The 264517-nt window shown below is 28.2% G+C and overlaps 4 protein-coding genes, 1 long non-coding RNA gene and 1 pseudogene across 9 annotated transcripts; 3 read left to right on the forward strand and 3 right to left on the reverse strand.

Moving 5' to 3' along the window:
• The first annotated feature begins 7411 nt into the window (after positions 1-7411).
• On the forward strand, positions 7412-215366 carry LOC107169163 (adenylate cyclase type 5-like). Of its 4 annotated transcripts, XM_089226365.1 has the most exons (25): positions 7412-8015; positions 38126-38166; positions 108781-109015; positions 182107-182262; positions 189936-190142; positions 191446-191620; positions 191716-191984; positions 192340-192489; positions 192554-192675; positions 193893-193985; positions 194125-194271; positions 194380-194538; positions 194623-194764; positions 195847-195953; positions 201704-201845; positions 204320-204417; positions 204891-204975; positions 205092-205208; positions 205339-205449; positions 205560-205696; positions 209122-209258; positions 209359-209468; positions 212302-212653; positions 213965-214089; positions 215105-215366. In XM_089226365.1, the coding sequence occupies exons 3-25, from the start codon at positions 108857-108859 to the stop codon at positions 215231-215233; spliced, it is 3429 nt and encodes a 1142-aa protein (XP_089082491.1). In that variant the 5' UTR covers positions 7412-8015; positions 38126-38166; positions 108781-108856; the 3' UTR covers positions 215234-215366. The 4 variants fall into 4 exon arrangements, with proteins under 4 accessions (XP_089082491.1, XP_089082493.1, XP_089082492.1 ...); XM_089226367.1 differs by lacking the exons at positions 7412-8015; positions 38126-38166 and adding an exon at positions 73997-74275; XM_089226366.1 differs by lacking the exons at positions 7412-8015; positions 38126-38166 and adding an exon at positions 73997-74237.
• LOC149055804 (uncharacterized) lies at positions 14901-16437 on the reverse strand (annotated as a pseudogene).
• On the forward strand, positions 78918-80084 carry LOC149055805 (uncharacterized). Its single transcript, XM_089226734.1, has one exon. It carries the CDS (start codon positions 79442-79444, stop codon positions 79901-79903), a length of 462 nt encoding a protein of 153 aa, XP_089082860.1. The 5' UTR covers positions 78918-79441; the 3' UTR covers positions 79904-80084.
• LOC149055806 (uncharacterized) lies at positions 131005-136698 on the reverse strand. Its single transcript, XM_089225560.1, has 3 exons — positions 136666-136698; positions 133598-133719; positions 131005-131230 (listed from the first exon to the last, which is right to left on the reverse strand). Exons 1-3 carry the CDS (start codon positions 136696-136698, stop codon positions 131005-131007), a joined length of 381 nt encoding a protein of 126 aa, XP_089081686.1.
• Positions 215367-218571: 3205 nt separating the features above from the next.
• Positions 218572-221952, reverse strand: LOC149055807 (uncharacterized). The gene is made up of 2 exons (XR_016191498.1): positions 221456-221952; positions 218572-218721 (listed from the first exon to the last, which is right to left on the reverse strand). It is a non-coding gene; the product is annotated as an uncharacterized LOC149055807 (long non-coding RNA).
• Positions 221953-222020: 68 nt separating this feature from the next.
• On the forward strand, positions 222021-240932 carry LOC107172104 (uncharacterized). Of its 2 annotated transcripts, none has more exons than XM_089226370.1 (5): positions 222021-222333; positions 227942-228160; positions 228229-228305; positions 230541-232382; positions 236249-237964. In XM_089226370.1, the coding sequence occupies exons 2-5, from the start codon at positions 227970-227972 to the stop codon at positions 236317-236319; spliced, it is 2181 nt and encodes a 726-aa protein (XP_089082496.1). In that variant the 5' UTR covers positions 222021-222333; positions 227942-227969; the 3' UTR covers positions 236320-237964. The 2 variants fall into 2 exon arrangements, with proteins under 2 accessions (XP_089082496.1, XP_089082495.1); XM_089226369.1 differs by lacking the exon at positions 236249-237964 and adding an exon at positions 239138-240932 and having other exon boundaries at positions 222024-222333.
• Positions 240933-264517: the final 23585 nt, after the last annotated feature.

Genomic DNA, 264517 nt, shown 5'->3' on the forward strand with positions numbered 1-264517 from the left:
AATGTAGGTATTTTAAAATTACACAACGGTTTTAAAACATTTTTTTTTATGTGTCGAGGTGAAGACATTTTTGTTGTAAATAACATAAAGATTTTCATTTTATAAACTAAAATTGTTTATTTTGGAAATAACATTTCTACAAATTTACTTTAAAGTTGCAATCGGTAAGATTTAAATCAAAAATGGTTTCTTAATTAAAAATGCATTCTTACGTACAGAGAACTACTTAAAATTATAGGAAACTTGGTTTTCGTCAACTTTGAGTAAATGTTTTCAACAAATCTGTCAATTCAATTACTCGATTATGTGGAAAACTTGTGTTTTCAGGCTAATAAGACTAATAATTTTAGTTATGCTATATAATAAATATAAAATTTATTGTGTCATGATTTTGGTCGAGATGTTGTTAGTAAAATTGTAAGGGAAAAAATTAAAACAATGTTTCTCGATATCTTTACCACTCCTGAATGAAAATAAATTAATAAAATGTAGTTGCCAACTCGTTAAAAATATACATTTCAAAAACTTTTGAATAAAAATTGAAAGCATTTTATTGCCAACAATATGTGCAATTTATGTTGCGAGTAATATTGCTTTGATCTTTACGTGGCTTACACTTAAATTAAATATTCATTCAAATTTTGACTATCTGATATTTTCTAGGTAATATATTATTCTTAAATTTGAAATAAATTCTATAATTATTACGCCTTGCATAATATACAACTATACAATCGCCGTATAGTACCAGTATACCAGTACGAGGGATATGTGAATAATAAAATAATAATAGTGATCTATGGACAATGCTACTCTAATAGAGTAATACATTATAGTATGATGCGCTGCCAAAGATTCTTCTTTGGCACAAAATCCTCAGAAAACTGGGTGACTTATTTTTTCTAGTCGATGGACAAAGCTAGGATCCTAGTAGATATAAATATTATCTATCATCTTACTCGTTTCACCAGAACGTCAACGCATTGCACAACACTTTATGCACTCGTGGACCGCGACGTGAAAACAAGATTTACGCGAACGTAAAGAAAATGGTCAAAAGTTTTTTTTTTACAAGGGAATAAGGCGCACCGATGCACCATGACAAATCTAAATAGACTAACTAGCTGTATGATCTTGTTTTAGCTTTAATATTATTAGAAATTTAAGTGCAGACTGGTAGGCACATGGTAAATGTCTTAGTATTCTACAACAATAAACGGACCAAACCAATTTTATTCCAGCTTTTTTACCAATTGATTTAATAAAAAGATTTTTTTGAATGTCGCCTATTTAGCTCCGTTTTATAAAAAGGCAAATCCACAAATAGTCCTGGTTTTTTACAACACAAAGGAATTTCCCATTTCATATAAATTTAGAATTAAAGGTTTGTCTCAAAATAGGTGTAATTGAAAATACGTTGGTTGTTTTTTAAAACTTTTTATTATTACAAATTTTAAAATTATATTTTACTTAATACTATATGAATTAAAAATAAAAAAAATATTTGATACTATTATGTTTTTTTTTTAAATTTCATCTTTAAAAATAGTAAAATATTGGATAAATTTGCAAGGTGAAACATTTTTAGGTGGGGTTAGTTTGAGAATTTATTTGTTCTTAAATTCTTTCTGGTATATAGGGTGATCCATTTAGGTAATTTTAGGTTTATGTTTTTCTAAAACCGTTTGATATTTTAATTTTTTTTTACCCTTATATTATTTATTGGTAAAACTTAACTTTTGATTTTCAAATGGTAACTGAAATTAAAATATCATGAATTAATAAAACTATTAATTAATTTCCATGAATTTACGTGTTAAAATTTTAGATTCTGAGCGAAGTGAGGAATGTATTAATGTTACCATGATGATTTTTTTTTTTTTTGTGACTGTCATCACGTTTTGGAGCAGTAAAAAAGCTTCGATTTTCGACTTCAGTACCTTGTTAGATCAGAAAGTGAAACTAGTTGGTACTTTGGGGGGAGGGGGGTCAAAAGTAAAAAATTCTTAATATTTTCCTCAATAATCGGGATAGACAAACTAAAAATTAAGGAAAAAACGGTAATTTTTTACGCACAATAAATTTTCGACAATATGGATTTTGGTTTTTGATGTAACTTTAAAACAAATGACGATAAATGCATGAAATTTATTATATGTATATTCTATCTACCATGCAATTGTATTTTATTCGCTAATTGCAGAAACAAATTGTTATAGTTCTCGGACTTAGGATCAATAAAAAAATATAATAATTATGTTATTGTATACCTTATACCTACCATTGATTATAAAATATACTGTATAGTATTTATTTATACTCAATGCTTCTACATATAAACAAAAACAAATTTTTGTCCGGGCAATACTGATTATTATTATAATAAATAAATAAATACGAGTAAACTATAATTTCTTTCAATAGAAATCTGAAATATTGTTCATTTGAATAGATCCTTTATTTGTCAATAAAAGCATTCTAAAAATGTCGAAAAGGTATTAAGATTCAAACAATACCATTAAAGTACAAAGATTGGAATTTGTATAAAGTAAGTTTTTCATATACAGGGTGATTCTTTTAAGTGGGTACACTAATTATCTCGAAAAGTATTTACTTTTTCAAAATATTTTTTTTACATGGTTTCAAGTTGTTAAAAAACCAACGTTTTTATTCAAAAATTATATTTTTAAATATTTTTATCCTTATCATTTTTTAAGTTTTTTACTTTTTTGAATGAAAACATAGAGTTTTAATTTCATATTTCAAAGTAGAATATTTTTCTAAGTATTTTGATTCATAAAAATCGAATTTAGGACGAGTAGTTTATGAGTTATATGTATTTAAACTTAAGAGTTTAGACAAGTGAAATAGTGAACAATTATTTTGCGGGGTAACCACGTACCACTACACTCTGACGATCTAAACTTTAAATTAATATATCTTTATCTTTATTGAAACAATAGAATTATATATACAGTGATTACAAAAAATATATGATTTAAATATTTCAGTACCCCCTATAAGCAAAGCTTGTGCTAAATACTTATAACTCATAAACTACTCGTCCTAAATTCGATTTTTATGAATCAAAATACTTAGAAAAATATTCTGCTTTGAAATATGAAATTAAAACTCTATGTTGTCATTCAAAAAAGTAAAAAACTTAAAAAATGATAAGGATAAAAATATTTAAAAATATAATTTTTTTAATAAAAACGTTGGTTTTTTAACAACTTGAAACCATGTAAAAAAATATTTTGAAAAAAGTAAATACTTTTCGAGATAATTAGTGTACCCACTTAAAAGAATCACCATGTATATAACATGTTATTGAGTATTAATTATATTTTAACCAAAAATATTTTCATATTAGTTAAAAAGTTACCCATGAATAATGATGTGGCATCCATAAAAAGTAATAATATTATAATACATATTATATCGACCTACTTACAATAGTAATTAACAATATTTTTAACATAACGTTCGTTTAGGAAGCGGATCATATTACGAACATTTACCAAACACGCGCATGCAAATTCTTCAACCAACCTAGGTTAGGCAGTTAATACGGCAATGTTCAAATTATCTTAGATAGAAATATTCATAAAAAATTTTCTTTTCAAATCTTAGGTTTGATACAAGATTTCTTACAAGTTTGTCAACCTTTATCATAAAATAAATATCCACCAGAAAGTCAAATTACATTTTTATGAGCGTTTAAAATTTAAATTTTCACAATATTGGATGTTCACTAGATTTCTCATTTAGCGATTTTCTTATTATGGTGTAACCCTAAAACAAATGACTGCAGATACTTGAAATTTATACTGAATGTTTATAGAGGAATTTTCTATATTTGATAAGATTTTTAAATTGTTTTGATTAGTTTTGATCTGTTTACTGACATTTTAAATTTTCAACTTGTTTAGTTTTTTTTTTCTATTAATGTCAATCAAATTTTATTGGTTGGGTCAAAAAGCTTCAAAATTTAACATAAGGCTTCCAACATATTATTTCAATAGCAGTTGAAAAATATTAAAAATACATATGCATGATTTTTTTTTATAAGCATTTATAGTTAAATTTTTACTAAATACGTAAAAAATACGGCAATGTTCAACTTATCTTAGGTATAAATTCATAAAACATTTTATTTTTAAATCTAAGATTTGAACATTTAATTCAAGATTCCTTATAAGTTTGTTTACCTTTATCAAAAAAAAAAAAAAAAGTCCTCTGGAAAGTCAAATATTTTAATAAGTATTTATATCTATAATAATATATCCCAAACTGATAAACCGTCTCTGCTCAGAATCGTTTTTCGTATACAAAGATATAATATCATTGGATTCAAATTTAATTCCATCCATTACAGCAACTTGTAAACTTCTGTACAGCACAGTGATATCCAGTTTCCCACTTTTTATTTTTGTTGATTAGTTTGTAAGATACAGCTTCTCTAAGTATTGGTGGTTTTTATTATTTTTCAAAATAATTGTAAAAACCAGGAGGTAGTGATAAATTTTATATCGCTGAATCCAAGGTAACAAAATAAATCCAATGAGTCAATAGTCAATAAGTTAATAAACGATTAAGTAAAACCACCAATACTTTAAGGAGCTGTATTTCACAGACTAATCAACGAAAAATAAAAATGTTAACACGTAAATTCATGAAAAAAAATGGTTTTATTAATTCGTGATATTTTAATTATATTTTACCATTTGAAAATCAAAAGTTGAGAGTGAATTCACCAATACAATATAAGGATGAAAGAGATTAAAATATTATACAGTTTTAAAAAAACATAAGCCTAAAAGTTAAAAAAAAAAATTTAAAAAGTTAATACTTTTCGAGTGCCCACTTAAATGAATCATTTTGTATAGTAGGTATACCAGTTCATGATAGCAGTAATATCAAGTATATTCTTAGGTCTTAGCAGAGAAAATTTATTGTGTCCAGAGCAAGTATCTACATAATATACTTCTCAACTACTGAGAAAACATTTAAACTGTTTTAAGATACTGAGCACTGAGGAGAACATATAATTATATAAACTAAAAAAAACAAACATTTTTGTATAGTTTTCTTGGAAAAAATCTCTCCTGCTTTATGATCGACCTCAAGTTTTAACAATTTTTTTTAGTTACTAGAACACTGCGAACAATGGTCAGTGCTCACTACATAAGGAAACAATTTGCTCAATGTTAAAAATAGGAATGAGTAACTGACATGATAATCAATTAGCAATAATATATAAAATGCCTAATGAACATTTTGAGTGAGAAAGAATACGTTTAATTCTTCAATAAGTTCCGTCACCAAGCCGGGAAAATAATTATAAAACAGAATTTACAATCACCTAGATTATTTTATAATAAGTATCAAAACAAAATTATTTTTTGATTAGATATTTTTAGGAAAGAACTAAATGATAACATACATTATCAAAGTTTGATTGCGGAACAGTTGGTCGCCCCGAAACACTTTATCGGGAAAACAGGAGGATATAGCTAGGTATTCAAAATCAGCACAGCTCCTGAAATATGGACTTATGGCAATTGGCAACTCTAATCTAATGCTCATCTCTCCATTAGTTTTATCTATTCACTAGTTACCGTGGGTGTCGACGTGCAGTTATACGTTTTAGTATTTTACTTTAACTAGCTTGTATTTTAGGTGTTACTATAACAATTTATTACCATTGAATCGTATAATGACTCAAGATGTCTAAGTTTTTAAAGTTTGTCGTGATGCCTAAATAATGGGATTTTGATATGTCCCAGAATTATAATTTATAATAATTGTTATAAATTCGTATTAAACATATTTTGATTTCTAGAAAAGTAATTATTGGATATTGTGGTATCTCCCGTTTTCATCCTGTTTATTTACTTATATTTAACAACGAGATTTCGAGTGTTTAAAAAATTAAATAAATAAAAAAAAGCTGATTTATCTTATACATTTAATATTTAATTATTATTAAAAGTCCTTACTTTTAGTAATAAAATAGTTGTTGTGTTTAAATTGTTATCTTATTAATTATTATTTTCTTATTTATTACAGTCAAGAAAGATTTAAAATTACTACAATGATTTTATAAAATGATAATTTTGAAAAATCTTTTATTGGTGAACACTGAATAATGTGTAATGCTCATTTATTATTTATTTATTTTTTCTTATATCAATGTAATTAAAAGTCAATTTTGTTTAGTACTTTTGTTGAGTACTCTAGTAGGACAAACAAAACATGTGTACATTATTCCCGATTGAAACCTAATGTTTTTTGTTTTTATATTGGAAGCGATTTAAGTGCTTTTGAAATTGAATATTGAAATTAAATTTATAATTATTTAGCACTAAACATAATTCTGCTTTATGATTTCCACGAATTCCCACGTTTTCTTGGGGATTCCAACAATGGTGTTCCTAGGAATAATTCATTCTAATTGCAAAAAATAAGCATAGTTATAGTATAATGTTATATATATACAATTATATATATAAAATTTAAAATTTTTGACAAAGAAAGATTTGAATCTTGTATTATCGAATTTATATAGGTACTAATTACTGTAAAATAAAAAAAAATAATTAAATAATATATTAAATTTGTTTGCCTATGAGAAATGGAACTTTTGGGACATACTTCATAATATTAATTATATCTTTTCAGATAGTAGGTAACAATTATTGTTATTAATTTGTTTGTCTTCAATACCGCCTTCCGTTTAGAATGATATGAATTAATTCGTGCTATAAATAAGCAATAGCAATGTAAAATTTATTAAATTTAAATGTTTTAAAAATATATTATCGTGTACATAAGTATATGTTAAAAATTTCAAATGTCCAAAAGCACAAATTCCAAAGGGATATATTTTATTATAACTATTAAATCATGCATGCTTTAAACGAATAAATGATGTCTATACAATATTATTGGTTGTCCAAGTTATATAAATCCCACCGAAAACGTACGTATAAATTTGCTGATAAACGTGATAAAAAATGATTATAATATTCAGATTTTACAGTTTGGGTTTAAGAGATTTTTGCGATTTTCAAGTAATAGAAATATCATTTATTAATATTAATATTCATATATTATTATAAGGTTAAGTTCGATGTATTCCGTCGGCCTCGAAAAAACTACATAATAACGGAATATAATAGGTAATAATAATGTTATTATAATATTTATTAAAATTACTGTGGCGCAGAGCGTGGTGGCTGCAATACATTATTATTATTATGTACCTACCTACCATACAACTCGCACTGCGTTTCGTCGAGCGCATGACAGGCGGCGCGGCGCGGCGGCGGCGGCATTTCTCTCTTGGCGCGCGCGGACCACCTGTCGCCGACGATTGCTCACCGCCACAACGCGAGACAATATTCGCCCGCGCGACGGTAAGGACAATCGTCGTCGCGCGTCGCCGTCGAGTCTCTCTCCGAGCGCGTAAAAGAGTGTACTTGCGACCGCGTGTGTGTGTGCGCGCGTGTGTATTCACGTCGTGTGCTGCCGCCGCCGCCGATAACTGATCAACTTTGTCGGTAGTCGTCGAATTCGAGGCACGTAACGAGCGAAATAAATAGATTGATATCATATAAGTTACACGCGCGCCAGCCAGCGCCTCTCTTCTTTATTATATTACATTTTATTATTATGTATTGTTAATAAGATAACATTATTGTAATATAGATACTATAGTATAATGTTTTAGGCGAATCGTTTGTCTTTCGGTGGTTTTCAATTTTATTATTATTATAAGGTGTACCTATATAGTGTATTATAATATTCGTTTGTACCGCGTGATTCGTGTTTTTTTTTTTTTTTATCGAATTAAATTTTTATTATTAATATAATAATATTATTATCATCATCGTTCACCTTCGTCACCGCCGCCGCCGCCGCCACCACTGCAGCTCGCCACTGCCGTTCGCTCCCACTCCGCCGCAGATAGATTCACGTGAGACGCACTTACCGCCGCCACTGTTGCACAGGTAAGCCGTTCACTTTTCGTTTGGTTTGGTATTTTTTAATTTAATTTTTTTTTTTGTGTTCATTCATACATCGTCCTTAAACCCGAACGTCGGCCATCCGCTACGGCAGGCGTACACGTGTGCAAATCTACGCATGTAATTAATCGTACGTGAACCTACACTAGTTTATTCGTTTTATTCGAGACTTGTTGGTTTCGTTTTTTTCATCCTCGACCACGATGCGTTTTGACAAATGTTTTAGCTCATACCTGCCTATACAGTTATGTATGTACCTATTATGTGTTGCGTATTGCAGAAATCCAGTGCATCTCCTTATGCACATATATACTTACTATAGAATGCTATTTTATTATAATATTATGTTTTATACATAATCATACAAAATTATTCTATTGATTATTCACGATGATAGTTTGGCTTGTAAATAAAATATAATTGTTTTATATTTATGAGTGGGTTAAAATTAAAAATCAGTAAAAGCCGAATACTTACCTGTTAAAAAGTTTGATTTCATTGCATTTCTGATAAATGTATTAATTATCACATTATTTCCATTCATATATGTATCAATGTATCTGCTATGTACAATATTAAATTAATTTTCTTTTCAAGTATTTTGTATTCAGGTACGCTTGAAAAAGGTTTTTAATGTAAATTTAAATGAAATTTTAAAACATATTTTTTATGTATCGAGGTGAACAAATTTTTGTTGTAAAAAACATAAAAATTTTCATTTTGTTGACTAAAACTGTTTCTTTTGAAAATAAAACGTCTACAAATTTACTTTTAAGTTGTAATCGTTAAGATTTACATCAAAAACGGTTGCTTTTGCAGCCATAAGTCATAAGTAATCACAATGTATTTTTAGCTCTTTGATGTTTCCCTTTGATTATTCCTTCTTCCTAAGTAGGTCTTGATATTTAAGCTAATTTAAAGCAAAATGTTGAGTTAATTACCCAATAAATACACTAAAGTATGTACAAGCTATTTAAAATACTATTTTAGTTTATAATAAAAAATACAATAAACACAAATAAATTTTTTTATTTATTATTTTTGAAATGCTGTTATACTTTACCTTACATTAAAGTTTTGTTGTTAATCAATATTTTAATAGGCAAATTAGGCCACTATTGTATGGTTGATTGTTTTAATAGTTAAAATAATTTGTAAAGATTAATTGTAGCTTAACATGTTAATGTCTTAATAATATGTTATATATATGAAATTAAACTTAAGTATAATTACTAAATTAAATTACATTGTTCTGTGTTTAGAATTCGATAAATTAATTTTTTTTAAATTTCGTTTTAACAATGATCATGATTAGATATAATATTAATATAATATAGTATATTATGTTGTAGTTTAACTGTCTAAGGGAGCAATGATTTAAATGATGGTTAATTTTGAAGATAACAAAATTGTGTATCTAGGTAGGTTTATTTATATTTGTTTTAAATTTTTTGACTGGAGGAATTGAAATGTATGAACTATACTACCGAATAAATAATGTATAAGTTATTGTTTCTTACCACACAATATACTTCTGTTGAATCATATGTTTTTTTTTCTAAATTTTAAATTTCATTTATTAACCAATAGTCAAAAACAAAAGTTTTGTATAATATAGTTACACTCATAAATTACCAGGTTGGTATACTCACTAAAGCTTATGGCTGTGTTTTTGGAGTTCAAAATAAAAATAACACTAATATATTCATACATAAAGATACATACAATACTATAGGTAGGTATACCTACTAACATTAACTTGGCAATTAATATAGATATTACATATACTAGTAGATATAATATTATTTCATTATAAGATCATTGAATTGGTTTATTAAGTTAGATATTCTGGTAGTTTAACAAGTAAAAATTAATTTATATTATTTTCAATTTTTAAATTGAAGTTTTACGGACGTTACTAGAATTAATGAAATGATAAACATGCTATTTGATTATAGAATATTATAATTGTATTGTATATGCAGTATTATATACCTATAGTTCAAAAACTCTATACACCAATAAAATAAATTCAATAACAATTGATAATTAACATTTTTTATTTAGCTTTTAGGTTAACTATTTACACACATTTAATCTAGCTATGAAGTAACTTATAATATAATTATTATTATAATTATAATTATTTTATCTATTCATTGTGTCGAATGTTATAATATACAAAATCACGTGTATTTCTGCAATATGGTTAATCTGAAAATGATATGATACAGTTCAAGAATTGAGGAAAGATGAAGCATAATTACTTATCTAGTAATCGAGTAATTTATTGTACCGAGTTGTATTGGCTTATATTATTTTTAAGATTTCGTTAAATTGATAATATCGTAGTTCATATTCAGCTGCCTACTAAAATTATTTCACAAGGTTATAAGATTTATATTTTATTTAGTAAAAGAAAAGGAAAAAGGTTAGGGAGTTATAAACACCACAAATAATGAAAATACAACAACAAATATTGATTAATAATTATGAAGATTGTTTAAACCGTTACTTTTTTTGTCAGTTGATACTTGAACATAATACCTATACATATTTATTTTCAGTCGTTTTATTATTTCAAGGTTCGTATTAAATATTTCAACGAGATATATTAATCAAATTAAGATAATCTTAGAAAACAAATTAGTTTAACTGAATTTAAGATAGTAAAATTGACGAACTGTGTTTGTAGTTAGTATTTAAAAGCGATGAATTACATTTTTGTTGTTTACATTCATATTTTAATCATTTCAACTTTTTATCTACCTATTACAGTATTATATAGCCTCATTGAAAAAAAGTTCACATAAATTTATTACACTTACCAAATTGTGAAGCTAGCTGACTTAACCCAATTAGTTGATAAGTAGCATTTACAAGAGATAGTAATTTTAAAGCAGGTTAAGTAAAATACTAGTGGAGATACCAGAGTTGAATTAGTTAAGTACTCTAGTAAAATAAACTCATATATTTTTGTGTCATACAATGGTATTATATATTATTCTTTTCGTTCACGCTTGCTAATTCTTATTTTTAGAAAAATAACGTAAAACGTGAGAACAAATTTAATTACCCAGGTATTTCGTTATTTTCAATAATTAACATAATGCGTATAATAGATATAGGTATAGGTAAAGTTATCACTATATTACTATTTTATAAGAATAGATCAAAAAATATTCTTACTTGAGATATATTGCCTATGCAATTTTTCTTCTTGCTATAGTGTTGAGTTAAGTGTGTAAAAAAACACTGTATTTCATAGTAAGTAAATATATATATAAGATGTCATGGACTCCACACAAACTAAATAAAATAAAAAATAAAAATAGACAGTTTTCATTATTTTTTAAATTTATTTATATTGTGTTTACCTAATAATATATGTCTATATAATGAAATTGACTTACTATTCTATATTTATGATACATGTTGATGAATACACATATCACATCAATAAATTATCTTTTTATTACGAATTTTGAATAAATTTATTTTCGTATTTGATTCTAGTCTAAAATTGAAGTAGGTAATATCAAGAAAATGGTTTACCGTTTTATTTACATAATAAATTATATATATATATATATTATAATTTATTTATATATATATAAATAAAATACAGAGTTGTGGTGTTATTTAGATTTTATTAGAAGTATACCATACATGAAGTACCAACTAATTTATTATTCAATAACTTATTAGTGGTAATGATTAATAAAGTAGAATTTAAGCGTTTATTTACGATCAACAATTTATGTTCTAGATTGACCAGAGTTTATTTTAAAATTAAGTACAGATATAGGCATTTCTGATAGAAATTGCATTTACTTATAAGTTATAGTTAACTACTTTTGGCTGACTTTTCCCTATTCATGTTAAAATATAGTAAGTCAATCAATTTATAGTAGCTTAATTCACTAACATATTGACTTCTAAGTGTTAACCATCAAGTCATTGTTATCGAGACTTACAAATAACTGAAAATATTTAAAAAATAACTTTATTTTATTTATGTCACAATTTCTTAATGTTCAACATTAACTTCGTAATAAAACATAGTACTAGGTACCTGCATATAGTTCACACTGATAATTTCGTATCCAAAATCTAAAAATATAAATTTGGAGGAATCTCAGGAACATATTATTTCATCTGATTCAGTATTACAACTAATTTTCTAAGCATAAACAAATATCACGTAGACTGGTACATTGCACTTATTCAGTTGCATATCAGCTAGGGATATGGCCTGGAGTGAAAACTTAAGTTCACTTTTAATTTTACCTAATGAATAATTGGATAACATAATTAACTAGTGAAAAATAAAAATTTGATTAAAAAATATTAAAATATATCTATATTTTAATATTGCATTACTTTGTAGAGAACTTATTTTTTGTAACTTAAATCAACATATAAAACATATATATCGAGACACGCTTTTTCCAAGAATGTTCGTAAAGTGTCATTCTTTTTAACATTTTCAATTTATTTTTTTGTCACTCAGACTAATGAGAAAATATTTTAGAATACATATGTAAAGTGGGTCATATGAACCCATTTTTTTTTCTGAAAAAGATTGAATCTATAAATGCAACCAAAATCTACAATTTACTAATACTGCCTATATTATTATATTAAGTAAATAGATGATGTCTCTTATGTAATAAATATTTTTTAAATAAACCACAGTTAATGTATGTCCAATATTATATACTTTGAATACATAGGTAGACATTATAATAATTAAATCATGTTCTTAATTAGGTAATTTTCATAATTTAGAATTTTCCCACATATATCATGTATATTACTTAATTTTTACGTTTGGTATTTAGTATTAGAGTGTTAATTATTATGTTTAAAGCACAAAATAATATATTTATAACAATTTTGATATATATACAAAGTTAAAGTATTAACAATAATTTTGTATAGAAATTGTTTTATTTCATTGATACATTTTTCAAATAATATTTTAACCAAATTAATTCGAATTTTTTGGAAGATCGACGGTATATTCACACAGTTAAATGTATTGTGCAAATTATAATATATACATGGTATTATTTTATCTGTATATAAAGTTATTTTATATTACGTATACTATGGCTTCTAAAGTTCTAAACCAGATGACAACGCTCGCAAAATCGTCTAGATTATGTCAACCTACTTTGATGTTTTAAATAATTTAAATAACTTGTAATTAAAAAAAACATAACTATTGAATTTTTTTGGGTTCTAAGATAATTATAATTATAAAACACTGAATTGTATTTTATTAAAAACTTTTTTTTATTAATACGTTAGTGAAGATTTATTTATTATTTATCATACTTAGTATAGGGCATAGAAAAATTTTTTTCAGTACTTTTAGTATGTTTTAAATTTTAAATTGCTTAAGTCTTAATTATTATACAGGGCGATTCTTTTATCAAACAACACTTATATGGTGTTTGTTTGTAAATACCACCTAACGTACACCTATAACATACACCTATAACACTCAAACACCACCCAAAACCACCCAACTTTGGGAGGCTTTATCTTGTAAACGGATTAACGAAAAATGAAAATCTAAACGTGAAAATTCATTGAAAAAAATAGCCTTTTTAGTTTACGAAATTTTAAGTATAGGTTGTCATTTAAAAATAAAAAGTTAATAATGGTTTACCTGATAAATATAAGGGTGAAAATATTTAAAAAATATATAGTTCTATAACAAGATGGATCTACAAATTTGAAAAAAGTCAATAGTTTTTGAAATAATGAGTGTTATTTGATAAAAGAATCACCCTGTATAATCTGTGTGACTGCTTGAGCTGTAAAAGTACCTATGGAACATTACCTAGTTAATAATATGTTAGTAAAAATAAATTCAACTTTTGTTGTTAGTTACATGTTTATTACAGTTTCATATAAAGTAAACTATATAAATATTATAAAACACATTTTTCATTTTATGTACCTACTGTACAGTGTATCCTTGTCTATCATTGAGCATATACTGAGCTTTGAGAAACATAAAAAATACAGTTAAACTTATAACCCACTAAATTACGGAAATCTCCTTAAAACGGAGAATAATAAATGTTCCTTATATTTCAATCTTATAACGAAAACTCTTTTATAGCAGAAAAATTAGTTGGTCTCAAACAATTCTGTTATAAAGAGGTTTTAATTATATAATAACTAGCTGTCCCGACACGGCGTTGCCCGCGTATTAGTTTGTTTTTTGGCATTTTCGTAGGCCGTGTATAGTGTTATTACTTATTACTTATTAGTTATTATGTACCTATGAGAAGATAATTTTTTTTTATTTGTAGTTTATTAGTGGTTTTGGAGATCATAGCGTATAGTAAACTATTGAGAATGTCAAATTAATATTCATATAATGTCATTAATAATAATTAATAACCCTCGGGATTAAGGATAGAACATAGTCTGCAATGAATGAGTAAATTACAAAGTTCTTTATTGATAACATAAACAAATATATTTTTATAAATTATATAAATTTTAAACTATTTTAGATTCTGAACGAAGTGATGAATATATTGATTTTACAATGATGTAGGTATGTTTTTTTTTGTAAGTTTGTGGGAATGTCGTATACTGGTATATATATGACTGAGAGATGAATGGAGCACTGTGAAAGATGACGGCCCATAAAAATAACAAAACACCAAATATTAATTTTTTTGAATTCATTGTATTTTTTATATCTTAACTAATAAATTTAAAATTACATCTCTATCATAAATTATATGAATTAAAAAAAAATATTGTCAGTCTCTTAGTGCGATGGAGTGTACGATATTTTTAGTACATCCACCTTTAGCCAACACAAACAATCTGGATGGTTTACCCACGCGAGAACATGCCACGTATAATTGTCCGTGTGAAAAACACGGTGTGCCCAGATCTAAGTAGAATGATAGAGTTATCAACTTCGATGGTGTCGGCGTTGCACAGAATAGCGTCTCGCAAGTGAATGTATTCCTCCGCACGCAGCTTTTGTTGATTATATCGTAAATATCGTAGTCGTTCGCTCTTTATCTTCACGTACATGTCGACCATGAATTGTTGGCAAAGCTCGCGACACCGTAGAATGACGTTGTCCTGACCGCGTCTAATCATCATACGAGACGCATAATAAGCTTTCGAGCTAACGTTCTTGATTGTTTCGTCTCCTGTAATAATATATTCATAAATATTAATTTAAATTAAGTAATGATGTTCACAATGAATGAAGTACCTGTTACGGGATCCCGTTGTTTAATATTTATGCAATATCCGTCTTGTCCCTTCCAGAACATTAGCGGATATTGGAGAGCGTCGTATCATACGACTCGTATGAACGGTCTGTATCGGCATTCGGCAATGAACTCAATATTGTTATTTCTTCTTCCAATCAAGATTTCTCGTGTAGCTGTACGGTCGCCAACCATGATTCCAGCAACGTCGTCAACTACAGGTGCGTTGAATCTACGAATGTGCTCTCCAGCTGGTGTTTTATCAGGATTGATGACAATTGCGTGATTGTCACATTGTAATTTGTGCATGTGTGATTTGAATAATTTCAACAATTCATTGTGCTCATTCAATAAAGCGTCCAGATCACCGACGATGCGTCTGGCAAAAGGTGAATTAAGGTTATTGTAACTACAACGTGCATCTACACGATTGGCAAGTGCGCTTTCGGAGTCCTCACCGCCCATAAAGTAAATTTGTAAAAATGTATGTGGTTCGTTTGGCATTGGTAGCAATGAGCCCACTCTATGATAAACTTGGCCTTTGATATTGAATGTTGAATTAAATTGTTGACCATTTGCAGCATTATTTTTAACTATTTCTGTTGCTCCGAACGATGTCATTTGGAAACATGAATTGAATGTTCGACTTCAGGAACAGGTTAGAATCTGGATCCGTACCGATAAGTAAACCGTTCAATGGTTCAGGTGGTGTTTCAATTTCCGGTAGTTGCACTTTTCCTGACGCGCAACACATACCGGCTGGCTCATTTTTGAACTTCAGCGCATTACAATGCGGACATTCCTTGTCCATAGCACTAATCTCTACTTTCGAATGAGCGTAATATTGAATATCGGGCCCATTCTCGAATGCTAGACGAAGGAATGGATTGGATGTAAAATGCTCTATGTACTTGTTGGCGTTGTCGGTCATTTGCTCTGCGTGTGTCAACTACGAATTGACGTGCTTCTAATCGTCTTATTTAATTTTGTTCAGGTTGTGCTTCACTCAATCGCACCATGTTCACACGTACATTTTCATTGTTCGGTTGGATTTGTACGTCTCTTCTTTGTGCTCTTCTATCTCGCATGCTTGTACTTTTGGTCGTTCGACGGGCCAAATCAGACCCCTTGCAAGACGCTGGCATTGTACAAAATACACAAATCGATACAATTAAAGTTCATATTAAACTAAATTAATTAATTTATATTTATATCTATGGAAATACGTCAGATGACAGCGGCGACAACGGTGGTCGATCGGTCAGTGTGGCCATTGATTAAATATATGAAACAGCGATTAAATATAAAAAATAAAAATAATAATAATAATAATAATTTAATATGTTTGGTAGCCAACGGCAAAGTTGTCATAGGTTAAAAAAATCCCTGTATGAGCCACCCTTTAAAATAAAAATAGGGTTGTGAAAAATAGTTTACATCACTCTCTGAGACCTACTTAATATACACAACAAATTTCATCAAAATCGGTCCAGCCGTTTCGGAGGAGTTTGGTAACAAACATTGTGACACGAGATTTTTATATATTAGATTTAGGGTCAAATGGGGTAATTGTAAATCGGGGCATTTGTAAATAATAATCATAAGAAATTAACCAATCATTTTTAATGTATTTCATATTAATAACATGAAGGTATGAACGTCAAAGTATAATATTTGGGGCTAATGTAAATTTGTGTGTATTGGGTCTATCAAAACGTTAAATAAAAGGTAATACAGGTTGTTTACATATGCCCCAGATCCAGATTCTATTTCACTCTTATAACGTGAAATCGTTGTTTACATTTACCCCAAATAAATGGGGCAAATGTAAATGAATGGGGCATATGTAAATTTTTTTTTTTTTCTTAAGTGATTTAATATTCTGGTCTTGTGTAGGAGATTTTATAAGCCTAGGATATGTTTATGAATGGTTTTGATGAGAAAGAAAATGTATTGTTAATTATAATTTAGAAAATAAAAAAAATATTAAAAAGTAACAATATTTATTTACAATTACCCCATTTGACCCTAAACAGTCAACTAATTATATAACGTTTGGGAATTTATATTATCTAAGTGTCTTAGGTATATAGCTACTAAGAGTGCTGTAATATTCATTTCGAGGATGTTTTGAATTGATAAAAATAAAAAATACGGGGAAAAATTATATTTAAAATTTTCAAACATGTAAAAGACTATAAGATAAGTGTGAATCAAATTTATTTTAATTTTTAACAATTATTTGGTTATTTATAAATAATTTTTAAAATGTCAGTTTCACTTAAAAATATTTTTACGCAACACTGCAACAGACTTAATTATAGTTACAGTTGAACCATAGTTTTAAAATTCAAAAATAAATATTTTAATTTCAAATAAAAATATTTAAGTAGCTTAATATTAAGGTTTTCAATATGTATTATACTATTATGTGTGTATAATAGTTTAAAGCTTAGTAATGAATCGCATATTTTAAATACTTCAATTTTGCTGTGGGAATTCATATTTTGTAGGTAAATTTTACGATAGTAATAAGGATATAGTTTCATGCAAACTGAGTAAATATTAACTCATTAAATATTAGACTTTTACTTTTTAGTAGTGTAGTTAATTGATAAATTATATTTTATTTTATTTACATGGGTAAAATACTATGTGACATTAGAAATGTGTTGATATGGATATAATACAACTATATTTAGTTAACAGATATTGTAAATTGTTGTTGTAGATCTATCAATTTTTTAAATTTATTCATTAGTAACTTATACTTTTTTTTAATTATCGTCATTATGATTAAATTTAAGTCAGTACCGATATATTATATTTAACGTAATTAAAATATCAGCACCACTGTCACTACCCTTATAATCAATCAATAAGTAATTATTAATATGAAAATGACAAGTACGCAATTGATATAATTTTATCGTAATATTATTTTTTTTCCTTTAGTTATCTTTGTGACATTATTATTTATTAAAATTAATTGGAATTATTTTTTTATGTCATCCTTGTCTAAAATTAAATCAAAAGAGTCGGTTGGAACAAAACATTTGTAAAGTAAAAAAATCCTTCAAGTTTGAATAAGGATATGAATGAATAATTTTAGTATTATTATGAATATTATTGATTAATAATATATTATTAATACTAAATAGGGTTATTAATACTATTAATGAAAGTTTAATGGCATTTTGAAAAAGGAAAATAATTTTAATAAATAATGATGATTTAAATAAAATATCAAGATTATATAATTATATATTATTATTATTAGAATAAACAATTTCAATAATGTATACTAGTTTAATATAAAAAGAAACATCGCCGGAACGTGTATTTTAATCAGAACAATACACTCTCATAATCCATATCTAAAAATATGCGTGATAATATTTAATTTTTCGTGTTTCAATATTCTAGTTTTAATTTGACCTATTATGTCCAAACACTCCAAACAATTATTCAAAAATATCAAAATGGAATATAGCAGTATTATTTTATTATAATTATTCACTGTTACAGTTTATAGTGACTATCGTATTATTATACACTTGAAAAACGTAATTATTGCTCGAAAATGTATTTTCATTTTAAGCTACTATTTGCTTCATCGAAAACATGTCCTAACGGCACTGTTCGTCATACTTCATACTACCAGTTTGAAAAGAGTAAAATGTAATGTATACGTTACCGGAAAAGATGACAATTCAGGAATTGTCGGTATATCCTAGTCATTGTTGACAATGGCTGGAAATGTTAAGCAATGTTATAAATCCGCATCGAAACAAATATTAGGACCGCTTTATCGGTGATCAATCTGATTATGGAACATGCGGCTATCCATACTATTAGTATAATATGTATATTATGGTAAACCCGGTTATATGTTATCGTTTTTATTGCTTATAAGTTATAAGTTATAATAAAATTGACAAATGAAAAATTATTGTTCTATAAGCTGGTATCATAATGGACACATCCCGCAAGTAACTGCACAGTACTGTTTGAAATAGTGAATAGCAATGTGTAATAATAGTGTGTTTAATATAATCTGTTTAAAAATCGATTTAAATGAAATGCGCATAAATTTGACAACGCAATTCTATTTTTAATTGAATCTAAACGAAACGACACCAATTTTTTTTTTGAATAATGATGAATTTTGTGAACGAATTGAAGAAATAAAACAATCTAAAATTACGCTATCTACGAAAATGTTCAAAAGATTAAAAGAATGTTCGTAAGTACGTTTGCCTTGTAAGAATAAAGATTTAGATTAATTAATTAGGTATTTTTAATATTATCATCAATGCCTTCATTTATTAGAAATTGCCATCAATGATTAGTTATTGATGTTAATTTCTTACTAAATCAGGCATTATCGTTATAGACTAGCCATTGATAACACTGACTAAATGTCAACTTTTCCGGTAACATAATATATATACAATAATGACATGATGCAAATATTACCTATGAATTTTGAGGTGAAAAATAAACAGTGAGCGTCGTGAGAGAATGGTGTACAAATCCCTACTGTCCACGTACTAGAGCCAGCTGTGCAATTCTGGAGGCTGTAGTGCTAATTTCGTATAACGCGTTCTCGATAATATCCCTCTCCTTCCCCTAAAACAGCTGCAGTTTGTACCGTTTTTGTTCTATTTATGACCTGCGTAATATGCTATATTAATATAGGTATTGTATAGCGCAGACCCGTGCTCAAAGGGAGGAGGTTGGGGGTTCAACCCCCCACCCAACCGTGACCGAAAAAATGGTGTTATTCATTTTTGATCTATTACCTATAGGTATTACCTATATAATATTTTATAATCTTATTTGTAATAAAGCATAACTTTTAATATATTCACTTACAAAATTAATAATACATATAAATATGTTATAATACTATTTGCTAATTAGTAATTATTGATGTATCTATTTTATAATTTTTTTTTCAAAACACCCCCTCTTCCCATTATTCAATCCTGCGTCGTATCGGGGATAAAATACCGAGTGGACTGGGTTTTCCGGGACAACGTGAAAACATGATTTATCGTGAGCCCGTAGTTTACGAGGATAGATGAAAAGCAGTCGGTCGACGGCTAGTAGTACAAAATTCGCACTCATTCCCTCTCATCGCTAAAAAAAACATAGTCGTTATTAAAGTTACCTACGTAAAACGTAATTGTTACAACAATATGATACACATTTATTTTCTCTAACACCACTCAACTAGTATCTTGATGATTTGGTAAGATTCGGCGAAAACATTTGCTGACAACTACAATACCAAGACTAAGCACATGCTGGTTAACATTACTCATTAGACCAATAATAGATGTTTTTCTCCGCTCGAAAAGTGGAAAAAGTTTCATAAAATATAATTATGTTATACGGCTCTACTTAGCAAAACGCTTAATCAATGCCAGAGATAAAAGAAAACAACCCACAGACCCCTATTGTTCGTTGCACGTTATTGTTATATCCATCACTGTGAAAATAATAATACAATTACTCGTATAATCGAAAACGAAATTTATTTTTTCCTTGTTGAACATTTGTGAGCTTCGTTCATAACTTGTTGCTGGAATTATACACTATTTTAATTTTAACATATTTAACTGCAATTGATTGTTTATATAGGTATGTTGGCGCATTAAATGGAGTTATTTCATAAAATACCTAAGTACCTACTTGGTCCATACTCTATTACAAATGAAAGCGATAAAAAATGTTATACACAATTTAATATGGTATTTAATAATAATAATGTATTTTTCATCATGATTTAATTTCATACTATTGATCATCAAATGTCGTATATACGATGAGATTGCGTCGACTTGTATAGTTTCTTTACCGAATATTCTTACAAACAATTTTAAAAATTTTATATTAATTGAAAGTAGTGGAACCCAGAGTAGTAATAGTTTTACACTTGTCGTAGTTTGGTTATATATAAAGGTTTTTTAATGTACCTACTTACATGTATCAAATTTCGTAAAATAGTGTATTTTGCAATTCAAAATGCCTCCTGGATTAACTTTGTATTGATAAATAATAATTTAAATAAATTTACTCATTTTTCAAAACAATACAAATGTCAAAAAGTACGCATTGCAATACTTTAATATCACACATGTCCACTTTCACCTTTCCAAAAAACCTACCACGCAGAGTAACGCGTAAATGGTGTTAGAGACCTATTAAATTAGTAAAGGAGGTGTTACCATTGGGCTTCTTCCTCATCACGATATTCATGTTACTTTATTTTTTTTTTTTATCTAATTTGCTTATTTTAATTATTGTGTACAGATTGCAAATTGTTTTTCTGAATTAAAAAAAAAAATGTCAAAAATGTAATTTAAGTGGTTTTAAATTATATTTCAAAATGTTTAAAAATAAACGATTTATAAAAGTGAGTAGTGACCCGTACTAATATTATCTACCTACTCGTACTAATATTTAATATTATATTATTAGATATAGAATCAAAAACTATTAATTGTTTATTACATTATTATGTTTCATAACGGTTTCCACGTATATTGTTTGGTAGATCTGATACCCATTTTGTAATTGTATATTGTTAATAAATCTAATAGGTAATCATTATTATTTTTTATTGGTTAAGCATCAACTACATAGATTATTAGCTTCAACAAAAGTATTATATTTTTATATTATTTTATATTATTGAACAATTCAATTTTTTTAAATATTTATTTTACTATACTATAGCATGTTAATAATTTGTACATCAAGTACCTAATAATAATGTTTGTTTTGTACCTACTTTAATTAAGTAATTATATAAATGATTTATATAAAAACTCACCATCTGCAGTAATTGTATGAAACATCTAGTTATTCTATGGCCTATATATTTTCTGGATAAAGTATGTATTATTTTATTTTTATTATGTAAATACTTTAACAATTCAATTTCGACATTTTTTTTGTTTACTTCCCAATATTGCCACGAGATCCGTTTTTGGATTTTGCATCGAAATAATTTCAATGAGATCTCGTTCTGGGTCTCAATAATCAGTATCTTCTCGTTAAAATTATAGTTTTTCCACTTGCAGTATAGGTGTGTAGAGCTTGAAAATATAGAATTTTTACATTCTTCTATACCATTGAAAATATCTCGTGACATTCCAGAAGTTTGTTTTTGAATCTCATATGGCACTAAATTTTAATAATTTACACCGTTATTTAAACGATAGTATTATTTGTTTAATAATCAATATATTAATAAATTATAAATATATATGAGCATAATATAACAAATAGAATATAGCAAATATATTAGAACCTCTAACCTTTTAAGAATTTTGCTCCTTTAAATTGAAGAAATTAAGATTTTGAACATTCATGTATAACAACGAAACAATTTTCATGAAGTAAATTATTATTACGTTTTACCTAAAGACAGAAACCTCTTAGTAAAAAAATAATTAAAATATATTTCATTCAATATTTTTTTTTTACGATTTCCAAAATTGTTTTAATGTTATTTGTCAATTTATATTTACTTAAATGGACCGATGTTGTAAAGGTTGTATTGTTAATAAGAAATAAGATATTGAAAATAATTTAAGAGGACGCCACACCCGCATGTGTTGTCTCCGTCTTACAAACGTATAACATAACAAAATTTATAATATAATTTTCAAAATTTCACAACGCGTAGATAAGAACTTTATCTGTATCATAGCGTCGTTATTTTTTTGATAACATAAATATAATTAAAGTTATAAGCTTAAGAAAATACATTTATTTTTTTATTTTTTCATTAAATTATTTAAAATTATTGGTTTGTGCTATCAAAAAAATAACAACACACACAGATAAAGTTTTTACCTATGCGTTGTGAAATTTTGAAAATTCTATTATAAATATTGAGAGAGAATAGTTGTCCCGCGCTAAACAGATTTTGCTATGTTACGCACTTGTAAGACGGAGACAACACATGCGGGCGTCCTCTTAATAACCTGTTATAAACTATAAAGTTGATTTAATGGTTCAACGAAAACCCACTCAATAAAAAGTTTTGGCTATTTTTATGCTCGGTACTCGTAATATAATATATAATATACATTTATTTTTTAGTATTGTAAACATCGCTCAAATTCGATATTCGAAAAAGACGTTATGTGCTCGTATCGTGTTTCACAAAATGTAGTATAGGTATATAGGTAGTTTATTTTAATGGGTTAACTTTTATCAACTATATAAACACAGTTTCGATGTAAAAAATATTATTTTCTATTAGATTATCGTGCCTATTATCTTTACTCAATTTCCGGTGTTGACAGGCAATTATTGAATTTTTAATAGGTAGTTGTTATATTAGAAAATATTGAATAAATTATTTTAAATTACACATTATATATTTATTTTGTATGAGTTAATTTTGAGTTATACAGTAAAATAATAATTCTAATTATTAAAAATTTATTTGGGAACATTATAATACATATTTTACCTACATATTAAAGTGGGATCTCAATTGTATATTTATTTTAAACCAAATTCTCCATTTATTCGACGTACATCTTTTGCAAATAAGAGCAACTATTATTTATATGGTTATTCAAATAATAACGGATGAACCATATAGTACACATTTTACAACTATATTTAATAGAACGTAGTAAAATTACATATGTGTATACTGTATACTGTATATAGTGTATATATTATAAAATTTAACTTGGTGAGTGGCAGCTTAAATTACAAGTTGTTTAAGTCTGAATCTTTGATAAAAGTAACCCTGAAGTATTGCAAAAATAACTTTGTCTTGTGAGATTGAAGCGGGTTTGGTTATGTTATTATTTAATAACATTTTTCAAAATTGTATTCATAAAAGTTCTTATATTATTCTTTGGCTATTGTTGCTATTGGTTGAAGTATGCCTAAAGTATATGGCATATAAATATTTCTATTTAGATTTACTTTAATATAGGCGCTATATGTATATTATACGTAATACCCTGTAGTACATGCAATATTGTCTTGTTGTTCTAAATAATACTGAAACTTTTTCGTTTCTATTCAATGTATCTCAATATTGATCAATCAATTTTAATAACGTTTTTTATTTAGAAAAACTTTTATAAGTAGGTATAACATTTGAAAAAAAAAACATTGCCTATACGTATCAAAAGTTACAGATAGCAACAAATTTTGAATTTTAATATTTTACATCTTGTAATCATGTCATTTACTAATCATTTGTTAACGTTATAAAAAAAATAATTGTTTGAAAATTCACATATTGAAATTCTTATTGGCCAAGTTGCCGAGGGTTATTTCTTTAATAAAAAAAAATCTTATTGGCTTAATTGATTTTAATAATTTTAACACGAAACTGATGAAACTACACTTAGTGCAGAGTGCAGAAGTCCTCAATCTGGATTACGTGTGAAATCAGTGCAAATGTGATGAAAAATTCAGGAGAACGCATTACGGTTATTGTTATTTTTATGGTTGGGTGATGCAGTTAGTGTGTTCAAATACTAAATATTTTTCAATTTGAATTCATAGAATTTTGTATGATTGCAGGAAATTTGATATGAGCTATAATTTTCAATACATTTCTGAGTGCTATTGACGTTATTAGATGAGCAAAATAACTTGCCATGATGTATTGGTGTTTAAAATTAAAATTTGGTTGGAATGGTGTATAAGGGTATTGAATGAGTCAAACCTATAATTACATCGATCTTCGTTTACAAGTATTTCTCTTGGATAACCTAGGTTACGATTAAGTATTCTCTTAACAGGAAAGAATAATTAGCGCGTTCATTGTGTCGTTTTGGTGACTCGTTATTTCCAAGGACTTCGTATCGTTTCATTTTTAAAATCCCGTTTGCGCTTAATATAATATATTATATGTATCAAAATATAAAAATAACACGAAGCACGTGAAAATGCGTGATGTGCATTGTAATAATATGCACATAATAAATAATAATATAGTTTGGTATTGATAGTATCGTTCTCCATCGGACGACTCACCACCATTATATTATATACTACCACATATTATTATCATTAAAAAATTGCCGTCCCGCGTAAACCAAACACGATTCAACGTTTCGAAGTCAGGTTTCTGGCAGTCCTCCAGATGGATCTTAGGTTTTCTCGTGATCCGAAACCATCATGATTCATGACAAGCATTTATCAGGTTCAATTTTCAAGGGTGGAGAGGGTTAAAATATTTTTAATACATAAACTAAAAATACGTATATTATTATAATTTTAGTGCCATAAATATATACCTATTTTTTATATATCTACTGAATTTTGCAGGAGGAGGGTTGAACCGAAAACTCTCGCTATACATGGGCTCGATGCATGATATAATTATTACAATATATTTTATTCATATAAGTACGTATAACAATATTATTATTATCGAATGTCTGAAATCCATCACCGCTCTTAATAGGTTTTATAATTGGTTTTTCGAGAAATGTTTCAGCGCAGAACGCAGAGGGCCGTGTAAAACATGTTCTCATATACATATTAAATTTCTTAAGCCCCGTAAACGCTTATAAAATAATATATTGGGTTGCGATTAACGGACAGTCTTTGAGATAGATTCGACGTACACGAGGTTTAGCAATAATGTTACGAGCACATTTGAATTTAGATCCACGCCTTTGCCTTCGTATTCGATTACTTGTTAATGCTCTGTAGTCGAAACGACCGTTAGTGCTTGACCCGTGCTCACAAAAAAAAACTCGCACAACAAACGCGTCTTCATGATAATATTCCTGTCGTGTTATATCGATTTCGGTCGTTGTTTTTGGTTCGGTCGTGCGTGATGATAAGCGGTCTCGAACAAGACGTCGACCGAAACGAATCCAAAGGGATGCTTTTATTTTCAGTGGCACGCAAAAGAGGCTGTGGATTAACCAGTCGAAGCTGGTATTATATTATATTTTATGGTGTATAGAGGTTCTTAAACTGTGGATCATTGGTACGCAGAAGATTACGTCATGGTGCAGGTATAAAAAATAAATACATTTTTTATGATGATTATTATTGATGTTTAAATATATGCGGTATGGGTGCAATTAGAGGGGTACTTGAGGGATGTTAATATGTTATCCTCTCTATAATCAGAAAAATTCCCCCTATTATTGTTTGTAATATCCCAGTTATTTAGCTAAATCCTATGCTAAAATTATTTAATTATATCTTTGACTCCCTCTCCGCCAAATTCGCAATAAATTTGTGCCTTAATGTATAAATGATACTCGCTCAATAATAAATCAGCTATCAAATAGTTAAAAATAAGGACGAATATAAATTGAAAACAGATGAAACCATTGTGATGGGTACATTAAAAATGGTTAAAATAATTTCTGGTTTTTAATTTGGAATGGTTTTGGTCTAATTTTTTAGATGACTTTGACTAATACGTGATAATCATATAAGTGATTCGTGAGTAAAGAGTTCCTGGTAAGTATAATATGCATTGAACAATGTCCACTATACTGCCAGCTCTTGATGGATGCAACAATATCACATTTTACGGTACCTACCATAATATAGTTGTTGTTCTGATCCCGAAATAGTCATTGGATTATGAACCACGAGCAACAAAGCGCCCCCAATTATCGTGGGATGTACCTTTACTCAACCTACGTATACAGGCTGTAAAATATTTCATCGTTTTAATGGTTTATACAATTATACATAGTCAGATTTTGTTTTGTGTCTTGGTTTAACCTTCAATTGATAACGCTCGGGCATGGCATACCCAAACAACTATATTTGGTCACTACCTACTACAATAATAAATTGTATTATCAATGCTATATATATATATATATATTATATATATATCAAAAATCGCTTATGACGTGTACAACTGAAATGTAAAATAAAATTAAGGTATTAAGCGGATGTTACACGAAATGTAAAACGTAGATTAGCAGACTATTCCTGTCTAGCCCTCTGTTCTGTACACACAATTACAAATATTTAATATTAACTGGGTAATTTTTTTTCGGAATGATTATGTGCAACAATTAAAAACACAAGGACACCAATGTTCTCTCATACATAATTATGCACAAATTTGGTGGTTTCGTTAGAACTGCATTTGAGTGCTAGTTTTCCACGATAAATGATTTTTATATAAATGTAATATAAACGTGCGTGTGTTTTCTTAATACCAGAACAGCACAAAAGTTAAAGTTATTTTTAAGTAGTTCGAATAAAAAATAATACAAAAAACACCTTAGTTTTAGTAAAAATCATATTTTCACTTTGACAAAAATTTTAACGATATTTGTAGAAGAGTAAATAGTTTTTAATAGTAGTTGTATACAACGTAGATTTGATGTTCATACTTTTGACTCTACGGATCTGACTTTGAAATATCGAATAATGACTTTCAAACACCTCAATTTAACATTTTTACCATTTAATTATAATGTATTCTACAGGTACTGCATATTATCATATTTAATCGCCAGATTTACTTAATCGTTGATCATAATACAAACTACTATTTGTCTGTGTGGGCGTTTATATGCGTAAATTAATAATTACAGCATAATAGCGGAAATAATCTACATTCTATATGAATTAAAATATAGTTTTAGAGGGTAAATAATAATTAATAAACGTTCTATCAACTAAAATATAATTGAAGTTGTAATGTTTGTTGGATAATACATGTCTTATGTGATGGCTGTTTAACTCGAATAGGTTATGAAAGAAAATTATATTTTTTAACGGAACATTTATAATATAATATTAGTTATTACCATAATTACAGATTTATTTTACACAAACACAGAGTACATATCATAATATTATACATTTTTGAGTGTTAACTAATATTTCACTGCCTAAATATACTAATAGCGTACAATATGATGTGCGATAAATTTGTTGATGTAGAAATTTAATTTTAAGTTTTTATTTATGTTTCTCACTTATTATTTTGTTTATTTTTTACGTACCAAAGAAATTAAACTGAAATATGTACCTATACAATTTTTTTTTTAAAAACAATGGTTTCATCATATACTTTTGGGATAATCTGTTTATTAACTCGTCCTCAAAAATAATTAAAAATAAACATTGACGTTGTTGTTAAGTATCATTATATTGACGTTGTTAACTTTGTTACCGTTCACTGAATGTGTTTGTGTTTAATTATAATGTTTTGTGTTGATGGATTACTCTTTTTTTACAACAGATAAGACGATCCAAGCTGAGCCAATACATATGTCGAGTTCGTTTTCTAGGACGCGCTGTTGTTTTTAATCAGTTATCGTATAAAAGATGTTGTGAATATAATCGCACAGGAATGAGAATGTATAGCGAGGAAGTAATAGATGGGATATAAACAAATTAATATCATATATAGCATATGTATATATATAACACTATGCAATATGCATTTGTATGTATATGTGTGTGCAATGAACTAGATAATGAGCCAGCCGTTGGCCGCTATGCGACCTTAATTAAAAGAAGCTGGTAAGTCGTAGATGTCGCTCTGCTGTACAGTAGGTTACAAGTGGGTTACTGTAATGGATGGAATTAAATTTGAATCCAATGATATTATATCATTGTATACGAAAAACGATTCTAAGCGAAGACGGTTTATCTGTCTAGGATATATTATAGAATCTATAATATAGATTATTAAAAATTTTCAAATCTTAGATTTAAAAAGAATTTTCTAGCTTAAAATAATTTGCGAATTTTCGTGATTTTTATGTATTTTGTCAAAATTCAAACTTTGAATGCTTATTAAAAAAAAAAATTGTGACTATGAACTTCTTTTATTTCTCAACTGATATTGAAACAATATGTTTAAAACCTTGTATTAAATTTTCAAGATCTTTTACCCAACAAATAAATTTCTATCGATATTAATTTAAAAAAAAACTAATAATGATCGAAAATTGCATATGCCTACGAATAGTTCAATTTAAGTCGAACATTTTTGAAAATTGCATGGTGGATTGAATATATTTATATAAACATTTGGTGAAAATTGCATGTATCTATGTCATTTTTTTAAAAGTTACATCAAAAACAAAAAAATAAAGTAAAATAAAATAAAAACACACATGGTAAAATCAATACATTCATGGCTCCGCTCAGAATCTAAAATTAAATTAAATAATGCCTAATTTTTTATCAAAACTAAATATTTTTCCACTGAATCCGAATCAGATAGACTATTTGTTATTGCGTTACACGGCTATATATGCAAAAATAATAAAAATTATTATTTTATTTTATCATATTACCTGGGTTGTTCAATGTCAGTCTGTTGAGTATTTCCATTTTCACTTAACACCTTTTGAAACCTTTAATTAGATTTTAAATCTACATTCTATGGAAAATTAAATGCCGGTAGGTACCTACTACAAAATATTTTATTTTTATTATTTTGTCAAACATTTTTGCGAATATTTTACACCAATTTTCGGACTCAGATAAAACATTTTTATACTTGTACAGCGTCGCCGTCACTTTTAATATTTATTAAACTATCTTTTCCCTGTGTCGAAATTTATAGGTAGGTTATAATCTAACAAGTAACATGGTTGAAAAGAGATAATAATAGTAGGTAATTAAAATGCAATTAATTAAATTATTTTAAAAGATTTATGTAGTTATTTAGTATGATAGCTTTAAAAAATAATACCAATAATCCTATCTAATTAATGGATTTTTGTCTAATAGTTTTGAAATGTTTTTCCTCTATAATTAATATTGATGTATTTTAGCGAAAATTTACTCACGAAACTCGTTCTTATTATTGAGAACTTACTCATTCATGGTATTGGCATATTTGTTTTATTTTAAAGTTTTCAATACGTTTTGCTTCAAAAATTATCATAATAAGCTTTGTCAAATAAGTTAAAAGTTGAGCAGATTAAAAAAATAGTTGTACCGGTTGATAATGAACTCATTATTTCACAAAATATGAATAAACACGATTTTCCCTCTTTTTAATCCTTCTTATCTGAATTATTTTTGAATATTTTCTATTATAAAAGTTATTTACATAATAATTTTACTTCATTATCAATTATTTTATAATTCTATTTAACACAGATTTTTCGTTAAAAATTACAAACTTAATATGATTTTTTTGTAAAACTATTTTTAGCTTGAATTTAACACTTGTTGATTTCTTTCTTGATGTTTTTTTTTGTTAATTTCATATACATTTTAATAATTTTTTTAAACTTATCTAAAAGAAAAATGAACTTCATTGATGAATGATTTGAGATACATATTACCTAAAAAATTTAGATAAACTTATTAGTAATATTATTTTAAAGTGAAGCAAATTACGACAATTTCATTTTATTGTATTATAATAATTATTAATACTCTTATGACATACAAATAAAACTGTTAACCATCTAAACTAATTTTACCTTATCCTTTTCATTCTCAATAAATGATCAATGATCGTCAGGGAAAGGGGTTATAAGAGCTGCAAGAGTTAGATCGTATATTCATATTATCAAACTTAATAAGAAAATCATTATCATTATTTATTTACAATTGAGCCCACGATATAGTAGCTATATTATATTATAACTATATTATAGTTATATTTAATAATAAGACAGTCTCTAGTTTAAAAAAAATGAATTGTTAAGTTGTAAAATAATGTCTCTTTTAATATATTGAATTTGAACTTTAAGAATTTAATATTGCTATACTATACTTAAATAATCTTATAACCAGGTGCTCATTAATTTACCTATTGTATAACATTCTAAATACAGATTGTAAATATAAGCTTTGTTAAAAAAAAAAGAAATAGGTTTCCCATGAAATTAATTTATAAGATAATGTTTACAATGTAATTGGCTGTAAATTTTTTTTTTAATTTAACCAAAGTGAATTATTGTATATTATTAATTTTATGCAGGTTCACAATTTTGAATTATGATGATTATAATACTGGCTGGGTACTGAATATATTATAAATTTGGTATTTTTTGTTAATTGTTAGAATTAATTTTATTCTTATTTTTTTTTCATAGCTCATTTTAAATAGATATTTAACATAAAATGTATTTTTAAATTGCAATGTGTCCAAATAAATCAACATTGAATGGTTTTTGGATGTTATGATCGCTTGCAGTTTCCAAAAACTAATATTAGGTTAAAATCAACTCATCCATTAATATGTTCTAAGACTTGGGTATATTATAAAACATATTATTTTCACTGTAAAAGGATAATTGGATTACAAAAATCTGTTGAATTTTTCGATTTGCATAAATGTAGTTCAGCCCTCGAGGTAAACTGAAAATATTTTATTTTTTTCATAAATGTACACTGATGACTATTTTTTAGGTTTAACATGTTTGTATCAATAGTGATGATAATAAATTACACGAATTTTCTAAAAAGAGAAAACCAATAATGTTAGACTGTTGCAGAATTGGATACAATATAGGATGCGTAGTTAATTACTGAGATGGAGCTTTCAGTGGCAAATCCAGGGGGGGCGATCGGGGTGATTCTAACCTAACCACCCCCCGTTCTCTAAAAAACTTCATATCCATGTAAAATTTATTGTGTATATTAATTATTCATTTTTGGAAACAGCCTCTATATTTACGTCTATGAAATACTACTCCCCCCCCCCCCCCCCGATTATTTTTTGCCTGGATCCGCCACTGGGAGATTTGTTTCTTTATTACCATTATTATTGGAAATCGATTAAAAAAATGTGAGCTACTTGTCAATTGCCGAAATGATAATGTTGTGGATATACTGTGGCGCGCGCGCGCGCGCACACACACACACACACACACACACACACGTACACACACACACACACACACACACACACACACACACACACACACACACACACACACACACACACACACACACACACACACACACACACACGTACACGTACACACACACGTACACACACACACACACACACACACACACACACACACACACACACACACACACACACACACACACACGTACACACGTACACACATACATATTATAAAATGGAAAACTTTCTTTTATCGCAGTTTGCACAAATTCTGCGTGAAATAATAGTGGGAAACTTATAGTTATTTACCTGTTACCGTGTAAACATTTCAAAAGTTTCTGGTGTTTATCTTGTCCTCAGTTATTATGGTAGATATATAATATAATAATATATATACTAACGCATCCAAAAGCCAATCTATCGAAATAAAGAGTCATGGGTGGATGTGATAGCCTTGCGATTTTATGAGGTGAGTACAAATAATTTTTTCTGCTATTCTCGTAAATCCACCCACACTATGTCATTGTCAAAAAATATTATCAATTCAGTCATTTAGAAGACTGTCCAATACAATAAAATTGAATTAATCGCATTATTAAAATTTAAATATATCAATATATTTTTAATATCTGAGAGATGAGTATTACTAATATCTCACGTAATCATTACCTCATTTGTTAAGCAAATGTAGTTAAGCTGAGTGCTAAACTGGCACCCGAACAGACTATAAAGAAGACAAGATTGTAACATATGTTGCACGTTGCTCATTAGCTATTGAGGTAGTTCAATGATGATGAATGATGATTGAGTATTGCTGAGGTTGAGTTCTCAAAGGTTCGCTGATAAAAAGCTAATAACTTAATAAGAATAGCTCTGCCAGGATGAATGTTTAGGAGTAGGTGTAGGTGGCGATACGATATTCTAGGTCATTAGGAATTTATTTACCTCCCTCCATCTGCAGTCCCTAGAGTTATCATTTGGTATTCCTAGAGTATGTTGATTGGCATACAATTATTTTCCTTGGCTATCTGTAGGTCCTTTCTTCAGAAGTATACACGTTTATGATATGAACGATATTCTAGGAATTTGTTCCCGGGAAAAACAAACATTTTCCAGGGGTAATTGCGATCTCAAGGGACATACAATTTCTCAGTATGATTCCCCCCACCCCTCACTGCAGGTATATGATATTTTAGCACATAATTCAATACATTTACAACAAACGCCACATGACGGATAATCGTCAAGGCACTCGAATGCGAAAACATATATTATATACTTAGGTACGTTGTGTTGTATAGAAGCTTGTGCATATACTGCCAACGTATGAATTTACATTAGCTTTGAATTAATAAAAAAAAAATACTGTTTAAATTTATTACTTTAACGACTAGAGCGGCTCTAAAACGACTGACATACATTGCGTATAAAAATGCGTCGTTAACAACTTTTTATGGGGCATTTAATGTCATATGTCTTCTCTCAGAGTTCTCAGTCTGCATAAGATATAATATGTGTATTGTATCAACAGTAAAAAGTACACTAGTTTATATAAGTATACTTACTTTATATACACTAAACGAACTCTCATGAAAATATTGTATTACTTTTTTTTATTGTTTAATCTACATTATAGTGTCTAATAATTTTAATGTATCTATTACTAGCAACTACTATCCTCGAAATAAACTAATTAAATTTATTAGCTTAAGTATATGTTTTGTACAATACAAAAGTTAGTACACTCGCGAGATCTAATCAACATATACATACCGAAATCCTTAACGTCAGTATAATAACATATGTCCTTTTCCTAAGTTGAAAATTGGTAGATAAAAAATATTTAAATATTTACACAAGACAATTTATCTTTATCAGGAATGTTAAAATATCTTATCAATCGTGTTTAGCGGCGTCATATATGAGAGCATGATTGTTGAACAATATAGTTTTATAATGCCTTATAATATTATATACTAATATATTTTTATTAAAGTTATCCCATATTGATTATATTTTGGTTTAGAAATCCTTTTAATAGTAAGCAATTTATTTATCATATAAACTAACAATCCCGATTAATTAGATGACAAATCAAATTATATAATTATTTAAAAATATAATAAACTAAATAATTTAAATATAAGATTATACTGGAATATTATTACTAGTTACTATTATTATAACTAAACTTAGGACTAATAACTATTCTAAGTGTGTCATAATGTATATTTTGATTTTCCAAAAGAAAGTAAAATGAAAGATTCTTATTAAGTAGGTAGGTACCTACTTTTAACTTTTTTTAAATTTAAATATCATGCTTCAGTGTTTCAATTTCTAAAAATCGTTACAGTTTTTTTTTTAAAGTTTTTATGCTTTGTAGTAGGTGAGTAATATTTTGAGTGAAAAATTTTAGAATGCACATGTTTTAGAAATATTTATTTTTCCAGTACTTACTCAAAAACTTATTCACTAATCAAAAACTAAAAAAAATATACTGATCGATCTTAAATATAATTGTTTGTTATATCATGAAATTATTAAGGTCAGATATGTACAAAGCCGATGAATAAATTGTAATCTAAATGGAGGAATGCATTTGATACAGATTTGAGTCCCACATGTAAGCACTCGTTATTTTGAAATTATTTTGATATAATTTAAATGATTAAGTCGTAACAAAAAATGTAATTTTGAAAAAATATATGCTTTACATATATTTTACACTTTTTTGAATTCTATTGGTATAATTTATTAAGTTTTTTTTTACTAATTTGAACGACAAACATGCATTTTTAATTATTTTAAATGTTATGAAGCCGTATGTTTTTTTAAAAATAAAATCAACATTTTAAACGTTTGGTTCATTAGTTATTTATACTTATAACTTTTAAGTGTTTAGTATGTATTTTATAGAAATAGAGTACCATTATTTTTCAAATTATGAAATTATAAAAATGTTAAGAAATAAGCGGTTTGGGGTATGACCTCAGATAAAGAATTCCAGAAAAGACTGAATTCATCAATATTCATAATTTTAGTAATAAAACATCACTATTCGCATTAATAAGCCTTAAAGAAGACAATATTTAAATACATAATTTAGCCCGATGATGTATAACATTTTAAAGCTCTTATTTAAGGCTACAACAAAAGTATTGATCTTTTCTTTGTTTTTTAGTTCAATAAAGAGATAACAATAATATATTATGTACTATGATATTAACTTTAGTATAGCGTAATAAAATTGGGACTATAATACACCTTCTTTTATTACAATTAGGTTTTTACGGTTAAGTACCTACTTAGGATATCAAAAGTTAATAATATAGTATAATTTGATATAGGCGGCAACAAAAGTATTAGAACTTGTAAGTAGTGCTAAAAAAAATATAATTGAGAGTCGTTATTTTCATTCTTTTATTTTTATTAATGGAAATGATTTCATTGGATTTTAGTATTACTAAATTACGCCATGGAACTTTTGAGTCAGATGTAATTTATCAAATAAAAATAAAATAATTCAAAAACTGTATTAAATTATATTTCAGTATTTTATTTTTTATATCGCCAAAATAAAGATAGGAAATAAATTACATTTCTACGTCATAAAATAATTTTGTAATTTGACTATTTATTTATTTCGAGATAAATGTTCAAGATTTTTAATTATATTCATTAAACCGATTTGTTCATACTCTAAAGTACTTTATATGAACATGTATTTATAATCATCACGATAACCCCTTAAAACTATTACAATTACAAACTTCATAATATCCGTATTATTAGGTAGCCTATGGCTATGAATGTCTCATTTTATTCAATAAAAAAATAAAATAAAAATATTATTTCCTATTTTTCTGACTTTATTTTGAAAAAGTCTTGTTTAAAAATAATAATACATAAGTACTTAGGTATCACAGGTATACATTCTGTGTTTTGGACTTTTCTTATTTGTAATTATTTATAAGTACGGAATATGAAAAATGGACTGTGTTTATTTAATTGAATGATATTAGTTGTTTGCAACAAAAATAATATTACTGCACGTTTATATTTATAGACATTAAACATGATTTTTTTTTCATATCATAGTATTATTTAGTACTTATTTTGCATACAATGAAAACACGAATTCCTATACATACAGTGGCGCCCACAGTTTTTCCACGAACCAGTGCAGTTATAACTATAGGGCTCCCAAATTTATTTGTTTGCATATTTGGCATTGCCAACTCTTTACGCTTTATTCAACGATATAAATATTCAGATGGACCAGATGAATAGTTATGAATTTATAGTGTCTGATCAAAAGACCAGAGTGGGGCCCCCGAATGTATGTAGGCCCCGGGACCTACGAGAAACCAATGCAATTGCACCACTTGGTACCCTACGTGGGCGCCATCGTATACATATATTGGATACTTACACGTTAGCCATTTTAAGCATTGAATAATAATTAAATATTGTACATCGTTGCTCAAATTTTTACAAAATAACTGTTGTTCCGTATTATTTTTCTTTAACCATCGTCTCCTATTGATTTAATTTACGTCTGTGATCCGTATAAGTCCTTTAAAAATAACGTTTTTTGAAAGAAAATTTTGTTTAAATAAAGTAAAAAACAAATCAAACGTTGAAATCATGTGGTATTATTTTAGATTCCATTATACAATTTGAATACAATTGTATGAATCATTTTTATTTTGGTTTTAATGTTGTTTTGTTATGCGAAGATTGTTTTTAATTTTAATTGCGTTTTGAATTGTAACACCTATGTTTGTAATTTCAGCATTTATACTCGACATACCATAAGCTTGAAACATTTTTAATTTAATCAAAATAAGTTTTGTTCTTAATGCACAAGGAAGAATATCTTGTATCGAATGTTGTAATATGCCGAGTACCTGACACTTCAGTGGAAATACTCAGCACACACCACCCTTATATTTATTTTAAATTACTGTATGCAAATATGATACTGTTATTCGTCTACTATAGTGAGACACATAAATAATTAAATTAATTTTAATGCGTGAAACAAAATATTCACTGATGATTTCTCTGGTTTGTTCACATGCCTTGAATTTTTATTTGTTTAAATTTCAGAAAACTGTTAGAATTACATGTTATAAGTTTAAATTAAAATCTATGTTATAGAATAAGATATTTGTCCTAGAAGTTGAGTTAAGAAACCAATTTAACTATAAAATCTAACGTCCGGGTTCGTTAACAAGTCTACACGTCATATATGGTTAGAGTTTGAATTTTTTAATTATATTTATTTCAAATAAAAACATATTTTCATCACAGGTAATTTTTGTTTTAAATATGACCTAAAAAACCCTCAAACTATATTTTAAAGCATACGCTTAGAGTTATACCACAATTTTACCTATAATTTAACGTAAAAGAATATTTGCACAGTTTTATTTAATTATTTTTTTATTTTTTTAATTACGTTTACACCCTTAAATTTTTTTTCTTGGCTATTTTTACATATTTTAAAGTATTTTTTATAATATTTGTAATTGTATTCTGAAATCGTATTTTAAAAACTCTTAGTGCATATTTCAGTTACTACGTTATTTATAAAATACTTTTTGACTGTAAAAATGAGTATAGTACCTACATTAAATGAATAAATTCATGTAAATGAATTCTGGAAAAAAAATATTTTAATTATTTTTTAAATAACGGTATTACCATTTTACATTTTTATTTAACAGATTTCATGTATTGATAAAACAATTAAGTTAAGTCATATTCGATTCTATGTAGTGTGGGGATTATTTTTTATTATTGTTCTCATTTTTACCATAATGGTTTTCTTTTCTTAGGAAAACACACCTTGAAGTTGTAAAAATCTTTTGAGAACTGGTAGTGAAAATTATTCAGAATATTTTAATTAAAAACCATATAGTATTTAATAATAACATTCCAGTGGTTAATATTTTTAATTGATTAATTGCAGCCATTAATTAATTATTTTTTTTTAATTTCAGATATAACCTATTCAAAATATTAAAATATTTTGGACCAAATCGTAAGTATTATTTTTTATTCACAAATTACAGTCGATTTAGAAAACATATTATCTATTGATTTGTTTGTTAGTAAAAATAAAAATATAGATGATTTAAATTTAAAAAAATTAATCAGGGAAAACTTTCCAGACATATATTTGTGATTTTAAACAGAAAAATACAATGTAATACCTACGATTTATGATTTTTTGGTGACTAAAACGTTCAATAATCACATAAGACATAAATCAAAATGGGCATTAAAAACAATATACTTACAGCTAAAATGGAACTTAAAAAATTAGCATGTTCTAAACTAAAGAGATGCAATTTAAATGAATCACGATATATTGTGAATACTAAAAATGATTTATACAACTTGAAGTTTAAACCAATGCAAAAGTAATTTATTACATTAGGTGTAGGTACCTACACTAATTTAATAATTTTCTACTTTAATTATTATTCAAATGAGACATACTTTTCGATCACAACTATTAGATATTAATATCAGATATTATGGTTTTCTAAACTTAATTTGTCAATGTCGTAAGCGAAAATTACCTACAAATTATAATGTACAACAATTGTAGTATTAATTTTACTGGTAGGTACTGGTTCGTACCCCTATTATTATTATCGATGTTTTAAATTTTTAAAAAGCATATTTATAACTTAAAACTGTTGGTTAAATTTTTGAGAAGGTATTTAAGATTTATTATAGATCGTTGAGAAAAAAATATATTTTGGCGTATAAAGTTACCTTTATTGAATGTGTGCACGCTTAAAGCACACATTCAAATTCACAAAAATTATATTTTATAAAACGGTTGTTATGTGTTCCACTTGTTTGTTCGCAGTTTTATTCAGAATACACGATAATTATCACTTCAAACCGTTAGTTGTTGTAAATATTCAGTTCCAGTAAAAATATATTCGAAATTTATAATATTTTATTTATACATTCATTTTGTTTGTAATTTCTAAAACTCAATAGTAAAATCATATTTCATAACAATTCCTCGGTTTTCTGGTTTGTAGTTTTACTCCTATTCGATTGTGTTTGTTACGGAAGGAGCCAAAACGTCGTTTTAAAATTCATAATTATGCTTCTATAGAAACTACGATCTCAGATTTGCATTTTTCTTCTCTTTTTTTCATTCGTTTTTACGAAACGCGTTCTTCGAACGTTCGTTTCGGATCCTATACAGGTGAGAAAGTTGGTAGGTACCGTCAATCCGCGAATTGTTGAATTTATAATCGAGTATAACCACACTGTAAAATCGTATAAATAAGAGCTTTTAAAAAGTTTGAAAACGGATTTAAACGTTTACTAACTTTTCAATCGACTTATTATGTACCTATACAGCTACTCCCGGGATGAAGGACCTGGCAGTTGACCACAAATGAGTGTTTGGGAAGCAAATACACTACATGCATTACAATAAAGAACATTATCATAATATATCACACCCAATTATTTGATAATATAATATTATTTAGTATTTACACGAAATTGGATGATTATCTGTCACGGTTTAGTCCAGAGTGCGAGATGACGCAATGAAATGCTGTTGATCTGTGTGTAAACTGTGGCTCAATGTCAACACTTTGGCTTCCGGTGTAATTCGTTTTTGCGTTCAAACCACATCTTATATTGGATTTGTTCGTGATTATGACATTTTTAACGTTATTAAAACGTTAAATCATTATAACGTTCGATCATTATATTTATTCTCGCCAAAATATTATTGTCATCACTGTCAAAATATCACTGAAAGTACTCCTGTGAGCTGTGTGATATTATGTACCTATACCGAATATACCATAAAATACAACTAAAGTGCTATGTTTAAGAATGTGAGTATATGATATGACGTCATGATAAACACACAAGACCTCTGATCTTCTACGTTATTTGTCGTAATAGAATTTTTTTGAATTGTATTACACACAACGAGACTGTCTAAGCATATACAAATTTCTACGGTTAAATACCTACATGAATTTATTAAAATTTAGATTGATCAAACTTTAAGAAATATTTCAAGTTTTTACAATGATTTATATTTTAAAATACTTAGAATTCTTACTTACATGATGTTGATTAACACACTTTAGAGTAACGATAAGAAACTTCATCTATATTTTGGGAGTTTTTGCCAGAGTTTATGATAAATATATATGAATATCTAGACAACTTCATGCAAAAATGCACAACAGACATAGATCATATTAATGATCTAATTACAATCACAGAAATTACAGATGGGTAGACATTAGACCTTTATGTTGATTTGATATGACTGGGATTCAGAAAGTCAGTATAGTAAATGTATGCGTAATTTATTTATTTTTAGTATTTTAGTAGATTTTTTTTTACTATACACTATATTACTATACAAATGAGACATTTTTATAAATGAAAATTAACTGAAATCCTAGAGCGTTCTAAGATTTGAGGAGTTTGGTTGAACTTCATACTTGAATTCCATGTTCCCAGATAGGTATTATTATACCTTAATATAGATTATGAGTTTGGAGGCGGTTAGGTTATAGATTATATTTTATTATAAAACATTATTATTGTACAAATAATGCATGTACAAATACAATTTGGTGGTGTAACATAATCAAAAATGCAATAAATAAAAATGAAGTAAAATTAAATGATTAATGTCACGTCTGAAGAACTTTGACGTGTATATGATATTTATAGGTAAAACAGTCATAACTTATTATCACTGACCATAAATACGCGGTGTTCCAAGTAAATTTGTATATTCCAGACTAAATACACATAGCCAGATGGCTTAGCTATTATATGGATAAGCTAATACAAAATAATGCATTACGATTTGCAAAAATTTAAGAATTATTTTTTACTCTCGAAATACCCATTTCCATTTTTTAAAATCAGCTCACACTGCAAGTGTTCTATAACTTAGAAATTGTTGTAACCTGATTGTACAGTTCTCGGGCAAGTTGTGTTCAAATATTTGATAAGCGGATTATTGAATATTTCCTCTATGGATTATTTCCAGTGGCCAATCGGTCAAGCATGACATAGTCAGACACTCTCGAGTAGTGTGCTCGAGATCATATTATGAAATCGTATTTATTCATATCGGGTTTAGTTCAAAATATAAAACTAAGAATATAAAATGTGAATTAAAAAAAAAATCATTGCTTAGCTCAGAATCTAAAATCGTTTAGATTTTTTTATATTAAAAAAAACCTCTATTCTTACATAATACCACAAAAAGTTGTGCATAAAATACACGCCGTAATATTGGTATTAAGAAGTCGTAACAATGGAATTTGTTGTCTCCGTCTTACAATTGCGTAATATAGAAAATTTACGTTTAGCAGATCATGTGTAGCTTCGTTAGCTTAAAAATTACAATAAATCGACCTCGACGAAACTTTATGGTAAGAATATTATCTGTGTAATTTTTTTAATGATAGTTCAGTTTTTAAACTACCGTAAAAAACCCTCATACAAATACTGCAGATAGTGTTCTTAGTGTTCTTACCACCATATTGCATAATAGAACGATTCATTTCAAACAGCAATGTCTATACTAACAAGACTACACGTGATTTGCTGATCGTAAATTTGCTATGTTACGGATTTATAAGACGGAGGTAACAAAATATGTCAGTAGTATAAAATTAATATTTATTACATACAAAATTTGTGAATTTCGTTAATGAAATATTTACCCATGTAATTTTATAATTTTAATATGTATACTGTACACCGTTCGTCAAAAAAAAAAATAATAATAATAATAATAAAGCAAAAACCGTTTTATTAGTTATATTTTTAACTCTACCTTGTAAAATAGTTGTTCGAAAAATCGTGTACAACAGTGCACTACGTAAATCTGGTGAATTTGATTAAAAATAAAACAGCTTGTATTTAACCGTATCAAATGTGTCGTATTACGACAGAACAGTATGGCCAGTATATAAATCGTCGGACTCGCTCAATACCCACTAAATATAACATGTAGCCATGTAAGTATAAATGTACAATTCTTCTTCTTTTCCTTCGCCATCTCTCCAAACTATTTGGGGTCGGCCATCCTTGTGCTAAATTTTCACTTACTACGATCCTTAGCATCCTCCTCAAAAAAGTATAAATGGTATAATTTAGGTACAGATGTACAATTATTTTGGTTAATCACAACAATCTTAAAAACAGGAGTTAGTATCTCCACAAGGATTTTAAAAGTTGGTGAATTATCCTATATATATATTTAATATTATGTATGCGCAAATGAATAAGAATGTTTATACGATCAAGAAATAATCGACCAATTTTGACGAAAATTTCGATTTGTTTTTCGGTATATACCAGAAACAGGACCACGTTTGCAAATATACTAAGCGCTTTATCCAATTCGCCACGGTTGGATGACATATCTCATTGAATTAATTCACAAAGCGTGGTACATCGACATCGATTTGTCCTCGAATTCGGGTAGGTACACTAAAACCAAAATACACCTATACCTAATGCACAATGCCGTACTTTATATTTGTTTATTTTTTACTGCTGGTGAAACCGAGTTAAACATAGCTATAGTTTTACCTATATGTCTATATAATCGATCGAATACGCCCGGAATCGTATAATAGTTCACGAATCACGAATAGAATATTATAATAATAATTATTATTGTTGACATACTCTTTCACACTTTGCAATCTCCAATGGGTACCTACATAATAATATGTTAATATGACGGAAGGACAAATCATATTATTATTATTAAATATTGTCATTTCCATCTAAATCTTAAACACGCGGAATAGACCAATCTTCTCGGAAAAGTATAGCTAGATTATATTTTGTTCGGTCTGTTCATTGTACATTATGTGATCGGGATTATTGTAACAGGTTTTATTTCCGATTTCTATACCGGCGTATAAGTAACAGGATAACGTTTTCCCCGTCATGGCGTCTTCATTATGTGCGGGTAAAGAAAATAAAAAAAATCCGTTCCAGGATCATGTGCGCGGTGCGACGGCGGCGGTCGGGATTGGAATTCCTTCGAAAATCCTGCGAAACGTATTCTCGGAATGATTGAGTCTCGTCACGATCCGTCAGTCTCGTGGAATTCGATTGGCGAATAAATACTTGTTTGTCATAAATAAGCGTTCACTGTTTTCCTCCGGGACACGACACTATAGAGAAGCGTTAACAGAGTTGTCCAAAGTTCGTTTGCCCGTCATCGCGGCGTCTGTATATTCCGCCCTGTGCTTTTTTTTTTTATATAAATATATAGAACACCACGTAGGTATGTATATACTGTATACGTCTTATCTTGCGGGACATGTCGCGTATCAAGGTTAGCGCGTGTAAGATTACGCGATGGCTTACTGTTATAATTGAACTGGGAAAATTCGCCGATTTTTATCAACAGATTCTAAATTCGTATGGACCGTGATATCGTGTTTTATTACGTCTCGATTCGTATCATATTATCGTACGATTGTGATTTGGCTATTCCGATATTTCAAGGCCCGTTAATTATGCATCGTACAATGGTATCTATATGAATATACTCTGACTCGAGAATATTGTAATATACATTTTTCTCTACAGGAACTCTTTTGAAGGACTTCAAACATCATAACTATTACTGTACGATATATTTTTCCCCCGAAAATCGTGCATTTCAATACGAATACGATTTTTGGATTACTAATGTTGCCATTGATTTATGTAAAAACTTTAGACTAAATATTCAAATATTCCAAAACATGATGTCTGTTACTACCAAAATGTGATACTCGTAGGATCCTTTTTTATTTGAACTTTGAATAATATATTTCATAACAGTATACAACTGTGGTTTAAGACTTAAAGTGATGTCATACTTGAAAATAATACATATTTATGATGTTATATTTTGTTACAGATATTTAAATTACAATATTTTAATAACTAATACTATTTATCCGTTATTGTTTTATTGTTAGGTTCGTGACAGCTTATTATTTCACTACTAGGTATTAAAGGGAAGATTTATTTGTCGATAAAAGTATTTTATGATAATATTATTTTGGACACATTTGATGCTAGTATTTTATTTATTGTTATTATATTTTCCTCTAGGCTTTAGATATAGATTATGATTTATAAACCATAAATATTAAGCTTTAATGTATAAATAGGAGAAATTATAAAAATAAAATAAAATAGAAATATAACTCTATAGTTTGTTGGTATCGACGAATTTCCAATTTCGTCAGTGATTAATGAATCTGTGAAAAAATAATGAATACGTCATTTTTGTAGACGTGTATCTAGTATGAAAGAAATCGATAAAAATTGTCTCAACCCTTAAATTATCATACATTATTATATATTATATTGTGGCTATGTATATATATATAAATTTGACCGTTCTACGACACGTCTTTTATAATTGTATTAATGTATGTGCACCTTACTCGAAACTGCTGTGCTATCTCGATTTTGTAACATCTGTCATTGCGTTTGATACGTAAAAATGGACATAATATTATTAACTTCTGTATAATATTTTGTATAAGTTAACGATAACCACTGCGCAGACAGCAGCTGTGTTCAATATCTTACCAACACCTCGTGAAGTTACATATTAATCAACAACACCAATGAAGTAACTGTTCGAATATTCCATTAGGATGTATATGATAACTAGTATAATATAATATTATTATTATTAATAATATCAATATTGTTGGGTTATTTGGTTATTTTTGTTTTTTGTATGAAATATCATAAGTAATATATCAAACAATAATCGTTTTGCAACACAACCAAGTGGAATGAATTTTTGTTTCATATTCTACGGAATATATACGTTCTCAAGTAATACGATCATCACGTGTCCAAGTTTGTTATGTTGATGTTTATATTTTTAGCACCTATCCTCATAATCTTACGTCTGTCATAATAATATTTAAAAAAAAAAACAACTCAAAATGAGCTTATGTAGTTTTGACAGTACGTTTATTAATATTTTACGCTAGCTTTTTAAAAACATGCTAACTATAGCTTTCAAATAGATTTTACTAAAAACATATCTATATACAACACTATAGGTGATATAGATTTATACCTAGTAGTGTATACGTATTCCGTTTAGAAAATACATTTTCAATCATAAAATGGCCAAATATTGTTTTGAAACTAATTTAATTTTTTTCCTATATATTCCTGATATCGGAACAAATTAAGTGAAAAAAGGTACCTATACAATTGCTATTATTATTACTTTTTTAAAATTATTATTGATTGTGCAGTCTTCTTGATTTATTAATCTAAAATTAGTTATAATATTATAATATAATTGCATTTTGAAAAGCGCTAATAATTAAAAACTAAAATTTTTCAGAAAGTACAAAACCCTTACAGGCGGTGAGCAAACTCATTAGGCTAAATGTTTTTTGAAAATAATTGTTCACCAAATATATTATATTATAATTATAGTTATTCTTTAAATTATTATTATTATGAACACAAAAAAACCGATTTTTCGTTGAAAAATTTAACCTACTTTTACGAATTGTTTTTAAAAATTTTAAACTATTATGTAATTTTATACTTATACCCATATGAAATAATATTCTCAATGAGAAATTTAATTGAGAAAACGCGATTGATAAAATAACAGCCATTTTCGTGTTCATTAGATATTCGACTATACACCTATGTGTAATTGGAAAAAAAAACAGAAAAATCTAATTTGTTAAAGCTCGAGATGGACTGTTTTCGAAATTCACTATTCAAATATAAATAATATACTAATATTTGGTTACATATTTTATTATTGTGGTATATTGTGTACACATTTTTTTTTACACTCTTTTTACATACGTTTTAACTTCTATAGCAAGCACATTTCTCGAAAAATAAAATATTTATAATATTTATAAATAGATAGATAAAATATGCAGACGGATCATCGGTTTTTACTTATGGAAGGTAATGTAAAAAACAGCTGTTATAATAACATAATAACATAAATAGCTGCTTTATAGTTTAATGGACCAGATGCATAAAACGAACTTTAAAATAGGCTTTGGGAAAGATATATACATAGAATATTCGTTTATTGCCTTATTTTCGAGGTCATTCATCTGCTGGGACAAAATTATCGATACCTCCCTGGATGCGCAACAGAACAGAATAATCTCTTAAAGTTTTCTACCTATCACAAACTAAATTATACATACATTCATTCAAAAGTGACCCATATATTATTATAAATATTTGTCACGCGTAGGATTTGGTGTTAAGTTTATAAATGTACTTACGAGAAACAGAGTCATGCTTGAAAACCGTTTCCGCGGCGGCAGTACAGCATTACTCCTATAATATATTTAAATAATTTACCTAACCTATATATGTGTTCATAAAAACAGACTATTGTTTATTTTTTTTTTCGCTTATTACTTAAACCTTTGACCATCATATTAAAATCAAGCGTGTACCCCGACTGCTATAAAAACTGTACTTTTTGGATTCAGGTACCTACTGCAAATGTGATCAGATCGTTGAAATGATTTGGTTCAATGAATTCGTACACGTATTAACTATAGAACAAAATAAATCCCAGTCGAGAATCGTTTTTCGCAAAATTGTGTTCCATTTTAATTGTAAGTTAAACTGTCACGCCGCAATTCATTCGTCCGTTCGTCTATTCCAAGTAGCTACAGCCGGCCATAGCCTTTAGGTCGGTCAATATAGCTTATAAGCATTAGTAATGCTGAACAAATGTGCAATATACCAACCACAAAAGCTATCCATGTATAGCTTTTGTTTATGTCATTCGAAAATGTTTTATTAGTATGGTATCCTCAAATATCACAATGATTCTACGATATTGTTGTTCCTGGCCAAATGATATTAAAAAACATAATTATGCGGACGTTAACAGAGCAATATAATATGTATATATTTGTATAATTGCATATTGTCAATTTATAACATGATCGATTATTATAATTACTGATTTTGTATATTACGAAGAACGCAAAATAATGGCTTTTGTACGTTTTAAATTTATTTCGATTATTGAAAGATATTTAATTATAATATTTTATCAGCCATTTTCATTGTATAACATTTTATTTACTTCCTTAGGAAACTTAACCATACCATGCTAACCATCGAATATAATACGAAATAAAGTACAACTTTTAGTTATAAATTAATCATAATGTAAACAACAAACTTTATCAATTCTATAGAATTTCTTGGAAATTATTTTTGTTTATATTTTATATAATCAAACATTTTGTGATAAACTGACTAGAAACTTGCAATAATACTTTATATTAATTATATTAGTTTTCTCGAAGATACCAATAAGTGTAGGTATTACTATAAAGAAGGTGAAAGAGCCAAAGAGCTATTATTAGAGTTAAAAAGTTCCAAACGATTATTTTACATTTTTAAACAAGTTAAAAGTTTTACAATTTTGCCAGACTATATACCTATGCACATAAGTGTGTGTTCTTATCCATTGAAAACAAAAATAGCTTTTTCATTGTTCGGAATCTAAAATATTTCGACTGACTGAATATTTGAACGGGCCCTGCAGTAAAGATTTTCAATTTAACGGTGAAATTGTTTACGTTGAATAAAGTTTGTAAGCTAGTTAAAAAATATCACCATGTAAAACAATATTTATGCTTCTTGTATGTCTTTTGTTAATGTAAATCAGTGAAATTGCATTTCATTATTATTCACGGCGAGCTTACACTCGGGATTTTAACTTTAGGATGCCCATCAAAAGTTTAATCAATATGACCCCACAACAACTTAAATTAAACACGCGAACAACACGATATTATATAATGATTTTGTACAGTATTTTTTTTTTTTTTTTTTTGCAATACACCGTGTAATATATCCCAGCGCAATTTTAATCCATAGAATATTTTTTTTTATAATCGGCTGTAAAATAATTCAATTGCTGAAAAAGCATAATAAGTACAACGAACTCGTAAACGTTTTATAATCACGCAACAGTGCGCAATAAAATGGTTTAAAAAACACTTCGGGTTCAAACAAAAACCTGTATCGTATTTCAAGGCGTAAAAATGTAAATATTGTATTTATCCTGAGAATCAAACATATCGTATTTAATTTGTTTTGTAATAGTACCTGTACCATATTCGAATAATTATTACGTATAGGTGCTATTATTTTTTAAATGTTGACAATATGCGCTATAATCGTACAAAGCATTCCATACTACTATCAGAACTTGCGTAGATATGAACGCATGCATAACGATGGGCGTGTGGTGGTAGCGTGGAGAGTTATAAGTGCGGGGACTTAACTTTACCATTCCTAAAGCGATGATGATCACCTCAAAAATCGTTGTTGATATTAAATAATATAGGCACTGCTATCAGGGGCGGTTTTAGGGGGGGGTGGGGGGTGCTACACCCCCCCAAACGTCAGCGGAACTCACTAAGTAGTCGGCAAATTAAAATCGACGACACGAGTCGGCAATTTCAACTCAATTTGATTCGTAATGAAATTTAAAATTTATAATATATACCTATATAAAAAATAAAAATAATTATTTTTGTTTATTATTCCCCACTTTGAATAGTTCCTCAGCATGACCGAAGTACCTAACGGCGAACACCCATAGATATTATAAGATAAGACCACATAGTCGTAAATATGTACGTTAATTATATTGGGAAATATTATGATAATTAATAAAAATAGATTCTATTACATGCTAAAATGCATTGGTATTTGGTTCATTCCACTAAACGGTCTTATCTAGTATCTACTTCTACTTCAAATCGTTTAAACTCATTAATGATTTTAAATTGTGAAAAAGACTTGACTGACAAAATTGACATAAATTGTGTTCTTCAAAAATGGTCTTCTGCTAAACAAAGAAGAATTGAAATTTGAAAAATCCAAAAAAATCAAAACAATAAATATAGATTTTATATTTTAATTTTAATAATAATAAATAATAATAATATTCCTCGTATGCTTTTTATTAAAATTAATATCTTAATTATATCTTAAATTTGTAATATTTTTGGTTGACTCCAATAATCTATTTATTATTAATGTTTCTATTTTTAGATTTTAACTCAAATTTTAATCAATTTGCATACAACTAATGTTTGTAAATTAACCTCCCCCCCTATACAGTCATATAGTCGGCCAATTTTTGGATGCACCCCCCTAAGTATTTACCTTAAAACCGCCCCTGACTGCTATAGGTATACCTAGAGGGATAAATTTGGAAAATAATTCAAGTGAAGGTTAGTTTCAGTGGCGCCTCTTTTAAACGCGCATATAACCTACCCATGATTTATGAATCATAATTTTTATCGTCTCGCCTACACACTGTTATGATAAACGGTAGGTAGTTTATATACGTTTTGTCGTATATATTATGCAAAGTCATGTTATTATAATGTATAATGTATATAATAATAATATAATATAGGTAATGTATATATAACAGCATTTTCTCTTCGATAACGATAATTTTAATGTATTATTGTTTCTCAGTAAATATTTTGTTTGCTATACAATTTCGTCGGTGTACGAGTAAACGCTGCGCCGCAATAGGTGGTTAAGTTATGAGCTTTCTGTAACGGGCGCACTGTATACACATACATAATATAATATTTATGCTATTGTAATCTGATGTTCATTGTCTTTGAAATTCGGGTGGTCGCGGAGCATACGGAACGCTGTGTTAAGTGTTTGTTCTGCTTTCTCTGAATTGTAGAAACAAAATTAGAAAAAGACAACTTTGGGCTTTACGTTTGAATATCAGCGCCTTCCTCTTTACACTTGAAGATTTCCTACGCGCGCATTGAGAGCACAATAATAATAATATTGTTGCAGTTGATATCATCATCATCATAGTCATTGTCGTCGTCGTGGGGCGAGTTGTATTTTATCGACATCGTTACCGAGTCATCCGATATAGATGATATGCTAACGGTGCGGAAACAAATATAAAAATCCTGGCATCCACAACGAGAATCTAATCGTGTTGATCAATCATCGTTGATTTGCGTCGTATATTCTCATACCTAGACATTAGGAACAAATACGTCATTACGTCACGTAGCGTACAGTATAGGAGACAGGAGTAGGTGCATATAATGAATTATATTATATTAAACGTACCAATGTTACATTTTTACGGTGTCGTTTGAGTTACATCGTCTAAATATGTGGGTGTGATTTTTTCGGGTAGGTAATTTTTGCATCGATTTGCGGATTTCGTTAATCGCATAAATTTATTACATTTTGGCACAACGCTTTGCTATTTAACTTCTTTCTATATATTATAAATAAATACATAAATATATACAAACAAACATATTACATATTATACTATATATTTTATATATAGAGAGAGACAAAGATGTGAGCTCTGAGGTATCTATACATTCTATACTAGCTATTATGTGACTTGTGTTCACGCTTTTTGTTTTGATATCACGAAAAAATAATTCATACAGCGATATTATTTTCTAATTTCTATTCATCATTAGTTGTTTTAGCCACCGACCTTGTGGTCTGTCATAATATTATATTGTGTACCTGCTGTGGTCGGTATGCTGCTGCAGTTTACGTAGATAATAAATCGTTGAAAATAGTTAATAAACAGCTTTACTTTATGACGTGGCAATGGTTGAGGTGTAAAAACGACATATTTTATTTCTACATGCTTTCTCTTGATAGATGGCGACGTGTTTAATAGCATAGAACTTGATTTTTCTATTGAAAATAATATTATGCCTTTTAATTCAGTCGTCACTACGACGTATAATGGTTAACACGTAGTATAATAGTTACAGTATGTGAAAACGATAAAATGCTGAAACGTTGAATCGTTGTTCGTCTCTGATATTGAGTTCGTTATATTGCTCCCTTCTTTATCCTACCTTTCCACTCGCAAACACCCACGTCAGATCGAAAAAAAGTCGTGGTACAGAAATAGGAGTATGAGTAATATATAACGCCGACTGCTTTCTCAATTCGTACTTCAACAGTTGAAAGTCCATTGAGAAAAAAAACTTACGTTTGGTTGACTACATACGTACATGATATATAGTACCTACATAATATAATATATTATACATTGGTAGGTACTTGCTAAAAATGACATTGCAGCTCATCGATGGTCGTCGTCTTCTGGGATCAATAAAATATCCGAACACCATACTTTACAAATGCCACCGAGGTTAAAAAACACAATATTATATAGAAAAATGTGTAAAAAATGTATGAAAGTGCAACCCCGTAGGCACACAGTCACTATAACCAGCTCGTGCGTCATTTTCAGAATTCGTAATAAACAGCGTCCGATACAGCTCTACACGTTCATAAAATGGTGGTGGTTATCGCCGCCAACAATATTTATTATTAATTACATCTCTGCCGCAGTGCAACACGTCGTTGAATTTATGTTAAAGAAACATATATGTGTAATCTATATGTATGTGAGGTTATAAAATGTGCGCATCAGTGGTCCCGTTGAAGTTAATTTATCCTAAAATCAACAACAAATACAATGTTTCATAGTATTATAATTTGATTTTAAACTTAATTTACTAAATATTTTTGATGTAGAATTTAGTAACGAATGGTTTTAACGTTTTGAGGTATTTTAATGATGATTTGAATATTATCGACTATACGGACTAATCCTGGATGAAAAATGAATAATTTCGCATAGTTATTAATTTAAATTGTATTATATAATAGCAAATTGCTATTAGCAATGACGCGTCATTAAATAAATACCTGCATCCAAAACGTTATATTATGGTATTCTAATTTAATTTTTAAATTGTTGTTAGTAGAAAAATGATTACTTATCATTCATTTTAGACTCTGAGCAGAGCAGTAAAAATACTTAAATTTTTACTTCAATAACTATTCTAGTAGAAATTGAATTTAGTTGGCACTTCAGATGGTCAGAAATAAACGAATTCCTAGTACTCATCTTAATATCTGGGGAAAAAAATAAATCTACTACATAATAGGTTTTTAGTTTCAATTCAAAAATAAAAAAATAAAAATCGTATTTAAAATTTTTACTAAATGTTAATATTAGTATTTTCTTTGCATGATATAATTTCAAAAATATTTTATATTTTTGCTTGAAAATGTAATACATGATTCCTCATAAGCAATTGTTACTGATTTCAAAAAAATATGAAAATATTTAAACATAGTTTATTTTTATGGAAATTTAAAATTGACATTTGATAAAATTAGTTATTTAAACGAAGTAAAATGATTTTAGTTGTTTTGTTGTAGGTAATTTAAAAATATAATTTGTCGAATCTTGACATTATTCTGTTATGTTTGTAATATTTCTTTTTTCACGAATCTATCTATTCCATTATACTGCAAGTCGGTATATGGACTCAACATTTGATAATAATATAATATGTTATATTATATAACTGTACATGATATTAGGTGCTAATGTAGGATGATAGACCATCTCCATCATTATTAGTATTCAAATATTTATCATTTAATTCATACGTCTCTGTAATTTACTCAATAATTATGTACACTCGAAAGGTTAGGTTACAGCTGTACAACAGAACGGTTACCTACAACTTTCCCGTTTTTTTTTTTTTAGATTTAGTCTTGCATGGTCTCTAGAATTACAATATGCAACTTACTACTTACCTACTGTTAGTGGGGTAAATTATTATTATTATTATTTTATTATTGTTACAGCATCAACATCACGGTTATTAGCTTACAATTAGATTAAATAGTTATGTACATAAGGGATTTTTACAATGAAGTTTAATAATAATGGACCTAAATTAGATTAAATTAAGTTATACATTCCAAAATTATTACTATTATAATTATAACTATGCAATTGGTAATGGAATATAATTAAAATTACGATATTCACGAACTAGATATTGTCTTGGTAGTATTGTAGAATCATTTTGCCTAAGTAGGGTGGATTCAGCCCAAGATATCTCGTGAGCGATCTAAATTTGCTTATATAGAAACTGAGGAAGATAAATAAGATACTATTATATATATATATACCTACCTATTCACTATGTTTTGCAATGAATGGAGAGGGTGTTCCTTCGACCGCCATCCTTCTTCATTCAACACTGCTCTGCACTATTAAATTTATATAGCTAAAATACAAAAATATACATAAAAATTATTTATTTTTTTAAATTCTTTCAAACGATATAAGTTAATATTTTTAGTAATTTTCTTGATACTTATGTGTATATAATATTATGTTTATTATAAGGAAAAATATATTTCATTCATATAAAATTAATACCGATTACTAATTAATGAATAGTAATTTACAACTAAATTTAATCTCATAATATTATTAACTAAGAAAAATGAAATTTCATCTTCAATTAATTATTGAATTATGTTATAATTTATTATAATTATTAATAGATAATACATTAATTATGAATTATAATTATTAAAGAACACGTGTTACTATTTTATTTTAATTGTAAATTATAACCAATTACTAAGTTAGTATCTATGAAGCGTTTCTATAAGTAAATATTTTGGTGGTGAGTTTAGGGTTTTTGCCTCCACCCCCGTCGCTGGGTATGCACTATTGAATTTTTAAGCCACGTTGACAATTTACGTCGATTTATAAAATTATGATAGCAAATTTTATGCGTGTTTCGGGTACAATAATGCAATATATTTTCGTTGGTTTGAAATAAATCAAAAGCTCGTGATACCTAATACTAGATGCTGGAATTTTTAGACGTGCGTGTGTGTGATTCATGGATTTCGAGAGTGTCTGAAAGCCGAATGAAACTATATTATTATTAAACATAACATTATTAAAACAATATAATGCAGAGTGTTCTATTTCTGTGATGCAAATAACGCTCCGACGATTGATCTATTTAAACACGCGCGCAGTGGCGGTGGCAGCGGCGCGGCGGCGGCGATGGGTTGTTGACGGGAACGATACCATCGACAAGGGATTCGAAAGTATTATTATATTTTATGGCTTGCACAAACTCTTCTACTCCAACACAAATTGCGCGTGAAATGTCGAAAATTTAAACCGCATTACGCATGATAACCGGCAAGACATCGGCTATTTGAATAATTTAGGTTTCTTAGACATTATGTTTGAGGCCGTCAATCTTCATGGATAACCATAAAAAAACCGGAAAAATCGCCTTGTGGTTGATATTACGATTATGAGCAAACTTTTATTAATCATATTAGCCTTTAAGTATTTAGTTATTTTATGCATTTTTAACTTAAGTTTATGATACATTTTCATAATTCTTTGATTTTTGTCAACATTTAAAACTAACATTTATTGAAAAAATTGTGTTACTGTACTTTTAATATGTTATTAATTGCTTTAAAAAACAATTTATGAGGAATTTCGTATTAAAATTGCAAGCGTTTGGCTCATAAAAAAATTAAAATATTTTTAAAATTATATCATGCCCAAGAAAAAAAATACTATAATGAATTTTTTGTGAATGTTTAAAATATCTATAGATAATCATTGAATTAATTTAATTTCGTAATTTGTTTTTTCTAATTTGATACCACAAGCCAGTAACCACCCTTGATACTTAACATAGAAGCATTAATAAATGTGTTTTTAGAGAATTCGTTGTATCTAAATCCAATAAATTCATTGCTTCACTCAAAATTTAAAATATTATACCTATAGGTACAAAATATTGGCTATTTTTTGGGTAGATTTAGTTCGAAAAAAACATCAGAAATTATATTTTATAATTTAAACACATATCTGCAGTCGTCGTATGGTATCTAATTTTTTATCACTGTTTTTTAAAATTTTGTTTGATATAGTTTAAAAACGATTTTATATAGGTACTAATAAACTAATTACTACCTACTCAGTAGCTTTTTGCAGAGTTGATCAAAAAAAAAGTTCAAGAACATCTCATACAAACATTTTTTATTTGAAATATTAATTGTTAAATATAATATGTAAACTTATGTTTATTGGTTAGTAATTAATCACAGTTTATTGAAACGTTTGCTTTATGAATTTTTGATTTACAGTTTGCACCGACTACACTTAAGTATCTTTCACGTTGTACACGTTATATATGTAATTTATATATACCTATATGGCATCGCTATATATACAAACATATAACACATATTGCACATTAGATAGTTAGGTTACTGTTCGTCAAACGCTAATTGAAATTGATTTTTTTCATTTTAACTTTAAACGATTATCTAATATACAGATTGACGGGAAGCATAAATAGTGTATCCATTTAATGTTATAAAATGATAATATTCTAAATTTAAATTTGTTTAAAATGTTCTAAAATAGGACGTTAGAAAATTATAATTCAAAATGAAGGTTAACTATGGGCACCTATGTTGTAAATTTACTTTACTTATTGAATTGCCTGGCGAATACTGATTAGCTCTACGGAGATATGTTATGACATAAGTATGCGAGTATTTTTATATATAAATATTAAATATGTTCGAATTAAGAAATAAAAGTGAAACAAGTTGTTACATTATAATAAACGATATTAAAATATAACGGTGGGCATTAACTATAGACTTACAAGTCCCCATAGTCCCCAACAAATGTACCAACAATTTAAATTTTAAACATTTTTTTTTCTTTTTTTGGCAAACAATTAGCATGTATTGCATACTTTTTATTCAGCAGTTCAGGTGCCAAAAATTAGGATAGCGGATAAGGACGTATTTCGAACCCTCTCGAACCACAACTTATCAATAATACTTATTTTGATTTTGTTTTCCTATACGCCCCTGACACAATATATCTGTAGTGTAACAATAAAATCAAACACCCAGGTCCTATACACTATCATCCTTCACCACCATGGGTATGCAATTTTGGAAAATTTAGGTATCCTAGAAATATTTTATTGGAGTTATAATTTGACTGTTACATTATCATTTTTAAATGAACAGCATGCAAATTACAAAAATTATTATTTACAATAACTTAACTTAGGCATAATTAGTTGTCTATGTGGTATTATCCGTATCGTGTGACACACAATAAAATCTACAACCACTAACCCACGTACGCTCTAGATAATAACACACTCTAAAATAAATTAGAATGACACTATTAACTCGTGAGGTACGGTGGTATGCGCTTGCCGATTTTACGTTGGTTTCTTCTAAGCTGGAATGACTCTAAGATTACACACGCCTAGGCACTATTCAGTTTTATTGACACATAGTACCTACTTATATTTCGGTGATGTTCCTATAAATGGTAAGGACATAAGAACGATTGAAATAATATCAAACTCGGATATTCAAGTCGGAAATACTTTTATTCAGGTGTAAAACATAAAATCAAATATTATTTCAAAATTTAGATCGTACTACGATCGTCAATTCTACGCACGATCGTATCTACGTACCTGTCGAATTATTCAGCGACAACCAGATTGACCGTGTCTGAAAGTGCAGCTGTGTTATAGAGGAAAATATTGTCGCCTCAGTAAATTTTGCTAAGCTGGCCTGGCCTTTCTTAACATTAAAATATTCTCAGATATTTTACATATACATTAAATAATATTATACTTATATGTATAACGACTGTCACAGTATATACGAAATCCATTATAATATCTTAGCTTTTTTCAGTTATTCTGAAAAATAAATGGTAGGTACGGTAATAAGTTAAGAATAATGTGTATAGCAAGTCTTTATAACTGTGGGGTTGAAATAAAAAATTAATTAAATGTCCATTTTTTTTTTTATTTAATCGCTTTATAGTTTATAATGGTTTTCAGTAAAATCAAACAAAATATACGCTATATACATATTTATCGATTTAATATTTAGTACCTATAGATACTAACATATTTTTATTGACTAACCACCACGACAACAAGTGTGCAATAAGAAGAAATTGTTAGATAAACTTTTAACAAAATTGTAAGTTACTAAATCAATTCGAAAGTTGTACAAACACAATTTTGTGATTCAAGTGGTAATTAAATAAAAAAATAAATGAAATCATAAAAAATTAAACTTTATTTCAACTGAATCAAGTAAATTTTTTCTCTATAATAATTTTAACTTTTAGAGTTGAATGTATTATTTGTTCACTAATTAACTATCAACTTATGAAGTTTGATTTAAATTAACTAACTCGAGTTATTTAATTAGCCTAGCTACGTTTGGTAAAATGTACTAAATAATCACTGGAACTCGTACATAATATTTACCATTGATACTAGTAACAATTACATTTATATATAATAATATCCCTTCTGGCTTAACAGTTAATATAATATAATAATAAATCATATAAATATCTAATAAATGATTAACAAGACTTGTCAGCCTTTACCATATGGTTATATTAATAACTGCATCGCGGAACTTTGTTTTTCCCCCACGTGACCACACCGGAATCCGTATTTGATAAAAATTAATACAATACAAGGTACAAAATTAATCCTGAGCACGTGTTTTATATGAATACAGTTGTTGACGAAGAACTCACATACAAACACAATTAACAGTCAGATAATGGACACAGAACATGTTTATTAACAAATCCATCAGTAATAATTAATTATTAGGCCGCCTTATAATAGGAAAAAACGATTTAGGGAAACACGACAGATTTAACGTTGTAGTAACCAAACAAATTAAAATTAAAGGTGAATTTATAATCCTACGTTTCCTATGTTAAATTATGCTCTACTATTTGAGTCGTTATAAATAAAAAGTATCATATAAAAAAGGAAAGTGGCAATCAGAGCAAATTGCGTACCTATATGATATATAATATATTTTTAAAAACTCGAGTTGCCAAATGAAATCCAAATCGATCGAGTCGGCTTGATATTTCGTAGGTTTATAAATTGGTTTTAATATAAGATTGAAATACACCTATAATACCTAGATGTTCAAAAAATAATTACAAAAATGTCTGATATCTGAATTGTTTTCTTTAAAATTTGTGAAGAGATCAATTGGTTGGATTTTTCTCAACACATTGACTGACAGGAATTGAATCAATAACATCAAACTTTAACCTGTGGCCACAAGATTTTATAACATCAAGCGTAAATCAGGTTTAAAATCAATGAATTCGGTGACAACTGTTACATATTTTGAGATCTTTTAGAAATCAAAACTGTAAATGTCTGTAGTTTTGTTTGCAAACAAACATACTCATGGATATATTATTATACTGAAAGTGACATAAACATACGAATTTCCTATCTTGATAAAAATAGAAAATATTGAAAATATTGTATTGGACAACTATTGAATGTAAAAAAATAATAATATAAGAAAAAACCTATTAAATACAAAATACATAACTATGTTGGTTTATACTCACATAAGATAATAATGATAATGATAACTGCAATAATTATTTATAGGTAGGTAGGTACTTTATATTGTATGGTATGAATTATAATTACCTGCAAAAAATGGTTAATATAATATATTAACATTATAGATTCGAGATCATTTGAGGTCAAGAAATAAAAAATAAGATGATATAGTTCATGATGTTTAGCGAATATAATTTATACACTTATACAACTGTACACTACACATTTATCTCACAAAAATACAAAATTATAATTATATCAAAATAGTTAGAAGTAGGGCAATGGACGCACCCTTCACTCAAGTCTTCAAACCTTGTAAAAAATCTCAAATTTACTTATTGTTTTTTTTTTTTTTTTTTTTTTTTTTTTATTGAAAAAAAGACATCGGCGACAACGGCCATTGTATTATTATATTACAGATTATAAATACATGTATTTATAAAAAAAAAAATTATCAAAATAATTTAAAACATAACAAAATGAGTTTTCTACAACAGATAATGGCTTTGAATGCCCATTGTGCATTTGTGTGTGTGTGTGTGTGTGTATAGGTAAGCCGTAGGTGACGCACTTAGGTTCATTCAATATAATAATAATAAAATCATGATTGTTACGGGAACATATACATGTACATTGAACAACGCTGAAGTGTTTGCTCGCCTGACCAGCTTTATTTTAATAACACTGTACTTATAATGTATAATATATTATGTATATAATATTATGTATTTTCGTTTGTTTTTTGACCTTTGTCCTTTCGTATATCTCTACAGCCGGCCATGGTCTGCCTCTGGTACTTTAATGTATAATTTCACTCTATCATGTTACGCGTCAAATATGGTTGTGGCTAGTAGCTGATAAATGATATTCGTGTGTAATGACGGGCGTACATAGCAACACATCCATCCAAATATTTTTGATAAACGAACCAAATGTATTTAATTACATTTATCGAGTTTTTCTTTAGATAAAACAATTTCTTTTGCCTTTGATACTTCTTTGTATGGAAGTTTCACTGTAGTTACACATTATTTTATAAAAATATTTTTATATCTCCACAGGACATTCTCTAAACTATATAATTGAAAATTTGGTTTTCAAATTTCGAGAATACATACATAAATATTCCAAAATTCCAAGGGAACACTTGAGTTAAGTATGTTTGATGAATCTACCTGTATATATTAGTGTGCGCTGTAGCTAGTATATTTATATATACATTAAAACACTATTATTATCTGCTGTTCGACGTTGTCATTGAGTACCTAATATAAAATGTAAACATTTATAATTTTTATACTATTTAAAAGCGAATATGATAACATTGATATGGTGATGGCAGAGGAAAAATTTGGGTTGTCCAATATAAATTATACTATATCGCAATCAAAAGCTGTTGAATATTTGGCCAACAGTTGTATTTAATGAAACAAAATATCGTTAGTTGGTTGGTAACCCAATATTAAAGTTCATTATGTTTCGTTGTTCATATATTTCACAATTACCATTTAGGTACTTATCATACGATTAAAATTAATTATCGACGATATATCTAATATAACGTGCTGCAACTTTGAACACAAGGAATAATAATAAGTGCTAAATACCTAAGCGTTGGACATTCGGGGTTTTTAGTACCAAAAATATGAACTGATTACGTTTTCTACTACAATAATGGTAGCAAACTCGTTTTTTTTAAACTTGATATTAAATATTTTACTATCTTCTTTGTTTTCACTTTTTCCAAAATATACGGACTGTGTAAAACAAAATCGAATCGAAAAGATCAATTTCATCTTCTAGAGTTTGTCAACCAAGAGTATTAGAATGGTTTTCAAAGATTTCGAAATAGATAAGTTTAATTGTATACTACAGAGTGTATACATATATATTTGTTACTATGTTTAGGTTTTCAAGTTAGTTTTAAAATAAAATCGAATTTAGTATTTTTTTTTATTATTATTATTATTTATTTAAGTCAAATATTTTCCTGGTATAATATATAACGACCAGAACATAATAAATGTACTTATTATTTTTTTTTCACTGAAGTACAATGAAGTTAAGTATAAAATCTGTAATGGAGAAGAATACAATAAGCGAATAAGATTACTGAATTTACTGATTAAATAAATAATACTCGTATTACAGGTTATAATAAGAGGAATGAGTATTTCACAATATTATGCTATAATATAGCATTGAAAACTTACTTCACAGTTCACACAACAAGCTTGCTTAACAAAAGACTTTAATCACTAATATATAACTAATACAATAAGATTTTAATTTACGATTGTACTATGTTGCCTGAGTTGAAACAAATTATTATCAGTCGAGCTATTCAATATAAGCTTAAAATTGTTCAGTTCGTAGAAAAGTTAAACTGAGTAAGCTTATAATATATCTAAAATTCTAAACGTTTACTTAAAAATTATAAAATTCTTTTGTAAGTACTTTCATAACACGTTTAGCTTAAAAACAGAAACTTGTAACCATGGCTGAATAAATAGGTATGATCATTTTTATGATACGCCTACCACCCTTGCCACGTCTATTGCGAAGTTTATTATATTCTATTAACATTGCTGATTAATGAAATGCAGAGAACTACGAGCAATGATTTTGTGATTAGAACAGTGGGGATATTTGCAAACCAGACAAAAACTGTTTTTTTTTTTTTAGTAATCATACCTATTTAATTAGTCATGCTTATCATATAAAATATTTGATATGTATCTGGTGACAAAGTACTAAAGTAGGTATTAGAATTTATATTTTATATACAATTTGTTTTTTATATTATTAATCGCCTTTTTAGTTTTCTAGAATATTATAAAACACGAATATTTGAAATGAATGCCTAATAAAATGGAAATCAAAATGATAATAATATTATACAGATTGTGTCATAAAAAAAAAAAAAAAAATAAGTAAACGATGTAAATATATACCAGACATGTTTGAAGACTGGTAAAGTTGAATAACTGCATTAAACGTTTTTGCGTGACATTTGATTACATGTTTATACTAAACAGCGCATGACTCTATAATATTTTATTTTAAAAACTGTTGATGAAGTTTATCTCTACCATAATAATACGTGATCTTGCTGTTATATTCTTATTATTTTTTCGTAAAAGAAAGCTTATACGTTTTGAAGCATTTTATTTATTTTATATTTTTTATTTATGGTTAAATAATTTAAGTGAGTTTTTAGGTAGAGTCCTATGTTCTTTGTTAAAAATTTGAATTTGACTTTTTCGCATACATAAACATTTCAAATATATAATTGTTATGCACATGAGCGCCGTATCCAAATCGCAGTGGTGGTGGGTAAATTATGCGCCAAGGTCCGATTATCCCACCAAAAATGGTAGGTACATCCAAAACCGAGTTTCACTCATAGCTGACTGTGACAACGCAAAAAGAGAATGGATGGATCGGATAAATATAAAAATGACTCTTGTCAATAGTTATATTATAATTAAGATGGTATGCTAAAGACCAGTATAACTCACTACACTTAGGAGTGCTGGATAATGATACCAGATTCTAAATATTAGAATTATGCTATTGCCTTCTTCCAGATTTTTGGAGGGCTCTCGAGGTCATATATTCGATAATTTAATCAAATACATTGTTCAATATATAATTACATGTAAAATATGCATAACATTAAATTATTGTAATCAATATAAAATATTATTTTTAAATTTTTAAATACCTATCCTGACTCGCAGCTGCCTATGGTCTATGCTTGTAACAGTATTAGGTGATACAAAATAACTATTAGGTACTCAAAATACTTAAATCGAAATAATTAAATACACTGATTATTGCTCGTCATTAAGAGTCCAGTTTTTGCTCGCAGGGTTTGGTATTGGGAGGTTTTTACTGAGAGCGCTGGTTCTCATGCACTACCTAGTTAAAGGTATGACACGGATATGCACATAGATTTTTTTTCGGTGGCAAAGACCTTTTTCGACCATTTCTCTATCGGCATATTAGAAAGCCACATAGCCTACGCTTTACCATTGCAAACGGTATACGCACCAATTCCTTAATTCGTGATTGTATAATATGAATCGTATATTTTAGATTCTGAGCGGAGCGAGAAATGTATTGGTTTTAATGGTTTTATACAATGATGTTTATTTATTTATTTTTTTTTATTCTGTAAACATTTTTTTCCCTCTAAACTTACTTAAAAGTATCAAGTGTGAAGACTGAAAGGTAATGTTTTTAAGTTTTGAGGTCATCTTTCGATTTTCGAAACAGTACTCGAAATAAAAGCGGTTAAAGGAGAAATAACGTACGATTTCACGATTTTATAATATTAAATAATTACGGACGACATTTTCTATCAGTTAGATTGCATCAAATGAAAAGTGACAGATCTTTTTTGTTGTGTTTTGGATTTTGTTCCTTACGATTTAAAGTTCGGAAAATTTTAGCCATTTTTGAGCTATTTATAGACATTTAAATTTTGACAGTTTTTTTGCTGTAATTCGGTTAAAAACATTTGTGAAAACTTGAAATTTGGGCTGTTTAATTATATTAGCCTTCCCTAGACATGTAAACATTTCAAAACATTTGAGTGACTTTTGAGCTTATTCTTTTTTTTCATTTTTATGATATTTCCTAATTATAATTATATAAATTACCTATTTATATAAATTTTTCTTAAGCCGTTCTTTTAACGCTTTGTATCACCATAGAAACGAATAAAATTAAATAAAAAAGATTCCCTTGTCCACTCAGAATCGTTTTTTATCGAATGCAATCATTGAATTCAAATCGAATACAGTAAAATTACACTATCTTGTCCGAGGACTGAAGGGACGATCCATCACCGAAATGCTAACCTACTTTTTTCTAAATAATCGGGATAAACAAACTAAAAATTAAGGAAAAAACGGGCATTTTTACGCACAATCAGTTTTCGACAAAACCGATTTTGGCTTTTTTGTAACTTTAAAACAAATGTCCATAGATACATGACATTGTCATAGAATGTTTATATAAGTATATTCTATTCACCATGCAATTAAAAAAAAAATTTTGACTTAATTCGAATTATTTATAGGTAGGTATGTACAATTTTCGATGAAAATTATTTTTTTTTTAAATTAATATCGATACAAATTTATTTGTTATAATTTATTTGGGTAGAAAAGCTTGAAAATTTAATACAAGGCTCCTAACATATTGTTACAATAGCAGTTGAAAAATAAAAGAAATATATAGTCAAATTTTTTTTTTATAAGCATTCAAAGTTTGAATTATGACAAAATACGTAAAAATCCGTAAAAAGGCCGTAATTTATTAATCTGTGAAATTTTATTTTATTTATTATGATGATGTGTGAGCATAATATCACTATATAGAATAAAGCTATATTATGCTCATTGGTCGTTAAAAATTAAATATTCTAATTTAACAACGATGAGTGGTACCGAACACCAAATGCCAAACATACCTATTGTAAATTCAAATAGTGTTGTGGAATATACATAGGTATAATTTCCAAGTACTAAACAAAATATTGTAATAAGACCTATTTTTAACAACTCATACGATTTGAACACCATACACAATAGAGAAAAGTTATATAAGTATAGGTAAAGTAGGTATGAACTTTAAATATCGCATAATTACATTCCTAAAAAATGTGTGACAAATGTGTTAGCATCTGATAATGTAGTGTAGTCAATGAATAATATATCTGTAGCTAGTGTTGGCCTTTGGCATCCAATTACAACTTTGGTAAGTAATAATAATACTTTTTTTTGAAATTTTATCTTTTGTCATAGATATAACAAATATTTACAAGAGTGATAATGAAATTATTAAGTTATGGCGTTACTAAAATATTTTTTTTTTTAATTAGTAAAAGAGTTTGTGTTGAATAACCGAAATTGATAAATATGATTTACGCTTGGCAGATTAGGTGTGGTATTAAAAAATGTATCAACGTATTATTTTTAACAGTGCCATTGAATACCATTGATGGTGTCATTGTTTATCACAAAATACTAAGTTTAAACCCTGTGTTTGCTTAATGTGGTGTTTTGAGTGCTAAAAAACACTGGAGCAAATTCCACCTAATTATTACGTCCGTGGGATCAAAGGATTGAATTTCGGCAGCTCACGGGCAAACAATCCATTACATTGTTATATATTATCTGTAATTTGTAAACCAAAATCATGAATAAAGAATAAAACGTTTTATACAGTTTATACAATTGTCAATACATGAAGCATATCTCCGCGGGGCAAACAGATTATCCTTGAAAGTTCTATTATTAAGTTTGCTAGCCAATGCATAAAATTCATCTTTTAATTAATAACATTATTGAATTTCAGTATAAGTAAGAAAATTTACAAACATTTCCATAGATCTATTCAACATTGCTTTTTTTTTTTAGTGAAACAATATACATAAATAACAATATAGGTACTTCTCAAAATTGTAAAAGTTTTAAATGAAATAAAATTTTTTAATAAAGATTGTTTTATTAAAATTTTAATCATAGTTGCTTTGGTTCTTGATGAGACTAAAAAATATATTCATTAAAGAATTAATAATCAAACAGAGGTACACATTTAATATATAATAAGACAATTGCTCCACTGAAAATTAAATAAAAAATAGCATGAAAGAAATATTTTATCAATTTACAAAACCTGGAACTTTCTTATTTTAAATATCTTTTTTACAAAAGTTACAAAATGTAAAGACAAAATTAAAATTTATCATAAAAACAAAATACAGAAGGTACATACTTTGAATTTAATTAAATATATTGTCCTTACCTCAATTTAATCATTTGAAATAAAAAGAAGTATCAATTTGTATATTAATTCAATTTTACAACAATACATAGACACGGAGTACATTTGGAAAATTTTCTTTTAAGATTTCAATCATGATCGTGATTCGATTCACTCTTCAGTAATTGTGCTTACAACAGTTTAATTATACTATTGTGATTCATTATAATATTATTTATAAACAAAATATTATGGATATTTTGTACTGCAGTGTACATGAATATTATAATTTTATATATTTTTATCTCGACAAAAGCTATCAATCATCATTTTCAAGCCAAATTAATAAAAAAAAAATATTGGAATAGTTATCATTGAACATAATATGCAATCTTTATACTATTAATTTTTAGAAAATATTATAATGGTGTGAAATATACAGTTTTATATGGCTTTGATATCATTGTCAGAGACGAATTTAAAATTATTTTATACGAGACATGATATATATGAACATTTTTTACTACATATTTCAATAAAGCAAACGCAACGATTTCGTATAGTAAACAATCTATGCACGAGTATTCGGTGATTAAAATGTGGTGTGTGAAGAATTCAAGATATTATTATGTTGTTTCAATTGTTCCAATTGGGACTTAAATCCTCGTTGTGTCAATTGTTACGAAAGGTTGTACCGAATATAATTGTTGTTGGATCGACAAAAACCTAGATGCTGTGGTACTGCATAGGCAATATGAAATAAGTGTAACTCGTTCGAGTATCCCAATAGTGTGTCACTAACTTTGTTTGCGGTGTGGCGGTCTCAGAGTTTCTATTTTCAAGTGCCGAACGTTTTAGACTCATCACACGCGATTCGGCAATCGGATGGCGGATTTCAAACAGTGCTGTGATTGAATACTACACATAAGTAAATAAAAAATAATAAAATTAAAATATAATACGATTATAATAGTTAATATATAATGATTAATTATTTACTCGCTTACACCAAATTTTAATTTCATACAGCCGTTTATCAGGCGTCGATCAGACGTTCGAAATCGATTCTCGTTCGTCCACATTAGCATTAATAAATAGTTTATCACACATTAGTTCTGAGCGGAGCAGAACGGAATCAACATTTTTCAATCGCAACCGTAGGAACTAGGAACCGCATCGACATAGTTATCTACACGTTATCGGAAAAATTCAGAATTATTACGGGTTTGCAGAAAAAGGTTACGTGATCAAAATTATAATTTTATTTAAAAGCGTATTTATAATATAGGGCGTTTTAGTTTTTAATTGGTTATTGTTATTGGTGCCTAGTATATATATATAACATATACTTAAATAGTATAACATAGTATAGGCAGTATAACATATACTTAAATAGTGTACCTAGCTTCAGAGAATTGTGATTTGTAGCAGTTTGTGTTTAGCAATAGGTATGTTTCAATAATTTGAACATTTAAGTAAAATTGAAACGAGTAAATGTTTTAATAATAATTTTGTACAATAAATAATATTTTCACATTTTTTAAGAGCAACCATGAGATTATTATAGAAAAACATTAAACTTTAAGCTTGAACGTTTCGGAATCCGATCGGTTTTAAAATAATTATAGGTACGGACTCTTATATAAAAGACTAATGCCGGGTTGCATGAACGTCCGCTAAACGTTTAACGGTCCGTTAGCGCCCTAACGAATGATTAAAATTTTATTGATCCGTTAAACAATCTTTAAACGTTCAATAATTTTATTGGGCCTTTAAAATATAGGTTACCAGCTCATTAAACTAATGGGACGATTTCGGCTCTTTAAATTTTAATGATTCGATAATTCTTCAGTTATCACGTAATCATTGTGCCCTGTAGTTAGTATAAGGCACTCGCTATCATTTTACCTTTATATTATACCTTCAAAAATAAAAAGTCAAGTTCCGATACAAGTTTGTCAATTTCCAATGATGAATTTGTTCTGGATATTTTATATTATTTACCTAGACCAAGGTTATTTAGAGATCGATCAAATCCTTTGGAGGAATTTGACGACATTGATTTCAAGTGTCGCTTTAGGCAAGTTATTTTAAAAACGTATTAAGTATAGGTACTTACTACCTGTACCTATATAATATAACGTATGAATATAGTACTTAAATTGTACCTACTACCTATACAAATTAACAGCTGTTGACATGATCTCCAAAGATGTTATCACTTTTTCTGTGATAAGCTTAAAATTCTACACAAACTTTGGTATCATGTTTAATACCAATATATTTTTATTGTACGGTTTGTGTAACCCAAACGCCCCTGAAAAATATTTAACGGTTCTATAAAATTATTCATTAAATAAATTTAAAGTTCGGTTTCATGCAATCCGGCATTAGTATACATTTTTTTGGTCGTTTCCGTTTGGTCGGTTCGAGCCAAACTAGTGTAAGGCAATCTAAAACGAGTATATAACAATACGTCAAATTTATTCAGCGTTTCCTTTTATAGTATGTGATTGTTTATTTCAGCAGCTAAAACTGCATAATATTGTGAACAGCGTTTTATCATGATTTTACGATATTGGAAAAAAAAACCCGTGTTAAATGAAAAACTGTCCTAAGGCGAGTGTCACACCAAACAAGTGACGAACCGGCAGGCTATAACTTTAAAACTAATTAACTACAATTTCATTAAGACACGTACTTTGAATTTTTTGTGAAGTTTTTCACCCCCCCCCTATTAGTGTCAATGTTATTAGTGTTATTCAATTAAATACTCAAAGTAAAAACAATGTTAAAGAAAAATAAACAGTTAGTTATAAGACACTCAAATAAGCTGTGATAGCTTTATGCAATACGTAATTTATAAAGACGTGCCTATAGAAATAATCGTACACCTATCATACAATTGCAAATTTGCAACTTGTACTATGTATTACTTATTGTAAAGTATTTTTTATTAATATTTAAATGTTATAACAATTCATATGTTGAATACCTTATAATATGTCTATTCTTGTTTCATATTTACTCATTGTGCTATATTAAGTACGCAGATTGTAAATTTCATATTAAAAAACAAATTACTTTGTTATTATAATTATTTTTGTTCAATAAGTATATAATATAGATAAGTACATAGTAAAAAGTATTTTATAATTATTCAATAAAAAATTCAAATTATAATAGATAAAAGTTAAATTACTATAATTGTATATTTATGTATTAATATTCAAAACTAATTAGTAATAAGTAATAACTTAAATAATAATTGCCTATAGGTAAACAATGCAAATATCCAAATAAAAATGTGCCACTTTTGGCGATCGCTCCCTCTTTGCCTGTATCTCCACCTAGGTGCGTTTGATATTAATTATATCGGCAATATATTTTATGTTTTTACTTAGCTCATATGATCATTATAGGTCATAATAGGAATATCTTAATCAAATTTAACATTCAATTGCCTCAACAATAAAATATAACGACCACTTATATATTTTGACCACTATAGATATTATAAACCTGGCACATATTGAATCTTTTCCACCGCTAAAAGTAACCCTTAAACGTGCCACTTCGTGTCATTATAATATTTTCGGCACATTACTTATATAGGTATACGTTATTGCGATAATTGGTATGAATTTACACTTTGAGATTAAACGGAGGATTGATGGATATAAAAACATTACATATTATTATATTATGAATGTTGGGTATATTATTTATTATAGGCGTATCCATTACATTAGCCCATACACATATTATACAAAATGTATATTTTATTTATTTTATTGAAATTAAGGCTTCAATTACTAAGGTAATAAACTTGGTACTGTTTGGAACACGTTTTATTTGTGTGGTTAGGTTGTTGATAAAAACCCGTGTGGTTACCCATCCTGGAGCAATATCGACTGCCGACTGGTGTTCTCGAGCGTTTCTACTGTTATTGCGGGTAGGATTGTGCCACACCAAGTCACAATGTTTATTTTTAATTTTTATCAATGAGACAATGAAAAGAAAGAAGTTTACGTATGATGTTCGAAAATAAAGTTTACGAAGTAACCAAAACTTTTTCCATAGGTAACTAGATTAATTTTTATTCTATTTATGTGAAATATCATTGGTTTGGTGTTATAAGTATACATCTGAACTTGGAAAATACTATCTAAATGAAACTAAATTTTCATGTAGAAAGTTATATTCCAAGTAAAAGTACGAAATTTAAATATTAATTAATTGATTATATGTTATAATTTTTGTATCTGTCTATCTATCTACGCATATTTTTAGACATAATTATGTGACGTAAAATGTTATTGGACGTGTAATCAGAATTACTCTTGAAATATTGAAATATTATTTAACCAGTGTCTATACCTATTTATTGTTTTAATCATTTGTTGCTTTTTCATACCTAGGTACATATATTTAATAAAATAATATGATTGTACATCATGTTGTCTACGTCAAAATAATAATAATAACACTCATACAATTATTTAAATGCAAAACATTTACTCGTTTCAAATACCTGCAGCTGAACAATAAAAAATACCTAAACAAAATTGAGTTAAGTGTTTATAAAATAGCCACGATGACAATTAACAACAAAAACAATATCATATAATATGTCGTAATATGCTACAACAGAGGCATATATTTTGAATTTAATAAAATTAATTTTGCTAGTGACTGTGAAATTTCCTTTTGTCATAAATATCAGCAGGTCAACAGTAAATTACATAAAAAAATAATTCTTGTCGAGTATTTTAGGTAACATCATAATATCAAATATGTAAATCTGTCCTAAAATAAAATAAAAAACTATTCAAAATATGGATGCTCACTTAATGAATGTTCGACATTGTCCGTGAAGTTGGCCTGCTAACTATATACGATCGATTCGAAAAATGTGTCAATATTCTGCAAATAAATCTAGATTTGTTTCCATAATATACGAATTAGGTATTACTTTTTTTCGAGTTACACGTTTTTGTTGTTGTCAAAATTGGTTTTTAGCTTATAATATTTAGCTAAGTAGCTAGTTATTTAGAATTCTAAATCTTAATTTGCAAAACATTTTCTTATTTTTGTTCAATTGGAGAAAATGTAAATCAATGTTGTTTTCATATTATTATTAAATAATAAATACAAATTACTGGACGACCTTGCAACTTGAAATATTTTAGACGTAGCAGAAAATTATATTGATATCACAAGGTCAAGATGATTTTTTTTTATATTTACATACCATTGTTTTAATATTGTATATATATATGAGTATAGACTGTTTGGAGGATCCAACGTGATGGTACAGATTTAAGTCCTAGAATATCATCAGAAACTCTTTCTAAGAATAATATTTTTTTTACCAACTCATATGTCATATGTGTGCACAGATTAAATTTCCAGTGAAGTTTAAAATAAATTCACACATATTTATAAATTATGTATTATACTCTTTGGATGGAATTTACAACAACTTCTGGATTTCTGTATTACAACGTGTTATAGAGTAGTAATAAAAAATATTGGTCGTGGGTTTCTTGTGCACGCATTTTTTATACGGAATTTTTTTATTCTGTTTAGGCGCTTCAATAAAGACGCCTATATGTCTTGTTGAATAGTATATATCTATTTGTATGCGATGACTCGCTCGACGTTGCTAAGTTTACATATATGCCCCGAAGACTGAATGCGATTCGACCTGTCAACGATTTATCCTACTACAACTTTGTCTACCAATAAAAGTGCTATACATTCACCTAGTGCTGTTTGTAATAAAAATGAAAATCCTGGAAACAAATTGTTTCAGACCACTAAAACAATTGACCATTTGTAGATCAAACAGAAATCTAGAGGCAAAAGAAATAGAACATTGAAATTGAAATATAAAATGCAAATGGAACCATGTGATGTTATACTTCAACCAATACATTATACAATTGTTAAACAAAAAATAAATTAAATATTTAAATATTAAAAAAAATTTGTATTATATATTATTATGATCAAGAAAATAATAATCCAGTGTACATATTTAATTTTTATTTTAAGTACCTGATAAATAGTAATGTACGGTAGAACATATGAAGAAAAAATCTAATTTTTTACAAGTAATTAATATTTAATGTTGAGTTGAATGAGTGGAGTAATATAGGTAAAAAATAAAAAATAAAAACACACATCATGGTAAAATCAATACACTCATCGCTCCGCTCAGAATCTAAAAAAAGGAGTCCTATCACTGGATTGCTTCCCTTATCACATTCTATTGATGTTTTTTTTGTTTATGTTGTTTTGCGAATTCGCTTATTGTGCTAGTTTGCACAAATTGTAAATGTTATATTTTTTCTAAACGATAAAAAAAAAGACGTCAAATAATGTTTAAGAAATCTTTTAGAAATTGTTAATATTTTCTTAAATAATTTGTGTTATTTTAAATGGTTCACACTATGTATTATGTATACATTATACTCGTACACAATGTTATACCATGATTTCCTAAAATATAATTTAGAAAATAAAAATTTAATTCTGAGTACAAACTTTTTATTAATTTGGTTAGACACTTCAAATTTTATAGCTCAGCAAATTCTGAAAGCTCCCTAATTAATACATCTTATAGTTATATTTAATAACATCGGTTTTACGAATAACCTTGCATGTGGGCGCAAACATAAAATAATTTAATGACCTTTTTCCATATTTACGGAGAATTATTATTTTATTTAATAAATCACAAATATTATTGCCTTTAATGTCTTTGGTATAAGATAAATAAGCTCTTAAGCATTATAGAATTAAATGAATTAATTGGACGTGAGTCAATAGAAAAACATTTTAAAATAATATTGGTCAAACAAAATAGGGCTTTTAAAAAAAAGAAAAGAAAAATCAAGACTATAATATGCACAAGAGATTAAAATGGCATTATTTTATGTGGTACAAAGGGTATAAAGGGAGGAATGAAAAACAGATAAATAGATAGAAATATATAATATATATATATATATATATATATATGAAAATGCTAAGTATTTAAAATTTAAATAGAACTAAATAATAATGAATATTTTATTAATTTCTCGTCGTAAATGATATCATATTTCATCAAAATAAAACTACATGACGCTGGGTTGTTTGTTGTAAATTATTTTTATTTCTAGTGTATTGTACCTACGCTTGTTTTGATGTTTAAGTTGAATTTTAAACTGATTATTTTTTGACTGTTCAAAGGATAAAATGAACTTCAAAAATATGTAGTTGGACATTAGTGTGGCAAACCTTAAACTACTACCGGATAAAGACCATAGGGGTTGTTTGAAAATATTGTACTACAAAAGTTATAATATAGGTATTAGGTATTATATTAAAAGTTTATAAGGTTGTATTTCAATACACGAGTGTTGGATTATTTTTAAAAAGTGTTATTTATACGCCTGCTTGTTGACAACAACTAACGATACACGACAATAAGACGTGGCTTACAATTTATTGTATTGTCGCAAATATATTATTAGGTTAGGTTAGGTAATTCTCTGATTCAATTGAATATCAATACGAATTTAATACAGAAAATTTATATTTGAAATATAAATACGAGAATTGGAAGTAAGACATGCGAATGCCATGATACGGATATACGTTGTAGTTATAAAAAAATTTTGTTAGAAGGGAATGTAGGTTCCCAACACCGAGAATCCTTTTTCATTTCCGAGTATCTTGGTACTTATAAACCAGCACACTATTTCCAGTAGATCAATATCAATGCAATTGTTTATATGTGTATGGCTATAAACCAGATAAAAAAGATTTTCAAAAGTTAATTGCTTTTTACATAGACGAGGTATGTAAAAAAATTGTTTTTCCATGTATTTTATAAATTTAACCACTGCTTTCCCGGAGTTTCCATTAAACATAATCCATACTTTCTGTTATTAAATCATTATCGAAAATTCTTGAATTCTTGTCATAAAAGCACGATTTATTACAAGTAAAATTGTGAAGGATAAATTAATATTTTTTTTTTTTTGATAAAATATCAATACAAAATCAAAACCGTTTAAGTAACGAATGTATTAAAATACAAGCTTCTTGCAGTATGCTCATGTTTTAAACAATAAAAATATTACGTCATTTGTGCTCCTCACCCCTTTCCAATAAGCGTTAAAGCACAATCATAGTATTATAGACACGAGCAGTCGTGGCCTACGTCTAAATCAGCCGTTTCAGTTAAATTTCACACGATTCACTGTCACGTTGCGTCCGACATTTTGAACAGCGTTTGCGGTCCCTGTCGAACAGTAAGTTGCTGTGAGTTGTACGAGACTATAATATTGTTATTATTATTATTATTATAACTACAAGACAAATGCATATCCTTCGATGACGATGATAATGATAATAACAATAATGATAAAGAAACGATCTAATAACATTATTGCTATCAATTAAGTTTATTTGGAGCAGTAAACAGGAATGCGTCGTCAAGTGTTAGTAAAAATATACAGAAACATAAAAAAAGGTATCGCGGCGGTCGCGCAACGGGTTTCGCGGAATGAGATTTTTTACGCAGATGATCGCGTGCGCGCGTCGTTTCTGCGAGTCGTCTCGGACGGGAGGCAAGCAACCGGCGGCCGGCAACCGCAGTCGTTGTTCTGACGTCGTTGTCTGTCGGTCTGCCTGTCAGACCTGATCGGAAGAGTGTGCGTATGTTTTTAACATCGTTTATTCGGTTTTCGTTAATTAATCGTTGAACGCGTCGTGTCGCAAATGTTTATAAAGGTATATTTTAAAAGGTCTAGTCATCCATTGGTCACTGCTGCGGAAAATTTCTGATTAATCCGTTATCCGTTGGACCGAATTTTGCCGGTTTTTTGCGCCGCAAGTGAGTGTGCACTGATAACGCATGGCGAAACCTAATAAGTATGATTGTCACGAGATATGTATATATATGACACTTTTGACCTCGTGGACATTCTCCCGACGGATGTGACTTTTGAGAATATATTACCAAATCATAAAATTATAAGTCTCTATATAACGATTGACTGCGCGTCGGCGTGGACCCCGAAAGCGGCGTGACAGGACCGCGGCATTGTACTGTTTTGCATATTGCTTGATCATAACATATTGTGGTAGTGATCGGGTGAAGATGTAGTTTCGGGAAATCGGAACGGTATACACTAGCGATATATGAGGTCTATTTTAATAATAATAATAATATTATGTAGCCATATAGGTATTCGAGATACTTAGGATATTACTATTGTACGCGTAGAGTCCAAACGCTAGTAGGTGCAAATTCCGTTTCGAGCTGTTTGTAATATACAGTTTGTAATATGATATTATCATCACTTGAACACGGCGTATTGTCGTTTCCACACGTTGCTTATTGACTTTAACCATTATTGTAATCATAAGTAATGTTTTATTACCTATCCAGCACCATATTTACATGCTAGTCCGGTCAAGTTTTTTTTAATGTGTTATTCTAATTCGACCCTCTAAAAAAAGTATATATTCTATAAATATATGTATTTAGTACTGCACTACCGCAGTCTCCCAGAGTCACAGTTGTTGAGATAACTTGAATGACGGGTGCAGGTAAAGTAGGTATATTTATGTATTGGACATACCTATGGTCCTACAATCGTATCCATTTTACGAAGAAACAGTGACGTGCACAACGTGACGACCATTTTTTTCCTGGTTGCGTGGAGGCATGGACGATTTTCGGCAACGTCTGTCGTAGTTTTTACCCATTATGAATAACGTGGGAATCCCACGGGTGATGTCCGTTTTCCCGCATGTTTACCAAGGTTCACCACCGAGGGTGAACGGCAAAACGGATTACGAGCTAATAACGAACCGACGACGTGGAACGGTGGGACACAATGGACCTTTCACTAATAATAATAATACAATAAAAAAAATCCCCAGCAATTTTACCTATAAATAAACCATTTGTGATGAAAAAATAATATACAGAGTGATCCATTTAAGTGAGTAAACTTATTATCTCGAAAAGTATTAACTTTTTTGAATTTTTTTTTTAAACTTTTAGGTTTATATTTTTCTAAAACCGCATAACATTTTAATTTTTTTCACCCTTATATTTATTGGTGAAAACACTAGCCACTTTTGATTTTCAAATGGTAACATATAATGAAAATATCATGAATTAATAAAATCATTTTTTTCATGAATTTAGATGTTAACACTTTTATTTTTCGTTAATTGGTATGTGAGATACAGCTCCTCAGAGTATTGGTGGTTTTCACTATCTTTCCAATAATTTTAAATACCAAGAGATAGTGATAATTTTGATATCACTGAATCCAAGGTAACAAAATAAATAACAATTAATTAAATATTACAATATTGTACTTTGAACCCTAATCATTTATTAACTTATCGACTAATTGTACCAATTGGAAATAGTATTATTGTCTATTTGTAACACCGTTGTTAAAATATTATAATACACCCATAATTCATATGTATATATATTATGCTTACCAATGCCATTTTCCTACTAGAATTAATTCAGTGACACTTGAGCTTCGATGTATAATTCGCTTAAACGTAAGAGTACGCATGTACACCATTCATATGTATTTAATAGAACTATTAATCTTCAATAACATTAAACTATGAATGTAATCGGTACTGGTAAGAGTGACATATAATACTTATACCAGTCCTATTTTATTATAACGGAAAAGCTTTTGTTATAAACACGTTTTATTTTCTCAAAATTATCTGATGATAATATGTGCTTTTAACAAAAACCTATATTTTTTTATTATATAAAATGCTATAGCGTCAATTAGATGTTGGTGGATAATCGGTGTAATTAAATCTAGGACTAAAAGTTTTGTTACTAAGGATTAATTATGTACTGATTAAAATGATATAATATTAGTTGTATATAAAATTAAAATATACTATTATAAAAAGGTAGTATATGTTTGTTTAAAATATTTTACATTTTATTAACATTATTAAATTACAAACTAGTAGGTGATCTTGCCAAATATTGATGGAAATGTGAAATCTGTTAAATTAATGATGGAATTATTTTATAGTGTACCTATATTAATGCTAACTATTGATCTATATTAGTGAAAGTAAAAACTTATTTTGAGAGTTATAAATATGCAAACTCTTTTAGGTAGTATCTATAGGTATAGTGCAAGTATTTTTATCTGAAATTGGTCTTTACTTTTTTTTTTGTGTAAACATTGAATTTATAAAAAATCATCATTATCGAATAGTAGGTATGTTATTTAGGTATGCTATATTGTTATTATAATTTGTCTAAGATTTATTACATTAAATAGGAAAGATATTATTATATTCACCAATATTTGTGTTAGAGTGTTTAAATTATTTTAAGAATTTAAGTTATTATTGAAATATATGTTCTTTTTAAATACAATAACAAAATAGATTATTGCATATTATGATTTATGAATGAAATATCAACTAGGTTTCACTTAAGTTTAAAACGTCGAAAATAACAGTATACTAATAATATTAAACATGTGGTTTTCATTGGCATTGTACATGATATAAACTGTAAACTAGTATTATATCTCAAATATTCATATAATGTAGGTGCGTTTATGATTTCCAACACAGTCATAAAATGTAATTTTAGTTTAAATGTTTCGATATTTATGTAAATTATGTTTATTTTGTTTTGTTTGTGCTCTAAATTAATTACTTTATTATTATTTTCCTAATCCACTAGATTACCTACCTATAATCTTATCATTAACTTAAATGATTATATTTTTTATATGTGGTGTAAACTCTTTAAAAATTAATAACACATTATAAACTTGTGATAAATTAAGACAAATATGAGCATGTTGTGACCAAGGACAAGCGCCCGAGTTGGAATACGACTGTGTTACAAATTGCAATATTAACAAGGATCTGCCCAGAAAACGTAGGCACATATTGTGTTATTTAATATGGCATATTACTACATCATGTGTCAACGGCTTATGAATGACTTAATCTTAAAAAAAATAATTTCGTTCATGTTATACTTCCGGTGAAGAGCTATTTTTTTATATTTTATAGCCTTTGTTCTTGTGTAAATATTTTATATGATCGGTAATCGTTGTAGAACTCAATGCAATTATATTAACTGTTATATTTTATGGTATATTGTAAAATAATAAATTATGACGAACGTAATAAAAATGTAAAATTATATTTTATGTTTTTGTATTATAATATTATAAATAGAACTGCAATGTTTCATTTTCATCAATTTTCATTATTTTAATATTTCTTGTTTCTTGTTTAGTGCACTGAAATAAAATTAAAACAATTGCTGCCATATTATATACATTATCATATATAACACTAGAATTTTAGCGTAGGTACTCATACATTTTTGAACACAAGACATTATTCCAATCATTAATAATGAAAAAATATTTTTATTTTATTTATTTCAATATAGAAATACGTGTGAATACTTAAATACATTTTTTTTTCTGGTATTTGACACTTTGATGAAAATTATTTGAGTGATTATTATAAAACATAAATCACATAGTCTACGATTATATGTTTGGATATACATATAAATTTGTCTAATACTAAAAATATTTCTGCTTTGTAGCGTATACACCGTATTATATTATGCTGAAAACAAATATTTTGTCTGTTGCGTGGACCAATGCATCATGAAATTACATTTACTCTTAAGATATTTGTAAGTCATGATAAGTATAAAATAAAATCTTGTCGATTTTCAACTTTTCATATGGAATTTCAATAATTCAGAAGATTTTGTTCTCACAAATAAAACTTGATGTTAATATTGCTTAGCATGCTTTATACGATTAATCCTGATACGTACCAATATATTATTATATTTAGTTGTATTACGTGATTTTGGTCATTTACAAATCAGTTTTCGACGACGAATGTGCAAGTGGTATTATGTTACAGGACATAAAAAATCGTATTTATGCAACTGAAAACTAATAAGCTATATGCAAATACATAATATAATATATATAGTATATACGTACATATTAATACGTTGTTCGAGAACATAAGTATACGAGAAAAGATTATTTTATTAATTTGGAGATAATCTGATTTGATTCATGGAGATAAAATGTGACAGATAAAAACGACACAAAGACTCAAAATATTGCCGAAAAACATTTTCATCTCTAATGGAAAATATCAGGACTATGTACGTTGTACGAATATAGAAGATTTATCGATTCTGCCGAAGCATAAGCTGTTTTCAAAATTATATTTATTAGACTATAGGTCGGTGATTGATTCTGTTGGCTAATATTCATACTAAATACGATTCGGTAAAATAGTGTAGGTATTATTATTTTTGTCAACATAGTTAGAACTAGCCAATAAATTTAAAACGCATTCAAATTAAATTTTAATTATCGTACAATTTATTAATAATTGTTAAGCATTTATTAATAAATGATAAACGTACCTAAATGTAATCATAATTAATGCAATCATATTAATATTTATTTAATTAATTCAAAATTATTCTTGACTTTATCCAAATTAATGCTCATATATAAATTCATTGTTATCTATGAAATGTTTTAATTAAATATTTTATAGGTATATAAATATATATATATCATCTAATATATAAAAATCTCGTGGCACAATGTTTGTTACCAAACTCCTCCGAAACGGCTGGACCGATTTTCATGAAATTTGTTGTGTATATTAAGTAGGTCTCAGAAAGTGATGTAAACTATTTTTCACACCCTTATTTTAATTTTAAAGGGTGGCATCATACAGGGATTTTTTTTTAACCTACGACAATTTTTTTTTTTATAGAGTTACCGTTGGTTACCAAACATATTAAATTATTATTATTATTATTATTATTTTTTTTTTTTAAATATTTAATAGCTGTTTCATATATTTAATCAATGGCCACACCGCCACACAGACCGATCAGCCACCATTGTCACCGTTGTCGTCTGCGTATTTTCATAGATATAAACATAAATTAATTAATTTAGTTTAATATGAACTTTAATTGTATCGATTTGTGTATTTTGTACAATGCCAGCAAGACGCAAGGGGTCTGATTTGGCCCGTCGAACGACCAAAAGTACAAGCATGCGGGATAGAAGAGCACAAAGAAGAGACGTACAAATCCAACCGAACAATGAAAATGTACGTGTGAACATGGTGCGATTGCGTGAGGCACAAGCTGAACAAAATCAAATAAGACGATTAGAAGCGCGTCAATTCGTAGTTGACACACGCAGAGCAAATGACCGACAACGCCAACAAGTACATAGAGCATTTACATCCAATTCATTCCTTCGTCTAACATTCGAGTATGGGCCCGATATTGAATATTACACTCATTCGAAAGTAGAGATTGGTGCTATGGACAAGGAATGTCCACATTGTAATACGCTGAAGTTCAAAAATGAGCCAGCCGGTATTATGTGTTGCGCGTCACTGCGTCAGGAAAAGTGCAACTACCGGAAATTGAAACACCACCTGAACCATTGAACGGTTTACTTATCGGTACGGATCCAGATTCCAACCTGTTCCTGAAGTCAATTCGAACATTCATTTCATGTTTCCAAATGACATCGTTCGGAGCAATAGAAATAGTTAAAAATAATGCTGAAAATGGTCAAAATAGTTTAAAATGTATATCATTTATAAAAATTTATTTGCTTATGTTATCAATAAAGAACTTTGTAATTTACTCATTCATTGCAGACTATGCTCTATCCTCAATCCCGAGGGTTATTAATTATTATTAATGACATTATATGAATATTAATTTGACATTCTCAATAGTTTACTATACGCTATGATCTTCAAAACCACCAATAAACTACAAATAAATTATTTTCTCATAGGTACATAATAACTAATAAGTAATAACACTATACACGGCCTACGAAAATGCCAAAAAACAAACTAATACGCGGGCAACGCCGTGTCGGGACAGCTAGTTATATTATATAAATATTATATTAAATTAGGTACCTACCTAAATACGATTATTTTTTAACATAGTTATGTTATTGGCTGATTTTTTTTTCTGGTAGCATTCGCGTATTTTTTTTATTCATATAAGTACTCTTTTAACGATACCCAAAAATTATTTATATGATTCCTCAATTTTCTTTTAAAAAATCTACATTTTTTTTATTTTATTTTTTTTCTTATGAATTAATCTAATCAAATAATTAATTCAGTAAAATATTAAAGTCTAAAACGTATGATTGATGTATAATATAATTTTAATAAATGTATGATATGGGAGTAGTTATAAGTATAAACAGTATCCATTGCAGGGGTTGATACAAATTTTTGGAAATGATAAGCACCCCATATATTAACCAGATACTTATTCGCATAGGAAACAGTCAAATTCAACGTTATATTTAACTTTTTTTTGGCATTAATCATAAAACCAGTAATGCACCCGAGCACCAAATAATTAGTGGTACCTCGCCATAACAACCGCATCTTATAAAACTATTAACTATACACTCACAAGCATAGAGTATGCTTCTAGGCGTTAATGCGTTATAAACTACCAACCAAAGTCACTCTCAATGAAACGAAGTTCACTTTCACCGAAAGGCACCAGTAATATTATAATAAAAACATAGTGTAATTTTATTATAATAATAGTAATAATAAAGAAAAATTGCATTTGAAAATGTTATTGAGTATAGGTATAAAAATTAATATAATAATGTGCCTACTCTAAAGACTCTATTACCCTCGAATATTATTTTTTAATTACAATAAAATAGTTGAAACCGTTATTCTTGGTTTAAATATGTAATTTTTTTCTAAATTTTAAATTAAAAAAACTGTGCTTATATATTTTACGGATTTTTTGATTACAAAATTAACTGCTTAAGTGTAACAATACGGAAATTATATAATAACGAAAGTATACGCACAACTATTAATATATTAATTAATAAATTAGGTATGATATTGAAGGTAATTCGAATAGACCGTTCGAGAGTACTTGAATTTCTTCCGAGTGTGTACAGTCAAATTGTTCTGTATGTAATAGGATGGTAAATTTAACTTCCTTTTTAAATTTATTCAGTCACTAATTTGGGCATACTTTTGTAAACAATCCAAGAACCAATTCAGACGTTTTGAGGCTAGTATTAGAAATTCCGGATACAATTTTATCTTGACTATCCTGCGAAAACTTTATAACAAGGAACCCTCCTTCACTCCCCAAAGTTCAAATCAATTCATCTCACCAATTCTGCGACAATAATATATATAAGCAAAAAATTTTCATCTCCGTGTAAGCGTTGTAGTTCCTGGACTTGTCTATTTCGTATATTAACGCCACGAGGGGTAATACGTGAGTATTTAAAGGATGTTCGCTTTCGCTACTACTGCTTCAAAATATATTAATACGCCCAAACATTCGTCGAATATAACTCATGCTGACGCGCGTGCATAATGTTTTCAACGCATCAGAAAACGACAAAGTCGCTTAGACATGACTGTATAGTACATAGGAATGTATCTACCTTAAACTTTTAAGACACCCGTCTAGTATCCACAACCCACCATAGGTTATAAGACGCCACCCTTGGTCAATTAGACACTCAAAACATACTATTATGTTTGATTTATTATATTATCATAATAATAATACGGTAAGACATGTTCGTGCACGCTAAATTATGCATTAATTATGTAAGTATGTGTTACCTACGTTTATACACAGGACGTAAAAATAGACACTAAATCATTATTACTATCGTGATCGCATAGCACGTTATATAGGTACCTACTATAAATACAATATTGTGGACCCAAGAAATTTTTAGTTTAGTTTAGCATTATACTGTTTAAAGATTACTAAATGATAAACTATAGTTAACTATATACTTGTTAGTCTAGTATTTATTACAAAAACAAATTATTGAGATAATTTCAAAAGCTTTTTAGCTTTTTTTATGTAATATAATATATTAATTTTAATATTAATTTTTTATGGTTATTTAAAACAAAGTCTTCATAGTCTTTACTAATTTTTCTTCTAGTTGTCTAATTTCTATACATATATATTATATATTATGTATACTTTATTGATATATTTATTGAAAAGCTAAAGTTTTTAGATATGATTAAAACTTAAATGTACATAATACATTATCCTTATCGGTTTTTTGAATAAACTGCGACACTTCGATTACAGTTACTATGCATTACTTATTTGATTTTTTTTTATACAGCACTCAGAAACAGTGAAACTTTATTAGGTACACAATAAGTAAGAATGTAAGAACAACAATGTAAGCTTCCGAAAATGAATTCCTTTCTCACTGGCACCAAACTAAAACCTACATTTAAAGTTAATATATTCTTGAAATGAGTATAATACTTAACTCAGAATTTATTGAATATATTTTGTTGACCAATAAAATATTTAATATTCCATCAATTTCAGTAAAAATATCAAACAAGATACAATTAAATAAGATATTTACTAACTGCATTTTTTTTTATTTTTTTATTGAACGTTACAGCTTCGGCAGCATAGGCCATTAGCTTTGAGTTTTATACAATTATATACTTATAAATATTTACATAGAATAGGAAGAAAAAAACAGTTTATACAATATTAGTGACTTATTACTATTAATTATTATATGCTTTTTTCTAAATTTAATGCCTTGAGGAAAGATATGATGGTTTCTGGTAGGCAGTCGGGACCGATAATTTCGTATAGGTTGGAAGGTATGTTATGCTTTTTACGTTCTTCCTCGTTGGAACTAACTGAATTATTATTATTATTATTTAAATTAAAGATTATAATAACAAACTTTACAAATTTAAAGTTAGCTGTGAATTTTTTTTTACATAAAATACCATGGGACAACATATTATTATGATTTTTAGATACAATTGTCTTTTATGCTATAAATTTTGTTTTGACTTTTGCTGATAATTGGCTTTTTAAAAACATTTTTTTAATTTAAAAATTATAGATATTCAAATAAAAACGTACAATATTATCATTACCGTGTGTTCACCAATTTAGGGAACATTGAATTTCGCGACTGGATTATCTTGGAATAAATCGTATTTCTTTTACAAGTTAATGTTATATAAATACACATTTTCAGATAAATTTCAAATTTTTAACCCTCTCGGTACGCTCATGCGCAACGCAACTTATTATTTTTATTTTTATCATTTATTATTGATTACTGAATATTTTTACGTTTTTTTTTTTTTTATAAATAAGATTAATATAATACGGATATAAAATTATTTAATTGAAATTGATTAAACTGTATACGTAAAAATATTCAAAAAGTAACCAATAATTAATAATTATAAATGGTTTTATACATTTTATAATGAATTGTAAAAATGTATTATTTATTAAAATTTGAATGACTGTCATTCAGTCAATTTTGGTTTTAGAGCCATGGTTAATTGGTCAAAACTACTTAAGAAAATTCAGTCTATTCGAATATGGTTACAAAAATATCGGTTGCTATTAAAAAAAAATAACCTGCGTTGCACAAGCGTATACCGAGAGGGTTAAAAACTTGAAATTTATCTGAAAGCGTGTATTTATATACCACTAACTTGTAAAAAAAATTCGAATTATTCTAACATAACCCACCGAAGATATTCAGTGTTTCCTAAATTGGTGAACACATGGTATATCGTATTATGATCACTGTGTTACAACTTAATGATTCAATTTCGAATTTGGGTCATAATAATTTGATTGAAAATCAAAAAAAAATACAGCTACATATAAAACTGACGTCAATTTTATAATAATATATGTAATAAGCATAATAATATTATATTACTAGTATAATATCCTGAAATGCTGATTTGGTGTAAAATAACTTAGTAATACCTTATATATAACATCTTATAAAATGTGATTTTCATGTAGCTTTCATGTAACAAAAAATATTAAAAAATACGATTTCTGTTGATTTTTCCATTAACTGTTCATTATTTTAATTTATTTAAAATAAAATAAATAAATGAATGATCGCATACATATTTTATTCCAGTTATAATATTATTTATAGATACCGTTGTTTAATAAAACAATGTTTGTTACTTCAAGAGATTCTCGTAGAAGGGTTATTTCATGATCGTCATTAACATTAACATTGGGGTTCATTCTCTTAAAATTTCACTAAAATAGTAAATTATAAATTTAGTTTTAATTAACAGATTATTAAATTCATAATATCTAAGTTCTTTATTATTGAAAGAAATAATTGGATTTATTCTGTAAGGCATTTTTATTTTATTATATTTTTAATAAGTTTCATACTTATAATATTATTGTAACAGATTCAAAAATAAATATAATTGGTTTTAAATATGATTTAATATAGATGGTGGGTACCTATGTTAATCAATAGACATAATACTTTTGTAGTTTTATTTGTTCTTCGATAAAAATAAAAAAATCTCAATTTTTGACGCATTAGTTGCTAAAAGACAGTCATTACAGTGATTCAATTGTTTGACCATAGTTGGGAATTTTTTTTTAATTTATCATAATAAAGAGCTCTATTTAAGGTGGCATAGTGAAATAAATGTTATCATATATGTGATTAGAGTAATAGGAGAGATGAAAAAGATAAATGTAACATCACATACTATCGTATTACGGTCAAATCACAAATGCATGTAATCGAAATTATTTCTTAGATCTTTTAATATATGTTATAAATTCTTTTGATGTTGTGTGCAAAAATCAGCAATAAATAATATGAGTAGGTTTATTGGATACAGTTAATGGATGCTTAAGGATATTTTATATTTTAGGTTTCTAACTCGAACTATTTAATTTATTGTGTAATTATTTGATGTTTTTTCTGTTGAGACCTTTTTTTTTTATGACTTGACCTTTATCATGTATACACCATCCCTCAAAACTTATTTGATATAAGTTCATTCATGTGGCAACACTTTAAAAAGTTGTAAATGATGTCGATAAATACAGAACATATTAAAAATAACGAGAAATACATTTTTGTTAGGTATTTTTGTACTAATATCTGAAAAAAGTTTATATGACGACCAAAATCTTGTTCTTTACTTATATAAATGTATTTATTTTTTATTTTTAACGTCACTTCAACACAAGAATTATTGGTTTTTAATGTTATAAATTATAATTGTCTATTTAATTAGCTGTATTAAGATAAATGTTTTGTTTTTAGGGTTACTTATATCACACATGGCATGAAATATATGTGGCGTGGATGTGTGTACCTATATATAAAAAAAAAAAATTGACAATAATTAAATAATTAAATGATTAGGCATTAATAACAATGTTCATAAATCATAATCCATTGATTGATTGAAATTAAGTTTTTAATTATTATAGGCACAGACGATAAAATATAAATCTTAAAGAACCTCGTAGATTTAATTTACAGTTATGAATTTTATCGTTCAACCATATTTTTTTCAAATTTAAGTAATGTATATTTTGGATGTTGTGTCACTAGTTGTACCTCTCTTCACTAAAGCATAACACGTATATTTATTCTAACATAACTTTAAAATTATTTTTTGTATCTATAAAATGGTGAATCACTTAGCATGCTCATCTCCATTTCATCCTATAATAATGAATTTATTCAAATTCTGAATTTAGATTCTGAGCGGAGAGAGGAATGTATTGATTTTAACATGATGTGTGTTTTTTTTGTGTCTGTCATCACGTTTTGTGTGGGCAGTAAAAATGCTTCGATTTTTGACTTCAGTACCTTGTTAGATCAAAAAGTGAATCTAGTTGGTACTTTGGGGGGGTCAAAAGTAAAACGTTCTCAATATATTTTTAAATAATCGGGATAAACAAACTAAAAGTTAAGGAAAAACGGGAATTTTTACACACAATCAGTTTTAGACAAAATCAATTTTAGCTTATGATGTAACTTTAAAACAAATTACCATAGATACATGCAATTTTCACTGAATGTTTAAATAAGTATATTATATTCACCATGTAATTTTAATTTTCCACCAGACATTTTATCTTCGACCTTTAATTTTAAATTGAACATATAGTTAAATAATTCAAGACTAGCTGTACGGATTTTGATCCCGATACGTCAACATTTTCATAAAAATGATCCACTCTATAATTTACAGTAGAAAAGGATGTTCACAATTGAAAAAGAGAAGTTTGTATTTCCACAAGACACTTCTTGAATAGTAAAAAATCTCAAGAATTTGAAACTATGGTTTTGAACTTTTAAAGAATATTTGAAAATTCTAAAAATCAGATTTTGAATTACTGCATTATTGAAGAAAAAAGGGGTGAGCGTGCTTTTTGAATCATCTGACATACAAATCGTTAATTTATTCTTTTTTTTTAAAAAAAAGGTGTATGAGAAGTTTATGTATATCAGCATTTTTCCTTGTATTCAATAAGCAACTTAGTGAAATAATTTATTTAATAGGTATATTTACACAATCTAGTGTTTCAAGTTGATGTTTTGTAAGCTTTTACATATTTTTGTAATTTATGAAACACTCAAAATAAAATTATGTATTTTAAAATAATTATTTAACAAATACTTGTATAATGATATAAAAATAATTACCTTATAAAAATGCAGATTGTCGACACGTTTTACCACTGATTTTTTGATATGAACAACAGATTCAGCGAGGCAGATCGCAGTAGGTACTCGTACTAATTTTAAATCGAAATGATTTCATATCTTTGCGCACAGAAAATACTATTTACATCATATCGTTATCTGTGTACACAAAGCTACATACACCACTCAGTATACAATAAATCTAAAAGAATACCGTTCACTTTATCACAACGTTAAATTATAAAATTAAATTATTTTCTTATATATTTTGTACATGTCGCACATTTTTTTACTTGTCGACATTTGAACTCGTCGATATTTTGATTGTTGACGTTTCAACCGGCTCCCATCCAAGTCACCATCAGCCACATCGTCACTGCCAAATATACCACAATATCTGAACGAGTGACAAACTTCTTGAATCACTACCAGAATTACTAAGCAATCAACCTCAATCCATACCAACTATTATCCAGTTCATTACAGCTATCGACCTCCAAACAAAAATACAATTAACATTTACATTTATATTTAGTAACTTCACAAATATGTAATTAATTATTTAGCTTTAAGCCCAATGGCTTACGTTGCCAAAGGTATATTTACAATTAAAAAAAATATTTATATATATAATTTCTTATTATGTTTATCTTTTTAATTTTGTTTTATTCACAAATTAAGCAACATATTCAAACGTTTAATGTATTTATCATTACGGCTTATTTTGTCAGTATGGGTATTGGTAATTGATAGTATTCAATAATTAATAGAGTACTTAATAAAACTATTTACTGCTTAAGATTTTTTTTTACATTTTTAATAATTTAACTATTACAGTCATTAAAATCGTAGAACACCTAACCCTTTTAATTCGTAAATTTTATTTTCTTGTTTACTGGTTCGAAAAAATATATCTTATAGATAAGATAATATTAAACTAAATTTATGGTTCATGATTATTTTTACAAAGAAATACATATTTTAGATGTGCAAATAATAAATTTAAGAGTATAAAATATGTGTTAACCGTTTTTTTCGTTCAATTAGGTTGTACTTTAAAATTTAAATTACCTAAGTAAATTAACTAAATACATTTTTATATTTTCATTGTTTATTGTTATAATTTGAAAAACAATTTATTAACTCCCTTCTTTCACAATTTGTTGAAAATTTATATTGTAGTTGCTTGTAATTTTTAAACTTATTAACTATCATACTAGGTATAAAAACGAATATTGTTTGATTTATTAATATATCCTCATCTGTACCAGACACGTTTTTGAGCCTAGTGATTTTTTAAGTCTATATATTACTTATATTTTAATACACTGAAGAATAATTCAAAATAAAACGAATGTATTTTAATCGTACATCTCAATAAAAATATTACTTAAATATTGCAACTGTTTGGTGAAAGGAAAACAAATTTAGCGAGTTGCTGGTGAAGAGCAAAGCAAAGACTAGAAAACACCGTTAGGTAGCGACAGTTTTACGAGTGGTGTTTTAGAATTTTACTCGATATTCGTAAAACGCACATTGTGTGTACTTATCTTAATTATTTGCTGACTACACGTGATAATGCTGTTTTAATTGGAAAAGCAACTTATATTTACACAATCTAGGACATTTTGATCAATTTATTGTTACTACGGCTCGTATATGATCAGTGACTTTCCGAACAAATAGTATCACACAATTCTCTACATGAGCTCGCATTTTGTGATAAACTCCAATAATATATTTGTAATATTGATTATGCACCTTTAATTGTTACTCTCGTGTAATTTACCATAATATAGTGAAGAAAAACTTATTATTTCACTGTATTTACGTTTAGAGTATTATTGTAGACTGATTACGCGTATAGCTTTCGTCTAGCGGCAAAAAACATATGGAGAAAAATATTTCCAAACCTTGAGGCAAGTAATTGTAGGTTAGGTAGGTACCTGATAAAGTGTAAAAAAAATTGTTGATAATAGTTATAATATAATATAACAATATCTCCACTGTTCCGATCTGTATTTATATATGGAATAATTAATGAAATTTTAGCTTATAATATTGTATTACGTATTTTATATTAAATTATAACGTGTTTACACGCAAAATTGTGTAGATTTACGTTTTTAATGTGTTTAATATTGATGTATTGGTACCCACGGTGGTTAAAATTGCATGCAATATGGGAGCACTCAATACTCAATAATTGTTATATGCATTCGTTTTTAATGAGTATTTAGCGGTACAATTTAATTAAGGAATTCTATTGTTAAACTTATTGACGGAATCGATGTGTAAATACAATTATTTACTGATTTATGCCATAAAAAATTTAAACCGCAATCGTATATAGTTTTGTTTTTTGTTTATTGAATGAATAATCATCAATGTTCAATACTCATTAAGTTACCTGCATTTTTGTTTATCAAATTAACATGACACAATAACTACTTATAGGTAGCGTAATAATGTTCTTAATAGCAAAGTATTAATTATGATATGTCACTAGTTGGAAATAATTAATTATTATTGAAAACGATAATCTAGTACTTATTTAGTATGTGATATATACAATGTACTATACTACACTGTATATTTAAACATAATTTTATTTCTTTATAAGCTATTGAAATTAATTTAGTAATGTTATCCGGAGGATAGAATTAGTGGTGTTTACCAAAAAACATCACAAAATACAATTTGAAAACATTTGAAGAATATAAAAAATTTTAATTAAATTAAATTTTGTTTTGTCTTTATTAAATGCATATAATATAGGTATAATTGTATAGTAATAAAACTAATATAAAATATATATAGGTATATTATACTTTAAAAGCACGTTTTAATCATTTCACATGTTTTTCCGATGGCATAATTCATAAATAAAATATGTTGATACCATTCTTAAAAGTATCCTTTTTCCGTCGTGACTGCAATTTACTGAGATATCCTGATAAACACTGATCTTATACTGATCTCAATATTATATTTTGACTTTACGTGGAAAACTTAAAAGTACATACAAACAAACACACCACTCTCGTAATTCTAAAAAACGGGACGATATTGTACTATTTCTGTCAATTATTTTATGCACTAAGAAAAATGTCGTACCCTGACATAATAAAAAAAATCGTTCCTAAAGCTTCAGTATTTGAAAAAAATAATTACAACGAAGCTGTGATAACTGAAGAACAACAAAATATAAATCACCATAATCACTCGAATTGCTAGGAATCCAAACTCGTACAAAATACAATATGAAAACGTTATTTGATTTATTATTATTATTATTTGTTGGGTATGAGTTTATGACAAACTATTTATCCACTATTGACTTACGACGTATTCGTCTTTAATTAGTCAATTAAATTGTATTTCAATACATTAATATTAATATTAACTATGTTTTAATACCTTATTATGTCTATTGTCTATTTGTGTCATATTTACTCATTGTGTCAAGAGGTATAGATTGTAAATTTCATACAAAAAAAAAAAAGGTCAATATATACGTATTATCAAAGAAGAATTAATATTATGATGTATACTGTTGTGTAAAATTATTTTAGTACCTAGGTCATAAGTGCATTTTAAATCATACCACAGCAAGTTAAATTTTTGGAAATATCTTAAATCATTGACAGCAATATAATTGTTTATTTATTTATTATTTAAGTATGACAAGACTCGTGTATTTTCTTAACAGTAAGTCTTATAAAAAACATATATATATAATAAACTCATGAAAGATTCACGGAACACTTACTGAACTATTTTTTTTTTTTGTGCGAAAACATAATATATTCCACTTCATCGAGTCTTTTAGATTTCTATAATAAATATTATTATATAAAATAGTCGATACCTTATATTCTTATATATTCGATTATTTTTTTTTCGTATTTGGTTGCCATAGAGACTATTCATATTATTGTTTATTTTTTAAAAATATTTAAACACAAGACAACACAAGAGGTATTATTCTTGAATCATTTGTTTTATGGATATTGCACGTTCATCATAATAATTACTTATGTCTGGTTATATTTTTATTACATAGTGTAGCTATGTATCACCTGTTGAGTTGATTAATGTGTGGATTTGTACAAAAATTAAAACTTTTTATATAAGATATTTATTTTTTTTTTTAACTATATTGAAAGATTTATTGGTACGATAATCTACAATCTTAGACATATGCACCGTTTTATTGTATATCTAGGTACCTTAACAAAACTAAAACCATTTGTTATCAAATTAAGATATTGAGTTTATAATTTTTTGAGATTAAAGAGGTAATATTGTATTGATACTATTGTAAGGGGATTGAAGAGGTGGAAATAAATATGTCAATAGTATCATGGTTAAAATTGGAGATAAAACAAAAATTTCAGTGCTCTAAGAATATAAGACGATATGTTAAGTACGACATAATATAAACAATATTACAATTTAGTTTAGTGTAGATTATGAATATAAACAAGGAATTTAAAATATTGATAAATTGGGTACTTCTTTACTAGATATAAAATATATAATAATATACATGTGAAATTTGAAACAATAAAATATACAATGACTTTCAAAATGCCTTAATAATGGTTACCAGAAATCAATAGTTAGTTTGTATAGAATACCTATATAAAAAGCTTATGTATTCACTTGTAGAGTCAATAGAAAAAAAAATTGCGCGCATTTATGTTAACATGACTTTTTTGTCTTACCCTGCAATCATAATTTCAAATTTATCTTTAATTAGTGTGAGGTACAATGTCAATGAGCCAATAATGTGCCGTAAATTGTTACACGCGTAAATCGTGATAATAATTACGATTAAATTACTTCATATTGAATAAAATATTTTTCTGTAAACTTTATGCTTTACTTACTGAAATTATGAATACGGCTTTAAGTAAGTGACGCCCTTATTTCTTACTATACATATTATAGTATAATATCTATAGAAAGTCATTATAATTATAAATTTGAAGTAAGTATCAGAATTCTTAATATTAAAGTTAAGATTTTGCATAATAATATGATTAGAAATAATAATAATTAGTTTTATGCGTATAATATATGCCTACACCTAGTAAAATATGTGTCTGAATATTTGTTTCAACATAGTTCCAGTGTTTATATAAGTATAATATTGTACATTTAGTAATTCTCATTCAATAATCCTTTATTAGTACCTATATACTTTCTTGTACACTATTCTACTTGATATTCTGGTCCAACAACGATTTTGTATAAGAAATTCTCCACGTAAAATAGTCGTAATCATCCGTTTCGTTGTATGATGTATTTGGCCATTGATAATTTATTCATAGATCATCGTTACTTCAGTCTATATCCGTTTGTGTTAAAATAAAAAAATATATATACATAGCTATTAAAACTGTCAGCACGAATATTATTATTACTACGTGCCTACGATTTATATCAAATCAATAATTACAATTTAACCTACACTAAAAAAAAAAATTACACACGCGCATAATATAATTGCATGGACTAAACACGTCATTCAAGTTGCACTTGATGCATACAACTTACTCTTTCAAACACAAAAAAAAACATTATTCATAATTAAGATCAAATAAGAAGGAAGACGGTCGTGGCTACGAAAACACATGATTACTGTGTAGTTTTTTTTAAGTAATCAGAATAATATATCAATCAGGGTTTCCGGTAAGTCATTACATTTCTGCAGTTATTCGATGTTGTGCATTTTAATTGGCACTTAAACATATTGTTTGATACGACATTAATACTGCTTTATTATTTGGTAATAATATAAGAATATTAGAATAAAAATACAGAATAATGTGTTGAAATTTTACCATCTAATTTTTTATATTTTCATCGTTTATCACAATTTGCACTTGTATCTATAAAAATGTAAAATTAAATTGTTTGTTCACAAACGTTACTAAATGCTGAACACAATAATATTAAAATAATGATATTGGATAGCCAATAGTAACTGCGTTTTTTTAGTATTATTCTATTATGTACATGTACGATAAATATAAATGTGATTTGAAATTCAATGATATAAGACTGTGTTAAGTCTAAGTTATATAACTTAGAACGTTATAAAAAGTTTTATGGATTTCATAAAAGATTTATTTTTTCTTGATATTCAAAAAAGTGTAAAGTGTTTGTTAAAAAGCTAATGGAATAGAATTTATGTTACAGATTTATTCAACTATTCCTACTCTTAAATAAAATATAAACCTGAAAATACATTACCTACCGAGTGCTTGGTGTTCTTATATAAATGAGAAATTCGATATCTAACAAAACAACTTTGCCATAACAACTTTTCAACATTATAGCTCTATTATATCTTACCTCATTGATAGAATTTAAATTTATTATAAACGAAATAAAGAAAATTGATGTTGGAGACTTTTTTTATCACGTTTCTGTTACTTCAATAAAATTTGTTTGTAATGTGTTGTATTTTTGTACTGTATATTGTCATGCAATATTGAGAGCGATGGTTTTTTGAAATAAAGTTCTGATTTTTATAATATACACGATGATTTGTTGAAGTTATTATATATTTACACTCTTAATATTAATTTATGATTTGATTATTATTTTCAACTTAATTACACATAGTAAGTTTTTTATTATTATTATTATATAGGTATAGGAAGTTATATGAATGTTCTATTCTATTCTAAAATTGGATTTTTCTAACTTTTTTTCCCATTGTTTATGATATTCGAAAAACCACAAATTTGTTTTGTAATAGTACAGATACATAATAAATAATGCACATATTTATAATATATCTGTCTAGTTTTCGATTTATTTAAATTTAAATGTATCAGTTAAGTTTTTATTTGTTATTGTTAAGTGTGGTAAGTCATCAGTTGCTTATTTAAGCAATTAAAGACCACTACGTATAGAAGACTGTTTTTAAATTATAAGGTTTTTAGAAAATATTTTTATTTATAGTATTTTATTTGATCGTTTCAACTTAATACATTTTTCACTAGAGAACTACAATATTACATACAAAGTTCCTTACATGTTGTCGTGATATTGATACCTTCATTTTGTTTGGTTGCCAAACAGCGGAATTCTCTCACAAAAATAACATTTTATTAAAATAATAATTATCAAGTTTTAAGAGAAAATGTACTTTTTTAAACTTAACAATATCGATTATTATTTTAAAAAGGTCATTGATTGGTTTTGGATGCGATGACTTCTCAAAACTCAAACACTAAGGGCCTGCTTTACAATAGTTAAATTAAGGTTAAACCGCAGAATTATGCCGGTAAAATTAGTGGGTTAAGCGTAACTTCGTTTTAAACTATGTTTGTAAATTGGGCCCTAATGCAGATAATTTATTACCTACCTTTAATGTAACGGGTGATTACACAGAACCAATCTTTTGATTTATTTATTTTTTCAAATAATTTTAATTTTTAAATTTAAATAATTATTTTTATTTAAGAGTTGTGAAAGCTCTAATTGTAAGTTTATTAATTTTAGTACATGGAATGTATATATAAACGAATTAAAATAACCAATTTATTATGTAAAATTAATAGTAATATTGTTTTTTAATTAAAGTATATTATGATCACATTCCTTTTCAATTTTCAATTTATTTTATTTATTTTTAAGAATTTTTCTTATTTAACTTATGTATTTATTTATTTTTTTCGTACGGTAAATGGAACATTAATAATATGTTAACTTTCAAAAATATAGAGCAAATAAAGTATTCCGAATATTCATTATTTAAAAATAATGGAAAAAAAATTATTGTTCATTACTATTTTATTATGAATTTTTATTAAAACTTTGTTCAAAAATAAATACGAATAATGTTGTCATTACATTTTAAAAAACTTAAAAACTTTTATATTATTTTTTTTGTGTTGTATAAAACTTCATTGTATAATTTTGATAAAATGATAAAATGTATTTTCGTTGTCATTGGCCATTCTTTCAAAGAAATATTTTGTTGATATATTAATTGATGTGCGTGTATCATCAATAAATGAATGTGTTTTTCATGATATCAGTTATAAATACAATCTACGTTATGATAAATATGAAAAATTATGGAAAAGTAGTGAGAAGTTGATAAATGGATTAATCAAAAAATATTTTATAGATATGAATAAAAAGGGTTATAATGGTTATTTTTATATTAATCATTAGAATGTACATCCAACAGAAAAAAATATTACATTTTGAAATCAGCTTAAAAGTTATCACTGTTAAAATAATAATCACACTAAAGGTCTGTAAAAATAAAATAATGATATTCCACATATCCACGTCATATTACCTATACAGTTACTCAAAAACATCATTAAAATCCAGGTTTAGACAATCATTTGAATCCATAAAACGTCGAATACAATCAAATATTGGTAAAAAAAAATATGTTAACTGTATTTATTTATTTTTAAAATTGTTTAAAAACACATTGATGAGTTGTGTTATTTTCTATATTTATTTTCTGTATTTACCTACAAAAGTAATTACGTGTATTTTTGGCAACGAGATGTTCATAATTTTTTTAAATCGATTTATGTAGGAAGTCTAAGTACTATGTTATGACATTTTCACGCTACGTATCGACCACTTAATATATTAGAACCACGTGGCATGTCATTATGTGCAGTATCATTAAAAAAAAATAATAATCGCAATATTTATAGATGCACAGTCATTATGTAATCAATATTATGGCACCAAAAGATTTTGGCTCTGTTTCCAATATTTTGTTATCATAACACCTACGTAGATAAACCTAATGTTTTATAACGTAAAAAACATAAAAATGTATTATTAAATTATCACAATGCAATATATTGGTCGTTCGACTGATATTCATAATAAGAATTATTTAAACGTTTATAATGTTTTAATTGTATAGCTACCCAAAGTAGGTATAAACTTAAAAGACTGGCGTATCAAAAATTGTACTTTGGTGATGGGGTTGAATCATTTTTCAGACATTGTAGGCTTTACTGTGTGATATACCTTATTGGAATTCAATACATTTTAGGCTTTTAGACCTTTACAGCAATCTTCAAGCAAATTATAATTTAAATACTTAGTTACGTTTTATGTAATACTTTAAAAAACAGTATTTTTTATGAAGTAATCCCTTCAGCACCCTTGTCTACAACATTATTATAATAGTTACCTTTAAGCGTAGAGTTATTAACATAAGATATGATTATGGTGGATAATAATATTTTTTTTTCAATTAATATTAACAGGTTTACATTTATTGGAACAGTCTGATTTGATTAATTAAGTTCAATGTTTAGTTTCATAACTTTGATTATTCTTTGTTTACGCACTGGTTTACGGTAAATTTACTATACAGAGTACACGTATTTAATTGAAGTATTTTTGTTTTTAAATCAAATATTATATGATTTCTTCAAGGATTTAGTTTAATATAAAATCTAGTGATTATAAATTATAGTTCTTCACTTTATGGAGTTATGTATTCAAGGAAAAAATAATAGTTTCTGGAAAACGCAATCTGCTTCTGACAGCTATTTTAACTCTTAGATTCTTGATATAATTTGTATATCAACCTGGCAATTGTATGTTTGAGTAATTTAGGTCAGAGAAATATTTGATGCTGTATTGTATTTAATAAATATTGCTTGAAAATGTGTATAACATGTTTATCAAACAATATTTGGAAATAGCATGCAAAACATGATAATACTGTACCAATAAAATAAATGTACAATTAATTTAATTTTACTCTACAATTGGTACTAGATGACGAAAAATGGAATATTAAAATGAATCCATATCTATTCAATTAGAGCATCACCAATGTATAACATTTTATTTGTTTATCAGTTATAAGCTAAAAGGAACACAATAATTACGAATAACAATAATACTATTGCCAACAATTTGGCAAATATTCATTAATAGTAATCTCCTAATCCTACAAAATTTACTCGTATTAGTTTTATTATTATTATTATTATATTATTATAATTATATTATTATATTAATTATATATAATAATATATAATATTAATATTAATAATAATATATAATAATATATAATATATAATAATTAATTATATTATTATTATATTATTATATTATTATTTTTATCTCGTATTATTCATTAAAATGTTCACGATTGAATAGTTGTGATTCTAGGATGACGAAATAGCAGCAGTGTAATATTGGCTAGGTATCGAATCATTATTAATCATTAGAGGATGTGTATTATAATATAATAAAATACCATAGATACTTATACGTATAATACCAACATGTTATATATTTGTTCTAGAACCATCGTGAATATTATTGTTACTTTGAAAACAAAAAAAAAAATAAAATAAAATAAAAAATAAGCCGATTATTATTATTTTCAGTGAATTCGAGCACAAATCTGATATATTTACAGAAATTATTTTGTACGGAGTAGTGCAAATATAGATTAATAATAATGACAAAGGACTACCAACTTTAGAGATTGTGGTGTATGTGTATACCGTTTTTTTTAATTTTAATATGTAATTTTTTTAGCCCCCTAAAAGTCGACTGTTTAAACGAAGAAAAAGTTTCAATATCGCACGTGATATATAGAGTTGAATGTGAATTTTTAACGAGTTTATTTCAAAAGCTTTTTGCTAAAAACAACACACACCCGGGAATTGGACGTTTGTACGTATATTGTATGTTCTACGAGAGTTCGGGAAAAAAACCTTAAAAGTATTCAATCAAAATCCCGGAACAAAGTCGCGGCATCGAACGACAAACACGTCAGAGAAAAAAATAAAAACAGCCGAGCGCGGAAAAGAACAAGACATTCGATAAGTGTGGGTACACAAGGTGGGTTCACCTTCAACGGTAGTCGGTGTATTATGGGTTGTGTTGTTTGTTTTGCATTATTATTATTTTTTTATTTTTTTTATCCATTATACATTTATACGGTGTATGCGCATGATATAATAAAATATATAGGAGTAGTCTCTGGCAGCCGATCTCTGCAGACCCGAACCGTGATTGAATATCCATCAAGTCTCCAAAACAGTATCGTTCGGTACCAAAACCATAATATGACGTCGTGTTGTGTGTACTTATCAGTTAGCTACTTCGGTGGGTTGGTTTTCGCGCGTATAATAAATAATAATCATACGATATCATAATATCAAGACGCACCGCGCCAATAAAATATATCACAATATTGTTTTTTATATTATTAATTGGAGCGTTGTCGACTCGGATTTATTTCAGTGTTTATTTCATTCTCTATATTATATGAATCGAGTTCACCGCAATTCTCTGCGGTGCGTTAATTTGTGATCGTCACTCTCTCCCCTAATCTCACCCACCCTCTCCTATCTCACACACTATGTTTCGCGAGCACCCCCTCTCCACCATATATGCAAACCACGCCCGCCGCGGGCTCATCGTGGTGCGTTACAAGTTGAGGAAATCGTGTATACATATTATTATTACTATTGTGGATACGGCCAACGGCTGCTTGTCGGATTCGATCGTCTTACATAGTTACATGCACGCGCTGCGAAGACGGCATCGGAAACTGCAGCAAATAATGTATTATATATTATCATTATTTGAATATAATGATAACACGATCGGGACAGAATTCGATACGACGAATAATAATAATATTATAATACATTATACCTACGATATTATTATAGGTGCACGCAATCAGGATTGGAATATATTATTATTATATCAAACTTTGGGGAAACAATAATATATATATATTATATAACGTCGAAATCCTGTAAATTTGATTTGACGTGACTTTCTGTCGCATGTAGTGATGTATCTGTGTACGCATTGGTATTCATCTAAAATATACGGAAAGGGGAGGTAGCAAATATTCGCGAAATAATTTCAGAGGAACAACATAATATATAAATTATATCAGAAGGAAAAATATGTATGAGCCAAATTAATCCGAGGAATAAATATGAATGCAAAGATTATATTAGCAAAAAAAAAAAAATTATTTTCAAATTGTACGTAATGCGTAAAAAACACAAGAAAATGTTTCTATAGGTATTAAATGTTTTTTTCTGTGCAATATGGCATACCATATAATTATATGGTATATAGCTTATACTTATGAAATACATGAACATAAATTAATAATGTTTTATACAACTTATAGTAATCATAAAAATAATAATATGTCATTTATCAATTGGAACACGTGAATACATACATATTAAATTTTATCACAAAGCTTTTTTTTTTCAGACGCATCATGATATTATACTATAAGAATATTATATTCTGTGGAATTTGTTCATTGTTACATTTTCATGAATATTCTTACTTAGGTTCAATGTCATATTCAGGGAGAGGCTACCCCTCTTTATTGACCATGTATATCATATAATAAGTACAACATAAGACAACACCTTTGCAATATGTATGTTAAATACGTTGATGTGTGGCGTATACAATTGTTATTTAATATATTATTATTACATTAACGGCATCGAAAAATCTAAATTACTTTACTGATTAGATTCGTGTAAAGTGTTAACAGTGCAACACGCTTATCTACGATGACGCGCATATCACGTTATTTCGAATAATCCGAATAACGCTCAATGTGCAAATTACAGCAAAAATATCATTATAACGAGGCACCTATTGTCTGTACGCTTTATAATATTATATACGTATTATAATAGCTATATCGTAATATTCACTGTGTATAGTATATATTTGTGTGATGGATTTATAAATACTCGATTCATTCGATTCATTTTGTCTACCATTTTCGTGATTGTTATTTTTGTCATTATTATTACTACTGCTTAGGTACTTACTTCAGTAGAGGATTACTCCGCAGACGTTTTCCGAAGTTTCAAAGTCATATCACGTGTCTCCTACGCGAGTCACTTTCTGAGGTGCCGTAGGCCACGTTATATAATACCATAACATAATAATAATACTAATACAGTTATATAATAGTAGGTATAGGTAGATACTTGCCAACAGTTTTGGCGGATAACGAACACATAATCCACACGTCTATACACATTTTCGGCCATAAAAAAACAACGGATTTGGACAAAATTCATTCGTTATAAACTCAAGACTCGAAACAGCAAACGATATTTGATCAGTAGGTATAAAAAAAAAATTCGAAATGTGAGCGGACGTTTATTATAGACTATAAAGACAGCCTTTTAAAGTATTTGAATAAATATATTCAAATAAAACTATTTAAATACTTTTTTTGTAATCGAATAATATTTTTAATACTTTTTTGAAAAAAGTATTCAAATACATATTCGGAATACTTCTGTAGAAACAAAAAAAATATGAATTTTAGTTTTATTCATTAAACAAAGTATATACATATTATACAGAGTGACAAAATTATGTATTTTAGATTTTTAATTCCGCTATTTTCATAACTCATCAATAAATATTCAAAACAAAAACAAAGTAGGCGTTTTTTTCATTAATGGTCCTTTAGTAGACCTTATACACATTAATAGTTTGATAAACATATTTTCAACTGTTCTTACTGATCCTTTTTTAAGTAAATGCAGTAATTTATAATCCTTTTTTTAAAACACATTGGTGTGACAGCACAAATAAAAGTTTTGCCATAAATATTTTTACAGATGGTATAATAGGGATGCATGCTAAATTATATAATGTTCAAAATACCATACATATAGTGAAAGCGAGGAAAACCATGAAGCTAGTGCAGAGAATGATCTTTTTTCATGGTTAAATAAAAGCTCATCAACATTTTTAATTGAAAATTAATTATCCAAATACTTATCAAAAGTCCTAATAATTAATTTCTTCTATCATTAAATGATACACCTTTGTATTCCACATTCTGCTACAGAATGGTTCAATGATTCGGTGGTTTTAGTTTTATATTCTCCGTGTTTGACAATAGAATTTTAACTGGACAGCATTATATTATATAACCATTTACTACAAACTAAATTGATGATGGTCGGTGGAACAAGGGTACCTGCCGTACAAACATCTCGTTGATTTGAAAACTAAGTTTGATTTATATTGAATACAACATACTCGCGTGAATAATTAATTTCCTGTAGAAAACTTCATATAATATATAATATATACTATAAACATTATATATACAGGATATACTGGAACTGGATACCCTGTCTCATTAACAGGGTTTATAATTCACCTAATATAATAACTATTTTTTATCCGTTTATTCAATTCTGATTATTATGTGCACTTAAAGATAATATTTTTATCAATGTATGTGTAATTTTTTTTCAATGTATATAAAGCTTTTCTGTGAATAGTTAGGGGATAATATTTTTTGAAAATTTTGAAGCATCTAAACCAGAAGTTGAACAGTAGGTTGTTTTGAGTTATAACTTTATATAGAGGCCTACTAATAAGGATATTAATCCTTTGTAATGGTTTTATATCAAATATAAAAAATATATTATGTTTTATACTTAGTCTAATACTTATTATCCAAGTTCAGATTTTAATTTATTTTCTTACATCAACAGTTGAAAACTACCTACCTATGTATCTTCTTAACAAGTTACAGTACAAAAATAAGTTTGTAACACTATAAGACACTCATTAAATGGCTTAAAAATAATGTAATGAAGCACCTACAATTAAACATTTCCTATATTACATTTTGAATTGTTTTATTATTAAAATATTATTATTATTATTAGTCTTAAGCCGGATTCCCACGACTGGTGTATTTGGCCAATATTTGGCACTGGTGGTTACTTGCCATGCCGTCGGATCGCCATACTTGTACAATTATTTGTCACTGGTGTCGTTCCCGGCGATTGTCGGTAAATGTGACACAAGTCAAAGGAACGGCCAATATACTTGTACTATTGATCCCACGACCGGTTCGTATAACAGCCAGCAATGGGAACAGACAACAGTGTACTTGGCTACTTGCACTAGTGCTCCGGTATTGGCGTACTTGTCAAGTACGCCAGACGTGTGAGCACCATATTCGTGCACTGGTCAAATGTACAATTATTGGCGTATTTGGCAAGTACACCAGTCGTGGGAATCCGGCTTTAGCATATTATGCTCCTTAGATCGTAGTAAGTGGAAATTGAGGATCAGGGTGGCCGACACCAGATAGTTGGGAGATAAGGTGCAGGAAAAGAAGAAGAATCATTCGATTATTAAAACGGATGATGAGTGCGCGTATGCTCACTGTATCATTTGCATTGCTTTGTAGGTTTCAACGGTTTTATTTAAATTGTTGTATTAAGTTGAACAAAAACGCGCTGAAATACATTTACATACGTTTATACCGTTCGAAATAAATGAGTGCAGCCTACGTCTTACGGTCGTTGAAACAAAAATATTAATGATAATTGTTATTGCAGGATGTGTCTTATTAGGTATATCAATACATTATTATTGTTATAATCACAAAACTAAACTAAAACGATACTATTTTTTGAATTACAATCGTATATAACACTACCTATACGGCTATACGTACTGTATAATAATAATAATAATCATATATATACTAGAGGTTAGACAGCTATATTTAAGTGGGTTAAATCAACGTGTGCACATATCATGTGAAACGTGATACGTCAGTTATTTGTCAAAAATAGCAGGATACGGCGGTACCCGTGTCATATACTCTAATCATGCGTAGATACAAAATATTAATAATATTACGATTTTGATAACTATTAGTCAAAAGTTATAATTGTCATTACCTAGCCTATGTAATAATTATTTTCATATAATCTCTCCATATATAATACAATTTAATTTAAATTTGTGTTCCATATTAATAATATTTTGTTATTTTACTTCAACTTACGTGCTACACGATTACAATATTGAATAAACTATATAAAAATGTAAATAAACGCGTAATCCTTTTAAGATACGTTTATGATCTAGGTGATTATAATATTATGTTAAAACAAGGATTTAATTTAATAAACATATATAATACATTTGTATAAGTGTGTGCTGGTTAGGGAGTCAAAATTATTTTTATTTCGGTTTAGTTTTCGTTGTGTTCGGCTTGAAGAGTTACAATGTCTCGGCTTTAAATGTAACGGCCTGCGAACCTTAGATATATACGCATTTATCATAAAATAATAGAAACAATAATAGTGATACAATAAAATCTTGTGAATCGAACGGCATCGCGTGCCAGCTGAGAATGTCTGGGCTGGAGAGTAAACGCCACAAACATAATCACAAATCCTCCAACGGGCATCTGGAAGCAGTCCGAACTCCAAGATATCTGCTGAAAAATCGAGAGGGTGACGAAAGTTTGACAGAGTGTTTTATTACGTCCCGAGCAAGACACCTCCCCGAACAAACAATTCGGCGTCGTAGTCGTCGGCGTATAATAACAGTCGGATAACGCCTCTGAGTTTCACCACCGTTTCAATTTGCGTAGTGGCTTAAAAACATAAATATACGTATTTCACCCTCGACGATTGTTGTAGTCATCGTAGTCGTGTACTCGTGTCTGAACAACCTCGTGTTCTTCGTAATAAACTTTTCGTCACAAAAATACAATAATATTATTATTATTAAATTTAAACAAATAACGCCTTGTCGTGTATATACTCGTAATCGATGATGATGATGATGATGATGATGATGATGATGATGATGATGATGATGATGATGATGATGATGATGATGATGATGATGATGATGTTGTTGTTGTTGTTGGAGTTATTGTCATTGTTTGTTATTATTAAATCAACGCTTTGCCGGTCGTGACGTTTATGTGAGCCGTACTACAGTTTAGCACTTTTACGAATATATTCAAACATGATGTTCGCGTGTGGCAAACACGAATGTCGGTCAAAGATGTTATATTACAATATTATTCAACCTACGTTCTTACCTGTTATATATTATGGTACCGATGGGCGATGGTCGGGTCAGGTATTGATAGGAACGTGTTGTAATGATTTCCTATCGGAATGCTAATCGAAACCATAATAAAAATAATAAAACTATAGATATTTTAACTAATAAATATTCTTACTGGTTCCTAGCCTCTTTGAAAGATTTTTTCTTTTTTTAAGTAAAATTGTCATGTTTTTTATTAAAATTAAAACTAATTTTTTCAATAATTAATGCGTAAAAAATTCGTGACAATTAAATCGGTTTTTAAAAAATATTAGGGTCGGCGGTACTTAAATCTCATCGGCTGTTCCATTATTAGCAGCATCGTATCATCCATTATTTGGTATTAAATTCATGCGTAGAATGCCGTTGATAATGATTTTGTAATTTTTTTAAGACGTTATAGTTTCCATAATTTATGTCAACAATGTTTGAAGACTTAAATTTTTTTTTTTATGATCGTTGTTTCAAAACGGATCGTCCCATTGTTGCTTATAAAGCATTCTATCTTATTATCGATTAGTATTTCATGTCACTTAAATTTAATAATTTTAAATAATAGTAAACAAATATTGAACGAATCCGACAAGTTATATTGATGATTATAATAAGTATTATAGTTTTAACAATATAGCGTAATATTTAAACTGAATGTTATTACTTTAATACCTACTTACCTACCCACATCTTGGCTCTTACACTGAGTTGTATATTTCATACGCTATCTATAAAATTACGTTTAATTTATATTTTCGTGTCGGATATCTTAGAAAAACTAACATTTTTCAATCGACCGGAAAGGGAATATAATATAAGTTTGATACACGTGTATCATATAATGCACATTATGTAATATATACGTACCGCAATTTGACAGAAAAGGTCATAGATATGGTTATCTAGGGATTGTACTGTGCTTTAATCGGAAGACGAACTTAGTTACATCTAGCTTGGATGCGGTCACGTGAAGTTGGCAATGACATTTTAAGAGATTTAAAGGGCCCCCCGTACTGCACGAATATAATAATATAACAGTGGTAGACATACCACAACGGACCGCCGTACAATTTCAAACCCAAGTTGTCTATTCCATCGAATTTTTTTATTTCATTCAACTTATATTCCATTATATCTCGTTGAGGTTAATGTATATTTTTTTCTCTCAACTCGGTGGTCTATCTCCACCATTATTGTTCTACATGACGTACAATTAGGCCGATAATGTATCACGAATAAAACCATTTTTATTTTGTTTTTCGTTATTCTTTCCACAATAAATTATATTTTCGTCTTACACATAACATAAACTCTTTGTTTTTTTTTTTTTTGCTTAATATATCACCGCCCAAATTGAACTAGTTATTTTCTCCTTAATCCCATTCCTTTATAAGCTGAAACCTATCTGCAGTTCGTCTTTTACGCATAATCCAGTATCTTAATTTAATTTGCATTTCATATATTTTATGTATTCTACTACCTATAGGAACCTAAGATTTACGATATTTATTGAATTTTCCTTAAATTATACTTTTTTTCATACATTGAGGTATACTTAATACACTTTTTTAATAAATTTAAACATATATATTTTGGATATTTATGAAGAAAAAAAAACTGAGTTTTGCGTATGACGCACATATTTTATATTCTTGCAAAAATAAGTGCAACATTATATAAATTGGAATGAATTAATGTTATTCAGATATTCTGACGATCTGAATACCAAAAAATAGATTCAAATAATAATTTGAATATACCACTACCTTGGTACCAATCATAAACTAAATTAGTTTTTGTCCAGTACCTTAAATTACAATATTTCATTGACGTCAAATAACAATATGCATTACTCATTGTTTTCTCTAATCCGACTACACAATACACATCTATTTAGTTTCGTCCTGTTACAATATTAGGTATATCATATATATCTCTATATATTATGTATTTATACATCTATCATATATGTGAACCTATAGTATTGTTTATTAATACTTAATTAATTTTGACGTGTCGCGTTTTTTGTTTTTCATCATCATTAATCTCTTTTCACTTTATATGCTTAATCAATAGATTGAAAATCAATAACGTTTGAAATCATTATTGTCGATGATGGTCTAACACTGTAACGGAAACAGGAAACTACAATTTATTAATTTATTAATTGTTATTAAACTTGTAACTCAGCAACTCTACATTTATACGTGTGTGGATTATTAAACATCATATTATTAATAATACCGAATAATGTATGCACTACTAAGAATTCAAAAACCTTTAATATGTTTCATAATATTATCCAGTGGGTTGATGTTTATCCAAAGTTTGTATTTTGTTAAAAAAAAACCATATTACAAATCAATGTTTTTTTTTTTATTAACTTGATTCTATTCAACTATTTATGAACTGGTCAAAATAAACAGTGTGAAATTAACATAATTTATTAAATTTTTACAAAAAAATATTATTTTTTTTCCATACAATAATAATAAATATACAATCAATTAATGCGAAAATACATAATACATTTTCATATTCGAGAAAAACTGACATCGATAATATATTTTTTAATTGTTTTTAGGTGAAAGTTATTTAATTGGATACATATTAAATGATTTGATGTTCAAATTACACAATCAACATGTGAAAATATATTATTTAAAAATCTAAAAGCTACAAACTTATTTTTTTTCTATAATTTGATTTGTTATGTAAATAAAAAAATACATGATACTGGAGAAAACTTAAAAGTGGAACTGGAATATTACCATTTATAACTGTTATATAAACATTTGTTGTATAATCATAGTATATATATTATATATTTAGCATATGAGTGTATAAAATGGCAAGTTAGTATAACACTATATTAATCTAAGTTTGAACAAAACAATTACTCTACGAAATTTGAAACTTTTTCCCACTCATATCTATTTTAATGTACCTACTTAACCTTTATTTTTTGTGTAATAAAAAAAAAAAATGTTCAAAATAATTAAAATAATACACATAATTTAAACTTATTATTTTTAATTAATGCAACACCACTGAGTATAAAAATCAATTTTATTATTTTTATTAATAAATAACCTAACCTATATTTAAATTGCGCATTCAGTTTAATTATTAGAATACAAATCTAATATAATATATTAATATTACATGATTGAGGAAGTCTTCTATTGATGTAACTACTTTTAATAGTTTCCCGTTTTCTCTTAGATTTACAACAGTAAATGGTTCTAATGATTCCAGATTCCAGTTACATAAAATATAAGCGGGCAATGACATTCTTCAGTGATCAAAAGTGGAATTCATGATTTTCATTTAATCAACAATTAATTCAAGAGTAGATACTACGCATAATATTCAAAATCTTCACGTTAACAGTCCCTTTATAAAATCAGAATCTTTACTATCTATATCTACTATAATAACTTGTTGAATTATAAATCCAAATGGTTATTACAAGTAAAATAATACGCAGATTAGTGAGCGAATAGTAATATAACTAACAAAATACGAGAATAAAATTATGGTAATTTGATGGAATTAAATTTTTGACATGCTTTATAGATGGATGTGTAATTTTTAAACTCTATGAAATTGAGTGACTCGCATATTTATATACATTTATAACGAAAAAAAATACAATTAATATTGCCTTTTCAATTGGTCTTTCTGTTTGGTCTAGGGTTTATACTGCAAGGTAGTATGTTCGGTTTTCACAGGTTTACGTGATTAATGATCATCATCGCGTTAATTAATATCGTCGGGTGGTTTATTTTTTTAAATATTTAATATGGAGAGATAATTCTGTGATAGAAAGTTCTTTATTTATTTCTAACTAAAATTTTTACAATAAATTAAATAATACGTGTTTTAGTAGAAAAGAAACTATTATGAGTAACTATAGAATTTTATTATTTGATAAGACATTTGAAAGGTTAAGTTATTTTAAAATAAAATTTTTTAAACTAGATTATTAATCTCCGAGATATCATATGAATATTTAACAAAGTACCTAAGTAACGTTTATTGGATGTAATGATGTCACAAAAGTCATGTTTAAGTATTTAATTTCCGGTAGCCGGTGATGAGTGTTCGTTTTTTTTTAAAAGCATCATCGTTGAGCATAAATATCCAATAGATGTTTTACGATGCATAAATTTAAAAACCTTTTGAGATTTTTCTTGGTTGATTTTGTTAGTTGTTTAAAATTAGAGTCAGCTCTTCAAATAATTAAATACCTATATCATACTGAAAAAAAAATGAAAGAATAATAACAAAAAATAATTAAGCATGAATAATTTGTTCTGTAAACGTCCGGTATAAAATATAAGTAATAAGTATTTACTTATCATAAACATACCGTAATAATATAAGTACGTTCATAATATACTATATATCATTATTATATGTATATAGTTGTGTACAATAAAAGTAGCACCGACTACTTAACCCGTATCAACACGAATGACGTGTATAGTGTTAGGACTCTGCTCAATTCGGTCCAGAGCCGGAAGTTAAAAAAACGCATAGTTCAAAAAAAACAAAAACGACCGTCTGGAAAAGTATTTAAAAAAAAATAACAACACGGTCAAGCGAACCGCAGTCAAAATATAGTTGGTTTAATTACGTATAATATAGTAGTATTGCATTATATTATATTACGTACACTTTACCGGCGAATATTTGGTATTGTACTATTGTGTTAGCTCACGCGCACACAATATTACAATTGTGTACGCAAAACACGTTAAACCCATCAGCCGCGAAAACTTTAGTTTGTGCTTTCATTTATTCGCCAATGTAATGTTTTTCTTTTTTCTTTTTTTCAAGCAATATCAAGATGTTGACATAAACGGTGGCGTACGACTGGAGGTCGTGTCAACCCCCAGGGACCACGGAGACGACGATGACGACGACAACGGCTGCGATGGATACGACTGGAGCCGTTGGAGTTGTTGGAGGAGTAGGAGGGGGTGTTCTTGGTGTCGGAAAACAGCAGCGCAGAGCGTGGCGCAGACAGAGCTTGAAACAATACATAAGAGCCCCGACCCAGGACACGGTGGAGGTGAGTGTTTTTCTTGATTTCGTATTGTTTATTTACTTATTTGCCCTTTTTTTTTCGTCTCCCGCCGTCCCTCTGGACTCCCGATCCCGCTGGCAATTCGTTTTTCCTTAAAGTGCGGGCTGTGCAACGCGCATTATACCACCGCCCCGGTCGCCGAGTAATTTCATTATTTCGGCGGAAGTACCAACTGCGTACACATCACCTAGCGTGTACCTTTCTATAATATTTATTGGGTGTATATATATACCAGTGGTTAATGCGACGACCTGAAAACACGACCCGCACACACGACCATAATATCGTCGTCGGCAAAAACAAATTACTTGTCACTTGTTATATCCTGAGTGAAGATGTATGTAATACGGGACGATAAGCGCCGGGTAAGGTTAGTATAATGTGTACGCCCCCGCATGGCTCACGCTGGGCACTTCGAATGGGGCGCGACGGCAATGGCTGACCGGAGGTGTGCGTGTGTCGATCACGTCTGTGTTTTTACCAAAATAGACTATCTGATGCTAACTGTATCGACTATCCTAGTCGTCTAGGCTTCGGATAAAACTTTTTAAAGCACATTATTTAATATTTGTCATGAATAAGTTTACTCAAAAAATATTTTTATACATTATTAAATTCATTTTGAACTCCTATACGCCCCTTCAGAATTTTGAAATGTTAAAAACATTCAAATAAAAAAATAGCGAGTAAGTGGATGTCACTCTGCTGTACAGTAGGTTACAAGTGGGTTACTGTAATGGATGTAATTAAATTTGAATCCAATGATATTATATCATTGTATACGAAAAACGATTCTGAACAGACATGATTTGTCAGTCAAGGATATATTATATTTAAATATTGTCATATATTCTATTTTGAAACAAATATTTTATTTTTCAATTAGGACGCATTTTGAATAAGGCATGGTTTATCAATTTTTCCAAAAATATTGCATGCAATTATCATAATTCATAATACTTTATATTATCATAGATATACATATACCTGGTTTGAGGATAAATTGTTATCATTACGCGATTTCATAAAAATTTAAAACTCAAATGCTCAAAACATTTTTCCTATAATGACGCTTCAAATTTTCTCTATAGCTATTTGAAGCAAAACTTAGTGCTGAATTTTATAACCTTAGATATAAATACAAACAATTTTATGAATTTTTAACTACATAATAATTTGCAAATATTCATGGTTTTGACGAATTTTTGTCAATATTTGAATTTCAAATGCTAATAAAAAAAAAATTGTGCATATGTATTCTTATAATTTTTTAATCATTATAAGAATAACTTATGAGGGACTTTGTATTAAATTTTCAAGTATTTTGATAGGGTCAAAAAAATGTTATTGAATAAAAATTTCAGTTGTCTATCAATATCTCGAAAATAGTCAAAATATGTTGAAAATTAAATTATGTAAAGAAAAGCCAATCTCAATAACTGGTAAAATTTTCAAGTATCTACGACTTATACTTTTTGAATAATAACAAATATTTAAAATCGTTTCAGGATAAATCGTTATCGTTACACTATTTCGTAAAAATTTAAAATTCAAACGCACTTAAAATTTTTCCTATAATGATGCTCCGAGTTTTCTCTATACCTACTTGAAGGAAAACTTAATGTTGTATTTTTAATCCTTAGTTATAAACAAAAAAATGTTATGATTTTTCAACTTCAAAATTGGCTTCAAAAAATAATATTCAATTAGAACTTGATACTCGGTTCGTTTTATCTATAAGTTGTATCTAAAGGAAAAGTTGCCTAGCATAATTGTATATACTTACTTATTAGACGTATCTGTATGTGAATTGACCGCGTATATATAATGTGACCACATATTTTATAAAAAAATAAAAAATAGACAAAATATTTTGGGTAAATCCCTACCCCTTAAACTTCAAAATAAAATTTCAAAATATGTAATGTTTTCATATTTTTAATGATATTTTAAAGATAATATTCGCTTGTTTAACTTTTTAAGTGGTAAATATTACCCTCGTTGTCATGGTTCATAATATTACAAAGAATAATACAACAATAACAGACATAATATTATACCTCATGCTGCTCGCTGGCGACAACAATTCGTCATTATTTCATACTCGTTATTTAAAAACTGTCGTTTGTATAGGTTATACAGCTAACCTAATATTGTTTTCATCAGTAACACAGAAAAAATGATGTTCTTTTTCCATTTACAGGGTTTTCTTGCACATAACAATATTACCTATGTACACTTTAAGCATAAAAATATTGAAAAAACGAAGTGAAAACGAGACAAAAAACGTCTCGTTTGAAGTTTGTTGGGACACGGGGACAAAAATATTTTATTCAAAACAAGGGTGATTCCATTTTTAAACGGAACTTATATACTTATTGGTATGACCCTAGTACCGTTGTACGATACGCGTATCATACTTTGACGGCTATTTGCGGTCCACAAACATGACACGCTCAAACTGACGTGTGTATGCAATATAATAAATAATAATACCATATGGTGTAGGCACCGACGGGTGAGCTAAATACTGCGAACGCGTCCTTACGACCACGTGCACTCCGTTAACGAGGAAGTGAGGGGTTGTCGTGTAAGGGTTGGACGCGCCGTTATACCTGCGCCACGTGAATTCGGGGAGTGAGGAGTTAGTGTACATTGCCACGTGATGCTGTCGGGATGATAGCCATCGATTGAATCAGCTTGGTGTCTAATTATATAGTTATTATAATAATTATTTCATATAATAATTGTGTAGTGGTATAATTATTACATTCAGCGAATTTCACGGCCCTAAAATGTTCTTGTATCGACACGAAATAATTACTAAATATCACACACCTACGCCGAATCCCTGCTAAAACAACTGTATATACATTTTAATAACCACGTGTAACCGTGGTCGCAAAAATATTATTATACACACAACAGTTTACCAACAAGTGTGCGGGATACCGAATCACTTTCGTTCGAATGTAGTCTGTGTGCATTTTGAAGTGTTTAAATGTCGTCTATTACTCACGTAAATTCGTTCTAAATTATATAATTTTCATAGTTTTTTCGAGAAAGCGGTGTAGATGATTCTCTAATTACCATCCAAAATATAATATAGGTAGGTGATATTTTTTCACTTAAATTGCTTCCGAGGGGTTTCGGTGGTACACTCATATGTGTACTAATACCAATATGGTATTACCGATTTCTGTAATATTCAAAAATGTTATTTTTAAGACGTACAGTATTTCCTAGACGCCAATTATCAGCTAATGAATAGTTGATTACGATATTAGATATCACTAATTCAATATAATCAACCGAAGTTTCTTATGTGCCGCCAAAACTTCAATATTTAAAAGTTTTTGTAAATAATTTTAAACCTTGGAAACATTAAAATACAACTTAAATTTCTAACAATATTTTCTTATTTTTTTTAAATTTTTATCCTGACTTTTTCTTGATATAGTCTGTTAACTACCTAATAGATTTATAATATTTAATGATCTTAATTAACATTAAATAAATGGGAATTGAATTATTGGTAAGTATTCGATCAATTAAATCTTTTAATATTTCTGATTTAGGCCTATAATTTATCTGTCTTATATGCGTTCATGATTGTTTTTAATTTAAAAAAAAAAATTGTGATTTGTACTAGAAATCTATTAATTATATCAATCAGAGACAATTTCAGTAAAGATGGCCACTACCTAAAATAGGAGGCAATTTAAGTGAATAGTATTTTTTTAATTCGGGAGGCAATGTGAGGTTACCCGCAAGGAAATCTATGTTAATTTTAAATATTCACATAATCGTTTCAGCCGAAAAGGTATAATACGCTCTAAATCCTTCAATATTCGAACAGAAAATGGTTGGAAGTGTTAATAATTCGTTTAATTATAATGTTATGTGTTAGAATGTCAAATATTTGAATCATAAAATAATAATTTAAGTAAATTTATTTTAAATAATAAATGCACGTATGTTCAATATTATAAGTATAAATTATTTTTTCAAAAGCAAGCGTGTTAATGAATAAATTGGGCCAAGTCAACATAAAAATAATTTGATTATATATAGGTATATTAAAAGTAAATAATAACAATATTTTATGAGTTATAAGTCAGGAACCAGTATGGAGAAAAATATTAAATTATTTTTCATAAAATAAAGTTATAATTAATTTTATTTTAAAAATATTAAATACTACTACCTATGTAATCAGTAGTAACATAACATTTTGTAAAATCTCATTATAGTAATTATTTTCATTAAATACTAACTGTCATAGTTCTGGCAAATTCCACATTTTCAAATAATTAGCTATAATTTTTTTGTAATAAGTTTGTGCATCATAATCTGTTTAAAATAAAAAAATACATATTAAATGCAATAGATAATAATAATGTTAACTTTAAATTTTATAATTAACATAACGATGTATATTTACAACAGCTAAAGTGTCACTAATGGGTGGGGATGGCTCCTTTAATCATGTCTTTCTCGTCTGTTTTTTTTTTTTTTTTTGTTACACTGCTCGTAAATGCTTATTGCGCCTAATTTGTAGATTGCATATTATATTACCTAATAAAACAAAAATAATCATCACTATACTATAAGAATTCATTTCACTCTAGTTATAGAAATTATTATGTTTAAAATCAATATTGTGAACGTAAAATTGTATATGTTGCACATTGGCCAGAAAGAGAAAAAATGTGCCGACATCTTCTTAATAATGAATACCCGTCTTTGTTAGTTTAATTAAAATATATAGAATATAAATAATTTTAAATTGTTTGAATACATATTATTCACACGTATGACTTTTCAAACACTTACAGATATTCAAATATATGTAATCCAACCGTGTGGGGAGATGTTATATGATATAGAGGCACCCGGAAGACGAAATACCTTATATTTAACTCCTTGTACTGTCTTGCATAATTAAATAAAACCCTTACAACCTTGCATAATAAATAGGAATAAGTATAACGGTATAAGTTAAAGTTCCTAAACTTTTAATGTTTTCACTTTAAAATGTTAAAATTACATTATTGAAATAAAAAGAAAATTACAAAAAAAAGTCATACGTATCATCTTTATGAGGTGAGATGTGAGAATTAGATTTTATTTATTAAAAATAAATAAATATGTAAATAAGAACGCCAACAAGAGATATACTGCGTTTACAAATAATTTATGATATTTTTTTATTTATTAATTAAAGGCTTCAAATACAATGTTTATTAGCCTACAATGGTTTATATATTTAATTTATAATATAATGGAAATTGATAGTTGTGATGTGCTGTCTTTGGTTCTTTATATGTTGGTTGTAAGGTCGGCCATCTTGATGAAGTTAACTATGTTTTTTTCTTTTCCTGGTCCAAGTGCGTCTTTGAGTGAGGAGGTGTTTATTTTTGCTTTTGATCTAGCGTTATGATAAGTGGGGCATTCTAGGAAAATATGTTTAACGGTGAGTTTGCAGTTGCATGTTTCACACCTGGGTTTCAGCTCTCTACACATAAGATAGGAATGAGTGATTCTGGTATGTCCGATGCGAACTCTGACGATCATGGTCTCTTCATGTCGTGTACGCTTGACTGGAGAGTCCGGCCAATTTATGATATTATACAATCTAAAATAAATAATTGTGTGGCATTAATGTTCAGAATAAAAATCACAATTTTTCTATTGTATATTCATGGTACATAGTACCTACTATATTACGTAGTCAGTAAATTATAATGTATGTATTTTACTTTAAAGCTTAAAGTACGTTCGCTAAAGATAAATAGTGATAGTCTGAATTTTTGTATTGATATTTATGTTTATTGTTTGATAATAATTCAAATTCAAAAGAATATTTTAATACTTGTTATAAACACTGCAATATTATTTCAAAATAATTGAACTTGATGGCTTTTATTTTTCTTTGAAATAAGTTTTATCACTTCATAATTGAATGCCTCATACCAATATCTTATATTATAAAACGCTATATTATAATAAAATTTCATTAATTAGACCTTTTTAATGATTTTATTAACAAAGTTACGATTCCAAATTTCCAAATAATAAAATATCTATAATTATTTAAATCATATAAAAATGTGTATAGAAAAAAAATTAACTAACTTATTAAACGACTTTCTAGTATATAATAATGAAAACTATAAAAGTAACATTTTACTAAAAATATTATTATATTATATTTCATTGCAAAAATTATGTATATCATCTGTGTAGATATTAGATACTACACAAAATCGGAATTTTTTCAAAAATCAATAGCAGTTAAAAATCATAATATTCAGACGTAGATAATCTATTTCTAATTTAATAATATTTAGTTTATTTCTTTTTTTTTTTATTAGGGTTTAGGCTTCGACAACTGAGGTCATTAGCCTGGGGAACTGTAGGGGAAGGTACTGAAGGTTTTAACACGTGAGTTTTTGGCAGAATTTTGAATGGGCACCCGTAGGTTTCTGACATGCCCGGTTGGGGCGCGGCGGCCTCTCCTCCAGACACCGCGAAATTCCCAAAGAGCGATGCCGGCCGTGACCGGGATTCGAACCGGCGACGGCGTGCGTCACAACCGACGACTAAGTCCGCTCGGACACTCCACCCACATAGTTTATTTCTGTTCTTGTAGAATTTGATCATTATTTAATGAAATTTTTTTCGTTCTGATTTATGAAATCCAAACTTTTGTACTAAATCCACTTTTGCGTACATTAAATAGTATTTAATAAATACAGTATAATAGTAACAATTTGAGTGATGTAATTTAATTAATGTAAATTTTTTATGCACTTTTCTAACTAAATAAAGAGCGACAACCTAGTTTCATTTTAAAATGTATCTTCCATATTTCATTTAAAATATGTTTTGCATAATAAATGTTAACTTAAATTTAAAAAAAAAATTATATATCACATAATTTATACACCATGTAAATTATTTATCATAACCTTTTTTTTTTTTTATCTTGTTAACAGAACTTTTATTGGTTATTACATATTATTTATTAATAATGGCTAATAAAGGTAGGTATATACAAGTATTAAGTTATTATTTTTAAATAACATAAATTCCTGGATAAAAAAATATTTTTGGAATGATTTATTATAAATTATTATTTTCATCTTCATCAACATTAAGCTCTAAAATATATAAATTAAAGTCAATTCAAGCATGGTATATCATATTTTATAGTCTCCTTGTCTCCAACGTCGGGATAACGTGGGGTTTCCGTAATATAAACATTTTGATTGATATGTATTGGTGTATAAACTTGTAAATTAAAATTATTTTTTAATTTATTTTTGTATTATTTGTTTATTTATATCAAACTTTGTTTGGCTATTGTCGTTATTCAATTCAAAGTGATCTATGTTATTTGTTGCTGCTGAAATAAATTTATGCTAAATCTCTAAGTCTCGATGTTTGAATGATGAAATATACGCGAAGGATTATTTATTATACTAACACAATAAGCCATAATCAATATTCAGAACCCAGTAAAGGATAAAAAAACGTTAGCTCTTGTTAGACACAAAAAAAATCATTATGTTTGTATTGCCATTTATTACGCATGTATTTGTAAAACATGTAATAAACTACTGAAAAGTTCATTATGTATTGAACTCTTACAAAGAAATAAAACACCAAGCAGTTCGTGGAATATTGTGCTGTAATCATCGTAATAATAATGAATTTGATGGTTGTACCAAAATAACGATATGTCGTAAAAGCAGTAATAGCAAAATAACAAAACATGTAATTTAAAAAAATCGCTCATATTTCTAGTTTTAAAAATAAGATATACATTTAAGTTGATCATTAAAATTGCCATAAGTTTTCAGTTATTTTACTTTATTCTGTAAACAAATCAATATGATTATAACGATTTTTGTAATATTTTGAGTAGTTGACATGTACATAAATTATAAAACAAAACAAATTTTAACAATTATTTAAGTGATGGATACTTTCATGTATTGTATTTTTTTCACTCAATGTATACTAGCATGTATAACTTGAATATTTTAAAATAAAATAAATAATGTTTTCTCTTGAAATATCTATATAATATGAATCGGGGTTTTTCTACTACAATATTTGGGTAAAACATTATAATATGATACCTAACTAAATCAAAAGCTATCAATTTCACTCTCAAATGTCTTCACTAGTTTGTTTCTATCTTACCAAATTCCTACGAACCATTAAAGTTTCAGAATAAAATAATAAATATTTATTAGTAATGTTTTCACATGTTGATAATTTTTCCATGTTTACTTTTGATCCCTTTTATTGGTATGATTAATTTATAGAGATGCCTTTTGCAAAAACGAGGGATCTATTCGGCTAAACTACATTACTCTTTATTAGATGTATACATATAATATAATATTAACAAAGTTATATTGGTTAGATCATTAAATATTTAGAAGGTGTGAAATTCTGTAACGATGAAAAACTGGATGAATGTAATATAATACGGTTGTTGTTTAAACAAACTTTATACTTTTATATTTATTATTATAAGTCAGCTGGTTGTATTATTATTTTTTAAATATGTTTGGAAGTATAATTAAATAAACTTAAATTAGTTATTGTTTAAACCACACATTAAATTCAAGATAAAATAAATTATGAAACTAATAGCTCACGTAACCACTACGATTTGTTCTTGAAGCGAGGAATTTCCAAATCGTTATGTGCCTTGAGTCTGACTTACATTTTATAGAAAATCAGAATAATAAATGCACAATCTTACCTTTATATGGTATGGCTTATGCAGAAACCATTTTTCCAGTGTGTTATGATAAAACATAGGTACATAGCTACAAGATACAACTATCAGGGACTTATTTAGAAATTTTGCTAGAACATCTGTGTCGCCTTTTTTCAACTCATTTTTTTTTTTTTTTTAATATTGTGTAGGAGTGACCAATTTTTTCACATAATGCAAATTCATTTTTTACGTTTTCCTTTCTCGTAGTAACTGACTTAAAACTCACAGGGACTATGTGATAAATTAATAATTCTCACAAACAACAATCCCATTATATACGATTTGGCTGTCAAATTAATATGGGGGCCATGCGGCTATATTATATCTTGGTTATACTAGTTGAAATAATTAATAAACCAATTGATACATATTATTTTATCTTAGATTATATAGTCACTTCTAAATTGTGTCACAACCGTGAAATTTCCCATCGCTTATCTTTTTAAAACTAGCCATGGGTACGACACTCAAAGCTGGGCATTAACAAATTAAAAAGTTAAAGTTAAGTTAAAAAGTTAATTTTACTTTAACTTTTTAATTCAGCTAGTTACTTTTGGATTTTCATTAACTTAACTATTAACTTATTAAATTTCTGTTTTAATTAACGTGAAATTAACGAATTAATTTATCATTTTAAGAAATAAGTTAAGTTGATTTATTTTTTTTGTAATTTTTTTACATTTCATTATTAGTCTATTTTGATTATGTTGTTGTGTCAAAATAATATTTTTCTTGAATCGTTTCAAGTTAAAAATGTTATATTTTTTGGACCATTCTGTATTCTAATTTCTAAAGTAACATCATATATATTTTTAATTTTACAATAAAAGGTTTTATCTTTTATGTCATTAAATTAATTATTATATCAATTTATTAATTTATTATTACTACTTATTATATAGGTAACTACTGTTATTAAAAATACAATATACTATACGGAAATACTGTATAAAGTATAAACACTAATCTGTAATTTAGTTTTGGTTTGGAAAAAAATAAAGTACTCTAGTTTTGTATAAAAAAAATAACTTTTTTTCAACTTAATACAAAGTTTAAAAAAAATTGGTATTAACTTGTAACTTAACTGAAATAATCTATAATTAAATTAACTTTTAACTTTTTGTTATTGGTGCATATTAACTTAAATTAACTGAGTTAAAAAAAAATATTAACTTGCCCAGCCTTGATTCGACACTTGTGTAATCTTCACTTTTTTTTTTTTCAATATATCATTATTATGATAGAACGGCGTTATGGATAGATGATTTAGCTACATCACCTTCGTAGAACCATTTTTTAGCCATTTGTCTCTTAATAATGATATGATAATTAATAATTAGTACCTAGGTACATAATTGTGTTAATTGTTCTTAAATTTGTAATTAATAGTATTGAAAACAGCCAAACTATGTGATATTATTTATATAAAAAATATTTTTTAAAACCCATTAATATAATAACATTTTGTACAATTAAAATATTTATATTATGTAACGTAATATTAAAATAATAGTATGTAAATAATTGATAAATCACATAGTTCAATTCCTAAATTTACTTCGAAACTCTTTGGTAATTAACATAAAAGTATCGAACATCATTTGAAGAAGAAGAAAGGTACTTTCATCGTAAGTTTCCACGGAAATAAAATATTTAGGCATAAACTGACCTTAATTTCAATGCGGCACAGTCATTTGCGAGAAAGTTTTTCCAACAGTGCAATTCGGCTCACTAATTAATTAATTTTAAAACACATCTTCGAGTGGTGGTGTGTCTCGAAGCCACAATGTATTCCTTTTAATAATAATAATAGTTTTGAAGAAATAAGCTATTCGGATTGACGGTTTGCTGTAGCGTAATATTTACTGTGATAATTCGTAATATAATTTACATAATTCACATTTTTAACGAAATCGTCGTATTACGGTGATGCAGTAATTTGAGAGCGAAACGGTTTTGAAAACCGCAAAGACAATTATAATATGATCTAGTAAAAAGATAATAGGTATTGCGAAAAAAATATAACCTCACTCGGTTCTATTTGTATACAAACACATTTACCACCAGTATATATGTATATATATCTTATCAGTCTTAACTAGGTCTTACATATATATGTATTTTCCGTATCTTTGTAATCATCAATGAACTGCATATGTTCAAACGAGTTCAATGTTGGCAAAGGCTATCACAATATTTGCACCGAGTCATCACACGATTGTGGTGGCGATGGGGCGAGCGTAATTTACGTTCACTCTGACAATTATAATAATCGTTTTTTTTTTCGATCAACTCATGCAAATTTTTTAGTTGATTGGAGAATATCCAACTGCATGTGGGCTATAAATTGTATGCGTTTTTCACATAATGCACATCACATTTTCTAGCTTGTTAATAAACCGAGACAAAAACAATAATAACTCCAATAATATATATATTATTGTCCTGGCTCTCTATTAGTACAGGTTTCTTATTCTTATTCTTATTTATTATTTCCAAATGTCAGTACTCTTGTAAGTACGTCATGTTTTATGATCTAAGATGTATAATCTCGCAGTACGCAACCTAATAACGAAAGTTGGTCACATATGTTTATGTCAAAACGTTTCAGTGGAAGACATTTCATTCCCGAATTGATGTTTTATTTGAGGCCTAACAATCCCGTAAATCACGATTCGTAAAATAATATAAGGTATTTTTCCGTAATATTTCACTTCCCTCCCAGACACAATCAAACACAATAATTGATATATTGAACAGTAACCTAATTCAATCGTTGTTTTATTCCATTAAAATTTAAAATTAATGTTATTTTTACCTTCTTAAATAAATAAACACATGCACATGCGTAATAAATAATAAATAATGAAACGAAATCGCATAATGTCACATGGGAGTTGAAATAATAATAATAATAATGCACTTATTTTTGGGACATTCTTTGAAATTTGAAAACTGATTAAATATCCTTTACGCGTATAATATAAAAAAGTAAATTTGGTGTATGTTTTTCTTTATTCCATAAAAACATATTATAAATCAAACAATCAAATAAAGACGCAATTATTGTTTTTCCAAGCTAAAAAAAAAACTATAAAATTATTTTATTCTTAAATAAAAAAAGCTTAATTTTTTAATGAAATGTAAGAAAACCCAATTTAATTATAGGTAACCAAAAAGCCAAAAAGTCTGTCCGTAGCCAATGCTATGATACAAAATAATGTATTCTCTTAATTTAGATGTCCATCTTTTGACCGTACTTGGCATGACAAGTTATTTTTCAAATTCAAGAACTTCTTCAACTTATAATATTCTTATACTATTAAATTATTAAATCTATTTATTCAAAAAAGTTAAAATTAAATTTCTGGTATAAAATTAGTGTTGGTGACTGGTGTCAACCAAAGCACTTCTAACGTACTCTAAATAATACCATCAACTATAATAGCTGAATTTGATAACGATATCACTAAAACCTAGTATTTAAGAAATGTCTTATTTTGGGAATGAATTTAATTTAATCTCATTTTAATCAAAAAACTACTTAATATTCAAAATAACATGTAAAATGCAAAAATGAATTTCTAAAATATTGCTATCTTCTGAATGGTTTTAACTTTCTTCGAGAGTTTCAAGCTATTTCACATTTTCAATATCAAATTTATGTAATACACAGAAACTTGTTATTTACAGGAAAAACAGATTGTAATTTATATTTTTATGTAAAAACCTAAATAGCCTATCGATTATATTTGAACAAAAACAAGGAGATATTTTGGAGAAAATTAGTAATAAATATATATGCTTCAAGTTCCTTAAATTAATTTACTTCAACGAAATAATGAATTTTATATAAAACTTTTTAGATATTTTATTACGTGTTAAAATATTCAACGTTTTTAAATTCCATTTTTAATCTTATCATCAAAAAGAATAACTTTAGCTTTTAAATAAATTATAATAAATTCATAATTAAATGCGAAAATAACTCTATGATGATATAAAGGCCGATAAAAAAACTTTAAAAAATATTTTAGACTCTAATACATTCATAATTATAATTTTTTATTAATGAATAAAGAAAGTTGTTGCGTAAGTATATTATAGTAATACATAATTGAAACTATAAACAATCGGTTTGGGTGTAAAGATACATTTTATTGCAATGGACTCTTTAGAGTTTGATATCAAAATAATGAGATATATTTTTACTATTATTACTATTATAAAAACCCTCAGAAGCATGGGCCATTAGGTTTACACATGGTTTTATTACCTACAATAAGGTATTATTAGTAAACTATTTATTATTAATAACCTACATACTGATGTTTATCACATTACATTATTGACAAAATAAAAAATGTCTATTCCTTTAATTGAACGAAACTGCATTTTAACCAGTATTATAAAATATATTTATATACTCTAAATACTTATACATAGGGTATTGTCGTAAACATATGATTGTTTTGATTGAAACGCGTTTTCTTATTTTGCATTACAAGATAATTTTGATAATTATTAATCAAATAACGTACCCATAATATTGAGAAGAAATTCTGTAAAAGTCAATACTACGTTTAGCACGACTTAAGCATTATTATATCACTGTTTAGAAATAAAAAACGGTTATCCGATTTGTGGGTAAAATCCGTTAACTATTCTAAGCCTAGAAACTTTTTAGAGATTAATTCAATGTTATAAGGCAGCCATTCACCTTTAGCTCTGTAATGATGTACTCTTAAGCCATCATATATTTTTAAATTTAATATAATATATATATAATAAAATAATTATAATAATTTTTAGCCATTAAGAATAAGATAGGACACATACAACATTACATATAAGGAGCTTCGTCTATAGTCACTGCGCCAGACGTGTCGTCATCGGTTTTTTTTAGTACCTATAGACGATCATAAGCGATTATAAAAGACTGCGCAGATCATCTATACAAAGAGACGTAATATTTTTAAAGTTAAAAATATATATATGTGAATTAAAAATCTATTAATAAGTTAGTTAAATGTATATGTTAATGTGCGTTAGAAATTAATTAAATAAAGTAATATTAATAGACAAAAGAAAAAGGTTTTATTATTTTAAAATACAAATCGGTTACCTCACCTTTCACTTCAGACGCTAACCACGGTTTAAATTGGGAAGTCAATTCAAGGATTTGAAGGTAATATAAAAATAATATTATTATAACTCTTTTTTTTAATCATTACAGCTCCTACGCCTATTAATTACCATCCCAAATTACAAAATAACAAAAATATCAAATTTAAATTATAGGAACAAATTAATTTAGTTGTTATTTTTCAATAAAATCAAATAAAATTATAAAAATCGTTTAGAATCAAAACTTATGATTATAGTTAATAACGTGTGGCATATATTTTTTCAATGCTAACAACCCTTATTATTGACAATCTAGTGGTGTATTCATATTGTGTATGAAGTGAAATAATTGTGATTTTAAATTATATCAATATGTCAAATAATACAAAGAATAGCGGTATGAAAAATCTCTTAAAATATTGAAAAACAATCACTGTTTTTTTTTCTTCTGAAGTTGATAATACAATTCTCGTTAACTGAAATGTCAATAATTTGTAGTCCTTTGCATTTCAAAAACATATTTCTGTTACGCAGTAGGCAAATATTATTTAAAATAACATGATATTATATCGAATGTTTTTATATCTCTTTAGGACTGTATTACCTATCGAAAATCCCTTATATAACGTGTGCAGGTTTGGTTAGAAGAACATTCCAATTGTATTGTTCAACTAATTTTTATCAAACCTAAAAATACAGGTATCCTTATTTGACTGTGTGGAGCGTAACTCATTTTAACGAATATCCGAGTACAAAGCAAAAAAAAACATTCTGATATGTTTTACGAAATAACATCCGGAATACAAAGGTATTAGGGGTGGTTAAATTTAAAAATGAAAATATTTTTCCTTAAAACTAAGAAATAAGATAAACAATTCATATAGGATCAAATAGAAATAATGGATAGTTCGATTTCGGTTAGGTTGTCTATAAACCAATGTAAGATTCGGAATATTTCGAGCATCCTAACTACCCTAAATATTATATTCTATTATTCGAAAGTTAAAATATAGAAAATTCTATAAACCTAAGTGAACTATTCAGATTAAAAAAATAAACGGAACTGATATGTTAACTAACATAACTAGGTCATTCATTGAACTTGAACTGGCCGCTAATGAGTTTTTACTTTTCTTGTTGATAAGATGGAGAGGGGCAACGGTTTTATTTTGGACATCATTATTGTTAGACATTTAATGAGATAGTCGATATCGGTAATTACCTGTAAATTATTTAAAAAAAAATAAAATGAACTATTACGCGTTCGCTCGTTCACTTAATTTGGTTAAACTAAGACAAGTGGATGTTATTAAATATTTTAACTAAGACATTGTTGTGTAGAAACAAACGCCAAGAAAGAAGAAAAAAAAAGTATGTAATATAACGGTAGAATAAGTGATAAAAGTACGAACGAGCGCTCCAACGTGTGTGTAGGTACATCGAGCGTCGACACGGAACTGATTTTAAAATTTGAAATTATTATTAGTAAATATATTACGAAGTAAAAATTTAAAATATACAAAGCAATTTATATTATCACTGTAGTGTAAAGTTTAAAATAATACATTACAATCCATATTTTAAAAGTTGTTAGAATACTTGACATATTTAAAAGATGATAATTTAATCAATAGTACACATTTTATCTAAAGTAAAAACAATTAATAGAAAAAGTAGCAAATGAGTAAATCAAGAAAACAATAAATGTCGTATTAACTGTAAACCTGTTGTAGGTACTTCAATTAAGTTTGGAATTTAATTCTGAAACTACTGGTACATAGTGTGTTTATTGTTATGTAGCGTTTGTGGAGATTTCAAAGGAATTATTAGTGGAGCATTATTGGAATTTCAATACTACCAACAACATAAGATCACAAAGGAATCAACTCGTGTGAAACGTTTTAACTATTACACTATTATTATTTTGTCACTGTTGCACAAAATATTATAAAACCCAATTATTCAACAACTTATGTATATTATTAGTATAGCGTGCCTTCAGCTTCATATTTATTTATATCGAGATCGACTACCTTGGTATAATACTATATAGGTATATAAAATTATTTTTATCGTTGTGTGCAGATATTGTAATAGAGCAATTCGTGCGCCAGTCATAAAACGCGATCGGTCGTCTGCGAAAAGTATATCACACGTGGACGTGGTATACCTGTTATTGCTAACGTATAGGTACATATTTTACATTTTGACACAAGCGTCTAGTGACAGGGAATCTGAATGGCTGCGAGATGGCTGACTTCGTTATCATTATCAGTTATCACAGATTTTACCATCACTTCATTCGAAGAATAATATATATTTCTTTCCCTTACCTTATTTCTACCCAAGTTGTATTCTAAGTAGTGTGTTCTAAGTCTAATATACTAAATCCAAGTTTATTATAATATAGTGACAGTAAAGTATCTGATTACTTTATCTTATTTTAAATATTGAACAGGTAAAATGAACTCAGTTACATCAGATACTTCTGAAAATATTTGTGTTTGAATGAATGATTATCAAAAATGAATTTTTACTGATTGTTAAAAAAATTGTCTGTTTAATTAAATGTATAATACTGTGAAAGTTTACACCACTACTTGAGTTCAAAATTTTAAATGTTCTATTCATTCCTTTTCTTGATGTACTAACCTGGAATATTGTTTTAATTGTAGGTATTTTTTTTTTTTTTTATGATTTTCGTTAAAATGGAGGCCCTATGGAGGCCTATGGATGTCACTCTCGAGATATATGGATTTTTCTATGTATTATGAAGGTTATAGCTTATTAATAATTAACTGGAATATCATCGTTTTTGTTAATTATAGAATATTAATAAACTAGGAATTATAGCAACATAATATATAATATGTTATATATTATTTTTTTAAATAAAGTTATAGTAAAATCTGTGATAACTGATAATGATAACGGAGTCGGCCATCTTGCAGCTATTCGGATTCGCTGTCACTAGTCGCTTGTCATTTTGACTGCCCCGCATGTAGGAGACGATCATACCGAGGGTCACATAGTTTCGTGCTTTGTTTAATTCTAAATGGCTTGCATAATATGGTTTTCCAACGGGAAAAGTGTTTGGAATTTAGAATGACGAAGAAATCGATTATAACGCTCGCTATAAAGGTCGGTTTTCTTCTTGTTATCGTTCGTATGTGTACCTATATGGGTTTAAAGCTAATTACTATAAAGGTCGTTGTTTGCGTTTTTCCTAAGCAAGTTTTATAAATGATCCATTATGATGACGGTAACGAGCGTGTGTGTGTGTTTGTGTTTGCGTGTAAGAGAGGGGATTGATGGACAAGAAATAAAGTATGTGATACGTCGAGAATAGCAGAGCGGTGGGTAAGAGTGTAAAATAAAGGATTTCCGAGTGGTCGACTGGGGGAGGGAGTTTGGCAATTAATTTTTAAACCACCACGGTTTGCCCTTGTCATATTGAATGTTATTATTATTATTATTATTATTGTAGTGTTGCGGGTGGTCCAAGTATATAACTATTATGTGTGCGCGTGGTTCAATTAAAAACTTCATTAAACACCCCGGGTTATAAATTCCAGACGTTCTATTGTGCGTGAAATCCGGGTTTTATTATTTTTTATTTTACTTCCCGGATTTTACTTTTTCACAATGATCGTTCCAACAGTTTAAACCGTGTATAATATACTTTTCACCGGTCATACTAACGTGTACCCGACAATTAGACCGGCGTCTATGACTGTGATCCTGGAACGAATACGATGTCTAAAACCAAACTATTAAAATACAGTTGTCGTTACCAGTTCTGAGCCGCATCGGTGTTAGGCATAATATATTGCATGAGCTCTGCACATTGTTTGTTCACGTGCGCATAACGTACACAAGTCTGTGTTTTTAAAACGTGCTCGGGCTTTAAATCGACGTTTTATTATCGCAAAATAATAGTACCTACAACCGGTCACCGTCGTTTACCTGGATAGTTATTACTTGTTTGGGCCCAAAACTACACTCAGTTGAGCCGTAACCATGCACATGGTTTGCGCATAGTTACCCTTTAGACTTTAATAGTTGATACCTTAATTTCCACATTCTTTATCCATGATTATTAACTCCAATCTGTCGCCAAGATAAAATAATATAATTATTTTGGTATGCGCAAACAAGTTCCGATTTTTCAGGTAAAAAAAAAAAAAAAATTGTGTGCAAGCAAGTTACAGAATAATTATCGCAAAATAATAGTACTTAAAACCGTCACCGTCGTTTGCCTGGGTAGTTATTACTTATTACTTATTAAGTGAGTAGGTATTATTGCTGTGTACGGGGCAACTATATAATATGACGAACATTTTTATACGTCATAATATTATAATATTTAATCGGCAACAAAAGTGTACCTACTGCGATACAACATCATCTGTAAGGCTTATAGTTTTAAAAAATACTTCGAAACCATTCAAGATCATAGGGTAGGTAGGCCAACTATTAATTTGGAAAATACCATCCCAAGAAAACAATAAAAAGTTCATAATTTTCCGTGAATTTTCATTTTATATTACTTCAAACTGAACTCTATGGTCGTTCACACATTATAACATTCGACAACGGCCTAGCAGGTACCTACATAATATTATATACTATTATACTAATCATACTACCTATGTCCTACATATCGGCTAGCGTACACGAATACGTAGACTTGACTCTGAAGTCAATAAGTCGTTAAGATTACCTATACAATTTATTGACAGCAATATCAATATCTGATAACCAATTTCACAAAAACGAAAAAATATTGATATATTTATATCAAAACTCTCAATCAGATGGAAATATTAGATTTTTATTGGTTGGTGGCAGGGGCGGATTGGGTAGTATCGGCCTTTCAAGAAATATTTTTCAATCGGTCCGTAATTTGCTATAATATCCCAAATCGGACGAATTTTAATATTAATAAATAATAATGACCTTATCACGTTTGTTGACTGTATACTATTATATAGCTGTCATTAAAATTATTACGTGGGCATTGCGATAAATGTATTATACCACTTCGAAATGTTAGTGGTCCTTCGAGATCTTCTCGAATGCTTGACTGCAGACCTATCAGGACCTGGTTGGTGAAAGATTAATTATGGCAACCGGCTTTTTAAGTCTATGTAAGTGAAATACCGGCCAGTTGGCAACCCTGCCATAGGGAGATTTCAGAGCATGTCACATAAATTATAAGACAATTTAAAACATATCGCATAGCCCGTAATATAACTATTTACATAATTTCATGATCAATTAGTTTAATTAATTAAAATTTGATACTATCACAGGAGATATTATGGTTATGAATGTAGAAAATTCTATTATTTTTTAATTGATTTTCTTTTTTCTGTCATAAAACCTTTTTCGTCATTTATTCATCTGAAATAAATTATAATATGCTGATTGCATGCACTCTTGCTGCAGCTATAACTTCCAAACACGAAAGTCCGCATAAATACGGTCTACCAGGAAACTGGCAGCTGGATGATGCAACTACTTACTGCGGATCTTAAAAAAATGGCCTAATACTAATAATCTCCAACAGACGTGAAAAAACTAAGGAAATACTAAAAACCTGATAGTGGCGAACGCCTAACCAACTCTTTTATATAACGACCGTAGAACCAATTCACTAATAAAACGTCAATCTCGATTTTGCCATTTTAATATGAAAACAACTATACCTATAAGTATATAATATACGCGTTATTACTTTGGTGTATATTTTATATCGCTGCTAATGCGTGTCGTTAAATTCGCCGGCCCAACGTTTGATGGTGGAAAAATTACGATTAGAACAGTTTTTTTTCGCTTACAGACCTACCTATGTTTCGATATTTTTTCAACGCCGAAACAGTGTTCCCCGTTGCGTCGGATTTCAATTTTTCGGTAGCTACGCGATTATTTTTAATGCCCTCTTCATCAAAACAGCGTTTACCGAAATATATTATACTGACGTATATATTGTATAGTGTTGTTTTTGCGTGTGGCGTCAATATTATATTCAATCGATATTTAACATAATACGGGATTAATGATATCGTTACAAGTTGGTATAATATTATACGCGACCGTGTTTCGACGACGCTAATTATGTTTAGGATGAAAAACGAGTGTGTTCTGCAGTATGCGTTTTTCCAATATTTTCAAAATCACAAATTCCATAATTTCCATTATTTATTTTTTACAATAACTCCATTGTGATATCTTTGATGTCGACTATACGACTATACGTTCATAAGTTTTTCCATGAAAAATTTATATCAAATTACCAATCACATTAAAATGATGAAATATTATAATAAACAGTAAGTATAATATTATATAAATATTCCCATGTACACTATTATTAAATTGAAGTTCAAACGAACATAATATTGATATGTAGATTGAATAGTTACAGTTATCCAATATACATTTCCATGTTTTGTCGAAATTTGACAGTAACATTGAAATGCAAAATATATAACAAGTGTAGTATTACTAGATGTAATGGGATATATATATATATATATTTATATTTATATTTGACCCTGCATAATATGCGTAATATATGAGTATATCCATGTACATTACCTAAAAATAAACATTCACATACTTTAAACCACGTAAATACTCGGAGAGTTGGTCTTCAGTATCATTTTATTCAGGAAACTCCACCTTTTATTATATTTCTAGTGAAACGGGTAAACCTAGATTTTTATAATAATATGACTGTGATTTATATAATACCCCATACGATTATGTTTTTTAAATCTTACAACTCGTTTTGAGTTTGCTCAATATTCGATCCAATTAGTCACTCCCACGTCTCAGGGTGTGTTTTAAGTTAAATATGCTTTTATAATCCATCAAAATGCACGTAGACACTGCGGGTGTTCATTTGAATTTAAAAAAAAAACATGCTGGCAATTTGAATTTAAATAATACACTCTAAACTTGGGAATATCGCGGTACTTGTTTTAATTAAAATAGTTTACTTAACTCAGTGCGTGTGAAAATGTTTATGAATATCCGAAAGGTTTTTAACTTTCTTTGAGTTATTCGTGATTATAAACATCGTCATAAGCCTGACATTTTGGTTGCTACAGAATCTTCCGTCATTGTTTTTTTTTTTGGTCTATAACGGAATAATTCTAACTAAATAGGTAATATTTAGATAATCGTAAACAGGATTTCGCAAATGTCTATCACTCCCTAATTAAAAAATATCTGTAAGTGACATTTCTGTAATATATCCTAGTATAAACACGTCTATAAATTGAAAAAGAAATATGTATACAACTTATAGTGGAAAAACACATCTTAAAACTCAAACCTTGATTATAGTATACAAATAGGATGGATGAAAAATAACTGCAACTGCTTCAACAAGATTGCAATACATTATCTCGTTCTGCAACTCACTCACCAACTCCCCCACCAACCTACGACCAAACTAACACACATAATATACGATACAAATATATTATGTATGAAATGATATATTTTATTATTAAAAATAAACATCCAACAGTGTTTTGATTTGAGTCGAAATTCGCACTAGATAGCTTGTCTTATATTATATTCTTATACGCGTTATATGATGGCATTCATTCATAACGTGTTTTCATTCATTCGTTAATTCTGACAACGGAGTGAGTATGCACAGAGCACGTGGCAAATAAATTATACATCTGGACGTTCGGTAGACCGAAAAACACTTTCAAAAAAAAAAAAAAATCATATTATTATTATAGTGTTTCAGTTACAAACGAGTTTGTTTTTTATTTCACACCGACAACTCAGTATTTAATCTTCTACAACTATGTATGAAATATTACTAACGTATGCGCGCGCGTGCAGTGTATTTTTTTACAAATTGTGAAAGAGAATGGGGTAATAACGAATAAATGGTTTGCCATCGTGTTAAACATATTTTTACGTGTCTAGATCGAGTAGGATTGTTATAAATATTAATAATAATGATCGCCACCTGCTAGGGTTGCAGCACGAAACGGCGGCACGTGGCTCAGTTTTATATATTTTTCTTTGTACGATTTTCATTTTCGACACGTTTTCTGTCTACGAAATCCTTGTAAATGCTAAACTTCAAACCGTTGTCCCGGATGATCCACAGATGTTGGATTTCGTTGGTAACCGTTTCGATTTCTCGAGACACCATTTCGATTTTTCTCTTCAGTTTTTTCAACCGATATTTCATCTGGCTCGTCGTATCACCTCCAAGAGCACAAAATATGTACCTACGTTGTACACAACATAAATTTGTAATCATTATTTAGTGCGTAGTCATCATTATTAAATAAGCGTATACAGAACCGTATTATATATATGTTATATAGCTTTGTATCCATCGGTTGGTCGATATACAAATGTTTAAGACAAATATATATTTGGCATATTATACCAAAATATTTTTTACTTCCTTAACTTTATAGTATCATATATTAATAATCATGACAAAATAATATAATGTCGGTGTGCCTATACGAACACACATACATTACGCATAAAAAATCTTTATGGTGATGTTATAATGGTAAGCTATCTACTTACTTTTATGTTATATAGTGAAAACTGTAATGGTATGGGCGAACAAGCAAAGAGTCATTTCATTTTAATGAATATGAAATATCTGAGTTATGTGATTTTATATAGCATTTAAACTATCTATTTCTATTAACCAAGAATTGAGAGCTAAATATTGTGGGTACGCGCTACTGTGGGATATGAAGTACAGAATTACGTAATAAATAATAATGTATGATAAAGAAGAAAATTTACAAAACAAATAAATTATTATTTCATTAGGCCTTTTATAAGGATTACAATTAGGTTAGATACCATTTTATATTATACTTAATACATATTAATAGTTGGATCTATACATGTAATAAAAGTGTGTTAAATTCCAATAACTCGTTCGTAGTTGTTGTAAACAATTGTTTTCTAGTCCAGAATTTAATATTAGTAAATTTAATATAATATGTTAATTAAAACATTGTATCTAGGTTGTAGAATAAATTATGTGACATGTGTATGCCCTTTAAAATTAAGATAAAAGCATGACATGGAAATAAGAGCTAATAACTTACTAAGTTTGAAAAAAAATATTTGATTTGAACGTTCATATTGTATAGATACTTTTTTATTTTTTTGTTTTATTATATTTTAATTTTTTTCATTTATGAATACTAAACTATAGTAAAGTGAGCAGAAAAAAAAACTTTTTAATATTAAATATTTTAACGAATTCAAATGTTAATATAAATGTACGCTGCTATAATTAATGAAATGGTAATTTTTTAGGGTACATTAAATAAGCTTCATATATATATTATATATATACCATATATATATTTTAATTACTTCAATGAAAAATTTAATTTAAATTAACCGATGGTATGTGGTTGATAGAACAACATTTTAAACTTTTTTTAATGGATGAAATATTTTGTATACAATGTAATAGGTATACAAAGCATTTGTACTATTTATATAATAACACGTCTCATTTAAAGTTAATTATTTTAACTATGTGCTGTCGCCGAATTTACCATATAAATATTAAACAAAACAATTTATTGTTGTTAAAAAGCTATTTGGTTTAGTAGGCTGCTTAATTTTTCGAATGGAAAACCTACAATCTGTGGAATTTCTATTAAAATACAAAACATTTAGATGTTCTCTATAAGTGAATCTGTTAAGGCGGTGATGCTTTCAGAACCTATCTCTCGAAGCTCAGAAAATATAGCTCTTGGTACACGAAATATACCAGTGTTTGGCTTCATTGATAATATGATTTCATTAAAGTGAAAGTACGAGTACTTTGTGATGGGTGATTTCATAAAACAATTTGGTATTATTATTATTAGTATTAATTTATTCATAAATTGATTTTTGATTTCAGGCATTCGGGGCCTAAATCAAGAATTTTAAATAATATGAATAATAAATAACTAGGGTGAATCTATTAAAATACATAATATTAATATGGTTCATATAATTATTGTTTTTATTTTTATTTTATAAAAATTAATAACGGAAAAATATTGCTTGATGCGCAACAAACATGGAGAAATATTATAATTTACTTCATATTAAAAAAAAATAATCACCTTATTATATAAAAATGTTTGCCATTTTTTTTTTATTTGACTAATTTGACTGAGCTTAGGGTCTACGTTAGTCTACAATTTAATGTAAGCTTGAGATATTTTACCTTAAGGCATAGACGATGATGAAATTAGGATATCTTCTAATTACTATAATATTATTTCTGAACATGGAATAAGAGCTCGTAAATTTAGCAATACATTAATTTAGAATAGTTTATTTTGAACCTTTTTTATGAGAATGATGTGATTTTACGTATTATGTAACTTGAGAATTATTATCCAAAAACAATTTTTTTGTAAAAAAAAATCATGCATTGTAGGATTAATGAAACTTTATCGTCATCAGGACTGATGGATATAATAGTCGTTTTCGTAATCATAAAATATCAACCACAGCATAATTAGATTAAAAATAGATAAATATCATATTATTATGCCAGGTAGGCATTGATTAGTTGCACCTGGAATCGTGTCCATAAAAAAAATATTTACTGATTAACGTTTTTCGGCAAAGACTTTTCATTGAACAAACAATACAGTGCATTTGTTATTGCTGATACCACTCCTTTGCGTTCCAAATATAACTCAAAAGCCTCCCAGTCGTCAAAATGTACCTGTAGATATAAATTTGTTATTTAAAAGGTTTTAAGCAGGCACGACATTATTTATATATTTTCAAAAAAATATTATTTCATACATAAATTATCCTTATTGTACTTGCATAATAAAGTATTATTCTACGGAAAAAATCACTTTAAAATTGTAATGGAAATTATAAACCAAAATCCAGTGACTCTATTTTGATACATACGTCAAAAAATCATAAAATTATATTAACAAAATTAGAACAGTAATTTTGTCAATATTAAATAAAAGTTTTTGTTTTTAATTATACAATTTAGTGAAATCGATAAACATCTATTAATACTGAAAAAAAAATGATTGATTTATGACGAATTTGATTAAGTCATTAAGTTTAATAATTTAGTACAGATGAACAACATTTAATAATATATATGTTACGGTAAATTATGTTATATTGGAAATTTATGGTTATTTACGTTATTTACCTATGAATGTGGGAATTATCGTTAATTTCTAGTAAATAACGTTAATAACCGTATGATTTGGGAAATGTTGATTCGATTATAAAATAATGGCCAACGAGCAATGATAAAGTGATCGCTAAATTAATTTTGGTACTAACTGGGTTGGGTAAATCAATAAAACTTTATTGGCCACAGATATGGCGGACACTGGACCAATACAGTATGCAATTACTATACATATTATAACATCGGTGGAGCCGATATGGTTTTCTTAAATACAATTATACACGCCAAGAAATAGTTGCTTGTGAAGAAAATCTATTAGACATGGACAATGTGATAAAATTAGCAGGTGGTAGATAGTTGACACTGAGGGAATCAGCTAGAAATAATAGTTTGGTTGCGGGCTCTCAATGGTACCAGCGCTGCCGTTGCAAGATTGGTTGTAATAATAAGCGTTGTGCTTGACGTAGGGCTAAAAAATTATGTAATAGTAAATGTCATGGGAATACAACTTGTCAAAACAAATAAAAAATAATAATCCATTTTTTATATTTTTAAAAATACCTAGGTACTTCATTTTTCAAATTGTAGTATTTGAGATTCACGTCTATAACAACTATTACCTGTGTATTTGGTCATTAACGTGATTATTCTTTTGGAACCATCTAACATCATTTACATATTATACATATTATATAAAACAAACTAATTTTTTCTTTTTCTTTATTGAATACACTTGATTTTTTTGTACATTTCGGTTGGTATTTATATTTAAATGTATCGAAATTTTACGATTTTATTGTGCACACTTTCAGGTGATATTAAAAATTAATTCTCTTAATAGTTCATCCACATGAACACAAAATTGTTGTTTATTAAATTTATATCTATTATGAACAGTAAATTAATTAATGATAACACACACACACACACATATATATATATCCATTTTTAGGGTAACGAAGCAATAAATTAATTGATTTTACAATAATGTTTGTTTTTTTTTTTTGTCTGTCGTTGCTCTTTTAGAGTAGTAAAAATAGTTTCAATGTTCAACTTTAGAGAACATTATGGATCATGGTAATAAATAGTATCCAGTTGAGGTGTTAAAAAATATTCTATGCACTGTTAAAAATAACAGGGGAAGAAATTGGGCAATAAATTTAATGCAAAACCATTATTTAAAATGTTCAAGTTATGTAGGTATTTATTAGCATTTTTTGTGAAAAGTTTTCAAAAGATTTTTAGTATTTTGACTATAGATGTACTTTTATGGATGTTGAAATGAATTGTTACTTAGTCAAAAACCTTGACAATTAATAGTTTAAGTGATATATTAGACAAAATCATCCAAATTATCGTAATATTTGTGAATTATTTTGTATGTAAAAATGTATAAAATAACCTATCGTATAATTAAAAGTAAAATAAATAACATTGATAGTGGTATTATTGTATCATTAAATACACTTAGTAATGAAGACTTACACACATTCTTTGCTCGAAAATGATTTCCGAACTTATGATTTATCATTTAATTACAATTTGACGATGACTTACTCTTTAATATATTCTTAACGCTCACTAAAAAACAGAGTGGTTAATTAATTATCCCCTTTTTTTGATGAACTTATATTTGTAAAAATATAATTAAATCTTCAAACTATAATATTGTAGGTATTTACAGTTTTCAACTTATGCATCTTTTGATTTAATATTTTATTAATATTGATTATATAAAAAATGAATGCTGTTAATGTTTTAACACATAAGTTGTTTAGTATAACGTATTTTTAGTTAGTTAAACACAGCATTCATTTTTTATTTTTTTGCGGTTACATCATTTTGACTAAAAACAATAATCATGAGATTTTAAACATGATAGCTTAGTTCACAATACAATACAATCTTTATATACAGTAAAACAGACTGGCTATAAAATATATTATATTTATCTAATTACCTATAATGTCAAGAATATATATTTTAGGGGTTTTTTAAACATAATTTGTTAATTATATAGGAAGCAAAGTATTCTGATCGCTTATAAGTTATAGGTAATTATGAACGATGAACCACTTACGTAATAAAATTATTTATGTGTGTACTCCCTAGAGAATAACGGTCGCAAAATAACTTTCATAACCTTATGGTAGCAATCTGCATTATGATGTTTAAGCAAACACAAAATATATTTGAAAATTACTAAAATAACGAAAAATTAATTAAGCTACTATAGATTGACGATATGTGCAAATCAAAACTAATCAATGACAGCGATAAGTTAAACGTTAAAATTGAAAATGAAAAATAACTCGTGTCCTAATATAATATTAATTACAAACGTAACATACTTTTATAATAATTATTACTTATTAGTATTATTGTCATTGAAATTAAAATATGTTAATATTATATGTTTTGCATGTTCTTTAGCTGCAATAAAATTATCTACGGGCTGTTGTGTCACACGATTTAAAATAAATTTCACGAAAAAATGTTACTCACATTTTTACTATTAACCACTGAATTATTGTCCATGACTTGTTAGTATTGTTTTATTGGTCAGAATAATCCTCGTTAAACCAATTGTATTAATTATTAAATTAAACGAAAAACAGTGAAAATGTTATTATATTATGAATTATACGTAATTTTTGGTGAATTAATTAAAAAACCATAGATACCTATTACTTATATTATAACATTGATTGATTTTAGCCAAATATTCTCCATACTATGCAGATATTTTAATAAATTCCAAATGCAGAAAATTGAATACGTTACATTAAACATTTTACCACAATTTATGGCTATACATATTATAAGGAATTCATTTGTTCTAATGGTAATAATAAAGCTGATGGTATTATTTTTAACTTATCAACTCATTCTTTAAATTCTGAGAAGAGAGAAAAATTTAAATGGTGTATTCCAATATATCAAATATTATATGTTTATTACACTGATGTATGTGCACATTTAATCCCATGATCGAACTAGACCACTCAAAACTACGTCCGCATACTAACTAAAATTATTTTTTATTTTAATCATTATTTATCAATAGATATTATTTTATGGAAATAATAATATCAACATTATTATTTCACTATTATAATCAGTTTGACTTAAGAGAGACTTTTACATTGTAAATTATTAAAATATGTTTATTCAATTTTAGCGTGAGCATGTTTTACCAAAACAACTTAATTAATATTTTATAACTATTTGAATATATGTATACCTATCAACCATGTTATTGTAAAATCAAACATTTAAACAAAAAGAAAACATTTTAACAACGTAAATTTATAAAACATTTTGGCATTCAATGAGATAAATATTATTTTTCCCAAAAAAGTTTATCATTATAAGATACACAATATAAACTTTACGATCTTCAACACGAGTTGAGTAATTTGTACACAATGAAATATATATACCTAATACGAGTACATATTTTAAGTATTGTATTATAAACACTGTATTTCGGACTTCTCAAAACACAATATTTACAAAAACGTAGTGCAAAAACAAAATATGATTTTATCAAGTATTGAACGTGCACATACCATGGTATTTATTGTCAATTTTAGTTGGATTTAAAATATTAATAATAATAATAATACAGCTGAAGTATTTTATTTAAAAAAAAATTATAAACTGACAACTAAATGGAAAAATGATTTTATTAAATATATTGAATAGGAACTATAGCCATAATGCTGTAATGAAATAAATCACTCGTATCTATTCAATATTAACTCAATGGCTTCACGACAAAAAAATCAGAAGTTTTCAAACAATAACCTGCATCTCCCATTCTTAATTTACAATCCCGAGTGGTATCTCACAAAACTTTTTAAACTGTTTTACTGCCCAAAAGTGTTAAAAAAAAAAAATTAAAGGTACACACATAACATACCTACACACCGTATAAAATAGTTAATCCTCAGGGACACATCTCGCTCGGTCCGTACTATGTATGAAAAATTTGACTCGTGCAAATTTAATAAAGTCACGACACGTTTAAGTTTAAACAGTCACGTGTTATAACGGAAAATCACTTTTGAGCCGTGTCTTCGTCTCCTCGTACATTATGTATTGAATACACTAATATGCACGCGTGTGTGTACGTGTGCGCAAATGCGTGTGCGTATGTTCAACAAATTGAGTTTCGTAAGCACCGTAAATTTCCGCTGCATGATAATATTTTATTTTGTCATAACAGTCGGATTTGGTTTAATAATAATTATAGTTATCCCGCAGAACATTTCGTATTAAATTGTTCACGTAGCACTGCTACATTTACACGGTGCGTGTTAAAAGCTATGGAACACTGCACCGCAACCGATTTGCGTGCAAAAGTCAAGAGCCGATTGTTGAGTATAATATAAATAAATACTGCTAATATTATAAAAACGTTCACCGGTCGTACGAAATCGCATGGTCCATTTTATAATATTATAAAATTATCGAATATTTGTAAATTTATACAATTATTATTCTATTGCGTACAGTGTACACTCGTGTGCGTGTGCATGGGTTTTCGATATTGGCTTTGATGTTTGATTTATAAATATTATTATAAGTATTATAAGTTCATATTTGTTGAGCGATACCTATATAATAATAATAATAATAATATTTCGTATGTAATATAATTACGTAATATTACATATATTTTTCCGATTCCGAGGAGACGTGTGCGTTACATTTTATTGCATAAAACGTAAAATAATTATTTATATTTTACTTTTACGTAGGTTGTGCGCAACAAAACCCCACTCTCAGTTCGTAGTAGTGATTTATATATATTTTGAAAAATCGAAACTGCGGCAGTGTTAATGTACGTTTTCTCCAGTCGATCATTACGCAAACAAATACATTGAGCGTACCTTGGCGCGTGTTGTTTGTTATGCCATTTTTACCCGTTGTTATATTATACATCGATGTATTTTTTTTTTTTTTAAGTTCGCAATTAAGAGGAATTGAAAAATGAAAATACCAGCAAATAAAAACGATATTATATTTAAAGCATTTCATGTGAAAAACAACGATTATTATTTATTTTGTATAAAACTAAAACACGGTTCAGACTTATTTTTATTCTTTTTTTTTATTATAATCATTATTATTCAGTGCACTAATATACAATGCAGATGTGATTTTTCACAATGTGACTTAATGGATTTTATGTTCGTTCTTGAATATTACACTGCAGTGTTTGTACTACTGCTCGTGGTTTTCTGTATGTAATTCAAATGGTTTTCGATATCATTACAAAAAAAATATATATATATACGTTCGGTAATGCATTTATATCCGGCCGTTTCCATTATAAAAAGATCCCGGTCAGATCAAAACATATAACATAATAATGCAATTGTTTGAAAATATGTGATTGTAACTTTTTGTTGATTTGCCAACCCGATGTTTAATAGAATGGTTTTTCAAAAAAGTTTCATGATAAAATTATATTTTAAACACGGTTATATATACGAGGTAAACAATACAAAACCATAACAACGTTTTTGTTTTATTTATCTTTATTTTCCATTGGGATATCAGTAGTTACCTATTACCTTTTAACTACCCTGTTATACCCATAAACCCTACACTAGTATATATGCATCTTTTCACCTCTTTACATTCAGAATGGTGAGATATTGTCGGAGAAATATTAATGACACCATTTATAATTTTACCTTTCATGATTTATTATATACTATTATATTCTACTAAATGGATAAAATAAATAACTATTTCCGATACACATAACTTAAAAAATATTCTTGAGTTAGCTTTATGAAATAGCATAGGTTCACTCTGTATACTCTGAGTGTATAACAAAATCTTAAAATATAATGGAATATTTTAAAAATTTGGATGTTTATTTTTGAAAGTTCATAGGTAAGAACAATTTTTATTTATTATAGAATGTTTATGTTAGTAGGAATATAAGTTACCACGCAACCGGTATTGTTTCGTGAAAAAAAAACAACACTACAGAAAAAGCAATAAAAATAAACTGTTTGGGACCAAATGGTGGGGTAATATATAGTGATGGTATCCCTGTCAAAGGTAAATTGATCTGTTAATAAGCACTGCAGCTGTAATAGGTACTGTAGATAAAATTTAATTCCTGACAATATACCTTGATGACGTTTAAACATTTAAATGGAAATTGTATACGATGTCGGAAAAACTAAATAAGTTGTTGTGTAATTTGTTCTTCTTCGTGGTCGAATAGTACCTACATTTAGAAGACAGAGAATTACAACTATGTCCACCAAGATGTTTGTACTTTTTAAAAATACACGGTTGTATTTCTATAATATATCCCATATAGTCACAGCATGAATGCGGTATACTTTTTGTATTAAGCAAACGTTCAATCACTGGTCACAGTGGTATAAGGAACATAATAGTTTATAATATATATCAGTCTCATTTCGTCTGAAGTCTCGGCCGGTGAAAAGGTCAATTTTGTACACAAAATGTATGGTTTCACATTAATTTTTATGAATTATTAAATAAGAACTCACAGATTAGAAAAATTGTGCATAAATAATTATTATTTATTTTCAATATGTCATGATGCATCATAACGATATAAATCACGTAGAAATCAATTGTGTAAAAATCAGTAAATCACAAAATTATGTTTATAATATATATGAATACCGTATGGGAACTTTTATAATAAGAAAAGCATAATCAGTTTTTACATTTTTAACACGCGTTTAAACAGGAAAGTGAATCTTCTATAATAATTTGATTTAAACATTCAATTTTCTAAGTGAATAGTAGAACGTTTCACATACGACATATTGTACGAAATTGGTTTTACTTTGTTCACCAAGTGCATTTGCATAAAATTGGTAATTTGAGTATAGACGAGAATTATGTACTTACTACCTACGCCTATTGAATACAATTTATTATTGTCTAAAATATTAAAATATACATAATGGCTAATTAACTCAATGGGTTACATGTTAGCATAATAATTTCTGTTCTATTTAATAAATTATTAGTGTTACAACATTTTTTTATCGATGTATTATTGTGAAAAAATTATGGTATTGTAGAAAATAGATACATTTTTAGATATATATTTTTTTTATTAATTAAAACCCTGGGCCCATTATTATAAATTATTTATGATACACAAGTTATGATTATTATTTAATATAATTTAATGATTTTACTATCAACGTAAAGAAACGAATAATTTTGGTATTTAAAAAAATATATAAGATAGAGTTACAATTAGTCAATTAATTCTGACTTAAAAAATGCTCCAAAATAAAATTATCGAATCGTTCTTAAGACTAATCTAAGTTATTAGCTAGAGAACCGTTAGTTAAATTACATACAAAGTAATGATTAATATAATGCTTATTTGAACGATAAATGAGATTCGTGACAATAAATAGAACGTATAATCAGATAACAATAAATTAGAATTATATAAATAGTTTCTGTAATGGCACAAAATTTAAAGACAAATTATGGGCGTTAAACACAAGGAGATATTGCAATAAAATGATGAAGCGCATAAATCCCGAAACTAATGATAGCTTACTTTCAAGGGTCTAAGGGTGAAAAAGTTTCCAATCCGAAAATCGTGAGACTTTAAATTATGGCATCATCGGATTACAATTAATTTCAGAGTTTTATAATATCCTAGGCTATGGGAAGGGTTGTGGAGCTGTATATATTATAATGTCCATGGTAGTTATTATAAAAGCGATTTAAAATCAAATCCGTGGATGAAAAAAAATATTAGAATAAGCATCTATACATTTGACAGATTAATTTATTTTTCAGACCAGTCAATTATTACTCATTAATTCATAAACAATAGATGTACCTAATACCTATGCTTTTGACTAATTATTGCACAATACTTTTTAAGAATAAATATATAATATATATTATATTTCTACCATCTATATATCTTTTATCTATTATTCGCTCGTGGCACAAAAATCGACACTGTTGAATAAACTTCAACGAAACCATCGACCATCACCATTTACATAGTGGGGTAGTGGGGTACTGATTTGTGAGACAATACATGCATATTGAAGAATAATAGCACACTAAAACCTTGAGAAAATTAATATTAGAAAAGTCGACATAATTTATGTACGTTATGATATCGTGTCCGATGATCCGTTACGCAGACATCAGCTTACACATATTATAATAATATATCGATCGATTTCGTGCTTTATCATATTACTATTATATTATATCAGCACGCGCATTAAGCGTGTGACGATGGCATTTCCGTCTTCATGTCTGTCGGTCGTCCGTCAATCTGTTGCCAATGGAACATCGTCGCCCTAGGAGAACTTTGCGATCGTTCTGTCGATGATTTCGTAGAGGTTAGCTCAAAAACAATGGATTGTGAACGAGACCCTTACAATCACGTCGTCTAGTATAACGGTTAAACGCACATATTTAGCATCGGTTATAGTGACTATAACCGATGCTAAATTGTATTAAATTAATAATTTTCACAAATTTCGCATATGCGACTCGTGACGGAGAGCGACTGTTGTGGTACTACAGATGATGGGTGGTATACCTATGCGGACGCAACAGCTTATAATTTCATTACGGACGAGGTGCCCATAAAACATTTCGTGGTCGGCATAAGTGCTATTAAACAAAACGCCACTCGTCGTCGATAATAATAATAAAATGATTAACATCGAACCGGGTCGCCGCCGTTTTAATCGGTACCTACGACGTCGTTGCCGGGCGTACATATTATTATGATAATGGCGTTAATGCAATGTGTTATTGTATAATGTTATGATGTTTTTTTTATACATTTTCCACGGTGGCGTTTTCAAGTGACCCCCGCGGACGAATTCAAAACAAACGCTCATTACATTAATATTATGCTAATTTATTCGACGCGATGTGCTTCGACACTTGGCTAATATCGAGTACAATTTAATACATTATAATATTATACTGGATAAGTAAATATATACGCGCGAACATGGTGTTAATATTTTATTTATGTCTAACGTTTTGTGTACCTACCAACAGTTGTTGTTTTAAATGTTGACCGACGAAACGACGTACGAAAACACATCACGCGACCAATCGCCAACGAAAATTACAAAACTTTCAACTTTTGAACAAACTCTACGGTTACTCGATTGTAATATTATGCATATTATAACACAATTATTTTTTTTTTTTACCGTGTGATACATTTATATTATTGTCATGCGGGTTTCTCGTAATAGGCTTGTCGCAGTATAATATTGTTCGAAATTTGAAACTGATGCAAAGTAAGTAAAATATGATTGCGATCACTCCCGGAGGGTGTTTTATAATTAGTCCACGTATACTCTGGAGTTTATTTTTTCGTATACAACAAAATGTTAATGCACCGATCTATACACAACTTAAAATGAAAATGGGTTAAAGTGCGGGACATTTATCGACGAGTTTTTTTTTTTTTTTTCTGAAATCCTGTTTAAACATTGTTTTTTATAATGTTTACGGTGAAATATTTAGTTTCGGACGTAAACTAATTTACATTAATGGTCGGTAAATAAAAAATACATGTCGAAAATAATACACTAATTTGTAACTTTTTGTTAGCCGAAAATAAATACAACCGACAGACGTATTCACACATGAAGTAAGGATTAATGATAACAACCACTCGATAAAGAAGAAGTAGATACGCGGTCTGGTGGTTGTTTGAATTGAAAAACAAAACTGTTATTCTAAATTAAAATACTGCGCCTTTTTTGTAAAATTTAACTGTTTGTATATTTTATGGATATTTATATATATTTTTGTATTATTAAAATTATTAATTGAATACAACTTTGGCTTCAAGGTTTTGCATATTTTAAAAAATACCAAATACACAAAATTTTATTTTTTTACATGTATAAAATATAATATAAAACATACTATGAAGTAGATTGATGATTATTAAATTGGTTTTCCAGTCCGGTATTCCTAATGAAGGGTATCATCCATAATATATAGGCATATAGTTTCGAAAAGATTAATGGATATCTATATGATGAACTAAAAAATAAAATTTGTGTTTTATTTAAAATGATTACGTGGTTATTAAATTGTGATGTTATTACTTCCTTAATTTTATATAATACAAATTAATAAAAGTGTTACAAAAACAAAAGTTTCCAGTTATTTGGATTATCTTCAACAGTTGTCCGCATAACTCTTTTCACGGTCTGTGTATTGAATAATAGATATAATCATATATATAGTATATATTATGTAAAAACGTTGTAAGAGTTTTATTTTACTATTTTTAAAGAGACCTAGATTCCCGATATGTGTGTTTGACAACAATATTTAACAACGGTCTGTTGTTATCGAACAATGATACAATACATGTACAAAACATGTACAAAACATGTACAAAACATAATAATGGAGAAAATCATTGAAAATTCGTCTGTGAAATTTGTCAGTATAATAATAATGTATATATTATAATAGTTATATAATAGATATAATTATGCGTATAAAGTGCATGTAAAAAGGCCAAAAAGAGTTTTATATTTATTTTTCATCTCCACGACCCATCTCATCGATCCTCAGCACCAATCATCTAATGATCCAAACTTGAACCACCAGAATTATAACATAGTGTACGAGGAAGCGGCATGTCAACAAGTTAAATTAACAGTTTACGCCAATATTGTCATCAGTTACCCTAAAATCAATTTACACTGATCATTTTTAGATCATATTGGCAGTATTAAAACATTTTTTTGTGCATGTAATTTAAAAAATACGTTACGATCGCTTGAAAACCAATATTCAGGAAGCTATAAACTATACACGTATTATAATACTCAAGTTATAATCAGGGAGAGGCAAAAGGGACCATATTTTCTGGATCACAAGACTTCAAGTGCTGTTTGTCATAATTAAGCTTAACAAACTATAGCAACTATGTCTATATTCAATATTTATAAGAAGTAAAAATATTGAGATATTATACTAATATTATTTAATATTTAATTCATAAAATGTCTAGTAATACCAACAACATACTTGTTATTCCTGTTAAATTTGGTGGCTTAAAACAAATATTTAAGGTGACGTTTCCGTTAAGTTTTTTTTTTAATTCAAATAAGCAATTTAATCATAATAGATATCGATAAAATAAAATAATTATTTTTGAATCCCTCATTGAAAAGTTTTGCTCTGGGACTCTCGGCCTCTAAATGTCTTAATCTGAATTTCATTTTATAACAATACAATGGAACAATAATTCATATTGATACAACAAATACTAAAATCATAAAATTTAATTTTAGTTGTTTACAATAATAACGATATACTACGTAGATATCACCAAAAACTCGAGTGTTACAGTATTTGGGTGCTAATTAAATGTATATTTAAAACTGAGAATTTTAATTTAGAACTAATCATACTGGTTCAAATAATTTCCAATCGCGCAAACTCTGAACATCGATATTTTATGTAATAAATGACACCATGTGAGCCGACCATTGATTGATGTTAATTTCTGCCATATCGCGTCCGTTGTCCGTTTAACGGACGCAGACGGGTGAAAACAAATGAGTGGATGAAACAAAATGGCGAAAATATATTTAGCAGACGAAACGGCTTGGTATCTTTGTTAAGCGTAAATAGAAAATAATACAATGGTCTGAGGGTATATATATATTATATAATTACTCGATGTTTGGCGAAACGAAACGGTATTATCTAACATTATATAGACAGGTAGATATATACAACATACTCTACAAGACCCAGACTGCCGCACCAAATAATATACTGGAAAATCAGAACGCAATTATTATTATTACAACGGTCGACGAATCAAATATCGCTTCGGGGTTTTTCTTTTCCGAGTCCGTGGTCTGTTAAAAGCGAAAACGTACTGTAAAAGAGATTTTTTTTGTTTACCATTGATTGCTGTGAATTTGTTATCCTGTGAATGTTGCGTTGTATAAGACTAAAATATAATAATGTTGTAGCGTCTATAACTGTATGTATAAAAGGGTATATATGTATATATTTACATACAAACGTTTATGTTGTTTATATTAAAGTTATGTTAAACATTTAAAACATTTCGTAAATCCTGAGGCGGTCACGAATATGCATTATTCACGTTTAGTCTCCAAAATTATTGCTACTGCGTAATTTATAATTGGTATCTGTCAGTGGAGAAGGAAGCGTATTGTTATTTTAGATTCTGAGCGGAGCGAGGAATGTATTGGTTTTACAATGATATTTATTTCTTTTTTATTCTGTAAACACTTTTTTCTCCCTCTAAACTTGTTCAAAATTATCAAGGGTAGCATATTTTCTGAAAGGTAATGTTCTTGATCTGGTACCTTAAAGAGGTCATTTTTCGATTTTCGAAACGGTACTCGAAATAAAAGCGGTTAAAAGAGAAAAAAGTTCTATTTCACGATTTTATAATATTAAATAATTACGGACGATGTTTTTTTTTTTTTTGAAATTGTAACAATTTGCCTGCAGAGCGGCATCCACTTACTTACCCGCTTTTTTCTCTTTCTCATAGTTGATATACTGTGACGTAAAGGTTTTTCTCGAATAAAAAATACAATAAATTGGGTATTCATTGCGAAAAATCCAAAATATGTAATAAACGTTCACATTTTCGTTGTGCCATGACCATTATTTCTTCTGCAGTATTTCACGTTATCTTATATCGTTACAAATTCCCAAATGTTTACGAACGTATACATTCAAATAATTCTACAAGCCATCGGTCGATCTATAAAAGTTCCGAGACAGACCGCTCCCCCCCCCCCCCCATAAATATCGTTCGATAAAGTATCTAAATGATATTATTATAACCGCGGAATACAACACAAGTAGAAGAAAATAAAAACCGATCACCACGCATAAACAACTAGAAAATACATTCAAACACGCGTATAACATTTACACGTGCAAACGTACGTCATTATACGCGTATTATAACATTATAAATCACCAGGTTTCTCAAAACACACACACACACATATTGTATAATACTATATCGACGCATATACTTATGCACCGTTATTCACGTGCAAAATATTTTATATAATTTTGCGGAACAGAGGTACCTACTTCATCTACTACTACACTGCATCAGACGTGCGTATAAAATATATAGTAAATATTATTATAAAGTTCGATATCTCCCTTACAATTTATATTAACTTATGCATATAATATTGCATACACTCGTGCTGTACCAAATCTAATAAATCATGCATCGTTGTACTGCAGATAACTATTTTGAAGTTTCAGAACTGTGTGCGTGTTTATAACTGTATATTAATATATATACATGCACCATATTATAATGGTGTATAAATAGTCACTCATTATTATGCATTAGTGTTTTTCATTCCTCGCTCGCTTGCGTATAGAGTCCGAGACAGTGCTAATAATAAACGCGAGTCGTGCAGATATCATTATAGGCCACGACTCACAAAGACATACGTGACGGTAAAATTAAAAAAAATCTGGAACGGCCGCGAGGAGGGTCGACTCACCAAACTTTTGACTTCGACCACAAGATGGTCGCGATATGGACGAACACTATACCTATACACCACATTGGCTCGGTTTCCCATTAAAAACACCACAGTGTTTTTATCTGCCTACACAGGTAATATACCTAGTTGCCACACTGCCGGACGGTCCATTGTTGTAATATAGTATACAATAATAAATATTATTTGAAATTAGAGAGGGCGCTAATACAGTAGAAATTTGAATTATAACTTTAGATAAACGAGTACATATGACCCCAGTGTGGTAATAGTATATAAAATACATGGTTATACGAGCGTAGTGTTTATGTGTGTTTCGGTAAAAAAGAAAGCGTAGGTATACATAATAATATGATATAAAGCGCTTAAAATACGTGTTTTTGGGGATCGTTATGATTAAAAAATAAAAGTAAAACTTCGAGCATCGATATATAGGTACAAGTCAATAAACCAAATTTTCATTTTACATTGTACAAGCTAACTACGTGCACTTCGTTTCCCGTTAAATATGTCAACGTTATTTAATACTTGGCATTACGTAGTTCAAATTAAAAAAAAATGTAACCAACCATCTTGAAACTAAAAACACTTTTGCTAGTACCAGTTAAAAATGCGAATTTCAGAAAATGCTTTCTTATTGTACACTTACGTGATGATACCGTGGAAATATCAAGCTACCTATCATTATTTAAACTACTCAGTGAGTCTTTAAAGTGAGTCATTCTGGACACATTCGATAATATCATATTATAGCCGGGGCGGGGTGCTCGGAGTTGCCCGTGAGAATAGCTTGTAATTTTGCGAGCAGTATATTATCAGGTATCTAGAAGTGAATAGAATCTCGTGAGGTGCGTACTAGGTGTTTAATTTACTAATTTCTAACCCTTAGGTTTCAAAGTTAGATCAATTTTATCATATTTACTTAATTCAACCTACCGTGGATTTGATATGAAATGTCTTATCCGGTGATTTTTGAAATAGCTGCGTAACTTGACTTTATCCGTGAAAAAATCAACAACTAATACAAATTGGTGTATCTAGCAATGATCTGATATGAAGTTAGATTCGTGTATACTTTTTGGTTACGGAATAATAAAAAAAAAATAGTTTTTATTTCAATATTGAAAACGCGAAAATTCCTTTTAACCCATAGCCAACGGAGGGGGATCTATCGCCCATATCCCCCCTCCGTAAATCCGCCACTTTATCTCGATTATAGTATAAATCAAGTCAGCTGGTTATACGTCAGGTTAGGTATGTAATGTTACAGAAATCTTCTCGGGAGTGTATTTAGCAACTTTCCAAAATGTCATGGCAATCGAATGAATAGTGTAGATTCTATAAAGAAAAAACAGACGTAGGTACATTCGATTTTATATAATATAAACAATATACATTATCACACATATACATAATAGAATTATTGACTGTGCTTATATTTTGTGTGTTAATATACCAAAAATAATAAATAAATAATATAATTTAAAAATATATTAATTTTGAAAAAATGATAAATTCATTTTTAAGTATGCGGTTTTAACCTATACTGAATGTGTGTAATTTTAACCAAACAAAAATTTGTGACCATTATTTAATCTACGTTGTTTGTGGATTAAACGTGAGTGTAATCAATCATCAATTTGACAAATATTATTTCATAGACTGCTCTCAGACTGGTTATGATATTGTAGCAAAAAGTGGAGGGTAAATGACGATAAAAGAACTGAACAACTAAGCTGTTACTGTTTCTTTGAGGTATAACAGGTTAAAAAAAAACTATAAGATTTTAGTTAATTTATAATATTTATATCATTTGTTTTTTTTTAAAGGATTAATAAGTATTAATAACCTATCATTTTTAGCCGTTTTTAAGTACCTAAGCTTCTTTTTTTTTATAAAATTTTAAATTAAAAAGTATTTGGCTTCACTGTCACACCCACGTGTACAGTTATATAACACACATAGTAATAATTGCGTGCATATCATATTATAATATAGTATGCCATTTCGTATCGTTATGGCGCCTTACATAAAGTTAATGTTGATATGGATAAGCACGTTTTGGAAACATGCACTGAGGCCGAAACGCGTGGTTGGGAAAATAATTAATTTCTTTTTTTTTTTATACACGCATCCCTTTTGAACATCACTTTATACGACTTCTATTGCATGCCATCGCCCAGCCTTTAACGAAATCTTTTGTTGTCGCTGCGTTTCTACGCCTTAGTGGATATGTGGCGAATGGTAAAAACGACGGGAAAATTAAAATCGTATAAATGAAGCGGAGAAAGTGTAAAAACATTCAGAGCAAAAGTAAAAAAATCATTCCCTTTCACCGATAACCTTAAGCCGAATCGGTGCGAGACCTATTGGAAAATGATATATTATTATTACTATACATAATATATAGATATATTACAGCCGGTAAAATAAGAGATATGACCGAGCGAATTTCTATGAATAACGATTTTATTCCCCCTTATTTTTTATCATCGAAGCTGATCAAAATTCCGTCACCTTTTTTTTTTGCTCTTTACTCCTACATAATATTATATAATATACTGAACGAGTGAAAAAACTCCATTTCCGGTTCGTCAATAGTCGACGTCGGAACTCGCTTTACAACGGCAGTTTTCAAAACCAGCGGGTTTCCAAAACAAAAATTTTTTGAAAAAATAAAATATAACAACAACCCTGTCACGTAATAATAATAATAATAATAATAATAATATACGTATACCTATATATTGTATTGAAATACTTGTGTACTGCAGACTAAAACAAACGCCGGACCGTCCCGTGCAGTAGAGTTAATGGTAGCCTTCGAAATCGAATTAAGTCTGGGAAACCTCTCGCGGAGACGCGAAGTTCAATTATATAAGTGAAGCAATTCCGTACATTAATGCTTCTAATAATATGTGTAAGTCACGTACCACCAACAAAATTAGTCATTTTCTTCGGCCCGTTTTTTTTTTTATTTTATACATTTTTTTTTTCCGGCCCCTCGGGTACTTGTTGTGTATTTATCATAAAGTATATAATGTTACTCCATGGTATTTATATTGTATAATTACCACGAGCCTTTGAACAGCCGAACAAATATGTCTACTGGGACGGCAAAAGATTAAATGTATATGATTATTTTCGTTGCAGAGCGTACCTAAATGTGTACATTTCTCATTTATAAATGTTTACGTCAGAACTTGAGAAAAAAAAAGGTTTCACCGAACATTATGTTATAATAAACGACAGTATTATGGGTATACATATCATAATGTACATTATACGTAAGTCGGTGGAACGTTTGAAAATTAGATATTATTTTTTTGTCACAGATTACTCAAAATAATATATTACCTGGAACATAACGTCAAAGGTTATGCTGCGAATTTAATCCAAACAAACTAAGCAAACACTGTTTATTTTGATTCCTCTGGTGGATTTATATAGTATATAATATGCTTTAAAAGGTAATACGTGAGGTTAATGTGCCATCCAGTAATACTTAAATACGGGCCTATGCCTTGAAAAGCAATTTAGAACTTTAATTTGCACTAAATAGTTTTGTAAAAGAAAAAAATTACTTGCCTACTTAAGAACATTTTTTGTATCGGGTGTATTGACATATTATTGTTATGAAATCTAATCACTCATCAAGTTGTGATTATCGCAATTAGTTTAAGTATATTTTACGATTTTAATGGTAGATGTATGTAGAATGAAGCATCAATCCTTGATACACTATATCAAAAGTATAATGATAGTTACTTATAAAGAAAGTACTGTGTAAGAAAGTAGATAATTAATTTTCATAAATTATATTATCCAGTTAATTTTTAAGCTTACAATGTAGGTTCAAAAGCCATATGCGGTCGTTGTGTATTTTTTCTCTAGGGTATTGCTAAAGTAAAAATACCAAAAAAAAATGTTTACTCCATCTCTGGCATACGAATGTATTAATATATTATATTATATTAATAGGATTAAAAAATTAATTAAGCTACTTTATCATCGACATTCGCTACACTGGAGGGTGGTAGCCCGCCTTTGTTTTCAATCTGCGTTCACTATCCCGCATTAGTTAATAAAAAATAATAACAATTAAAAAAACTCATTACAATAAAAAAAAATGGGCATATTTTTATTTTATTTTTTAAGAAACAAGAACATAATATAAATTATGATCATTCGTATTATTTTAAATTATTTTATTTACTCTTGGATAAACAAGTATTACTATACATTCAGAATACAAATAATATTATATTAGTTGAATTAAAATAAAATAGAAACACGAGCGTCGAGAATTTTATTACTATATCTAATATTATAAAAAACATACACAGCTAAGTAATTCACAACTTATTTATTAGTTTTAATAAATCTTTGCAAATTAGTGGCCATTATGACTCAGTGGTTAATAGTATCACATAAAACAACATAACTAAATACATTTAATAAGTAATTTAAAACAGTATAACATAATATTTTATTTAAATTTGATATTACGTTTACACATTTAGAATCCATTTATTATACAGTAATAAAAAACAAATATTTTCTTTCAGTCTCTAATAGTTGTTATTTATAGTATAATTAGACTTAAGATTAAAACTAACTACGTTATTACCAGATAGGTATGACTCATTTCTTCAATATTTGTTTTTTTCTGTTTTTTCCCCTTAGAACGTATAATACTGCTTTATCAAATGGAACATCTAATCTGAATTTTATTTAATAATTTTTTAATCCTCTATAGATATAGATGATTATCTTATTGTTGAACAACACAATTGTATTATGAATAATTTTAGTTTTAAACGATTATTTAAATCATTAATAATAGGTTGTAAACTAAGGTAATTCATCATATTTCAAATTATATTGACATAACAACTCTTATAATATTATTATAACTATAATATATTGTTTTATTATAGAGATGTGATGTTGTAAATTTACCAGTTAAATTTTAATTTGTAAAAAATTTTACCAACAATTTAACTAATATTTGTTTACCAGTAAATTATATTCTAACATAAAAAAATGTCGTTGTGCCTCTCTAATCAAATGCAATTTCAAAAACCTATCCTGGATTGTAAAAAGGTATATTTTTTATCAACTGATAATAAACCAATACCATAATAATTATTATACTAATCATATTTTATATTTGCTTGACATTGTACATAAGTAAGTTTTAAAAATAAATAAATTAATTGTTTTGACTTTCGAACATATAAAAATAAAGTAAATTCTGTGTTAATTTCGATTGTTTATTCATTATTTTGTGAATGACTAAATATTCATAATATATGCTGACTCAGAACAATACAACCATTTTTAGTTTTACATTGTTATTATTCGAAAAAAAATAACACTGTCAAATTTATTACAATAAAAATAACATTCGTATTTAGATGGCTTTAAAGTATTTTATGATTTAATTAAAGATTCTGTTTTACCATTTTACCAGTAAATTTACCGATATTTTATTTTTACATACCTCAAATTCTCCATCCCTAATAAATTACAACGTAACAAACCACATATCACTTACTAAACCCAATTTATTATACTTCTATTTTTAGTTTATATTAATCAATTATAAATGTATGGTAATATATTTTTACTTTAAATTCGTATCAAGTTGGTAAGTACACTGTATTCCTTAAAGTATTATATTGTTACCTTTTATATAAATTAGTATACATTTTTATGTGTTTTCCTTTGTCGATTATGATCTTCTTAACTTAACATATCATGTAAGTTCACGAGTAAAAAACCTAATACATTATGATTTGAAAATATTTCCCAACCATATCTTATTATTTTATAAAAAATATTATACACGGCGATATACATATTGTGATGATGTAAAAAACCTTTCATACTGATTAAACTACTTTCTGGATATAATTTAATTTTTACAACTATGTTTGTTAAAAACAATAATATTTTTAAAAATGCAGTTTCGATAACGGGGTTATGGCTGATGCTGTATATCTTATACATTTTATGATTACATTATATTTACAGGTACCTATAAAAAAATTTAATAAAAAAACCTTATTAAGAAAATCAAAAGACACAGTTATTAGTTTGTATGATGATATTATGCCATGATAATTTAATAATATATGAAAATTACTTTGAAAAATGCATCATGCTGATATAAAAAGCGTATTTAAGATAAATAAATAATATCTACCTATACCTACTAAATTAAGGTAAAAATACAGTAATTTCAGTGAAAATTACTAGATATTATTTTTCTTGATATTTCAAAGATAACTATCTATTTTTAATAAAATTATATAAAAATTACGAATAATAATAATATGCTATATAATGTAATCCATCTTAAGTATATATTATACTTACTAAAAATGTTTTCATCGTCAAAGAAAGAAACTACCCTATCCCTTAAAATGAGCTCACTAATACATACAAATCAGCTAGTCATGCCAAAGTTCACGTCGCCAGTTCTGCTTATATATTTACTAGGGTTTCTAGCCGGTAGGATTAGTTTTAATTAGAGTTTCTCTAAAACTTTTGTGAAGAACGGTAGAAGACTTACTTTTAACTTATAAGTCTATTGGACGTTGGATTAATGTATCAATAAAGGTTTATCATTGGTTTAGCCGTTTATAAACTATAAGATAATGAATAAATTATCGAACATGAAATGCAATCGTTGTAAAATATTTAAGTTGAAATAAATATTTATTTTTTCTTAAAATAGCACCTCTATATTATAATTTGTAGAATGTTCAATTTATGAAATAGCGTCTCAAAATTGATAATAATGCTTTCACATACTATGTATACCTCATTTTTATTTACAGTAATTAAAGGTTTTTGGAGACAACTAAATTCCCGTGTGTATCACTATATACCTGTATTAAATTGGATTAGATCATTTCGACTGATTATAGTAAAATAAGCTAATATAAAAACACATCAATGACAATGACAGTATGCTATAATTTTTCACACAAATACAGCTGTTAGTAATATTTTTGTATTATTATTTATAACCAAACTATGGTTCAACGACAGTAAATTATATTGTTGTTTAAAAATTTAAATTTTATATTATATTTATTTTGTTCAGATTTGGATATGTAATGTCAGTAGTTATTACAACATTATTTATTGCAAAAATTAGGGCCTAATCTAATCTGACCTAATGTTTAAAAATACATTTAAAATTAGTTTAAAATCAAATTTTTAGAAATTATATAAAAAGATTCCAGTTTAATATTAATTAGAGATTACCTTATTTTTAGGTTTGTTTGGCTAACATAAAGAAAATATTTTTAATTCATTATTATAAGGTATATGTTTCAAACCTATAAAAAATAACTATTTAATATGTATGATAAGAAATAATTCATAAAATGTGTCAAAATAATATATAAATTGTCAGAAGTCGTTAACATTTTAACGGCTTTTTGAGAGGAAAAATTATCAAAAATACCTCAAATTGAGCAAAAGAAACAATGTCCTCTGTTAAGCTATGCAAAATTATTTTTTTACAGCATCTCACCCCTAATACTCATACTTTGTGTTAAACTATTTATATTTTAAGTATTTAATATTTATTAATACCGAATCAACATACTTAGCTACGTACTCAAACTCAGGTGCTTAATTAATTTGCTACAGATGATTTGAGTCCAAAAAAATAACAATATTATGTGTATAATTCATCAAATTGTAGACCCTGCCCCAGTTTTACATTAGACACGTGCTAATATTGGACAACATCATGTCTATATTACAGTACGATTATAATTTTTGTATTGAAAAATTACTATTTTTATAACAACAAAATATATGAGATACTAAATAATGTATCCACGACCGTGCTGTAGCTAAATTGCCTATTTGAGATGCCGTGTTACTATTATATCACAAATCCTATTTTTTTAAATCTTTTATTTTTCAGATTGAGATATCTAATTGTAAAATGGACCAATAATAAAAAATAATTTACGGCAATAAATTTTTGTCTAAAGTGTGAATTGTGTTTAATCACGTAAATCAATATTGTTACATAATTATAGAAAATTATACTATTATATTATAAATTGTATCCGTGTATTTATAACACAGCATATCACACATAATAATAACTTTATAGTATTATTATGCAATAAGCTATCCACAATATACATTATAGGATGTTCGTTCTTATGTTGAATTAAAACATAAACATTTTAAATATAATACAAACGATTATAATAAATACAGTTAATATGTAAACTCTTTAAATATTTATACTCAAAAGTGTATGGCTAAATGCCAAAATATAGATTATTTTTATTTTTCAGATCTTATTTGTTCGTTGTATTTTGATAATTTCTGTAAAAAATAATTGCTTTACTAATAATACTGTAATTTTTAAAAGCGTTTTATCATTTAAAAATTTAAAAGATTGACAAGCTATACTTCATATGTCAAGACTACTCATTTAATAAAAAATATTTTATATCAGTAACTGTTTACAATTTTATTTCAAAATATCAAGTTACACTTAAGGCTAATATCTCAAACTTTTAAATTGCTGCAACGTTTTATATTCTAATCGGCCTTCCTTATGGTCATATTATCAATAGTGAAAATCTAAATTTAAGATCAATTTAATACTAAACTTCATCTTAAAATAATAACGATTATCACCAGTTAGCATGCATAACTAGGTCTTAAGCTTTACAACTAGCCAAATGTGGTCAATTACAAACTTTAAACCAAGTTTAATCTTCAAGTTTAAATTTTAGCGTTTGAAGTTATATTAAGTAACCATTAGATTAGATGATATGATTATTTGGATGAACAATATTAAAACCATAAACTAAAAATGTTAATGGATATTCAAAACTTCTGTGGTTTCTACAGTGTAATAAAATAATATAGTTATAGGTAAATTGTTTTCTTACAGATGCCTTATGTGACTTAAGTCATATTTCACAACAATCAAGCAACATGAATCGAAAAGTTTATATTATTGGTTTTATTCCCTTATCCTTTGAATAGTATGGGATTTTATAGTTTATTCGTCAACAAATAACTCGAGATTGTAAAACTCTTAGTCAAGATCAGGTGAAACAAATTAAATTTTAAATATTGATCAATAGAAATGTACAATCAAACCAACTTTCACCAATAATATTGGTTTCATGATGTTTTTTTTCTGTTTCCTATAAACTCTATCAATTACATATACTACGGAAGAGTATTTGAAAGGTTTATAAAGTATAAAATTTGATTTAAAATGTTCTGTTGATACATATTTTTTGTAAATATCACTGAATGGGAACATGATTTACCACGGTCGTCAGTAAAGTTATAGAAGAGTTGTACTGGTTATGTTTTGGATCGTGATTTTTGCACGAATTCTTATCCAAGGATCATTGTGAATTTGTTATGTAGAAAATAAATAAGTATCCTAATGTAAGTTTATTTGGTTAAATAGTTTAAAATACGTATGAAGTTAGTAGTCATCAACTCGATATTCGTAATAGTTAATCATATTACGGCCGTTATAATTAAACGTTAATTTGAAACAGACGATAAATTGTATTGAAATTCAAAATCAAACGTTTGATTACATAACCAAAGATCGAAAATGTTAACAAGTCAATTGTAATATCATAATTATTAACTGCTTGTATATTTTAAGGTGTGTACGAGAACCTAATACTATTTAAAATATCTATTCAATGTTTTATGATATACGTCCAGGGTAAAATCATATAATTTTTGAACTACAGTAGCAAATCTAACTCAATCCTCAGTTGCAAATGTTTTATTATTTATTTATTGCAATATAAAAAATAATATAATCATATTTTCCAATCGATTACGCCCAAAATAATTATTAATATAGTCATCGTCGTAACTTGTTTGTCGTATTGATAAATTCATCGCTTTGAAGTTGTTGGAAAAATATTGAACTCTAATTCATTATTTTAATCGATAATATATTTCTTGTATGCCCAGTAACTTTTGTGGTGCAATATTCAAAATGTTAAAATAATATTTGACAAAATGTATAAAGTATAACACTTTCTTATATTTTGTAAATAAGCTATACATTTAAATTTGTAATGTCTTATGCCACTGTATGATTCAAGATGGTATCTGTATCTTTTTTTATGTTATTTTCGTCCCAAGGTCGCATTCAAAGAGGTCAATTGTCTCAGGTATTCAGTTTTCATCGGGCCTATTGTCTTGGCAAGTTACAAATAATTAGGAATATTTTTTTGTAGACCTTCAACTTTTTACTATAAACAAATGGAAATATTATTATAATCAAATTATTCTTTTCATTTATACCAACTCGGTACAATATTAAATTTTTATATAAAATATTTAAGAGTTTAAAAATATGATGATTTGTTTGGTATTTTATATGTTAATCAGGATACTTGAATTTACATATGTATTTAAAACACAAAGTTTATTGTTTAAAAAAAATTTACAAATAACAAAAAAAAAATTACATCAAATAATAATACCAAATGGACTGATAAAAAAGCAATGGATTTTTAACAATTCACATTTGACATATATGTAATTATTTCTATTTGCATTATATTAAAGAGGCTTTATTTTTTTCCGTGTTATCGAGAACCAGGGAGGGGACTGCTGTTAGTATTGCTTCTCCCCTGGCTCCCATCGTTTATTGTATTTGTATGACAAACAAATAAAAAAAATTACAATCATTTAATTGTACGATAACTGCGCTCAAGTCTGCCAGTATTCCATCCAGTTTTCTCGACCTGGCTCTTCGCCAGCCGATCTCGAGGCCAGTCCATCACCGCTTTGCTTCACGGCCCGTCGGCCTAGAGAACTCATGCATCATCTTCACGATCCAGCCTCGGGCCGGGCAGTCCTAGTCTCGTGTGTCTCGTCATCATCTCCTCCGTCTTCTTTCCTGGGCCTGTTTAACTCTTTCCTCCTCTTCCTTTAGTGACATGATGGTTTCGATCATACGATAAAAGAGCCGGAACGACTTCTCCGTCTGACATAGAACCTCACACTTCTCGGCGGAGTCGACAGGGAGGCTCCCGAATTCCAGGCCACACATAATGTCGGGCATATCCTCTGGGCTCGGGCTGTGGCCAAGTCGCTCAAAGAACTCCTGCCTGTGAGTGCTCCAGTGCGGGCACACGAATAGGGTGTATCCCGCGTCGTTGGATATATAACTGTATAAGATTATACTATTATATATTTAATTTATATAAATTAAAAATATTACAAATACAAATTAATAATAAAAAAAAATTTTTAATGTCATTAGTATGGTATTTAATTGTAATGTAAATAATTTATAATGTACTCGGTAAAAACTTAATTATTATTGATTTAAGAAACTCAAATCGGATTATAACATTACTGGTATATTTGGTAATTTGCTCTTCTGTATAATAGTAATAATGAAATTCATTTTTATTTTTTTTTGTTTTTAATATTATTAATCAATATAAATGAAGTATATAATAATATAATGAAATTTATTTTTATATGGCATATAACATATAATAATAATAAAATTTTTTTTTTAAATTAATAGCCGGAACTGCTCGACCTACAATCTTATTTTCTCAAGACCCAACTTATCTACCATCTTTCTTTTCCTGAAACTCAATTTGCCGAATTATGGTCATTTGGGACCCAATTTACCAATCCCGATATAACATCATATGTATATATATAATATGAAAAACAATAGTGCCATACTTAAAATATATATTATAAATAATTGTTGATTTTTTTAACTAACAACAATATACGTCTATAGATATTTATAAATTACACATACAATGATTAAAATATAATTTATATAGGTACAGTATTTAAAATTTACTCTTGATAAATATCATTCTAAAAACAATATTCAAAATATTATGCGAAATTCCTTAATAAATTAAATTAAATATATTTAATGGATAGTTGTTGTGATTATACTTATTTCGTAATTATAATTTTATTGTATGAAATACCCCTATTATATCTTCGCTTGACAGAACGTTTATTTTTCACTCTATACAAATAACATCATTTACATAACAAACCTTGGTTATTGGTCAGAGTATATCGGACCTTATATGATGACTAAGCAGTTTTGAATATTGGTTCTATACAATAATTAAACTTGAATAATTTATTTTCCTAGGGCTACAAGATATTATCTAAATGTCAATTTTCATAACAGTTTTACTGGTTGATAATACATAAATTGAGTTCGTTCAATTTTATTTTTCCATACGAATACTGATTTCTTCCATTTCAGCTATTGATGCTTTATCATAAATGTTTTGTTTTCTCTAGAACAAAATTTTTTCAATTTATTCAACCAGCATAATATCATAATTCATAGTTAATGTTTTTAACACAGTTAACTGAATAGAGACCAATTATATAGATTACTCGGGCTCAAATAATAATAACAAAAATTATAAATTTGATTTTAAATAATTTATCTTAACTTCAACACTTAAAATAAAACGTGGAATGATTATCAATTTTAATTTAAGTGTTATCAGCTTATATAATATTATTATACACACATAGGATATCGATGTATATTTGTATATTTGTATATTATATTTGAATTTATTGAACCGTATGTTTGTTCGAAAATGTGTGTGTTCCTATAAATAATACACCACAATGTATCTTTAGATATAGATAGACATTCGTATTTTTGTGGGTTGTTCACACCATGTAATTAATTTACACAACAAATGGCGTTCGAGGCTTACGGCTCGCCTGTACACATGTAATGCGATAACTAATTATTATTTTGAAACTCTTTCGACCGTTGCGGTATTTCCTTGTCAAACGTACATCTTTTGATAAATAATTTACACATATTAGTGGTTTAAAAAGTGGTTGCTGATTATGTTACCTTGTAGTTTAGGTATATAAAATTACAACCCAGCGCAGAAAATGCGGTATGTATTCGTAATTATATCATTAATTTGATTTTTCAACATTTTGATACGTCCTAGTGGTGTTTCAGTACACGGTTTTTATTCTTAAGAAATACACAAATTTTTATAAAATAATTAACGTTTTAAAAAATAATTTTAGTTAATAAATTTAAGTCAATACAAAACAACTTTACTTTTTTCAATGACTTGTTCGAGTACTCGTATATTTATGTTTCATATTCAGAAGTAGAATATTTTACCAAGAATTTCAATATGGCACTATAAAAAAATCGAATTTCAAACAAGTAGCTAACTAGTTATATGGGTAAGTAATGGTATTTAAAGCTTAGATGACCGGAGTAGTGGATCAGTATTTTGTTGGGTATCAGTATTGTGCTACACCGCACTTACCTAAACTTTTCTCAACTCATCTAAACTTCAAAATATATTCATACGTTATATGATTCTAATCAAAATCAAAAATAATAACGCCATGAGAAAAAGTTTGATTTATTCAAAAATGTATAGTTTTGTGATGAGTTGGTATAACGTCATGATTAATGAACAATATTGGATTACGATTGGACTCGAGGCCGCGGTGGTAGACGGTATGGTGGTGTGTGATATCGCCACATGGGTGAATTGGAAACGGAATAACTGTGTTTGGGCCTTGCTAAGCTTCTACGGTCGCATGCGTATCGTGCTCGCATTAGCGTTCGTCCGGCCGTCTCGTCGTCTCGTCATCGATGCCGTAATAACGTCGGGGATTTGGAGGCTAGAGCAATTTAAAGGAGAACCGCATTACTAGCCATGTATTATAGTATAATATACCTATGTTCATTGGACTGGTCCCGGAGGACCGCGAGCGCAGTGATGATCTCGACGAATAATCATCGGAGTCGTCCTATAAAATCCACTGACAATATTTTTATGGTGCGCCTTTTGCAATTTTTATTATTATTGCATAGACACATGGTGACGATCAGTGATCAATCACTGGTTCGACACAATACTTCTGCGATAGCCACAGGAATAATATGTACACGGAAAATCAATGAAATAAAAATGAAACCTAGACATAGGTAGTTCTGCTGCATCAGCAACCACGCCCAACTAGCAGTTTATGACATAATTATATGCCTACGTAATATAATAATAATATAACGATATTGTTATTTTTTGTTTCACGATAATATTACATGACTAATCGCTTTTAAAAATTTCTATAATAAAGTCCTTGTCAAAATATCGTGTTTTATGTACAGATAACGACAGGCAGGACTTCTGTGTACATTAACTCGATAACATCTAATTTAGTTTAGTGACATATAATCGTATAATTACACACCACATAAATCATTAAAAATTTTATGTTCATACATATTATCGTGTTGTACGTTTAGTGTGGCTCATAAGGAAACACATTAATAACTGTTATATTTATAATATTATGTTTTATTTTAAAGTAAGTATATGAATTCTACTTTGATTCATCTATGTTTTATAAAAGATACCTATATTCAGTTGAGAACAATATTATTTTAATTTTGATAATAAAAATATATTTCGTATAATTTAATACAAGATTGTTTTCATTTAAATACATTTTTAAATACTCCATTAAATTACTAGATACAGTATACCATATTTACACAGTGAATGTTTAATAGGTAGGTACTTTAATATTCGTTCATCGTATAGAATAAATAAATCTGTAAAATAAATAACTGCATTTTAAAGTTTCATAATATATCTGAAAACCGTTGTTTGTTGACGGAATGAGAAGGATATTATTTTTAAACTCAACCAAAGCACAACCACCTAATACAATATGTATGGTAATTAGCCCAAAACCACTATAGCTATATAAAGATTAGATGGAATTATAAAGTAAAAATGAAAAACTAGTTTCAAACAAAAGGCTAAGTCCTCTAAATATTGTTTGTGAAAGTTAACTGAAGTTTGGTCAGCGTTATGAGTTGAAATCATTTTTATTTTGTACAAAAAACATTTACACGCACACGGCGACATGCAACTATAAGACGAGCAGGATGAAAATGTTGCAGAACGTTTGTATAGGTTTGCATGAAACAATTTGGTCAATATAAAACTCTTCTATAATCAATATATAGTACCTACCTGTGTGTGCATTGCCCGAATATATTATAATTTATATAATACAGACGTTCCGTTCAGTGTACACTAAAGTTATACAGTATAATGGTCAGACCGACGATTACTCGTAATAAATGAGCATTATGAATACCATAGCAGGTAATAGTGAACAAATTGTGCAGTCGATCTCCGTTAGCAATGACGTTTTGTATCGTCTTAGCGGGGACGGGGTGTACTTAGGGGTTTTTGACGTGTATACAACTGATTGGATCCAAAATATTCGCATGTTATATAAATTATTTATTAACCTAACGTTTATATATAACGTTTTCATATCATCAATTATCGTCTAGCTATTGATCATATAATACCAAAGCCTGTTCTTTTGTCGTTACCGTGAATTATGAGTTCACATATAATATAAGATACTTATACACCGTACTCCAATCGATATATATCGTCTAACGTGAAACTATAATATTTTTCAAATGTTCTGAAAAAACACTGTGTAACTGCTATTGCGATACTATAATATAACGTTATCTATTGAGTACAACGTTTGTGAGTACTTAAAATATAGCCACTTTTGTTCCAATAAATGATGATAAGAATCGCATAAAATTGGTCTTCTAAAAACCTTTCATCGCGAATAAAACGAATTGATCCTACCGAAATGTTTTCGAATCTTTCAAAACATGATGTTAACGAGGTAAAAAACCATCAGAGAGATTTTGTCTGTATAATAGATATACAAGGTGATTCAACAAGCCTGATCATCTCCTATTTATTCTTTGGTATTGCATTTATTCAAATTCTGATTTTTGAAATTTCCAATTAAACTTAATATCATATTCTTTTACAAATAATTACACTTTTATACCATTTAAGAAATATTCTATATTTTGTGGAGATAGACTGTACCATTTTCTAACATACATTTTTAATCCATTAATTGTTTTGAAAATGTTGAAACATCTAAATCTAACAAGGTGTTTCTGTATCATTTATCTTTATTCACTTAAGAAAATTTTAATTTATGATATTGTCACCTAAATTATAAATTGAGACCGAGAATGCTTTGTGAATCACCCTGTGTACATTCGTGAACGCACAAAATGATTTTGTAGTTTGGAGAACAGTTTTGTACTTAGCCAAAAAAAAGCGTATCCAAAATACAAAAAAACCGTACTTGCCTCGCATACTACACTATTATAGGTTACTGCAGTATAGGTACAATTTATGGATAAAATATAAAGTTGGTATTATTTTACAAACATTCCACAGAAACCAGATAGGAAAGTTTGAAAATTAATACTTAATAGTTAATAGTGACAATTTTGGGATCCCTCTAAAATAATCTCCTAAAATTTCATTGATATTACCAATATCAATAAATTAAATTAATCAATACTATCGTATAACTGAACTGTGCAGAAAAATAGAAACATATATGAGTAGATACGTCTTCTCACCGAGGAATAATGGGCAATGAACGATTATACTGTGGTGGTGCTAGAGAGTGTATAATAAATATTATAATTTTGAACGCAATTTTCTAAGGGAAAATATAAACTTCTCAGAAAAGTCAAAATTATTTAAAAAATATAACAAAATCCAAAACATAGAATATCTACAAATCCATAAATCGTGATAATATAAATATATATATATTTATTTATTATTATTATGTGTAATAATTTTACTAAATTATATAATGATAAAACATATTTTAACATAAAATTCAATATTTGAATAAAAGAGAATTGCACTTACTCCATCCATAAATAGGTAATCTGACACTGCATGTCAATAGGATGTATAATTTTTGCCAGTCGAAAATCAATGTTCGGTTGAAAACCAAATAGGTACTTAATTTCGTTCAAACTCAGAAGGCTGAGTATTTGATATAAATGTTTCATTATCATTCATCTACGATTGCCTTCAGACCAACACAAAATGCACACTCAAATAGCCGAACCACACACTGACTCTGTAACTAACGGCTTTGAAACATCGTATACAATATACATATTCTATATTTTACCGACAACGATCTTACAGTAACGTCAACTATAAGGATTCTACCTAAGAGGCTGCTGTTGTTGCTATTTCAATAATTACAGTCATACTATGTTAATTTAATCATTAGATATTAACAAATAATAATAATTACATATTCTAATTATACATTTAATAATAATAATAATTACTATTCTTATTATATACCTATATGATTAGTGATTACGTATGTGAACGATGTTTATGTCTACCTTTGATCATATACACAGACTGTTGCTTACAAGGCACTCATTATATTTTATAAGTAGTATTGCGTAAATTATCTATTCATGGAAAAAAATAGTTTACAACCGTTTAAATGGTTAGTTCAACTATAATCTCGGGTTAATATAGTAACACAATAAATGTATGTTTGTGAGTATTAAAATTATTTATAACCCATGTAGTATATAAAATATATTATAATATATAGGTATTATGTATTATATAATATTATTATTTTGAAATGTCCTATCCTTGATTACTAGGTGCAGGGTAACCGTTTAATATAAGACACACGCAATATAACGGAATAGTCTCTAACAAGCTCACCTCCGAAATCGGCTGACGTTAAATTTCATGGTTTTTATTATTGTTATTTTTCTAACATGCTATTGCAGTTGTTGGCCCAACACTAAAAATGAAACTATATATGTTTTGTTATTATGATTATACTCCCTGCTCAAAAGCTGCGTGATAACGAAATTCTACATTAAACAATATAGGTACTTCACATTGTTTCCCAATTTCGTTCATATTTCAAAATATATCAATCAAATATAACGTACAACCATTAACGATAAAATCAACATTAAAAACACGGTACAAAAACAATTTACATGTTCTTATTTTATTTTATTTTTTATGAAAATAGAATTAGTTTTTATGATTTATTTTAAACCTATAATTAACCACTAATCTAACTAATTTGTCCGTAAATTTAACTCCAACAAATCTCCCTAATTATAAATTATATAAGTGGTGAAGCGCATAACAAAAATATTATTTATTTTTAAATATTTTACTTTTCAGTTTGCAAGTATAATATACGGGTGAAGTTAGATTATTACAATGAAAACTCAGAACACAATATAAATTATAATAAATTAAATAGGTAGGTAGGTAGGTAGGTAGTGAAAATAAAGTTTTTTAAAAGATACTTAAATTTAAAAGTAAAAAGTACAGTTAATCTGTGTCTCGAAAACTTCTTTTAAAAATGATTAGCAAAAATTATATTCAAAATTGTTTTACAAAGTACAAAGAGAATGATTTAAAAAAATTAAATTTATTTCTGCTGTTTGAATTTTATTGCTGTATTACATTTTTAATAATAACTTTAACATATTTAGATAAATGATGTGTTACAACGATAAGTGTTAAAGTAAAATATTTATGATGAAAAACGATAATAAATTTAATTTACGAATAGTGTGAAAACACGTTATTATGTGATTTAAAATTAATGAATATTTAAGATGCAATACCAAAATAATTAAAACTAAATGTGACGACGGAGTATGTACTGATTATATTCTCACGTAATATATGAAGGGCCAGAAAATTGTACATGTAACCTAAGCGTAAAATGCTTATACTTAACATGTTCCTGAAAGACGGCAGTACAATATCTATTGTATACATTTTCAGCTGCAGAGTGCCGTTTCCCTTGAGAAAAGTATTCCTACAAATTACAAATTTCGTTTATGAAAAATATCAAGGAGCCAAAATATTTTTCATATTAAATTTTCACAAGAGTCCCTATTAAATATATATAACCCAATTTATATAAACATATATAATATTATATATATTTGTTTTGTTTTAATAAAGCACTAACCTTTATATTGTCTACTTCGTGTTTGGTTTCTATCAAATAAAATACTTTAACGAAGTACCTAACATAAAATGTATGTTTTTAAATTCAATTTGTGTAACTGAATTATATACGTCCAAATTAATAACAAACTCGAAACACGACTGAGTATAGGTCATAACTCGCTCGTGCTAGTTAAAATATTATTTTCGTATACCTATATCAAGGAAGAAACAATTATAAAATAATATTAAAGTCGATGGAATATGTTCTATCTATGTATACAATATTATGTACATTTAAAATTCATTTATTTGAAAATTATAATTTTACATCTCAACAATTAAATTTTTAATTAATTTTTTTTTTTGCGTAATAGCATTGCAGTTTGTACATAAATCTAACATATTAATTAAATATGTATTTACAGAAATTATGACCTTAATATTTGATTTATTCAAGTTATCAAAATTATTGATGATACAAATCTTTTTATTAAGTAGATCAGGAAATCTAGCTCGGACAAAAAGTTATCAACTAGCTGTAAACGTAAAATTGTTGCTCATTACACATTTTAAAATTCAATAATCGCATGAAGTATCAAGTTAAAGGTCCAATTCTCGGTAACTTTTATTTTTCATAAATTCACATCATTTTTGTAAAATCGTCTATAAGATATAGGTACTGTGGAAAAAGCTTAAGTAGGTTTTAAAACTGAATTTACATTTGAGCAAAGAAAATTATATTTTAGTTCTCAAAAGCTTTATAAGTATTGCCTGTCTGAAATGTATTACTTGTTTTTTATTATTATTAATATTTACGTGAACCTCATACGGTATAATATTATATTCCAAAATTGAATTCTTTTCCCTAAACATAGTTATTTTGACGTGATAGTCTATAAATTGTTCAGAATTTCATGAACGTCAGTGCCTACAATAATTGTATACTGGTTCAAACGATAATTCTTGACTGTCTGAAATGTTATGATCATAAAAATGAATAGTATATAGTGTTTTATATAGCGCAGTACGCTTCGGCTATAATAATATAGCTTCAAAATATGAGAATAATTTAGGTGACTGAATTGTGTAATGTAATTTGCAAATTTACAAGGGTTTGCCTATATACCTACGTTCAACAAATATTAACAAAGTTTTATTTCAAAGTTAATAATTTATGGTTAATAATTTTACTTTAATTGTGGAAAATAAAATCTGAAGTGATTATTTTTGTATACAAGTCATAATACACACATAAAATAAGACTTAAAAATTCCTTGTCTCATGGCCAAATAGTGTTTAACAAAACGTTAATTTGTATCACTATCCAAACCACCTCAAGAATAAAAAAAAAAACTTGTTACTTAAAACTAGACTGCTCTATTGTATTTAGCTTTTAAATATTTCAATAATACTAGATTGTGCTTAATCATTTACAAGACATTACTTCCAATAATATTATATTTCACGACAATGTTAAGTAATTTAAATTCATGTGTACATGCATAATGCATATTTTGGGAAAGGGATATAGCCATTGTGAAAAAATATGGATCTAAAGAAAAAGGACATGGGATTTAAATTTTATGACAATTTAGATTATGTAATCGCAGTTTACAGTGATTATGAAATTTAAAATTAAAAAAGTAATAACAAACCAATAACTACCATTAAACTGGAAACTAATACCTACCTATAACCAAGTAGGATAATCACTTTTTTTTTTAAACAATAAATAAGATGTTCCTAGCTGTGGCTATCTACATCTAATGATATTATAATGGTAAATTTTTAACGATTAGAATATGATAATTTAAGTAATAATAATAATAATAATAATAGTATAACAATAACAATATTGAAATAATAATTACAATATGATAGTATAACAGATATAATAATGACAAATTGTCTAGGATAATCACTAAAAAATATTTACTCGTAAAACGTTTATCAAAACGTCAAATATAATTATTTACAATAATTGAAAAACTTTAAACAAATATTATAAATTGGTAAGATAATATAAAATTAGAATAACTTGAAACAAATTCATTATTCATGTTCATTTTTGCTTTTATTTATTGTAAACTCTTGTTCGATTTACATTGAACGAAGTACCTACTGTTAACATTGTATTGTTTCTTTTAAAGCAGTAAGAATAATTATAAAACATAATAGTAATATGATATTAATTGTATGAATTATGAATGTATAAATATTGGCAATTAAGTTATATTTTAATGATAAATCTTAGATTAATGGCATTAACTATTATAAACTTATATTAAGGGAATACGGTACCGTGATGTTCTGTCTTTATCTAACACACACATGATATAAGATTTTAGAAGTGTTTTTTTGTCAAACATGCTGGTTGATCTAATAAAGCGATAAGAATTCTAAAAACACATTTGAATTTTTTATCAAGAGTCAAGACTACTCGACATCGACTTTCCCACATTTTTGATTTCATCCCCCCCAAAATTTCTAAAAACGTTAAAATTAAGAAGAGTAATTATTAAGAAATAGCCATATTTCAGTTTTTTAATTTTTTAGAAGTTAAAATCAATAATTCGAAAATGCGATAAAGTTGTTCTTAAGTAGACTTGAAGATAGGTTCAAATCTGTTATTAGAAATCTTATGGCTTTACTATATCAATCGGTACGTCTGGCAAAGGACATGGCTAAATTCCTATGCTATGCGTGTGTTAGACAAAAGTAGAAAATAACGGTTTCAACCTTAACCTTATCTAAATTGATGTCCAATGTATCAGGCAGGGTACCTCATATTATTATGATTAGAATTGCCATATATTTATTGGAATCATTTTTATCTTGCGAACTTTAAGACGTTATCAAATAACAGGATATGTGCAATCAAATAACTCTAGAATTAACTAACTTTCTGAAATAGAATTTCAAATTATCTAATAAATTATTTAAATTAAGCGCAAATAATATTTACTTTGTACTCTAACAATATCGTATGACGTGTTTAATTAAATAAAATGAGAATCGAGAAAAAGCATTTGGTTTTGTTGTAGATTAAAATGAAAACTGGTGATTAAAATATTATTGTGTATAAAATATCATGCTATTAATTTAAATCGTCGAGTTTTAATTCCATAACACTATTCAACGCATATGCTGCTTAACGCGTATCTATTATATAATATAGTTATTATATTATATATTATACCATAATATAGCTCATGTTATTACAATCATTATTAGAGTCATAAACTCGAATCTTGTTAATTTTTTGTGGTTTATAACAATATGTAATTAAGGTCCACTGGCTGTAATAAATTGTCAGTTTGTATTTAGTAAAAATAATCCTACAGCTGTCCACGGCACACAATATTATTAGTATACTAAGTAGTATATAATATGGTAAAAATATAATTTCAATAACGCGAATCGACTAAAACTTATCGATAATATATCAATATTATTACATTACAGGTATTTTACAGTAAATACGTCATGTGTAATTATTTTTACTCGGCGGTTCCATTGTCACGTAGAACGCGTTCGTATTTGTATATTTTGCCACTATATAATATGTAGGTTTTTAAAATTAAGTACAATTAACAATTTTATTAAGTTATGACGGCTTAATTTTTATTTGAAGGATGATCAGATGAGAGTTCTTACGTCCTTTTTATTCAATAATATGCACTTATCTTAAATTTGAATTGTGGAGTTTTTAAAGACCTAAAGACCATATTTTCAAATTCTTGAGATATTTGTACTGCTTGATGAGTGTCCCATGGAGTTACAAACTGATGTTTAATTTTCGAGAACCCCTCGTATGTCTACTTTAAATTATTTGGAGAAACATTTATCTGATCATTTTGATGTATTGAAATCAAAATTTAAACGAGTAGTTTTGGGTGATATAATTTGCAATACTATTATATTAAGAACAAAAGATCTATGTTGATGGATTTGGAAGATGTGGTTAAGATTTAGAGCTATGGCGATTTAAAAATTTTAGCAAGTAATTGATATTAATCCATCAACATTTTTAATTTGCTAAAATGGCCCAAGTATAATAAATAGTAGATTTAATGTTACATCTAATTTACATTTTTGTAAAACCATTTTTGAGAAATATTATCCCTAGCATACTTTAATAACTCAGAAACTACTCGTTTGAATTTTAAATTAGATACCTACCTACATTAATATTTTCAGAAAAATTATCCAACTAAAAATTCACAGTACCCATTTGAAAAATAGAAGATCTAAAAATGTTTATATCACCACAGGACCTCTCTTCATTTTTAATGGTTTGAAAATATGATATTTATGTCATTTGAAAATTCTAAAAATCAGAATTTAAAAAATTAATTATTAAAGGGAAAAATATAAGTTAGCTACAGGTTTGTTGAATCTTCTTGTATACAGTCGTACTTTCCGATACTGAGTTACTTTCCGCAAACCTTTGGAATGCCTACATAATATATCATACATATTTTTATACCATATAATTTAAAAGTATATAATAATATAATGTATAGGTAGTCTCATTTCGTCGAACGCTCTTTGAACGATAATCAATGACTCGCATACGCTATCGTCTGTACAATATGTATAAGTATACAATACTGGATATATGAATTAAACTTTAAGTCTGGTGTTTGTTACGCTACTTTCGGTTGCAAGTTGCCAGAAGGGTTGCTTACAGTTTTCGTCGAACGTAAATATTGCCGAAAAACCCAAGAACGCGTATCATTGACCCGAAGATAAGCTTAAGTGTTGCTTCAATATGCTCAGGGTGTACACACTGCCAACACGCCAGGCCCGAAAAGGGCACGCGCGTATAGTGGTTCAACCAATATTGTTATAACAATTTGCCTCATGTATCCGTCGAACCCCTCACTCAGTATATAATTAAATGTAATAATATAATAGGTATAACCACTTTAATAAACAAACATTAATTAACACTAAAAACAGCACGCATCGTGTTCGATGTCTTCCCAAATATAAATTATAATATTTTATACAATATTTGGCATAATTTATAATATTATATAAAATATTATATATTATCATAAATTATAATATAATATAATATACCTAATATGTCTACGCTCGTACCAAAGTATTATGAGATACCACAAAATAATTATTTACGCGTGTACATGGTTGAAGCGATACATGGACGCTATAAACAGTTCAAATGTCTGGCTGGTTTTATAACTGCGATAGGTAGTTATATATAATTATACCGAGTATACCCAGGTATTATATTGTATGATATAATAATATTATGCTAAGCACAGTGTATATTACGTAGTTAAGCGTATAATATGCATTTTGAATTTTGATCACATGAATTCTCAAACGATATTGTAGCAAAATCATTTATATATTATATATATTATACACATAAAATACACTTACCTATAGTATTTTTTACAAATTCTATTTCTGTTTTCAAAAAATTTCTTTCTTTACTTTTATTAACCAAACGTATCGAAGCTGTTCAACCGTTGAGGACGAACAACTACAAGGAAAAAATATATATTTTTTACAAAAATTATTTACCTACCCTGTATCCACCTCGTAGATTTTAACCACTGATATTATCTCGAGAGCATGACGTATTATTATATTCATAATAATAGAAAATAATCGGTTTAACCTTAAGATCTGATGTTTATACAAGTACATATTATTTTATTATTATTATACCTTCACACAAAGTGATTCTTTCGGTATTCTCAATTCCTTTTGTTCTTTAATGATGAATTTATCAAATTCTATATTTGAGAACTTTCAAGTACGACTGCTTAAATGCTGCTTTATTTTGCTGTATTACGCTCCATAGTTTTTTTTTTTTTAGTAATGAGAATCCTATTTATAAATTGATGCATCTTAATAGAAATTCGAACAAGTGATTTTTATGTTATTATATTTAATCATAGCCTACAATTTATCTAAACCTATATAACCACAGTGTCTTAATTCATAAACCGGATAAATCATTCGCTTAAATTTTGATTGGTGTACATCAATATTTTATAAAAATGATCTGCTTAACGATTTCCATAAAACAAGGTGGTTTTCATTTGAGAAAAAAAAGTTTTCATCACCATAGAACACTTAGCGTACAATAATCTAATTTTTTTAAATTATGGCCTTTAAGTTGTGTACTGGAAAATACCAAAAATTAGAATTTTAACAAATATTAAATGAAGAAATGTGATGTGCGTGCTTAGTAAATAACTATGTATTACTATTGAGTAGGTAATAAGTAATAATATAATTAATTTTACTATTATATAATAACTGGAGTACGGTTAATACACGAAGAGCAACAACTGTTGGCAATCATCACTAGTGTTTAAAAATAGACAAATATATATTAACGTATCTCGGAATTTTATGATTTGGAAAAAAATCTACATGATTCGTAACCTAATAATTAATAGCAATAATTATTAGTATCCAATATAGTGATTACACGACACTGTGATTAATAGTGTTTCGTGTTTTACTAGATAGTAATAATTCTAAAGCTTTCCATGACGATAAAATCAACAAACTAAAAAATAATAATAACCATAAGCCCATAACGATGGTTAGCCAAACCTAGAAATAATCACGTTTTTGGCAAAATTCGCGTTGGTTTGGCAAAGTTCAGCCGCATCTCCACGCACTGGAACAGTACCAAAATATACACGATGACGACAATGCCTCTTGTAGGGCCTCGTAGGGATAGCCGGAAATGCGTGTACGGCTAGGTGACACAATAATTCTATAGAGATAGACACTCGTTCATTTTGCTTCGAATATATTTTAATAATAATGAACACAGAATGTAAAACATAAAAGTTTAAACTCGAATAATATAATAATAATTAATAATCAATACCCGTGAGCGTGAACAACAGTGTTATCTAATCACTTATCACACTACACTATGCGATATTATTATTTTCCCACCGTTGCGAGATAAATATACCCTATTCCTCCGACCAACGTGTGGACAATATTATTTATATAATATATTCATGTGTGAGTGTGAGTGTCTGTGTGTGTCTATGTCTATCTGTTTATATCTGCTTCTCATTGCAATACAATGTAATAAATTTAATAAAAATACAAGTGTATAAGCTAACCAGAATAAATCAGTTCACACATCCTTTACCCCCAAACATACTCTTTGTCCTGGTGTAGCTCTATACGGCCCTTCTAAATTCTTACTCTCCAAAAATAAAATGCCTCGGCCTTACTCTTGATCAAAGATTAATTTAGGTTCATCACATCAGAACTAAAAGATTAGTATTAAATCATCGTCTCCGCTTGCTTAAACCTTGACTATGTAATAATAAATACAAATCCGCTAAAACTAAGCTTCTTATGTACAAAACGTTATTAAAACTACTATGGACCTACGGCTTTCAACTTTGGGGCAATGTGAAAAAGACAAACATCTCAAAAATTCAAACCTTTCAAAATATTGCACTTAGAAAACTGATGAATGCTCCACCCTACGTGCCAAATCATACACTACACACCGACTTAAAACTCAAAACAATAAATTACGAAGCAAAAATATTTTACAAAATATTCTGTTGCCACCTAAATAATCACCCAAATCAAATTATAAAAAACTTGGCCACTCCCACAATACCTGATAATCCTCCAAGACGTCTGAAGCGTAGTTGGTGCTGTGATCTCTTAAATTAAATTTAATTAATTAAATAAATTAAAAGTATTATTAATCTAACAGAAAGTGTCAACAATGGGTGGTTCCTTTCATCAATATCTCATGACCTGTCAACTTGTATCTAATATTCTTATTGTGTCAAGTATAATTAATGATACAGATTGTTTATTTTGAGTATAACACACGACTTTTTGCAATACAGACAAAGAGTTTTCAATCGCGTTCTTTCCAAAAATCGTGTGATACGCGTGCACACGAGCGTAGGGTGAGCACAAATTTAACTACTATAATACTAGTGAAACGAAGAAGACAACAACGCCTGATTTGTCAACGGTCATATTATAGGTGAAATTCCATCAGTTGCTGTCGCAACCCGAGTACCCGACAATAGACGTGTACCTAATTGTATAGTAACATGTGTGAAAATATAAAGAAGTAGAATTTATTGGTAAAAAAATTAGTAAACAAATGCATTGGTATAATTGTAATTAAAAAAAAAATTATTATTGTCATCAATTATAATTTTATACTTATATGATTGTTTTATATTTTCTATTTTAAGACAGAATATTATTCAGTATTATTTATATGCAGTGACATATCAATATATCATGACATTTAATTGCAGGCATTGATACTCTTCTAAATTAAAATTATTAGCAAATTTAGAATTTAAATTCTATTAATTATAAGGTATACATTTTGTAAACTTTACTAATTTAATTTTTATTTTCATACATTGCAATTGATTTTGTTCCATCAATTTTGTTTTATTTATTGGGAAATTTTGTCACTGTATATTTTTACCAGAAATTAGAGTAGGTACCCACTGCGGTAATACAAAAATGCAATTCTGTCCAAAAAAAAATATTCCATCAAAAATGTATATCATAAAATTTACCTTAATAATCGGTAAGATTTAGATTTAACTAGCTCCCTGACGTCTCTATTAATGTGTAATATCGTTGTATAATACATTTTTATTTTATTTTTCCACCCAAACGTCTTATAATAGTTACACACACATACACATAGAAACGTATATTCCACGCCTATTCCATACTATACAGCGGTTATTTACTCGACATGAAAGGTATTCTCGGGAGGTGAAATATTAAAAACACAAATTTCTTCTACTCGACACGCAATATACATATTAATACTATATATATAAGGCTATAACACTCACGCTACGCACTATTGCGACTATTGTCGCACTAAAGTGACTGTCTGACAACGCGGAGAAGGGCATAATACTTTTACATTATATTATACATATTACACCATAGGTATAGATACCTATAATATTGTACGCACAATTTTTTTAAAGGAAATTAAATTATATTAAACATTGGATATAATAAACGCTATACGCGTATTATAATAATATATACATATATAGGTACCTTTCACGACCATATTATACGTTATAAGACACGAAATTTCATTTCGAAATCTGCTCACGGGCCGCTACCTTTTTCATAATATTATGATAATAAATAATAATATATAATATTAATCGCATAATATTGCACGTCGTGTAATCGTCGCCAACTCATGCTGTCCTGTCCTTATAATATACGATGTACCTATAATTATTATTATTGTACGATGCTAAAATAGCTACAGTTTTCTCGACAGAACACGACCGTCAGCTGAATTTTCCACATAGTGCTAGTCTGCTTGCTTAAACTCTCAAAATAAAAAACCGAAACGATCTGTCGCAAACTAAATTTCAGCGTACTGCTGACGTCGTGTCGTACAACAATATTGTTTTTATTATTTATTATTTTTTTTTATTATTAGTAATAGCCTCGGCAACATGGGCCATTGGACTTACAGTGCGAAAATTAGAAATTACAGAAATTACAAAAATTATATATATATATGTACGTCATATTAAATTTTGGATATAAGATTGGCAGCTGTGATGAATGAATGATGTTGGTAATGGATTGAGGGTGATTGCATAGAGTTTCTGTTGGTGATTCGTGTAGGTTGTGGCTTCTTCGGGTACTGTCGTAGGTTCGGAATTCCGTGAATATATGGTATATGGTGACTTGAACACCGCAGATTGTGTATATTGGGGGTTCTTCTTTGAACATTAGGAAACTGTGGGAGATTTTCGTGTGTCTAATTCTTAGTGTAATAACTCTGGTTATTTTTACTTCGAATTTTCTGTGAATTTCAAAGGGAAATGTTCAATTATCACTGTTATGTTTTATATGGTTTAATTTCGTGTAATAAGATGTCCACCTTTGATTCCTTCTTTGTTATGAGCATTCGTATGTCACTGGAGGAAATGATTTGTGTGGGCGATGATTGTGAAGATGTGATAGCATTTTTGGTTGCAATATCAGCGAGTTCGTTTTCTTTTATGTTAGAATTTCCAGGGAAAAGAGTTTGATTTTGAAGTTATTATGAAATTGTAAGGTTTAGATTTTATTTTGAATATATAGGCCGGTGCCTGAAGAATTATATGTGTTTTTTATATTATTGGTCAAACTGAGGGAGTCTGTAAAGATAATAGTGTCCTATACTTATAGGAAATTTGACCACAGACCGATAAAAGACCGATAAAACTGAACATCTGGTTTTGGCTTAGTATTTTAGTGAGGCTGTTTAAAATATGTGGTTTCCATGTTGTATCATAGGCTTTCATCAAATCAAGACTGATCATACTTTTTCGGTGTATGCGTTTTGGATTTCTGTATTTATTTTGGATAGACTGTTATATGTACCTTTATTTTTTCGGTACCCACATTTTTCGGGGTTATATGGCTATTTATAAGTAAGTCTGATGGATATTTTGGGGCGATATTAAAAAGTGTTGAGATAGTGGTAAGTTTTCGTTATTCCTTAAGAAGTTGTGGCTGTACGTTTCATCGCTGGAGTTTTTTTCGAATTATTGTCTAAGGAGGTGAGCAATTGAAGATGGATCGGTGTTTAAAGATGAATTGTCGGAGAGAGATATATTGTTGTGTTTTTTCCGTCCCTTTAATGAGGGGATTTTGTTCCATATTATATGGGGATCAGTCTGAGCATCTATTTTGGAGGTAAAGTTTCGCCATGTTATGGTTTTGTTGCTTTTTACCAAGAATCTTGTTTTAGTTCTGGGTTCTTTTAATTTGATGTGGTCCTCGAGAGATCTGGTTTTTATAAATGTTTCAGTGCTTTATTTTTAGAGATATATTGTTTAATTTTATTGTTCCACTACGGAACTGGTGTTTTTTTGGAGGGATATTTTAAGTATCCTATTGATTGTTCTGCAGTCCCTATGATGATCTTAGTGAATTTGGAGACTGTTTTTGCACAACAATATTATTATATACGATGATAACAAAAGCACGACGTGATATTTTATTTGTTTTTAATCGATTTCATCGCACAACTGCAGGCGACGCGACTTCAGTAGTATAGTCGTTTAACCAGTCAACCAAACTCAAAATATTTCGTGTGTATAGAGGTATTATGATAATATTATTATTATGCTACCACACTATCCTATATATATAGTCGTCTTTATTGACTGTACATACCTATTATTATTAGGATACGTCATGTTTACGTGAATATTATAAACGTTACATAGACAGCAAACACATTTCAATAGGTAATATTATACCCACTCGAATTTCTTAGTTATATTATTACCTATTTATTCATCAAATATCTAAAAGTTTATAGAGGGTTGGGCATTATCAAAGATGCAATTGTATCTTATATCTTGTATCTTTTTTTGCCAAAAGATACAAGATGCTGCTGTTGTAAAAATTTGTACTGAATATATAATATAGTATCAAGACATATCGATTTTTGATATTAGATCTTCACGGATAGTATTTTTATGAAACATTGTCCAGGTACATTTAAATTGAAATTAACGATAACAAAAAAAATGTACTAGACAATTTTAAACCTTGTAAAATAATATAAAGAGCATTAAATTATATTAAGGTGCCCGTGTGTCCGTAGCCTATATACGGTATACTTATCTATAGTTATACAGATAACTCAGAACTCATAAGTTCATAAGACCATAACCAATTATTCACATAAATGAACGATATTATTCAAGTACAAATAAAGATGTAATTGTTATGTAATTAATTAATTTTGGTGTATTTATATTATATAGAGATGTATTCATGTATTAGTCATAAATAGGGCTGGGATTTTAATGCCCTAAAAAACCCCGAAAAATTCCCTAAAAAAGGGCAATAAATCTACAAAAATTTTTATTTTTAATAATTTTAGTGTAAATTACAATAAAAAGTTTTAAAAAATACATTATAAAAATCTATTACAAGTGTTAACTGTAAATACATAGTTTTAGTATGAATCTAAAAAAAAAAGTTGTACACATAGTTGGATAGACTTAATCTCATTGACGTGGACTTCGTTCAAGTTTCATACACTTGGTTTCCAAAAACTCAAAAAATGCTCCAAAAACTCTAAAATGCCCTAAAAAATTAAGAAAATGACCTAAAAACTAAAAAATGCAAAATAAACTTTCTTATTCTCATTCAAATGTACATAAAATAAATTTGTGACTAGACGAGCATTGCACAGTAAGCTTTGAAAAACAATGCAAAGTGCATCGAAGTCCCAGCCCTAGTCATAAATTTATAATGTGTACATAGGTATTGACTTATTGTGTTATTTAATATAATTATGACTTTATAAGTATTAATGTATTGACAGTATAGTGCATTATGTATAGACGTTTTAATTTTAATAATCAATAAAATTCGATTGGAAGTATAAATGTATCATGTTCCAAAATATCTTTGACACATGTATCTTGTATCTTGATACACTAAATGTATGTATTATGTATTAGGTATGATACTTTTTTTTAGTATCTTAACCAACCCTGGGTGTATATAACTATTATACTGCAAATTATAGCAATATTAGAGTAGTAACTGTAAGTAACCCCAAATGATGATATTATTATTATTATTATTATTATTATTATTATTATAACCATTTATTTAATTTGGTTTTCAAACTCAAATCAACGGAACAGATGGGTTAATAATATTATAAAAAATAAATAATTTAATAAACATTTTTAATTTTAATTGTATCCTTGGGATCTAATGTTTTAAACTTTTTTTAACCATTTTTACCCCAGAACACTATAATTTATTTATCATATTACACTTAACTCGCCAGTATAATTATTAGTATCTCACCGTAATCGTTATCATGATATTATAATTTCATTATGATCTTTTATAGTATATGAGTCTACAATATTATAAGTTATTACTTTATTAGGTATAAGGTATATCGTAATAAAATACTGTTAGTAAAACTTATTTTTTGTCAATTAATGATTAGGCTTGCACTTTTTTACGCGATCGTTCAAGTGTCTCGAATTAATGTTATATGTAGATAGTATTAAAATAAAACGATAAAACAAATATATTGTATCAGCATGAATATAAGACTGGACCATAGTTGTTTTAAAAATATATAATATAAGCAATTTCAATTTATTTCGATAATTATAATATTTAGTAACAATTTATAAATGAGTTTTATTTTTGTATAGAATATCTTAACCTTGAAAATAAATGAATTGATATCCCAATTTATTACTGTTTTTGTTTTTATTATTTTATTTAACGAGTTCTCTGAGAATACTATTCAGACACATTTATCGCAAAATGTCTACAAAAATGTAACTATAATAAGTTAATTTAATTGTAATTAATATACTTAGAACTGAACTGAATTATTCATAAATTATTAATTATTATTAAATTTTATCTCATTGAATTTTTATTCAAACTTTGCTTAATTAAGTTAAAATAATTCACCAACTTGTTCAATTTTGCAAAAAAGTACATTTCAGTACCTACTACAATACTGCCGTATCTATTATCATTGTTGTCCTTATTACAGGCAACTATAATATTAAGGTAAATATCGATAAATATTAAATATATCAAATTATTACAATTAGATGCAGAATAATTATTGTTTAATGTACCAAGCGATTTGGTATTAGAAAGATAAACAAAATGATAATTCATTGATGGTAATTTAACAGGTAGGATTACTAGTTACTTTCTATCAAAATTATTATATTATTAATGTACCGTAGAAATTCCCGAGTTATATATATATATGTGTGTGTGTGTGTGTGTGTGTGTGTGTGTGTGTGTGTGTGTGTGTGTGTGTGTGTGTGTGTGTGTGTGTGTGTGTGTATTTATACACATATAGGTGAAATGTGCTTGTCCTTGATATCAATCATTTAATTATAGTTAGACTAGTCGAGTTACTAAAATCAAGATTTAATGGTGAAAAAACGGTTCACCAAACATTATATCTAATTTCAAAGATCTCGACGTTAGAGACAATGCCAAATTGGATCAGCTTGAATCCCAAAGTGCGTATACATATATATATATATATTATATATTGTATTTGGGTGAAAAAAAAAACAAAATACCAATTTAAAGAGATCTTATCAAAAGTAAAACAATGCCATATTGTTTTAATTACATTACAACACCTACCTATATGAGATGGACCACATAAAACTTTTTGTTTTCGGATCTGATACGATTGATACTATATAATATTTGTACATGTATTATTATATTATTATTTTTTATTATATTCTTACCATTATAGATATATTATAAACGATGTTATTTTTTAACATACAACAAAGCCAATAATACGTATGTTGTGCACTAATGAAAGTCACCAAAATATAATAGACAAGCCTTTATTATTTGATATGAGACTTGCGCATTGAATAATTTGCGTGTTAAATCAGAAAATCCCAGTCATTTTTTTTTCAGAAACTATTCAATTAAAATAAAGAACATTATTTTGAGACACAAATAATACTTAAATTATATAAATAGAATATGTTTTATACATAGGTTATATGTAGCTAAGGTTAAATATACCATTATTAAATGGCAAAATCCTAGCATTTCGGTAGCCATTAGTCGTTAGATAGTACCAATCTGAGATATGCTTATCAAATAGTTAAAGATTAAAATCAAATCGAATTAAATTCCCGGAAGAAGAGCATATCCAGAAGATTACTGTTATTATTATACAAACATTCGGCCCTTACATAATACACTAGAAAGATAGTGGATTTTACATTTACCACGGTTTTACCTTTACAACCATCTTGTTTTCATAATTAATAATGCTGAAGAACAGAATTAATTTGTCTGTAAAAATGTATAATATGCGGCAATATTATATAGTGTGCTTTTAAAAATTACAAAATAATTATTATCTTGCAATATTTTACTGAAATTAATGTTAGTAAAAGTTTAAGTATGCATCAATAAAATTATTTTTCTAAAGTATTTAAGTCATAATATTTTGTAATTTTAATCAAAATTGAATAGTTATGATCGTCAACATAATAATATAGTTACATTACAAATGGTGATATTATTATAATATGAAATACACAATTCATATACATTCATGTATTGTGTATTAAATTGATATTTAAAATTGCCCTGTTTATATGTTATAGTTGCAAAAAATAAATGTTGATGATTATTTAATAATTTTAAATGGTGAAAATAACTATTAGGTACGATTTTTGATTTTAAATATTCTTATCGTGATTACTATCACATAATTTCCAATAGTTATATAATATGAGTCCTACACGTAACCAAAGCTCTGTTCACTCTTATACAATTCATGATAATAACCTTTTTTTTTATTTTGTGTTATGTAGAGAACGCCGAAAAAATGGGCGAGCCTTCGACAGCACCGCAAAACAGCAGAAGAGTCTATAACGGAAATGGAATCATCACCGCAAACACAAAGACGCACTAATTGGGCGGTTTATCAACATTTTTCCACAGCTTCTGACTCGCCAACTCCTTTGCTGGTAAAATTAATAAATTATAATATTAATTTTTCTATACATCAAAATTAGGTACTATACCACAAAATATATTCGAAAAGCATATTAATCAAACTATCCACAATGATAGCTAAATGATACAAGGTAAATGCAAGAATAGTTTTGTATAAATATATATATTTTATTATATTAACTTATCACGCACCAGTATACGTTGATGAGCACTAATGTGTGTGACGTGTGTCTTGTACCCTTTTATGTGTATATATGTGTGTTTTGAACTTTTGCCCGGTGGTTATGCAATATGTATAAGCACGAAAGGAAATACCCATGTAATTGAATAAATTATCACCGAAAGCCCTCGAGAACATCAGAAACGCTGCTACAGTGTATATATATAACTAGATCTGTGGATGTTTTATGAAAATTAAAATTACCAATAACATTAATTACTCCTCTTAATTTCCTTTAAAATTAAAAACTATGTCCACAACAATATATTTTGTTATGATGTCATGCATAATCGATCGAGTGTACAATATAATGATGTGCAAGATGACACGACCGATTATCCCTGAAGCAATTATTATTATTGACAACCTACGTTACGTTTCAAAAAGAAAATAATAACGATAGGTACTCCTACATAATATTTACAAAATAAATAGAATTATTAAAAACTGTATAAAAAAATTACTTTATAAAAAAATACACAAAAACAAATAAATTAAATTTCTTCTAAAAGTAATGTATGTGATTTATTTTAAACACCATTTTTATTATCCTGGAAAAAGTACATTTACAATCAATTTTACGAACAACAGAATAATATAATATAATAGGTTCTAAAAGAGAAAAACCTTTTTTTTTTCAGTTTCATCCGTAAGGTTAATGTATAACTTTAAAGAGAAAATGTATTATGATGCTATATAAAATTATGTTAAAAAATATTCATATAATAATAGAATGATATCACAGTTGTTATAATATTTTTGTTGTAATATATATTCCACTAAAGCCGAGTAAATAAATAAAATTTTCAACTCAACAAGTTAGTCATATAACAATATTTTATTCTTAATTTGTTTGCAGACGTGTAATATCTAAAATATATGCTGATAAATTTAAGTGTATCGTAATTGTTGACAGTATACCGTGTACCCAAATATTTTAATATTTTTTGAGAAACTGTTTCTGGATTATAAGCGGAGCAAGGAATGTATTGATTTTACAATGATGTGTGTGTGTTTTTTTTTTTATTAAATAGCATCGGTGATAGGTTACAGCCCTGTCGTACATCTTTTTAAATTTTTGCTATTTCTTCTTTTCCATCTATGCGTACTAATAAAGTTTGGTTTTTGTATAAATTATAGATGCATCTTCTGTCATAATACTTAATTGCAAATATTGTTTTTAGAGTATTGAATAATATACTCCACTTTATATTATCAAACGATTTATCCAAATCGACACCGGCTATAAATGTATCTTATTGTTTCTTCTGATCAGTTTTTCAATTAGTACTCTTAGTGTAAGATTGCCTCCCTGATTCCTATGTTTTTTCTAAATCCGAATTGATCTTTACCCAGATTTTCTTCTATCATTTTATCTATTCTGTTTTTGATGATTTTGGTTATGATTTTGGAGGCATGTGTGATGAGGTTTAATGTTCTCTCCTCTTCACATTTTTGTGTTCTTTTTTTTTTGGAAACATTACCACAACACCCTTATCGAAATCACTAATGGTTTTTCCCTTTAAATATATTTCATTGCATATTTTGTACGATTCTATTCTAACAACTACGTCTGTGTATTTAAGTAACTCGGCTTGGATTTCATCAACACGTTTTATTGTTTTTAAGGAAGTCAATCGCATGATCAAATTCTGTATGTATGATATAATCTCCTTTATCCTCCTCATTTATATTATTCTTTTCCTCAAATATCATGATTTAATTATGCTCGTATAATTTTTCTAGATATTCTTTCCATCTTTTAGCTTTTTGATTAGCTTCTAGTATTAATTCGCCGTTTTTGCTTATTAAAATTCCTAAATTGTATTTCTTTTCACGGAAAAGCTTTTTAATTTATAAGATATATAAATCTAAGGTTTGAAAATTTAATTCTAAATTCCTTATACGTTTGTCTACCTTTATCAAAAAAAAAAAAAAAAAAATGTCCACTGGAAAGTTGAATATTTTAATAAATACTAATAATAAGTAATAAATATCTATAATACAGGGTGTCCAAAAGAGATCTGACATTCTGACAAATGAAATAACTTTTGTTCTAATCAATATTTTAAAAAAATTTCTTTTAAATATAATCCATAGTCACTTGCCCTACATTTTTAGAATACATTTTTTATTTTTTAATACTGAAAATAAACTAGATCGTAATTTACTTAATATTGATATTTAAAAAAATTGTAAAAAATCAGCCATTTGACTTAAATAAGTGTTTTTACCATATACATTTTTCTAAAAATCAGATTTACAAATTGACTATATTGAATATTTCGAAAAATTTGTTTAACAATTTTAAGTTTTTTATTTTCAGAATAAAAAAATAAAAAATGTATTCTAAAAATTTTAGCACAAGTGTCTATGAATTATATTTAAAAGAAATTTTTTTAAAATATTGATTAGAACAAAAGTTATTTCATTTGTCAGATCTCTGTGGGACACTCTGTATACATTTAAAAAAAAAAGAAAATACAGTATGATATTATTACAGTTAAATTCTGTTTGACAATATGTACGAATCAGTGGATTTGTATCTTAATTAGAACGAAATTATCTTACTTAATTATCACTTAAAGTCGGTTTTAACGTGAAAATTTTTTATTTGATAGTTCGTGAACAATATTATTGAGCGTTATAAAAGATTTACGTTTGATGTCTCTTAAGGATGGATGTATTTTATCTATACAATTTATCGCTATAATAATTTTCTATATATTTGTGGAGTCAATAGTTTACTTGTATTTTTTTTAAGGCCAAGATAATCTTCTGGTCAGTTTTAAATTTATTTTGTATAAGTTTTTGTGCAGAAAAAGTATTTTTGAGGTTTACTGTTGCTAAAGTTTTGGGTGTAGGTACATATTTTTTCGAGTAGTCAGAGTGTTCCAAATGTTTTGTTTCTGATTGAGCCTATCTATATATAAATTGATTATTGAAAACAGGCGGATTTACAATCTACAATGATATAAGTTTCAAAACTTTTCAGTCGTTTTCAAAAAAATTACGGATACATTTATCTGGTTTATCTATTTTTAGGCACAACTATTATAAATAATTAATTAAATAACGTGGTTTTTTAAACTGTCAAATTTATACAGGGCACTATCTTCTTATACATTTGGCCCAACAAGTAGAAGGTTTGAAAGTTAAAAGTTTGAAACTGACCATTTTTTTTTTTTTTTTTTTTTACATGAACAGCATGAATTATTGAACAATATTGTTATTTTTAATAATCTGAATCATCCGTATGAAATATATATATAGAAAATGAAATGTTATAAACTTTGAAAATCAAATTTTTCATCCAACACTCGAAATTCAAATAAATCATTCGAGTACAAAGCCACCATAGTGATAAACATAAAATGTGGTTCAATATTTTATATTAACTAGATGCCAATTATTAATTAAACATGAACTGCAGACTAAAAGAAAAAATATCATCTGATGACACTGATAATAATTATAAAATTTATTTTGAATTTCGGATCTCTCGACAATTAAAACATCTTAGAAGAATTCTAGTAGTAAAATCTGAAACCAACATTTGAATTGAAAGGGTTCGGATTAGGTGGTTTTAACATTAAAATACACTAATAATGATTGGGTTTGTATATTAGATAGAGTAGAGATAGATTAGCTGAGTAAGTAATACTCACTCTAATATACTATTCTTCTAACATAATATATTCATCATAACCTCGTAAGATATCAGACGCGCGAGTGTTGAGTGTCATAACACATATAGAAGTATTATAAATCGGTAATGTTTCTTTTTACCTCACAAAATTATTTTTTAATTGATGATTCAAGTTTATTTTAACTCTTTATAATGTGCCTACTGAACTATCAAGCATAAAAAAATAATCACTATCTAGTCGTAAGTACTTATTAATATATACAAATAACAGTTAAAACATTATATGGTTGGCAGAATTGTTTGTGATGGTTATGTCCCATGTTTAAGATTAATATGGCTTATAGGTATGTATTTATTAGTGTTTCGAAATCACGTGTCAAGTATTTCAGTTTCATATGATTCATTAAAATCAATTTCATATAAAGCAGTTTTTAAAATAATTATTCGAAGCGACGTTGTTATAATTTTTGTTTGATTATTTAATTGTGTGGTACATATAAGATTTTTTGTATTTATTTTATATTGTTTTTATTACATTGTAACTGTATGTTAATTACATTTAGATCGTAATCAATTTTGTTAGCTTCATTTTTTTAAATCAACATAATTTTGCACATGATAAACAATTGTTTTTTGTTAAGTTATTATCATGACTATTCTTTTTTGTTCATATCATAGCTTAAGTAAATTAAAAATTTTACTATGAAACCTTAAACAAAAACAGAAAAAATCAAATTATTATTAAATGGTGAATTCATTTTTAAGTATTAATAACAGGTACATCAGCGATTTCGAGAATTCTAAGGTATAAGAATGTAAATACTAAATTATTAGTAAGTGATCGATTTAAATTTAACTACCTACTTGTTACTATCTCGATTAAAAAACACTGATTCCTTCTGTGACTTCATATAATAAAATATGAAAAATGGTTTAATTGATTTTTTTTTTTTTGTTTATCAATGAAGTTCCTAATCCATTTATTTGAACTTTCACTATTATCATACAATTAGAATTAGGTACTAAAGATTGTCAGTTAATTAGAATTCATGAATTACTATTATTTTAATATTTAATCCATATTGTAAAATCATTAAATACAATCACATAAAACAGGCAATTGTAAATAAACAATATCACTGTAAAATCCACATATACCACAACTGTAACGTAACCTTAATTTAGAACTTAGTTATTTATTTGTATATTTACTCATTAATGATAATGTAACCACATCCACAGGCTAATGACCTAGCTGTTGAAGCCTTTAATATCAATAAAGAAAAAAAAAACAGGCAATATAAATAAGAGAATGTATAAAACTAACTTCAACAATCCGAATGAATAGGTATAAAATAATACATACAATATTTACAATATATTATCACAGAACATATGCGTGTGCAAGATTTTCTTATATTTATTCTGCGTTCATCAACATTATGGTTATTTTTCCTTAATTTCCATTAATGACGTCGAAACCACCATGTAAAAATCTCTGAATAATATTTTATAGTAATGATGAACAAAAAAATCAATTAATTCGTTTTTAATCATGTATATATTTTTTTTTGTTTAAACTTTTTTTAATTGACAATTTATTGTAGCCATAACATAATTAGATTTTTTTATAATTAACCACTTTTAAGGATTTAAATTTTTTATAAAATATACAGAATACTTCACTATTTTTGTTCTCCTAAAATATTTAAATTTTTGTAACTAGGTATTTTTTTTTTTTAAATCGTATTTTCGAAGATTATTACTGTATTATAATTATAAATAACAATAACACAAGGAAATCAATTTTACTTTTTTTCTGTTGGTAAATTATAAATAAAATCATCTTATTTAATGAACTAATTTTTATTATCTGATATTATAGTACTTAATTATTTTGCAAAACTTATATTTGAAAAAAGTAAATAATTTGAAAATTATACTGCCTTTAGCAGACTGGTTTGATGGGAGAACCTGCATATTGTCAACAGTGTTAGGAACAGATAACAAAAAAATCATCTGGATAAAGATAAAGATAACAACACTAAATTTCATCTAAGATACAGATAAAAGATAAACAAATAAAATTCATCTAACAAAAAGATAAAAGATAAAAATATTTTATCTAGATAAATAACAGATAATTATAAAAATTAAAATTAAAACAACTAATTTAAAAAATATATTTATATTATATTTAATGTCCTTTAATTTTATGCCTAGGAATATAAAATTTTTACGTTTGACTTAATTTATTATATCATGTGTATCACCAAACATGAACTTCAACATAGGTATATTACATAAAGAGCCAATAAGAGCCAAGGGACTAAGGGAGTAACAAAGGTATAAATACGAATTGAGGAAGTCATCCTGCTGTAAAGTAGATGTCGAGTGGACCAAAAACAAAATACACCTAGTTAATAATATTTATTAAAGGTACAATATAAAATTTGTTAAATATGTCAGGTGATCAGGTAAATTGAAATTAGTACAATCAGAACTATTCGATTCATAAAGCAACTGACCAACATCAGCATCATTTTCACCAAAAAAATTATCTGGTAAATTTATCTAGATAAGTGAAAATTTTTATCTAAAATAAATACTTAGATAAGTTATACGTATTTATCTAGATAAGATAAAAGATAAAAAATAATTATCTAGATAAGTCCTAACACTGATTGTCAATAAGCATTTCAGATAATATACCTATATATTCTTGTTTTAACAATAAAAATTATGAAAACAAAATCATTTTTTAAAGTTTGACCATGCATGGTATAAAATAGTGAGCATAATATATAGCTGGTAAAACAAAATAATATAGTAATTCGTCATGGTAAACTTATAGAAAAATCACATTTTGTGGTTTCAAATTTCCTATCTAAATTAATACTACTTAACTATATTAATTAATTTTACATTTTGAACATTGAGATTATATTTATTGTTGTTTTAAAGTATTTTTTTTTTTTATATAACAATGTGTACTTGAATAACTATGTACAACGTATATTTTATAGTCTAATAAGTGTCAGTTACAATATAAGCCCGCAATAATAAATTCAATAATCCAGCAGCAACTCCAGTCGGTATAATATCTGCTACCATATTATTGGTACCTATTATCTAATATTTAAATGTTATGTTCTAGTAAAAAAAGTAGTCTAAATATAATTTATTTTAGTTGGTAAACAAAGGATTTGTTTTGGTGTGCTTCTGAAATCTACGATACCCGCGTGTTTTAATGTGCGTTTCAAGTTTCAGCGTTAAGCCACGTTTGAATCGTTAAATATTTTAAACGGCATAATATTTAGTGTACTAACTAAAATGTTGGACGATTACGCTTTCGAAAATAATAATTAGTAATTATTCACAAATAGGGCACAGTCGAATGAACACGATAAAATTGCCTTCTCCTACCTAGCACACCTACCTACCTATATATGTATCATAATACGTCTTGTAATTACTTCCCCACCAGCTCTTTCGCATCTTGCACATTCGGAACAAACACGAACGGCTGCAGCAGTGTTTATACTGTGCGTACGCACACGATACCTTTGCACAGAATATTACCATGAGCGGAGAGGTTGAGGACGTGTATGTATGGGTGGTAGATAATAGTACGCCGTGAGAATCGCAGTAAGCTGCTGAAATAAACGATGTTATAAAGTATCACAAACCCGCTTTTAATTAATATATTATCATTATAATATGACGTCGTGTATTATGTTTTCCCGTCGCGGTCGTCGCGATCTCGTCGACTGTGACGTGAATATTGAATGGCAAAACGAAATGTTGTGTTAAAGAGCCGCGGTGCCAGCGAAACAGTCAATTACTCGGAATCCGATCAGCAGCCAGACGCGTGCGAAAGGGTTTCACTGTCACCCAACAACAAGTTCGTGCCCGGTCTGTCGGACGAAAATGGAGACATTCTACGCGATTTTTCCAAGCTCGGATGTTGCCAAAAGATCACCACGCTGTTGACTTCATCCCATCAGTTCAATAATTTACAGGTCAGGGGTTGCATTATCATTATTATTTTATTTTTTTGAATTTTTAAGTCCGAACTTGTTACTCAACCGTCGGCTTGAATTTTTTAAGTAGGTACCTATACTACACAAGCACAATTAGTATTACCTACAACGAATATTTTATGAAAACTTTTTTCCCATAAAAATTACAATGCCTGCTCTGAATAAATTTCACTAACAAAGCATATTAATTGTAAATGAACGGCAAAAGTCAATTATAATGAAACTTTTTTAAAACATTCAAGTAAAAAGTAAATTCTTTAGCCAAAATTACAATAACTGACAAAATAAAATATTATTCCATTTAAATATAGGTAGGTATTTAATTTCGTCCATCTATACGCCTATGAAAAAAGTACAATTTATTTTTACTTAATTTAACGTTTACTTAGAAATAGTATTTAAAATATATCTAAAACGACATTTATCTATAGTTAGTCGCTTCTATAGATATATTATTTTTTACTTTAGTTCAATAATGTGCATACGATATTTGTTAATATATTTCTTTTTAATTAGTTTTTCACAACAATAAGGGATGACATTTAATGATTAGTAAATTGTTTTCAATATTTATTATACGGATTATTGTTTGATTGATCATTGTTTGATTGATTATGTTTTGTTTGATACATGGTTAAGTTTGATTAGGTATCATATATATATATTTTTTTTTTTTTTTTAATAATTTTATTTGTGCTTTTTCGAAAAAAATATAGTAGCAATAATTGTTAAAATGAAATTTTAACCATGTAAGTATCTTGTATAATAGATAAATGATCTTCTGTTAAAATGATAATAATATAATAACTGCATAATATTTAGGATAAAATTAGTATGTAGGTATTGCGTCTTATAAGATTAAAGCTTAAGATAATCCCTAGGTTATTAATATTTATATATGAATTCTATGTCACTGAATAAATTATCACTATTAAATCATTCGCATAATAATATAATGCTGGTTTTTAATTAGTATAACCGTGGTTGTAGTCTTTGGATTAATTTTAACTCAAATCACTTTACACTAAATATTAACCAAATAATTCGAACAAAAGCGTTTTCTCCTACGCAGTGCACGCTCCAGTGAAACTTGTTTCAACTCAGAATATTACTGGGTCAATAATATAAGAAACCATATAAATACATTTATTTATAGACAATTTTACTGATTGAATAATAAAACGATTAGGTAGTACCTAGTTATATAAATGTATATGACATAATTTTATTCAAAATACATTGTAGAATCTCATTGTACCTATTGCAAGTGTGTCATCAACAGGTGGAAATGTTGTACCAAAGATATTTTCTGCGAACTAACCAAAGCCACATGGTCCATTTGTTGGTGCTGCTCTGTATACTGTTTACGTGTATGGCCATAGCAGTTGTCCTTTCCGACTATGAGACTCAGGTTCAATGTTCCTTGCTACTGTTGTGTTGTATACTTATTTACCTAGGTAAGTTTGGATCTCCAGACTATGTATACGTATGCCCCACTCAAGTCAGTTACTATTTACGTGATGTATAATGTACGTCTGCACTCTGTCTTCAGTCATAATAGGCATAGTTTCGCGGTCCGGGTTGAACGAAGTATACCTAAGTTTCGTGTCCTACGTGGTGCTAGCCACTTTCCTGCTGATCGAGTTGTCTTTCGGCGTGCTTACCAGATCCCAAGCCGTCACCGTACCCACGTTAGTGTTCGTCTACATTTCTTACAGTTTGCTTCCGGTCAAGTTACAGTATGCCATTGTGGCTGGCACTATTTTCATGTTGTCGCAGTTAATATTCACCCTGTCAATGGAACACGGCCTATCAAAACAGGTAACTAAAAGATACATATTATAAAGCTTTATTTTGTTTTTACATTTTAAATATATTTAAAAATTGTTTTGGACATTAAAAATGTGTACGAAATATTTTACCCTGGGGTAAATTATACATAATATGTTTGACCACATCTTAACGTTATAATAATACCAATTGTAACAATCGTAATAATAATAATTTCCGATCCAAATTTCGGATGTCATATGACCAAATATTTTTTATTTTATACTGGTATAATAAACACGCTATTGACCGTCTCAATCGGTTTTTAGGCTCAATTTCGGGTTACAAGTTCAACACCAGCTGTTTGTATACAATATAACCTAAAATAACACATTTTTAATTGCAGAGTTTTATTAATTTGCTATTGTTGGCGTGCACAAACGTGACTGGTGTAATGATGCATTACCCGAACGAAGTGGCAAAGAGACAAGCATTCTTGGAGACCAGACAATGCGTCCAGGCGAGACTGACTACGCAAAAAGTTAATCAACAACAGGTACGGATAAAAAATTAATTTAAAAATCATCTCATATACACACGCCAAAGTATTTTAAAAACAGGAGAGGCTGCTTTTGTCAGTATTGCCCCGGCATGTCGCTATGGAAATGAAGGCTGACATCGCCGGTAAACGTCATGACAGCATGTTCCACAAGATTTATATACAAAAGCACGAGAATGTCAGGTATCTTTAGTGTCATAACATAATTGAAAAAACATATTTTTCTTAATATAAGCCACAATAATTATCGGTGTATCGCTACATAATAATATTACAATGATAGTATTATTATAGCTCTTCGTCATTCTGAAATTAAATAGAACAGTTAATACTATAAACAACAACGTCACAATATTTAAGTGTTTAACTACATTTTATAATTTATGCACTTAATACGTAAAGTAAATTTTGTTTTAATTTACGAAATAGCAATATTTATATTGGTATACAATTAACCACCCTCATTTTCTAAAGTAAAATAAATCATATCAAAATATTATATAATATAGTGTAGGTATATGATAACCCCCTATCAGCCGTGTCTTAAGCACTTATGATATATTTATGACCAATTAAACGATTAACAAGATATAAGATTATAAGAATTCATTTTTACGATCTTCTATTTATTAAATACATTTTAAATGTATTATGAACAACTTTTTCATCAACTGAATATCGTAAATAAATACCTATATAATATAAAACCTTATAATCTATTACTAATTAACAAAACAAAAGAACAAATATTATTATAATATTTTTCTCAGAAAAAAATCGCAAGAGGCAGTTAAATTATTATTTTTAAAGTAATATTATAAAAAAAATTTTTCAGACTATTCTACAATAATTTATTTATTTAGGATATTACATTGTTTTCAAACATAGAAAACTGAAGGATATATCAATAAATGTTAAAAGCCAAATTTGTTATTAGTTATTTCAGTATAAATGAAAACGAGATCTTAAATATAAAATTTTAGAAGTGAAACAACATATTATATAAATTGCAAACAAAAACACCTACTTGTAGTGTTTTCACTGACACCATTGGTACCTACTATATATATACATAATGATTATCTTAGCAGTCCATACAAACACTTTTATGTTCACCGATGAAACCAGTAAGCCACCGTTGACTCTTAATTAATTCGTTTACGAAACAATGAATATTGTCGTAGGTAACGTTTAACGCTCATCACTCCATCACTATTATACTAATCTAGTTGTTTAACACATTGTACCTAAATTACATGTAGGTACTTACCGATCTAAATTTATAAGCAGCATTTTTAATAAAGTGTGTTTTTAATGTATTTGTAATTTAGATTTTTAAATAGGTATATAATTAAAAATATTGTTTTAAACGAAGTTTTTATAATACTGTTTTATTGTAGCATTTTGTTCGCGGACATATGCGGTTTCACTAGTTTATCCGATCAGTGTACAGCTCAAGAGCTCGTAAGGCTACTTAACGAATTATTTGCGAGGTGATATACGAAAAACGCCGTATCGGCTTAAAATTGCATGGAATTTTACTCGTTATATAACAATCCACTACAGTAGTCGGATACGACACGAAAAGCGACAAAAGTTTATATTGATATATTCTTGGTGGTTTGTGTATAGGTTCGACCGATTGGCTCAAGAAAATGCGTGTTTGCGAATCAAACTGTTGGGAGACTGTTATTACTGCGTGAGCGGTCTGCCCGAGCACAGGCCGGACCACGCCAACTGTTGCGTCCAGATGGGTTTGGACATGATCGACGCTATAACGTGAGTGCACACCCGCGTTAAAGCGCGGAGTAAAAACTAGGAGTAAAAATCTTTAGTGTTGGCTCGCGTAAGTGGATTTTTTTTTATATATACTGCTTTACCGTTTAGTTTGGTGAGGGACGTGATGGACGTTAACGTCAACATGAGGGTAGGAATACACTCGGGTCGTGTGCACTGCGGCGTCCTGGGACTTTGCAAATGGCAGTTCGACGTGTGGTCGAACGACGTGACGTTGGCGAATCAAATGGAAAGTGGTGGAATACCCGGGTAAGATAGATCGCTTTTTTTTTTTGTCACTTACGATATAATATATAGCTTTTTGAAACACGAAAACTGTCGTTTGGCGTACAGGAGAATACATATTACTGCGGACACTCTCAAGTATTTGGGCAACGCTTACCAAGTAGAACCTGGCAATGGTGGCGAGAGAAATGCATTTCTAAAGGATCACAACATTGAAACGTACCTTATAGTGCCACCGGAAACAACTTATGTTAGTATAAAAACAAAAATCACCCTTAAAATAATGTCTTATTAATTATTATGATTTTTTTTTTTTGGATTTATCATTAACTAACGCACATCGAATTAAATTTTTTCAAACGTTAGAAACCATACTTAAATAAACCCTTACTATAAGCTAATACCTAATCAAACATCAACGTTGGAATATAATAGTTATTAAATAAACCCAATCATATATATTCACAATTTTTTTTTTTAATAAATATATATTATTAATAAGTACAAATTTAGTAAATACTTTAACGTTTTCATGAGACTAACATGGAGTAGAAAATAAAATACCATAAAATATGAAAAAGTAATTTAAAAAATATCTAAGAGTTTTGCACTTCTTGTCTTTGTTTTTTATTCGATTTACAGCGAAGAACTATAAAATATTCATTTTTCAATTATTGTTATTTCTGTATCCCATATAAAAAAGGTTATGATTTCATAAGTTTATATTTACAAAAATAATATCATTGTAATTTTTATTCTGTAATACCTGTCGACTCTCAAAGTCTCAATATTTCAATACTTCAAAGATCTATTGATCTTTGAAGTATTGAAATTAGAATGAAACGAATTTCATATGGTAAAAAAATAAAACCATTTAATTCGAAGAATTTTAATTTAATTCATTATTATATAAATAGATAAAAAGATTCATGTTTAGTATAAATTATTGTATACATCAGTGTTTGTGTCATCTAAACTTTTCAAAGAATACGCTTTCTATAAATAAATGGATAAATTTAATTTGAGTTTTAAAATTGCATTATTATTGATTAATTCTCCTGAATTCGCCTACGTTAGTTCTGAGGCGTATTATGTGCTTCAATCCGATACAAAAAAGATTTTAAATGTAATTCAATATCCTATCTTATAGTCTTAACTTTGGGACTTTGTTTATGTTTAAAATAAATGCCTTAGATCAATGAACTTATACTGGTAACATAACTTAAGACTAATTGTCACTTCGGTTCTAATCCGATACAAATATCTCACCACAGATTTTTTTTTTTTTGTAATCAAATCTTCCACAGATAAATAACTATTTTTTTTTTTTAGGTATCACAATACTACAAAAAACAGAGTCCTGGTCATGCTCATAATGGCAATATATCAAAAGAATTCAGAATCATGGGACATAACCAACGTCATAATACATTTACATGGTAAAGTACAACATTAAACTGTAATATATAATACTATACCTATCGTGTTATTTAAATATTGTGCTCTCTTGTTTCGTAGAATGGACTGACTAGATTTTACAATTAGTTAGCTTACATGACGCATGTACAGTCAGATATAATAATATTATATAGGTTCCACAAAATAATAAATTCAAGCTGAGTGCATGTTCAGTCGTTCTGGATGAAGATAGTCATACCGAAACTCTGCACTTAAAGTGCAACAGCCAATAGTATTTGTATACGTCTTCGTGTGATTTATGTAATGCTGGGTACCTATAAATATATTTATGATGTTGTAGTTATGAAATTGGTACGAATGGTACATAAAAAACAAATTTACACTCACGATAAATCGATTTTATTGTGGGTATTAATCCTTATATTATTATTATCTGTTCTAATGTTATATATATAGTAATTTATTTTGTTTTTTTATCGACTTTTACATATAATTCATTATTCATAAAATCATAACTATATAATATCGTAGCTAATATTTAAGCACTTAACATTATTATAATTATACAAAGTACTTTATCGTGTACTAAGTTGAGTGGAGAGTGATTGTAAATCACGATGCATTGGAAACGATCGTCATCAGCCAATGTAGATCACCTGTTGACGTTTTTTTTTCTAAACATTACGAATAATAGTCTATATATAACCATGCCTGATTATGTAAATAAAGATTTGTTTTATGGCCGTTTTTGCTCTCAATATAGACGATAGTTTTGAACGTTCACAAAATGTAATTAATAGGTACCACAATAAGGCCCCTTCACAACTCACCGTAAAACGTGACTTTTTGAAAAATATTCTAAAACTGTGATTGGTGGACCATGTGGTTATCTAGTTATTATTCTGTGGTAAACCATAATTTTTGTTCTTAACACCTTACCTTTATTGCATATTATACCGTATATTTGAGTTTAATCCTATAATAGACTCGAACCTTGTGTTCACCACAGGCTTATGATAAAAACTGGAAAATTACGTGATAAAATAATATGGTAAATACATCATAAATTATGGCATTTCTCGGTAAGCCGTGAAGGTTCCTTAAGTGGACGCTTAAACCATCGATAATATGTCAGCTGATATCCCAAAAGATGACTCGCGCCATCACTTCCTGTTAGTACAGCAGTGTGGACTGAAGGTTAACACTTCGCTAGTCTTTGGAAATACCTACGCCTCTGTAAATTGAACACATAGAGGCGGTTATAACTGACTTTTAAGAGGGGGGAGTGGAAATTATAAAAATCATAGGACAATAATGAGTCGTTGGAATTTTTTCCCAATATTTTGAAATAATCCAAAATAGGTTCACCTTGTACTTACAATTAAATTTAAAAAAGTATAGTCACAGATGCACAGTTAATCAACCATTTTAATAATAAAAATCTACAATAAAAGCATAATATGTCTTTTTTTTGTTTAGCAAAACGTATAATAATATATGTGAGTTTATGAGTATACAGCGTTTATTATATTTTTAGATTTATATTAAAAGGACGCTACACTCGCATGTGTTGTCTCCGTCTTACACGTCCGTAACATTGCAAAAACTGTTTTGCGCGGGAAAGAACCGAGAAAGCTACAGTTATAACTAAGAAAAGAAATTTTCACTACATAAAAAGGAGAATTTTGTCTGTGCAATATCGTTTTTATTTTTTCGATATCCGAACTACAAAAAAAGTTATTCATGCTTAAAAAACACAAAAATAATGTATTATTAAACAATAAGAATTTTTTTTGTATAAGTGATATCGAAAAAATAAAAACGATATTGCACAGACAAAATTCTCCTTTTTATGTGGTGAACATTTCGTTTCTTAGTTATAACTGTATCTTTCTCGGTTCTTTACCGCGCGAAACAGTTTTTGCAATGTTACGCACTTGTAAGACGGAGACAACACATACACGGGTGTAGCGTCCTCTTAAAATTATCGTAATATCAGAATGGGAGATCCATTACATTATTGAGATTATTCCTAGCAACCATATACCTATATATATAAATATATATATACATATATAAACAATGACACGCGACTTTCCGAATAACATATTACGTAGTACGTACATACTACATATACTATTATTAATATAGTAACAAAAATTAATAAAATGTACTACAATTATTTAAAAATATACCGTATATATTGCGCAAGACAACTTTACAAATTGCTGATACTATTTCTATAAATTAGAAACACAAAAAAATAGTACCATGATTAATACTTCTTTCAATAATTTATTATACAATTTCAATAATAATTTATTATAAAAAAACACGGACCAAGGGGGGGGGCGATCCACCTATCGCCCCCCCCCCCCTTATAACCACCACTAGCTGTGAACAAATTACAACCATACAGAATTACAAAGCTTTAGCTTGCAATGTTATTTACGATAAACGTTTAGCTATAATATAGTTTTGGATATCAGTTGTTTGAAGTAAAATGATGATGCAAAACAGTGGCGTATTTGAGCCTTTACCTATGGGGGGGGGGGGGGTGATATTAAGAGGAGTAAACCACCCCCATCAATTAAAAACATTTTTTTTAGACATAAAAAAATAATGCATTTGTATTATTTATTTAAGCACTTTTATTAAAGAATTTTTATTAACAATACAAAATCTATATTTCTTTTTTTAAGACTTGTGAATCGATCTATTACATCATCAACATTTATTTCTATAGATCTATGAATGTTTAATAATGCCAACCCTGTAAGCCGATCCTGGCCCATTTTTGATCTCAGCCAAGTTTTTAACCTATTGACAAAATAGTATAAAGTAGCAGATATGGCTAATATAAGGATATAAATAATAAGAAGTGGAAAAGCCAAAAAGTGGATGTGTGAAGTCGAGGAGAGTAGTAAACGAAAATAACAAAGAGAGAATATAACTACTATTACTAAAAACTAAATACAGAGCGATTAAGCATATGCCACATTCCGAATAATTAAAACATTTGTTTCAAGGTTGTTAGTAAGGCTTTATACAGTCAAGATAACTCGAAAAACTTGACAACTTGATTTTTTTTTTTATTCCCCTAGAACCTCGTTTACCCTAAATTCGAGTAAAATATCTCGACTAATACATATTTTGAAGTAAAATTGTATCCCCCTTCAAGTTATAACCTAACCTAACCATTTAGGTGACCATTTCGACAGGTGACGTTCCGTTCCATCATTCGTTTGGCACGACTACATCACCCAGTCCTCGGGCCAAATGTTCCATCTTTGCGTATCATAGAGCAATCACTAATCAGTAATCCGATTTATCCGATATAATATATATTATCAGTTGACAGTTATCACAAAAATTTCTCATCCAAAAAATATTATTTATTTATTAATTAAAATATTTAGATACACTTATAAGTTCAACAATCATAAAATATTATTTTCAAAGATCTCTCGGGGGGAGGGGGGGCGATCGCCCCTATCGCCCCCCCCCCCTCAAATACGCCACTGATGCAAAACATATGACCTAATCAATGTATTCATACCCTATCTAGATAGATGTTGTTTTTTGGTGATTCTAATACTAATTTATTATCTTAAGCTACCTATATATTATAGTTAGTAAATAATGCAAATTGCAAGTGTACGCTACTGAATCGCGTATGAAACATTTTATAAAGTCTTTACACATGCAAAAATGAATACAAAGTGGAAACCGAACTTGAAATGAATTGTATAATTTTCATTAGTGAAACTTGTTTGATGCTTCGTCATCATTTAGAAGTCCGACTTAATATAAAATACATATGTAGCTATTTAGTCCATAAAAGTTTTGTCGTTCTATTCACTTGAAGTTTGTTACATGCATGTATGCCATGAGTAATATTTGCCACTGTTGCCAGTAAGCAAAAACTTTTTAGAACAGCACGTTCTAAAAAGTCAGCACGATTACGTTTAATTTTTACTTACTTTAAAGACTGAACACGATAGATGGATGAATTTATTGATTTTAATAACTCGAGTAAAGTTGGGAAATACAGCTAATTATTTATAAAATTAAAATATTTAAATTACTAAAATCAAAAAGCAATACTGCATAAACCACGCACTGATAATATCAGCAATTTATAGTTTTTATTTTTCAATTATATAGTAAAATTAGTAAATTACGTATGAAAAACTTAGTTTTGCCTGTTCGTTGATTAGTCAGATAGAACATTTTATTTTATATATACTGATAATATAATACAAAAATAATCACTATTTACTGTATAATATACATACATAGGTACATAATAATATGTGCCATCCAGCAAATATTTACTTTTATATTTTATACTATTATGTCGGAGTAACAAATTTAAAAGCCTTATCTTATCACAAATAATTATATTATATAATTTTATATAAATATTATTTTCATCAAGTGCCTATTCCTAGAATTATGCATTTTCAATTTGTAAACTCATAAATCTACGAATAAATACTTGATGAAAACTAAGTTTGGTATTTATTTAAATATATATTTTTTTTTTAATCATGTGTACCAATTGTTTTTTTTTTTAATTTGTCTGCAATAGTAACAAGGAAAAAATAATGAATTTAGACATCTAATATAGTGACTCTTATTTATTATAAGTACTTGTTTACAAATTGTGATTTAAGTAGTATAAAGATTTTTTACATATTGGTTTATTTAACAATTTTTTATTCACTAGTCGAATTTCTAATAACCCTTATGAGCAGTGGCGCAACTAGGGCTAAAATGTTGGGGGGGCTGTAGCCCCACCTAACATTATATGAAAAGTAACCCGTGGGGGCGATGCCCCCACACCCCCTAAAAATTCATTAAAAAATATAACACAAGTACACAACAAAATCTATTTATTTATTCAAAGTTTCATTTTTCTTTTATTTTTATCAATAAATATTTGTAATATTTGTTCAATTGGAATCTCGATGTCTTTTTCTATATGCAGGATTGATAGATTACTGAACCGATCTTGGTTCATTGTGGACCGTAAATATGTGTTTATCCTCCTCATAGCTGAAAAAGAGCGTTCTGATGTGGCGGATGAAATCGGCAAAGTAATGGCTACTTGTATCATTAAATATAAATTTGGAAACACTTTTTTATTCAAATTTTCTTTTATAAAATTGAAGTCCTTTAAATTATCACCAATAACATTTTTGAACACCAGCATTGGTGTTATGTTAATTTGTTAATTTATGTTAATTTGTCTATCTAACCTAACCTAACCCACCCTGGCTCAGCATAGATAATATATTATCTATGAGGCTCAGTCGCTCAGACTATGCATGTATTACAATTTTTGTAAAATTACGTATGTACAATAATCATACCAATGGGCAATGTGGCAATGTTGAATGTACCGATATAAATCGTTTTTTAAAAAACAAATACTTTATAAAGGCATATAATAGCTAATGATATTTACGATTTACCAAATTAATCATAGGCATATAAAATAATATTATGAACTTAAAATAAAAATAAAATAATTACATTTTTTCCAGTTTTTCCAAAAAAAAAGAATTTTAGTAAAATATTAAAAAGCTCGTTAATATTTTAGGAAATAACTAAATATTTTTTGGGGGGGCTATTACAAGTTTTGGGGGGGCTAAGCCCCCCAGCCCCCCCCCCCCCCCATAGTTGCGCTTATGCTTATGAGACTGTCAAAACGTAAGCGTAATGCGTTGAGCTATTTAACGGGTATTTTTTTTTTTGTTTTCAGCAAAGACGAACCCGAATTAAACCACGGCGAGGTAGACGAGTACTTGTTGTGCGCTATCGACGCCCGGAGCATTGACCGTCTCAAATCGCAGTACTGCTATCCGATAACGTTAAAATTCCGTGACACCAAAATCGAACAAATCGTAAGTACCTAAATTAATAATAAATATAATACATGACCTATAATATCCATTCACAGACAAATAGACGTGGAGACAATTAGACGTCAAAAATAAAGCATGAATACCTAAATCAAACAATACTAATAATATAGTTTTATTTTTTTTATTTATATATTTAAGCAATTTACAATCTATACAACATTATGTACAATGGGCAAATTTGATAATTAATATAATATGAAATAACAGAAATTAGCATTTAGGGGCAGGCACTCAGCAGCACCATCCGACCGAGAACATTTTAGATGTCGAGGGTTTTATTTTTTATTTATTTTTTTAGCAGGTCTCTAGGCCACTGCCTTTTTAGTCTTCTGCGTACGTTGCCAGGAAGTGAGGTGGAAGAAAGTTGCTTTATTAATGGATTACTGTGAGAGTTTAAGTTGGAGTGAAATTTAGAGTAATATGCTTTTGCTAATTGATTAAATGTAGGAATTTTTAGGTCTTTGTGAAGATTTTTGTTTGTGAAATACCAAGGAGAAAACGTTATTAATCGTAGGCAGATAGATTGAAAAGCTTGAAGAGTGTTGGTGTTAGAGGGCTTTGCAGAGCCCCATAACTGGATACCATATGTCCAAAATGGTCGAATTATTGATTTGTATACTGTAAGTTTATTGAAAAGGGAAAGCTTGGATTTTAAGAGTGGTCTAAGGATATGAAGTCTAGAGTTTGCGTTTGGCTTTAATGTGTGGGCTCCAGGTTACGCGTTTGTCGAGAGTTAGTCCGAGGTATTTGACTTCGTTTGCCTTAGGAATTGGTATATTGTTTAACGAACAGTTTCGTTTATTTTGATTTCCCATCTGTTTTCCCACAAGCTGATCTTATTTTTAAATGGTTTTGGATCATTTCACTGGCTGTGACGTGGCATTCGTGGGAGGCGGTTATTAGCGTTTCATCAGCGTATGTGCCTAAAGATGTATAAAAGTCTTGGGTATGTCATGAGTGAAAATCGAGTAAAGGAATGGAGCGATGTCGCTTCCTTGTGGGACTCCAGCTCTAATAGTGTGACGGGTTGAGTAGGTGTTGTTTAAGCGAACAGTAAAGAAACGATTTGATAGATATGATTTTATTAAGAAGAAAAGAGGGGCGGGTAAGAACTTTTTAAGTTTGTACATTAGTCCGTCGTGCCAAACCCGATCAAAGGCTTGGGAGATTTCAAGGAATACTGCTGTACAGAACTGTTTTTTTTTTTTTTTCCAGGGAGCTGGATATGATATCGACTGTTCTGTGTAATTGGTGCAATGTAAAATGTTTTGATCTGAATCCGAATTGTGTGTGTGGAATTATGTTTTTTGAAGAGTGAATGAGTCTTTTTAAAAGAATTTTCTCAAAAATTTTAGAAAAGGTTGGTAGAAGACTTATGGGTCTGTAAGAGGCAGGATCTCTGGTGGTTTATTGAGCTTAGATATTAGAATAACGACCGAGTATTTCAAAGTGTTTGGAAAGTACGATAGTCTGAAAATGGCGTTGAATATGTGTGATAAAAAAATTATATTTTTTTTGAGGAGGTTCTTTGTAATAACATTACTAATTAGATCATGACCTGGTGATTTTTTAATGTGGAGTTGCTTGATAATGTGTTCAATTTCACCCGGAGAGGTGTATTTAGCGGGAATAGTATAGTTAAAAATTAAAAAATTAAAACACAAAATCAAAAATAATGTATTTACACTCAATAAATTGGTTTTAAAATATTTAAAGAAAAATTAAAAATGTTAAAAACAAATAATTGAATATTAATTTAAATTAAATATTTTACTTACAAATTGTGTTTTAATTCTGGTTTGTATAAAATCAAAAATAATATCCATAATAATATATTATATAACTATAATAGTATAATCCTATTGTATCGTATTTTATATTTTATATATATATTTTTTTTTTTTGTACAGCATCAACTAATGTTCTTTTAGCTTAAACACTAATAATATTACTACATATTAATGAATACATTAGATTACTTAGATTGAGTAATATATGTATATGAATGTATTTAAGGAATAAAGTAATTTTTATGCTAGATTATATAATTGAATATTACATCGTAGTACTGAATTTTATTATTTTTACGTGAAATCAATCAAAATATTTTACTTCATACTTCTACTTAATTATTATAACATTTTAATTAAACTTGTATTGGGTAGAGTAAATACAAATAATATGAATAAACATATTTGATATTGAATTTTAATTATTAATGTTTTTTACTACTGATATGTTTTTTTTGATTGATTCATCATATTTTTTTAACATGCTACGTCCATTTGTCCCTATTCGATAATATAATATTATAATATGACACTAATATAGTGGTTGACCAAATCAACTTACTGGTCTGATATATAATATTATAGAATGACAATATTAGAAATAATGATAATATAACATTCCGTGTACTAATCGGTATATTAATACTATCGTCTGTTACACAGTACAGTAAAGTGCCCGACCGGATGCTCTACACCTACATGACGTGTACGGTGTGTATATATTCGGCTATCACCGCGGGTCACGTGATTATTCTACCGCTGTGAGTATATAATTATTATTATTACTACGTACATATGTCATAACTTGACGATGGACTCAGAATTTTTTTTAATGGTGGATGCCATTTTGATAAAAATTCTACTATTAGTGGGTACTTATAATGAACAATATTGGAGTAAAAAACAAATTTAACTTATTCTTCGAGGTGATAGTGTACAGTCTACAATAATGAATACGTTTAGATATATAGTAGTAATCTTAACACCTAAATAATTTATAATTAAAAAAAAAAAAAAAATGCAATATGCGAACGGTGGGTGCTTCTGCCTTCTGCGAGAACACCCTGTCTATAAATTCACCATCGGTCATCACATTATATTATCATTAAACTCTCTTTGCCAATAAAGTATTCGCCGACACCTTGCTAGATAACCGGACGTCTCGTCGTTTTCACGACATGGATATCGCAGCGTGCATTTTGTTATAATGTTTTCCGTGTCTCATTTTTCGTAGGTCCTATTTGTTGTTGGGATGTTTAATATTCGGATGGCTGACGATCTCCCTGTCGGCGGCAGTAATCTTTCGCAATCGTCTGATGGTAAGTGTACACCTCACCATAAACCTAATATTACAATATAATAATATTACGTATCAGCCATGGTGGGCACGGCAGACGACGCGACAATATTTTACTTTGTGCACTCTCTGTTTAAGGAAATTACGGAACCGCTGAAAAAAGCGTCGCAAACTATCAACCAGAACCGTTCTATAGCTCAATCGGTGGCCCTGGCCATAATCGTCTGTTGCTTTTTGACTTCCATGACACCGCTGGTACATAAACGCCATTATAAATAATGTTACATATGGTATAATAATTACCATGCTAGACCTCGGTCGGCTACACGATGTTTTGGACACGAAACGATTAACCCACGACCGACTGTTGTCGCTTTATTTTCAGATCATACACAAACTGGAGGTGTGCTTCAACGAACAAAACCAAAATTCCACCGAAGTATTAGTCGTTGAAAATCCTATCATACAGGAGAGCACATGTCAACTTTTGTTTAACGTAATAATCTATAATGTCAAATTTTAACGGTTTATATAAAGTATTATATTATCGTCCGTACTGCATTGTATTGTAATTTGTAACATTTTGGTTTTTATACTTTTCCGCAGTACATGACCGTGTGCGTCATCATCTTGATGATATTGGTTGCTGTGTACCAAGTGCTTATCAGTCTAGTCAAACTCTCCCTGTTGATATTTATATCGTCTTGTTACTTTATATTTTCCAGCATATTTCTAAACCACAGGTAAGTGATTTGAATCTATATACTGGATGACTTTTTTTTTAGATATTTAAACAGTTGAATATTTTCGTATTCCGGTTAAGTCAAAATTATTACATAATTTGCATCTACTTAGGTACTTTTTGGGTTTAGTTATTACAAAAACATTTACATTTTAATACTTGTGTCTATTACCTGCCATTGTTACAAATACCTCTGGAACATTCGTTACAGCCTATATAGAAATTAAATACTTAAATATATTTTATACTTAAGTAAATATAAAATTTACATTTTCAGTCTTCGTTCAAAATATTAGTTATTTAGGTATTATTAAAATGCCTGTATGTAGTTAGTTCAGCATTCATCATCAAGGCTATGGCACTTGAAGAAACATTCAGTTAAAACATAATATTCAAATCATACAGAACTGATTCAAATATATAATTTATAACTTTATACAATTTTGAACTTATTATTTATTTGTATTGACAAAAACCAAAAACTTCATGGAATAGTACTCAAACTCCCAATTACACTGACTGATCCATTAGAAATCGAAACCATTTTCCTGAATGACTAAGATTGTATTATTAGGTCCATTTCGGTCACATTATTCTATACCTAATCATTAAAATTATTTTAAAGTTTACAATAAAGCAATATACATAATATACACGAGAGAAAAATCTATTGAAAAATTTAATATTTAATAAAGTATGTCATATTTTACAGTTTTAATTGAAGAAAATGTTTAGTCTATTTTGGGATATTTTATTTTATTTCGTTTTATTAAAACTTGGATTTTTTTTATATATAAGCTGTTTTAAAAAGTTTCTTGTATTAACATAAAGTGTCAGTTTAATTATTAAAGGCCTTATACATTGTACATTATTTATATTGATACATTTAAATAAACATCTTTAGAGTAATTTTTGAAGTAAGTAAGAGGTCCAAGGTTAGATATACTTATATCAAATAAAATGTAAAAGCAGCAAAATAATTAGCAACTAAAACTTTAATTTTTCTCTATAAATAAATAAAAATATAACAAACAAGAAATTGCATAGAAGAAGTTTTAATTCATTTTTTACATCTTACAAGTTGGATTTTGTTTAACATATAATCTGTATTACTGGTTAAACTTAAAAATGTATTTATTTTATACACTTACAATATTTGAAAAAAAGTTATTCGATTAAATAATTGCATTATCAAATATATAGACTGATTACACGCTATGTACAAATTGATTACATATCATTTTTAATATAAATACCTAGGTATTATTTTGATGTCGGAAACGCCATATTATAATATGCTAACTTTTCTACGAACATAATATTTTAACTTCACTGCAATAAGTACCTACAGTTTAGCTTAATTTTTACTCAGATATAAAAATATTTCAATCTAGAAACTAATCAGCTGTAACAATCATATCGTAAAGTATTTCCATGCATACTTCTTTTAAAACTTAGAAAATTCCAAAAATAAAGTGAATGATAATTATACTTGTGGGTATACGCATGTACACATGCCATGGCATGCAATTCGGACACGTCCCTATAAATGGTGGCATGCAATTCAAGCATTCCCCTTTAAGAAATGCATTGTATACAATTCGGATGCCGCCACTATTACAACAGCCAGATTTTATCTGCGTCTCAAGCCTAGTAATATTAAATTAAAATTAAATGTGGAGCTAATTCTGAAGACAATAATAAGAGAATTTATGGAATTATGGTGGGTGGGGGGAAAGAGAACATAACTCTTAACCTCCTCAATCTCAATGAGCATTCCACTGACCGTATTGTCTAGTAACTAGGCTGTACTCTGTAGTCAATTGAAAACGTAAGTACAAATGTACCTATAACCATTTTTTTTAAATTCAATATTGAAATCGTGTGATTTTTAAAATACTTGCTGCAGAAATCAAAAACTTTTCAAAGTATTGCGAAAGAGGAAGGGAAGACGAAAACATATTTTTATACTTTATAAAGACTCATCACAGATATCCGATTAAATAAAAGAGTTGTACAATCTACATGATATGTATATTAGTTAATTTCACAAAAATCCACTGTCCAATAATAAGATATGGCCGCGAGAGACAATTATTATCTTCGTTAAAATACTTCAAAGAAAATATTTTAACCATTATATCTCATCTGAGTAATCCCTATTTTTCTAATCTACATATAAATTTTGTTTTATTTTTTTTTTTATACATAATATATATATATATATATATATATATATCTTTTTGAACTTAAAAAGCTTTGAGTCGTCATTATATTACTTTTTTATGCCTGACTTATTTTATTTCTTTGAATAGGTAGATATTTTTCAAAGATTCGTGTTTAACTTTATATCGAATTAAAAATGTGATTGCCAAAATATTTCAGAAAAGAATATATTATGGCAGTACAGTAGATATAGGATACATAGGCACAATGTATATTTTACTATTACTTGTTAACGAAAATGAAACAAAAACCAATTTCCGGTACCTTCAGAAAATTATGTACCTACTATACTTACTATGCTTTTCAATGAACACTTAACGCTGACTGAAATTTAAAAAAAAAACCTATGTTTAAATGAACAATATTAATTCATTAAATTGGTTCGCTGGTTTCGAAATAAATCACTTTTATTTCAGAAGAAAAATTCCTCCAACGATGTTTAGTATATTTTCTTAACAGTTTTTTTAACGGTCAAACAAAACAAAAAATTTTTTATTGTATATAGGGACAATCCAAAGAAATATAAAATAAAATAACTTTTTTTTTTATTAGAATAAGCCTCAGCAGCGAAGGCCACTGGCTGACGTTTGACAGGAAAAAATTACTCTAAAAATCGTGTTAAACATATTTTAATTTGTAAATATTAATAACTATTAAATACTAACCAAGAAAAAAAAATGATAAATCATTGTTTTTGAAACTGAAATATTTAAATAATGATTTTTATATGAACTAATATTGTTGAATAATTATATGGCATATTTTCTGCAGTTATTTAACCTAATGGTCAAAATCACAAGCCTTAAATTTACTGAATAGTAAATAATTACCTACTTGGAGTCAAACACTGCTGTATACTGCAGGTCACATATTTTGGATAACCTTGTTTGCAGATGATTTCGATTTACTGTTCTCATTTCTGCGTTAGTTAAATCACATATACCTAATAGATTATGTTAGTTTAATAAACTGTCTATCATTATTATATCACCCTAATTTCATGATTGACTAACTATTGTATATGACTGATGATTTATGATTTCAATCTGGGGGCACATTGTCTGTTATTCAATCTGTGGTAAAATGTCGGTTGCGGGCTTATAATTCCTACTGAATAACCTGATGCAATATGTATCCAATCGATTTCACAAACTTATTGGAACATTTAAAACACTAAAAATTTGTCTCTGTCCATAACAGGCCTATAGAAGAATCATTTTGGATTCGCATACTCATGTTTGTCGTCATGCTGGGGCTAATTGTCGCATTAATTCTCCAAGCACAGCAGACTGAAGTTACTTCACGACTAGATTTTTTATGGAAATTACAAGCTACGGGTGAGCAACAAATTGTTATACGTTGTTAATCATGTAGATATAACATATATTATATTATATGATATTTATTCAACGACATTTATTTTTGATTCGTTTCCAGAGGAAAAAGAAGATATGGAACATCTAGAAGCTTATAACCGTAAACTTCTAGCAAACATTCTGCCGGTTCATGTTGCTGAACATTTTTTGACTTTGGATAAGCCCGTAGACGTTAGTAATATTTTTGTCTACACAATAACAAAAATAACAATAATATGAGGGATAGATATGACTGTTTTTTTCATAAGTCTTATTTTTAATTAGAAAATGCCCCTCAGGTAAAATATGATGTCTGAGTCTAACTTTTGAATAACACAAAAGTTTTGTACTAAAAATGTAATAGGTTCCTATAACAAACTGTCAACGAGTAATATTTTTCGTACCTACTCTAAATAAATATTCAATATTATAGTATATTATTGTACATAAAATAAATACATTTTACATACAACTATATCAATAAAATGTCACATTAAATAAGAACATAATTATAAAATATACAACGTAAAATGCATTAAAAAGAATAGATAACACTTTAATATTACTAAAAAAGTAATTGTTGTGTTTTATAATAGAGTTTTTAGGTTCAAATTATTAATTAAGTTATATGTATTTTAAACCAATCAAAAATGTTACTAAAAAAAGGAATCAATTAATTACAATTCCAAAACTGTAGAACTAAATTATTCTATAAATAATTTTTACAGATGATATTATTTTGTAGTACCTAATTGATTGCTAATTTATTTATTTATTTATTTATTTATTTATTTATTTATTGTAAACTGTATACATGTTCTATATGGACGGCAATTAATTATTTATTCTCAAGTATGGTTTTAAATAGTACACGACACTATAAAATTATTTTTACAATCCTCAAAATTTCTTTTAAAATTATTTTAAATACAAGGTTACTCGAGTTACAACATTACAGCTTCCTGTAAAAAACCATTTATAACAAATGACGTAGATACCTATTGCTTTAAACCACTTGTTGTACACGTTAAATTGATGGATTGATATTTTCGCTCTACTGCTATCTTCTCTTTCACTTTTTTTTGAACACACATCAATGATTCAAACAGTCAAGCAAATTAAGACTTCTTCTTTGCTTGAACGTGTCATTTACACAAAATTAGAAAAAAATGGGTTAGTTTTAAATTTTCTATTCTCGTCAAATCGTCATTAAAAAAACCAAAATCTAAAACCATTATTTTTATAAAAATTTTATTTTAGCCCAATCAGTTAGATACATTAAATCGAAATAAAACTCGAATTCGTTTTTCTTGATTTGTATAGCATGTTTTTCCACAAAAACCACCAATTGGTTGGCCTCTTTTACTAATTACATGTACGGGAAACAAAGTATTGCTTTCGTAGAACCGAGATGCATCTTATGTGAATAATTGCTATAATTTGGGAGGTGATCCGTATACACGTTGCGTGAGATTAAAGATAATTTATTAGTTGTGTGTGGTTTTAAAGATGCATTAAATTAAAACTAAAAATATTTAAGCACGAGTTGGTATCTGGTAAAACAACAAGCAATAACTGAAGCTAAAAATGAAATTTCGTTAAAAAAAATAAAAGAGTACAAAACATATAACGCTTTTCGTGGTTTTCGACATAACAAAAAATACCATTATAGGTATATCACTGAAATCACAGTTACGCGAATTGTGACTTATTTATTAAAAACAACTATAGCGTATATTTGCGAAAAAATGACATTACTTCTACCCTACTTTCAGTTCAAGTGATTGCCAAACCGTTTGACGTAGGTATAAACATAACGTATACCTGTCTAAAACATTATGTCGATGCCGTACAGAATAACGTAAGTACCACGCGATTGCACAACTTTTTGTATTGGCGTTTTAAAAAGCCTACAGCTGTACGCGAATTTCATAGTTTAAAAAGCATATTGCAAAATATTAAAACTTTAAAGTTATAATAGGTTAATAGTCACTTGACTATCAAACATATAGGTACACGTCGAATGCAAACAAACAGAAGCTGCAAGAATCAAACACAACATCCCAGAATTTCTATACCAATCATTAGGTCCAAACGTATCAACCATCAAACAGATCATAAAATAAACTGAAATCGAAAATATACTGTACACAAATAATATAAAATAATATGTAAAAACAAAACTACCTAGTATGTAAAAATTATGTAAAAACAATGTAAACAATGTCAGCCAATGGCCACCGCTGCCGAAGCTTATTTCTAATAAAAAAAAAAACAGGTTAATCGATTATATTATATAATATATATATCTTTTTTTTTTCCGTTCAAAAAACCAGGAACGGGTGGAAAATGTTCATAATACTGCCACCCCGTATAATATATATATATCTACCTTAAATGATGATTATTCACGTAGCAAATAGATATTTTTTAATTGTTTACAAAAAGAACCAATATTAATGTTTATTTGCACTAATCGCACTAAGTCACTAATATAATAACTCCATTATGACTGATGAATATTTATTGTATTTAATACGATAAGTATTTCCTATTTATTGATATTTTACTGTGCATACTATTAAGAAGATGTTATTGTTTGTACTCTCTCTCTGGCCTTCACACAATATAGACGAAACGCGTTCACGCAATATTATTGCTTTAGAGTTATCTTAAAGTAAAATCGCCCTTTACAAAAATTATATAAAATAATATTTTTTAGGGTATGGCATATATATATATTATTCAAAATATTTTCTAAAATGATTTAATATCTTATTTAAAATTTATGTTTTAAAAAAAAAAAAGTTTTATTTTTAAAATCAAATAATAATATAATAAAACCAAAATAATTTCAAACCTTCAAAAATATTATCTTCTACAACTGATTTTACTCTAAGATTACTGAAAAATCAGTAAAGAAAAAAAAAACTATTAAATTTAAATATGTGCTTTTTATCAATGTTGTGGGTATAACGACCATAGTTTTATGTGTACCCAGTATTGAACTTCCGCTTTGTTGCAGGAACTATACCATGAGCAGTGTGACAGCGTGTGCATAATGTTCGCGTCCATACCGAACTTCTCCGAATTTTACGTAGAATTGGAGGCCAACAACGAGGGCGTCGAGTGCTTGCGACTGCTGAACGAGATCATTGCCGACTTCGACGAGCTGCTCAGTGAACCGCGTTTTCAGTGCATTGAGAAAATCAAGTCGACCGGCGCTACGTACATGGCCGCTTCCGGACTGACCAGACACACTTGCGACAGCAAACAGTACTCACATGTCACCGCCATGGCCGACTACGCGCTCAGACTCCGCGAGCAGTTGGCATACGTTAACGAACACTCGTTCAACAATTTCCGCATCAGAATTGGTAAGTTCCAATAGAGGCACTACGAGGGTATAATAAACGGAGAAAACAGAAAAAAATGTCCGTAAGATAATCTCCCTTCATGATCACATACTTAGATGTTCCTATATATACTTGGAAAAAAATGTCTCAGGAAAAAAATCTCAAAGCTATAATTATTTACCTACATGAACATTAACAACATAAAACTTCTCAAATTAATTTAAATATAAACATTTGGCATGCTCTAAACCAGCTAATATGATTAAACATAGATTTATTCACCTTGTAACTTAAGTTTTGAAATTTTTGTACAAACCACATGTTACATATTTCAATATTGAGAATATTTTAAATAATAAAGAAAAAATTTTAGTTCTGTTTTAGTAATTATACATCAACGTTTTTTAATGGACATCTACCTACTCTATATACTTATGTAATATTACTATGCATGAGTAATTTAAAATTATTTTTACTCAATCTAAAAACAAAACAAATTATATTACCTATGGTTAAGAAAATATGAAATTTTTTAAAATAATAGACTTTTTGTTTTTAATTTTAAAATTCAAAAAATGTTTAAAAATCACAAATAATGGCTGATAAGGTTAGGTCAAAAAATACTGTATTTTTATAAACATTTGATTAATTAATTTGTCGAATTGATGCGGTGACGTACGTATCGGCGAACGATTCATAATTCGTACAGAAAAACCCAAAACCCTTATTAAACTATAAACATCAAGAAAACAAATTAATAAATTATCTTTATGTAACATGGTAAATTGTAAGCAGCAAGTACCTGATTTTTTGTTCTTTCTAGAAGGTATCATACTTTGCAAAAAGTTGAAATGACGCACTTGCTAATGATAATACTTATATAATGAAAAATAGGTAAATCGTAAATCTATAATACTTATAATATAATTACGATGGACATAACGCGTTATTGAACCAATAATTTGTAATAATAGGTATTAATGACAATAAAATATTTTTTATCAACATTTTTCAAATAAATAAAGTTATCAATATTATAACGCTATCTATATATACTATAGTCTATAATCTTAATTTGAATTACCTCACTACTCCCCTAATACAAAAAGGTAGCAACCATAAAAATGAATTTAATTTAAAATTTGTAGTGGCAACAATACAGATTACAAGGTTAGGTATGTATGTAGTTTTTCAAGTGATCAATTTACTATAGTACAATTTTTAATTTTTAAAAGAAATTTCACTCTGCCATGCCATGGTGACAAATATAAAACGAATATGCATAATTATTAATATAAACCTTTATATTTTATATGACATTATGACATGCAGGTATAAATATCGGTTCTGTGGTGGCGGGTGTGATAGGGGCTAGAAAACCTCAGTACGACATATGGGGAAACGCCGTGAACGTGGCAAGCCGAATGGATTCGACCGGAGTGTTGGATAAAATACAAGTAAGTCTTTTTTTTTAATTTTCAGCACGTGCGTTATGTCTGAAATATGTATGTTTTTTTAACACGTTTGGTAGCTCAGTGGTAGATATTCAAATTATTATTTTATGGAATATATCGAGAGACAAAATATCATATTATTATTATCTAATAATACAAATCTTTATTAACAGAAATTAATTCCAATTTCGATTCTAAATAAATAACAACAGTGATATTGCACTATAAAAAGTATTTTAATTAAATTAAATTATATTTAACAATGTATAAAAATAAAGCAATTATGTAAATTAAGTACATATAGGTACCATAAAAGTACAGATAACCATATTTGAAAGATAATACAATACATTTCAGTACATTTTCTTCAAGTGTCATTAAGCATTACACATTTGCACAGTGAGTTTAATTCATAGATAATTAGCTTTTCTGCTTGTTTGTTCTTAAAATAATTAAATGGAAGAATGATTTCTCTCTAATTCGTATAAAGCTCATTTTTAAGTTTCTATACGTTTCGATAAATTCAGGCAATCTGTTAAGTTTATATTTATATTAATTTTCATTAAATTATTAATTTGATTATTCAAATATATGTTTTAATTTATCATTGGTAATCTTTCAGCACGTGTCCTTAATATAAGGCATTACAAATGCTAAATAATCGTGGAAAATTATTTTGAACAATATTTATCAATTTATGTGACTGGATTATTGAATTTGAGTGCCAGATAAAAATGTTTATTCCATTTGTAATCTAATTAATGGACGATTTTACCGTTTTAGAAATCCCATGTGATTATTTCGCTTCAAGCATGTGGGTGCAAATCGTGTTGGAAATTTAGAGGGTTGGAGCACTGCACTACTATAATAATATTGAATAAACTTAAGATAAATTTATTTTTTGGGAGGAGGGGGAGTTATTGACATTTTTCTTTTATAGAGGGAAAGGGGCTAGTTCCTAAATCTTTTTCAATTGCGCCTATATCTATCTATATGATTACTCCATGCAATTTTTCAGGTGACCGACGAAGTGTACGAAATATTGAAGCTAAAAGGATACCCGTTGACTTGTCGCGGTGTCATCGAGGTGAAAGGCAAAGGAAACATGGTTACCTATTTTTTGGACAATTATGCTCAACAAAATTAACCGATGTTGACATACGTATTGTTATTGTTGTTATTACGAATCATATAATTATATATGTATATATTATTATTATCGTTGTAAATAAAAATTCGATGTATCGATGTGTTAATAATTAATATTTAGTTTACTGTTATTATTGTGTATTTATTATTGAATTAATACTGTATGCAGCTGCAAAATCTACAGAATGATACCATGACTCACCATTGGTTTCCAACTTTATTATTGTGTATAGACACTAAGCATCATGAAAAAGTTTCAAACTTAGTTGTAAATTGTTTCATTCATAAATTCTTATCGAACTTTTATATTACTTTGTAACGAACCTTTGTATAGCCAGCATTGGAAAGAATTCGATATCCTTTCGTTTAATGCGAAAATTTGTCATTAACGAAAATATAGTGTAATATTAAAAATAATTGCAAGATAATTTAAAATTATATAAAACATAACAATTATAATAACAACATATTATACTATTATAATGTTTGATTCAGAGGCAGTTTGAGTATACTGTTTTTTGTACACTGCACCGCCAATGTTAGGGGGTGGGTGGTCTTGGTTGAGCATGTGCTGACCGCAATGTTTAATTTTAGTGTTCAATAAATGAAAAAAGTAATAAAGTACCTAATCAATGACATATGATAAATTATAATCGTGGCTGAAACTGTCGAAAGCGTCGAGTTAAGAATATAAGGGCCTTATAATTATAAACTATAAACTTATTAAAAAATATTTATTTGTAATCTCTATTATGATGGTGGGGGGGGGTTGTCTATATATTGTCTTGCACCACCAAGTATAATACATTCAAACCGCCTCTGGTTTGATTCATACAAAAAACATATATAATATACTATTTTTTATAGATTTTCATGATAAATATATTTAAGAAGTCCTAAAAATAAATTGTTATAGTCGTTTCACATTTTTAAATATGAATAGGTAATAGGTATACCTAGGGCTAACCTTATGGCTTATATTCAATTATTTAAAATGTCATTCCATATTTTCATATAACGCATATAATGTATTAGTAATTTTATAATTGGAAAGTCAGAGGGTAAAATATCTAGTAATATACATAAAATAAAATAATTTGAATAAAAAATATAAGTACTTCTTTGTCTGAAATTACGATCACATCATCGTTTCTTTTGCAGCCTTTACCTATAACCGAAATTAAAAATATTTTTATTACAAAATATGATTAACGACACCAAAAGCAAAAGTATGTCCTGCGAAGGAATGAACAATTTATAACCAGTCAGTCTAGTATGAAGCGTCTTAATATTATTAATGTCTATTTTTTTCTGATTTCGTAGATACTATATTATCAAGAAAGGGTTGACTTCTACAGTTTTTCGATATATTTATCAGCATCATAATATTTTTAACTATACCTACCAGTGACATCTGCATCAGGTGAGCGAGATATGAGAACATTTTTTTCGTAACTCAAATGAACAAGATAGACTTTCAAATATAGCATTACGAGTATACTTTATACTAAAAAATAACAATCTTTTGATATTATAACATGAAAAAAGTGGGTAAGTCGTGGATTTCGCTCTGCTATATGGTAGGTTACAAGTGGGTTACTTTTTTTTTCGTATGGCGCTATGTCCGGGAGTAGGCACGAAAAGGCCTAGTTTGGATGCCTATTTGGCAGAATTTCTATTGGGGCACCCGTAGGTTTCTGCCATGCCCTGGAGTGGAGAATGAAGGCACTTGTTCTTCGGACACCGTGACTTGCGACTTGCCCGGAGAAAAATGTCGCCCGATGGTCAAGGATCGAACCCGGTCCGGCTGAGCCACAGCTGACGCGTTAGACCGCTCGGCCACCTCGTCCCCCAGTGGGTTACTTTGATAGGTGGATTTAAATTTAAACCCAATGATATTATATCATTGTATATGAAAAACGATTCTGAGCGGAGACAATTAATCTATTTAGGATATATTATAGAAATATAGATTATTAAAAGTTTTCAAATCTTAAATTTCAAAAGAAAATTTTTTATGTATTTCTAGCTTAAAATAATTTGCGAATTTTCGTGATTTTTACGTATGTTGTCAAAATTCAAACTTTGAATGCTTGTAAAAAAAAATAATGCTTTAATTTTCAATTTCATTAGCTTATCTGGTGGGAAAATGAATCTAGTTAGTACGTTGAGGAGGTTAAAATTTAAAATTCCGTTATAGTTTTCAAGACTAGGTACTGAAAAAAACAAAAATAAATTATGAAAAACAGGAATATTTACGAGATCTTGGTGTAATTCTAAAACAAATTACCATAGATAGTAGATACGTGAAGTTTTTAGTAAATGTTAATATTAAAATTTACTATAATATACTATAAAATTAAGCCATATAATATTTTGACTTATTTTAATCTGTTTATGTACAATCATTTTTCTTTTTTTTTTCTTTAAATGTCAATAAAATTGTATTCATTGGGTGAAAAAGCTGAAAAAATTATAAATTTTACAAGGCTCCTAAAAGTATTGTTACAATGATATTTGAAAAATATAAAAATACATAATTACAAATTTTCGAATTTTAACAAAAAATAAGATAATGTTCAAATTTGTTTGGGTTAAAAACTCATGAAAATCTATCAATTAATATCTAAGATTTTAAAATTCAATACAAGATTCTCCATAAGTTTTCCTACTTTTATCAAATAAAAAGAGTCTATTACTGGATGGTCAAATTAAATTTTTTTGAGTGTTTGAATTTCAAATTTTTACAACATTGAATATCCACTCAATTTCTCTGGTACAAAATAACGGATAAATGTAGGAACTAATTTTACAACTATTTAATTCTTAGCATTAAAACAAAAAAAAAGGGTTATAATTCATTAAATAAAAATAATTTAAGTAAATACAATACTTGAACAAACATTATAAAAATTTTCTATTTTGAAGAGGTGCGTGCGACATTAATTTCATTTTCGCACAAGCCAAAATTAGTGTATAGTTGCAGCACTATTATAGACATAATATGTAATGTGTTTTCTTTATGTAATATTATAAATATAATATCTAATAGGTATCTTAATAATATAATACTATTTCCAGATATCAATATTATGATATTATGTTAAATAGACGATTTAAAAATTATAATTTATGAATACTATAAATTTATTATTTTATTGTTTATAGACAAAGTTGCTTATAGATAACAAGTTAAAGAATATGAGAATAATTGTCGAGTGGATATCATACGTTAGAACACCAACGACCAATACTTAATTCAACTCTTCTTCCAAACACATTTTCTGTATATCTAAGACCTAAGTAACTTATAACACACAATAAAATCATCAATAATGCTTTGAAAAGATATTTTTATTTATTTATTTATTTAAACAACATAATACAAGTTTCGGTCATCAATAGGTTTCTAATAAATGTGAGTATGTGACTTATTAACACATGAAAAAATTCTTTGACCACGTCTTGAGATGCTTTCACTGACCTCTGCAATTCAAGTATAAAATATTATCATAATGCTACTTCTCTGTTGAACTAATATGAATTTCAATATTTTGTGAATAAGACTATATGTATATAGTGAGTATATAGTTACCGGATTTATAGTATATTACAGAGTAATTTCGAGAAGGGAATTTAATATTTTATTTAATAAAATAATAACAAATTAATTCAATACAGTACAATTTCAACTCGACGGTCGTTCCATAGAAAATAATTAACAATTAATTAAAGTTCGCATTACAAATATCTTAAAGATTTAAAATTGAAGACTCGATTCTCAAAAAAATACCTACTGCAAAAACAAAAAATAATCTACCTACCTAGCTGAATAGCTTACAGGAGACAGATTAATTAAATATGTAATCAAGAATTATAACAAATCTGTTTTATGTTTGTTTGATTTTGTAGTTAAATAAAAAAAGAAGTAAAAAGCTAGAGTGGTGCTATAATTGTTTCTGGCATTTACATAATACACAGTCAATAGCCAGGTGTGGGGAGAGGGAAATTGCGACAATATGTTGTCACTCTACTATACTGTAGTCTATAAGAATTACTGAACGAGTAATCTTAAGTTAGGTTCTTTCAGCGCCAGTCCCACATCTAATAACGCAACATCAAAAACTATTTTTGGAGAAAATGCAGATATAAGATTATTGCGAGGAGAAGGATTAGAGATTTAACGTAAGTAAATTCAAAGGATTTGTTTAAAACATTTTAAAGAATGTGACATTATTAGTAGGTACTTGGGATTCAGGTAACAAAGAAGACAATAATATTTCTTTCAAGTTCATTCAAATTTTAGATTCTGAACAGAGCCATGAGTTTATTGATTTTACAATGATGAGTGTATGTTTTTGCTTTTGTGCGTGTCTGTAATATACACAATAACGATTAACAAGTCGAAGGAATGATTCGATATTCAACTTCAATAACTTTTCTGGTGAGAAATTAAATCTAGTTAGTTCATTTAAGAGGTCAAAATTTAAAATTTCCAGATAAAAACATAAGTGAATTAAGGAAAAACGGTAAATCTTACACAAAATCAGTATACCTATTTTATAAAATTGATTTTATTTTATTGATTTAACTCAAAAACGAATAACTGTAAATACTTGAAATTTTCATAAAATGTTCATAATAACATTTTTTGTGCATGATGAAGTTTTTAAAATATTTTTACTCTATTAATAAGGAATTTATAGGCATAAGCAATATTCGATTTTTTAAATTTATATTCGAAAAAAATATTGGTTGCTGGTCATACAACCTAAAAATGTAATAAAAAGTTTCTCATAATTTGCATTAGTGTAGTTAAAAAAAAAAACCGGGTAAATGGATGTCGCTCTGCTGTACATAAGGTGGTGGGGTGGACCACTGACTAGGGTAGGTTAGATTTGAATTTAATGATAGGTATCATTGTATACGAAAACGATTCTGAACGGAGATGATTTGTCAGTCCAGGATATATTATATTTAAATATTGTCATATATTCTATTTTGAAACAAATATTTTATTTTTCAATTAGGACGCATTTTGCATGAGGCATGGTAAATCAATTTTTCCAAAAACATTGCATGTAGTTATCATAATTCATAATATCTTATATTATCATAATTCATAGATTTACATATACCTGGTTTGAGGATAAATCGTTATCATTATGCGATTTCATAAACATTTAAAACTCAAACGCAATAACGCTCAAAACATTTTTGCTATAATGACGCTTAAAATTTTCTCTATAGATATTTGAAGCAAAACTTATGGAAAACTTAGTGTTGAATATTATAACCTTAGATATAAATACAAACAATTTTATGAATTTTGAACTACAAAATAATTTAGAATTTTTGTCAATATTTGAACTTCAAATGCTAATAAAAAAAAATTGTGCCAATGTATCCTTATAAATTTTAATCACTGTAAGAATAACTTATGAGGAACTTTTTATTAAATTTTCAAGTATTTTTATTGGGCCAAAAATATTTTATCGACACTTCAAAAAATTTTTTTTAGAAAAATTGAAAATTTCAGTTGTCTCTTGTCTATAAATATCTCAAAAATCGTCAAAATATTTTGAAAATTAAATCATGTAAAGAAAATTCCAATCTAAATAACTGGTAAAATTTTCAAGTATCTACGACTTATACTTTTTGAATAATAAAAAATATTTAAAATCGTTTGATGAGGATAAATCGCTAACGTCAGAGAAATAATAAAAATGAAACATTTTATTCAAAAAATGTTAAATGTTCCATCAAATGCCACCAAACGTCAAACAATAACACGAAATAACAAAAAACGACTAGAAATTAACAAACATTTGTAATCGTAATATTATGATTTTTTATACTTGTGTCGATTGATACAAAATTAAAATTATAAAATATACCTATGTATTTTACATAATCTACATATTACAATTTTTTTTATGTAAAATAACAATAAATAATTAAAATGAAAATAGATCTAGTTAAACTATTAAAACAATACAAAAGTTTCATTTTTATAATGTGTCTGGCTTGAAATAGGCATTTAGTTAAATACCTAGGCATTTAACTACCTATTAAAATATGTCTAAGCGAATAGTGAAATTACACAAAAATTAAATTCTTTGACTAATTTCCCAGGCGTTTTACTAAATGTTCGACCATATTATATGCTTACGATATATTATATAAATGGCGGTACCGCGGTAAGTACCCACTTATCTACCTTTTAGAGTCTGTTCGAAGCGACATCAAATAATATTGATTTTACAATGATCAATGATGTGAGCTTTTTATTATTATTATTATTTCGTTTTGTGTTTATGATAAGAAGTCGAAGTCGAAATAATGTTCCGATTTTCAATTTCAGTATTTTTTCCATGCATTTAACCGTGATGGTGACGTCCCTTTGGCGGTAAATATTGTTGTCAGGCTTCATTTAAATTTCAGATAAATCGGTATGTCATTTCCTCAAAAATATTATTCACTATATATTTTGTAATGAGTGATTTTAATAATCTAAGACCGTGGATTTTACTCTAGAATTACTTGATTATAATCAAAAAAAAAAATGATCCTACGTAAATGCGTTTTGTCAGCGTAGTGTTGAGCGTGAACCAGAGAGAGAAAACAAGTGCCAAGTATTGCGCGGTCATCCTCTTTAACATGGCGTCGCGTCACATCACGTTGTCAGCACTGTGCGTTTCCACTATCATGCGCTGGAATTTATTTTTTCTCCTTGCTGTGGCGCGGCTTCGGCGCTTCGCAGCTTGCCGTCTATCCTCCATTATCCCTCTGTGCTATACGTCTGTACCAGCTACAGCCATGTTGTTTCCATTAATTTTTGCCGCCCATAAAGATTTTTTTTAAGTAGACGACGCTAACAGTATAATTCATTTTTGATTTCGCGTAATTTGTTTGCAGTGATTTATTTCATTCACCTATCGACGAACGGCATTCTACAGTTAAACGAGCGAAACTTTTCCACTAAGGCAGACGGCGGACGCGTACACGTTCGTTCGCCCGCGATAACGCGTTCAGACGGACGCCAATCTGCTCATTCTCAGTTAATACCTGGTTTCTTGAATTCTACAAACGCCCTTGGTAAGTACTATGACAAGGTCGCCGAGTATCTACCTGTCATTGACAAACGACGTATTTTGTTTATATATAGGTAGATACGCGCATCCTTCGTTTGTTTTTGTCTTCCGTCGACAGATGTCAACAATACATAATATAATTAGTTTATGTTGTAGGGCAGTGTACCCAAACAGTCAGTGCCCTCGAATGGTACGATTATAATACAGACCTCTTAGTTCGTATCGCGCACTGATTGTTGGTCGAAAACGACACTGGTTCTCTAATGAAAGTGGCTTAGAACTTTAGAAGTCAATTAATCATTTTTTACTCATAAGAATGCTTCATTTGTTACAATTGGTAGCTTAGTCTCACGAAAAAAAATTTGTTATTAATGTAAATTAAAGAATGTAGCTAGAGTATCTTTCTTTATATCAAAGCTATTACATTACAGTAGTCGCATTGAACTTACTTTGTGACCTGCTTATATGAGCCCTAAAAAAAAAATTTTAAAACTTAATTAGGTACTTTTAAAGTATGTATTGAAATTTGAGATATGTATAAAAATTAGAATCTAGCTATACACAATTAAAAATAAAATAATATGTAGGTATGTTAAATCTAATTAATTTTTTAATAAAAATCGATCTAGGGTTGATTGGATTTTCCCTTCTTCAGCCAACTTCATAATCATATCTTCGTAGAATTTATGTTGCTCGAATACGTCAACATCACCTCTTTGCTAAATCCCTTTACGTAAAATTTGAAGCGCTTCTAGCATTTGTTTAGTTGATGGTGGTTTCTTATCAGGTTCCTCTTTGTCACTATCGCCAGCCACATTTTCTTTTAGCCGTTTTGACTGTATTGACTGTATTTCATCAAATAGTGTGTACATATTTTATTTATTTAACTAATTTTCAAATGACTATTAACCGGTGTGTTAGTCGAGTAGACAAATTTTTTGCTGTGTTAGTATATGTGCAAATCGGGACCAGCCGTTTTGAGTCTAATAGGCAAATGAGTCAATTAACTGTGAATCCAATAAGCGGCGACTACTGTATATAAATTTGCAAGTATATTTGTAATAATAATATCTGCCTATACTAAAATAAAAGATAGAATAGGCAAAACCAAGCAATAATGAAAAATATACAGACAACTCTGATTTGGTTCCAGTTAGTGCATTGGGACACATTCTAACAGGGAGCTACCACACACCAATTATACATAATATTTATTACTGCCTGTTGAAACAATAGCACTAAAGAAAACTGCACCCAGTGATCAAATTGTTATCCTAATATAAAAATTATATTATAACCATTGTGTCTTTCTCCCCTATGTAAAGATCTAATTTTGTATCCACTTAACTTACCTACCCATTTCAAAAATTCTGTTCTCCTTTATATATTCAGTGCTTGTTTTAAGAATGGACCAGATGGGTGATCGCCCAGAGCGCCTTCAGACTTATTAGTTCTTTTGATAATAATTGTTTTCCCTATTTTTGTAATTAAATTACTCAACATGAACTAGAGAGCACATATTTTTTTTTCCTTGCCCAGGGCGCATAGTTCCCTAAGACCGGCCCTGTATGTATTTTATATTCTATTATAAATGGCTTCTAACGTAGCTCTAGGATCTCTGGCACTAATATTAATTGTCCCGTGCTATGAAGACTGAGCTATCCTTTTTTTGTATTACATTATAATGGATATTTCTTTTCAAACATATTTTACTTAATTTCTGTGTGATTGAATAATAATATGTCTGTATAAAAACATATATTGTATTACCCAATTCAATATATTTAGTGATATTTTTTTTATACATAATTCATAACTAAATCTGGTATCCATATATAGGTTTGATGAGATGGAGAAAATAGGGTTCCTCCCAGAATTTCAGGACCACTCAATTTTTTATACTAAAGAAACAATTAGGTAAAAATAAGACTGATTAGTATTCCACTATAATAATCGACAAACAAAGTTGATACAACATAGATGATCAAAAGTAGTAGGACCCCCAAAATATTATCCTCGGGCTCGGATTTCTTTCACAACATCATTGCCTATAAACATTCACACTTACACTAATCATAATTTACAACTTAACTCAAATGTCATAGGCGGCAGTAACAGATTTGTATATTGTCTAAATATTGACTCTTATTAGGGGGTTGTGGTCAGTTGTATTTTAAGGAAGTCAATTTAGGCAATTTAACATAACATTAAAGTGACTTGTAAGTGTATGCAAAGTAAACGCCCAGAAGTATGTGCAAATTTAATCTGTAATCGTTTTTGGTCAAAATTTCCTAAAAGATGTCGACGTCAAACATCATAAACAGTGAAAAAATTATGCGGATCATAAAATATATTGTTGTCAATAATAATTAATTTTACTATTTTATCTTAAACATACCTATTATATATTTTTATTACCCAATTATTCCATATTTTAAAATTGTTCAGAACACTACCAGTAGCATTCACTAATATTTTTCACTAGGTACTTGTGTTTTTTATTTTTTATTTTTTTTTTACTTTGAAATCACACATTCAAAGACGAATACCAGAATACATGTGTAAAAAAAGAGTACTCTGAAGTAGATAAGTGATTTCGCTTGATTGAATGAAGAACTAAAACTTATAAAAGTCTATTACCTAGAAAGGCATGCGAGCTTATAAGCTGTGCATGGTATTATTATGATATAGTTATTAATTGAAGTATATATGCATACACCTTATTATATAATAGCGATGATGAAGAAAAGATGATGCAATCCAAATATGAATACAAAGTTAAAATATTTGTACATTTCGTTGATAATTCTGAATTCCTACATTTAAGAGGACGCCACACCCCCCGCATGTGTTGTCTTCGTCTTTCAAGTGCGTAACATGGCAAATTTTATGCTCAGCAGTTCCAATTTAGCTCCGTTAGTTTACAACTTAGAGTAAATTGACCTCTTATAAGAATTAAAGGTAACATTATTATCTAGGTTTTCACAGGGGCTTTTTATTATATTTCAATTTTGAAGCAACTTATGAGTATTTTTAAAACTGTGAATTTTTTTGTGTATATCTTAAAATACTCATGACTCGCTTTAAAATTGAAATATAATAAAAAGTAGGACTGGGCCGATATTGGCAATATCGGTTTATCGGTATATTTTTTTTTCAAAACCAATATTTGAACCGATATGTAAAAAAAACAATTTATCAGACATAGATTAAATATTGTATTGTATTAAAAATTAAACACTTTAATTGTTTTAAAAAGACTTAAACAAGGAATGTTTTATAACTGAAAAAGGGAAAATAATTATTTTTTAAATATTATGTGATTTGTTTTTTATTATAGTTTTTATTTGTTTTATAAAAAATTATAATTTATTATCAACTAACAAGAAAGAAAATTGTTCATTTTAAATTTTTAACTTTTTATTTAATATTTATTATTTATGTAAAACTGTGTTAACTCTATTTGTATTAAATATTAATTGTATAATATAATAAAATAATAAATTATTATTTATAATTTAATATTTAATATTTATTAATTATTTAATTTAATCATTATATAATATATTAATATATAATATTGATTGTTACAGTATTACTAGTTACTGCTTAATACTTATCGGTAAGTATTATCCGGTATTTTATAATATCGGTTCATGCTTTTGGATAGAAATTCAAAGTTTTGAATACATCGGTTATCGGATTTAAATCTGCATAACATATTGGGTTATCGGTTAAAAGTGATATCGGCCCATCCCTAATAAAAAGCCTCTGTGAAACCCTAGATAATAATGTTACCTTAAATTCTTATAAGAGGTCAATTTACTCTAAGTTGTAAACTATCAGAGCTAAATTGGAACTGCTGAGCATAAAATTTGCTATGTTACGCACTAGAAAGACAAAGACAACACATGCGGGTGTGGCGTCCTCTTAATTACTAGTTTATATAAATGTAATATGTTTAGTCCTGTAATAGTTTACCTGTGTATTTCGTGGAATAATTTTGTAACTTGTAGGTGTAACAGTTGGCCTACATAATTCAGATCGGTCCGTCGTTACTTATATTCATCATCAATTAACTTACTTATGTGCCGTCATTAACACTAATATTAAAATATGATAAACTTTTTAAATTAAAAAAAAACTGGCTTTTAGACCAAAAAGTTAGACAAAACTGAAGGCACTTGATTTGATTGATTTTGATTTTTAAAACTGATTTATATTGAATAACAAGTTCACTAGGTTATTGTAGAGGTAATTTTGAATATCAATTTTTCAGCTAAGATATCAAAGAATAAAAAAGCTAGTAAGTCGTGGATGTCGTTCTATTGTACAGTAGGTTACTAGTGGGTTACTGTAATGGATGGAATTAAAATTTGAATCCAATGATATTATAATTAATATCATTGTATACGAAAAACGATTCTGAGTGGAGACATTTTATCTGTCTTGGATATATTATAGATTATTAGAAATTTTCAAATCTTGGATTTAAAAAGAAAAATTTTTTGAATTTCTAGCTTATGCTTGTAAAAAAAAAATTGTGACTATGTATTTATTTTATTTTTCAACTGCTATTGCAAAAATATTTTAGGAGCCTTGTATTGAATTTTCAAATCTTAGATATTAAAGGAAATTTTTTTATGAATTTCTAATATAAAATAATTTATAAATTTTCGTGATTTTTACGTATGTTAAAATTAAAATTTGAATGCTTGTAAAAAAAAAATTGTGACTGAATTTATTTTATTTTTCAACTGCTATTGTAACAATATGTTAAGAGCCTTGTATTCAATTTTCAAGCTTAACTAATAATGATTGAAAATTGCATATACCTATGAATAGTTCAACTTAAGTCAAAATTTTTTTAAAATACATGGTGGATAGAATATACCCCGGAATATACTTTTATGAACATTCGGTGAAAAATTTCATGTATCTATGGTTATTTGTTTTAAAGTTACATCAAAAACAATTTTGTTGAAAACTGATTATGCTTAAAATTTCCCATTTTTCACTTAATTTGTTGTTTGTTTATCCCGATTATTTATTATTATTTTTAATTTTGACCCCCCCCCCCCCCCAACTAGATTCACTTTCTGATCCAACAAGGTACTGAAGCAAAAAATTGAAGCACTTTTACTGCCCCAAAACGTGAGGACAGAAACAAAATAAAAATAAAAAACACATCATGGTAAAATCAATACATTCCTTGCTCCGCTCAGAATCTAAATTTTGATCATTTTTTATTTTTATTTATATTATTTGTATTACACTTTCAATATTCATAATATTAAAAATCGTCTCCACAATACCCTAGTAAATTTGTTAATCAATATAAATCAGTTTTAAAAATAAAAATCCGTCAAACCAAATCCTTTCAATTTTGAATGGCTTTTTGGACTAAAAGCCACTTTTTTCCATTGACTGCAGCAACCCCCCCCCCCCCCACCTTAAGGACACATAGACAGGGCCCTTTTAAATTTTTTTATTATAAGTATTTCTATTATCTTATCATTTTGAATTTGTTTAATTAAAAGGTTTGTGCAACTTCAAAACTAAATATTATTTTATAAGTTCCCTCGATGAATTGTTGTTTTATATTTTTATAGGTGAATATTAAATACCAACATCGTAAACATGAGTGAACCAAACTCTATAAGGCAATACTCAAAAGGTACTGGCGTTTGGGCAAAAGTGCTCAATCGTGTTTGGTGGCCTGGTGTAGTTGTAGATTCTCGTGATCCATCAATTCCAGAAGAATTATTAGAGTTTTTGGCAAAGGTTAAAAATATTGTTGCTGTGGTAAAATTTGAACAAGATAACAAATAGTAAGTTCAAATCTTACAATATATATATATATTTAATTTTTATGACTAACTTTTAATTCTATTTATAGTCAAGTTGTTGTTAAAGATGATCCTATTTTCCTATACAATTGTGAACGCAAAATGGAATTTGTCGAGAAAGGATATTGTAAGTATTAATTTCTGAATTATTATTATACAAGTTATAATATCTGCCTACCAGGGTTGACAATATACACATTTAAACCATTATATATGTTACATATATATTACAGTACGTATAAAACAATATAACAACTAAGACATTTGTGTTTATTTTTATCCTTTGAAATTTATAATTATTCAATGTTCATTGAGTATGTACTAGATTGATTTTAATTTTTAACTAATATTCATTAACTTTGTTGATAACTTTTTCATATAATAAGTACCTTTAATATGTTATATTGGTATATATTTTTAAACATTTATTTAACTATTAGATAAAGCGGTCATCAAGGTAATGCTAAAAAATAGTAAATAAAAAATAAGTCATTTTATTGTAAAAACATACCTACCTTCTCAGCTATGGATTAAATCTAAAACATTTCTTTAATAAATAAATTACTACAACAAAGTACATATATCTCAGTGAATTTTAATTTCAAATTAAACAAATAACTTATTTGTTGTTATTATTAGGATCCGAATTTATATGCTTTAAAAACCTCAGAAATATACATTCATGCTCTTATTTTATAGGAATATACCATATAAAATAAAAAGTTTTTTATTTTCATTATTTTTATATTGTACCCTAAAATTATATTATATTTATATGATTTACTTTTGGAATTTTAAATATTAATAAATCAAATCAAATGAAAATAATGCGCATTTGGTACAGAAATATGCAGTACATATCAAAAAATGGCAAAATATGCTAAATAAAACTGTATTTCAGATAGGTATATTGCCAGTAATTAAAACTGGTAGATTACCTAACTCAGTGGCGTAGATACGATTTTTTTCTGGGGGGGGTTTTTAAATATTATATTAATGATACAAAATTACAAGTTATTAGTTAAACTAAAAGTCATTTTTATTGAAAATGCACTAAAATCGTCGAAAAATGCAAAAAAAAAATATTGCTTTAAAATAATCAGTACCTATCACAAATGATAAAATGCCAATATAAAAAGACTTTCGTTTTTGGTGGTTGGGGGGGGGGGGGTGGAAACCCCTTCCCCCCCCCCCGTAACTACGCCACTGACCTAACTATATTTTGGACTGTTAAGAAAAAACCGGCAAATGCATTTAAATCAGGACCCTAGTTATTATATATTATAAATAATGCTGTACATTTTAATAAAGATAAACAAACTAATAAATTAACATATGATTAAATGTTTGTGGTTGTTACCTACTTATTATTAGAATCTAGATTTACATGCATTTTTATCCTTAGTTCATATCATACCGAGAATTTAAGCATCAAATTTCATATTACATATTTTGTGTATTTCGAAGGTTATTGTATAATGTTTATTTGTTCATAAGTGTATGTAATGCCTTTTTAATAATTTAATTATTAACAAACATACAATGTCGTTATCATTTTATTAATAATCACATCGTATATTCGTATATCGTTATATTTATAAATCTTATTTAGTTAAATTCCAATACACTAGCTGTTGCAAATTCTTGACCGCCATGTTGACCGGTGATAATAGGTACCACCTGGCTAGGTGGCAATTAATTAATTTGCAGTCATTGACCATTATTTGTACGTTAATGCATTTAGCCCATTAAAAAAATTAAATGTTATGAAAATTATTAAAAGAACCTGTTTTAATATTTTAATCTTAAGTATTGTCCTGATAAGTTTTAAAATTTATTAATTTGTATTATTAATGTTTAAAACATTTATAGTTTCAAAAATGTTATTTTAAAAGATTTTTATTTTTATTTTTAAGTTTTCCATTATTTTTAGATTGAATTAAATAATTTGAAATATACAGCAATGGAAAAAATAAACTTTTTTTTTTGATAAAATATTTAGAATTTTATTTGGTGTAAAAGTGTGGTTTAAAAAAAAACATTTTATAAAGTGTATCATAATACAAATAATACAATATTGCATATTTAGCCACTTTTTCTATGCATATTTGCATCATATTTGACACTTTTGAAATGATATAAATCCAGCCTCTAGTTATTTTACTTGATATCCACTGTTCATGCAGTAACAATAATAAAAAATATAAATATGTTTGTACAGTGTAAAACCAAGTAATATTTTATAATTTATCTGTAAGTAATACATGTTTCATAATTAACTGATTATATGTTTCAACCCTGGTTCCTACCTATTTATAACAATATTAATTATTTTCTCACATAATTTCCGTGTATTTTACAGCATTATATAAAAACCAGAAAAAAGGTTTGCCAGTCATTAATAATTTTGACATGAATAACTTCAAGAAAGAGGTAATATCATTGGAACGTCTTACTGGAGGTGATGTGCGTATTTTTGAAAATTTAGAAAAAAGACAAGAAGAATTAAAGGCTATTAAACAAGGTTTCACATCAACTAATACAAAAAAACCGAAGAAAAAAGAAGGCGGCAGAAAATCTTTATCAGTATCTAAAACTCCTCAACCTCCTAAAACTGATCCTAAAACTACTCCCATAACTGCTCCTAAAACTACTCCCATAACTGCTCCTAAAACTACTCCTAAAACTCCTAAACAATCTAAACCTCTTGTTTCCAAACCAAGAACATCTCAATCAAGAGTCCGAATGATAACTGATTCATCATCACCTAGTTATGTTTGTCATTTTCAAGTTGGCTGTAAGTTTGCAACTAATCGTTATGATAACTTGAAACGGCATATAGCAAATCATAAAAATGATACTAGTGTAGTTACAACCGATAGACCATCAACTAGTTCTACTTCAAATAAACGAAAGAAGGTTAAGACAAAATCTTCGGACATTAAAAAACAAAAACTGCAAGAAGAGTTATTGAAAGATTGGGAAAATGATGGGGATGATGAAGTTGAACTCAATACAAGTGATGTTCCATCGTCTAGTAATGTTTTACAATCTCCAAATGAAGAAGTTCTACAAACAACGATTGAAGCACAATTGTCTAGTAATGTTGTAGAATCTTCAAATGAAGAAATTGTACAAACAAAGAGTGAAATACAATTGTCTAGTAATGTTGTAGAATCTTCAAATGAAGAAATTGTACAAACAAAGAGTGAGATACAATTGTCTGGTAATGTTGCAGAATCTTCAAATGAAGAAATTGTACAAATAAAGAGTGAAATACAATTGTCTGGTAATGTCGTACAGTCTCCAAATGAAGAAGTAGTACAAACCACAAACGAAGTTATACCTACAAGTAATGTTGTATCAAGTGAAAATGATGTTATATCAACCATAAATAAAGTTCAAGAAACTATTACTAGTTCTGCTGATAAAGTTTTTGATTTTAATGAAAATGACAATAATGCTCCTGTTGTAGAACTAAGACAAGCTAATTCTAGTTGTTGTTCTACTGCAGATAATGATAAAAGTGAAATATTTGAATCCCAGATAACTCCAGAATTTATAAATAACACAATTTTTGAAGCATCACCTAAAAAATCAATTTTAGCTGTGAAAACTACAGAAGATTCTTCCGATAAACCTCATGAAATCCAATCAAATAAGCTTGCAAATGAAATCGATGATCAAACAAAAAGTACTGAACTATTATTAGAAAAAACCGTAAATACTTTGGACCTAATAAACAATTTTGAAAATTCGTTGAGTTGTATTTCGAGTGGTATAAATGAATCTGATACAAATATATTGACTGAAGATAACAATGTTGTTATTGATGTATCTGAGTTATGTGATGAACATCCAAAGGAACCTACTAATATAAATAAAGATATTCACTTAGAGGCTAATAGCATAGATATTCCATTAATTGAAAATATGTCTATTGAAACAGAAGATGCTATTATTGAGGAGATTACTAATGATAAGAAGATAGTTTCAAATGATCTAGAAGTTAATCAGTCAAATGGCAGCACAATTGATAAGAATACGCTTGTTGAAAACTCGGGCTCTATGGATAGTACTTCCAATAATATTAATTCTGAAGATAAAATCCAAAAAAAATTAGATTGTATAGATAGTATGCCAAACCCTGAATGGTCGAAAGAAGAAATTTGGGAATCATTCACACAAAATGGAATTACAGAAGGTAATAACTAAATCTATGCTTATATGTTATGTGTATTGACAACTATATGAATAATTGGTCTAAATATTGCTCACTTAAAAAAATGAATATGGTCATTGATACCTTATTGTAGGTTATTAACCTTCTCCTACTATATTTTTTTTATAATAGGTAATACAAACAAAATAGTTAAAATTATATAGCTAAAGCCCTATCTACCCCCCCCCCCCCCCATAAAAAAAAAGAAAATTATTGAATGCGTCTGGAGACCTTAAATTATTGATGAATTGGCAAAGAGAAAAAAGAAAACTTGATTTTTTAACGAAATGTCAGATCATCCTAACTTCTGCCCTTTTCAAGTGATTATAGCCATGGAATTATACCTAGGATTCTAAATAAATTTAAATATTATGTTTAATCATGTTCTATACTCTGTTTAACTTAAAAAAAAATTGTCGGTTTGCAGTAAAAGCGTTTGTCTCCCCAACTCAGTCAATTATCTATATATCTGCCGTGTAATATTGCCATGCCCCTGGGAACAAATCGGCTGCAGACTATGTTTCTTTACTTCAATAGAGTATAGTAGGTATGAGGTACCTAAACAAAATTTATTCACGCTATCCTAAATTATTCACTATAAAATGCCTACAATTTTACAGCAAAATTGAATGAATTAATGATAATAAGTAAATATCAGCTGTTTTGTTTGTATAGATTTGATTATTGAATGTCAAAAAACAAAATATTGATAAATATAAGTAAAATTTCTGTATTCTGGTTAACTACAGCTATTGTTATACAGGTAAATAGTGTTAAAAATAGGACATGGTCTATTTAAAAAAAATTATATTTATGTTTCTACCATGATTTCTTTAACCAATTTATGATTTTGGCAATTAAAAGTTGACCTAAAAACTAGCATACTATCTAGTGGATATCACAAGAGATAGCACTATATCTACTGTTGTGTGAAATTAGCTTTATTTAATATTTTGATTTATAGAAGTCATCTTACCATTACCCATATAAGTTAACAGTTAATATTTACTTATGATGGTTCGTATTAAGTTTTATAGCAATTTTGTTTATGATAATTTTTCAAGATCACCTTAAATAATAATTAAATACATTTATTATTAATAGTATAATAATTGAATTTGATACAATACCTGAATGCTAAACTGGATGGAATGTAAAAATTATCATAAATTTTGTTAGATAACACACAGCTCAATTAAAATGTTTTAAGATAAATATACTCACTTGGTTAAAATTAAATGCAATTTGAATAATAACGTTATAAGTATTGGTAAAATTATAAAAAAATTACTATTACAGTATTAAAAATTGTTTTATACGTGGGTATTGAATATGAATCTGAATTTTAAAACATTTACTTGAATAATAGTATTTTACTTAATCTATAAAATTAAACATTTTTGAATTACCTAATGCCGGGTTTCATGAACAATCATTAAACATTTATTGAACCAATAGTGACATAGTGGTGACTTAAACAAGATTTAGTTGCTCATGCAAATTAATTATTTTTCATGCAACCCAGTATTATTCTTGTTTTACTTTATCTAGAAAATTTATATTTTACCATTTACTAGTGATGGGAATAATCGAATGAAATAATCAAATCGATTTGATTATTTTAAAAATTGTTCAAATAATAAAATAATCGAATAAAACATTCGTATGATAAAATTATTAGTAAAAATCATGACAAAAATAAACATGTTTGGTAAAAACTAAAAATAATCGAATGCTTTTCTTATCTCACTTTTACTTCTCTTACCCGTATACTACAACTGATTACAATTATATAAAATATGAATGTATAATAAGCAGGGCTCGGGACTTAATGTGCTTAAAATCTTAAAAATATGTGCATAAATATGCACCAAAAAATATCAAAATATGCATTTATTTTTAGTTAAAAAATACGTACTTATACAAATTTAATTTTAAAAAAAAACATACCTTGTTGGAACATATTACAAAAAATTTATATTTTATACATACTATATTATTAAAAATAAGGCCAAACTGTTGAATGGGAGGTCTTTGGATTTTTTTAACTCACGACATCTTCTATACCTAGCAATTATAATTTTTATGTATTAAAAAAATAATCATTTTATAATTCTAAATATTTTAATTATTACCATAATAATACTACAAATTTAAAAGGTAATAATAATAATAGTAATTAGTGGTAGGTCAAACTGTTTGGTTTGGTTTGAAATTCAAACTGGGCATGAAAAAATGTTGAAACCAAACTTACTGGTCACGATAGTTCGAAAACAAAATATTTGTACAATTCTTCAAAAGTTATTTTTTAAAAATAAAAATAAATAATGATTCTTTAGAAATAATTAGATTATTGGCGATAGAAAGTGATAATCTGTAGCGGGTACATTATGAATTATTTATAATATAATATAATAATGTTATTTTTCCTGTCGCCCATTACACATCCCCCCTCCGCCGACCAAAATATTAATAAGTTGCTTATTGCTAATAGAGGCAGTGAATTTAAATTATTTTAAACCTATTTTGGGTAAATCAATTAGTAATATTATTAATATTGACTATATTTATAAAACCAATTGCTATATACACTATACAGTATAAACTATAAAGTAGTCAGTTAGTAGTAAACGGGCAGTGACTAGTGAGATAAGAAAAGCATTCGATTATTCCCATTGCTACCATTTACACATAACTTTTGAGTACAAAATAACACATTTAATACAAGTTTAAAGTAAATTACTTCTGAACATTTTATTAAATAGTTTCATCATTTTATATTAAAACATTTATTGGTCTTCATTTTTATATTGGTTAGTTGGCGATTCATAATTTTTATGTGTCAGGGTGTTATTTTTTTGATTTCCTATAGGCCACCGACTATAGAATACCTTCTACAGTTGTTGCTAGATAAATTGAGCAGGTGGTAGTGACGCGATAACAAACTACCAGGGGTTCTCCATACTTGAATGTCAATTGAGACAATTATTTTTATACATTTATAATAATTAAAAAACAAATTTATGAGTGGCTGTAGTGTACTATGCGGCCGAGGCACACCGTGATTATAATTTGGGATACACCTATGTGATAAGGTTTTAGATATAAACATGTATTCTATTGTATTTAAATTTAATTCGCATTACATCAATGTATGTAGTTTACTATGTATACACTAACATTGCCTAATATTTTTTGATATGATATGCTTTCTTACCCCACAAAATAATTCTGAAAATTTAGCGTAGATTATTCTTTATTCAAACAAATAAATTCATAGGTTTAGAAATAATAATACATCATTGTGTGTTCACATTCTCTCAAATCTGACAAAAACATAGGGTGTTGATATAATTGTCTTATTATCTTGTAAAATTTTGATCATAGTTATCTTAAAAATGATTTTTAATATCAGCATTACAAACATGATGATATTAGATTCGTTATGGGGGGGGGGGGGATATTTTTCCAATATTGTATAGGCCTAAAAATTTGGTTTTAAACATAGTAGTATATCTTTATTATTATTTATATTATTTTGTTTTTATTTATTCTTGTGTAGAATTTTTTCACCCAAAATATTTTAAATAATTTGTTCACTACTTTTAATTATACATAAATTAAAATAGTTAATTTTAAGACTAATGACATTTACATTTTTCTAATAACTTCCCTAATATTTTTTTAGTATGTTTAAAACAAAACAATTTTGTATTTTTGCTTCTGTGCTAAATTTATTTCAAGTTTTAATGTTTTATCTAGATTTTACTAGTATATTCAGCACTATCATTATTTCATTAATATTTATACATTTTTTTTATTAAATCAATTTTTTTTATAACACATAGCTAATTCATATTCTCCTGATCTCAAGCTGCCCACTGGCCACAAGTTTACACTGCCTAAGTTTTTGAAGTGAGCTCAAACAATAGAACAGGACATTTGTTCATGTGGTTTTTGGTTGGCTGAATGCCGTCAAGTAATACAAATACAAATTCTGGGGGAATCCGGAAATTGTCTACTGCCAGATTTATCAAGTTTTCGTGAATGTTAGATTTTAAAGCTTCAACACTGTGTACCACTTATAAAATCTAAATAAGGGATATATATCAATATATAAGTTGCACTTGATTGAAAGAATGAGTAGCTACACATTAACTTCTTCTTCATCTTTCACTGCCAATGCAATTGTGTTGTATTAATTAAATTTTGGTACTTGTTTTTTATGCTACATAAAACTTAACAAATATTATCGTGTTATGTGAGCTATTTCTTAAATTATTACCAGTTTATTTATAAATAATTAGTTATTTTGATATTTTTTCCTTCCTTGCATTTAAACTAATCCATTTGCCTAATGTCATTTTATATTTATTATTTACATTATGAAAGGATAATGTAAAAAGACTGATAGTTTATTTTGATTTCTATAATTGTTTTAAAATATATATCTTGCGACTGTTTTTAGTAACATTTTTATTGGTAGGTATAGTTGTTTGTTCACATCATCAAAATTATTCCATACACATTGCATACAAGACAAGTACCTTAGGTTTATGTTTTTAAGTAAATATTTTTATTGTGTTGTTGACTTATAGTTTATTTATCCATCATTTTTTTTTTTTTGTTTTATTGAGAACAAAATATTTTAACTTTATTGTTAAACAATAATTTATTATCGTCTTACAAATTAATTTTAATTAATATTTTATATTTAGGATCATTGTGAAAATAAATTAATATATTTTTATATTAAATATAACTGTATAGATAAAAATTCCGTTATTAAAATAACAGTTAAATTTAAATTTTTAACATTAAATCAAGAAAATATTTATTTACTAAGCCAGTGAATGTACATGTAGTATATACTAAAATATATATTATTAATTAATAGCTTCAGATATTGTATTTTAATGAGCTTAAATGTAATTTTTAAAATTATGAACACTTATATATTAGCACAGCAAAATATGAATTGGTTTATTAAGCAATTGTTGTATAGTAAAATAAAGTACATTTCTAAAATAATCTATTACAAATCTGAGGTAAACTTGTTACCATTTTACTGTCTATTTTTGTATTACAAATGTAGACTGCATCACTGATTAGTTTAGTTTTAATGATTTAGTCACTTTACATATTACAGATAGTGTTTATCATAATATGGTTAATGAACTAAAATATATTAAACATTATGTTTATTAATAATATTAGTTTATGTGTAATTTTGTACAATGAGACCTATATAATAAGAATTTGTAGAGGGGTTGACAATTTAAAAATGAACAGTATTTTATTCTATGTCCTTGTGTAATATGAAACATTTTGTTGCAATATGAACTAATTTAAATTTGTACATTTTATATTTTATTAGTAGATATTGATATCTAAATTTGTTTTTAACTTTATTTAAGTAAATGTATAGTTAATTCTTAAGAAATTACATTTATATTATATTAAATAGAAAATGAAACCAAAATTTAAAATTATTGATTATGATAAATCATTGTAAATATTTTACGTTTTTTATAAGTTAAGAAATTATATTTTCTTAAGCTTTATTTAAAGTGTTTGAAATTTATACTTATTTTATTTACTTATTTACTTTATTAATATATAAAAATGTATTTTGTTCTGCGAAAATGATCTTAGTATTTAATGAAAAAAAAAAAAATATAAAGTTTTAAATTTATTCAATAAATCATATTTATTTTATAACTTTAATGTCATGTTCAATTATTACTATATTTTTGTGCAAAAACATTCATATTTACAATGATCAAGTCAATTAACTCTTAGCATTGTAAAATTGTAGTTTTTTTTGTACATAATTTTAATCATTAAAAATATATTTTTATATATTCAATACCCACGCTTCACAATATTATTAAAAAAACTTTTACATAATTGAAAAAAAATTTCAATATATGTTTATTTTCATAAACTATCAATAATTTTTTACATTCAATTTGGTCCTAAGCATGATATTTACCTTGCGTTAAATATGATTAAAAAAAAACGTAATAATTGCATTACTTTATGTATATATAGGAAAAAAGGTATCGGATGCAAGTGCAACCCAACACCACCTGCCATATTATTGTCTTCTTCAACCAGACTATTTTGGTGATTTCTATAATACCATTACACTTTTCACACACTTTCTCTTTTTCTTTCACTCAAAAGGTTTACCACGGCATGTATTATGTATTATGTTTGTAGCACCAATTTATGTGCATTATTATATTTATACTCCAATGAATCGTACTAAACTGAATGTGTTTGAATTATGGTCTACAAGATGATTGCTCCAATATCTGTACACATAGTTAACTGTACACGGAATTAGCTCTATACCTACGATCTTCATATTATTTATCAAAAAAAAATAGTTGAGTCTTCAAAAAATATTTATTAATCATAATGATGTGCAAAGTTGTATTTTGAGAAGCACAATGGCGTTTAGAATTTTGATTATTGAATTTTATAAAATAAAAAATAGGTTAGCCTATAGTGAACGTAGTACACCAAACAAATTGATTGAGATGGTTTAAACCTTTGTGTCCCAAAAACATATATATATATATATATATATATATATATATATATATATATATATATATATATATATATATATATATATATATATATTATATTTTGTTGAATACGCTTGCTTTGGCATAATTGTGTGTTTTGTTTTTTTTTTCATTTTTTTTCGTTTTGTTTTTCCGCAGCTAAAAATTTTGCCATCGAAGAAATAACTGACCGTTATTTACCCAGATTTGATGATTATAATCCTAAGGAATGCTGTGAAATGCCATCCATTGCGTTGGAATTCCAAGAACTGACATTGAAATCGCAAACCCAAGAGACTACAACGAAGAAAGAGAAAAAAAATGAACCCGAATACTTTTATTTCCCCCTCGATTATGGATCACATCCGACATTAGAAGAATTGAATGCTCTCCCTTTTATAGAAGATCTTCACGAATCTGTGTTGAAGGGTTTTTCATTAAAATTAAACATTGATTAAAAATGTGCATACAATTCTTCCCTCATTTTCATGTAAAAATTATTGATGTTCTAAAGAAATTAAATCACTATTTCGGCTCTATCCAAATAAGTACACACATAATTAGTAATGTGTTTAACTATACAATAATTGTATAACAGCTATTTTGCCCTCTCTCTTCTGTCTGTTTCCATATTACGTATGTATAATATATTAATATATTTTATTATGTATACAACGTTGAGTATGGTTAACTTCCCATGGAACAACGTCTTATAGTATATGTACCAGATATATAGCTGATAATCGGTTTTTTTTTTTTTTGACATTTTATCTTCAAATTTGCTTATATTATTTTTCTGCAATTTCACAAGCTTTTTTTATCTATGCCAAAACTATTTTATTGTTTATCATCTTGGCCGTTTATTTTATAACTCAGAAATTATTGAGAGATTTTTAATATATCGTAATTTTTCAGTAGAATGCAAAATATAGTTTTTTCTGCCATGTAATTTTTTCGGCGTTTCCTTTTTGTATCTGAACAATTTTTTTACATTAACTTAAATTAATCGTTTTTATCTCTTACGATTTACATAATTTATTGAATAATTACACAAGCATATTATATTATAATATTTATTTATTTTTTATGTTACGACATTGCTGGAAAGTAGTATCAATTACTCTTAGGTGACATGCGTAAAAATTTACAATTTTTTATTAACACTTTAAATTTATACAAATCATTGATTTATGTTACGCTAAATAATATTGATACACAATAAAATTAAATATACCTACATATACTATTTCAAAATCTCAACCTGAAATAAATTTAATTTGATCATTTTTCTACTATTAATTACTTTGTTTGGACTGAGTATATAGATGAAAGTATACTCAAATATTCTGTTCAATATATTTCTTAGATTTGTTAATGATTCATTAAAATTAAGTTATCCCATCCATGCACAATATTCTTTTTTCAAGATTCATAATAGTGTAATATACTAAAGTTGTGTCTGTGCTTATAACTTTTTCTCATGTATAAATACTTTACTTTCTACATAATATAAACACATACACACTCATAAATATATTTATTGGTTCCCTATACAATTGTAATTTTTTTTTTATGTATTTAAATTACATTAGAAACTATGATTTGATGTAGGTTAATATTATAGTTTTATTACTATAAACTATAGGTTTATAAAGTACTTACTATACAAATAAATTAATGGTATACATTATTTTCTTTTTTTGATAGCGTGTTCTTGTTGTGTATAAGGAGTAGGACCCCGTAAAGCATGTTTATCGAAATTCTTAATCTAGGCTTTATAGTTTTTAGATGTGTATTTTCTTCTTAGGGCTCAAGGCCGCTTATTATGAAGTCGCTTAAAAATTGATCCATGAGCCATTGGTTTGCCAAAATTATACTGTAATCAGAGACTATGTTATCATAATATTATTTATTGCAATAAAATTTGAACGATACAGTTTTGACTTAATTAAAACGTGTTAAAAAATTTTAATTTTTTATACATTCTGAATTTAGATGAAGAAATACTTAACTTAAGAAAGAAGTTTCTACATTTTTGACTATAATAAAAAACAAAAAACTAATGGTGTGTAATTTACATTTGATAAACCGTGAATTGTAAAAAATTGTATTAAAAACATTGGACAACTTTTAAAAGTTCCATCAACAAATATTGTGCCAAGTTGACTTAAGAACTTCAAATTAGTTACTGTTGAAAAAAACTAATATATTATTTTCATACCTATTTATTAATAGAAACTTTTTATCTTGGACTTTGGTTACTTATGATTTTTTTTTTTTCAATGAATTCTGCTAATCTAATATATTATTTGACAGCCTGGGAATTACAGATGCTCGGGTGTGGGGCATATTTTTGCGAATTTAAGTTAAATCATAACTGGTTGATACATCATTTACTCATTTGAAAATTCCCTATGAATAAGTATTGAGGACTAATCACAGATATCGTCTATTGCCTTTCGTTTTAAATTTAAATTAATTATTATCAGATTATAATATATATTTGATATTATTATTATTTTTTTAAATGAAGCTGCGATAACAAAAGTCATTGGCCTTGGGTGCTTTCAATATCTTTAAATATATCAAAAATATTTAAAATATTTTGTTACAATTTAGAATAATAATAAACAATTTAATTGATTTAAGATATTTGAAGATTTTTCGATGTTAACTGGGTCAGGACAGAGCTTTGTGTAATTATTATAATATGCCATTGCCAGAATTAGTGGGACTTCAGGGATAAACTACAAATTGCAGACAATATACACAAAGCTCTGTCCTGGCCCAGTCAACATTGAAAAAATCTTCAACTAAATTGTTTAATGTTCAGTCCTGGGTTGTTCTTTGTCTACGTTTCGTCATAATGTCAAAACGTATATATCTATGTAGGTTAGAGATTCTTCGTCAAGTACCCTATAGTTCTCCACATATGGTATTAGTCCTTCTGATACCATTGTCACGTCGATTGGGTTCTGGATGTACCTCTGACGAAGGTCGGTTCATTTCCCGTAATAATTAACCAAACCTAAAAAAGCTTTCAATTGATGCACATCTTCAAGAGTCTTAACTTGAGAAATGGCTTTAATTCTTTCTTCTGGAATATATAACCCATCTCTATTAATACCATGTCCCAAAAAAGTAACGCTATCTTGCAACAATTTGCACTTACTGGCCTTAACTGTTAACCCAGCCGACTCAAACCTTTCTAATACTTTCAGAAGTCTCTCTATGACTTCCTCATCACCATAGAAACAACAAATTCCTGCCAAACCATTTAATATGTTTTCCATTTCTCTTTGGAGTAATCCAGGTGCAAATGCAATACCATATGGCACCCTTAAAATAAAATAAAATAAACATCTATGTGTAGTAATTTTTGTTAATTTTTGACTCTCCACGCTCAAAGGTAATTTTTGATATGCTTAACAAAGGTTCAAAGTACAAAATTTTGTTCCCCCTTGAAAAATATATTAATAATTCGTTAACTCGCAGTATTGGGTACCTATCCACAGCCAGATTCTTATTAACTGTAACCTTGTAACCGCCACACAAACGAATACTCCCATCAACTTTCTGTATGGGTACAATAGGTGTAGCCAGCCCATTCTGAAGACTCTACTGGCTCTAATAAATCTTCTGCAACCAATATATCCAGGTCCAAACTAACCTTATCTTTTAGTGAAAATGGAATAACTCTAGGACGTAGAGTCTAGGTCTACAAAATATTTGGTTTAAGCACCGACTCAAAAGTCTTATTTTTATAACATCCCAAAGAACTACTAAAAACTGACGGAAACCTTTCAACCATGCTCTGAATACTTAAGAGTTTAAACCTAATTTCTCAGGAAGTACCTTAAAGGCAGTAATCCAGTCTCTCCTCATAATCGGTGGACCACCTTCATCGATCACATACAAATATAATGTCTTACACACATTCTTATAACCAATGACTAAAGACGAAATTCCCAGTGGATTAGTAATATTGCCATTGTATGCTTTTAATTTTAATTAATCTACCGACATAACTGATATACCTGAACCAGTATCAATTTGAAATACTATAATTTTACTCTTCCGAAAGTAATCTCTTTTTAATATTTTGATCCTTAACTCCCCAAATCAACTGGTCTCTTAAAGGCGTCGTCCAAATACGTACCAAATTCGCAAAATGCGGACATTTTTTTTCAACTCAGCAAAGAACTGAATAATTGTTTCATCACCCTGCTTCCGTTCCTTAACGTTCCGTAACCACATTTGGCTTAGGGCTCATGTGCTCCGAAAACAATTTTTTAAGATTGTCATAGGATTTATCGAAAGGTTTAACGGGCAAATGCAAGTCACGTAATTACCAATCAGGGTTAAAAATAATAATTTTTTTTTTATGCACATTAACTTCATTAAGCTGAACATACAGTTCAAATAGTTCAACCCAGCCGTTGAAATCATCCTCCTTATTAAGTCTGAATTCATTAACATTACCGATCAGACTACTTTTAGCCATGGCAAACACGTGTTTAGTCTGTCACCAGTTAACACAACTCACGACAAAACTACTACACGCAGCGTTCCGCTCTTTCGTTGCCAATTGTAAGATCCGTTCATCATCGTTCCACATTATAATATTAACGGTAACACATAATGCAATGAGACAAAACGATTTGTATATTATTTAACATATTTTTTTTTTTTTTTAAACCGCCCTAAGGCTTTTTTATTATAACAATTAATGGTCTTTAACAATACATTTAAGAGGTGTACATAAATATTAAATATTAATATTAATAAATTAATGAATAAATATTTAGTAAATATATACAAAAAAACATGTTTGGATTATCACTCCCAATGGAGAGGTCCCAGCCTTAGTCTAATAATTTATACTAAGTCATATGGTCTTCGGCGTTTGAGACGTCTAATGTCTTGAGAATTATCAAGTAGTTGAATTGCTGCTCGATTGGTGTGTTTATCTAGTCTTTTCTCGTTTTTTCTGGCAAACTTGGTAATCTCGTCCTGGACGGAGGTCATCATCTCGGTGAATAATGTCATTTCTATCGTACCGGTATGCTGCGACAATAGTACGGAGAGCAATGTTTTGGCGACGTTGGATAATCTCAATATTGGACTTACTGGCACAGCCCCACAGCTATATTCCATAGGTCCATATTGGTTTAATTATCGCTACATATAAAAGACGTTTGCATATGAGATCTAATTCGGAGTGTCTACCGATCAGCCAATAAAGTTTTCACAATTTCAGTTTAATTTGCAGTTTTTTCTGGCGAACATGATGTTTCCAATTTAATCGTGAGTCAAGGTGCATTTCCTAGGTATTTTGCAGAATCGTTCTGGGGGATAATCTGCTGGTCCAACCATATTGGGTAGTATACACTTTTACGCAAAGTATAATTTACGTGTACCGTTTTGTCACTGTTAATTTTGATTTTCCAACGCTTAGTCCAAACGGAGACGTTGTTAAGTGTTCGTTGAAGTTGATCAGTCGCAGTCTGCTGGTTTTCATCAGTTGCCAGTATTGCTGTATCATCGGCAAACATAGCTGTCATTGAGTAGTTGGTAGTTGGAATGTCAGCTGTGTAAAGTAAATACAAAAGAGGTCCGAAGACACTGCCTTGTGGTACTCCAGCTGATATGTTTTTCCAGTCATTTAATGCTTCATCGTGTAAGACTCTGAACTGACGTTCAGTCAGATAGGATTCAATGAGTGCGCACTAAGTGTGTGGCAGCTGTTCACATAGCTTAATATGTAATACTCTGGGCCAAACTTTATCAAAAGCTTGCGCAACATCAAGGAATACTCCACAGCAATGTTTTTTTTCTCTAGTGCGTTGTTTATCACATTTGTGACACGATGAACATGTTCAATAGTTGAGTGTTTATTCCTACATCCGAACTGGTGTTCAGGAATAAGCCGTCTTGCTTCTATTATTGGTTTTAATCGCTTTAAAAACAGTTTTCAAATAATTTTGATAAGCTCGGAAGAAGCGATGTCGGTCTGTAAGAAGTTACGTGTTCTGGGGGTCACCCTGTTTAAGTAGCATGATTACTTAAGCTCGTTTCCATTGTTTAGGAACGTATTCTGTACGCAGTATGGCATTGTATATGTGTGTTAAATTAATCATAGCCTTTTTGGGAAATTCTTTCAGCATTTTTGGGTTTATTTGGTCGTACCCAGGTGCTTTTTTTAGATTGATATTCGTATCGATTTCGTTTGCAATTTCGAATGGAAGAACTAAGGGCCAGTTGTACCGTCTCCGATTAAAGTTAACCGGAGTTTAATCGGCCGAATTTGCACGGTTAAATATCTGTTATCAGCTGATTAAGCGTAATCGAAGTTTAACCGTAGACGGTACAACTGGCCCTTAATCGTTTCACGTATTTCGTCCAATGGTTGGCACTGCTCTATATCGAGTTCAGAAGCGATATTGTTCGGCTGGAATGTCTATTCCAGATGACGTGCATACGTTTCAGCTTTGTCATGGTCACAGCGTGCCCATGATCCGTCTTCTTTGCGGATTGGTGCGGTACATAGGCTTTTTCATTTGTTTTGTAGCCTTCCACAACGAATAATCAGTGTCTTTCGTTGCGGTAAGATTACTCAAGTAAGATTTAAACGATTCGTTTTTGACTTATTTTATTTTATCATGTAAAAGTCTGAAAGTGCTGTTCCAGATAGTTTTGTCCAATGGATCTCTCATACGATTCCATTTTTTTCTTGCTTTTCGTTTTTTCTTTACTAGCTCCCTAATTTCCTTAGGGCAGGTGATTTCATGATTACTTCTTGCTGATATTTCAGGTGTTGCCTATTTCGCTACCTTTATAACATTATTAGTTAGTTGTTCAATAGCGCTATCAATTTCAATTGGTGTTCTAAGGTTTACAGAGAGGGTTACCATTTCATCTAGTTTAGATCTAAATAGGTCCCAGTTTGTTTTTTTATTGGTAAGCAGCGATACCTTACGTTGCTTTACTATGACATTTGAGCTTAACGTGAGAAGCTCTGGTTACTGGTATGTGATCCGACGTTAATTCCACAAGTTTATTTATTTCGACATAATTAGAGGACATACCTTTCATTACAAAGAAGTCAAGTAAATCTGGAATCTTGTTCTGGTCAGATGGCCAATACGTTGCTTTTCTAGTAGAAATTATTTCAGCGTTGGTATTGCTTGCAGCTTTTAATAGAGCACGTCCTTTAGGGGTGATAAGCCTTGAACCCCAATGAGTATGTTTAGAATTATAGTCTCCTCCAGCTATGAATCTAGCGCCCAAGGTATGGAAAAATGCAGTGAACTTAATTTCATCTGCACCACCTTACGGTGGACAATAAATTGCAGTGACTATGAGATTGTTAATACCGTAATTTACAACAACGCTGGTAGCTTGTATATGGTTTTCAGAATATTGTTCGTGTTCAATGTTCATAGTGCTTTATGGACTCTTTTATTATTACAGCAGAGCCACCACGAGCTCTACCACTGGGATGTAATGTAGTATATGTTCGGTAGTTTTTTATCTTCAAGAAAGTTAGCGTTGTAAAGTGTATTTCTGATATAAGAGCTATATCAATGTTTGCTCTATGTAGGAGGTTTTCAAGCTCCTGTTTACGCTGTACTAGCCCATTGGCGTTCCATGTAATGATCCTAAATGTATTGTTCATTTCTTTTTCTGTTTGGTGTTTTTGGACTTGGCATGTTTTGTTTCTAACTTGTCCATTCTCGCTGTAATATTTACTAGTGTTTGTGTTACATTAGTTAACGCAACTAAAATATTATTAAGTCTTGGATCGTTATTTTCCTTAGGTTGTTGTATTAACATTTGAGGTAGGTACAGATTGGTTATCTCTTGAAGCACTTGAAGTACTAGCCATTTGCGTGTACGAAATGTTTGTTGTGACTGGCTGAGCTTATTTCTGTTGCATCCTTTGCACAGCAGTGACTTGTTTCGGGTGTGCTCTTTCTATTGCTTTTTTATAGGCCGAACAACCCTTCCAGTTAGCCGTGTGATTTTCACTACAGTTAGCACATTTTGCTTTTATCTTTTTAGCTTTAGGGCAGTCTGTGGTTTTATGACCCTCGTTACACTTAACGCATACTGCAGATTTGTGACAGTAATTTTGTGTGTGGCCGAATGATTGGCAGTTTTTGCACTGTGGCACTTCTTTATTTTTACGCGGTGGTTCTATTTTTATAACCTGATGGCATAACAATTTTATGTTATATATGTCTTTATTACTCTCCTTTGGCTGTAAGTCTACGAAAAATAATGGTAGATTTATATGAGTCCATTCGCTGTTTTTATTTTTAGGGTCAGATTTTTTCTTTATCATAATATTAGTCAAATCGATTACTTTATGACCTTGGTCGTATAGTTCATTTTTATTAGACCCATATCTGAGTCATGATTTATAACTCGTAACACAACTCGAAACGGTTTTTCACTTTTCAGTTGATACCGATGGTATTCAATATTATTTTCTTCTAGCGTCTTTATTGTGCTTCTGAATTAACTTTCGTTTGTTGTCAGTATTTTTGTCTCATTATTAGATAAAATTTTGAATTTCTGTTCTTGCCCTACTGGTTCCTCGCACGTTAGTAATTTTTTTAGTTTATCAAAATGTTTCACACCTTTGATGGTTATTGGCAGAGGTTTATATACTTTATGAGTATCTCCATTTAATTGGTTTTTGATGTTTTTTTGTTCAGGTTTTTCACCTACGTTAACACTATTAGACACTGATGCATTAGAAATGGTAGTACTTAACTGTGACTTTTTAGCTTCCAATAATAGTTCTTCGTTGTTAAGTTGTAATAATTTATAATTTGACTGCATTAAAGATAATTCTTGTTGGAGTTCATTGTTAGTTTGCATTAATTCTGATATTGCATTTTGCATTTGCTTATATGTCGGCTGTACGAGTTCATGGTGCACGATACGCGACGGTGGGAACCACCGGTACGCCGTTGCCCGTGTGACCTATTAAATTATGCAATGTAAACACTTACCAATGTCTTGTCTGCGTGGTAAGCATTTTTGATGATATATGAATTACTGAAAATAACACTACGTACGTGTATGACAATCGAGAGCGGAAACATACGTGTTGCTCGTTCAGCAAGCAAATCGCAACTGTATTTAACATAATTAACAATATATTTGTTACAACTGTTACAGTTACAAGTTCACTTAAAATGCAATACCAAAAAAAAACATTAACTTTTTAGCTACACTCCCTAGTTTTAAGCTAGAAATTCATTTTAAGTTTAAGATTTGAAAATTTTTAATTATCTATAATATATCCTAGACAGATAAACCGTCGCCGCTCAGAATCGTATTTCCTATACAATAATATAATATCATGACATCCACGACTTACCCACTTTCTTTAAAATTGCATCTATGTTCTCAGATGAAGAATTGGAAAATATACTAGGAGTAAAATAGGGTTTTTTACTATCCATTGTATTAATTGTTTTGGCTAGATTATTTAAGTTTTGATAATTTTCATTTATTGTTGCGAAATCCTCTGAAAAAGATTCACCGTTTAAATATTTTAATAATCTAATTTTATGTTCTGCAATTTTACCACACTATTTAAACTTCTTTTATTTAATTCTAAAATTAATTGAGGTTTCTTAAATTTATTTATTTCATTTAGATAGTGAAACAAAAATTTGTTATTCTATATCAGTGGTGCCCAACTCGCGACCCACGGCCCGTGGCCACATGTGGCCCGTCACAAATTTTTAAATAAAACAAAATATTCTAAAAAAAGTAAAATTATATTTATTTATTTTGTTAGAAAAAATAAAACAAAAAAATTTTTAATGTGAAATTTGAACTTGAGTTTACTTAACTAATAATGAGAAATCTGGTTCGAATTTAGCCGTTCTAATTCTCACAATTGAATGTATGTCAGTCATCCGTGACTCGCGATCGATGAACTGATTTTATTTGTTTCAACTTTCATTTGCGAAAATAATTGTTCACAAATATACCTCGAGCCAAATACAGTTGCCATTTTCATTATAACATTTCTTAAAGCAGAGAATCTTCGTGTTGAAGTTGAGAATAACATTTTAAAATATCATTTTTTTAAATTCATCACAATAAAATGAGTTTTTTTTCAACTCAATAAGTTCAAGTTGAAGAGAAATATTAAAATCATTTTCATCAATATTAAATGGATTTTCAAATAAATGCAACGATTTTTGATGTAGTTTAACGCCTGAAAGTCTATGCACTTGGAAGAGCAGACTGATCGTTGTATATAACTACAATGTATACCTCAATCCATAATCTTTTCAATAATCAATAAAAGATAAGATATACGCCATATGTATAACAAAATTATATTATTAGATTAAGATTGGGATTATTCGTACTTTTATATTTAGTGGCCCGCTCGAAGATGATTATTAACCAAAGTGGCACGCCAAACAAAAAAGGATAGGCATCACTGTTCTGTATCATTTTCCTGATCACTATTATTTTGTGTCATTTGAGAGAGTAACATTTGTTTTATTAATTAGTTAATTGTAATTTGTAAGTATTTATTTTTTTAATTTTGTAACTAAAAACGGAGCTTCTTATAGCTAATTTTGTATTTGTGTGTGCGTGTGTATCTTATTCTTAATCCCTATAAATTATTATAATTATTTTATTATATTATAAATTTAATTTAAAAAGATACAATGGCTTAAGCGCACATCATTACAGTATATTGGATATGTGTAATAAATCGTTGACAAAAGGAAAGGATTTTAAGGGAAATTTGAATGTGTCATAGATGACGTTGGTGGCAACAGTTAAGAGTATTGTGACTAAGATTGTGGATTCTTTGGGAACACCGTTTTCTTGTGTAAAAACTGAGGAGAGGTGGCCGTTTATTGAGGTGCCTATATTCCGATATCAGATAATCGGGACGCATCTAGTATATGTCACAAATTGCAATTAGTTTACCAGGGACACAATTCGTATGCAGCCACCAACCTAACCAATACAAGCAGAGCAATTATGGGATCAATGCCTCCCCCACCCTCTCAAATAGTCAAATGTCACAAAAAAAAATGTATTATTTTATTAAGGCATATATATATATATAAAGCATCATTATATCAATATTTGTTATAATACATTATAAGTTTAAACTAGGTTCAAGGTTAAAAAGGTAGAATTTAAATAAATTTAAAAATCAATTACAGTGCCAAAGTTATGGGAATAAATATCAATAATTTAATCTATCTACGCCTTTTCTTAGTTTCAACAGAAAATTTGAAAACTACATTTGTGTGTTAAGTTATGTGAGTACCTACAATTTGGAGGAAGATTTGTGCAAGCACCGGGCGTTGTTGAGAACTGTGAAATGCATTGAGGAACCCCTCTGTTACAACCTAAAGGTCTTCTGTTAAATTTCTCAGTTATGAAGCAGAGATCAGGGCTGTACCATATCTATCCCATCTACTCGAATGAAAAGTAGGAGGATTCTTTGCATCGTATACTAAATTTAATCGATTCGTGGAGACCCATTCCCCCATTCATATATCAGATCTCCTTTTAGATGGTTATTGATCTATCCCGATGATTATTTGGTGGTGGTTATTATAATCTCCCATAAAGATATAGTATTATCTTATCTTCTCTATAAGAAAGCCACACATCTTATGTCTAACAATAAATTACGAATAGGTATACGTGTCGATTTATTAATTACCTATATGACTGTGAATATTTTATCTCAATGACGTATGAGTATAAATTACAAGTGTCTCGCATACATGTGATTCTGGAGAGACAAGTGATTCAAGGATAGTGGCGGATTTTCCCACCGGAAGGATATTGAAAAAGTTCTTAGTGTGATACGAACTTATACTAACCTAAGCTTTTCAAACAGAATGCCTATTGCCCATTAGTATCTATCTATATCATTTTAATAGGTAGCAATAGACTGCTACGAAAACAAATAAATAAAACTCTTAACATTTGAATCTAGTTAGGCGTAATAAACTACGTATATAAAAGTGACTTATTTCTAAAATGTCTAAAATGAATACTGAATATTTTTTACAAATAAATGTATTTATAGCCGACACAGTCGTTCATCTATCTAAGTTATCAGTATAGCAAGTATAGGTAATACCAATGGGTCAATCCGCCAAGAATCTTTGCTTACAACGCAACTCATTTACGACTAAAACCGTTTATCGTGGGCTATTTGGTATTTCCAACAAAAATTATAGCCCATAAGCGACCATTATTTTGATGAGATAAGAAAAAATTGTGCTACGTTGCTTTTTATTGGGTAACCATTAAATCTAAAATATTATTTTGTGGTTGATTGTGCAGCTAATAATTGAAACAGTAGAATCTTAATCATCAAACAAACTCAATAATGATTCGATAATGAATTTTGTAAGTTTGTAATTTTGTATAAATTACATCAGTTCATGATGAGTTCTTCTAAGGGCTAAGTAGTAAGAATTAATGTAATTCAATATAACCATTTTAAATAAAAACGAACTTATAGTTATTTTTTTATTTTAAAAATCATGAGAGTAAATATATTGTTTCTGGAGTTTTATTATTTAGTCGACGTTGCTTAAAAAAAACTGTACCTTACATTATGTTAATACTAATAAATAATTTTAAAACGAACTTAACGAAATTAAAGACATTCATTACCATGAATCGTATTCTGTAGAAAGTTTAAACAACTTTACTGAAGGAAATATAGGATTATGCAATAGATACAACTAATGGAAACGTGTAACTACCTACTACATTTTGTATTGTATATAAATACATATAGATATTTTATTATTATTAATTAACCCGTGGCAACATATTAGGCCGTTGGATGGTTATTCTCAGTAGGTATTTTAACTGTGGGGAGTTAGTACGGTAGATCGACAACCCGTGTAAGGATAGCAAGGATTTGGCTCTATAAGAACCCGGGTGTTCACCCATCCGATAACTAGGGGCGGCTGGCGGTGTGTCCTATATATCCTGTTGCGAGAATGATTACAGCAACCGCACTACGCTAAGCTACGTATAAAAATATTAAGTTTTTTATAATGCAAGTTTGATATACGTATTATTATGTATATATCTAACCTTATTTATAGAAATTTAATTTTTTTTACAAATTTAATATACGAACGATTGCAACGAACCTATTTATGTAATATGTATTGTGTATAATATTGTATTACCTATATGTAACTATAGGCTATAGGTAGTATAGGTATACAGAATAATATAGTTATACAGAATGAATAGAATGATTCTTTCAACCTACTAGCATTTATAATCTATGGTAAGGCCGTTATTATTGCCTACATTTTTCAAGTTTTTACGATAACTGACGGCAACGTTTCATTCCAAATGAGTGCATTTGGGCTATAAATCAGGAATTAATGCTTTTTATTTTGGACACGAATGGACTGCTCTGAGAAGGATAACGGTTACACCTCCTCGTCACTTGTTAGTACTGAGTTAACGATATTTTGTTATTTCGATTATTATTTATTGTCAACATTATCGTTTCTGTTGTCATTATTGTAGTTTATTATATAGCCTTATATAGGTTGTTTTTCTTAAATTTTAATATTCTATACGCTCAGGAACTGAAATATTATTCTAACACCAGGATTTATTTTTCGTATATCCACCCACCTACCGGTCAAAACGAACAAACCGACAGAGCAAATGAAATAACAAACCCCATCACCGAGATGGGCCGCGAAAGGATATCGCGGGTACATTCGAACTGACGTCGACCCTCGTTGGTGGTTTAATGTAATTTTCTGGTCGGAGAACACGCGGCGTGTCCTTCCACCCCTTCAGCCAGGGTGGCTAGGCGGTCGGTCCATGTCCCAAGTGACTGGGCGAGTATAAGCAAAAAAAGCCCTGAAAAAATATTTCACAAATCGAATTTATTTGTCAAAATAAAGCTCGAGGAACTTTTTCCTATAGAATCTGATTCAATGGTCTCTATAGAATTGTATTCGCATGTACTAATAATTTATTAATATATTATATTATTATGTTTTACTTCTTTAAATACGATAATAATTCAGAAAAGAACGTTACCTATTATCTTTTATTTTGTTCTTGTCAGCTAGGTCCTTTTACACCAGTATCACATATTTCAATATATTTATTAGACAACATAAAAAAGTATTAACATTCGTGTAATACGGTGTTTGGAGATATGTTGAATGTTGAAAACACCTCAATCTCTACGAAAATCTTCGTCAAGCATCAAGCTCTATTTAAAATACTTACAAATCGTTGTCAACATTTTAATCAATATAGAATGTATAAAAACGTTGAAACATGCCTCTGATTGATTTTATATTTTTTTCGTCTTTGAGCTATGTATGCTCTTATCACTCGATAAAATATCTGTTGGTACTCGATATAATTTAACCTATATGTATAACGTACGCATGTAAAAGGTGTATGCGCTATAGTCCGTATACAACCTTAATATTTCAAATCGATAAAAAAAAAAATACGCTCATAATATGAGAAAATCAAGAATAAAAAAACGTACAAATACTTGAATTTATGTGTACTTGTCTACCTACCTACCTTCAATAATATAATTTAATAAATTAATATTAAATATTTAAATAGTATTAAAATATATTATTTAATATTTATTGTTATTATTGTATCTGCAGTCGGGTCCCCATCACGTTTTATACACACGTTTGTACGGAGTGAATTATTATTATCAATTATTCTTTATATAATATAGTAGGTACCTACTTATCTAACCTACCTATCTGATCATAATCCTTTTTTATTATTTTTCCTCCTAAGTTACCGACCGCGTTCGTTTCCGTCGATACTTACTCCTATACACCTACCGCTGCTGCAGGCTGGGTTCGGCTTATATTTCATAGTACCTATACATACGCACGCCAGCTTTATAACTAACCTGACATACGAGCATATAATATCATTCGGCGTCACGTGCAGCTGGTGCATTATGCGCGCGATTCGGGGAATTAATACAAACATATAGCTGGTAGCGTAATAATGATAAAGATGATAATAATAATTTTTGTGATCTCGACGATTTATGGGTTGTTCGCTGGGACATAAGACGCGCTCCACCACAAACCGGTCTCATCCGGGGGCGCGCACTGAAATTGCCTACGTGTTATGGTGTCGGGACTACTTACGACGAACTGTATAAACATTCGTCATTATATTTCATCGTGCACAGAATAGAATTATGAGCAAATGAGGCTGTACGATTATGATAATAATAAAAGATTAGCGTTGCGGCTGGATTATGGAAAACCTCGGGAGGACTTAGGGTTCGGACTTCGGAAGAACGCGACACTGCGATAGGTATTTCAATAATATAATAATATTATTGTTATTTTACTTTGCGTAAACCCGTTTTTGAATACTTTCCAGCATCTACCTATACTACGATATTGTTTACGCAATAATTAAATCCAGCCACAATACAATATAAAATCGTTATCAATTAAAGTGTCCTATCCAGCAAATTATATAAATACAACATTAAAATGTATTCACGAAAACAATGCATATTGTATGTATATACTCGTATATCATTTTTATTTGTAAACGTTTTCATTGTATTGGGTGGCCTGCTACAGAATTGTACGGAAACGTTAATGTTTATTGTATATGTTTTGCGTCTCTTTGCGCCGTATTTTAGTATACCTATAATTATAAAATACGTGTTTTACTGTTTATAGGGTTGTATTAATCCCCTTTTACGAAAAAAGGGGTCAATTGAATTTGAACTAATATTAATTAATATTGTGTTCATTGAGTCCTTATAAAACTACAGTTCTGTATAGTTGTATAAATACAACTTAAATAATCTTAGATCATATGATGATAACGATGGTATTCTGATTAAAAAAAGTATTGTGCTAAATATACAATGGTTGTTTAAAAAAAAAACGTACTAAATTACAATTGGTATTATGTTTCAGTCAATTCACGTGATTTGGAAAAAAACAATTTTCATATACCCCAAGAGCCATGCATTTTTCATTTTCACGCATTGTAAATGCATATTGCGCTCCCAAAGTTCTGACAGACCTATACATTATAACAGTAAATGATAATACAAAATACATAAGAAAAGACATAAATTAAAAATAAAAACTTATACTTCCAATATAATTTTGGGTAACTGAAGTAAAGGATAAGCTTTTTTTGCAATATCATTAAGACTATATTATTCAGAGTTTTAAGTCTATAACAACATCATATAAGCTGCGTATAACAAAGTATAATTATAAGTTAATAACCTTGATGCTGTAATAATAAATATTGATATTTTAATAATATATCGTTAGAATAGGTTTTCATTCTGGTCGACGACCATTTGATGTAATATTATATGTTATATATATATATATATCTATTTCGTATCGCACTCGTCAAATCCTTCATTTGAAAAATTTTCGGTAGTTTTCCACGACGTATTCCGATACCACTTTGGTCTCGAGAAAAACGACGAAAATGAGTTTAATAATAATAATTCGAACCGACATAGTTTGCGGCTGCATCCACACAGCAAGTTGTATACGCTCTCTTTACACGCGCGAAAACACACACACACATGCACACGCACACACACGCATGAGTATATATATAATTGGATCTGTGAACTGCGAAGAATGTGCGGGTCAGAATTAAGAATTCGGAAGAGCTATCGCGACGTCCCCTATAATCCAGCTTTATATCGGAGAAAATAACCGTGCTGTCTCATCTCCCGCATCCCTATCTGAAACAATCCCCAACATCGCTACCCCCTCGGGATGGTTGGCCGAGAATTTTAAACGTTGGGGGACCGCTGCCGCCCTCGCGTTCGTCGTCACGCTGCTGTTCGCGCGCGTGTAAATGCTCCGCCGGTGAAAATACCACACAGAAACGTGTATAGTCATCGTGCATTCGTGCATATAGATAATAATATATTATTAAGTATATTGTAAAATCGGCACATGGCGTTTAATTGAAAATCTTTCGATAGGTTCATGAAAGTACTCACCCTATCTCCGATGACAGCGTTGTCGATATAGTATAATAATAAAATACCTACATGGCTATTATAGACTCTATACGTAATAACTAATAATATATATTGGTGCGGGTATATTATATCGAGTGCTGTATAATATCAAATAGAAAATAATATAACGTTCAATATTATAGCACAGAGCTGTACAGTATTATTCGGTGATAACCCATTTATTATAATTTATAGTACATAAACATACTCCGAACCTCACGTTATAATAAAAGAATAAAACACTCTGTAGAACTTACAGTCGTATAGGAACATATTGTATTATTTTAACATTGTATTTTATATTATGTATATATTTGTTTTTCAGTCAAGTTTTTCACTACGATTGATATTATTCATAATAATATTTGCGCCACCCTGCATTTAATATAAATTGCAGCTTCAATAATTATTACCAAATATTAAAACTGTAATTCATCCAAATATCTATAATACGTAATGATATATTGTGATATTTTATTTGTCTCTTTACCTACGAACATAACAGCAGTTATGTGTATAGAAAATATTTATAATATATGGCCAATACGTACTGGTATACACCAACAGCATGATCGCACTGAATTTGTTTGGATTGTGAATACGAACGCGGTGGCTATATCATATAAGCTGTAATAAGTTACGTGGTGCCATTTCGTACAACTCGAGTATAATATAATTTTTTATTACTATATATAACAGCAGCTGTAGTATACGGCCCGATGTTCATCCTAAGTCCTAAGTAGCTGCTTAAATCCCGTAAACGACGTGGGAGGCCGTGAAAAAAATAATTTATCGACTTCGTTTGATTTCTCGTATAAAGCACGCAATACGTATCACGAAAACGAGTAGCCGGCTTATTATTGTTTTCTATTTTTGACGTGTATTCAAATATGGTTGTATTCGACGCCGAAAAATACAGTATTAAATGCATTAATTATAATATGCGCCGCGACTTTAAGATAACTAAACAATTACGCTATTAATCCGCGTGATTTCTATCTATGTAGAGATATGCTCACTTTACAACTGCGTATCATTTGAAACGTTGTAACTTGTTTTCAGAACTGTGTACCTTGTTCGTGCATACATCAAGGAAAATTCGAAACATAGAGACCACTACGGCAATACATATAGCCTATTATATTGCATAATATAATAGGCGTATATTATATGTAGATACTATAATACCTACCTATAATAATAGATACGTATAGGTACTATTGTATCAAAGTAATACTCAACAGAGTTGTATCGGAACCAAAACACAGGTAATCGAATCAACCACTTTAATAATTAACCTCGATTTTAAATCAATTCACTACATCAATATTATTATTTCTATAAACCACTGAGTATAGGTTCGTATATTTTATATATTATAATATCGTTAGTCGTATCATACAATATATATATGTATATATTATGCTTCTTAAGTGCGTTCAATCAATTCGACAACGTAATAAATTGAGACTACAGAGTACGCAAAAATATAGATATATAATAAAACTGGTTGTTCTAGTTTATAGTTCTAGTACCTAGTTATAGGTTAAGAGGAAGTGAAATACAATTTCCTAATGATTGATGATAATGTGTCAACATAAAATAATAATTTGTACCGCCTATTTTTATTGTGTGCATTATGTATACCCCCAAATTATCTCACTATATTCACTGATATAGTTATTTATTTTCTTATATTTATTTACTGTTATAATATTCTTATATATTTTATTGAATAGAATATTAATTTACTATACATAGGTACTTACGAATATTTTTCTTCGTTGAATTTGTTTTTCCTGATTAATGTTATAAAACGTTATCTATAACATTAATTTTTGTTGTATAAATTGAACGTTTTATTATTAGGATGTGTCTCTGAACGTCTGAACACTCATCTCTAATAAATTTGCTATACTTAGTAACTGCAACTAGCTAGAACGCCAAGAACGTCTCGGTGAATCGCAGGATTAAAACGGAACAATTTTCTAAGAACGGAATAAAAATCGTCCCGTTTTTAATTTCTCGTGACAACGGGACATGATAGTTAAAAAGGGGACAATCCCGTTTTAAACGGGACGCATGGTCACTCTATATTACAGCTACCGACTACCTGCATGGGTAATGGATGCACAATTAATAATAACAATGATGCACTACATTATTATTAAGATTAAGAGGGCGCAACACCCGTATTTGTTGTCTCAGTCTTACAAACGCGTAACATGACAAATTTACGCTCGGAAATTCACGTTTTTTCTCCGTTAGCTTAAAAATTAGAGTGAATAGATCTATTATGAAACTTGATAGTAAAAACAATATCTATGTTTTTTTGTAAGTATTTTTACGATAATTCAGTTTTTAAGTGAGTTATGCGCTAATAATAAATTGTAAAATAAAAATGCTCATAACTAGCTTAAAAACTGAATTATCGTAAAAATACTTACAACAAAACACAGATAATGTTCTTTCCATTAAGTTTCATAATAGGTCTATTCACTCTAATTTTTAAGCTAACGGAGTAAAACGTAAATTGGCGAGCGTAAATTTGGTATGTTACGTGTTTGTAAGACGGAGACAACACACATGCGAGCGTGGGCATCCTCTTAGACTACTTAGAGTTAACCATATTTTTGTGTTCGTAAATCATAACTCTTACATTTTTTATTTTAAGTTCTATTGCATATGATCTATTATGTGTGAAAAGTTGAAAGACCCAATTAATTTTTTTACTTGGAGATTTTACAAATATATAGGTAACGCATTCATTTTACAATAATATTATTATTAAGGTGTGTAAACGGTAATTTTATTAAACGGCAAGTTAAATGCAATTATCAAAGCAACGATAACACAAAATGTAAAATAATGTATTATACATCATTATAATATAATTATATTATTCATATTACCATACATCATTCCAGAAATCGTAGTTCGGAACGTGATTATTATTGTACTACGGTTAGATAAGATTTTACACATTTATCAGCGTATTATTATTGAGTATCTATTAAACAATATTTTAATATACTCAATGGTATTATTATACATTTGTGTATACACACCCATTATAATTAAATAATAAATAATCATATTGCCTAGTATGATGTGAAATACAAAACTACAAGTAGCTCTAAACAACGTCAACAACGGTCGTAGAACCGAGTGATATGTGCTTTAAACAACTATCTCTGTCTATCTCAGCTAAAAAAAAATTCGTGAATAACTATAACGACACCTAGCTGATGAGCATCTTACTTTGACGCGCCGTCCCTCGGGAAACGGCTGATGACGGCGACGTATTTCGTCGGACCGGAAATGATGAGGCTTCCGAATACATTACATCATACACGATAATATACGATCGTGAAGTTCTGCTGAAATTTTGTTGCACTGTACATCGTTGTTGCGGAAACTACGCGTAGTGATGAGAGTCATTTAGAATCTAACGTCACGAAGGACTCGGAAAAAAGACCGGTGATACCGCGTTTCCCAACGACTGGCCGACAACGGAAACATATACCACGGTCACCCGCTCGTCAGTATACCGCGTACTGATCTTCAATGTGGACCGCGGTCGAAGTGACAGACTCAACATTATAATATTATGTATAGAAGTCACTAGTCAATAATAATTATGTATTATAATAATTATTATAAAAATAGTTACTAATATTAATATGGTAATGCCGTAATGGTTTATTAAGTATTTGCGTTGTACGCGAACGGGTGAGGGAGTGACCGCGATATTTTTTTTCCGTTGGATTGAATATTGAAATGCAGTAGGCACCGACAGTTTTCTCTGTCCAATAATTCCTCCAACACCGCTACCGGTCGATGGAAAATTTATAATTCCTAATTATAATTATAATTATAAACCGTTTTTGCGTCGCCATCAATCGCGATTGCTATTAATAATAGTGTTGAGCGGTGCGACGACATTCCGGTGAAACGAGTTTTGTGTATATTTTTATTTTTTAGTTTTACGAGTATATACATATTTTGTACGAAAATCCGCGAGCTCGTCACTTCCGGTTCATCGATGCCTCACCCGATTTTTGAAGGCGGCTTTTCAAGATAACAATTCGCACATCAGTCATATCCCATGTTTAATATATAGTACATTTGAATGACAATTCACAGATTCCAAGTTTCATCGAACCAGCGCCTCGCCGACCCACGAACCCAAAAAACCGGCAAATATCACTTTTACCCCAATATTCACACAAAATATTATAAATATAATATATAAATTATATTTTAATAAAAATAAAATAAACAATTAGTTTCACAACTGATATCACAATAATATTATGATATTTATATTGTAATAAAATCGAAATTCAATATAATTTTAAACCTTACATTTCATAGAAATTGGTTTTATTTATAGTAGATTAAGTTTATTTGTTATTTCTAGATTGAGGTTATGGTTTTTCATGTTAACTGTTTAATCTTGGGTAAAGTTTGAAATAATTAAGTAAATATGGATTTTAAGGACTGGAAGAATATAACTGATCTAAAAATATGAACACTGTAACTGGGCATATATCAATTGCACCGTAAATCACAGGTAAAAAAAAGAAAAATTATGGGATAGGAAAAAGGTGTACATCAATATCAATTGCGCCAATCGATACTTCAATGTTATAAATTGTATATATCAATTGCACCGATTGATTCTTAAAATAAATGCATCATTATATAAACATGTGTAATACCTATTATTTCTATTGATTACAAAACTTAAAGATTAGCATTGTTGTATATTTGGTGAATAAGGAACTTGCAAATAGGTTTTGCAACTATGGTTTTTACGTATTACGTGTATAATGAAATATGATATTTGACCATTTGTTAGATATATTTTTAATTGCCTCACAATATGACGAAGCTGATGTTGCCAGATAAGTTACTTTTATATCAAATGTTTTAAAACTTTTACAGGCATCGACTTTTAGATTATAAATTGTGTGTAATGTATATATTTTTGTTTATTGTTGTACAAATTATTATGAAAAAAATATAATTAATATGAATTAATATAATATTAATAATAATTTAAATTAATATTTAACTAATATATTATAATATAATATAATTATTATAAAAATTAAAACTAACCAAGACAGTTTGTGTCATTGTCAAATGCTCCGGCGCCATTGATGTATATTTTAATATACCTTTTTTATAGCGGCGTAATAGATGTATACTATACAGGTATTGTCCCAAATCCGGCGCAATTGACGAACACCGTAACTGATAACTATAAGTACCAGATTCAAAAATGAAAATGAATGTACCTTTATCTAAATATAAAAATATTCAACATAAAATAACTTTTTTGGATACATAGAGATTTTGGATTTCCCAAAAGTAAAAACATAAGAAAATAATTTCCAGTTTTTATTGAGCAGGTTTTCAAAATTAAAAGATCTAGGGAAAAATGGGTTGGTTATGAAAAGTTATGAAATATCTGTTGATCATGAGATGTTTTCCGAATATAATTCATCATTGATGTATTAGATTCAACAATGTTAAGTGGCATCAGTAATCCAATTTAAATTTAACCCGATAGCTCTTGAGCGTAAATGGAGTAAATAACCAAGTAAAAAATATTAAATGATTTTCAACAAAATGATTGTTAAGTTCCTATACAATGCGTATGACCATATTGTCATCACATTATTGTCAAAGCTTTTCCAGCGCCTCGCAAAACCGAACGAAAACGCTGCCTCGTATTATTATTTATCAATTATTATAATTTATAATATTATTATATAGGATATTTTCAGCCATTATAGGAGATTCTACAACCCTTGTTTAGAATTGATTGTAGTGGCACAGGATTAAAAGTGTGTAAGTATATATATAGTATAGTGATGAGGTACAAAATCGAAGTTTGTAAAATAAAAATAAATCCTCCATAATCAAATTATAACATAAAATTAATTAATTATAATAATATTACGATTAATATCGTTATCTGTCCGTGATGACTGATGACAACAATTTAAAGTATTGTTTGTATCTATTTTCTCTTTGTACAGATGTAGAAATTATCTGAAAATTACATAATATTATAGTATAATCTATAATACAAATATATAAGTAGGTATGGATATAGGATAAAGATTAAAGGATAAAGATAAACCTACATTTTGTATAATATTATGTATAATAGCTTATTCATTTGTTCCTTTTCAAACAGAAACCCCTGTTAATTTGTAGAGACAAATCTTCATCATAATCCATAATCAAAATATAGTTGGAAGTTAAGAATACAATTATATGATTTAAATATTTAATAAGCTAACTTTCCCAAAACGTGAACTTATATTTCCATAAATACTTATGTACTGTTTTTAGATTTTTGTACTTACCTAAAAAACATGTAATTTTTATAAAATTATAAAGATTCATTAGATTATTAAAACATGTTTTTAAATTTTATTTAAAAATAGGAATCGTGCCTATACAAAAAAATAATATAAGCATAAAAATCTTTAGAAAAAATAATTATCAATTTATAATCTTATTCATAATACTATACACCTATCATTGACCATGATATACGCTGGTCTCCAAGGGCGGGGCATTTTTATTTTTTTTTAAATAGTTTTTATATCTATACAGGCAGTATATATAAGAATACGAAATATGTGTGATAGTCATGCAAGTTTATAATAATATAGGTACATATTCGTATACTGTATACCTATATAAATAATAATAATAATACTCAATTTCGATGAGATGATGTCAAGCAAATAATAAAAAGTAGATAGAATTATAAAAACGATTGGATTGGAAATACTACCTATACGCCTATATGCAAATACTCATAAAATTACGTTTACTCTATATAAATGCATTGATTTTATAATAAACGTCTAACGGATGAATGCAATTAGTCAATACCATTATTAACAATAATAGAATGATGGCTTATCTGTATATATTATAAAATCAGTGATAAATGTAACCATAATTTATCGAGTTCAAACCACGGTTTAAGATAGAATAGTTAAACGACGAGGTCTGATATTTCGGCGGTAGAGTTTCTTATCAAAAATATGAAAAACTCACTGCCTCGTGGCGCGATCTCGGATCTACTAAATTATCACGATACTCTTGATATTCTTTAAATTTATTATTTATTAAATAATAATAATAATAAATACTATATTATAATAATTTATTATTATTATATAGCACCTACTTCATAATACTTTATTATGGCTTCAGGCTTATAAAAACAATGCAAAATTTTAATTTTAATAATCACTAAATCACATGGTGCATAATTTTATATAATTTTAAACTAATAAAATATATACAACTGATGATGTTGATCATAGGTGAAAATATCATAACAATTTTTAGGTAGGGAGTTCATGGATATAATTTATTATAGGTATTCATATTAATTATACACATAATTGACACTCAGTATACATTTTATACCTTATACGCAAACAGAATAGTTGAAAACGCACATAATATATCTGTGGACTGTGATACTTTACTCGTATTAAAAATATATTACATAGACGCATAGTTGGGTTATATTATTATTATTATCTACTTCCATTTTTTTACGGAAAATTCATCACTTCTTATAATTTATGATTATATCGAAGATCATAAAATCAATTGGTACAAAATCTGTACCATATTAGGAACATTTTTAATAATTATTTTTGGGTTTAATTTGAAAACCACAGTAAAAAAAATAATATTCTTCCTTATTACTTACTCGGTCAGAACTGAGAGATATTGGCAAAGTTTTATAGACTATCCCCTTGGCTCACTAATCTGCAGGGATGAAGTAGTCGTTTATTTGCATAAACATTTTAATATTAAAAATAAGTTATTGAATTAATGGGAGAACTATTTGTTAGATATTATTTGAAATTAAAATTCAAACATCAAAATATTTTGCATGGGGCTATGGTATTAAAAATATGTCTAAATGTACGAATTTGTGTTTTATCCTCAGTCCTACGAAAAATAATAATAAGCATTAAATCGTTGTACCTATATAATATTATATATTAATTATACAGTATTATAGTATTTTATAATATTCACCTGTTCGATTTCTTCTCAAAATAATAATGACCCAATATCATAACTGGGAACTAACAAATAATACATATATTGTCATTTGTTGTCGTGGCGATGGGTGCCACTTCGGTGTTTGTTACCAAGCATCGAAATTGGCCGGTGACACAATGTGAATTTAATGATAATATGTTTCTTTTATTTATTTTGTTGTTGGTATTCATTTCAACCGCGTCTGGTTTCTTGAACTCTACATGCTCCGCGCCTCCGCCGAAGTTATTATGACTATAATAATGCACCTATGCCTAGCTATAATAATAGCATCTAGGACCTAGGTTTATGATGTTTATTCATGTACGCATAATATATTACACTGT

Source organism: Diuraphis noxia, unplaced genomic scaffold (assembly GCF_037042655.1).
Source record: "Diuraphis noxia isolate RWA-SAM2 unplaced genomic scaffold, SU_Dnox_SAM2 contig0004, whole genome shotgun sequence".
Taxonomy (NCBI): Eukaryota; Metazoa; Arthropoda; class Insecta; order Hemiptera; family Aphididae; genus Diuraphis; species Diuraphis noxia.

Excerpts from the sequence above, each read along its gene's own strand:
- LOC107169163 (XM_089226365.1), top strand. The coding sequence starts at position 108,857 with ATGACGACGACAACGGCTGCGATGGATACGACTGGAGCCGTTGGAGTT. Across the intron at positions 109,016-182,106 it reads CGACCCAGGACACGGTGGAG|AGAACGCCGAAAAAATGGGC; the intron begins GTGAGTGTTTTT and ends TGTGTTATGTAG. Across the intron at positions 194,765-195,846 it reads TGCCACCGGAAACAACTTAT|GTATCACAATACTACAAAAA; the intron begins GTTAGTATAAAA and ends TTTTTTTTTTAG.
- LOC149055805 (XM_089226734.1), top strand. The coding sequence starts at position 79,442 with ATGCCAGCAAGACGCAAGGGGTCTGATTTGGCCCGTCGAACGACCAAA.
- LOC149055806 (XM_089225560.1), bottom strand. The coding sequence starts at position 136,698 with ATGGACAATAATTCAGTGGTTAATAGTAAAAAT. Across the intron at positions 133,720-136,665 it reads CAGTGGTTAATAGTAAAAAT|GTACATTTTGACGACTGGGA; the intron begins GTGAGTAACATT and ends TTATATCTACAG. Across the intron at positions 131,231-133,597 it reads TTGCCGAAAAACGTTAATCA|GTACATATTTTGTGCTCTTG; the intron begins GTAAATATTTTT and ends TGTACAACGTAG.
- LOC107172104 (XM_089226369.1), top strand. The coding sequence starts at position 227,970 with ATGAGTGAACCAAACTCTATAAGGCAATACTCAAAAGGTACTGGCGTT. Across the intron at positions 228,161-228,228 it reads TTTGAACAAGATAACAAATA|TCAAGTTGTTGTTAAAGATG; the intron begins GTAAGTTCAAAT and ends TTCTATTTATAG. Across the intron at positions 232,383-239,137 it reads ACAAAATGGAATTACAGAAG|CTAAAAATTTTGCCATCGAA; the intron begins GTAATAACTAAA and ends GTTTTTCCGCAG.